The 288,358-nt window shown below is 39.5% G+C and overlaps 3 protein-coding genes and 1 long non-coding RNA gene across 13 annotated transcripts; 1 reads left to right on the top strand and 3 right to left on the bottom strand.

The window, feature by feature from the left end:
- Window positions 1-49,421: 49,421 nt before the first annotated feature.
- Window positions 49,422-73,076, bottom strand: LOC128852715 (uncharacterized). The gene is made up of 9 exons (XR_008450715.1): window positions 72,989-73,076; window positions 63,497-63,732; window positions 62,525-62,602; window positions 61,100-61,260; window positions 57,824-57,990; window positions 56,584-56,815; window positions 54,082-54,164; window positions 51,903-52,043; window positions 49,422-51,254 (listed from the first exon to the last, which is right to left on the bottom strand). It is a non-coding gene; the product is annotated as an uncharacterized LOC128852715 (long non-coding RNA).
- A 24,942-nt stretch (window positions 73,077-98,018) lies between these two features.
- On the bottom strand, window positions 98,019-121,709 carry MKI67 (marker of proliferation Ki-67). 4 transcript variants are annotated; one of them, XM_054072075.1, is made up of 16 exons: window positions 121,590-121,709; window positions 118,987-119,100; window positions 117,410-117,491; window positions 117,214-117,329; window positions 116,642-116,711; window positions 115,664-115,727; window positions 112,591-114,096; window positions 112,016-112,254; window positions 110,858-111,278; window positions 108,723-108,838; window positions 108,340-108,511; window positions 108,123-108,257; window positions 105,923-107,136; window positions 104,716-104,785; window positions 100,915-104,175; window positions 98,019-99,379 (listed from the first exon to the last, which is right to left on the bottom strand). In XM_054072075.1, the coding sequence occupies exons 2-16, from the start codon at window positions 119,076-119,078 to the stop codon at window positions 99,228-99,230; spliced, it is 7,710 nt and encodes a 2,569-aa protein (XP_053928050.1). In that variant the 5' UTR covers window positions 119,079-119,100; window positions 121,590-121,709; the 3' UTR covers window positions 98,019-99,227. The 4 variants fall into 4 exon arrangements, with proteins under 4 accessions (XP_053928050.1, XP_053928048.1, XP_053928051.1 ...); XM_054072073.1 differs by lacking the exon at window positions 121,590-121,709 and adding an exon at window positions 121,412-121,508; XM_054072076.1 differs by lacking the exon at window positions 121,590-121,709 and adding an exon at window positions 121,412-121,508 and having other exon boundaries at window positions 115,664-115,724.
- A 5,029-nt stretch (window positions 121,710-126,738) lies between these two features.
- On the bottom strand, window positions 126,739-239,194 carry PTPRE (protein tyrosine phosphatase receptor type E). 7 transcript variants are annotated; one of them, XM_054071806.1, is made up of 20 exons: window positions 171,217-171,414; window positions 170,501-170,610; window positions 161,693-161,795; window positions 161,356-161,429; window positions 159,518-159,654; window positions 155,107-155,197; window positions 154,500-154,576; window positions 154,358-154,394; window positions 153,464-153,561; window positions 152,279-152,398; window positions 150,457-150,617; window positions 146,869-147,004; window positions 146,301-146,450; window positions 143,869-143,962; window positions 142,960-143,036; window positions 141,860-141,994; window positions 140,000-140,125; window positions 138,193-138,353; window positions 133,453-133,588; window positions 126,739-132,026 (listed from the first exon to the last, which is right to left on the bottom strand). In XM_054071806.1, the coding sequence occupies exons 1-20, from the start codon at window positions 171,309-171,311 to the stop codon at window positions 131,952-131,954; spliced, it is 2,193 nt and encodes a 730-aa protein (XP_053927781.1). In that variant the 5' UTR covers window positions 171,312-171,414; the 3' UTR covers window positions 126,739-131,951. The 7 variants fall into 7 exon arrangements, with proteins under 7 accessions (XP_053927781.1, XP_053927784.1, XP_053927787.1 ...); XM_054071809.1 differs by lacking the exon at window positions 171,217-171,414 and adding an exon at window positions 225,124-225,142 and having other exon boundaries at window positions 126,743-132,026; XM_054071812.1 differs by lacking the exon at window positions 171,217-171,414 and adding an exon at window positions 222,444-222,462 and having other exon boundaries at window positions 126,743-132,026.
- Window positions 239,195-246,892: 7,698 nt separating this feature from the next.
- On the top strand, window positions 246,893-258,558 carry CLRN3 (clarin 3). The gene is made up of 3 exons (XM_009563488.2): window positions 246,893-247,247; window positions 251,461-251,640; window positions 253,942-258,558. The coding sequence occupies exons 1-3, from the start codon at window positions 247,019-247,021 to the stop codon at window positions 254,214-254,216; spliced, it is 684 nt and encodes a 227-aa protein (XP_009561783.1). The 5' UTR covers window positions 246,893-247,018; the 3' UTR covers window positions 254,217-258,558.
- The last annotated feature ends 29,800 nt before the right edge of the window (window positions 258,559-288,358 follow it).

Here is a 288,358-nt window from a genome sequence, read left to right as displayed (position 1 = left end):
CTGTATTTTAGCCTAGACTACAGGCATCAACAAAACAGTTACTCTCTGCCATTCGTTTCTTCCCCTCTCCTTTCCCTGACCACGTCTACCTAACGTTGCATTTCTAATTAAGAATCATAACATCAGTGATCCGGTAAGGGATAGCACAGAGCTGCTCTGAATTAGTCAGGCTTGAATATGCACACGGCCAAAGTGGGCACCGTGGCACAATCAGTGCAAGGAACTCACAGAAACGCCAAGGAGAATGACAAGTTACCGTGCAGAACGCTCTTACACCTGATGGCTGTTTATTACCTGGGGGGGTCATGCTGCCATTTGATGTGAATTTTCTTGATATTTCATTCACTATGTTGCTTGCCACCCCCTTCCGAGATCTGAAAGGGGCAAGATGAGTGACCACCAGACCAGAGAAGGCCACTGGGCTTCAAGGGAAAGTTAACTGGCAGATACGACAGAATGCTTGCAGTAAAACGTTAGTGCAGAAAGGGAGCTACAGGTATTCAAAAAGATAAAAATGAACTGAACAATGCCTTGAGGTATATGGCATGTTGCACATTCTATGCTCTGATAGCAAAATGAGGCTCCAAAATACACCAAGAAGGTCTGTTGAGAACCAAGCAGTGAGATTTCAAATATTTATCACAATAAATACTAATATGTATATATATATATAAAAAAAAGAAACAGAATATTTTACTTAACGTTGTAAACAAGCAAATTAAATATTACCTTAGCTCCATTATGCCATGGTACCCTGTGGTTATGGCAAATTATTTATTAGGTCTTTAAAAATTCTAAGATATGGATTCCTCTTGTTCCTTAGAGACTGATGATGGGTCAGATTATTAAAAAAAATCTGCACAGTTCTAATTTTTTTTCAGTGTTAATATGCAATAAGGCTGAATTTAGTATTCTTTGTTCCAGTCAGGGGTTTCAACCAGAATTTTGCCTGAAAAAGAAAGAAAAAAAGTCAAGATTTGGTTAAAGAGGAAGAATATTTCCTACCACTGTCAGCAAAAAAATAAAGCTTTATACTGCTATGGGATGTTGACAAAAAAATACCTGAAAATAAGTGGAGCAAGCACTAAAGCTGGCATGCACACTCACTGGGATCAATGAGGCTGGAGATGATAAGAAACATTTTCTGCAAAGAAGCAGAGGCTGACACATACGACATTCTCTGCCTGATGGGCTTCAGCTCAGGGGTTTTATGTCTGCTGGCTCCCACCACTGTCCATTAGACAGGCGCCCGCACCAGGGATGCTGCAGCCACAAGTGACACTAATGCTCTCAACTGTTGACACTGGGGAACCCACAGAAAGATCTGTTCATACCCATGGTTGCATGCACGGTTAAAAAGCGAACCAGTCTGGCAAAACAGAACGAGAGAGTTTGCATCCCTGTCTTTATCCTCATGCCTTGTTAATGTTGAAATTTCCTAGCAAAAAATAACCCACTTTCTTTTTTAAAGCACATCTTGAGATGTATTTGTGTATTTTCTGTTGTAGTTTGAATTCATACTTGGTTTAGGCAACACCATGCTGTTTCTTTACAATAAGAACCTAGGAGTATACTATCTGGCAACTTAATGACTTTTATTTTCTACAGATTTGAGTTCATAAGCAGCTTTAGTGGGTTTTCTCTTTTATACAGGTGCTGAGATTTCTTCCAATTGTAAACTCTCTGTACTGGAGACGGCCATGTCCAACGAGCCTGCAGAAATACTGTAATACTAACTGTGAGCCTGTAATACTGACTTAGTGACAAGACCAAGATTGGATTCAGAAGCTTCAGAGAAAAAACAAGATTCCCAGCTCAAGGTGACGCCAAAAGCTAGCTAGATAGCAGGTTTCAAGTGAAGAATCATCCTCTTTAAATGCTTTTTTTATGTCAAGACATGTTTAAGTATGTGGGTTTACCATGCTCATATTTTCAGCCTTAAAAGTCTAGATACCCGTGTAGAACTGGACACGCAGAAACACAAAGAGATGTTCAAATTTGAGAGATGGGACCTTGTTTTCACTATGAACTCTTCTAATACTCTAAATTACTACACTGTTTTTCACTGAATTTTAAGTTTGGACATCTTTCATCTTAAGAAGGTCATAGATAAACTTTCAGTTACCTTCTTTCTTCTGATGACAGAAGTAGTAATCAATTCCTGTCTATACATTATCAAGCTTCATAGTACACAGGTTTTAAAATATATATATTTAAAAAAAAAAAATCTATCCACCTAAGTGAAACATTTTGGCAAAATATTTCTCTGAAGGGATAATGTGAGTAACAGAACAAAAACACTTCTGTGAACTTTTTTTTTTAAGGAGACTACAGTTCTGTAATGCATTATTTCATTTATTTCATAACTTTTGTTCAGCATGCTGTACCTTTGGACAGATGAATGTCTAGGATATGAAATTAGCTTTTATTGCTTTAGCTGAACTTGCAAGTAACAGCCAGGTAAGAAAGAAGGGTTGTTGAATCACTTGGTGTTTCCCTTTCCACAGCTGTATCTCTTTGGTTTGAGGTAAGTACCATGTGTGCATTAGAGAGTTCATCAAAGCCTGCAAAAGAATGAAATGGAAATGTACACCACAGGACTGGCTGAACAGTGGGTCTATATGGGCTTATTTTGGGGCCCTGCTCTATTTACTTGTATCAGGGATGTTAACTCCAAAATCTAATTAGTCCAAAGTGCTCCTTCCAGAGCAAATACAAAAATGTAAACAAGCACAAACTTGAATGTTACTAAAAAGCTAAAACAAATAACTCGGTGATCATAATGACATTTAGATAGCGGGTTTAGGAGTGATTGGTTTACTCAGATCTTTTGCTGTGACAGATGTATAAGGGTAGGATCTTGCTCTGTAATGTCTACAACAAAACTCCCTTGGATTTTAATAATATGGGATTCCAGCTAAGGGACGTATTTTTTTTTTAATAGTTGGTATTGACTAGTCATTTTGAAATGTTTGCTTTGAAAAGGACATGCTATTTATTTTTTCCTTCTATTTAAATATCAAAAATAAAAGATCTTGCGCTACTGCAAAACAATAATCCATATAATGAATAACCACTCAGTGGCATAACAAGTTTCCTCACTCAAATGAAGAAATATTTTCAGCTTCAGAGATTAAGTAGCCACAAAGCCTACCCCTTTGCCCAGCAGTCTCAAAAAATCTTACTAAGTCATCATAACCTAGGCAGTAAATAAAATTTATCTCTTATATTTTCTTCCACGTACATTTCAATGACTTGAAGGAAATGCAGCTATCTCAGGAGTTTATAGGAACTGCACCTTTTTTGCTTTGCACTGGAGGTTTTCACTTTACAATATCCTAGCCTTCACCCTTTTAAACACCACTAAATCCCATAAGTGATCCCAAGATGACGTTGTTTAGCACAGTACTATTATTTGCAATGAAGAAGCAAGCACTGCTGCAGGAGCACTTGAAAATGCATAAGTCTTGCCCAGGTATTGCAAGGAACACAAAACCTGAACCTCATACTTTTCAGAGAAAACAGGAGGAAAAAAATCCCCAAAATAAAAATGATGCTAATTTAAGGGCACTTTAGAAATTAGCCTGTATTATCATAAAAAGCCTGTTTCATACCCACAGATTGTGTAGAAATCCTCTCTTAAGGAAACAACCCCTTTCCTACTTAATTACTGACCTCCTCTCAGATAGCATTTACTCTGCTCTCCACATCCTAACTCCATCATAACACCTAGTGGGGAATCTAACCACAAGTATCCTCCAATACAGTTTGCTTATGGAAACGCATCCATAACCCGTGTGAGCCATGATGGAGTGAGAAAGTTTCCTGGTCCTATTTGTCCTGCTTGGAGCATCCTGGTGATGATCTAAGATAATTGCAGTGAAGTAAACTGTAAACTTCCAATGAAACCGTTCAAACAAAACCCAGCACGATTGGACATAGGTTCTCAGAAAAGTGGTTCTGCCATTTACAGCACATTTTCCCCATCACAAGTCTATCTGTGAGATCTTTTGGTGATAGAAATCTTTGAGCCTTAAAAAATTCTCACAGGCCATTTGAAGCATATTTAATAACAATATTCTTTTCTTGCTATTAGAGTGAAATAGCAAAAAAATGCCAAATTGTCTTAGTGAAATATGACCTAACCAACACTTCCCCCTTCCCGGCCTTATGAGGTTTACAGGACTCTCTCCTCTTTCTTTTTAATTCTGTGCATCTTTCTGTCTCTGCAGTTCAACCACGAGTCAGTACAAAACAAACATTTTCATACTGTGCTATTTTTTCTAAGTACCCAAATATTATGTTTATAGGAATTCAGAAAGATATTTCATGTCTGATTTCCCCTCACTGGCTGAAAGTCTCAGGCTACGTCTAAAACGGGTCTTGACCAGTACAGCTTTGCTGACTTTACAGAGCTTCACTAAATTACTTGAGCCAAATCTAAGGCTTCTTGCTTTAACAAAAGTCCTAGTTTAGTTGAGGACAATATAATCACACAATGGAAAAGATGCATGTGCCTAATTATTCATTTACTGACTTTAACATCAAAATATTAGATGTCACTTTACCTCCAAGACTTCCAGTACTTCAGCCTTCAATGAATTGCATTATGTGACCAGAATTTTTGGTCAGAGGATGATACACTCCTGTTTTCAAGAACTTTTTTCCATTTTGACTTCTCATAGCTGAAATACAAGGTTCGGTGTACCTATTAAAACTTGTTGCAACAAACTCCATTAGCAGATGTGTTAAGTGAATTTACTACCTTTAGCTACCTCCACTAGAAGAAGTCTTGAAGACAGCTTTCTGTCTTCAAGATTTGTTCCTAATTTTTTCCTTTCAAAGTGTTTCTTCTTTGTTGTGGTGGACCACCTCTACAGTGCTTCTGTCTCCATCTGCACCAACTCCATTTCTCCTTTTGTACTCTGTCATCATCTTCTCAGTGAGTAGCCTTCCTGTGACTATTTGATCACTGTCGCTTGGTTTGGCCATTGAGCTACTGAGTTCAACAATCTTTTAATTTATCTTTTTTTCTTGATCTAGAGAAAGGGTAGATTAAAAAATATTTCTTTCAAAAAAACAACTTACAATATTCAAACATGGGTTTGATGCCTTCTCAGAATACCTATCTGGTTCCTCAATACAGAAACGCTGCTATGCCTACAACTGAAGGATGGATGATGGTTTCAGATTTAAAGAATTATCAACAGCAGTGTCACTAATAATGCTTTGACAAAGCAGACAGCAAAACCTAATTTAACATGGAGAAAAGTTTGTTGATTGAAAACAAAGAAATGCATAACTTCATCACCTGACTATATAAAATCATTAGCAGTAAAAGGACAGCAAGGAGAGAAAAATCAAGTGCTGAATCATGAAAAGAGTCAGCAGATCAAGGTCTTTCTTCTAAAAAAATCTTTAGCAGGGAAAAGAAGAAACAGTGGATATTATTTCCAATTATTTCTCAAATTGGAACAGAGAAAGGAAAATAAAAAATACACACACACATACAAAAAAAAATCCCTGACTTGGTGCTACTGGAGTTTGTAGCTGGAAGGAAAGTCCTTGCTTATATTGAAGTAAAGTTCTGAAAATAAGCAAAGAACAGATTTATTGATTTTTGGTGAAGTCTGGGTGTAAAAAAGAGAAAGAATAAAGAAGTGCTCTTTGCCCGCTATGTCCAAATGACATCCCCAGTGGCCTTCTTAATGGTGGGGGAGGGGAGGGGGCAGGTGCCTACCCCGGCACATGGACACAACTGCCCTTAGGCTAGGGCTAATGGTATTGGCTGAGCCTGCTGTAAGCCTCTCTTTTCTAATAGCCAACTTTCTCTGTGCGAGAAGACAGACAGATATTGATTGGTCCAAATGCCCTTGAGTTGACAACATCTGAAATGAAAATCCACAAGGCTAGCACAAACTTTCTGCAAGTTCAATTTCTGGAATCTGATTATGAGGCTGGACTGTGAAACCATTCAGACACGTAAAAGGTCTCCTTTTGTCGCTGGCTTTACATGTGTAATTATCAGGAGGTAAGCGACTTTGTCAGATTTGCTAGACAAATGCAATTCTAAGAGGCAGTTTAAGGGTAATAGCATTTAGATTAAAGGAAGAAAGCCAGCCATCTCCATTGTGAACTTTAACGGCAAAGGATCTATTTCACAAAGACATGGGTTGTATTTCCTAGCTGTAAGCAATAATTAGGTATAAATAAATAAAATATGCATTCTCTTTTCATCTGCTGCTACAAGGGGTGCTTTCCAAAGTTACTTGATGGTGTTAGAGAAAACTACAGGATTTAAAAGCGTTCACCGTTCAGGGGAGTTACTTTGTCCATACAAAGTCTAGGGTTCAAACTTATGTTGACTGGAAGTCTACTTTTATTTTCTAATGACTTTCTTTTCCAGAACTAAAATATTGAAGTCACAGTTTGCAAATGTTAAAGATAGGGAATGGAGAAAGCTGGAAGAGTTTATTTATGCCTTATTAAACATTCTTTTCTTATTCTACAAATTCCTCCTAAATCAATACATTGATTACCATATAAACCTTAAATAAAGCATTATTAAAGTGGAAGCAGTGTTCCTGTCTTAGTAGGTTATTTAGAAACATAAAAGATACACTCTTAAGAACAAGCCTCATGCCAGGTAAAGTACAGATGGAATACACATTAAATTTATTCAGTCATTGATTTGTAATGTTGATCCTCTATGGCTTCATGTTTCTTTTCTCATTAATCTTAGTTAACCCTCTCAAAACAATGCCAACATTGTCGTTTGATGTATTGAAGATCCAACATGCAGAGGATGCTGCTTTCTCAACTGTGATTCCTGCCATAAGTAGGGCTAAAGTCACAGAACCAGAGAATCTTGTTTGCTTATGTTTGTATTAAAGATGAAAAAGAAATATTTCTTTCGAAGGAAGAAACAAGCTAAGAAAGACACGGCAGTCCTAAGACACAGCATCTGAATGATTTGCCTGCAGAGTATTAATAGAGCCGTTGGAGGTGTCCTATGGGGCAAAGTGCAAACTGTTGTGGTGTTTCCACTAATAAAGAAACAGATCCAGGAGAAAGTCACTACAGAGGGAGGCAGAAAGCTGCAAAGAACAATCCTAATTTAGAAATTAATGTTTCTGCCTTTAAAGTGCCATTAACTAAATCATTAGCAGTGAAAGGACAGCTTTACTGTTTGTGGACAGCTTTACTATTTGTGGTTCTTCTTAGTAAAGTATTTCCATCTTCCCCCTGCAGCTCCTTCCTATCCAACTGATATCAGCGTGTCTGTAGAGATGCTGGCTGAAGAGGAAGAGGAGAGGTTATTTTCAAAGGAATCAACAGCATTTATGCACAAGTGTGCAGATACGCAGAAGCCTTGGGCATGTACCACCCTGCACGAGGTGGCATTTGCCATTAAAACCCTGTCCAATCTCACATGGAATGAATTGGGCTTGACTCATCATTCCTGTGGACATGACATTGAGCAAGCAGAATCTGAGCTGCCGTGGTTACTAACCACTTCTAAAAATCTTGCCTAATCTATTTTTGGCAAGTATGAGTAATATATATTTGTCATCATATGCCATGACACGTGACAAATAGCTGTTTAGACTAAATGTCCTGCTTCTAACATATTTATCTCTGAAAAGCCACAGTCTTTCCTGAGGATGCAAGTGTTCTTGCTATGGGTCAGCTCTATGGGCATTGATTTCAGCATTCAACTTTCTTTAAAACCTATCTGTCTTTTAATTGTCACATCCAAACTTCCCCATCTGACTTCATCACGAGCTTTAAGTCTCAACAATATATTATCAATATAGGACAAAAAAGAAAAAACTTCCGAAACTTCCATTTTGCCTGTAACCATTTACAGACTGGAGGGCATCAAGGTACAGATGAAGAATGGACATCCCCTTTTATATCCATACATGTTACATTCAGCATCAAGAGGGAAATATTTTAGCTGAAGATAGAACTTGAAGTAAACATTAGCAACAAACGTGAGTCTTGTTTTCAGTAAATCCGTTTCTTGAAACTGTTTCTTCCTTCAGTACCAAATAGTCTTTCTAATCTTTTGTCTTTTTGAATAGCTGTGATAATATTAAAACCATGGTTCACAGCAAATAGCATTTCTGGGATTTTCCTAAGAGAGGTGGCTTTGGATAAGAAAGTGCAATTGAGTTAAAGCAGTAGGAGAGCCCGGAGTCAGTGGGGTTTGTTGTGATCAGTTGACCACTTCCCAGCAGGCATCTCTGCAGTTGCTGAGAATTGCTAAACACTATTTCAAGGAATATAGGTAATTCAGTCAACCAAAAAACCAAACAAAATAAACCCAGCATAAAATACATCTAGAAAAAAAAAAAAACCTACCAGCAACTGAAAAGTATAAATCTGTTGAGCCTGCTTTGAATCATCCCTGGTGTACTTAGCTGAGTAAAAATTAGACAAACAAAATTTCTGAATGTGCACATGGATTAGTGAATAAATATTTCTGCAACCACTGAAATGTTTTTGAGATAGAGAAATTACAAAGCTGGTTTGTTGTTTTGGGTTTTTTTTCCTGATACTTAGAATGTATCACACCTTTCATGCAGGTATGTCACAGCACATTGGAAAGCAAATAAGAATGTATTATCTGATATGACATTTCAGAGAAGACATTACAACTGAAGAACTTCCTTGCTGTCACATAAAAACGATTCAGGTTTGCCCTGCATCAAACATGGCTCTTTGTGGCCTGGCCATGATTTTTGCTATAGTGCTGAGAAAAAGCCTTGTAATCCCTGCTGTATTTTCTCATAGTTTTTCATGGTGAATTGAAGCTGGCTGATAACAGCCAGGATGAACAACTGCAGAGCATTCAGGTACTGCTCACGCAATCCTCAGGCTGTTGTCTTTTTACTTAGAGTTCCTGATCTATCATCAAAAAATTCCGTAAAAAATTCTCAGCAGAACTTCCGTAGCCACTGTTGACAAGTAAATACACGTATGCATGTCCACACGGATGTCACACACTTTTCTAAACTACCAACCGGTGTGTGCAAAATTGAATGAACAATATCTGTTCGTATTTTATCATTATTGCACTTCTAAGACAATACTCTCGTACCTCTATAAAGAATGATAGGACAGGCAGGCTGGAGTAGCTGCAGGGGATCCTATGCCTGTTGACTGCCAAAGCTGCTTACTACTTAACAACTGATCAACTGGCCCCTAAGGCAACAGCTTAACAAGCCCCAGTAGAAGTGAACTCAAGATTTGTTCCACAGCAAAGAAAATGAAACCATTTACCAGGTATGACTACTTTCTAGAAATCAAGGGTAGCAGCACCAACACCACTTCAGCTTCCCAGCTCTTTAAAAATAGCAAGATATTTTTAGTTTGAATTCCTGAAGTCGAGCATGGCTTACTAATAGTGCAATAAGAGAGGCGAACATGGTCCAGGGTTGCTTTGCAGAGGCAGACCTCGTCTTGCTGCCCCTTGCACGCTTACTGTCTTCAAGATTGTTGGTGGGAGAGGATGCTCATGGGTGCTCCGGGGCGATACTGTGTCATATGTGTGCGTGTGTGAGTGAAAGAGAGCGTGCCTCAATACCAAAATGCTGCAATTCCTCTGGGGTGAGATGTGGCAGCTGTTTACCAGCGCAAAGCAATTCTGTATAGCAGTTTCAGAGAGGAAATGAAGAATACTGTACTCGGCTGAAACTACAGGGGGGATTTTAGGAAAGCAGAATTTAATTACCCAAGCTGGAATTTGGCCAGGACACCAGGGCTCACACCTCTGCTCTTGTGAAAAGTGCCAAGGGGTCTTTAATAGTAACAAACAGTCAAGATTTGGGGTTAGTGTTTCACCTGAACAACAATGCCTCCAATAACATTTTTCTCCTTAACAGCGTGTTAGCAAAACTTTATCCAAAATTGCAGTGGACTTTCCATGAAGAACGTGTTTTTCTTATGAAGTTTCTGTTTATCTCAGGATCATCTAGAAAAAGCCATTTTGTAGCACGTCTTCAGGTCCACTGCAGGAAATTAAAGGAATATTTGCCATTTTCAGGCAGGTCAGACCATAGAGATTGCCACCTAATACATCCAGATTAGCTGAATCAGCCTCAGAACCCACCAATAGCCTGACACATTTCCCAAAGCATCCATACTCTAATTCTTCTATTCTTTGTGTCAGCAATGATCTTCTTAGGAGATTTTGGGGCTTTTAGCAATTTTTCGAAAGGAAACGTGACACTAGAGGGAGGGTTGGCATTTTTCAATTTGTTACTATGACTTCTTTTTTTTCCTAGTTTTAATCCTGCAGGAGAGGTGTGAAGAAAACCTGCAAGGACAAACCTTATTTGAAAATTGGAATGACCTGTTGACAACTCGCCTTCCTGCACACAGACTTTCTAGCAAACATTACTTGGTATATTTAGTGGGGCACATTACTTGCATGACTGAGTATTCTCCACTTCAGATTTCTCCTCCCTTTTCATTTCTGCCATTTCTTCCTTAACCATATTCTCCAAGTTAAATTTACAGCTTTTTTAACCTGGTTTGGTCCATGCCTCCAGCTCTTCATTTCTAGATCATTATTCACCTTCTCCCTTTACAAATATACTAAAGAATTTGACAATGATAAAACTGCAGGTTGCTGAAACTACACTGTATAATGTTAGCTTGCAAATCTCTCATAATTTCTTTGTATTTTCTATATATATAGAAATTTATGCTTAGACTGGAACAAGAACTGTGCTCTGCTCCATGCCTCTGCATTGTCCCTTGTAGTAGGATTCATGAATACTTTTGTAATGATGAAATTACTATTCTTAACAAATAAGATATCAATTCTGGAAGCCTGTTAAATGTCCAGACACACTGCCAATTGCAAAAGCTTCTTGGAAAAAGTCAGAGTTCAAAAAATTGGCTAGCTCTAAAATATTTGTGACAACTTTTAGGAAGGTCAGAACCCTCGAGAAGATAAACCTGTCTAACCTTGAGGTCCTAAGTTTTCAGAAGAGCTATGTCAGACTTTCAGAGGCAGCTTTTGGTTTTGCTAGCAAGCTCCAGTTTTGCTTGGGTATGCTTCAGCATGTACAGTGTAATCAAGTTTGCAAACGCTAATCTATCATACATTACAACACTCTGGATTTAGGGAAAGAAGTAAGAATAGTCTCCAGGACTCGTGTCAATGGGATCCAATAGGTAATAATCAAACATTAGAGCAAGAAACTAGCAAAACCTCTTACCAAAAATCGCATTCAATTGATCAGAAAATGGATGATGTCATGCACACATGACATGATCTCAGTGAAATGACCTCAGTAGAAAAGAAAAGAATAAAACAGTATAGATTTACTCAACAGAAAACATAAACAAAAAATTTAACTTGAAATTCTAGGCATGACTGCTCTAGCAATGCTGCAACAGTATGTGAAATGCGAGCCTCATGTCTGCCAGCACCAAGAGGATTTCAATATCACAAGTCCTAATGATTTCTATTGCCTCGTTGTAGCATCCTTTGAAAGAAAACACAGCACTGGATCAATGTAGTCATTGACTGACTCAGTGCATGGGTAACAGATGCACATTAATACAGTTTACATCCAACTGGAGGGGTCCTCAGAATTACAACTAAAGGTATAACAGTGCAGTCTTCACTTTAACCTGAGCAATAGCTGAATTGACTTTTCCAGCTCTGTTTTCAATTAGACACTGCTAGCTCCATTGCAAGGCAGTCTTGCAAGCCCCCAAGCATCGTCTCCACAAAAAATGGAGTATCGTTAGGTGAATTAACCCATCATAGCACGCATCTGAACCATTTAAAAGTACTTTGCACATCTAAAGCATCTCTGTGGATCTATAGGTGCTTTAGATATACTCTTAAAAATCTCACAGGAAACGGTGAGAGATAAGAATCAATATTGTCATTTTATAGATAAACAACTAGATTAGCAATATACAAAAGGATATACAGATTTTTATACTTGTTCATAAACCAGAATTCTATTCCATTGCTGGGATGCCTATATTAGTTTCTCCTAAGCTATAAAATTCAACTTTCTCTCAACAATAATGAGCTTGCATGTAGAGTACAACTGTTCTGAAACTTTCCATCTTCCTTTTTTCCATCTATTTCTTTGTTGTACTGATCCAGTATCACCCCTGTAACATGCAAACCCTGACAAACTATCAAGTCCTGCTTTCTGACATAAAAGAGCAAAGCAATTAGAGAATAAGTGTTCAGCTTGTAAAATTAGATTACATATACTGTACACGCCATATCCCTTTTTTATGTGATGCAGAAGAGATCTTGTTAGTGCAGTCGAGGTCTGAACTGGGTCCTAAGTGTTACACTGTTTATTTCAACAGAAAAGTGACCAGAAGGACGAAATCCATATAGCCCATAAAATTAACACCGTAGTTCACGGGTATCCAGAGGCTAATGGCAAGCCATAGGTTTTAGATGTTTTGATGGATGAATACCTAGCAACTAATAATTAATCCAGCCAAGATAACTATTCAAACTAAACAAATACAGAATCTCAAATACAATTTTTACAAGTAAAAAAACCCTACTTATCTTTTCCCCGGTTGTTCATCTTAAACTTTGACTAGTTCAGCATTTCATCCATTTTTTCGTTTTGCACAGAAAAACAAGCGAAAAATAATTCAGTTCCCCAGGACTGTTTTTAAAGAGAAATAAGAAGTTTAGAGTTTAACCTTTCAGTATCCAGAATTATAGAAAACAGGATTACATATTGTGCTTCAGTATGATTAAGCTGCACTTTTGGATGTTAGTTTGATACATTTCGACAGAAAAAACTTCCTGTTTAGTGAATTGAGAGAGTAAATTAGCAAGGCAACATGAAACATGATTACCTGTAGTATAACTGCTAAAAAAAATAGTGTGGTAAAGTTTCTTGGTATATATCTTCTATATTGACTGATTACTTATAATTAGCAGATATAGAGTCTCAAAATAGTGTTAACTTTTGAATCTTTGCAAAACACTTTTTGAGTACTTTGAAAAATTTTTTTGATGTTCTTGGTTCTCCTTTATGGAAACTGATAATTTTAATTTCACTATTAGAAAACACATCAATCATGAGAGTAATTTATACCACTTAGTTCATTCAGCATGGACTAGTTCTAAATTTAGACCGAGGGACCATTACTTTTTTGATGCCACACAAAGTCTACCAAGGTTGAGCAAGAATATAAGACATAACTGACTTGTTAGAAATAAAAAGAATATCCTTGTGTTAACTTATTCAACATACGGTCATCATAACGCTTTGAGGAACCATGTTTTCATGTGGTACCATTAGCCAGAGATTTGTCAAGTAACAGTATACACACAGTACAAATTTTAGCTCCATTACACTTTCTAAGGAATACTTAGAAATAATTTATTATGATCTCAGTTATGAAAGCTTTTATTTCTTAAAAAGATCTTCTTACACCCCTTAATTTTCTGCTTGATGTAATTTTGGAAGTTCTCAGAAACTATTTCCCAGTTATTAGCAACTCTCAAATGAGGAAAAAGTGCTGTCACAAAAATATAATTCTGGAATCTACAAGACAAAGATATAGATAAAAATCATCACTTAAAATTCAGTAGCTAACTGTAGATATGCTTGCGTGTTTGCTTCTGTATTTTCATTCACACTTTTAAAAATGTCTGTTGATGACTAGTCTAGACAGCTATTAAGTACGTTGAAAACTTCTTGAAGATTTTAATTCTAGCTATTAAAAAAGTACCTGAATATTTTCACGTCTAGAACTACCAACAATTTTTCTTTTCCAGTGAAACAATTTCGCTTACCATCATGGGTCAATCAAGTGTTTGAGTCTCAGGAGAAAGTGGAAGAAAACACTTGAAAATGGCTGGAAAAAATCTAAGTTCCAGAAGGAGTTTTGAAAAGGTGGACTCAAGGTCAGTAAAGTGCTAAATGCTGTTCCTGACTCTTGCCAATCCCTTGGTGATCCAGTTCATACAACAAGTTGATCAGAACAAGCAGAGCTGACTGCCTTAAAGATGCCTTGTAATTGGCCACAGTGCATCTGTTAGACTTGTAAAAATAAGGTATATTTTATAGAAAGCTGTGGCATACTTGTTTATACACCTTCGAAGAGGAAGAACAGATGCCTAGTTCCTTAAAAGATATAAATACCTATGCCGTGATTTAAGTCATAAAGATGCATAAACACATATTTTTTAAAATCATTCTTAATTTCCCTTCAAGATCTGAAGAGCTGTGTAGCTTTTATGTCTAATCAGAGTAGGTAGCAGCCTTTATATGACAAAACTATTTTTCAGATGAGAATTTAACTGTATGGCAGAAGCATTTCTGAGTTAGATTAGCCCTGTTCTGTTAAGCCTGTGTGCAGAAAGCACAGTGATCAAATTAAGGAATGTCAAAGTGTTTTGGAGGTGACTCTTCTATCTAGAGAACAAATACTTCTATTGACCTGAATCCCAATAAACTGACATTATTATGTGCCAACCACTCATTTTTATATTAAGAATAAGCTAGTACATGTAGAATTGATTTTAAAAGCTAAATGCTCTTGGGATCCCATACACTGAAATTAAGCTCAACAAGCTCCTAGGAAAGCTAAACAAACTGTCCAAGCTTGTGAAGCTTTGTTTAGGCTGGGGATACTGCAAGAAAAGGAAGAGGATTTTAAGATTTTTAAGCAGGTCTTCACTTGTTAAAGCACCCGCTGAGTTCTTTAGCTAGAAAGGGGTTTCTTTTAATTTTTTTTTCTTACCAATATATTTATTAAATTCATATATTCAGAACCAGCTCAGAATATTTTAGACTGCAACAGTTGACCTAGCAATTAGTTGACCACGCTAGGTCTCTGACTATAACACCAACTTATCTTCTTGTTTAACTTCAAGGGCACTGTTTTTTAACATCTGTAGATCATCAAAGATAAAGTCATGTGCATGAAACTTCTAGAACAGAAGAGGTGACATTTGTAAACTATAGCAACATAATGTACAATATAATTATATTCAGGGAAGAATCAGTGCATTCTTTTTATATGCATTCCTAGATAGGCTTTCTAGACAAAATACATATGTAGCTTTCAACAATAATTTTAGAATTTTTGCTTTAAAAAGTTTCAAAATATATTAAGAGAGTCATATACGACAAAATCAACTTTTTACCAAAATTGCACCTATGCAAAGAAATTTATGTTTTAGACAACTGGTGTCACTGAGATTTACCATACAACTGCATTTCATAATTTGAATTTATTTGTAAATCAGTAAAATTATCTACCTGACCTCGTAACACAGGTGTCTGACAAACAACAAATTCAAATCTCTGTTTCAAACCAAAGTGGTTCTTTGATTGATATATAGTAAAAACAGTACTACAGAGCTACCAGGACATTGAGTGAACAAGAAAAAGAGACTGCAAACAGTCTCTTTTTAATAACTAAGTCATTTTAATAACTTAGTCAGAATTGCAAAAAAAACCCTTATTTTGACCCTAACAGGAAAGACATTTTGATGCCCTTCCTTTTAGCATTGTTAAAAATCTCTTCAACTGAACTGCAAAAGTTTGGGAAATAACTCTGTATCAGTTGTACCTGTGCAAACCTTATCTTATGCTCACCTAGAGCTTCTGTATTTATACAGATTCTCTGTGTAAAAGGATTACAAAGGCTACAAATTCACTGTGAGCTTTTCAATTTGTATGGATTTCTTCTAAAAATAGCGGTTGAATGCATGAGTTACTAGGTGGAATTCCATGACGGCGTATGCAGAAGGCCAGACTGGATGGCCATAATAGTCCCTGTTGGTCTTAAAATCTATGAGTCAATTAATATATGAATTTGATATAATTTAGAGGGTTGTTTTCATGGATCCACTTGAGATTGAATATAAATGGCTAAGCTTTAATTATTTTAACATCTGATATTTGTCAAGCAAATTACTTCAAAATCAAACCATGACTTTCCATCCTGGTGAAAACATTTAATTACACTAACTACTAGTAAAATTAGTTCAGTCTGGTCTCAGATGCTTTTGGTTAGTGTTAAACACTGACATGTCTATTTATCATCCCTCTGGGTTCTAACACTCAGTAACATTTCCCAGTTCCATCAAGGAAAATGTTCATGCTCTCACCTGCAACAGAGGCAACCAAAGCAGCTACCTGTGCCTTGTGATCTAGTAACCATTTCCAAAGAGCTGAAGAGTAATAAATACCATTATTATGAATGTAAAAACTTTCCAGAAGAGTTAACAATGAGGATTTCTGTTTAGGCTTAAGAACTTTTTTTTTTTAAATGCCCTCAAAACAATAACTCTAAGTAAATAAAACACATCAGTGACAAGATACCTGCAAAGCCAGCTATTCTGTTCCAGTAAAAGGCAGCAATATTTGACCCTCACAACCAACTGAAGGTATTCTGATTGTTGTTAAATCACCTTTCTGCTGAGGACCTGACAATTTTTTGATATCATGATTCACATGGAGAAGGTGTTGGAACTGAGAGAAATATATTTTCATGCATTCTTCAACCTATTTTGTTTGCTGCATCTGCAAATATCTTCAGAAAGATCCTGTTACATTACAAAGATGCTTTTGGAAGTGGGCTGGCAGCAAGTTAAGCCAAGAAACAGAGGAAATCAACTGTCTGCTTAGAAGTAGAATGTTGTTTAAAAATGAACGCTTAACATAATAGTGATATTTGTAAAGTTTCACTTACGGTTATTAATATGAGCGTGACTACAATCAGCCGAGGTAGCAATATTGTTTTAATTTGCTCATACTGTACATTTTCTTGATGACAGTAAAAGAAGTTCCTCTGGAATCACGCTAGCACTGAAATAGCTGGGAGTAATAAAGTGAAATATGGCAGAAAAAATAACATTCAGCAAAACAACGTGCTACTGAACACTCTGGCAACAACTGGGTTTGGTTTCAACAAGGTCACATCTTTTAAAAAAAAAAAAAATCACACATCCTGAATGCATAACAACTTGTTCTTACGCTCTGACTTTCACTAACATGGGAAGGCGGCCTGCCAAAACGCATTTTAAATGCACAGACAAAAATCAGTGTTGTTGCTTTAACATGGAGGATTCTACAAAGTCAAATCCTGTTCTGAGTCCAACACGACCTGAGTAGCTGACTCAAAGTCTGGGCAAACGTTTGTGTGCTGACGAAGAGTCAACTATAACCTATGCAACAATCTTAGGAGAGAGAGTCACGTTGAGGTGAGTATTTTAATATTGCAGAAAAAAACATTTGCTGTGTTTGTCCAAAACCAGTATGAAACAAATTACTTCGGGTTTTTATGGATATATTAAAATGCATAAGAGTAGAGCTAAAGTTGCATACGTAACCTTACCTTGAGAACTTCTCTCTGCAGAGATTTGAGCAGAAGCTTACTTTTCCCTGTGTTGTTTTTATCTAAGGCAATACACGTACACCGGTGGAAAGGTGTAGTCAAATGCAAAATGCACTTCAGGCTGGTAGTTCTGATCTCCTTTAATCTTCCTCTCTTGATTAACAGTTAGGGCTTCCGTGAAGGACGACCGACGTGGTGCAATAGGTCATTTTCCAGTCTCAACCTTGACAGTGTAATCAGATACACAGCATGCTTAATAGAGGTCAGGTAATGCAAAGATTAAAATTAACTGGAAGTCAATAAGGGGATAATAAAGGAAAATGATCACCCTGTTGCACCTACTTTGTAAGAGTAAACCTTACAGTGCAGGCCAGGAGTAAAAAAAATTAGTCACCAGCGATCCAATAGGCCTTCATAAGCCCTCCAGCAAACAATTTAATGATTTCAGGTACCCTTTAAACTAAGTGGCCAATCACTGTTAAATCCTTTGGTATTCGTTGTAATAACATTGATCATGATGAACCCTTTTGGTATTAATGTGGATGTAATATATACCTTTTTAATTATAGAACAAGAAAATCCAATTACCCCTTTGCCTCATCAAAGTTCTTTGCTAGCTGCGACTATTTAAACATACATTATGAAACATTCAAACTGAAAGAGATTTTTGTGCTAAGCAAGAGGCAAATCCTGTGATACTGACCACTCTTAACTTCCAGGAATTCTGGGGGAAAGACAGTGTGCTGAGCACCTCTGAGGAGATACGTGGCTCTTTGTAGGATCGGGCCTTGATAACAGATGGAAAAGTAGAGAACATAGTGATCAGCTTCAGGCAGATCCTGAAAGGCAGAAAGCATTTGTTTACATAGTGGAGTGGAAGCTCTTATAAAAAGTTAACACGGATAATAGTTGGGACAAAATTTACTCTGTAGAAATGGGAAGAAAAAAAATGATGAGCTGAGCAAACTGATTTGGTGTTATTCCATGTGCTTCCAGCTGAACTCTCCATGTTTTTTGATCTGGCTCCAGGAAACAAGTTGCATTCCAGCTTAAGTCAACTGGAAGCAGCAACTCATGCCCTCTGATGCCAGTAGCCTACTTTGCAGCCAAGCAGCCTAAATGAAGAGACATACCTTGCTGGCCTTTCTTACATGGGCAGAGATGTGCTACTCACTCACTACACTATACGGGCAGGACTATTGACACCAGTGAGACCACCAGGATTTTCCCTTTGGTTAATAACCAGAACGAATTATCTGGAGGAAAAGAAAATACCCTTCCCAAGAGATCAGACCCTGCTTTCTCATTCAGTTCCTACTTTAGGAAAACCCTGAGAAGTTGAATATAGAGTTCAAGATTTAACTATTGTAAGATTAAAAAAAAATAAATTAAAATTGTAGAATTAAGTAGTTGTTTTGCTGATCCTCCGCTGTACATAAAGGCAGCCTCAGAAATATGTAATTACACAGTGCATCAGTTCGGTTCCTACATGCAGTGAGATCAGTCCATGCTAAATGATTACACCTGATTAGTTAATCAAAAATGGGAGGGAGGTTGTTCAAATATATCTATTGTCATCCCTTCCTAGCAACTGGCAAAGAAAATCTCAAATCAGAGGGTTTTTTTTTCCTTTGGCCACCCCATTAGTTCAGTTCTATAAAAGTAATATTTGCCAGAAGAGTTCCAGCAGAACTTCTGGCTTCATAACATCACCAAATACGGCAAATATTGCAGAAATCTGGTATTGCGTTGGAGGGAACCTATTAGGTAGTCTCTCTTATTCCAGTTGAAAACTACCACAAAGTCACACACATAAGAAAATTTTAATGACACCTCCAGTAGTTTAATCTAGGTATAATTATCCCAAATGACAAGCTATAACAGAGGTAGCAAAGCACACTGCTTGTAGGTAGGTACACTGTCTGACTAGGGATCAGGGGAGTTATGTACTACTATGACATATAAATATACTTAAACAATACATGCTTTTACAGCAAAATGGCATTGTAATCATGTCAGACTGTAATTTGTAAGATATCACTGAACATTTACGAGATAATTGCCTGATTTCTATAGCTCCATTGCAACTCGAACCTGTTAATCTCAAAAGTAGCATTCAGAAAGAACAATGCCAAATTTTCACAATGCTTTAATGCTACATGAGGCGGTATAGGATTAATAAAGATATTTCAAATGTATTAAACATTGCTTTTTCTTTAAAAATTACATTATAAAAATCTTTCTTAAACATTATTTGAATAAAGCCTCATTACTCACAGTCCAAAGAAGTTCATTAGGAGAAGATCACTTTGGAAAGCATTCAACTAACTAGCCTTTCTTCTCAGCAGTGAATTACATTAGCTACTTCCTAGTTATTTAAATCTTGAAATAAAAGATGTAAACGCTACAGTGACATCTTAAGATCATTGGTAAGGCAGGTCTTGCATGCACAAAAATGCCCAGCTGGTCTGGAGATAAAACAGATTGATAATTAGTTGCAAAATGTAACATTTCATCAGGAATATTTTGAATAATCCAATTTATCTTTGTCAGATATGTGGCACATATTTTTCTTTGGAGACTCTTTGTTCTTTAACATAATATTATAATTTCAACCTCCTAATTAAAGCGCCAGTCGGTCGGACCTGCCTTGATGTCACGCCGCAGATCGTAGGCTGACTGCACTGCACAGAGATAAGGTGCCTGCCCCAAGCCACATGCCACCACTAACTACCGCGGCGCCTGCTGCCTCCCACCATCCTACTGAGGCTGTAACTGGTTTGATACGGGGGAGATCAAAGCCAGACGGTTTGAAGGGAGGAGGGCCTGACTCCACTGGCTGGTCTGCGCGAGCAGGACTGGTGTACAACAGCTGGGACTGCTATTTCCGTGCACTCTCAAAGCAGAAAAAGTAGCCCGACAGTGTGGGTTCCTACCAGCTCGGCTTTCTAATTAACTGATAAAAATGCTCTGTCCTGCGTCACTGCCCCAGCTGGCTCTGGCAGTGGAGGGCTCCGACAGCCATCCCACAGCCCTGCTTCTTCTACCTGTTTTTCCTCATCCCGGCAATACAATATCGACACTTGAAAGAGTGATCAGGTGGGTGAGGGCTGCCCAGATTTGCCAGAAGGGAAAGGCAAAGCCTCTTTGACAACGAGGCACCAAGAAGGGCAAGAGCGGGCTAAGTGGTGCAGGATGCAAATACATCCAGTAGTGCTGCCTTTGCCATTCCTACTGCTACCTCGGCAGCATGAAATAGTCCCCGTTTCACATGATGGTATCACTTTTCTTGTCGTAACCTCGTGCTTTACCTTGTGGAAAAAGAGGGCCCTGTGTCTGCACAGCTCAGAGGAGCTCCTTAACATTGGTAATGCAAACAGCAATGCTTTACTCAGGAGCATAGCGTCTTCAAAACCGAGCTACAGCTGGACCTACCAGCGGCAATCACCATGGCACAGGGCAGAAAAGAGGTAAAACCAGCCATCCTGGTGCATGCTACTGCTCTTTTCAGTGGTCCTTCTGCCTGAGGGATGGGTGTCGTTATCACCAACACGAAGGTACCGAGGTCATTCTGTCTCCACTGCAGTCACAGTTAAATGCCCACAGTCTTACACAGCTCCAAACTTTAGCCTCAATGCAGCTAAGGGTTTTTCTTAAGTAACGTCGCTTATAAACACACTCAGTGTGGCAGCCAGGTGTACTTCAGTAGTATCAAAGAACCAAAAGACCTGCTCTTGCAGAGCTGTCAAGTGACTTTGGGACAGTTCTCCCCAGCACAGCCTTATTTCCCAGCCTAGATTCCCACATGCTGCCATTTCAGAGAACAGCTACCAAATATGAGGAGTTTCCGGCCAAACTTAGGGAAGATATTTTCTCAAAAGCAATACAATAACCAATTTTTTTCCATGGCAGAGACAATACCTAGAGGTTTTCTAGTAGCTCTTTTAATATAACACTCCTGCTCCTCCTCTAGCTTGCAATTCAAGTACTCATTTACACTCATAAGACATAAGTACAAAGTGCCCCTCCACCAGCAGGGCTGTCTCTTACATTGTTAAGGGATGAACAGGCATTTGGGATCTGCAACAATAACAACTCACACCCACCCCATGCGCTTTAAAACATTGATCACATTGTTGGCCATAAATTGTGCAATTTATGAAGTAAACTCTTCTTCTCATGCAATGCTTTGACTTTTTTTTTTTAATTTCAGCTAATATTTATATTAAAGAAATTAATTTCAGGACCTATATTAAAGTGTTGTGCTAGTTCTTTGCCAAGCCATCTTCAATAAGAGATGGAAGGCATGTAGTCTTATCAGACTGCACCTCTGATATGATAATGATATCTGTACCACCCAGAAAGTAGGTCACAGTAATCCTTCATAGCACTTTTTTGCAACCTACTCAGGGACTACAAGCCCAGCTATTTTAGAGATAATTCTGAATTTCTTTAATAAGATTTTATTGGATTCAGATAATTGATCCGATTATTGAAACCTGGGGAAAGTACTATTGACCTGAATATGTACAGCAGCAGTTCTCTTTTTTGAATGAATTTAGGTCATTACAAAATTATTGTCTCTGCTTAATGTCAGAAAAGGCTCTCACTACACACTTGATAAACAGATGCACGTTCCAAACTTGTGCAGTTCCCATGATCCTGTCCTGTGTTGGTATGTACTTGACAAACAACACGGGCAGCTCGTTCCTGGTCTCATAATGGGCCAGAGGACTTGAAGCCCAAGTTCAGCACATTGGGATTGGTTTCTTATGGCAATGAGAATCGTGTATTTTTCTGTCTTAAAATCTTTTTTCTTTTTTGCGTTTTTTTTTTTCTTGGCAGGCAACACCAGCAGATGCCTAAACCTCTGCAGTTACCTGTCATCTTGCTACTGGTGCTCCCGCTATTTCAGAACACTCAGTGCTAGAGGTCTGCAATTTGGTTGCTGCCTTACTTTTTAATTGCTTTCCATACCTATATCCATAAGTCTTTCTCTATAACCTTTGAAATCTTTGTTTCCACAGAAGTTAGTCCAACTGGCTCACCCACACTTCTCTCAGAGAAGGAGAATCGCAGTTTGGAAGTCGTTGCTAATTACATATCTTCATAGTTCCTCTTTTCCATTACCTGACTTGCTGCCCAGTCTGCTACAGCGTGCGCGAGAGGAGACATCAGTTTCACTGCACAGGTCCTTTCGCAGAGCCGGTAGACTCCCCTGCAAGATGATGTGCCGCGGTTCAAAGTAGATGGTCCATGGCAAACCTTCTCCGCCTGCCTCCTGCCACAGGTGAGTGGAAGGGCTCTGACTGTCCTCCTTTGCCCCACTTGCTCGGTGTTCTTGCAGACTTACACATAAACACAGGTAAAAGCTTTACCTAGGAAGGAAAAAATGACATTTTGCCATGTCTTGCAGTTTATCAAGTCTCAGTTCAGGACAGCCGGGCTGCTCTGATTGTCTGGGTATGCCCCGCTGGCTGGGCTATTGCTCACCCTATTTCCTTGCTTTAATGCAATGCACTTGATTAGATCTCACACATCAGATACAGCAGTGATGGGCATAATAGAAATACTCACAGAGACAGAAATCTGGAGCAGCCTCATTCCCACTGGTCATATATAATGTTACTGAAATTATTTGTACAGCCATGTCATGGACATACCTCTATCATCCCGGATCAGTTCCTGATGACTGACTTTCCACAGAAGCAGTGTCTCGCATTCAGGAGGAGTGAGAAAAAAAAGTCACAATTTATTTTTTTTTTATACTCCTCAGCTGTATATTTCTCAAAACAAAACTTTTCCTTGACTGTAATAAACTACATTAATTTCACTGCGCAGAGACTTTTTACTTGCATTTTGCTTTTTACAAGGGTTTTTCTTTTTTTTTTTTTGTACAAACTCTAAGCCCACCTCTTGTTACTTTAAGCATTTTTTCTTCAGATATTTTCTGTCCTGAAGCAAAAGGCTTTCTCCAAATACTACAGTTCTAGCCTGTTAGCAGCTCAAAGTTTGCGGCAGTATTACCCTTCCTTCTTCAACCAACAACTTCGAATTACATGAAACTCTGAAGCAATGGGAAGGCTTTGTCTACATGGGTATGAACACAAAGATATGAAGTATTCAATAATTAGCAGGTTCAAAATTAAGGCTTATAAAAGCCTTTAAAACCGTCTATTATTGCAAAACATTATGTCACACTCTCTAAAGCATGGCCCTCAGTCATCTCCCAGACTGGTCAGAAGCTTCTCCCTTAGCTTCATGTGGTGATGATGGAAAAATTCTCCACATGGATTTTGGGTACCCAAGCAGGAGACGACAAGTCCCACCATTGCAGGAGACCAGATGGTGACCACCAGCTGCTGAGCCAAAGCCATCCTTAGTTTACAGCCTTGGGGATCCACCAGAACCTTACTCTAGTCCTTGATAGTCAATCTATTTGATGGTACTTTTCTGAGATATTTATTCCTTTGCTTCTGTTTTATATTTTACTTTGTGTTGTTGTAGAATTATATGCTCTAATTACATAAATAAACAGCCAGAAATAAACCTAAACTATTGTCCTGAGGAGTTTCCCTTCCCTGCAAAGACACTGTCCATTTGAGGTTCCAAATATCTTTTCTTTTCTTCTTTTTACCTTCTTGTGCTGCCTAGAGGGGAGAATTTGTCACTAAGTGAGAGCAAATCTCTGAAACTTCTAAGAAAATCATAAACAGGCTGCAGTCCCTTATGAAAGCGAAAAAAACAAATGTGTGAAAGGCAAAATCAACTATCTTTAATTTATGTATCATTGAAAATCTAATTGCATTCCTTAGAAGTAACAGAAATGCCTCAAACTGTTGCAAAACACATGAGAGTTTAGGCCATCCCTTGGGATTATTCCATCCATCTCCTGCTACCCTCCATCTGACGCCGAAGGAGAAGACTCAACCCTACAGGCTTCCTTTCCCCAGAAGCCCTGGCTGGGGTGCAGGTCCCTATCCCTTTAGGTCAGACAGTGGCAGAGGTCATTTTCCTCACTAAGTTCCCATTAATTATAATTTTATTTTCTTTTTCACCCAAGACACTCCTTGGTTAGATGTGAGAAAAGAAAAATCTTTAACATCATGAGGAGTATTGAGATTTTTTCCAAACCCACTGAGGAATTAAATCTGCCCTTTGAGGAGTCCTGTAGCATTCAAGAGGTGCAACTCCTGAAAGTACCTACGTAAAAACAGTGAATTCCTGCAAACGTTCATTAACAGAACTGAACAGAAAAGATAACGTTACATGGGATTTTTACAAAAACCAAATTTCTACAGCAAGATAAAAACCCCCAAATAAATTTTACAGTCTGGTATAAAAACCACTGTAGAAATGTTGTTAATTTCTATTAACAACAATACTTTTATTTAAGGCCCTCAAATGGCTCAGCAGCCTTTTTTCAGGCCTGATTTAAGACGGCCAAAGCTGAGACCAAGCCAGTGAGGTGCATCTTACCAAAAGTCGATTGAAGCATCAGATCGGAAGAAGAGCATTGACATAGCAAGTACAACATTTTTTCCCTTCCCTATTCCAAGAAGCGCAGCATATGGACACATAAAAGCTGAACCTGTTTGTGGCAGTTGCTGAATACGAGAGCATCCAGATTTCAGCACTGGAGGAACTTGGAAAAAATGTAATAAAGCACAGCTAATATCTTCTACAAAGACTGGCATCCAGCTGTGAAGATTTGGGGGATTACTGTAAGCTCACAGAACTTTTATTTTTCTTTGCACAGTTTGGTAGCAAAAAAATGTTAAATATATGCAGTGCTAGAACAATATCTAATAAAGTTAGCACAGGAATTTGATTTTTTTCCTCCTTTATCTATATATTATTTTGCTGTAAACTCATAAGAAAGATATCTATAGATCTTTAAATCTCAAACTCAGGTTTTTACTTTCTTTTTGTTGATCTTTTCTAGTGAAATAATTGCAAGTATAGTTAGTTTGTGTATAATCAATATCCTCCTGCCAACATTAATGGGACATGTGATAACATAAGGCAGTTCCTCTCCAAAACAAATTACTGACACTTCCTATAAATCATTAGTGAATTTTTTTTCCCAAACCAAAAATAAGCAGAAGTATGTACTTTGTGTGCACAGTCATAGAGTCATCATTTGAGAGAGCTATAAATTATCTGTATATAATACAACCCTTCGTTACAGGTTTATGTTAGATGGGCTGCAACATTTTATATAAACTAAATGGTATATAACTCAGCTGCAAGCTGAGATGTGTTGTTGAGTTTGCGGATTAACAAAGTAAATGTATGAATAGAGGAAAATACCCCCTTTTCACCTGACAGAAGCAATCGTCTTTTGATAGACTGAATAAATATGCCCTTTCCGATCTGAAAATCACCATTACAGTAAATTCTGAGAGCACAAATAAGAAGAAGCCACTAAAAAATTATGTTAACATTGGTATGTCTTAGCAATCCTCTTTTAAAAATCCTTCAGTAGTTTCAGCTACTTCAATAAAACCCTATTTCAATTAATCCATTTAAGAAACGGTAAAAAAATATTACTTATGCCAAATGGAGCCGAGATATACATGGCAATACACACTAAACTTGCAATCTTGTATTAATAGTTAAGCAAAAACAAGCTAAATTCAGTGTGAAAGGAAAAAGTAAGAAAGAAAACACCACCTAAATTAAAGAAGTCTTTCTTTCCAGCAGTTTGGTCAGCAGCTCTGACTGTCATCAGGGGATAAATCAATTTGCAGCAGCTATGGACAGCTATTTAAGTGTGAGTCCTGAATAGCTTAATTGGGGAAGCGTCTTAAAAGTTGAAGGCGCAGAGTCATGCTGCGTTCAGGTCATATGTGTGGGCGTGTACGCATGTGTGTGCACACATGCGCTCCTTTGCGGTTCTTAACAAAGTCTCTTGGCCCTGATTCTGGGGCCAAAGCTTGGGGTGAAGCTCCCAAATCTTGCTGTTACCTGATTTGCAGAACTTTCTCAAATAAAAGAGAAAAAATTAGAATGCCGAGGGGGTTACGGGATGGATTTAAAAGGTAAAATTTAACTTTTAAACACAGCTGGGCCTCTATATTATTTTGAGGATGGTGGTGTTGAGAGATGAGAGGACTGGTGGCAGAGGGTACATCCAGCTCCGGCAACAACATCCAAAAGGCTTGGAAAATATTCAAGACACCACAAAGGGAAGATGCAACTCCTGGGAAACACTTTCCTCAGTCCCAGCAGCTAGTAGATAAAGAGATTACATATCCCTTAGCTTTACCTCATCTAGTGAAAATATTGCTGTCCAAATCTCTCATTGCTTGGGTTTTAAACCCGTGGCCCTCCAAACTTCTTTAACTCTTGTTCAAGAGTCCTACAACTCACCTGCAAAATGTCTGTCTTGTCATCAGCCTCGGTTGTGACCCCCACCACGTCCTCCGGCCATTCCTGTATTCTTGCATCAACAGAAAGAGGGAAAAACCAACAATTTCCTGAGTGCTATTCATTACGTGATACCTCTTTACCATTTCCATTCTTGTTAGCCATAAAATTCATCTTCCAATCTTGTCATGTCCTCCTCAAGCACAAATCTAGCCGTCCATCTAATCATCTCCATCAACCATCTGTGAACTTTTTATATTTCAGCTGTACCTTTTTTGAAATGGAAATGAATACAGCATTCGAGGCAAAGACACATCACCCCTTTATGTAATGGTATTCAAATATTTCAGAACTATTTTCTTTGCTGTATTTGCACACATCCTGTGCTGTGATTTGCTTTTTATCACAGAGAAAATGGTTTCAGTGAAGAGAGCACAACGTGACGCCAATAAAGTGGACTTGGTGAGGAGAAGTTGTCTGGTTATCATTGTTGTTGATGCGGGGTGGGTCTTCTATTTTCTCCATACTGCAATTTTGCCCCTAAAGGTGATATGAAGATTAAATCTCCTTAGCAGCATACTCTGGACCCTTCTCATATTGGGCTCTGTAAGATACACTTAGCACACGTCCTCAGGAGAGTACGTTCCTCTATGCAACATCAACACTTACATTGATGTCCTTGAGGAGTCTGACCAGCTACGGATCTCAAGCAAAGACTGTGTTATTTCTCAATTCAAGCACTCAGATCTTCCACTCGTGCGACTCTGCCATCTGAAAGAGCATCCTGTACCGGGAACTGTGAGAAACTGTTTACTCTGCTCTAAGATGTTAACTACGTAGCATAAATACTCCTCTGCTTGTAGAGGGACCATGCTTGCTCTGTCTAAATCCATTTGCTCTCGAATGTTTAATAAAGGCACTTCAAAAGCTGTTTCTTTACTCATGAATGGAAGTGACAAAACGGTATTATTTTTCCAAATATTGGAACCTCAATAATATATCACACTAATCTCCTAGACACAAAGGTATTTTATAACTAAAGCAGGGTGGTTTTTATGGGTCAGATGTTGTTGTCCTACTGCACCACAGCTTGTATCCTCCTGATACCACACATGTTTGTTCTCTACTTAATTTTTAATGTATGAATTTGTTTTTATATTAAAATTCAATAAAATTTTAATTATAAAACATAATATATCACACTGAAGTATATATATCTGCAGAGACACACATCTGTGGTTTTACAACAGATGCGTGTATCCATGCAAATATTTAAGATGCAGATTTTACCACTAAAATGAAAACATATTCAGCTTGATTACAGCTGAAAATTTCAGGTAGGCCCAGGTTGAATGCACCTAAGGAATTCCCTCATCACAGTAGAAGCAGAAAGTTGATAACTAGACACTGAATATCACCAGGGGCGAGGAGGAAAAAACAGAGTTAGAGTCAAAAGAAGGTTAAAAAATTAAGAACCTCTAATACGCTTAACTGGTTTTTCCACAAACATGTTTTTATATATCTGAATGCCTTCTAATTCGTTTGGGTGTTGCTTTTAATCTCTAAGAGCAACTTTCATACTGCTTTTTCTGAGCCATAGACCTACTTAGCGTTCAGTAGCAAAAGTGACGTTTTTCTGTAGGTATCTCATTTAAAATATGCAAAACGTATTTTGTGCAAGTGGCTCTTTGGCAGGACTCTGAATATGTAGAAATCTATTTCCTTTCACCTTGTAAACCAGATGTACGTATCTGCTGTGCCTGTTGTTCTCTACATTTTATTTCCTATAAGTATTTCACAGATGCAAGAGTAGAGTCTGACGTACAATTGATAAGAAAACTGGGATGAGAGGGAGGGGATGAAAATAAAAATGAATTATCAAAATTAAAGTCTAATTTCTGCACTTACTTAAAGTACTCCAAACCTTTTTTTGCAATGGTCATATAGCTATGAAACAAAAGTAGCCTTGGAGAAAAAAATAAATGAGATGGAAGCAGAAGAGGGCCCTATGGAGAGTAGCAATGCAGAATTTTTTGAGAGCAAAACTATACCAAGATGTTTTTTTTCAGCTTAAACACCAGCGTTCCCAGTTTTGCTAGTGCAATTTTGAAATTACTCTTCTGGTGTTGATGGAGCACTCTGGATTTACATCGACATAAGCAGGTGCTAAATTTGGTTCATGACATTGAGGGAGGCAGCCCTGGGATGTAACATGAGCCTACACCATCGCACCAGCCCTCAGAGTGGCTGTGATGAACCTCTTACACAGTCCAAACCACACGGAGATTTGAGGTCAACAAAAAGCCATCATGAATTTGAGGCTTGGCCAGGATGAAGGGGCCGTTGAAAGTTCCTTTCTCAGCTCCTCTATCTCTCTTATCTCACCACTAACTTTCAGTTTCTCAGCTTACACTTTCAAATGAGAACGTGCAACATTTAAATCCTCATCTGAATAATAAATAAAAACAAACCCCCATAAATTATCCAGAGGAGCCTACAACAGCACACTACAACTTGCTCTGCAGTAACTTGTACACATACTAACACTTAAATTGGCATCTCATACTTTTTTAGCACTAAGCATTACCAGCATTTTCTTTAAAGACATTTAAAATTCAGTTCCCGAAACATGGCGCATTTTCCTATTCATTGCCCACATTATAAGATTGACCCACATAATTCTAAGCAAGAAGCTGAAATCTTAACCAAACCCCACAGAGATTACATGAGATATTGTTTTAACTGTTTGCTGAACTCTTTCTACTACTATTTGTCATTAATTTTGGAGAAATAAAGTGAATAAACATTTTTCACCTGGGAGCATGAAATTCTGAAAATGAGGTTTTAGCAATGAAACCATTTTTCAGGAGGGAAAAAGGAGAAATCTGAGTCTGAGAGCGAGGTCTGTAGGTTGTCTACATGTTTAAAATATTAATCAGTTTGCAACCTTTCTCCTCTGGAACAAAAAAAAATGAAAAAGAAGAAGAAAAAAAGACACAGAACATAGAGCCAGTAACACTCACAACTTGACAGACCGTAAGATGATCCTTTCCTCAGAAAAATCTATCACCAATTTAACTCCTAAAACAGAGTTAGTTCTCAGGGCTGCTTTTTTTAAACAAAATGAAATAGCTGCTTGTTTTCTTAAGAGTAAGAAACGGCTGATGCTAAGGATGAGTTTCTGTCATAATTGCAGCAAGCTGTCATCAACAAGAAAACGCAGCTAAAACCATGCGTTGGCAGAACTCCTGGGAAGTATAGGAAAAGAGTAAAATCTTCCACGTCAAACTTCTGCAGATGGTGCAGATTTATACTATCTATTAGACTCCAAAATAATGGGCTGTCTGTCACCCTTTTTTACATTAAAAAAGCCATTCTTAATAATCTCCTTGGCATTTAACACCCTGTGATTTGCTTTTTAAAATGATGACTCCAACTGAAGTTTTTAACAGCATAAACTAACACCTTTGTGTTTCATTAATGTCAGTGCTCCTTGTGAGAAGCTTTGCCTTTCTTCTTGCCTTTTCCTTCTTTCAGAGAAAGCTGGAACGCGCCCTCTTAGACTTTCAAATATGACACACAGATCTATTTTTAAGCATCTATTTTCAGATGCAGAAATAAACTCTTTCCTTATTCGTGTCTTTTTTTTTTAATATTGTGGGAAAAAAAGCCTGATATTAACCTTCCCTTCCTTCTCAGCGGTCCCAGACAGTTTGTTTGGTGCTCATACTGGAGACATTGGGAACTCTGAATGTGCGATGAGAGCATGTCAAGCCCAAAGTTCAGTCTCGCTCTCCCTTTATGGACTAGTGATAACAAATTGGGTTTTGGCACAATACTCAGCCTTTTGAGAATCACTGTGTTATAGGTGCCATTGTTTTGTAAATCATCAATTTTGTATTTCTTTTGCTTATAAGAATGAAAACTGGACCCTAAAAAACCCTTGTAATTCAGTCTAGCAGCAGTGAAAATACAAGTATTTCCATAATCTGAGTATGAATTAAAAGTCAAAATATATTATGGATTTATTTATATTTATACACAAGGGAGTTCATCAAAACAGAACTCAAGAGCTTAAAAAAACATTTTTTTTCCTTAAGCACAGCTTTTCTCTTTCAGTGTTAGCTTAACAGGTTCAACTTTGTGATATTGTAAAGCCAAAAGGGGAAAAGGAACTGTGCTCTGTGAATCTAATGAATTTGCTACTTGTGGTACAAAGCATCAAAACGCCTGTGAAAGAAGCGTGAACATGTTTCCTCACTGTTTTAGTGAAAATGCTCTTCTCAGAGTCACCCAGACAACTGTGTAGTGACATTTGCATGTGGCTGCAGCATACGTCCGGCTCAGTACAAACCAGTGGTGATGCACCTAAAAGAGGTTCGTTCTGATGTGACAGAGCAGTCCAAGTACGTTCCCCCTCTCCGCTGCATACCAACAATATGATTTTAATCGTGGCTTCGCAGGGAGTTTGCTTTTTTTTTTTTTTTGTTAATAGCTTGCCCTACACATTTGGAGGAATCTAGGTTTTTTACTGATTAAAATTTGGGATTCTGCAAAAAAATAGTGACCTTTTGATGCAGTCTACAAAGTACTCCCACTAAACAGGCAATAAGTGAATCTAATAGACACCCCAACCCACGCCAAGTCCCATAAAATCAGGGTGTGAAGCATAAGGGAAAGAGGGATTCATATTAATAATTCATTCCAAGCAACCCCCTGGAGCAGTTTTACTATGATATGCTATGCAGAATGCTTCAACACACTAATTAATATTTTCAAAGTGTTCCACGAGCCCCTTTTAAAAGCACTTTTGCCATTCATTGAGTATTCTGCATTTTATAAGAAAAAGATCAGTTCTGTACCCCAAACCAACTGATGAACTGCTCTCTTCAACTGAGACATTAGAGGAAAGGAAAGCCTTGCAACCACCAATATATGCACCAAATATTTCACTTTCGCCAGATTAACAGCCTGTGCATTTTTGCACCTCAAATCCAAAATTAACTGGAATAAATTACGCTCCCTTTGCAATACATGTAACTGAAAGCACAGGTGACCTCAAGAGATGTCTTGTAATTGCAGTGAAGAGTCCCTGCCGCATTCCCTTTTCTAGCCAACATGGAAAGAAAAGCACTGTAAATAACTTGGTATTGATACAACACTAACTTCTGCTTATGCATGTATTCATTGCTTCTTGCAATAAGTTAAAGTGTATCTACTACATAGTCACAAAACAGTCTGAAATCTTACTCCAATTACCAACAAAGTACAGTAAGGTTGTATTTTTGATGAAAAAGGTGGAGTTTTATGAGTAGTGGACTTTGGCATTTGCACACCAGCAGGAAGTATATTTATAGCAATACATCAGCATTGGTCTCTCCATCATATTTATACTAAATGTATTATAACACTTAAAAGTAAAAAAAGAACCAGAGAAGATGCATGACCTACTCATGCTCTAAAACAATAACAAAAGAATTTCTTTAGTAAAAATGAGGCAGAACAGAACACCAAGTGAGGGAACTTTGCCCAAATGATTGTCTCCCGGTTTGTACAAATAATCTCGTCTAATTAAGCACTAAAGAATTCAATGAGTGAATTATTTTTAACCTCTGGCATGCCAGGGAATGTTTTATAAAGGTTGAGAGTATCTAAAAAAAATTACCCAGGGCTGAGTTTCAGTAAAAATTAACTGGTTTTAGATGGAAAAACAAAGAGCTAAGCTGCCTGTGATACCTAGGAGTGCAGGCCAAACACTCACAAATTTCCCACACCCATCTAAAATACAGATCCTCCTTGCACTTCGAAGATCCAATTTTTGCAGGCTATCTGCTCAGGGCTCACTGTATCTCATTCTGGGGCGCTTATCAGGATTTGATCCAAAAGAGGTGCTGTCAGCCAGCTGCTAATACAGATTGCATGTTAAACTATCTTGACATTTATGAAAAAGCAAAAAAATAAGATCATCCACCATGTAGATGGATTAGCTGCTGCTCAATGGGCTCTGCAGACGTGCAGCAATAAGCAGTGGAGGGACTGTGTTCCTCCACACAAATCTACAGCAGTTCTGCCAATGCAAATATTAATAATCAAGATAATCGTGTTGATTTTGGACACTCCCTTGAGAATGCCCTCTAACCCCAGCTTGGCAATTTTTGAAAGATGTGATCTAGCGCAGTCCTGAAAACTCTTTTCCCAACCAATCTCAAAAGTACCCCTGTGGGTGCTCAGCAACAGTAACAACAGGAACCCCACAACCCACAAACACCCAGAAAGCAGCAGAAAACAGCCAAGAAGAAGTCAAGGGCAGGTAGGGGGTGGAAAGCATTGCTTGCAGCTCCTGCCCTGCCCCAAAACACCTTGCTTCCCATCCCCAGCCTGGCTCCCTGGCTATTCACCAGTGCACCAGACACCCCAACAGCAGCAGAAGAGGTCTTCTGCCTGCTGAGCCCCCAGTCCTGGTACCAGCCCCTCTCCTAATGCTCCGACACCTTTAGGATGCACATTTTGCTGGTACTTTTAGGACGCGTATTACACTGGGACCTTTAGGATACGCTTTACGCTGGCACCTGGGAAGCATCCCCACAAAGGGCTCATTAGGTGTGCAAGGAGTAAGAAATTTATCCTTTCTGCAACATGTGCTGTGATTGCCCTTGATTTTCTGATGCAGTGACCCTTTGCTACTTATTTTTTAATAAGGGGTTGTGTTCAGTTTTGCAAAATTAAATCCAACTCCAGCATTCACAAGGTGGTTGACATGAGGATAGCTGACACGGGGGCTATGCTGAAGACCCTCTGAGTTTCACTCCTAGTTCAGCTGCTGTGCTGCTTGGTGATGATATGACCCCTTTTTTGGGGTGGGGGGAGAAGTCAGTGAAATGGCAGTGTGAAACTCTCTTCCCTTGAAAAATGCTGCCCTAGCAGGAGCAGTGGTATTAAGTGCTGGTGGTCAAGACCTGATGGAGAAGTTTGAAGCCCTGTATCCAATTGGTAGATGATACCTTCAGGTGAAGAACAGAACAAAGCAGCAAGGTCTGCTTTATTCCCTGCCAGGAAAACATATCAGGTCAGTGACCTGCACACAAATCCAGTGCAAACTGCTGCCTGTGCAACCACCACGTACCGTCAGGCTACAGACCCAGAAAATCCTTCCAGACCCCTGACCACAATATCCAAACCCACCTGGCAGGCTGGGAGAAAGGAGCAGAAATTGCTTCCATGGCTGTGCTGGTGTGCAGTGATTTGCTGACTTTTCCGACAGGCACACATATACCTCCCAGACAGGGCAATACAGCCATCAGAATAACTGCACTGAGAGGGACAGGATCTGCCCCCACCACCACCCCACTACCTCCCTCATCTCCCACATATGCTTGAATATGGAGTAAATTTAGCATTCCTAGAAGCTGCCAGATTGATAGTAAAGAATTTTTGTTATTAAAGGACATATAATAGCTCAAACTATTCAAGAAAACAGCCCACAATTCTGACTTTTGTACAGCTTAGGCTGTGCGAAATAAGTTACAAAACAAAAAACATGACCTTTTCCCCCCCATAAATGTCCAAACACAAACTCAGTCTTCAGCTGCAATGTTTGTGGCCTTCATGCTACGCAGAGTGGCTTTTTTTTTTTTAACATGTTTTTTGGTGCATCTGAAATATTTCCAGCTGCTCTCTATTGCCCTTCAGTCGCTGAAGGACCTGAGCGCTCTCTCCTCCTGCAAAATGGGGAGCATGGTGGGCATGTTGCTCCTTGAGGAGTAACCAGCCCATGGTGGCTTTTAGGGTGCAGCCCACGAGGTCACGATGTGGGGTGGGATAGGGACAAGCCAAGACATTTAGACTTCAAGGGGAACTCCAAATCGTATGTCTCTCCCTTTGCCCTTCCCCCCCGCCCAACTCCTTCTCCTTCAAATTTGGAAGGGGAAAATCGGTTTCACATTAAATTTGAGTTAGATTAAATTGTTTGAAAGCTTAAGAGTGCCATCGTGTGGATAAAGGACTCGGTGTCCCCACTCTGTGGGCATGGGGTGGGAGCAGGACAGGGTTGCCCCCAAAGCCCCTTTCCCCAGGGACCAGGACCCAACGACGCGCTGCAATCACCAGCTGGGATTGCCACACGCGCCCGCCGTGGCCAAAAAGCCACAAGGGAGGGATTCAAACTGTTTTCCCCTGAAAACAGTGACCTTCTGCCTTCAAAAAGGACCACTTCTCAGTCTCCTCTCTACACAGAGCATCTCAGGGATGGGGGGATTTGGTAGCGCGCAAAAAATCGGACCAAGGGGTGAACAACAATAGCCAAGAGCATGGGATAACCCCTCTGAAACGCTCAAGTGATTCGTGAGCACAGATCCCAGCAGTCTGCAAGCACAGGAAACACAGAAATAGTTCTGAAACCTCTTCTTCCCCCATCAAACACAGTTATCTTTCCTATTCTAATGAATTTCTTTTAGGATCCCACTGACTCACCTACTCTGTTCTTGCAATACTCTTCACTCTTCTTTTCTTCAATCATTGTACTTTTTTTTTTATCATCATCATACTTCATGAAGTTTAACCTTTCAAGGTTTAACCTTTTGCCTTTTTTATTTATAGAACACACTTTGTCCCGGCACAACTCACATGAAACTAAATAAACCATGTTGTGGGGAAGCAAGGAGAAAATAAATGTTTTCATTCTGAAACCATTTCCTTTGTGCCTTCAGACTCCAGGTTTATTTGCATCTCAGAGTTTAATGTTTTACTTCATTTTAATCACCAAATTAAAAAATAAACTTATAAACTGCTGTTTGTGCCTGTGTTTTCATAATAAGCAAAATATTATATTTCTAGTATTAAGAATTTGTAAGGGTTTAAATTCCATACATCTTTCGGTAAAAAAATAGAAACAACTGGGATTTCCTAAAGTGAGCTATATTTTCACAAAAAAAAGAGTAAGATTTGGATTTTTTCTCTAAGATTTAAATGGTCATGGGCAGGTAAAGATGTTTTAGCTTTATTTAAAGTAACTGATGGCAATTAATGAAATACTGATATTTAAAGATATTTAAAGGCATGAGACTGATCCTTCTCTGAACTCAATGGCATAATTCCTTCTCTGTGCAGGAGGTTTGGGCTAAATATCTGGGAGAGTTTTTAATCCAGGTCAGCTGAAGTCAATGCAATGACTCTCATTGCATCGATGAGGGTGGCATCAAGACGCCAGAGAGTATCTTGTCCTTATATATATCCATTATTAAACAATTCAAGCCACAAATTCGACCTGCCTGCTTTGAAATAGTTATGCTCTGCTGAAGAGTAGCCTCTGGATCCCAAATATTTTCTTCTTTTTTTAAAAGAATTTATGAATTCAAACACTGCAGGGGAGTGGTTGATACTCTTCCCTCCCAAAAAAAAAAAACCCAAAGCTCTGCTCAGAAAAAAAAAAACAAGAATTTTACCCAAAATGCTGGTGGGTGCTTATGCTCCCGAGTGTGAAATAACAGCTTCACGGCTCCCGCTTCCCACCGCTCGGCTTCATAACCAGGGCAGGTTAGACATGTGGACCTGCATATTACAATAACAAGAAGCAAAACAGAAAGCAAGAATATCAGGGTAGAAAATTGCATCTAATTTAATTTTTTTTTTAAATCACAGAAGTCTTAATCTCTTGGGACGTATTTTTACTTTACATATTTGTTAATGCAAAATGTTCTCACCAAATATGCTTAATACGCAAATGGAAAACGATCTTGCTTTCACCTCCTTACTCTTCCTAAAATACAAATGCATCTTCTTTTGCATTACACAGATTTCCCTCATACACCTATTCTTTAAAATAGCAGCTGAGAATGTAAAAGCACAAATGTCACCAGGAGGGTGGGATTTTCCTTTGTTGTTAAAAATGTTGCGTCAGAAAATTCCTGCTTTTTTGAACAGACATTGTTGTGGTTTTGGGAGAAAATAGTACAAAGCTTTTAAGGCAGGGCACATTTATTTTGAGTGTTAAAGCAACTGAAAGTGGCTCTTATAAACTTCATTTTAAAAGCAGACTAGACGCAGGCTATTACAGCCATGAAATTGAATAATTCATATTATTTGCAAACATTTAGGAAAGCTGCTGAATGCAAACGAATAAATATTTTGAAAAGTACTGAAATCTGTCCTTCAACAACAGGGGGAAGGAGAGGTGCCAGCAGTGAGGAAGAAGAGCAACTCTGTGTCGAACAACTGGATTGTGCTACGTGGTGGCAGGAGTAAAAGACTGGTTTAAAGATCACCCAGCTCTGCCAAATAAAAAGTCCAGTCAGAAATCCCTTCCAGATAGTCATAAATGAGTCCCCCTCTGGGTGGGCTCAAATCAAGCAGGCAAAAGCCCAAGCAGGGGAAAAGGCTTCCTCAGGAAAAACAGCAACCTGCTAAAAATGTCCCAGCGACCCTTCCCTCAATAAAGCTTGAGCTACGCAGACCAGTCTAAAGCAGAAGGATATTTAGGGTCTGGAACAAGCCCCCTCTAATAGGCATTACTTCTATTACTGCCTTTGTCATCAGTCATATAATGGTAATAAAATTTGTAACTGTTTCACTTACACTAGTGCTGCGATTTACCTAGTCTAATAGACAATGCAAATGCTAAAAGGCACATATACATCTTCATTATATAAGCTGGTGCCTGAGTCATTTTCCTCCAGAGACAGTTTTATTCATTTTTATACAATTTGCCTACTGTACAGTGCAGATGGTTTCTATTAAGTAAAATATCTGTTTGCTTCCAAATTTTTAGTTTTCATGATTAAATTACTTTAAAGTGATGGTACATTGTATTATCCTCTTTCATGACTTAATTTAGTTGCAATAGCACAAGTATAAACTCTAAAACCCAGTTTCATCCACTCTGAAAATGGATATTTTGACCACATGCTGAGTATTTCTTATGTCTGTTTTATACGCGCTGCAGCATTTTCCCATAAGCCTTGACTAGGAGAATTATTTATTACATATATATCTTAACAAAGGATTTAAAGAAAAGCATTGGAGAATATGAAGGAACAGGAAAAAAAAAAAAAAAAAGTGGAATTATTTTCGGATAGTAGAAAAACCGCTGCTGATTAGCTGGTGAGTGTGCGGTGGGAGGCAAGGCCAAGGCAAACTTAGGGGAGCGCGGTGCGACATCCATAGCTGTGCTGCCATCGGGTGGATGGCTTGGAAAGCTGCACAATCCCACCGAGCTACAAAACCCAGGTTTCAAGGACCACCATCTCACAGCCCAGCCCTGCGACCACTGTTACTATTTCCCTTTGAGCAGGGTCGTCTCCTCCTGCAGCAAGAATCCCCAAGTTATCTACTTGTCCACCCAAATAATCACATCGTGGGGTCGTAACTTGCTGTCAAGGCGTCCACCGGATGAGGTCCTGTGTGAATCTTTACGGAATAGGAAGCAAACCTCCCTCAATGTGCTCCAGCAGACCTCAAACCACGCGTTGTCCTAAAGCCCTCTACTCCCCCAATAACACAAGGTCAGGTTCAGCTGCCTGTACAGCAGGCTGAGGCTTTGCACAGGGACATCCCACACACGCCGGTTTAGCCGGAGATCTTGAACAGTCAAATCCTTCTAGCACGTGCAGAAAGTGAAGCACCGGCTCCCGTCACACCATGTTACATAAAAACCAACTCTGGGATATAAATCCACCATATTTCACTGCTTTTGAACTTCACAAAAGTGGAAAAAGATGTAGGAACCTGACCTTGGGGCTGGGATGAGGGAATGCCGTGCTCCCTTGTGTCCCTGCCTTGGCGAATACCCCTGTGCTGACTCTGGGGGCAGCAGAAAACCTGCTGGCATGAAAGAGTGGCAGAAAGAAATAAATAAAAACAAACTACAGGGTGTCTTCTCAGCCAGCATTTGATGCCAAGCACAAGCTAAAGAGCTGCCAAATCTTTCAGGAGTACATGGAGCTTTACTAAATTCTGGCAAAGCAAACAAAGCCAATTGGTAAAGGAATGAGTGACCCAGTGTCATGATCTGCAATGGTAATAAAAGTTCCCACTCAAGGACTGGAGGAGAGAAGCAAATCCTAAACAAGTGACAAGCTCAAGGAAAGCCGATACAATTCTGGTGGCTCATGCACACAGTAGCATAAACTCTTTCTGTTCTCCACCCAATCCAAAAAGAAAGCTTGTCATGTCTGCCAGAATGTACAAATCTTCTGGAGGAAGATAAGAGAAGAAATCATACATCTGTAACTAGTCTCCACAACATCAAGTAAAAATCTATTATCAGGCCAGATAATCTACTGGCAATGGCAACACATACCCATAAATCAGATAAAGCAAAATATTGCTTTCATATCCACTTGAGATGTTCAGGGAAATAAGGATCTCATCTCCTCAGCTGACACAAAAATTATCTGTTACATCAGAAAAGGCAGATTTTGAATGTCAGCAAAAGCAACAAGAACATCTGTTATGTTCCGTTTGTCAACCGCCTTTGTCCTCGATTGCAGCCAGTGGAGAAAACCTCACAGCAACTAACAGCAGATTCTATTGTACTCAGAGAAGGACATACAACAGATGTCTCACCAGAAAAGTTATCTGAAATCACTACTTATCCCTGAACACCATACCGAAGGAGAAAGGAGCATCCTGACACCGGCAGAAGACCACTGGCTCAAAACATCAATGACTAGAAGTACCGTGTGCCACAAAAGAGCAAAACTGGAAGTCAAACACTTCACTTATGTCTCCAAACTGACAGGAGAAATGATTGATGAAAATGTGCAGATGAGTCTGGGGAATGCAGTCACACATACAGAGGAACAGAAGACAACCGCCAATGAAGATCATTATGCAGGTTGTAATCTTACCACTATGTCAACTCTAAATTTAGAGATCTACTGAAGATAAGAAACAGGACATCAACGTGTACAATATGCAGGGTATCACTGAAAAGTAAGATTCCTGGTTTTCCATCTGCCATCCCTACAACATATGAACAGTCTTCTATTTCACAGTTTTTTAATGGAAAGCAAAAAAAAAAAAAAAACTCTCAAACTTTGAATTTATCAAAACCATCTTGAACAGTATTTCAAAAGCCACTCTTTCTGATAGGTGCACCAGCTGCACCTAATCATGCCCAATAATTCATTCGCAGATATCCAGTGAGCTTCAGGAAGTAACTAGAGCGCCTGCAGTTCAAATCCATAGAACGATTATGTGTGGTTGATAACACAGGGCAATGTGATTTCCAACTGAAACAACACTGGGAACAAATCTCGGATAACCAATTGAAGGAAAACCAACATTTTTTTTCAGAATTAAGTCCCATCATATAATAACCTCAGAATAAAATTGTTTCCCGGCTCCTAGCACACTACCTCGTTCTTCAGCTACACCAGATTTTTACAAGTACAATACTCAAAATATGTAATTGTAAATTTGCTATCAGTAGAAAGATATCACAGCTTCCACCAATGCTCAGTGTGAATCACATCACTAAAGAGGAGTGGATTGTGCTGGGGTAATATGCAGTTAGCAAGAAAAAAATATTGACCTCAAATTCTGAAAACACCATTCCAAGATTTTTATTTTTAAGCTTTTCTGCTCTCGCGATACATCTCCATTAGCAATTTAATGGACTCCCAGGACAAGATAGAATTGAAATGCTTTTGAAGGTCTCTGGTTCCTAGAGTCAGCAGCAGTTTGAATTTTAAGTTCACCAGGAAGTCCTGAATTTACTAAAAAAATGGATCCTATAGAATAAATGGAATATACTGAAGTTTAATGGCAAAAGCACTAACTGCAAATTAAGTGCCGAAGCAGCACTGAAAAGAGTAAACAAAAACCCAAAATCTCAGCGAAACATCCGATGGTTTCTTAGAGCAAGTGAGAGGGGAAGAAAACAACATAGTTGTTTTAAAAAGTACATTGATTTTAAGATAACAAGAAAAATTGTAATGAGCAAAGCAGGACTATAAAAAAAATGCAAAGCATAGAAGATTGTCATCCATGGGGTCTCAGCTCTTCCAGTAGCCCAACATCACTGTAGTCCCTGGGTTGGGAACACCACAGAAACAAGACCAATGAGTACAAACATTGGCAGGCAGTTCAACTAGAAAAGTCTACTCTGGAAATATCTCTTGAATATAAGAGTACAGAATGGAACTTGATGGCAAAAGGGAATAATGCTACGAAACCCTCCAACCATGCGAAAGGCATAACAGAAAACACCCCTGTCATTCCCCTTCCCCACAGAGAGAGGACAGAGTCACTCACAACACGTCAAACCTGGGACGGAAACAAGTGCTTACTGTGAGAGTACAGTGGGCTTTTTCAGAGCTGCGAGTCCAGAAAGTCTCTAAGATGGACAGACAGTATCCAATCAATCCTTAAATGAATCAAAATAAGACCAAAGCAGAAACGTTCTCTCCTGTTCAAAGGGCAGAGAACAAATTAATTGGCTAAGTACTAGTGACATAAACCACAGTCACAACAATAAAAACTCTTACCTACAGAAAGACTTTACACCAAGTTGCTTTCATGGTTGCTGTCATTTCATTTGAAGTGTTTTTAACGCACAATGATTACTTGTACTTCAATGGAACAAAAAAGAGAAGGAGAGCTGGGATTTAATACTATTCATTTTTTATCACGTTGGAGTGAAAGTCCAATTCCTAATAAGGCACGAGCAATTGTTCCAAAAAACATTTCATTGCACAGACTTCTATGGTAGTATATCATAATGAAAATTTGGACTAGTACTGTATATATTGGAATGTAAATGTTATCTTTCAGAGACAGAGGAGAAAAAATGAAGAACAGAGGAAAAATAATGATTCTCTTTGGAGAGAAACTTTCAGAAAAATTTAGTAGAGTACAAATTTTAACACTGAAGGGCAGTAATGTCTAACGACTTGCACTAGTGCAAATGGCAATGCAGTGAATTAATCCTCAATTCAGAAAATTCCTTAAACCATAATCTCGGCAGGGCCATTCATAAGCCTTTGGGATCAAGTTCATGCCTTTGGGATCAAGTTCTTAAAGAGAAATCAGGTTCTTGATCTTAAAATATTGGAGTATGAGTCAAGAAACATATTTTTCAGGTTCTGCTTCAACATGAGTCGCTTATGCAGTCTGTGAATCAATTAAAACCTTATTTAAAAGCACATCATTTCTGTGTTTAAAGACAAAACCTTAGAAGCACTGAGACAGTCAGTAGACTTTTAAGGCATTTGATTTATAGAGACTCAATTTTGATTGAAACTGCAATACAGATAATAGCTGCTCATAGATATTCACAGATTGAGGTCCATCAACCGTTAGACCAGTTCTGCTATCACATCCAGAAAAGTAAATATGCACCTTTTTTCACTGAGATTATTCCAGATTTATTTCTCCTCTAATCAAAACCACTATTTTAACCTCAGCCAGGTGGCCGGCCCAGTCAGCGTGTTTTCTATATCTTGTAGTGTAGTACTCATTGAACTTGATGATGGACTAACAGTTCAAGAGTGAAGAACTTGCTGCAGCAGCTGAATATCTCAGGTTCTAGTAAAACAAATGGATCCATCCTGGCTGCATGCCAGCCAAGGAGTAGAAAGATTTATGAAAACCCTCAAGAAAACACTTCAAAAACCTGTAGAAGAAAGGAAGTCCATGCAACATCTGAATCTCAGAATTATTACCATGCCACTCCATCCAGTATTACCAGAGTCTCTCCAGTAACTATATTATTTAATAGCCCATTTAATAGACTATTACAAATCCAGTTGTCTTCATTACAGCAAACAGGCAAATGCATGGATAATGGAGCTATTTTGTGAGTGAAACCACTGCTTTGAACAAAAGGTGAAACAACACACTGATAAACAGAGAAGTCTCACAACTAGTGGAAGTGAGGATTCATTACACTGGCTGAAAAACAAAAGTTCAGTTACTAAACATCTTCATTCTTTCGCTGTCTTATCAAGAAAAATAAATACGAATGGAAGTGAGGAGGCATGTGGTGATAATTACCTGATATATATCACATTTTAAAGTGCTTGCACAGATGTTGAGCATTTTTAGGATGAGTCAAGACACTGACTGTTTCTTCAGGACAACCCCAACATCTGCAAACAATCAAGATGGAGACAAGGTCCAGCATTTCACATGGTTCTTACAGAACACGATGATTTAATATTTGTAGGGTCATGATTCAATTCCAAAACAGACCAAGTATGGATGAGCCACATGGTGGCTGATCCAAGGAGGTAAAGAACACATGAAAGAGAACAGAGAAAAGCATGTTCAGGAACATGCAGGAGCGCTCAGCACATTACAGCATCAGTTCCTAAATCAGCCCTAACCACGAGCCTGCAGAAGCGTTGCTGGCAGTCCTGGATTCAGTAGCTGGAGATTACCATGGGAACTCATGAGTGCAGGGCTGAACCAAAATGCGACGATAAGGCAGGCAGCCGGGATAGGCTGAAAACTGTCTTCCGTAATGCAAAAACGTCACTATTAAAAAAAAAGATCTTTTCAAATACTAAACTTACAGCAGTTTTGACAGTGATAATTTTAGAGTCGCTACTTGAGAAAATCCATACTAACTACAAATTCAAAGAATAACTTCCTCCTTCACAGTTTCCCACACAGCTTAACTTAAATAATGACCTAGCAAATGACCCCTAGTTAGGAGCAGCTGTCCCAGAGCCAGAGTCTGACAGTGGCAAGACATTCCCTGCCTCCTCATTGGGATAACACAGAGAAGTAGATGTCTCTGGTTTGGGGCAATAGCGCTCTCCTCAGTGACATCTGCCAAGGTTGCAAAGCAGTGTGGAGGACTGCCAGGGATCTTGCAAGAGATCCCAGGATGAAATATCAAGTATAGTTTCTTTCCCCTTTTACTTCCTTGGGGAAACAAGTCAGAGCTATGACAGCCTTTCTTCATGGTCTTCACGATTATGTGGTTGTGCATCCCTTACTCAGAACTTAGATCCTGGGTATCTGCAATGTTACTCTTTGACACAGCTTTTAACTAATCATTAAGAAAACACTACATTAATCTACTGATTTTTTTTCTGGTTTTAGTACTTAATAAAGAAAATGTAAATTTACTTCAGTATTTTCACATTTGAATGGAGCAAAATTCAGGGAATTTACAAAACTAACTTGTTCCTGCAACAAATAATATAACTTCTTTTTCCAGATATTTTTCACATGTTTTAAGTCTTAACTCCCAAGTCTTTCCAAATCTCAGAATGACTGTTAGGTCTAACTAGGATCTCTCCCCTTGGGTTTTTTTATTGAAGTTCATGATGGGTGCGCGTCAGTGCCCTTATGCCACAGAATCACAGAATGAAGGGGGTTGGAAGGAACCTCTGTAGATCTTCTAGTCCAACACCCCTGCTAAAGCAGGGGCACCTAGAGCAGGGTGCGCAGGGACTTGGCAGTTGTTGAATATCGGCATAGGAGGAGAATTCACAGTTCCAGGGGCTGCTGTCAGTGGGGATCCCACAGCTGGAGACAAAACAGGAATCTTTTGTTGGTTGTTTTGGGTTTTTTTTTTTCAAATAACATTTCAAAAGAGGTCCAAACAATTACATATTACTAGAACAAAATTAGCCCCTAAACTTACTTTTCCACTTTCCATAGTGTAAATTAAAGCTGCTCTAAGACTGTTTCCTACAGAAAAAAACTGTTGGCAGTAGTAACAAGCCATTTACAGCCTCAAATCTGAAATAAACAATTGCAACGTTTTGATTCTCCACACACTTCAGCTTGAAAGGAAAGTAAAATAAGCATGTGGACTCACAGCTCTGCCCACGTGCAAACAACTTTAAAGACAATTAACCTTTCAGTTATAAGACTAAAATACAGCACTGTGCTAGAACAATCTCTTGCACTTTGGACATTTCACATCCAGTAGCTCTCACTTATGGAGGTAACTCAGAGAAAAAGCAAGTCCACTTTTCCAGAGCTCCTGTGGTAGCTTGAAATAAACAAGAATCCACTGTTATTCACATTAAATATGCTAATATAATCTGAACAGAGAATTGGATCACTAAGAAAAATACATTCATATATGAAAATTTTACAGAGCCATCATTAACACAGATCAGGATGTCTAATGTAAAGTGTGTGCTCCAGTGGTCTTAAATACAAGAAAAAGTATGTCTTGGTAAATTAGTTCTCTGGAGGCCAAAGTTGAGAATGGAATAAGAGCAAATCTTCATTTTCAGCAAACATCATTCTTTTTCATGGTAATATCATTAAACAAACCTGTCAGTGCAAAATTCCACTGGGATTATTCCAGGACAAAAGTACTTTTTCCTCTGAGATTTTCATCATCCCAAGTAATCAATATTTTAGAAATGTTTTACCCATTTAAGTGTGAGCCTTACCACAAGAGGAAGATGATAATATGTTCATCTGTGGCAGAGTTCAAGGCATTTCCTGGTCGGGTTATGTCACCTGGTGGATCACCACAATTCGGGCAAGGAGTTTAACTTTTATTTTGTCACCAGGAGGTAGCAGAGAGTAGGGTGTGAAAACTGAATATATATATATATATATATATATATACACACACACACACACATATATATATATACACACACACACATATATATATATATAACATGCATAGGGAGTTTTCTCTAGGTTACAGAAATATTCAGTTCCATCAATTTGCTTGAAAGGACTGAGCTTGGTGGTTGGTTCCTGCTGAGGAGTGATGAGTATGGCATGATCACGTCTGCTGGAAAGGTGGGAAACAAGGGCTCACCATCAAACCAAGAAGTTGTGTTCCCAACTGGGTAGTAAATAATGAAACAGATCTCTGTTTTGAATGAAACCAACATCCAAATTTTTTTGCACCAAGCAGATTAACTAAATTTTGCTTTTTCTAATTTCACAGAATATCAAAACGAACAAAAAATGTTCTAAGTCATGAACACGAAATTGTAACCTGCCCTAGAGCTGATGACAAACCCTTACAATTTCCCAGGAAAAAGACATCTTTTATCAAAACTGAAAGCTCAGAAAATGCTAAATTTGTACCAACATTTGTACCGACGTCCCAGGAGCTGAATCTCCCTTGTGGAGAGAGCAATGAGAGGAGAAATGCTGAGAGCAGAAAAGCTGAGAGAAAAAAACCTGAATGTTTCCTTATTTTGTGTCTAGGATTCAACCTTCGCCGGTTGAAATTATTTCATGACTTTTTCAAGAAAAAACAATTTCAAGATACGGGCTTTAAAAAGAAATTAAATTAAAAAGTGTCACCATCTCCACATAACCAAATGAACTTGCTTACCTTGTGGTACCCAATAAACGTTAAAACTTTGGCTTTTATTTTTCCCAGTTGTAATCCACAGGGTGCTACCATGTTTCTTCAACATCTGGGACTCATCTTATCTCTCCTAATGACTCACTGGTCTGCAGAAAAGGCATGCTGAGACACAGATGTGCAGTGTCATGCAGGCTTAATGGCATGCAAAGGGAACAAATAAAAAGGTATGTGTTAACGATTCTGGGGGTAAGCGCAGGCAGTTCAGAAGGTAGATTTACATCGGGAGCATGGAGGCAGCCAGCAAAGAGGTGCAATCAAAAGCAAACAGGCCTGACTTTCTCACTTAGACATGGTTATTAGACTGGGTCTTGCTGCAGGTTAATGGGCTTCATTAGGGAGAGGAGCAGCTCAAGTTCTCAAAGTCTTTTCCCTTCTCCGCACCACCAGACGCACGCTGCCACCGCTCGCTCTGCACATAGAGCAAGGCTGCGGAGATGCATATTTACTAGACACTCATCGTTATGGTGTACAAGGACACATCAGTCAAATCCTCTTTCTGCTTAAAGAAAAGGCAAGGTTTTTCTGAAGCAGTCTGCTAATAGAAATTCAACTTTGCCAAAGACATGCATCTTTAAACCATGCCGCCAGAGAAAAGCTATTTCAACAAGTACATCTTTTATAATAAATACAATGAGATTCGCAACCAGAAAGGAAATTGTATTTAGGAATAAATTTGTGTTAGGATTTTATTACTAATTCATTACATTCTTAATCTGAAAAATCCTGAAGCAGCAAAACTACTTTAGAATTATCATGAATAATTACATTGATACTGAATTCTTTTATGCAAATAGTACAGTAGACTTAGAGATAGGACTCTCTGTAAATCTCCTGAGTGTTTGCAGGAAGTTTAATTCATTTCATATCTCCTTTAGTTTGCAAATGAGGTGTGAAACAATTGTCTGTTTCTAGAAGGTGTCAGCATTCAAATGCCACACATAGTACGTATGCAGCTCTGTTAAGTTAATGGATTGGTGTATACAGTCATCCAATATACCCAATGTCATGCAGTCATAGAGTGAGGTCATTCAGATACTATTAATTATTACTATTTATTGAGTGTTGACAGCATGCTTGGCACTGTATAGATGGTCTGTGTCACTTTGCAGCAAGCTCCAGGTCTGTAATTCCCCTTCAGCTCTGCTGGGAGAGAAGGTGATGTGCAGGATCACCCAGCGGACACCAGGCCAGGCTCCAGCCAAGCAGAACAACACCAGGACCCACCTGATAAACCAGGGAAAAACTCCAGACCATCATTAGGAACTCCTCTGCCTTCCCCAAGGAGGCAAAAGCTCATGAGCACGTGAACATCAGGACGGCTGATTAATGAGATGCTGTAACCTACCACATACTTTTTTTTTTTAAAAAAAAAACGGAAGACATGCTGTTGCCAAATATTTCTGTGAAGGAAACAAAACAATTTTGCTAAAGAGATTTCATTTGAATATGTTGTGTCTCAGCCTCATCCTGGAGTACCTCAGCTTTCGTATCAGTCTCTGCTAATGAGTTTAGCTCCCTGGGTACTATGTGTCTGGTAAATTTTTCAAGAACTGATCATTAGCAATGTTTTGTATATTTTATTTTCTTGTTTTCACTGTATATAGAGTTGTCATTTTTAATTCATTGCCCACTGGAATTTTATGAAGGAAAACTTGCATTCTCTTTAAAATAATATGAGCACGTTGGCACAGATTTTAATAGATGCATGCTATGCTGCAGGTAAAATTTTCCAATTCTAATACAAGTACGTGAGAAACAAGGCAACATGGACCACGCCGAGAAAGCACAACTGTTACAGAGAGAAGAAACTTGCTCTTCAAGTGGCAGGAGGAGTAGCACATTGATAGTTTAGAGAAAAAGTCCCAATTCTTCCATGTAGATAATACGGCGATTGCCGTTTCTGAAGTGCATCGCTACTTCTGGCCCCTGCCATGAGATCAGAGAATTTGAGCTCAGCAAATTGGAGATTTTGTTGGCACAAAAACCTGAACATTCAAGTTGAATCCTGATTTATGGGGATGGGGGTAACATAATCTTCTTACTTTAAAAGTGCATAGTAGAATGAAGTGACTTAGCCTAATGTAGCTGTTTTCCTATTAGATTTCTAAAACAAGATTAAATAAAATAACTGTGTCCATGCACGGAGCTTCTTTTCATTATGGCTTGAGAATTATTCTGCTGAAGAAACTCCCATACTATAATACAGTGTCACAATTTAATACAGTGCCCATTGTTAGCACATTCTTTTTTTTTTTTGTTTACTATGCCACTATGACATCACAACACTGACTTTTTTTTTTTCCCATATTACATCATATAGAAGTTGGTTTGCCCTTTGCAGCTGTGCCTCCCAAGTTGCAGGTGAGTCCCTGAAGTGGACTTACCCTGTAGCGCTAAAGGAGATCAGCCCTTCAGTAGTGCCATGATAAACTTCCCATTCGTTATTCTCTATAAAATCATCTCTGTTTTCTAGCTATTTTTTCCATGTTTAAGGAGGAGGTACTTCTACTGCAAATTTGCCCCTTCAAATCAGGTTTAAAACAAGATACTCACAAGTCTCTGAAGCCTGTTGTAACGCGAAGCTTTCTCCTTTCCTCTGCTTTCTTCACCCACTTGGTCAACAAAGAAATAGAGTTCCATGGAAGCATGAAGCACACCAACCCCAACATCTTTTCACGGCATGCAAGACCAGAGGCAAGGTCTGCTGATGAATCCCATGTCTATAAAGCTCAGAAGCTGGTGGGACTCGATTATATCTTCCTCCTTTTGATCAAAACCTCATAACTATAAATCTCGGTCTTCTCCCAGGGCAAAGAGCTGCTTGTGGAGAGCAAGGATTCCTACCAGTTCTGTAAAAATGAGCTCAGAAGCATACTGACACGAGTAAGTTGATTAGTGGCCACCACTGAATTTGAAAACCAATTTAGAAACCATTTTCTCCTTCTCCACACAGCAAGTGAGAGTGCAGCCTGGCCTGGAGATGTCAGTGCCCAAAGCACTCCCAAAGTGCAACACCAACCTGTTCTTATCATATTCCATCCAAACGTCTTTCCAATATAAAGAATCCAACATTTGCATCTCACAGTGTCACAAAAGAAAAGCGACCACAACTTCACGCGGAGCATTTCGTGACTTTACTTGAAATCACAAGTGTTTTCGCTATGATGCTCATTGATCATGAGACCAAGCACTTAAAGTATTGCAACAAAACATACTGACTGACAGCTCCAGTGCCTCTCAAGAAACATACAGAGCAGAACAATATGGACATTTTGCTGAAAACTGTGCATGTTAAATGACAGCATATTTATCTGCTTTTGTTCACCCTTTGAAAACATGTTTTATTCCGACTAAAGAAGACGGATAGGCAGAATAAGTTATTTGGTAACTAAGCCAGATATCAGAGGACAAGGAAATATTTGACATCTTAGCAGTAATTTTTAATCAGAAAACCTGCACAAAAAAGAAACGAATACATAATAAAATGATTCCACAGGAGAAAAATGTATGACTTCAGCCTTACCCATAACATTACAAATGGATTTTGTCAGCTTGCAGTCTTACAAGGCTCGTTGATAGTAAATTAAATTTGGTCAGTTTATAAAGGTATTGCTTTCATGTTTCTCTCATAAGATCTTACATTCCTCCGAGGTTTGGAATCACCTTGCTTCTCCTAGCTTGTCTTCTGTCTTCTATTCTTCATTACACAACAGATGACCTATCAGATATTCTTCCTCTACTCCAACAGATTTCCCGTTGCCAACCTTCAATGAGAATAAAGCCTGCAGCCCTTTTTATCTTCATTCCACTGCTGTTTCCATCATTTTTTTTTTTTCCTAAAGATCATTTGCCGGCTTTGCTTTCTCAGTTTTACCCAGTGGAACAAGCAGTGTCTTCTGAACTGACAATTCTGACTTTTTGCTGCTTGTGATTTTTCTAAAGCATGACAACTACTTGCATGAAGACATGGTAAACCTTTTCAGATAAGGAACTCAAAAAAAGGACAGCCTTTCAAAGAACAGCAGTAGTTACTGCAGAATGAAACAAGTCTCCTATGTATTAATTTAATTCAGTCGTACCTTTTCCATGGCAAGAACAATTAGAATCATGACATTCTAACACATTATGTTAATTATTTCTTAAAATAAAAAGTATATTATTACATAAAACAAAAAAAAATGCAGCAATATAAAAAAATCTTACCAATCTTCGGTGTATTTTATCCTATTTGGGAAACATAAACAGAAATAAATAGGAAATTAATCACTGCTACTCTGTTGCAAGCAGAGGCACATCTGGGGCAATATTTTTTTTTAAATTTCCACTGATATATCTCATCTTCGACTTTGCAAATTAATTGTTGGTTTATGAGTAGGTATAGGAGGGCATAGTTGGATGCAATGTCTGTTATGGCTGTTGTGTATATTTGATAATCAAGGATAAAAAGGCCGACAAAGTGCCAGCAGCATGTTCAAGCTCCCGGTCAGATACAGGAATGGGTGAAGCTGCAGAAGTGAAATGAATCCACCCCCATACACTGTCTTTTCTCTTGCAGAATACATTTCCTCCTCACTACCCTCAGCTTCCACACAGGCTAAAATGGAGAGGCAACCAATGCTTCTGCACGTAGCATGGAAGAATACACTTGCGTTTGCTATTCTTCTAGCAGAGTTCTGAGATTTTCCCTCTCTTTCTCCTCAATTTTTAAACAGCAGTGAAACTCTCTGAACCAACTCTCTGCCCCATCATGGCTTGGCATTATAGCAGCAGGACATAGTGTCTGTTCTTCAGAAGAACAACCCAAATTAAGAATTAAAAAAATATCACTGCTTTCTGAATAGAAGAGAAAGCTTCTTGAGCACATGCCTCGGAATTGCCGCTTTAAAGATCTTGGTGTGACTAATTTGTGAGTAATGAGGCCAGGAGTGGAGCAGGGACGCGGAGGAAATATGCTCGAGCTGACACCACAGAGTTGCCGAAGCCAACAGCTGAGTGTTCCGGTGAGACAAGAGAGGCTTACAGTAATACATGAAATAAATGAGCAGCCATCAAGTCCACGAGTTAGCCTGGATGCTCAGATCAAGTACCTCCTGCGCAGGCAATGAGCTGTGCTGGAGCTCAGATGTGGGCGACAAAGGCCAATCTAGAGGAAACTCAGGAGATGTTCATGGAGAGAGGAATGCTGCAAGGAGATACTCAAGTTTGCAGTCTGAGGATTGTAAAAGAATGATGAATGGTGACCACAGAGACAGTGTTTGTTTTGCAAAATCCTTAATATAGTTCATAGAAGTTTGAGGGGAAAAGCTGGATTCCTATTTAGAGCAAAAGGCATTATCCGTGCCTTTACCTCTGCTTTTCAGAGGGAGCTTTCATCAATATTCCACCTCAGAGAAATGCTATTAAGACATATAGTAGTGAGGACAGCAACTGCTCTAAATGCAGCTGAGGAGAATAAGTCAATAGATCCTTACATACAGAAACTGAACTATTTTATCCTTCTTCCATAATGGATAGGGAGAGCAGCTATCAGGTTATATTATCTTATTGTAAATGTGAATGAAGGCTAATAGCCTTTTCCAGCACTAAATTAAAAGGAGGATTAAATCAATATATGCTAGAAGATGAATCTAGTGTCCATTTCCTTGAACTGAGAGAAAAAAATTAATGTGATAATGCATGAGAATCCCTACACTAACATTGCTAGCATGTATACAGAGTTTTCACTCAGCACTAGCAAGAGAACGAGGGTCTTCTGACCTGTGAAGTCAGACCTGTGACTGACCTGTAAAGTCAGAAATGAGACTTGACGTAAAATGCATAGTAAAAAGAAATGAGAACTGTGAATTCAGCTACTTACCAATGACTTTTGTTGAGCAGCATCTGTCAACTCATTTGCTTCTAGATTGGAAGCACCACAAAACAGATCCTTTAAAATCATCTATTATCATATCTGCTATTGTTTGTTCATGCTGGCAGCATCTCCATGTAAGTGATGGTCCTGTAACAATTCCAAATTGGCTTTAGCAGTTATTTTGCTAAACTAAAAGGCAGCAATCAGAAATACATCACCTGCTCTCCTCTGAATTTCCTAGGGCCAAGAAAGACAGTTTAGAGGTGAAAGAGCATAAAATATGACTCAATCACACCTCAGCTCCTCATGGAGCATCTTCTTAATGCCGTCAGCACGATTCATCAGTTTTAATATTAGAGAGAAGTAAACCAAAATTGCAAAATGGTGTTATTGCAACTGCTGTTATGTTTTCAGTAGTACTGATTAATTTCACAAGCTTTTTAGCAAAGTAGCAACTTCCTCACTGAGGTAATGTGCAAGGGAAATAGAGGTAAGTGAGATGGTCATTGACGTTATTAATGTATTGATCGGATAAAGAGCCTGGATTCTGTTTCCAGCTCTGTCACAGACTTTGGAAGTGACCTTGAGTTTCTCACTTTCTTCATCCCATTTCCCTGCCTTTACAATTAAGACAATAATAATTCCTTACTCCCCATTTTTGTGCTGTGATGGCCAACACAGATAATCTTTTGATAATATGTAAAGTGCCTTTCTTGAACCCTCTTTGTTACGATATAATACAGATATAACCTTTTCCTGCACTGAAAGATAGTTTTCCTCAAAAAAATAAAAAATAAAAGAGAAAAAAAAAGAAAAACACTGAAAAATCTGTATGGGTAAGGCTCAGAAGTTCCTGAGTATTTCAAGTAGTCTTACCACATAGTTATATTATTGGTATCAGTAAGAGTCAGACAATAACTGAGGAATCTCTGGAGGTGGTCTAATCCACTCAAAGCAATAGATCAAAGCTTTTATTCCCAGATAATAAAACCGCACAATACATTTCCTGGTTAATCTGGGATATAGCCCAGAATGGCTGATGACAGGGCAATCCTGCAGCACACCAATAAGAAGCCTTTTTTCTCAGGGAAATTAAGGCCAGTCATAATTCTGTCAACAATTTTCAGCTTTGTCTCAATCCTGTCTCAGCAACCTCCACTCATCCTTTAACTAAATCCCAGGACTCATGAGACTTTCTAGAAATTTTTGCTTTTCTTCTTCTTCCCCTTCACTCATCACTTTCCTCCTTTGCCCTCTCCATCTTCTTCAGAACATCCTACAATGGACCTCCTACTTCTCCTGATGTTGAGGCTAATGGCTGAACAGCTTGTCTATGTAGACAGTTTAATGTCCATTTTTATACAATTAACTCTCTGATTCACCTCTCTGGTCAAAATTTGTCTCTTTGCATTCAGCCTTGCCTTACACTCTCTCTTTGATGCCTTTTCCTGAATGTCTCCATGTAAATTCAAATTTAAAATGACCAAAAATTGGACTGCTGATCTTTCCTCTAAGACACCCTGTTTCCCAAATCCACTCTTAGTCGTGTCAATACTTTCATATTTTCTGTCATTCAGAATTGTACATGAAGCAAGAGTTCATCGGTGATGGCATCCTACCTTCAACGTTTTAGCCAATTAATCGTGACTAGAATGACAGAAATATGAAGATAACGAGTACCTATGCTAATATGTATCCCATGTTATCTTAATACAGACACATAGCCTTATACTGGATGTGCTAAATCTAAAATATGAAAATAAAATCAAGGAACTGTTAGAAATTCCGTCTAAATTCTCCAGAAAAAAAAAATGCAAGTATTTAAAAGAAAGGTTTAAAAAAGGTCCCTAATTAGAAGATGTTAATAAATATGTTAATAAGATGAAACATAAGAGTTTGTATGTTAGATTTGAACTTACAGAAAGGCAGTGCATTCACAATACCCAGATGTACGTATATAATGCTTTCCCAGCCCCAGTAAGATCTGACAGAGGAAATAATTTCCATGTTATATTATAAGTGAGAGTGAAACTCCTGCAAATTTATACACCTTATAGCAACAGGGACACAATCAGGGTCACATGTACGCTTCCACCACACTAAATTAACACAAATACTGTTAACCAGAACCTGCCTGGTTATACTGGTTTGCAGGGAGCAGTATCAGTACAGCTCGGGTACAGACCTCACCGGACAGCTTAGCGCCGTGTCGATCAACAGAGCATCTGTTCACGCACCACAGGATCTCAGCAGTCAGCATGTTCTTCCCTGATCCATGCCCATGCGGTGTTGTCAGACAGAGAGAGGGGAATGAAAAAACTAATAAATCAGTGAAGTGCAGGAGAGGGAGTATCAGACAAAAGGAGACCAAAATATAGCTATTTCCAAGGGAGGAATTTGGTGGAAGGACTCTCAGGAAAGATTGTAGCCTCTGAAGTCCTACCATAATCCTCCAATATGCAACAACAGAGGTGTTCCAGGTTCCTAGTGCAGGATAAAGAGCAGAAATTCTTGTTAAAACTTTCATTTAAATATATCTTTTCTAAATCCCCAATACTCTAATATCTCCAAGGTTTTATGTTCTCCTTTTGACTTGCTACAACAGTTTTTGAAGCATAATAATTACTGACTTAGACTGCCAGACTCTGTCATGTGGAGAAGCTACAAGCCTCTCCTCCTGCTGCAAGACTGTCATCTTGTTGCACCTCACACATGCCTTCTGGCTGTAGATGCTTTCAAGATCCCCCAAAGGTTTCTCTGCTCTGTCAGAAAATAAGTGAGCATCTTGTTTCTGTGCAAGATGTTGTTTTCTACCTTTTTTTTTTTTTTTTTTAAATTTCAAGTTCTGGAACAAACTACGGTGTTGTCATGAAATGGAAAAAGCATATACTCTGCTGTCTGCCAGGTCTTGCAGCTGTTTGTGGAGCATCAACTCAAGTTGTCCTGGTTGAGTTGCACTTTGGTTCAGAGAAGAGCGTTCAAAGTTCGTGACAAGCATGAAATCACTAACAGCAGCTTTGCAGACATTGTTTCAGTCCTGCATAGCTCAGACAAATTAATGTCTCATACAACCTGGGCTGGCTCATTTAACTCAATGTGAACATATCTTGAAACTCTGGATGATCCTGGATAAAAATAAAATAAACCTTCCTAGTTAATCCAAAAGAAAACTGAGAGTAGAGCTGAACGACCTTTTCCAAAGACTGATTTGTGTTTCCAGCAGTGTGGCCAGTGCAAATAAAAGCAAGGTATGGCGTGTTTTTTACAAAAAGAGATCGTACTCCAGCATTGTCTGTGGCTAAATAATCAAGATGCCCATCGAGGTGAGTCAGTCCCTATGATTTGCTGGGTTCAGATGAAGGTGAAATTTCCTACATCCAACATGAATAATCTGTCCATATCGCTATTTTTGGCCCCTCGTACCCTGAGGACAAATTTCACCCTGAAATTGAGACATTCCTTGACATAGGAGTCTTATCAAAATTAGAAGTTTGAGCTTTTCTTGCAGCTGAGGCTTTACCAGGGCAAAAAGAAAAAAGCAGCAAAACCAATGCAGAAATAAGAAGTCAAGTCACAGCCAGCCCACAGCAGAGGCTGTGCCATGCTCTCAGAGGCAGGAAGGGTTTTGCCTCTTCACAACAGGGTCCGCTGGAGCTGGACTGAAGCAATGACCATTTACCAGGTGCATAATTTGTTATCTTTCCATAAATCAAAAAATATAAGCAGAAAATCTGTGGCATCATTCAAAACTTTTAAAAAGCAATTAGGTAAACACCTTTAGAACCTATAGGAGGTCAATCATCAAAGCAAACCAAATCAAACCAAAACAACAACAACAAAAACCCAATCAAAATCAAAGTAAAGGGACCTCTCAACCCTGAGGCAACATTGCATTGTGTCAGTGAGAGATGTGCCTTGCAGCCTTTTAGCAGCAACTTACTTTACACCTATTTTTGGTGAATTCTGCGTTAAAAGGAATGGCTTCACACCTTGATGAAGCCTTGCCCACAGCAGCCCCAGGTCTTGCCTCATCCCCCTGGCTCTGCAGACAGGCAGCACAAACTTGCCTGGGACAGGTTGATGCCAGCATTGCCTGGAGTGGAGGACAAGTCACCCTCCATCCTCCTCAGCTTCTCCCTGCAGGTTCATCCCCTCCAACCTGTCCTGGCAGAGGAGCGTGGTTGTGGCAGGACTGCATCTTCCAAGGCAGGCGCTTACTTTTGTCTTACTTTGTCAGCATCCTGCAGTGCTATCAGGCTCTTAAGAGCTGAAGCTTAAAATCAAGCACCTCCTCTGTGTGCTGAAGAAACCCTTCTATTTGGTTGCATGAGGGTTGCTGCTCGTGGCAGTATGCCCTGGAGTGGGTACGCTGTTCTACAAGAGCAGCGTATAAATACACGCTTGCAGTTTATTCCATATTGAAGCACTTTGATTTACTTAGGAAATAAAGTGTCTTCTCTTGCTCCATTCAAATGTTATATACAGATTTAATCACAAGCCCCGTGATACTTAGTGTTATTCACAAAGCTGTGCTTTTGTACATCTCGGTTTCCTTTTTTTTGCCTTCTTTAAAAAGCCATAAGGTTAAAAAAAATAGAAGCCAAATACAGGGATGCCAATGACATTTTTCTTTTTACATGCTAATTCTTCAGGCAAATGAGAAAATAACATGATCTGGGGGACTCACCTCAGTTCCTGAATGCTTGGAATTGCTTGTGCATGATGAGACAAGGCTCCATCACTGGTATATAGCACATTATAAAGAACTGGATATCACAAGTGACTGGGCAATTCAGTAACAAAAAGTTACACAGTTTGCTGAGGGATTGGGAACAGGTAAAACAAGCATGAAGGAAACAGAAGCAAGGTCCTGGATCCAATTTAGGTGAAGAAAGGGGTCCTCTGAAAGAAATCATAGCCTAGGAAAAGAAGTAAAGAGAAAAGAGGAGAAAAAAGAGAAGGTTGAAACAAAGCTTTGAAAGGGCCACACATTTATAAAGGGGCCACAAATTTATAAAAGTTATTTGAACCACCAAAGCTTTGTCAAGACTGAACTGTCAAGACTTTTTGAGGTACCAAATCAATTATTCAGCTTCCCTGGACTCCATCACACCCCCATGATCCCTCCATTTCCTCTCCAGCCCTTCCTCACTGATTGCGCCTCAAAACAAATTTATCAGTCCCCAGGTAAGGAAACTGGTTTTCAGCTTCCTCCTTGCTAGCAGGTTTCCATGAGTTAGCACGGAGAGACCTTCGGAGCGGGTCCAAGGTTGGGAAGCAGAGCCGTGCTGGAAGGCAGCACTGAGAGTGAGGAGGCAGCAGAAGGAAAAGCAGGTGCAGCGGCTGAACTAAAATCTGTTCAGCCTTCTCTGCTTTAGCACATGCAATATATTTAACAGAGATTGTACTTACTGCCTCTGTTGTTCCTAGAGCCATACAATTTGTGTGTATATATATACACACACACACATTCTGAAAGCATGTGGGATAATTTATGCAAAAGACAGTATCAGAAAAAGTTCTCACATGCATTGGAGTAGAGATGTTGGCAAAATTCCTCCATCAGTCCCACTTCTGACTGGTACATACCACTTTCTGAGATGAACGTGCTGTTGTTAATTATTCAGCAGATAAAGAGATAAAAGCAATAGCAAGTCTTGGCTGTTCTTTTCAGAAACAACTTTGGGTGTGTTTCTCTTTTCTGGGTGTTGTCTCTAATCATCTGATCAAGCTTACCTGATGGCTTGGGGTCCTTCTTAAGTAATTCAACATCAACACCTTCTAGGTGATTTGAATAAACATCTTCTTCAGTGCTATCAAAAGTTCTTGATGCTTGGAAACTGTACTGACCACATCCTGTCCTAGCCTATCTTCTGACCTCGGATAATTACTAATTTTCTTTATAAATATTGTGATTGAATACTCACTTAAATAGGCTATACCTCTGAGCTCTCATTTTCTGCTGCATTCAGCCACTGGGATTACAGTTTCTGAAAGCGTCCTTGGCCGTTATTTGCACTGAGGTCCCTGAAAACTTCTCCTCCCCTTCTTTTTCACATGTCATTTACATTTTAGGGTTTTTTGGTGCTTCATTCTGCCATGGAAAAAAACTTTCAGAAGCATTTTTTAAGGTTATTGTGTCAGTTTTGCTGCTGTTCTAACAGCCACAGCCACACAGCAAGGCATCCGTGGCTCTCTGCACGTTAGTCAGTGAGCCTTGTTGGAGGGGGAATCCTTTAATTCTATTTTCCAATGAGTTTGCCAGCACCGACTGCATTTCAGACAGCCTAATTGCTATTTGGCAGCCTCTCACATCAGCAAAGAAATGCTTGAGAGCAGAGGCAGGAGCAAGTAGCTCCTCTCTGTGCTCTCTCCTTGACTGCACTGGAGGCTGGTGAGAAGCAGCAAGGTGGACAGCAAGGCAATTCCAACAGCAGGTTACGATAGAGAGGTGAAATAACTGTTACGCAGATCAAGGACTAAAATGCAGGAGTAGCCTTCAAATTTAACTACAAGTAGCATGCAGAAGGTACCTATTATTTTAAGCAGTTTAGTCTTTCTTGAACGTCTTGTGATAGCCAGAATTTGTAGTGAAATTCAGCCCTGCTTTAATTAGCATTTCATTTATCTATATATTTGTTTCTCCATGCTTCATTCTTACTGCCAAATGCCTGTTCCTAGCCCAGTAATAATAACCACAGCAGGAGGGAAAAAAAAAATAGAGATTTATCATATGTACCTTGTGGACACTATTTTTCCCAGTACAGTTTTGTAACCTGACACACACTGCCTTTACACAGCTATGGCAACCATCACTCTCACAATTTCGGGGAAGAGTGCACCTGGATTTCCTAGTTTGCAGGGTTGTGTTTATCAGAGAGAAATGGGTGCTTATATTTCTGTCAAAATCAAACCCAGCATCACGCTGAGAATGGTTGGAGCCAGAGAGAGAAGAACCCATTACCAAAAGGGAGTCTTTGGGAATTACCCCTCTGCTGTCCGAGTTTTGCCAGGTTGAGTTGTTAGTGCCCAGGTGTACATCACCCTCAGCTGTCTTGTGGTGAGCTGTAGCTGAGCTTTGATGCACGAACACAGTCAGTGATAAGTTATTACAGAGCCTCTCAGCAAAAGCATTATAGGAAAAAAATACTGGTTTGTCTGTAAATATGTCAAAGAACCAGAGCAGATACCAGACTTGGGCTGTGATGGTTTATGTCTCTTCTCCGTCGTTCCTGGGACCACGGACAGACCTCATGGCAAAAAAAAAAAACCTGATACAGAACAGAGGGAAAAGGCATAGTGGAAAACATCCACTCTTGCAAAGGTGTCTGCTTTGAACGTGGCCACACAATAGAACCAGGTTCAAGGTATGAAAAAAGGCAAGGCTTTAAAACTTTGCTCATATATATTCTTCAAGTGGTGTTTAATACTGCTTCTTTTGTTTGTTTTGACAATGGATCTTATCTTTTGGTAAGGGCTGTGTTCAGGACTATTATTACCCTCTATAAAAGCCTCACAGTCTTTCTTTCCACTTGTTCAGCACACCAGAGTGGCATAGCAAATTTAATCGAAGAACGCAGCTCCAGGGAGAGCCTTTGGAGACTCTCCCCTTTTTCATAATGCTGTTATCTCCCCTTCCTTGTGTTGGGGATGCATAAAAATCACAAAAAAGTCATTCTGAGTATATTCTTCCTGATAATTATTGTCAGACTCTGAGATAAGTACCCTACGTGATGTAATGTGTGTTAGACCCGGCTCTCTGAATGCAAATCCTGCAACACTTATAGACCCAAACAATGGTCGCCCTAAACACTAGGGCCTGGTATTTTGCCACAGACAAGAGAGAGCTTTGATTTTTTGTGTTTCGATAAGGCACAATCTGGGTGCCTTTATCTCAGCTGTTATATTTAAAGATGACATTCTAGCCTTGCAGCCTTGCCTATTGTTTTGACCCTGATTATCTCCAAATGTTGTTGTTTAGTCAAACTCACTGGTTTAATGAAAGGCCTGCTCCCAATTTAAGGAAAATTATTTAAATGCAGAGTAACCTATACACTGCGGTTTCAAAAAGAACTAGGCGGTTAATCAAAAGTTAATTGTATAATTCTCATGCAGATTAGGGCCTCTTGCAAATGAATCCCAGGTTGTGATTATTAAAAGAAGGGAGAGTGCTGGAGTAATGCACAAGGGTCTCCACTCTGGTAAACAATCAGCTAAGGTTTAATTTGTGGTAAACAAAGTGCTGATACACTAGGGGTCTCCAAAGGAGACAAAAAGGTGAAAATAAATTAAAAAACAACATACAGATATGATCTTTTTGTTTTTAGGCATCTTTCAAAAAACACAAGCTAAATGAATAAAAAGTAATCCATTAGTATTTCCTGGCAGCATCCTGGCAATATGCAAACGATAGCAGTTCTATAATTATTCCCCAGCCCTCGGACAGGCATCCCGATCACGCAATGTCACCACCACCTCCGAGAAATACCTCTGTGGTGCTCCCATGTAAAATAAATGGCTATAATGAACAGTTTGATTAATCACAAACTACTTTTATATATGTGGGCAAACAACCTTGGCAGAAAAGAGCATGATCTGTACACGTAATACCTATCGTTGAATGTATCTGCAGAAGCAAAGGAATAAACTAGTAGTGATTATTAAGTTTAAAAAAAGGGGCATTGTTCAAGCCGATCTTTAAAGCCTTTTATATTGAAGTGGTGAAAGTTACACCGAGTTTTTTTCACTAGTTTATAGCTACTTATGATGAGAAGCAAGAGTGATGCGAATGCAGTTAGAGAAAGGGCATATGTGACCGCTAAGCCCACTGCTGTCACGTGGGATAATAAGAACCAGTAATACTTGTCCGTCAGCTCAGAATTAGTCTATCGGTAGCTTATTTATTTACTAATGACAACATGCTTGGTCCTGTAAAAATCAGACAACAGCAGCATCTCTGGCAAAGACACAACTGCTGTTAAGAACTTCTTCATTGTCTGCAGACCAGCTAACCAGTCACCACCACAAACCACACAGAAACAGGGATGCTTCTGGAATAGTTTGGCATTTTAAAGCAGGCTGTCATTGACAATCACACAGCTAACTCCTAGCTTTTCAAATCACAGCTCACGGACCAGCCCTGCACTGCCCCGCACAGCTGCCCACGGCAGCTCCATCCCAGGATCTGGGTGTTTGGTACTTACCTTCTTGCTTTTCACTTTGTACAGAGAATCTGAGTCAATTTTTCTCTACAGCGAAAAGACTTATTTTTAGCTTTAAATTAAGAATAGGATCCTCACGTAGATATGGGTGATTTAAGCGAAAACTTGATAGCTGGCCACCCTCAGGCAGACTGAGCAGTATCCTAGAAGAAGAAAAGAGGCTTATATATATTTGAAGAATTATATTTATATACACACAGGCAAACAAATATAAATATATATGCATCTATCCATGTGTATGTGTATATATGTACGTATTAAACTATAATAATAATTCAAGGTGTCCTGCACAAAGCCGATTTCCAGGGAGAAACGGCACCGCTGTGACAGAGGTCACTATCAGATCCAAAACAAAGACATGAGCAAAACACACTGAAGTTTTACCAGAATTCAGCTCAGTTTCTGAATTTGGGAAATTAAATATGGAAACAGGGATGTAAACAGGGACTAACTGCAAGAATCTATCATTCTACTTTCAGTAAAAAAATGCTATCATCAACTACAGTTTCAAGAAGAAATGGATACTACACATTTCTACATACTCAGAAATGTAAAAAATCATTATAATCTGTAATGTATCTGTATTTAACAGTAACCATTGCAATATTTTAAAGAGATTACTCATATAATAAATAGCCACCAAGGATAGCAAGCCTACAGTAACTTGTGTTGTAGCCTTCAACTGGAGATGAAGGGAATGCTATTTGATAGTAATTAGTAATTAAAGGCAAACATGTTTATTTGCGACTACATTTAAAAAGATCACATTTGTCTCCAAAGGGAGTTTTATTTCTTTTTTCTTTATTATTGTTTCCTATATTTTATTTCAAACAAGTAGGAGGGAAACCATTGCTTTACAAATAAAAGCCTACGATACCTTAATTGCCCATTACTAAACTTAAAAAAAAAATTTGGTGCCATATATATGTATCATTATAATTATGATAATTTTCCAGGGAGATGAAGTCTGTCTGAAAACATTTCAGAGCTCCACTGAACTATTAGCATGTGTACGTATGGGTACTCTTGCAGTACACGACAATTAAATAACTGCATCAGAAATCTGCTGTGCTGTGTCCTTTTCGTGGAGTTTGTTTTGCAATGACCTCTGCGAACACATCTGCAACTCGCCTGCAACTATCTGCCCTCTTATTGGGGTTTTACTCTCTGTTCATAAGAGCAGAAGCAAACGAGATCCTTTGTAAAACGCCCAGAACCTGGAGCCATGATCCCAGCTCCAGGGGCAGCAGCAGCAGACAGGAGCCCTGGGGCTGTGCCAGGCGGTAGTTTTAAAAGACCAGAGAACATATATATCATTCACAAACTGTGCACTGCTTCCAACATGCAACACTCCCTGCACAGAGTTTGTAATTACAGTTTCTTTTAAGAGGAACAGCAGAGACTGACCTCTGTCTCAAGATGCAGGTAAGGGTAACGTTGGCTTCTCACATACTTCAATCAGGCCATCACAGATATCCAGTAAACCTTACATCAGAGAAAGACATTTGAAATCAAATTGTTCAGTAATATGCATTTTCGATCAAAACACTGGGGAGATTTTAAAAATTTACTGCACATAAATAAAATATTTGATCTTTCTGATTCTTATTTTCCAAACCCTTACAGACACTTCATACTAATATTGACGTTAAACTTCAATATTGATATAGGAGTGATAAAACAGAACTGCGCGCTATAAATATTTTAATAGGATGCAGGGGGATGTATCCACAAAAATAAGAATTTTCCAAGTGGTCCTTAGGATCACTTCCTTGCTAGTGCGATACGCAAGTGCACAGGGGGATGTTCCAAGCCTGAAGTGACTGCAGCACTGCGTAGAGCTGCAGCAGCTCGTACGTGCCTGCAGGCACCTGGGGAACCTGTGGCCATAGCAGGGAGCAGGGCTGCAGAGCAGCAGCCACCTTCATGCAGGAGCACGGCTGCAGGCAGGGGACAGGGCAGCAGCCAAACACTGGATGCGGCTGCAGAGCAAAGAACAGCCAGGTAGAACTAGAGATGAGCCTGAAGCAGCAAAAAGGCCCATCTAGAGGTCAGCATCAGGTTTTGGGGGAACGTTAAAAGAATACCAGAATGGTATGGGTTAGAAGGGACCTCTGGAGATCATCCAGTTCAACCGCCCTGCTAAAGCAGGTTCACCTACAGCAGGTTGCACAGGAATGTCCAGATGGGTTTGGAATATCTCCAGAGAAGGAGACTCCACAACATCTCTGGGCTGCCTGTTCCAGTGCTCCATTATCCTCACCGTAAGGAATATTGAGGTGGAACTTCCTATGTTCTGGTTAGTGTTTGTTGCCCCTTGTCCTCTTGCTGGGCACTATTGAGAAGAGTGTGGTCCCTCCCATCCTCCTGACATCTCACCTTTTAGGTATTCGTAAGCATAGATGAGATCCTCTCTTGGTCTTCTCCAGGCTAAAGAGACAGAGCTCACTCAGCCTCTCCATCGAGAACTGAGATGAGTTTTACTTCGTCCAAAGTATTCATGGTAGTCTTCTGCTGTCTGTCTCCAAGTGAATCTGGAGAGATGCTCCAAGGGGTTCCTGGCTACCACATTTGGTCTGCAGCCTTCTCCTCAATGACAGTACACACAGCAGAGCCTGAGAGCAGTGAAACAAACTGCCCTGTAGACAGATGTCTCTGATGAAGTTAGGTCCCATGCAGCTGAGGCCATGGGGCTGTAATTTGTCAGGTGAGCTAAGAAATCTACAGAAATCTACTGTTCTTACTAAAGCACATTAGATGCCTGTTTAGTTACGCGAGTAAAAACAGTCTCTATGGCATGTCTTACTGTTTCTACAAGAACATTACATACTTTGGTTTTTTTCTCTTCTTTTAAGAATACTCATTTACTCACATTTAGGTCTGTTCTCTTCCACTTATGGAGGAAAACGTAAGTGATCAGAGCCAATATAAAAAAATAGCAAGTAATCTACAGAAAAAAAATATCAAATAATTAGAGCCAGGTTGCACAGGAAATAAAATATCCAGCACCAGTAAAGTATCTACAACGTGCCAGATGGCCACTAGTAAAATAAAGAACATGAGAATTAAAATATTATCTATCGGGGGAAAAAAAAAAAGATTGTGAATTTCATTGGGGGAAGACAAAACTAACCAAAATTAAATTCTTCAGTTTTGTTAGGAGCTTGTTTTACTGATCAATATCTGAGCATAAAGGCCAGGCTGCAGAGAGAGCAGCATGCCCTGGCTGGTGGGCAAATGGGTGGGGAGCTGGCTGGGGCTCTGCACCTCTGGCTGGTGAGAACACACATGCCATGGGATCCTCCTGCCTTCACATGACCAGAAACAGCTCGTTTTGAGCTACCCAGGCAGTGAGCTCAAAGCAAAAATTTCTCAAAATATGTGTTTGAATAGGACATAGCGTAAGAAATAAATAAGAACTGAAGGAAGTAATTGCGGTCTCTGTTTTGATGTATCTCCGAGGCCAGGACCAAGTCACCAGTGTCCCTTTTTTATGTGACACAACTGTACTTCAGAGCTCAGACAGCTGCTTTTCCGCAGCCGGAGCAGAGCCAAGCACACGGCCTCAGTAGCCTGTCCTCCTCATACTATGCGTTTCCAACGTTCAGCGTGAGACTCAGGTCTTCTTTCTTAGAGAATGAAGGCCGGGAGACCTTTGCAAAGGCATGCAGACACTTTTCTGGTTTCCTCACTTGGTCACATCTAAAACATCCACTTTGAGCAATGCCCAGAGTGCAAACTTTTAGATTCAGTCCAGTGACAGAAAACTATGTACAAATAAACACACTTAAAAAAATGAATTCAGGGTCCTATTTGAAACTTAAATTTGTAAAGAACTCTTCAGTCTTATGCAGTTATTTCAAGTGAAACACTAATACTTTGTTCCCCAATTAACCTTAAATAACAAAGTAAATTGAAGAGAATTCTTCTTCCATCCTACTTACAACTTGTTTTTCATAAGATGCTGGTCTGTATCCTACAGCATCTGCCAAAAGAGTTTTCTTGAAGCTCATGATCCTGAAAAAAACTGAGGTTTGCCTTCTTTGCCAGCCTTCCTATTAGTTATGGAAGTGTGTCCACGCAGTCACCGCTTCTATTCTGGAGTCCAATTAAAATGTCCATCAAATAAGTGATTGCACCCACTACCAATTAAAGAGAATGTATCATCATAAATATTTAGAGATATATATCACACTGCTGCTACTATTACATACGTTTTAAAGTGGACCTTTAAAGCATGATAGGAAAGTCAATGAACTTGGTGGTGGTGCATTGGTCATTAGCCGACTTATTCAGAGCACGTGGAAGTAAAAGCATCTTGGCCTGCTGAGGCTTTTCTGTTTGGTTTTGCTTGGCCTGTCTTGAAGTGATTAATATTTGCAGCAGTGCAGGCAAACAAATATTGAGCCAGCACTAAGCGGGACTACATAGGCAGAATTTAATTGCTAATGCCAAAGAGGGAAGCCCCAGATGGAGACAACTGAGCCGACACTTTGAAGGCTGTGGGCAAACCTCCCAAGATCATTGGATCTGCAGAGCAAAGTGGCACAGATAGATGGGGAGTTTGGGGAACCCCTAGCCTGAACTGCAGGTGGGCTCAGACCACCACTTTCAAAGCTTTGTTCCTCCCAGAGCCTCAGTAACTCTGTCCTTGAGTTTAACTGGTGGACTTTCCTTCTGTTTAACCTCAACAGAGGCCCAAGACAAACTATTTTCCTACACGTGGGACTCCTGATTCAACCAAAGTGTCTGATGGATGATGGCTACAGATAGCAAAAAACATTCACTCCAAAATCTTCCGTTTTGATGAGGAACTCCTTACTTGGTGAAAATTTTACCAACCATTTGCTGTAGATGAAAGGGATAACAGCTGAAATAAGGACAAAAACAACAACAACAAAAAATAATCTGGAGCAAATTAGGAGTATTACACTCAAATAATTACGAGGCTTGCTGCCCTGAGTCTAGGACACAGCAGTGAAGTGAGTTTCAGAGCTAGGGTCATGGAAGGTGGCCAAAAGAAAGCTAAGAAGCACATAGTACAACTAAAAATCACAACTTTGCCTTATCAGTTACCATAGGGTCATTTTTAATTCTTTGAAGCTGGTTTGAGAGTTTTGCAGTCTGTGACTTCGCATACAGGGTATCGCATACAAACATATTCAGTTCGGCAAGAAATTTCATTTGGTTTTGTTTGTATCTACATATCACTCTGAGCTGTCTGAACCAGGCAATATTACTTGTATTTCAACTAAGGCATAACTTCATTATGTGGTTAATTAAAGCTGGACAAACGAAGAGATGCTAGGCACACTCCCAATGTGAATTGGGCATATCTATAATGGAGTGAGATCATTTTCATTATTTTATATTTATGTCAGGTTTTAAGGCACTCAGGTCACCTATGCACATTCCCCTACTGTTAGCTTAAGTGCAGAAAATAAGCAGAGGCATTAATTTGGTAATTTATACTCTCCCATGCATCAGTCATAGAAACAGTCGATAGCTGTATTTGTGAACGTCAAGATCACAGAAACGTAGGTTAGACAGCAATATAAGTTAAAATTATAAAGCATGTAATGATAAATATATTGAAGATGATCCTGGTTTGAGAGTACTTTACTTCTCCCATCTATCAGATACGAGATGAGTATTTTTGCTATTGCAACAAAACTCAAAATACTTATAAGCTCACACAAAATGAATTTGACTGTATAGTTTCATGGACACTACACTTTGTGTAACAACCTACAAGGAAGTTGTATTTCATCTTTAATTCATTTAAAATAAAGTGACTGCATGACATCACTCTGACATTTCCTAAGATAGTAACAGCTAGCTGATGTCACGTATATTCTAAGTAAATATGTCAAAGTATATTACCTAATATTTTTATCTGGACAGCTATCAAATTAAGTCAACAGAAAACAAACTAGGTTGAAAGCACATATTTCCATTTTTACAGTCAGTCTCAAAAGGGAAAGAACAAATTATTTATAACACTGCAATTTTTACTTACAGGCAAGACCTTTCACTTTAGACTTTAGGAAGAAGGAAACAAGGAAAGTATTACAAGCAAGATTATTTTCGAGTCTGCACAAATTCCAATTTCATAGGTGTACACGCCAGCATTCCCAGAAGACCGTGATTCATAATTCTGTCTAGAAATTGGCTAAGTCTCACTTGTTTTAAAGTGAACAGTGTGAGATCTTGGGAAAAATACCAGATGACTTTTGGGTTGTTGTTTTCACAGAGACAGGCACTGTTTCTGTCTCTCTCTTCCCAGTCCCATCGTGAATCACACACACAAATACAGGTACCTCTTAAATTTGCATCTCACCCAAACCTAAAAGGCAAATGACAGTTACTTTGCAAGCCTAGAGAGACTCATGCAGAAGAACTTGAAACTTTGTCACTCAGCTTGCTGCAGCTTAAAAAAAAATAAATAATACATTTTCCACACTATTGATGTATTTGTCAAACGAGGCAATGGTGGCAGAGAGCAATGCCCATCCTCTGTCCTCACAAGCCTTGAGGTCCCTATCCCCACCTGTTGCACAGCAGTGAGATTCAAAGCCCAACCTAATGTGGCATGAAAAGCATTTATGGCATTTTTATTTCCATTTTATTGTTGGCTTCATGCCCGGTTTTGTTTCCAAAGAAAAAGCATCCTACAGTCCTTACGCTTTAGCATGAACATCTGATACCGTGCACAGATTGCAGCAACAGCAACAGCATAGGTGCCAGCTCAAGCTGAAATCTAACACTGATTATAACCCTCCTAACTCAGTTGCTCTTAATTTTCTCAAATTCCTGTGGGGATGAAATTTTCCGTGTTCGTTTTCTGCCTAGAGGCAAACAGTTAGCTCCTGAAAGAGTCAACAGAAGTTGTTTTGCTCTCTGCAAATGTTTACAAAAAAAGTTTGCTTTAGTTCTGCAATCCAGATACGTTCACATGCAGTTCAATGATTAGAGCATTTCTGATCATTTCTTAGATATTAATGGCTTCGAGGAGCAAATAAAGTTTGAAAGAATTTATCTTTCCAGGTTTAGAGCTCCAATTCTCACAAATTTTGTCAGAAAGTGCATTTGCAGGATTGGGTTTTCAGCTAGGATTTTGATTTAGGTCACAGCTGTGAGCATTGGTTATTCAGATATTCACTTTTATTGTTGCTTATGCTAAAATAGACAAATATTTAGGCCATTCAGATAGCTGGGAAGGAGGCGTGGGAAATACTACCACATTTACTGCAGTGTTTTGCAGGGTGAGATCAGTCTTCATTTACAACTAGACAGACCAGATTACTCGCAGTGTACTTGGTACCTTTTTCAAACCAAACCTCTTCCTCCTCTCTAGGCATTAAGAAGAGTATGGTACGTTTTGTAGAATGGATTTGTAGAGCCGTCCTTGCATTAAACACCTTTACTGACAGTTTTTGGGCAGCATCCTGCACATCAGTGGACTGTTGCTCTCCATTCCCAGAAATGGTTGTGTTCAAACAGTTTCCTTTGTAATGCGTAAGTAAAGAGGAAACAGAAAGACTGATAAAATGCTAAACTTTGCTAAGATTTTATTCCAGTAAATGCTGATGAAATGGATTTTATACTAAGAGGACATCTCCTACAAAACAGATGAAGCTTAACAGTGAAAGAGAATGGCTGATAGTTAATCAGACCAGCACAACCACAAATTTTACTTAATGGAAATACGTTTTTAACTAATGCCAAGGTGTTCACCAGATATTAAATAAGTAGAAATTGTCCAACTTTTAAATACACATTGCCAAATAAAGATAAAGAGATTTCCTGGGTACTCAAGCAAGGATAGTCACAGGGAACTGAAGTTTCAGCTATATCAAATCAAACAGCTCTAGAACTTTGACTGCTCTAATTTTCAGTTTTCTCTTTAATCACAAACAAAAGCAAAATCCTATGCAAAGCATTTAGCTGTATTTACAGTTTTAAAAAAATAGCTAGCCTGTGATCAGGAACTGCAGAGATGGCTTTTTGCACAGACCAGCATAGCCCCAGGGCGCATATTTTGCCCCATTTGAGAGCTGCACCTTACTCACCCATGATACTGAAGTAATACCACACAAGTGATACTGAGCATGATGTTTGCCTTGGTAGCAGTTCAGTTATCCCTGGTAACTCGCTGTATTTTAACTAAGTGTAAAGAACAGCTGTTGGTGCTCTCCTGATACATAAATGTTCTGACATGCTGCTGTATACTGTATCTTGTCTTATTTACCGGGATAGATCACCAGGATCTCGTTTTATACAAGGGCATGAAGACAGTACCTATGGAAACAACTCTACAGTATAATTTAATGACTGCAGTTGACCAGAGCTCACAGCCACGTGGAGGAACAGTGACAACAGCTTTGCTGTAAACATTTATTATGTTAGAAGCCAGCTACCACTTTCATCCCATGCATTCCTTCAGTGTCCCAAAGCTGCTCTGCTTTTGCTATTTTCTATGCAGTTTTGTCATAGACTGTGTGCCGTACTCTGAGATAGTCAAATTTATCTATAGGTCTTATTCCTGCATTGTCAATCTATGATTGTTTCATGTGGGAGAGTCTGAAACAAGACCTAGCTTTCGTATGCTAAGCTCAGACCAAACCATCAAGCCACTTAGTCACCGGTCCTTGCACAGCTGCCCAGTCTGGGTGCAGCAATGAATTTGATGAAATTTGGTTGTTACCTGGCATAATGGAACAAGTCAACAGTATTTTCCAACTTTACTGGGCACCCCACGTTTGTCCAGAGGTTTATAAATGTCTTTACCTCTATTGATAACCAAGGCTTTATTTAACACAGCAAAGCTCCATAAGTCATACCGGGAACCAAACTGACTTTCTGGAGGAATCTTTGCAAGCAGCCTCACTAACAAATGAAACAAGGTGATTATTTTCATCCAGCAACGGTTTTCCTTCAGTGAAAGTTACAAGATTCACATGTGGCTGACAAACACATTGTGTATAAGTTCAACAAAATGGACATTGTTCCTAATGCAATCAGAATTCAACTCTGAAATGTACACATACAATACACAGGCACACGCACAGAGTTATGAGCTTGACTGAACATAAATGCTTATTTAGAAGGCTGCTAGAAACACTAGTCTATGTTACAGGCTGCCCATGAAACAAATACCCTTATTCAGTCTTTCTGCTGTGGAATGCACTAGGTTTGTAGGTCTGGTACCAAGCCCGCTGGAAGTCAATCCACTGACTTGATATTGCTTTGAGTTAAACTCATATTGACCTAAAGCATTACCTTGTACTGTGGATTGGCCCCTGGAAACACATGTTATTTTATCCACTAACCACAGAGAAATTAATTCCTAGTTATGTATAAAATTCCAGCTCTCTCTTCCAACTTTTCCATTTCCTAGTATATTCCAGCCATTGTATTAGAGATGATGCATGGTACTAAGAGGAAGGGATCTGCTACATTAAGACAGGAACCTCAGCAAAAGCAAAGGGAAGTCCACATCTCATACCGTTTCTTTCTCTGGCTCTAAAAGTTGAGCTTTTGTGAGCAATCTTCTAGCTTCAGGGAATGGTTTTGGGCTGAGGTACGTGGAGGCTTCACTTGAGCTGAGTTGACCATGCCCCAGACTAGCCTTAGAGGATACCTGAACAGCATCACTGTAATGAAGAAACTAGAACAGGGGTTGACGACACTGTCTGTGTATTACAGCAGGAATCTGTATGCATTCCATCAGCTTTAATATAAACCTAGATACTAATTTTCACTCAGTTACTCTGAATATAATCCAGAAGTGTCGCTATCCAGTACTTACAAAACCAAGATCACAAACTATCCTCATGACAGTAAAAGGTTTTCATCAAGATCTGCTCCCATTGTTTAAAGGGATTGCTGAGGATTAATTGAAAATACTTGGTGAAGTTGAACTATGTAGTGTTTTCTTGAAACATCAACAGACTGTGTAACACTCAGGCCGCAAGTTCTAACTGTTAATACATTAAGGTAGTCAAGATGCACAGCATTTCACACACCCAGGTTCAGACCTCATCAGGTATAAATTAACAGAAACCCACCATTTGCAAGTGGAACAATACAGTCACATTGATAAGATGCCAACTTAGTTCTACAACACCATTAAAAACAAGCTTGTGTGGCAGCATTTAGTGCACAACAATATCACACACATTCTTTCGTCTCTGTTCCTTATCAAGATTTATTTCTACCTACTGTAACAGCCCTGCCAAGCATGCCTCATTATTCAAGAGTTCCCATGCACACACATTTGCAGAAAGATTAATTCCATGTAACATGAACTTACTCAATGATAATTATGTCAATATTATATTTGCAGTTCGCGCTATCTAAACTGTTCTTTAAGACATTAGACCAAGATCTTAGCAGCTTGGAGAAATCTGTTTAGACAAATCTGTCTATTTTTCTTCATTTATCTCGTCACACTGTAGAATCTCTTTCCTCCAGACTGTGCTTTACTTTCTGCCATCTCCAGACGCTGGAGTGCCACATAGAAGAGTTTGGAAGGTTAGAGCTTGCTAGGTATAGCACAAAGATTCAAGACTCAAGGAATAAGGAATCACAAAATAAGCACAAAGCATTTAATGGCAATGCCAAAGTGTAGAAGGGCAGGAAGAACAGTGAGCTGACAAAACATAAGGAGGGGAGAAATATTCCAGAGGGGGATGTTTTAATTATGCTGAGGAGAACATAGCTGGTGATAAAGCTGTCCTGTAAATGATCTCAACCTTGATTCAGCTTTTGTCTCCTGTTTCTGGGCAGCACTTTGAGCATCGTTCTCAAAGCTATGTGGTCTCTTAGTTACTTATGAAGAAGTCAACACTACCTAATCTGCATAGATGCAATACACAGGAAGAGAAAAGTCTCCATAATAGTACTTCGTTATAACAGTAAAAACTTTGACTGATCAATCATTTCACATAGCTGCACAGATCTTTAAATTGTCTGGTCTAATTCTCATTTAAGTGAAGGTGAAAATACTGTTGGGTTTTTTTCCTAAAGTGCTTTTCGGAGAATGAAACAGTTAAAACAGATTTTGAAAATCTACATTTTGTACTGACATTCATAAGAATGACAAATGCTCTTGATTTTTTTAAAGGAAGGTAACTTGTGGATAAAACAAAGTAATTGAAAATTAAGTTCTGGCCGCAGAAAGTACCACACTTCATTTTCGCTACTGCTTTTGAACAAGCACCAAAGTGCAGCTCTCTGGAGATGTGTACTCAGTATGTGCTCAGAATCAATTTGTAGTACATTGCAGTGATGGACTGGACTGGAGCAGCTACAGCCTATTGTGTCAATGTGTATTTTGGGCAGGCTTTAATCTGAAGAGCCACTCGAGTGTTGTGTAACTAAGTACATTAAACTCATTACATTTTTGATAAAATATAGTGATTCCCTAGTCACAGCAGCCACTTTTGAAAACTGTGACTTGACTGTTTAATTCCTTTTTAATAGCAAAGGATGCATAGTCTGCCCCACAGACTGGCAATATTCAAGATCATTGTCTAGAAAAAAAGCATTTTAAAGTAGAACCGTCCTCTGGAAAAGACTCTGCAGCCTGAAAATACTGCGTATGTCATCAATACTTCATTTATCCCTTGCATATCTACTTAAAAATAAATACCATAAGGAAAGTGGTATAGTTTTCAGATCTAACTAAACAAATTCATCGCATATTTGTACTTTAAAAGGTCAAATATTTGCTAATATTGACAAACAAGGAGCAATGGAAAGAGAATGATTGACTTGTGCTGAGAGAGAGAGAGAAACAGGAGAACACCAGTCATCTAACCTCATCTTCTCATCGGCTTTCCAAGACAGCAACTGGTGCCTACTTACTCTTTGGCTCCTGAATGTATGACTTCTTTTTCCTGTGATTCCACCGTCTGCACATATCCTCAAAGAAGAGCAATGGAGTTAAGAAATCTCTGCAAGCAAAATGAAGGATGTGGTTATTTTGCCAAGTCTGACAAAAACATTTCTTCCTTCCCACTTCCCCAGAGTCATCATGCTGTTCACAGAATTTACTTTTCTTCTAAGCGATCCTTTGCCCCAGGAACACAAAGAAATCACATTCATCATGAATACCCATACCCACTGTGACTGCAGTTGATAGTCTTCAACCTTTATTGACTGCTAAAAGCAAGGCTAGGGAGGGGCCACTGCAGCTATCATTCAATCCCTTGTTGCTGAAGTAAAATCCTACTAGCATAAATTCCATTTAGCAGGGATAAAAGAGATAGGAGAAACTGTACTAACGACTCCATTCAACGGCAGCTCTGGGTTTTCTCCTTCTCTGAACTCTAACCCAGACTGATCTGTAGACAGGGCATCTGGTACCTCCCCAGAGAAACACAACAAATCTCCCCTGAAAAACTTCCAGTCAGCTTTGACCTGGATGAATCAGACTTGGAACTGTGCTCTGAAGGTGCCTGGTGTCACAATGAAGCTCTCAGGTTTCTCACAAAACTAGTCCTCAACAAAAAACCTGCTAGGAATAGGCAACTTGATTTATTCATCTGAGAAAACTATGCAATCCTTGAGTAAAGCACATACCTGAATATCACCAATAGTACTCAGAAAAGCTAAAGATGCACACAAAAAATAACTTAAGAAAAGCTTTGGTCCATTTGAGTCAAAGGTAGGGAAAGACCATATGTGATCAAAATGTCATAAAGAAAACAAAAATAATCATAAAGGAAGTAATAACAAGGAAATAAGTTGGCCTAGGAGAGAAAAGACAATATTACCAGCTACTAATTTTCTGTTTTCTTTCTTTTGCTGGGCTTCTCAGAGGAAGCAGGGTATAAAGCAGGCACTTTGCAACATATCTCTGTCAAGTATAAAAAGAAGCAAGATGTAAGCACACTTTACGCATACAGTGATGATTACAAAAATTACATAGGAATAATGCTTGCAACATGCAAAAATCTATAGTGTAAATAATGCTTATGTGAGTGTCGAACCTCTGGGTAGCAATGATGATTTACCAATAGACAGAAATGTGTATGATAAATAGAAACGTATATATTATAAAGATATTAGATGCAGCTAGACCGTGCTCAGAAAAAGACTAAATGGTTATAGAGGTTTTAAACAGCTACGTATTACCAGTACCCATTTAGAGAATGGCTAAGTTGAGCCACATGATTAATTTCCACTTAAGTAAAGCTAAGGAAGGGAGACCTACCATATGGACACTCTATGTCTTGGTGGACTCTTCTTTGTCTCTCCTGAACGGTCCCTGGCAAAGATTCAAGCTAAGCGTCTAGAAGTTGGGTTCAGGGTGTAGCAGCTGTCTGTAGTGCTGTCATGGGAGTTTGGAAAAGAATGAAAGGATGATGAGTCGATTGTCCAAGAAATTTGTCACTTTCAGAATGAGTACTCCTTGTCCCAAGCCGAGTTATCAAAATGATGTGGCCTGAGACCTGCATGAGCCTCCCAATGGTCCTGGAGATTATAAGAACTGGAAAGAAGACATAAAACAATGTGAGGGCCTAAGACAGGGTAAAAGCATTTGGCAGCAAGCCTGGACTTGCTTTCTCCCTGGAGAAGACATTTTGGCACTTGTACTTGAAATTGATGAACAAAAGTTTCTGCTTGCGCAGCATTTCCAGGACAGAGGGACTGAGAAACCATTCTACATAAAGGATTTACTATGAGGTGTGTTTGGGAGATCCAGAAACGATGACATTTGAAATATGATGTAAAATTGAATATATGAATCCCACAGAAAAACTGAAAACACCTATGGGCTGTGATCCTAAGGACATACAGGGAGATCGTGTCAGGGGAATTCTTCCGGCCTCTGGGAGTACTTATAGTGAGGTTTTCGTTGTAAGACAACAGTAATTAACGAACTTAAAGTTTCCAACTTCCAATTAAGATATCTGCTATGGCATAGTTTGCAGAAAACATATTATATTATTTCAAGGACATTACATAAAAAAGGGCCGGATCTCTGGTGGAACCCAAGAGATCTATGGGGTCTATGTCTTCCCATAGGTAATTGTACACCTTTCTGCTCCTGATGGAAAATAGAGCTGGGTGGCTCTTGTATGGTGACATTTAGTCCAGAACATCTGCTAATGAGGACACGGTGCTAAGCAACTACCAGTATCCCCTCTTTTGAAGGTACTCATGGTAAGGACTCTCCAACAGTCAAGACTGCACTTTTAGTATTTTAGACTCCTGTCAGTGCTGAGGATGTTTCCTGCAACAGAAATGAAGAAAATGATTAAGCAACAGAAGAATCTTAAAACAAAGGCGGCACAGACAGGAATTTGTGTTGCAGAAATCTAAACTCTTACGCATGCAACATTAAAAAAATAGTAATTTAATAAATCAGGGGAGCACTTGTAGACAAGTATATGAAGAAGAAATAATCAGGCTTAGGCATCTCTGGTTTTTTTTTTTTTTCATTTTCTTTTAAGCAGAGGGAATTCTGATGCAACTCTTCCCATACTACAAGAGGAGAAAAAAAGAAAAACAATCTGCTTGCCAATCCAGCTGCTTTATGCTGGAAAGAATCACTGAAGATAATCCTAAAACAGGATGGCCCTGGAGATGCATGATGTTTCCAGACAGTTGATAGGTGGTCGTGCAACCATCAGAACAGCTCAATGATGAAAGGTATGAATGGAAAGTCTGATACCTGCTCACATGGAAAAGACAAACAAGGGCTGTAAATGTGTCTTAGCTGTTTACTTACTGAGGTACTGATAGCCAGCCCAGCCCAGCCTTGCACTGGAGTGGTAAAAGCCCCGGGGAATAAATGTCCTCTTCAGTAGCTCTGAAATTCCTTCTGGCTCTCAGCTTTCACAGACCCATGAAACAAGATTCCTGGTCTTAACCAAAAGAAAAAAAAAAAGCTCTGTTTTGGGCTCGACTGAGCCTCTGGGGAAGAAAAATGTTAGAGGGTATTAAAAAAAAACAAACCCAAACCCTTGATCCAAACCTGAGAGAATGTGTAAGAAGATCCTATAGGTGATGGTACTATTAAGGAAAAATGGGAAAGGCAACCCTGTATTGAAGGCAAATTGAGAATTTCTGGAGAGAGGAGTCACAAGAAGCCAAACACTCAGGATTTAGAATTGAGCTGTGCTCCTGGCTCACCATTTTGGAACGTTCTAAATGTTCACTTAATTTTCTGAACGATAAAAAGATTCAAATAATAAAGCCTGGGTTTTGATGATGAAGATTATGTCTATCTAGATCTTAATATAATAAAGGAAACTCATTTTGTTTGAGCATTACATGTTCAGCTGTTTATTAATTATATTGCAGACTTGGCTCACTTTTGTTTGACTGATGCTGATGGTGTTACCCAGGTGCGAGCTGGCCCCACTACGCTGTGATGCCTGGTGGATCCCATTGGCCAAATCAGTTTCTTTCCGTTTCCAACAAGGTGAGCAAGAGCTCTTTAAAGCTTGGGGGAGAAAAAAACCCTGCCAAACAGTAAATTTAGCCGTCATTATTGCAGACAATGCTTTTCTTATGAAAAGCAAGATTTATTGTCAGCTAACATGGGTTTCCAAAATTAGGTATACTTCTATTTTGAAATCTGTAAAATACACAGATCTCCTGGTCTTAATTTTGGTTTTACACATAGGTATTTTTTTTTTAGATATGTTCATCACAAAACCTAACTTACATTTTTATCACTTCTACTTCGATCAAAATTCAAGACAATTTACTGCATACAATGAGGCAATTCTGCAACTGAAAAGCTTTACCTAATAGATCTAAAAGGAACTGATAAGGCTTTAAGTATCACTTGGTGTCCAAAGGAAATATTCAACAGAAATATCAGAAATCATATTTCCAGGTAGAGAAACTTCATCAGTGGATTTTTGAAAGTGGGGAACAACATGTTGGTTTTGTTTGTAAAAGGATGATGGGGACCATACAGGGCAAAGTTGCATAAGAGGAAACTACTAGAACTGTGCTGGACCTACTGCACTTGACCAGGGCAGCTGGCAGTCCTAGAAAAGCTGGAATGAGAAAAAAAATATGTCACAAAATGTGAGTTTATCAAAAACAAATGACAGAGCAAGAAAAAATACATATTGTTTACAGGCTGAGCCCAGTGAGACAAGGACTTCAGAAGAACAGAAAGAAGCGATAACAGCTTGACTACCAATACCAAAATAGACTAAGAGCAATGTGAAAATGCCTGCAGCAGCTAAGGGCTTCTGGATCAAAAGAGAAAGGTGAGAGAGTCTAAGAAAAATCATATCCTACAATTTTGGAAGAAGATTAAAAGTATTATAACAAACATCCCGTTCACGTTTAACTTCTTCATCTTTTCTAGAGCTAAATCTGTTGTTAATTCACTTATACTAGAAAAATTGTATCCATGTAGTTCATACCAAATCCTTGAAAAGAATTTGTTCCTCCTATGTCAGTTTATATATCTATATAGATATATATATGGAGGAAAGGGTGTTGGGTAGAAGATATTTTTTTTACCCGACAAGAGTAAACACTACTAGTTGAGGCAGCCATAGGCATAACTAATTGCAGGAGGAAATCTGTTTCACATGCTATCTATATAAATCACAGATTCGAGTACATGTATTTTTAATGTGTACCTTAAAAGCACAGATGAAATAAGATCACCTCAATATTTCAAAAGCAAAGTTTTTAAAGGTTTGATTCTATTTATGCCCAGACCGAGCATCTTCTTCGCTGAGTGATGGGTGTCTCTCGACATTGAATACCTCAGAAGCTAAGGGAAAAATGTCAGGAGAACAGTAATATAATCTAAAGAAACGGTTATAGAGTAATACCTGTGTATGTCTCCTTTTGCAACTCCGTCAACACCTCAGGCAAACCTAAAAGCTTGTTCGAGTATTGTTTTTAATTTTTAAGGCTTTGATTTTAAGGCTTCTCCTCCTTTTTTGTTTTGATTTGTTTTGAACTAGTTGATTTTACTACTAGTTTATAGCAGGACAGTTTTCATGTTAAGTACATTGTATATCCACAAGCAATTAACTGCTAATAGGTATTTACAAAATCATGGGCAGGTGTTACATAACAACTGCTGATGCCAGAAAATAATCTGAAGCAGAAAGATGAGTCCTGGTAAATTAAAGTTAATAAAGATAATTAATCTAAGAGCAGCAGTTCAAGCAATCTAATGATATATATTCTTCTTAAGATTTTCCCCTAGGACAAGAATGAGACTTTTTTTATTTCATGTTTACATTTTCAGCCTTCTACACAAATATTTACTTACCTATTTTAAAGTGATTTCTTCTCATTCTGAAAAGGCATTAATATAAACAATTCAAAGAAAGACAGATGTCTGTATAAAAATAAAACATTTCATTTCTGGGCAACCAGTTAATTACAAACCAACTTTTGAAGTGTTTGCGGCTCAACTCTCATCAACTTCAGTGAGCAATGAAGGTGTTTAGTACCTTAGTTTTTTCAACCAAACCTTCTCTGTGCATTAATGTACATGGCCAGTACTTCCTCCTACGTTAGGGACAAATGAAAACAGAAATGCTGCTTCTGGTAGCGCACGCTCCTGCTTGCTTATCAGCTGTTTTCCACCTCTACGATACAGTAGACCTTTTGGTAAACAACAATGCATTGATATCTAGTCATGAGCAATAATTTAGTTGCCTTGTGTACATTACACACTCAAATACACGTATTTTGAGTAGGCACTAGCAAAAAAACCAGCCTTCTTTTCGCCTCCTTTAGTTTTGCATGTTAATTGCTATGCTGTACAGCTGAGGAATTACATCAGGCCTCGTAGTGCTGGAAAAGCTCTTCCGTGCTGTTTTGCCAGTACACTTCAGTCCTGCCCTTCTGCATCCCTGTTATTCCAGCCTTTGCCCTCTCTTGAGCAGACACTGCTAGTTGTGCTAAATTGGGTAGTGGTTTTGGAAGTGAACAAATTGGGACTAGAAAAAGACCCCAAGCTCATTTTCAATTTTGTTCTGAGCTCCTATTTGAACTCAAGTAGTTAGGAAAGCAATAAATAGGCCAGGGCCATAGGGGAACAGCACTTGATGTACATTTGGGTCAGGGGCTACCACTAGGATTTCTTTAGAAATCCAGATGATATTATATTAAAAAAAAAATCCAATCACAAAAAAAGTTTGGTATGGAACATTTTGGCTAGTCATAGACACAATATTTACCTAGATACTACAATAACAGCACAATCAGCACTCCAAAATAGATAATAATAATATTTAGAACAAAATTTATTTTACCCAAGCATGTACACATTGTAAACTAATCTCTCCAAATGCCTTGGCTTCCATTATAAAATGTATGCTTTACAAATAACTCTGTGAAAAGGCAGTAATTCATGAACCTAAACCTATTTTTAGAGAAATCTGTCGGTTAGTCTGTATTAAGTAAATAATAGCTTGACATCAACGTTCCAGTCCTTATCATTATTATATAGATCCTTAAACTACAGTCAACATTATATTACACAAGTTTATTATAGCTGCATAATTAAGCAAAATAACAAATCTCTCTTTTTTTTTTTGTTCTTCTGCCTTGTCCTTTAGATGAATGACAAGGAATGTGCTGACAGAAATTAGAGTTTCTTTTAAAAAATTAAGACTTTATTAATTGTTTGGAATTTGGTTGGTTATTTATTTCAAGTTTGCTCTATTTTTCTCCCACACAGTCTGTAAAGGATTTATGTTAGAATGGACAAGGCTGCATTAATTATTCTGGTGCTCAGACTGGAAGATGAGTTTTATGTGCAAACATACTCCTGGGCATCAGGGCATGCTGGGAAGCGTTCAGCACAAAGGGTGGCAATTCGATGGATTTGCTCCCACAGAAAAACTTCCTTGCTAAATTTTCATGAAAAATGTTAGGAATATAATTTTAAGATCTTCAGCTGAAATTCCTGAAGCATCAAGAACAAGACTGAAGACTCAATTCTGAACTCTTAAGCAGAATAATAGTGTTACTAGAACAGACATACCTAAGTAATCACAAGGCACAGCAGACTAGATGAACTGGTGTTACACGTTCTAGATGTAGAGTAAGTCAAAGACCGGAATACAAGTTTTCATTGTATCTTTGCCAAGATATTATAACTGCTTTATTTTAGAGGGATTCACTTGTTTCTTTCTTAAAGAACTTTTAATGACAATACTTAATTACCAGCACGCAAAACACCTTTATGTTCATTACTGTTGTGCCTTCTGAAACAACAAAGAGTACACTCTGGTATTCATACAGGTAGATTTGATTAACACACAAAAAAAGGAACTGTTGTTTATCTTGACTCCTTTCATTCCTTCACAGTTGGACACTATTTATTATCGCTCAGTGATAAAATAGTTCTTCTAATAGAATGAATCATTCAACGAAATGGCAGAAGAAAACAAGAAACCAAGAAGCATCTGTCTTTGCTATTATAGAGATGAGGTTCTTCTCCCTTTGCCTTTCGGGAACACCCTGGTGCATTTCATTAATCCTAAATTTACTTCCCGTAAGAAAATAATTCTCATTTGTTTACAAAATTATTAGAGTGGCATAAAACTAACCAGATACACTTATTCTCACCTTCTTTCAGATCCTGCTTGTATCACTTTAGCAGCCTGCTTTCAGCCCTACTGATGATAAAAAATATGTACATTGGATTAGAAAGAAGTTAGAAACATTGAAAACAAGGATAACAAAGTCTAGAGCTACATTTTTAAAGAAGGCCAGAAAGGTTGGTTCCAAAAATGTAATTTTTAACAGTAATATGACACATGACACTAGGTGGATTGCATGATGGGTTGACACCTTGGTTCATAGGAAGAAAATTGCATAAAGATAGTAATAAAGGTATATTAGCAAAATGTTCCATAGCCAGTTCACATCACTAAACTTAAATATCAGAGCGAATTTGTGACCCTTGAAATAAATCTAATAATTAATCTTCCAAGGAAATGACTACGCCTTTCTTCACAAAAGGGGCATAAATTTGGAAGTGCCTATCAGTATCTGCATCAATATTATTTCTTGGCATTCAAAAAGTCAGACAACTCTGAAAAAATGAAGACCTCTTCTCCCTACAGTCCCAACTCCTAAGGAAGACTGACTCTTTGGTTTCAAACCTGCATGCAACTCTTATCTAAACAGAAATAGTTTTCATTACATTAAAATTTAAACACTGGAGGTGTTTAAGGGACGGGTGGATGAGGTGCTGAGGGCCATGGTTTAGGGAGTGTTAGGAATGGTTGGACTCGATGACCCAGTGGGTCCCTTCCAACATGGTGATTCTGTGATTCTATGATTCTATGAAAAGTAGAAAAGCACCAGATTATAAAGTCCTGAATGCCTATTTAACAATAGCTTTCATTCATATTTATTACAGTGAAATAAGACCTTGTAAAGTTATAACCTTTTTTTTTTTTTTTAATAAGAAAAGCATCTAGTGAGAAATATTTGATCAGGTTTATACACATGTTAGAAAACCCTGACTGGCTTTCTCTTAAGTGCCTGCCCTATGGGGAGGCCTCCAATGACTTTGTCAACACAACCAAGAGAATATGAAAAGCTGCTTCTGTGTTTCTACCTTGGAAGCATTACGTAGTCTCCAAGTACGATGTACTTTGAACAGAAAGCTGATGTCACCTTGTCAGACCCCTGTGACCTGTGATCAGAAGTGGCACAAGCTCTGCTTGTGGCATGGTATGTACTGGCGTGCGAGTTTTGGTGTCTCCCAGCTAACAAGGCCTGACAAAAGTCATCTCCTCTCCTTGATAAGTGCTCTGTCTGATAAGGTATACAAACAAGCAAATAAGAAGTAACATCAAACACAGATATTCTGGCATAGACTGACAGCCAGCACGTTACCTGCTGTGTACAATGCAGGGGTAGAAAAGAAACAGCATAAAAACTTACCAAGTTTGATAAGTTCTTCCTAGTGAGGACCAGTGAGTGCCACGGCAGTGGAGAAATGCAAGGAGACCTGCTGCACGCTTCATTCGTAACGAAGGTAATAACAGATCTATAGATAGGCAAAACTAAAATATCATAATCACATGAAATATGATTGCTAAGCAGAAATATCTTGGAAGATCACACCTTTGAACGACTAAGAGTGCACAGGACACAGCGATAAACTCTAAATATTATAAAGTAGGGCTATGCAGTTCCAATAATAACAAGACAACAAAATTGGAAGAGAAAAGGAGAACCAAACACTTTGTCAACTGTTACTACAGTTGTTTTCTGTTTCTCTGCATATAAGCAACACTCTTCACTTTCACTGTCTTGTCTTTCTGTGGTCTAATTCAAGTTTCAGTGTTGTTTCAGTGTTGACCAATTAAGAAAAATTGGATAAACCCCAATAAGTGCTAAGCAATCTGTGTTTTCTGAACCTGGAAATTTATATGTTTGAAACTAATTAACTTGAAATCAGGTTATGCAATGGAAACCACCAAAACTGCATCTGTAGGAGTCCTGTTCTCAGCACATCTGTGTGACCGAGTCTGCATCAGGTTTCAAATGAATGGAATTATTTCAGCTTAACAAATCATTGCACAGAGTACCTACACATAAATACAGCATGGCTGGTTACCCACTGCATCTTTCAGTGACTTGGGCAAAATTTACTCGCACTATTTCTCAAACACAGTGTTTAAAATTATTTCTAATAAGGGCTGATAGGTGGTCCTGAGTGAACATGATGTACAAGTATTTTGCACATTGAAAAAAACTTTTCTGTCTTCATTCCCCAAGGCAAGTGTATTTCCTCTTTCCTTCCTGCTTTTCACAAGGGAACTGGTTTTTCAAAACATTAAATAATAAAAAAAAAAAAAAAAAAGGACCTGGGAAAAGGACATCACTTTCCAAGAGATATTGGAAAGTTCTGAACATTTGTGCTCTAATGACTTTTCTTAATTACTAGATCATCTGTGTCATCTTTTTTGTTCTGTGTCTATGTAAAGGTATGAGAGGATGAAAAAGCTAATAAAAACCAACCAACCTCTATCTTTCTGGTTTGGAATTTAACACAGACTCCAGAACTGGAGGTACAGGAGGGATATATGCTGTGAAGGCACACAAACCAGTCTGAGCCATCTCTTTTTTGCGCAGTAGCAACATTCAACCTGGCGTTTTAAAAGATGATGCTCACAAATACGGTTAAGTCGTGTATTCAATTCTGCTCAACTACTGGTGTGAAATTTTAATCAAAAAACCAGAGAGCTCATTCAAAAAAGAAATTAGTGAAAAAACTTTGGTCGTCTCTCATCAGTGAAAACTGATTTAGTTATGCAAATTACTGCTATGAATATTAAACCACTGATGAAAGGTTTTTAATGAAGGGATCTTTTGTTTTGGAAATGCAAGGGTATATGCTTTAATTTCTTGCTAATTTACTGTTCTTTGATAATGTTCGCATTTTCCCCAAAGTGACTTCACTGATGGGTTTAATACTGTGAATAGAACTACAGGCCAACAATACTGGTTTTGACAAGCCTTCCCCTGTGTAACTATAGATCATGATTTGCAGCCCCTTATGCACAATTCTATTAGGGTGAATTTTGTCTACAGGGCTTTCCATGAAATGAATTCTCATTTTAATGTTAGCCTCCTGCAGTTTTTAATTTTTAATCTGTAATATGAAATTGCAAATTTTACAAACATCATTTGAAAAAGCCACTAGGACAGAACCGAATGCCAAAGTTTACATATTGCCTAATTAGACTGTTATGAGAAGCAGCTTATCAATGTCAAGCCAAAGATCATCAAAAAATCCAATTACTAATTTGAAAAACACATATATTTATAGGTTCATTTTGTTTAATTTGCATCCGATTAGCTTAATAATTGTTTAAAAATTGTATTAAGGTTAATAATTTTGGTTCAGTTACCAACACACCTGGGCTGCCAAAGTGGTTTAGCAAATTAGTCAGCTACCCTACCTAAAATAAAACTCAACTATAATCTTTTCCATCATAAAGCACATAGAACTCATTACTGAAATGACAAGGCAATTTTAAATATGAAAAGCTATTAAATCTGCTTACTAGCTGTCTCTCTTTACAGCTGTATAATGGGTCATATGCTAAGGAGGAAGGATCCCATCCATATGGGCTCTCCTGAACCGTTCTGGAGGAGGCACCTCATCTCACAACGCAGTATGTAAGGAAACGCAGTATGTCGTATCTTGTAAGAGACAGATAGGACCTGCTTTGCTACTCTAACACTTTACAGCAGGATTTGGTCTTTTAAAAGTTGGCATTAGAAGAGGAACAACAAAATAGTGAAACTTTAGAAGCCTACATTTATAAAGAAGGCAACGGATAGGTCTGTGAAATAGGTGCCCCATCCCCATCCAAAGTAACTTAACAACTTTAATTTGGGTGAAATGTTCATCACTCTCCCGTGCTTTCCCGATCCTGCGTTGCTGAGGTCAGTGATATCCTGAGAAAACACAGTAGTTTGCTAAGAGGCAACTGCCAAGTCTATGAACCCAAATGACCCTACGGACCAGCACAGTCAACATACAGACAAAAACAAGGTAGGAGAGGTGGAGTGGAATAGTGACGTCCAGTTTTCATCGGGTCATGTGAACAGGCCTCTTTTCACTGCCGCAAACAAGCAGCCTTTGCCCTGAAATGCAAAAAGTCAAACTCTGTCAGCGACTTCCTTTATTAAAATGGAAGCGTGGTTGAGAAGGGCCATCTTTTGCCTGGGGATGCTAGTCTTTCCCTTTAGTTAATGGAAAGAAGTAGGCTTCTCTAGAGGGTGAATGAGAGCAGAAACCCAAGCTAAAGTGCCCTGGAGGAACTGCTGTGTCTCTACTGAGTACACAGGGATCTTGGGAGGCAAGTCTCCAGATGAACAAATTAGTCTTTGTGCCTGCCTCATTCCCTAATTGGCATTAGGTATACCAACTAATGAACAATGTGTAGCGTAACAAAGAAAGCACACACAGGAAAAGGAGAAAAATTAGCTGGTGCTAATTGGTGGTCTTGACTTTGCTGATTGTAATCATGCACATTTTAAGAGGATGGCTACCAAGTAATGCACACACCTTAAAACACACCACAGAGTACAAACACATATATAATGATTATATGGTTTTATCTGGGTAGATTGGTAGACAAACTTCAACAGATAAAAGCTGATCATTTTTCACCTGGTCCAGCTACCAGATTAGACTGCTGGAAGTCTCAGCTTTAGTTGTAAAGTTTGTTGCAGGCTTCAACTGAAAATGTGCTCTAGGTGGGTTCAATTAAAATTAATTTGGCCCTTAACTCGCCTGATGCATGATTTCTGACAAATTGATCTGGCTGACCCTCCTAGAGGGTTTTATCATTTCCTATTATTTAAAAATAGGTCATTCGGAGCTTCACGAATACATACAAAATATTAATTACAAAGTTCACACCACACAGTTTTGTGTAGCTTGTGCAATATCTTCACTCAAAAAAGAGCAAGGATTTATGGCAGCATGCTTTGCTTCCGAGATTTACAAAATAAATGTACTTTAGGTGGTTAAGAAGAGCCCAGTCTCTAAATAATATTTACAAACTCAGATCCGTTGATTTTCAGAAAAATTTGTTTGACCTTCATAAGAGCAACAAAAGCTGCACCTTTCCTGATCTTCACAGATGCTGCATTTTAAAATACTTCTACTTATCACAAAACTAAGTACATTTGATAAAGGTTCCCTCTGAAACTATCAGAGGAGAAGATCATGAGCTCATTTCTATACCGTACAGTAGCCATTTAGAATTCCTTCTATTCTTTCATATCTCATATCTACATACAGCGGCTTGGAAAAGGCTCTTAATAATTGCAGAACATCCCAATTTCCATTCAACCACGCTAGCACTTTTAAAACTATGTGTTTTTCTAGAAAATATTACCCTCTCACTGAAAGAAATACTACAAAAACGAAGCACAAAACCTAAATATCAAAATGAATTTTTCCATTACAAATAAACTATATTTAGAAATAATTTTCAGATGGTTGCAAATCTGTGAAGTCCTCTTATTTCCTAACATTCATGACAAAAAATGGTACATTTCTGGAACTCACATGCAATTTATTTGTTTAATGAAACACAACTTTATCACACTCTTATTGTTAAGAAATTTCTCTTGTGGTCGAAAAACTTCGGTGTGTATATTAAAATAACAATCCAATTCAAACTTGATTAACCTTTCAAAGTACTGCTGTATTGCCCTTCAGCGAGCCCAGATCTCTCTTAATGCTTGGGCATTTACGTTGAAGGATTTGTATCAGCAGCATATTTTAAATGGCTGTTCTGAAGTCAGAATCGAGGGGGTTATTCCTAAATAAACACTTAATAGTGAGAATTCTCTCACACAGTTTTTTTGTTTATCCATACATCTTAAGGATGTAAAACAAGCCATGAGCTATTTTCTATCAAGATTCTTGTTTTGATTACCTAATAGAAGTATCATACTATAAGCTTTAGAATGTAGTGATGTTATTGATGTAATTCTAATAGCAGCCTTAAAAATAGTGTCAAAAATGCCATTCTGTTGCCAGCATTTCTTCCTTAATACACATAGACACAGGAACATTCGTCTAGATTCCCTCTGGATTTGGCTAAAATATTGCCAAACCATCTAGAGTGAGCTGGACAAGGCTACCCTGGATTATGACACTCAAAATCAAACGTGACCGAATATTGAAGGACTTCCTTCGCTCCTTGTGTCTATTTGGTATGCCTACCCTTAATTCTGACTTTAGGTCTTTGATTTCATAGGACATAAAGCAAGGAATGTAATTTTCAGTTTACTTTCTATATTCTTAAATCATAGAATAGTTCGGGTTGGAAGGGACCTTAAAGATCATGCAGATCCAATCCCCCTGCCGTGGGCAGGGACATCCCACTGGATCAGGCTGCCCAGTTCAAGGCCCATCCAACCTGGTCTTGAATGCCTCCAGGAATGGGGCAGCCACAACCTCCCTGGGTTGCCCTAATCTGTATGCTTTTGCCTGAAAGACATGAGGAACTGTAGTTTATAATAGCTTATGGCTGCATCCACAACAAGTTTTAAATTCTTCCCTCCTTCACATTAGATATTGAAACAGTTTCGTATCCACTTCTTGTAAAAAATGATACTTTACAGTGAAAGGCAGTAGAAAGTTTTACTCATTGCTATTTCTGCCATCTATCCTGTAGGAGCTGTAGTCGCTAAACACTTTTATCGGACTGCAAATGTGTATTTTAGCCACACACTACCCTGCATCCAACTTTAAAAATCCCTTCTTGAAAAAACTTATATTAACATGGAGAACTAGTTTATACTCATTAAAAGAAAAGTCACATTTTTAATACTGAAGATCAGATCAATAATTTTTTTTTTTTCAGTTTTCTAACACACTGTTTTATTTCCAATTTTTGGTGTTAATATCTATTGCTACTTTATCATATATAGAACCTAGCAAGAAAGAGTAATGATGACAGTGGTAGTCACAGATTGACAGGTACTAAAATGCCTGCTAGGAACAGGTACTCGTGTGAGCTATAAAAACATATTAGTATCTACCTTGAATACCATAAAAATCTCACAGATGACCTGGTACACCTGGCAGTTAAAATTCTACTTGCATTTTTGATACCTCTTTCAGAACTATAAAAGTAAAGGTTACTTCATTAGATGTTCCCCGAGTTTATTTCTTCCACAAATTTAAGCCTTTGAAGTGCCTGTACTTCTAGTCGGAAGCCTGAGAATATTCACTAATAATGACTTTTGGAGTTGCACGTAACCTCACATTCAATTTTTAAAAAGGGTGCGACTCCCAGCTGTCTCCATTTTTTTCTACTCCCTCCTCTGAGTACCAGCCATAAATTATATGCTAAAGAAACAGGAAAGGAAGCTGAAGTGGGAATCTATGGAGACAACATCCTCAAAGATCATCAATTACCTGATATCTTTTAATCTTTGAGAATTGCCTCCATCAGATCTCAGCCTTTGGGAAATTATCAAACCTGATAGTGTTTACAACTTGGCATCAAGGTTAACAACCACAATCAGACGGTTCTCTCAAAATAGCATTGCACCTTAGTGTCAAGTCAGGAGAGGAATGCCATGGAAAGACACAAATTAAAAGGTGGAAAATTCAAATGAATACAAGTTTTCTTTCCACACCTCACATAATTAAGCAGCTGATCTTGCTGTCGAGAAAGACTTTCAAGCCAAGAACTTACAGTACTTAGAAAGGATGTTGTATATGAACGAGTATGTTGAGGACAGAACTGTAGCATTGACTACGATGCAGGTTTGAAACTTAAAAGTCCCAATTTGTTCTCAGGAATTTACCATGATGATCAGGTTGCCTTTTCAACCTTATTCATGCAATGGAAGTAGAAAGCCCACAAATTTTTAATAGGTGTGGAGATTTAATTTAGAGTATACACAGAGGTTTCCGTAGTGAACTAACACAAGCCAGTGACAATCAACAGCACAGCAGTGAAAATGCCACCAAAAGGCTGCTCATACTAACTTGCCTAGAAAAATAAGATAACTTGTCCTGTTTAAATATCACCTACAGTGAACTCGCTTTATTGAAAACAAGGTTTAAAGTACCTATTTCTTCTTCGCTGCTGGTTCAAGATCACTTAGCAAATCTGAGTACTGAGTTGATTAAAAGCCCAGCCTTGAAACTTAGTAGTTTTTTGGACCACATTTAATGATGTGTGATCCTGGTTTTAAACACAAAACAAGAAATATAACAAAACAATATTCTGTCTATATAGTCACAAACTTATTATATGCATATAGTGATATGTGACCCTGGTTTTAAACATATAACAAAACAAGAAGTATTCTGTCTGTATAGTCACAATCTTACTATATGCATATAACATTTAATTTAAAAGTAATATAAAATAACAGCCTTTTAAAGGGCATATTTTACACCATTCCTGAACAAATTTGCTGATCTTCTATTAACAATCTTGCTGCTATTTCTAGAATACTATTGTTTCTTTTGGGCAGAATAAATACATTTGGTTTAGCTTTACAGAACATGACATTCAAACATATCAAACTGAACAAAAAATTCTGTACACTACTTGACACCACTTAATTTCTTAGGCTGTTCTTCCTGCTCTTTAGTCTAAAGCAAACATGTTGCTGATGCAAAGGCTCACAGTTACAGTTTCAGGGGGTTTTATGTTATGTGACCATGGATGTTCATCATCCCTTTTCACCACCACTACATACTGTTTATTTGCTACTGGGTTTTTTTTCCATGTATAATCAAATTTTAAATATATATGTATTTTTATATATGTATAAAGAGAAAGATGTAAATACAAATATAGCCATGGATAACTCTAACCACATTTTTATGCATTCCTGACACCCAAAATCATGATAAAAAACATGACAATTAAAGGTAATTGTTTCACCATCATCAAACAAAAGCTTTCTAGGACCAAGGCACTAAAAGCAGCGTGGAATGTATAGAAAATTAATTGCACTTTTTCAAAATTCACAATCAAAACACCCTAGTTAGGTTGATAATCAATGCATCATTTGGGATAAGAGTGCTTTACCGTAGATGGACACATTATGACAACATATGCCCGACACTTTGATTCCTCCCGATCTTAAGAACTGCAAAACCTCTTCCAACACTAGAGGTCAGCTGTTTATTCACCTTTAATTTTCAGATTATGCCCCTTAAAGATACAACTGTCTCTTTAAATGAAAGGCAAATTTTGTTCTTCCAGCAGTACACTAAAAAACTAGTTGCATCTTTGCTGCATTCACTTATAGCTCATACTTAGGATAGAAAATGACACCATAAACTCACATCCCAAAGGTAAATAAATTGAGGTAGGTGATAGAATTACAAATATCCTCACAGGATATTTTACAATTTATATCAAATTTCTTTGAACACTTTTAATATACTTCACTTTTACTATATTTCAATTTTGTGTTCAGAAGTTCTGCTTAAGGACTCTTGATTTCCCCTAGAATAATCAGTTATCGTGAAACTTCAAATAACAGCCCACTTTTTAAAAGACATTTTGGCATAGTAAAACAATTGCAATTTGTATTCTTCAGGGACTTCAACACCTATTTGGGGTTTGTTTTGATTCCCAAGAAGTTCATTAGAAAAGAAAAAGTCACAAGTGCCTAAACAATTTTCTCTGTCTTCCCAGACCATTGATCATCCCAACAAAAGACGAAAAAGAGGCTCTTTCAAAACGAGCTTACCAGAAACACATTTAAGAGACAGTGAAAAGGAAGTATGAAAGTTTGGGATTTGTCAACTGTTTTGCACTTCTACCGGGTTTTTTAAATGGAGCATTCCGGTTTTGAATAGGCAAAAATACATGGCCTTCAGTAGCATTCATAATGTACAGAGGGTATGTATTTTGGAAATAATCAGATTTCCTGGAAGAGACTGAGTATAAGCATAAGTTCAAGAGAAAAGAATGACACATGGCATGGGATGACAACCACACATTCACACATACACTTTTCCCAGTAAAACGTTTGAGGAAAGATTAACTTAATTTGAGATACTTACCTATATCTGAGAACAAATTGCAAGGTAATTTTTGTGTGCTTTCTGTCAGAAAATAACGCTAGATTTCCTGTTTTCTCTTTTTACGAACTGACAGTGAGGCTCACAAGATTCAGGCATCTCTGTCCACCTGAATCGCTAATATTTGTCATTGCAAGATTATTCTCCAAGACCAATATTTTCCATTACCAGCTCCCAAACTGTGCTGTGAAAATAGGTGAAGCAATACCATGTTACCTTTTAGAGTCTTCCAGCATGTACTGGAGTGCTTGCAGCCAGGAGATGGGTAGAGCAGTCTTGGTCCACAATCACCACTCAGTTAGGAATAGAATATTAGTTTTTCTTTATTCATCCTTAACCTCAAACATTAATGGTAAAATTAGTATAAGAGTTCACTGTCACACAGATATTAAATGTATATCAGATATTAATTACACAGTGCGTTTAGAAATAGGTAAACTGAAGTAACAGAAAAAAATAATTACTAATACTAACTCAGCTCTAAAGAGTGTATTTCATTCAGCTGTGATTCATTCAGCTAGAAAACAGTTAAAATATTTAAATAGCTTAGCCTTGGAATCTAATCCGCAGATAAAACCTATCTAAATTTGTATTTAATATTGAGTATTGCTTTCATAGAAGGAGATCTTAACATGGGAATGTAAATGCTTATTTAACTATTTTCTCCCTAAGGTCACATACACATCAACTCAAAGCAATTCTCCGAGGTCTTCTTAAGATTCAACAACTCCACACTTAATCTAGACAGTAGGTTCTAACACTTCTCCCAGAGGTTTGTACAGTGATCTTTTCTGACTCGAGAAATGCCGCTGATTGTTGGACACTTACAGGCAGAATTTGGGCAGAAAGCAACATTTACTCCCTTTGATAAATGGTCTCTTACTACAGGCTAACTGTAAAAGATGTTATAAATAAATAATTAACATACTATGAAGGAAATGCTCTCTCTAAAGCAGCAAGACAGAATATAAACTTTCTAAAGTGAAAAAAAAATTGTATTAAATATATAACTTCAATAATAGTAACTTACATACAAATATAAAGAAGAAAAGGGATTCAAGGCTGACAGGGTGGGAGTGGGGACTGGGATGGATGAATACATTACAATGCACTGATCACACGTTCTTCATGAGAAATGACCGTTCTAATGATCCGTAGCACCAATGAAATGCATAGCATCTAATGATGAAATCAAACATATTTAAATATCGGGCACACTAGAATATCTTACCATTTCCATTAAAAAGAACATGAATAAGATAGATCCTGAGAATGTAGGAAGGTGAAGATGGTTGCTCTGATAATTCAAAATTCTGGTAATGGAAGCTGGAGAATGACAGGTAATTGCTAGCCAAACTCCTTTTTATTCCATCATCCAACTTCAGAAAAACACTTTACTGCAGTAAAGCAGCTTTAACTTACACTGACAGTATCCTTCAGCGATAGAAAGGAAATGCCCAGCAATGGCCAGAAAAGCTACTACCTTTGAGTGCTTCAATAGAAGCATGACAACCTCTGCTTCCTGATTTCTTTTATGTTCCATTCTTTTCTTTATTTCATTACGAGAAAGTAATCTGTCTAGATTAAAAAATCAAAAAGAAAGTGAAGGGCTTAGAGTGGTTAGATTCCTGAAGAATGTATAATGCTGGCCTTTGATGACACAGAAAAGTCAGCAATGAACAATTTCTACTATGTTTCTCTTTTCAAAATTTGTGTTGGCACATGTGGTCAATAGATTTATTGGGCCCTATGAATGGCGAAATAAGCTTGATTTTTGCAAAAGAGAGCAGTTGGCAAAAGAAGCAGCCACCAATGAGAATTACATCTTGTAAAACAGATAAATTGGGTGGTGGCCTCACATTCCTATCAACTAAGTGGCACCTAGAGTGAGTCGAAGGCCTCACAGCTGGGTACTATTTCAGATAAAAAACAAAGACACCCCCAAAAGCACATACTGATCTCCCCAACTTGAAGGCATGAGGAATGGTGGAGTCCCTACCTCTGATGACACAAGCAGCCTTGCCAAGGACCAATCAACACATTGACTCAGCCATGGCTCGCCAAGAGGTGCTGAAAGGTTTTCAAAAGGTATAAAATTAACACTTGAAACCCCTTTTCATGGGGGAAGAAAAAATGACCAACTTACATGATGGATAGGTTGATGGGCCTGGACCTCTCTTTCTCCACCAAGAAGAAACATCTCAGCAAGAATCGCGCCCCTCTGACTCCATCAGATGTTTCCCTGCGAAAATAACTGCTAACTCAAGTCTTTACTGTTACTTGCTTTTTTTCTCTAATTGTTAACTGGTTATAAGAGTTTAAACACTAACACAGCAGTGAATTTATAAAGGTAATTCTGAATATGTTTTTATCTGTCACTCGAATTAAACTACTTACTGCCTCCAGCACTGCGAGATTGTCTCTCTGATGGTCTTTGCTGCAAGCAGCTGCTGGCATCTCATCTGGGGACCACACGCATTAAACTTGTGAATATCAGTCTTGAAGGAGATTCTCAACAGGTAACTGGATTCTGACTTATGGCAAAAACACGTATAAGCACACACACATAATCCTTTAGTCACAAACTCTTGACCAAGTCTGAGATTTTTAATCTTGTGAATTGATGGGAGATCTCCTTGGCTGCCTGTCAGAATCTCACCTGTTTAACGTGACAGCACGCTGCCAACAATGAGAAGTGTCATTATAGAACACAGAGAGATAAGGTAATTTGACAACTTTCTAGAGGAAAGAGAAGACTAGTTTCTGTCACCAATCCTTTAGTTAAAAGCTTTGTCTCAGCTCTTCCCAGGAAATCCATTAACAAAACTCTGGAGGTGCACTTGAAGTAGACTTGCAATTTCAAATTTTTCAAGTGGAAACGTAGTTAATGATACAATACCCCTTTATCGAATTTGAGCCAATATGAATGCAAGTAAAATAGGAGTTCTGCAAAAACACAGAAAGTAAATCTATTTTGGAAATATTCTGAATATACGGCAAAGCACTAGTCTGTATGCAGGAGGTACTTTCACAACTAAAAACATATTTATACAATATGTCAGCCAGTTATCTTATTCTCCAGCTACTTTTTCTGGTTTGTAGAGAATTTTTTTACAACTGATATGACATCACTTGCGAAAAGATTTCTGCAGGCTAACAGTTTTGACAGTAGGATCTTGCCATCCTATCTTGTTCATCTCTTCACGAAACAGATCTGGACTTCCACAGATCTTCATAGGTTACGTGTGTTCCCAGCATTGTAAACATACAATAAGTCAGTCTTACATCAAGGATCTAATTCTAGAGATCTCTCCTCTTTCTAGAGCCTGTTTGGGTACCGTCCTTAAGGAGAGACTCTACAGCCTACCTTAGAGAAGATTGAGACTAATATTCCTTATTAGTTTTTAGACTATATGTGAGTAACTGTGAGGCAATGTGTTAAAGTAGAATCAAGTAGGCAACTCCTGAAACAGTTTTGGCTGGAAAAGTAGAAACATCAGCTGTGGAGGAGGCTCTGCAGTCATTTCAGCTGATCTGTCCCTGTGTTAGATTTCAGACTAGGACCAAATATGAAAAAAGACATATCAGTCACTGGAGGAAAAGCAAAAAGCTCACTAGAATCAGAAAAATATTCTTCAGTGATTACCTGTATTTCTCAACTACACCATATAGTTTGCATATGTGCTTACACAGAGGAGACAGTTTTCATTTCAGGCATTATGATAGGACATTGTTTCCCACACATAGTATCCATGAACTTCCCTCTCTCAGAGGAAAGCAGAGTTAAAAAAACCCACCATCCCCCCATGTTCCACTTCTCATGTAATTTACAACGCTTGAGTAATTATTTTTACCTCTCCCCCTGCATTAAACAGATGTGATTTTCTCTGTTTAGTACTTTTGGAGAAAATAAGTTCAAAAAAATCAGACCCACAAAACACTTCCGTTTATGATCCTCTTTAAAGCCTTTGCTGTGACACATAGAAACACTGGTTCTGTGACATGAGACAAGTACAGGTATTGTCTTAAAGCTGTCCTGAAGAATATATGCCTCAAAAGAGTACATCACTCTTTCTTTTAGTGTCCTTTAGGACTAGGTTGGGTTTTAAAGTAAGAGCAAGGACAAACCCAACTATTATCTTTTGGAGGGGATGTCTTGGACTGCCTAAGCAGGCCATTAGGAACTATTTTATTAAGGGAGACATTGACTTCTCTGGTTTATCAGTAGACGAACACAGCTTTTATTTATGGATTATTTTTTAGATATTACTTATGTATTTAAAGTCCATTTAGTTAGAGTGGCCATTAGCTGCTCAACAGAAAACATACACAGAGCAGTTATTTTCTTGTGGATTGGAGCTCAAACTAATAAAAGTCCAATTAGCTGCATGCAGAGCAAGCTCAGACATCACATCACTCGGCTGCTAAGCACATGCATGGTGACAGCCTGGATTCTAGCACAGTTTGCTAGCTCTAAACTCATCAAGCATACATGTGCTGACAGCAGCTGAGTTGATCAGATATGTATCATCACACCACTTAAAAGCTCTGACTCTAAGTCTGCAGACTGAAGAATGAACACAGAGAGCTGGCTTAGCTCTGAGCACTAAGAGATGCAATCCTCTGAATGGATCTGCAAGAACCAGCTGTGACTGAACAGGCTTCAATGTCCAAACGGCCTCATTTTTATCCAGTACATAAAAAATCCCAGATTTCCACTACCCCAATAACAGGAAGTTGATTACAAGTTCCTCTGAAGGGAAACATCAAATTCAATACTTGTAATTAATCAAAAGCAGTATAGCCATTCTTCATTCACCTCTCTGAAAAGTGAAGTGCCAGTGCAGGGTTAGATGAAAATATGGTTGAGACTGAACAAACTGACATTGCTGTGAACTATCTATTGCATGGGAAAGTTTCTGGTCTTTATCTGCCTGTGCACTGGACACTATCTCCATCTGTAGGTATATATGTCTTTTTTTGCATATCCTACAAGGCCACTCAATGAATACATTGTTCTGCTCACCTTGCTGACAATCTATTCACTAGTCAGTTCTGCACAAAAAGGCCAAAATACCCTTATATCCTATCTGCAGCTGAGTTCAAGAACTGGCATGAAAATTGCAAAGCACTCAAGTACTCTCTGTGCTTTAATCCATCGTAGCAGAGCTGTTCAGGCATCTGTCTCTAATTAATCACAGCTTGCTTTTATGGTGACTGTGCAGGATACCTTGATATCCAGAACTACACACAGCTCATCAGCCCATGTTGCCAACATGCCATGGTTTACAGCTGTGGCAGCAGGGCTGAAGCAAACAAAAACCCAATATGGATGCTTCAGGGCAGTGGTGACTTTCCTAGCAGTCTGCCAGCACACCTCAACATACCTGTTATTAAGGCTTAGTTCTCCTTTGGTACGGGGAATGCTTCACCACTGAATGCTTACTACCTAATTAAAGAAGATGGTGCAACCTTATTGTAATTTTAAGAAACAGATACATATTATGCAATTAAAAATGGAGCATTTGCTCACAGATCAACATCCTTCAGCATGGTTTTCTGTTCTGGAACAACAGTCTTGACCTCTGCCTTAAGACTTGTATATATCATTAAGCTAGAAATCACTGCCTTGGGTAACTACAGAATAATATTGAAGAATGAAAAGAGAGGTACAGCCACTCATAGGTGCTCTATTATCTTGCATAAACATGGTAATAGTGGAGAAAACTTACAGATGTTAGCTCAAAAACCAGCAAGCCACTGGCATTGACCTGGAAGAAGGGTACTTGCATCAAAAGCCTCAAGAATTTAAAACATTACTGTATTTCTCTTTATATCCACACTTAATAGCAAAGACTCCAGAAGCAAAACAAGGAGAGCTTGCTGTATTTATGCTGTCAGGACAAGCAGTAGGAAAAACTCATGGTTCAGGGAAACGTAAATGTGAGACTTGAACAGCAGCTGAGCAGAAACACCAAGTTCTCAGCAGAAACCTTCATCCAGATGGATGAAATAGTGAAAAGGATACCACAAGTGCATAAACGAATCCCAAAGAAAATGAGTACTGCAAATAGAAATATCCTCTGCAACATAAGACATATAGTTTAATACAACAGCATATACGTTATACATAAGCAGAGCCCAGCAGTGGTCTCCAACACCTTTACCTTGATATCGTGCTCAGCATCTGACTTTTTCTGCATGTTGTCATTTATTCCTGTGCATCACTAATTCTTCCCTTTCTTCTCTGCTGAGATCTGGTTATCTGCAAAAAATTCAGCTAGTAGACAACAATGACCCTCTTTTCTGTTAGACGTCAGCTGCCACAAAAAACGGTAACAAATGATACATCAATGCTAACAATAAAATCATCCTGTAGCACAACTTGCAAACAATAGCATAGCTTAGGATTTAAACCTACAGCAGTGTCTGCAACACTTAGGTGTTGTGGTTTTTTTTAACCTCGAAACATGCACCATAGTGGTATCAGGGTTCTCACAAAGTAATCCCCTATATGTTAACTTCACAGGGTGGTAAATGCTAAGTTACTTTGTCCTGCTTTCCTCCTGAGACCCAGTTGATGGCTACAGTCAACAGGCTTCTCCGGAAAAAAACGGGGGATACTTGTAGGAAGCGGCCAGTAGGGACTGATAAAGCACTTAGGTTCATCAAAGTGGAGTCATGGAATCTGCTTTGTGGTTGGGTAGACTTGGAGCCACAAACTAAGCACACAAAGAAAAAGACCTCCAGTTTCATCTCACCCTACAGAAGTGTAAAGTTCCTGAGCCTGCTAAAAATTAACATAAACAAAGATTCAATAACATAGGTACAATTCTCAAAAATTCTTGAAAAACAGTCCAGACCTTTAGTTGTTGCTGTGACAAGACGCATGAAGCTACATGATCTGGAAACAGGAAAGACCACAAATCCTGTGCTATAGACCCAATAAAACATGTCTGGTAAATATGTTCCTCACACTTGCAAGGCTGAAATCAATGTTGGAGTGAAGACTCCTCAAGCCTAAAGCGATAACCATCACCAAGCAATGACTCTGGTCACAAAAATGGCTTGGGGGATGCTACTATTTCAAGAGGAATAGAGCATCCACCATAGGTTTATCAGGGGTAAGCATATAAATACGGTAGAGCGCACACATCCAGAAAGCAATAGAAATAACATTTTACTAGATCTACAGCATCTTTACACTTAAAATCTACACACTAGAATTAAAGTATAGAAAAAAAAAAAGAATTAAAACAAGATAAAATGCCCAAAGCATTTAGAAGCTATGGATATGGACACAACATTCCATATACTAAAAAAGAAACCAACAAACTAAATTTTAACTCCTCATATCATATCATGCCTGGGCTCTGAATGCCCGGACAGCACCCATTGCATTCCTTAATCTGACCATTTTGGATTTTGAAGAGAACAGACTTCACAAACAAGAACTGACCTGAAGTGAGTTCATTATCATTCTCAAAAAGAAGAGCTAACAAGAACATCCAAACATAGTATCCAACATCCTTCCATAGAAATCTCTGTAGCTCCTTCTGGACTCAATAAAAATGTAAACATTCAACTCTGGTCTTAAAACTGCACAATTGATTTTGATGATGAATTTCTCCCTTTCTGTACCAACAGGAAGCCACCAGCTTTGAAGACAAATGCACACTGCCTTGACCCATAATACACTGCAGACACTGATCTCTAAAAGCAGTTTCCAAACCACACCAGCTACTTCACATCAATTGCAGCCCTATGAAAAGGAGCAACATCACAACTTCATGCAGTCGCTACTCTGGTCTCTCCTGTCAGCACTCTCTTACGGCTGAAGTGCTGCAGTGTGGCCGTGTTTACAAAGAGAAGGCTCTGCAGTGCAGGAAATACATGACATACATTCAAAAATGTGCCAAGTAGCTAAAAAGGCCAAATCTTTGAAATACGCTTGTAGGAGGACAAGAGTAATTACACATTCTTAACTGTTTGTAAGAACACAAAGTGCACAGGTTCCAGATTGTTTACAAATTTAATGACTTCAAAATCCGCACTTTCCAGTACAAGGAACTTAAGATTTTTTTTTAAAAAAAAAAAATATCAAAATTTTAGCATAATAGTTCTGCTAATACAGCTATAGTTTTTTTTAAAGAATATTTACAGAACTTTAATTCAAAATAAGACTTAAAACACATGAAAATTTAAACAGAAAATTGCTTACAATTAAACTGGCAGTAAAGTAACATGGCTTCCTGACTGCTTTACCGATCAACAGAAAAAGAGGGATAAACACTGCTACAAAATGTTTCACTTTTATGTTTGCAAGTTTTGCACAAGCACCCCATAGTTTAAAAACCACTACACATAGACAAAGCTATTAAAACAGATATCTACGCTGTATCTGTAAACAGTTAAGAAATATATTTTGATAATACAATTCACTGATTGCTTTACAAAATCTGAGTGCAAATCAAATCACATTGAAAACCTGCAATTTCAATTACTGAATTGATTTTAAAACTGCTTCTGTGACTATTGGGACTAGTTCCTTGTTCTTGCACTTGTTCTTGCGCTTGATCTTGTCTTCATGCCCATCCTTCCAGCAGTCCGAGTAGCTCTTACATTGTCTTCACTAAATTCTTCTTTAGTTTTGTTTCTTCTTTCTTTTGGTAGTGATGTATTTTCATCATTGTCTGTTTGTACACAAAAAAAATTAACTGTAAATTTGTATTACAAATAAAAAATTTTATACAAAACCCAGTCTTCAGTTACATTGTTTTTAAAGGAGATGTCCCTAATGACTACATTCCAAAGATTACATCTATGAATTCAACAAACCAGTTACAAACTCCATACTTCTGTACATTCAATATCCTTTAAGATAGCTCCCTGCGGATTTACAGCTATTTCCAAAAGTAGGTTAACATTAATGAGAGCACCAAAACCAATTAGCTACCATTTTAGCTAAAATTTCTTCTACTGATATGTAAAACTAAAACATATCCAACACTGAAGAAAAATCCTACAAAAAAGAATATATGGTAACTGGTTTATGGTCCAGATAAAGCTGGAAAGTCAGGCTTTTAATCATAAAGAAAAGACTAGACACCTGTGTAAGCATCTAGATAGCACAGAATTTAAGCTGCTCCGAGACACAAGCATCAACCCAAGCACTAGACATTGAAACAGTCACTAAAATTCATGCAGGGAAAGATGTCCTCCCTGGAAAAGAAAACTATCCCATCGGATAGTAAAGCATCACAAGAGATCAATCATTCAGCAAGTAAATACATTAGCATCCAGTAGTGGGAACTAGCGAGCGTGTAAACGGAGACAAAAGAAAACTCAATACACCAAGACAGAAAAATGGCAGGTGATGTACGTGTTACGTGAGGATACGCATGTACAGTAGTAAAAGGAAAAAGCCAAAGAGAAATGAAACAAAGGGCATGGTCAAATTGTGATTAGGTTTTTAGCACAATTTGGAGGAAATTCCTCAACATATAGCTGTATAGATTCATTACTATTTCCATTTCCATACATGGATTTGATAATATTTTCTGCATCACAGTAGTTTTCCAAATTACACCACGTCAAGCTAAAAATTCCAGGGAATATTTTAGATGTCTCCAGCCAAAGTACTACTGGCTTGTGGAAAGAAAAACAATAAAGGAGGAAATGGAAGATACATGGAACCTTTGCTGTCTTTTTAGGCTCAAATACAGCTTCAAGCATCAACTTCAAAAAACAGCTGATGACTTGTAAAGGTCCTCCAAACCCTGGAGATATAAAATGAGGTGCTAAGATGGCATTGTGGAGAAAACATGATGAAAAATGGGTGCTATAAACATGATTAATGTTGTGTCACTACCACTTTCTTCTGCATGTAACTTAGTTGCTGTATTTGCTCTAAACCACAATTTATTGTTATGCTTTGAGAGAGAATGTATTAAGAAGAGCACAAAGACATTTGAGAACCCCAACTGAGGAAGAATACATGTCATATCCCATAAAATCAATCCCTTCTACTTAAGGAAAACATCTTATTTTTATAAGACAACACAGACTCTACTTACATACATCTTCTTGCTATATTGCAGACCTACTCTCCATCTCTATTTAAACAGAGTATGGCATCCCACAGTAATGCCAGAATTTTGTACACATTATTGCTGTATCTATAAGTAACTTAGCTACACTTAAAAATTAGAAAGCAAATCCTTCTCACCTGCTTTTAATTTTTTGGATGCCAAGTCATCTGCTGGCAACGGATTTTTTCTTCTGCAAGAAGTGGAAGTTGCCTGTTTTACAGGGTTAACCTCTTTTCCAGTCTGATTATTTTTTTCAGACCCACTGGATGTCAAACACACATCTTGAGTTTCCAAAGTGTTAATGTTTTCTGGCAAGTCACCATTCTTAAACATAGAAGTAGCTGCCTCTGACGTGAATTGTACTTTTTTCCTTTTATTCCTCAATTGCCTCGTGTTTTCCTGGGATGAATTATTTTCTAGAGATGTATCTTCATATTCTTTCAGAATCCTCTTTTGACCTTTACCTTGGGGCAAGACAGGTTTTGCCCTGAGAGAAGTGGAACTAGTAGTTTCTTCAGATTTGGAAGAAATTGTTTTCTTTCTGCCCACTATTGATGGATTATCTTTTGGAGATGAAGCTGCTCCCAAAAGGATACTCTGCTGTTCTTTAGGAGTTTCATTTTTACCATCTTCCAGCAATTCTCGAAGAGAGGTGGAACTAACAGCCACTGAAGTGATTGTTTGCTTGGAGTTCCCTTCTGAAATATCAGTTTTTTCCTGGGAAATCGAATTTTCCAAACATAGCTTTTTTGCTTTTCCATTATTCTTCCGATCACTTTCTTTTGATAAACCCTCTTTCCCTTGAATAGACCTCGTGGCTTCTAACAAGAGGGCAGTTTCTTTCCTTCTGCCTTTTCCCAGTCGATTTTCTCTTACAGATGAATCACAGGTTTCTAATGGAATATTTTTATCTTTTTCAGGAGCCTCCTCACTACCATGAATTCCTGGCAAAGCACGTTTTCCTCTAAGAGAAATGCAATTAGTTGTGTGTGATGCCAGAGTAGTTTCTTTCCTTCTGCCTCTTCTCAGTTGGTTTTCTTTTACAGATGAATCACAAGTTTCTAATGGAACATTTTGATCTTCTTTCGGAGCTTCTTCACTACCATTATCTGCTGACAAACTACATTTTCCTCTAAGAGAAAGGTCATTAGTTCTGAGTGATACTAGAGCAGTTTCTTTCCGTCTGCCCCTTCCTAATGGCTTCTGTTTTGCACAGGACACTGTTTCCAAAGGCATATTTTGTTCCACATTAGTAGTGTCCTCTTTAACATCAGTTTCAGAGAAGCCACATTTTGTCTGGAGAGAAGATGAACTTTCTGCCTCTGCTGCTAGATCAATTTTTTTCTTTTTGCCTCTTGCTGATGCATTTGCTCTTGCCTGCAAAGTTTTATTTCCCAAAGCTGGATTTTGATCTTCTCTCACAGTCATGTTTTCATCATCACCTTCTAGCAACCCACGCCTCTTTCTGGTAGAAAGAAATCTAGATGTTTGTGATGTTGCACCAACCTCTCGTCTTCTCCCTCGTCTCAGTGGATTGTCTCCTGTTGAAGAGGGAGTAGCTTCCGAAGCTGTATCTTGCTCCATTACAAAAGCTTCATCTTTACCATGATCTGCAATTAGCGTTTGTTTTTCCATAAAGGTAGAACAAGCTACGTGTGGTGTAGAATCAACTTGCTTTCTTCTGCTCCTCCTTACTTGTGAAGCAGGATTTTCCCAAGTCTCATGTTGACCGTCTTTGTGAGTCGTTCCTTCATCAGTCCCAGGTAAACTCCTTTTTCCTCTGGCCGCTTTGGAACTGGCTTCTTCAAGTACAAAATTAACTTTTTTACCTCTACCTCTCCTATGTACCATTACATTTTGTTGTGATTGCTTCTCTTGAAGGATTTCAGTTCCCTGCTCAATTCTTGCCCGTTTTTGACGGCTTTGAACAAGACTGTCACTATTTGCAGTAGGCATTGATGTGCCAGCTGGGTTGTTCTGGTCCTTTGTGACTTTGTATGTATTCTTGACACAAACAGAGCTCAAAGAACCTTTGAGAGAAGATTCATCCATTTCTGTTTCCAACTTCAGTCTGGGAGTAACCAGTTCTACATTGTTTACATCTTCAGCAAATTCATCAGGCTTTTTCTCTAAAGAATCCTTTTTGCCTCTCCTGTTTCTAGTTCTTTTTGTTTCTTGCATTGCACCTCTGTTTGTTTCCAAGTTCAGAGCACTAACTGCTATTTCGTTTGTCATTCCAGGAGACTCTGCTTTTAATCTTTGAGATGCCTCTGTTGTATTTTCCTGAGCATTTTCTGTTTTATCTCCCTGAGATACTTTAATCTGATTTTTGATGTATGATTGCATTTCACTATCAGTTTCAGCTGAAGTTTCCCTGGTATTCTGAATGTTTTCTATATTTTCAAGTGCTGCACGGCAAACATCTGCATTTCCTTCAGCTGCATGCTTTCTAGCACTTCTTAAAGACTTAGCTCTCTTCCCTGTTATCTTTATTTCAAGTTCAGTTCTGTTTTCAGATTCTTCAGCTGTAGCAGTCTCAGTATCTTTGTCAAAAGTCTGTTCACTTCCTAGTGTCATGTTTGCTGATGGGTCTTTGCGAAGCTTCTTTGTCCCATGAAGGTCCTCTGAAGAATCTTGTTTAACTTGACCATTTCTAGCCCTTCTTCCCCTTTTAGGTGGAACCAGTGGTTCTGTGTTTTCTACCTTTTTTATTCTTCTAGACCTCCTCCCAGGTGACTGAAACATTTCTTCACTGTCTTCTACACCACCTTCGTTAGATTTGTTTTCAGCTTTTTCTAAACCTGTCCTCAGTTGAAAATTTTCATTTTGAAAGCTACTAGATACACTTACTGTCTTCATAGTTGGATCATCTTTAGTTTCTAATATGTCACTGATGCCATATTCCTGCAAAGTCTGTTTCATATTTGCAGGGCTTTTTTGTAGCATTGAAGAATCTTTGCCACAAGACTCATGATTCTCACTTGGATGCTTTGACTCCTGCAATTCTTTCCTTTTACCTCTTCTGGGTCTTTGAGTAGCTCCATGTGGTCCCACAAATGAAACAGCTTCAACTTTTTCCTGATCCAGGTGCTTTGAAACAATTTCTTCTTCTACATAACGTCTTGTTCTCCTTCCTCTTCCTTCATTTTTAGTTACTGAAGTTGAAGTACTGATGTCCTCAATCTCCTCTTGGGTGCTCATTTTTTCCAGACCTTGCAATTCTTTTAAATTGAAATTCTTTTCACACAGCTTAGCTGAAACAGGAGGTACTGCTTTTCGTCGTTTGCCCCTGACTGGTCTCTGGTTAGACTGGTCACTAGTTGACTCCTTCTGTTCAGAATCTTCACCTTGTGAAATATTTCCTTTATCTTCTAGCACAGGTTGGTTTTCTTTTACCCCTAAAGTTTTTACATAAAAAAGAGCACAAAAAAAAATTATACATTACTATGCCTGATCAAAGTATCTACTAGTTTTGAGTCTCCTAACAGAGTAATTTTCCCTCAAACAAATCACACAATATTTTTAAATTAAAAATAAATAAATCTATCATTATTTTAACCAACTCCTAGATCAAAGGACAGGCTTCTGATCAAAGATGTTTGGTTTATTCAGTAGGTAGCATTCACAGGTTTAAGCTATGTTCTTGGAAGTGTTTGCAAAGGAAGATAACTTTAAGTGCAGACCTTAACATCAGGTTTTTTACACTGGTATGTTTGGAGATGCCAACATGACCACTCCAAACTACTACACTGTTAATTTTGCTCCAACAGAATCCCAGCATGTGGTGCTCATTAGGGATAACTGCACAAATTCCATGAGCCATACACATTTCACACTGTATTTTTGAAATCTTATAACTTAGGTTAAACTTCATAACAGCATGTATTACCTTGTATATTCATTGTTGCTTTAGTTAAAGCAGAAGCATTTGTACTTACCATATTTATGACTAGTACAAGGAGGTGCGCTATCTTCTTGCTTAGAATCCACAACATTTATTGACCTGACCTAAGGGAATAAATAATCAATATCATAGGACAAAAAATAATGGAGCCAAGCAATACAAAATTAATGTATAGTAATTAAAAAAAAAAGTATAGTAATTAAAAAAAAAGTTGTCAAATACTTTTGTTTAAAAATGAAATCAGCTTAGTTTTGTAGCAGCATCCATATATTTGACATTAGCACACAAATATATAAAATTTAATACTTTTCATCTGAGTTAATGTAGAAGTTTTTAAAGATAACAAACACTGCATAAAGAATTAATTAAATGGGCTGAAAAGTGTCTGAAACAGTGCTCAAAAGGAATTTGGAGTATTGAAGCAGAATCATCTGAGTGTTTGTACTGTTTAATCATAGCTCTACACCGATGAGCACTAAGCCCAGTGACACTCGACAATTTACCTATGGATCTGGGAATGAACATAAAAATCAACACTAATAAGATTCACAAATGAAAAAAGTGACGAAGCTGTGAATTATATAGTCAGAATGGTAACCCAGAGCAACCTCAGTAACTATTTAGACAGGCTCCTTCAAAGAAAACACATATTAACACAGGCAAAAGAACAGTGATCAAGCCATCTCTCTAAAACAGGCAACCAGTCAGGAAGCAATGAATGAAATACTTGGGGGCAGAGAGAGAAATCAGCTGATCACGCTAATATGTTTTGCCAAATGCTCAACACTTGGATGGGCAAAGAAAGAGAGCTTAAAATTTAATCTATGGAGTATGAAGCAGCTGTACAAAACAAAGAAACAAAACCCCAAACCATATGCCTTGCTTATGAAAAGGGAGGCTGAGAAAAAAGTTGATGGTAGCTTGTTAGCAATTTAAGGAGTGCTTTAAAACATAAGGGGAACAAATGACCAGAGAGGAAAAGAGTGCTGCAACTCAGCCTTCTAGTGGGGAGGCATTCACCTGGACAAAGCTATCCAGGAAAAAAAAAAAAAGATTGAAATCTTTATTGTTCTCAAATCAACATGAGGTGCTTTTCTAGAGGGTACCTTTTCCTTCAGAGGTTATAGGGATTGCATATTTGAAGTGCTGTAACGTACAAGATACTAGGAGGCCTAAGAATTCCTTTCAGCTACAGGCTTGAACATCTAAATAAATTCCTTTTTAGAGCTAAAGTATTTTACCTTAATTTCCTCTGGTGTATCAAACATTTCCATAACTCCAACATAGTCCACTTCCAAATTGGAACAATTCTGCCTGGGTTCTGCCATAAGCCTTTGCAGACCCACGAAGTCATCAACTGGTTGATTCTTCTCCCTCGGTGTCTTCATTAGTCTGTTAATACCAAACATCTCTTCTACGGGTTTAACTTTTTCCTTTGGTGTCTTGAAAATACGACTAATCCCAATCATGTCTTCTACTGGTTGATATTTCAGCTTTGGAGTTTTCTTGATTAAATCAACATCTGCCACATCTTTTGCAGCTTCCTCTTTTTGTACCGGAGTCTTCAACAAACTTTCAAAGGCAAGTTCACCTGTAACAGGTTCCAGCTCTTGCTGCGGGGTTCTCATGAGCTGCTTAATGCCTGACAAGACCTCAAGTGGCTCTGGCTTCCGCTGCGGGGTTCTCATAAGCTCCTTGATGCCAGATAGGACCTCAGCTGGCTCTGGCTTCTGCCTTGGGGTTCTCATGAGCCGCTTGATGCCTGACAGGACCTCAGCTGGCTCTGGCTTCTGCCGCGGGGTTCTCATAAGCTGCTTAATGCCCGACAGGACCTCGGCTGGCTCTGGCTTCTGCTTTGGGGTTCTCATGAGCCGCTTGATGCCCGATAGAACCTCAGCTGGCTCTAGCTTCTGCTTTGGGGTTCTCATGAGCCGCTTGATGCCTGACAAGACCTCAGCTGGATCTGGCTTCTGCCGCGGGGTTCTCATGAGCCTCTTGATGCCAGACAGGACCTCAGCTGGCTCTGGCTGCTGCTGTGGGGTTCTCATGAGCTGCTTGATGCCTGACAGGACCTCAGCTGGATCTGGCTTCTGCTGTGGTGTCATCAGAAGATGCTTGATGCCTGACAAGTCCTCTACTGCTTCTGACCTTTGCTTTGGGGTCCTTAAAATCCGCTTGATTCCTGACATGACCTCAAATGGTTCCAACTTCTGCTTTGGAGTCCTCCTTTTACTTACTGATTTCACTAGAGATGCTTGTTTTTCTGGAATTACTAACGAACTATCCATGCTAATATTTTCTTCTAGTGTATCTTCGGGTTTTTGGGGAGTTTTTGTGGATATTGCATCAAACATAGACTTTAGGGACTTGTCTCTCAGAATGTAACAGATGCCTAGAGTATTTTGTTGCCGTTCTGAAGCTTCCGAACCACTTAAGGGTGACACCACCATCTCTCCTGAAATAAGTAGTAGATTTATGAAATTTGGAAAAAGAATTATGCAGGAAATCCAAGCATTCTAATTGCTGTATATCCAAGTAAAATGGATTCAAACAGCCTGAGCCTCGTACAAACCAAAATGTGCTTCAACAACTGATTTGATAATTAGCTTCTACAAGGCACAGCATACATTAAATAAAACTGACTACAAAAAATATATTATTTTTTCTAATTTAATCTGATAAAAGAATTAATGGTTTCTGTTATCCCTAAAATTTCTAGTGGTGCAAGTTTATTATTGCAATTTCCTTTGTATTTTGAAGCAGTACCAGACATAAATCATAAATTTTCACATTAAAGAACAAACATTTGACCTTTCCAATACCAAGCAAGAAAAAAGTGACAAAAGATTTTTGCCTAATTTATTTTATAGAATATCTCAAGTTGTAAGGCACCCATAAAGATTATCAAAGTCCCAACTCCCTGCTCCTCACAGGACTACCTAAAACTAAACCATACAACTAACAGCATTGTCCAAGACAATCCTTGAACTCTGAGAAGCTCGGTGTCATAACCACTTCCCATGGGAGTGTGTTCCAGTGACCAATAAGCCTCTCAGTGAAGAACCTTTTCCTCATGTCTAAACTGAACTTCCCGACACAGCTTCACTCCATTCCCTCACGTCCTATCACTGGTCATCAGAGAGAGATCAGCACCTCATCCTCTGCTGCCTCCCTTGAGGAGGCTGCAATAAGAACACCTCCCAGGCTTCTCTTCTCCAAGCTGAACAAGCTCCAAGTGACCTCATCTTCTTCATGGGTATATATGATAAAATATAAATATATATGATAAAATATAAATATATATCCTTTTCTGGATTGCAGATGCTTCATCTCAACACATTGAGTCTGCCTATGCCAAAACTACTCACTGTGTGAAGTGGCACACACCAATACCCCTAAATATATCTAAACATCGCCTTTCTTTTCAAACAACAAACATACCAGACTCTTCAGGAGTGTGTAATTCAGAAATATCATCTGCAGTACATGTTGGTGTAAAATCAGTCTTCTGAACAGCGGCCAAAGGTAATGTTTTTCCACTCTGGATTTCTGGGGTTTGAAACATTTCGGTCATTCCTATAAATTGTGTTCAGAGAAATGAACATTAACAAAAGAAATAAGCAATTGGCAGACTGAGCAATAGACTTTAAAAGCTTACCTGTGAAGCTTTCATCCATGTTCATGTCCAGCTTCAAGAGAGGATTTTTCACCACTTTAGGGACCTGTCCAGCCGTTCTGACTGTGGTGGCATAAGCTCTACCTACAACTATTGTAGCAGGTGACTCTGCATGACCTGTACTAAAATGACCTTTTATTTTTCTTTCTGGAGTCTGCAGAGGAGAAACAAGAGAGTTGAAAAGAAAGTGTTAGTAAACAGAGATTCCTTTTATATAAAAATCTACATTTCTTATAAGCTGTGACACAGATCTTAACACCCATTTAGCATCATATGCTTCCAGCTTCTGTAGCAAAATACCTACAAGCTGTTCTGTGGTTAGGCAGAAAAAAAAAGTAAACGTGGGGGGGAAAAAAAAAGAATACCTTTGATGACTGCATTATCTTCTTCAGGGACCTTCTTTTTCGGACACTTTTTTTAACAGTCTTGGACTGGGGTCTTGCAACACCTGATTTTACCACTTCTGCCCAAGACTTTGCAACTAGAAAGCAGAAGAGAAATAAGCACTTCAATTCTCAGCTACACAAATAGAAGTTCATCATTATTTCTTTATAATTCCAATGGATTTGCTGCAGCCAATCACAGCAAAGTGGTGGGTTTTTATCACCTGACAATACCTACAGTAACGTGCTCTGTGAAATGCTTTCAGTTGGAGGACCCAATTTCAGCTGAAGTTTAACAACTGTCCAAATACCCAGTATGGCTTTCCACAGCTAAACAAGTTTTAAACAATGTCAAATAAATGTTAGATCCCAGAACTGAATGCTGACCCAATTCTGTCCTTGCTGGTTTTGTAAGGAAATACTTTTTCCCTAGCAGAAATTTGCCATGAGCCTTTCAGTCTTGTTCATTATTATACTTCAATTTTTCCCTGGTGGGACATGAGATATAACATCAGAGAAATGGCTTCTAAGTGAAACATGCCCAGCATTTCTTTCACCATGTTCCTAAGGAATTTCATAGTCAGAAAATTATTTATTTATACTGCTTACAGCATTAAAGTCTACACACACTCGCCATAATTTTTCTAGTATCTCCTTCTCCTTATAACATACTTTGAAAATTCCCAAAGCAAGGTTATCTTTATCACAGCATCATTCTGTACACAGCCAAGGAATCAGTTACAGTTGTGTAATAAAAATGAAGCTGTAAGGTGGTAGGACATCTGCCTAGCTTACTTCAGAAATAGGCTATAAGAAAACAGGAATAAAAAAAAAAAAACAAAACACACTTTTTTTTTTTTTTTAAGTAGAGATAAAAAGGGAATGCTGCTCCTGAAAAAAGCATAATAGTAGTCTATTGCCAGAACTGCTGTGCAAGTTGGGGAAAGTCTGCAAATAACAGCAACTTTGAAAAGTTGTTATTGCTAAGGTGTTCAAAATACATAGAAAAAATGCTAAACATGCAGGAAATTATCTGAAAAGTCACCGGGGAAAGTTTTATTTTGGATATAAAGTAGACCTCTAAACATTTTTTTAAGAACTGTGGCGTTCTTTTCCCATTACAAAAGAAATGGATGTACCGATATTAAAAACCACTCACACATTACAGAGAGGTGGTGAAAAATAATTGTGTCTTTAATATTTGTGAAGTGCTATTATAATGAATGGAGCAACCAAAGGCACTGAAAAAAATCCCCCCTTATTTTACTAAAAAACTAATAGCACTTACACCTGAATTAACCAGGAAGTATTGTGAAGGCCTACGATTTTATCTCATTATGTAGTAATACCGATGAGACCACCATGGGGACACTGTCCACAGTATGTTGTTTAAGATTTTAAATTTTGACTACAAAAACAGAGATTGTAAAGAGTAATAAAAATTCCTGGGTGAATAGTTGGTGGGAAGCTTTGAATTCAGCTTTGAAAGAGTTAAATTGATCTACATTTATGAAAACAGAAGACAAAGACACCTTATCTCTAAGTTTCTTCAAAGAGAAATATTTCATGAACTGATAAGGCTTCCCTGTATCAGTTTCCAGTGCTGCCAAAACTATTTCAAACCAGTATTTAACATTACAATCCAAATATTCAAAATAATCGAATTAACACCCAGTTATCATCCCATTTTTTATATAACCTCTGTTATACACCACTGTCAACAGCTAAGTGCACTCTAAGGTTGTGACAAAAGTTGTCAGCTGTGTATAAAATTCAAAATTGATGCAATCAATAAAATTTAATTTAACTCAGTACCACTTGAAGGATTACTATTGCAACTAACCTTGCAAAGAGAACCTTAACTCTACTATTTTCCTACGTCTGAAGATTAAGATTTGTTTTCTAAATACTGCTTCAGTAATATATATACTTTAGTAATTTGTTTTATGAATACGAGAGAATATGACGCTTCACAAATCCCCATTGTTTCCAACAACTGCAATAGCCATCAGAAGATATGTCAGTCATTTGGTGGCCCCTGCATAATGAAAGGCTTTCTTCAGTCTTGTTCCTGTATTTTACAGCATTAATACTAAAAATTAACTGCTCAAACAAACCTAGTAAATTGGCACTGGAGGCACCACTTCTTCTTTTTGCTTTGAGAACTGCTACAGCCCCACTTCTCCTCTTCGTGGAAGTGACCTTCAAAGCAGGTTGTGCACTTCTTGTTAATTTGTCAGGTGTAGCCTTTACAAAGGTTTTATCATCTTGGTTACTGTGAGAAGACTGAGGTGTTTTCACTGGGGTATCATTTTTCTCCCTTGTGTTCATGTCTTCCGCAACAGCATCCTTCTCTTCTGCAATTGGTAATTGTGTCGTGACGCAAGAAATAGAGAAACGTCCTTTTCTGTAAGGTGCTGGAGAGCCTAAAGCAAACCCAGGCGTTGCCTTCCCAGAGACAGGGGAGGCAGTTGGCGACTTCTGGGTTGGCAGATGTTTTGGTGATACTTTTTCTTTCTGCAAATGTTCAGAAACCTCCTGGTATGAAAAAACAAAAACCACCACAAAGATGTTTCTGCACTTGGCTGAACTACAAATGCTCATCAATATCTTTGAGAAGTAAATACAATAGTATAAAATATCATCAGATCATTTAACAAGCCTTAAGTGTTAGTCTTTGAAAACAAACTTGTAACAAGTTCTAAGTTCAAAATACTCTCAAAAGACAAATGCAAATTCAACTGAATAAATTAACTGAATTTACTATTCCACTTTATTCCAAAGTTTTGTTCATATCAAGTACACTAGACATATTTTAACTGGTTTAAATCAACAGCACATGCTTTCAAACTTCTAGCCAAACCAAGTGGCAGTAGTTTACACAGTCTGCCCACAAACTACTGTTCTGTTTTCTGTCATTTATGGTAAACTGTAGCTTGTAGACACTGCTGCTACGCACAAACACAGAGAAATATACTCCCACATATGCATGAGAATGAGCAATAGCACGCAAGGTGAAGAAAAAAACCAATCCCTGTATAAAACCAGGTAGATATAAATGGTAAGATAAGCCCTTTCCTACAATGGAGAAATTAAAAAAATGCTGATTAAAATTTGCTAATTCCAAATACCATTTTAATTTGCAATTAAAATTTCCACTTCACAACATATATCTAACAAGGTTTACTACTAATCTTTAATTAATTTTTAGAAGTCATTTAATTTATAAATTCTGTTCACATTGTCTTAGCAACTAGATTAATTGTAGTGTTTACCTGGACTGCAAAGGGCTTCAGTCCCTGAGCTTTTTTCAGAACTGCACGAGGAGAGTTTCCAAACGGTAAGCTCAGTCTCGCAGGAATTGCACCTTTTTTAAGGGGTGAGTTGGGAGGCAAACTTTTATCAAAAAGTTCTGGACTTAGATGACCACCAAAAGACACTCTCTTTCTTTTTCCTGAAGGCTGAAGTAACAAGTCACCGCTTTTCCTCTTCTGAGATACCCTTCTTGAGTTGCCTGAGAATAGCAATCGAAAATATTTCTGTATAACTAGAAACCAAGCTAACATTTTAACCAGCATGAACTACACAGATAACTACTATTTTCAAAGTAGGAAACATATCAGAAGGAAATCCTTAAGATTTCTCTTAAGGAGAAATTGACTCAGTTGTGGAGTAAACTTTCATACATATTATTGTATGTTTTTATGGTCAACTGTAACTACACGATAAATATTTTAGAAGTAATACGTCAGAAATGAGGTCTAGATTTTCTGCAAGTGGAAAAATTCTCATAAGAATGCTAAAAGAACTTCTCAATAAAAAATCAAGGCGGGGCATTAAACATATTTACCCGATTCCTCTCCAACCAATAGGCCAGAAATATTAATTTCTGAGACAGCCTCATTATCTTGCAGCACAGTAGCACTTCCAGAAGATCTTCTCTTTGACAATCTACGAGACCTTACAACACCGGTATCTTCTGAATCTAGTTTCTGGTGATCCCCACTTGCAGTCCGCAATTCTTTAGTTCCACTGTCCTTTCTGCCTGTAGTCTTATCATGATGTTCTTGAACAACATTCGAGTCCAATGCTTTTTCAGGTAGCAGCCCAGATGTCCTTGGCCTACCCCTTTTTCTTCCAGACTTAGATATCTGACTATCAGGAGATGCCAGCTCTGATGTTAACTCTTCTGAAATTGGTGTCTCTGAATGGACGCTTGTGTTTGACACTGTTTTACTTCGCCTGCTATTTCTTCGGGGACTGTTGTCCCCAAAGAAAAGAGAGACAGGAGTTTCAGAACGTCCTCCTTTTGTGTTAATAAAGTTTTCCTGATCACAAATTTCTTTGGGCATTTCTTCTTTTACAGGTGTTTCTGGTGTATGTTCTTTACTATTTTGTCTTTGTTTTAAACATTTATTTTCTGTCAAAGGCAGTTGTTTGAGGCCGTCATTTCTGCACACTGAATCTTCCCTTTGAGTTTCTGCCAAAATTTCTGAAAAAGACTTACGTTTCCATGATGCACGTCGTTGAATTATTGGAGTATCAGTGTTTACAAGATTCATTCCACTAGTTTCTTTGGCAGGCGATATGAAAAGAGACCGAGGACTCTTCCTTCTGGGCGTTGGTGTAGACAGAACATTTTTATCTACTTCAGAAACATTCGTGTCAGTTGTTTGCTCCGGTTTATCCAATAATACTGCAGAGCTGTATATTTTCAATCTCTCTGCATAGTCCAAGGATTCTATAGGGCACTGCTTCAGTGAAAACACTGCATTTCCATCATTATTCTTACTGGGTCTGGCTGCAACTTCAGTACTTTTAGATTTGTCTGCTGTACTTAGTTCCATATGATCTTGCAAGCTACTTTTCCCAGTATCTCTTGATACCTCCTTTGAAACACGTGTTCGAGGACTTCTGGTCAAACTCTTCCTGGTAGCACTTCCTACTGAGATATGGTTAAATTCTGAACTGATTACTTCTTGTGTTGTTTTTATTCTACAGTCTTCGATATTTTCACTTCCACACATTTCTCTTTCTTTAGTCAGGCTTCCGAGATCATAAACACAACCTGATGATGAAATCAGAGCGCTTGGTTCTAGCAGAACAGTGTTACCATCCTCTTTTGCAGCTTGTTGTGCTGCATTTCCCTCATGCAGATGTTTTTTCGCTTTAATCTCATGTTTCAGTTTTTCATAGAGTTTACTAAAGGGAGAGATTTCATTCTGCTTTTTAAAAGATTGACGTATTCTGTTTGAAGATTTGGGTGTTTGAGATTTGATGGGTAAAGCTTTGGAAATATTTTCCTCTGTACTTTGTTTATTTTCATCGGCATTTTTTTCTCCACCATCAGCATTATCTACGAAGTAAATAAAACAAAGTAAAAAGTAATAAAAGTGTAGTTACTTAAAAATCGCAAAACTACAAATATGAGTTCCATAAACACAGATAAAAATTTCTGCCTTTCCTCTCCCAAGATGGTAAACCAGGGTCCAGCATACGGTACTGAAAATAAAGCTCTGCTAACAATTCGTCTCATAACAGAAACATTAGTATTGAAATGTTTAACAGAGATTTGAAGTTGTAATCTAGCATTTGTCCTCAGGTAAGGCACTTGGTATTTCACACTTTCGTTTTTCTTCAGAATCTATGGCTCCTATGACTCTTTCATGGCCATCGTAAGACAAATCTACAAGCACAGAATTAAACACCCGTTTACATCACTTTACCACAATTCAAACTGGTTTTTGTTCTGTGTTTACACAGATGCTACATTGCTTAAGCTGTGGCAATGCTTCTTCAGGATAAAGCCAGACAATAAAGCAGAGCTTTCACTCCCCAAATTAGACTGCATGTTTGCTGCCATTCCATTTTGATCTATAAGCTGCATCCTAGGAAGCTTGAGGTAGCATGCTTAACAGCTTTTTCCATGAGCAAAGGGTATATGCAAGCTAACAGAGTTCACCTGATAAGAGGCATCTTTTTAAGCTGCAGGAAACTGATACCTCACATACATCTATACATCTACAAGGTCTGTCTCTCAATGCTACTTAGATCAGCATAAATGCCTGCCAAAACAAATGCTGATACATGTTGATTTAATTGCGATGTAATGATAAAGGTAAAGACAGAAACACAAGGAAAAGCCAATCAGTCACCTTCTGAGAAAGGAGAAAAAAACTTCAGTCTCCCCATGAAAGTAGCATTACTTAAGGATAGGAAGGTGAAGTCCTGCTATTTAGCCAACCCCTGGTCCACAACTACCCAAGACTCAGTAACTATAAGATTTTTACCTGGTCTACATGGAACAGCTATTGTAAATTATTACTTCAATCAGCAAAACTAACCGTGCCTATATGTCTCCATTTCAATTCCTTATTAGCAAAGAATACACAAGATAATGCAATGTTTGCTCAAAAGGGATATAGCAGTATTCTAGGCCAGCAGAGAACTGCAAGCTAAATTTTAATCACAAAGGTCCATTTACCATGTTATACTTATTTGATGCTTCTGAAAAGTAAACTGTAATAGGTAATTGTTTCACATATCTGTTTCAACTGATGTTTACATCACATTTGCAAAACTGGTGTGCTGTATTCCCTTCTTCACACGCTGAATTTTCACAAATGACTTGGAGTAACATATATGGATTTTGCCAGTTCCAGGCTGACTGTTACTGCCCATTTGTCAGGATGTAATTAAGCTGGTTTTTTCTAGCAGGATTTAGCTTTGATAAATCACACCATCCAAGTATGATGAGATAGCACACTGACACAGCCAGGTGTATTGCACTCAAGACTGAAAAGTCCTAAAAAAAGAGTCTCTTGCTCTTTTCAACCTTCTGTTTCCTCTTAGGCTAAGAGGGAAAACTTAAATGCAGTTGAAGGGGAAGAGGAAAATAACCCCCCTGTAAAACAAGTACCAACCTGAAGCACGAAGACTTTTAGATCCTGAAGTTCGTTTCTGCAATAATTCCTCTTCTGCCACCTGCTGAACATGAAGAACGTGGAAATTTGTGCAATATTACAGCTGAGCAACAAGTTTAGCTTTTGACTGCACATTGAAAAATACTAAATTTATAAAAGTATAAACATTGTTTACTAAGCAGGCTTAAAAGTATTCAAATGATATCCTAGAATATTTCAAAATTTAAGACTGTTGACCAATTCACATTTGAGGCCCCGTATAGCCACGGGTTTAAGTCTTGTTTTATCATTGAAATTACTGGCTCTAAAAAGCTGTATCATAAGAATATACACAAGCACATTTGAGTCTCGTCTTCTTACCAGAGATAGTGGAAGTTTTCTTATTTAAATAAGAGAACTATAACACTAAAAAAATAAAGTCTTTCAGTAACCACAGTACTCACAAACTAACACTATCCCTTTAAGGGATAAAACTGTTGAGAACAAAAAAAGGAGCTAAGAGAAAATAAGTTATTAAAAGATAGGTTTAGTTTGATACTTGGAAATTCCAACAATACACTAGCACACTAGCACATAGAACAAAGAACAACGGACCATTTTTGAAAAAAAATAAAAAGAAAGTTAAATCTCTAGGGCAAGCCTTCCTATTACAAAGGCAACCAATGCTCATACTCTGCATTTCTTGGATCCCATCCTCCCTCCCAAAAAAGCTAAGGATTAATGTTTAATAGCTTACCTGTATTAGGTGCATCATAGATTACTAAGTATCTATTAGCAGATACCATCAAGTCTAAAATTAATACATTATTAACTTTAAAAAAGGTATTTATCTGAAAGAGATTATTCATATTTTCAAGCAGAAAGGCAATCTATGGCTGAAAAATTATTTTTAATGAGAAAACAGAACAAGGAAGTGGAATGTGATATCACTACTAATACCAATGCACTTGTAAAAATTAAGCCTATAACAAAAATTACCTGTGGTGCATCTTCTTTTGGAGTTCTAGAACGCCTTTTTCTTGGAGTTGACTGGAGAGGATATTCAAATCTGGAAGAAATATTTAAAAAGTTAGAAAAAAAACTTTTTGTCAAATACCTGATGACTAAAATTCCCATTATTAAGATACATGGCCTAATTGTCCACTCCCAAAAATACATGCACATAATTTTTAAAGGCTTGAACTACATCAAAATACTTCTAATTTTTCCCCTAAAAACGACTATTCTTGAAAAATCGAAGCGATCTCTCTAGACAATTCTATCTTTATTGGCTTAGCTTAACGTAATATAAAAGTGATAAAAAACATCTTTTAGCAATCCTGCCTTCTGAAGAAAGTCTATCTGATATTGTAAAGAAATATGAAATAAACTAGATTAACTTCAGCTTCTGAAGATGGTAAAAGGACATTTTAATTTTTCCCACTTATCTACATCCATTTTCTGTATCTTTCACCAGGAGTAAGAGCCTTCATTCACAAATCTCTCTGCATCATTTACTTGCAGAACACATTTTAGAACTGAGGCATCAACAGTTTGTTACCAGCACTTACCTGAAAGAACGATCAATAATAGTTAACACATCTCCATGCTTCAGAGGTACAGGTTCCTGAAAACAACTACCATTCAGCTGCGTAGGATTTACTGTACTTAAGTTAGTCAATATTGCCTAAAAATAAAACAAACATTTCAGTAGCCTGATGAGATGCAACAATGCAATGCATACATCTCAAAAAATGTATAGCTTACCTCCTTGTTTTCGTTTACTTCAATTTTACAATGTTCTTTCGAGACCTGAGGCAACTGGATGCGAATGTCACATTCTGTTCTCCTGTGGATGAAAATACAATGCAAGTTTCAAAAAAACACCGAAGACATAAAAATCTGACTGCTATAGAATTAGATGATTTCTCAACTTTTCAGCTAATAATTGTACAGCAGGGGAATGCTTTCTTAAATTTGGGAACAGTAAAAATGAACTAAGTCTTTCAACTGTAGCAAAAAAAAACAAAAACAAAAAAACAGGAGCTCACACTTCTACAACATCAGAGAACCCAAATTAGAAAAGATATGCAAAACACGCAGATCCCAAAAAACCCAGATTTCACAACAAGCTGAAAGAGATGTTTCTACAACAGATACCTAGTGGTTTGAGATTAACTTGTTTCCCAACTTGCAAGTTCTCAAAGACTCATGGAATATTTTTAGAAAACCCCAGCACCTGGTGTTAAAGCTTGCTCTTAGGCATTTGTTACTCTGTTTCAGAAAGCGATCCATATTAGGTAGATGGACCTTTGGTCTCACCTGGGTAGCCACTTCTACCTTCTTAAAAGTTGTTAGTAAGTGAAAGCTGTTTTCCCTAAGTGTATACCATTTCTTTATTTCTGTTTTTTGTTAAGCTAATCTGATGGTTTTGACATGCTGTAGATCTTAGGCAGCAAACGTATCACCTGTCATACCAGAGGCACGGCTCATAGAAGTACCTGACACCTCTCACTGACGCAGCTAGCAGAAATTAATGTTTGCAGCGTTAATTACCAACTGTCTGGGCAGCTCTGCTGAAGCCAAAGAACCGTACTGTTGACAGTCAAGTGCTTTCCATACTTTCACTATGGAATTTGGTTCTGAACTGAGTAACTACAGTTATTTAAGATAGCTATCAGTCAGTAAACTGCTGAACAGACCAAGATTAAGAGACATAAAAACATTTTCTTTGAAGCCTATTTACATTAAGATCATCTAGTCGAGTCTTCACACACACCATTCAGGTATATTGATTTTAACTTTTAACTTAAAATAGCTGGCTCAAGCTCAAAACCCACTATAACTCATGTAAGTTACAATGAGTTTCAAGACTGGAGGAGAAGATATAAGTTCTTAGTAATTTTTAATATATTGGTTGATGTATTCCACAACTGAGGTTTTAGAGAATAAAAAAAAGATTGAGAAAAGCACCAATAATGGATGGTTCTACACCAAGCAATGTACCTCGCTTCTCTACACTAGTCAATTATCTGGAAACTGCCTCTGAATAAAAGAACGTTATCACTTGCTTGTCAACTGTGTATTACTTTTTATTACTTTGGCCAGAAACTTAAAAAAAGAAGGGAAAAAGTAGTTCCGGCAAGAAACTGACGAGAAGCACTAACAAAAATTAAGTTCAACTTCTTAGTGTTACAATTTACCTTAGTTCAGTATCACCTCCCTTGAACACCATTTACAAATAAACAAGCATTTATTTTTTCTTAAGTATTAAAAGATACAATCTCCAGGAAAAATATCACTAATACTATTTTGACGTATACAAGTACTCAACTAATTCTCACCTTCCAAACAGACAACAACTTGCAGTGAGTGGAAAAGTAATTCCATCAGTCCCATTCCGTTTAATTACAATAATATTCCCATAGAGCGGCATCTTCAAGTGTAAAGAATCTTACCTATGAAAGAAGATCAAAATAATTCACCCAAATAATGCTTTACATATTTATGAAAGAAAATAAATGTCATTACTTTTTTTATTTCTGTTCAAGAGACCTTTTCCAGTGCACAGCAAAAGATTCTCAGTGATGTTTACACGTGCATGCTAGTGTAGAAAACTGGGAACTATTTACCCCGAGCAGGCACTGCAATCCTACACGGGAACTTGAAGGCAGGAAGTATTTGGAGAAACTGACGCTTATAGGGCAGTCATCACATGTTCATGTAAACTCAGTTGTCCCACTTTTACACATGTAATTGGGATTTGCTTTGGCATCAGAGCTTTGGCAGGGGCAACACATATGGTATTTCTTCCCATAATCAACTTAAGTTTTTTCACCTCAGCAGTCAGTCCTCCTTGCCTAAGTCTAAATATTACACATTCTCTTATCTAAATGGAAAATCTTAGACTTGATTTTAAAGGAAACAGGTATCAATTAACTATAGTTGTATCCACCTGAAAAAGGAGACAACGGTGGCATTGCCGCGAAGGAGCACTCGCAGGAAGACAGCCGAACAGGAGGCTGAAAGTTCAGCGGCTGCTAGGATCTCCTGAGAGGCTGCCGATAAAACTGAGAGGGTGGCAAGTGCGTCTGTGCCTGCACGTACAAGGAAAGCAGAAGGAACGACGCTTAACTTACAAAAAAGCCCCAAACACAGTGTTTGCACAACCAGATACGCTATTCTTTTCACATATAAACATGATTGTGCCACGGAGTACAAGCCTCAAAAAAAGCTATACACAAAATGCACTATCACATATTACAGGCTTGAAATCAGCAAGCTAAATACAAGGGACCCCAGGTAGTTCAGTGACGCTTCTTCACTTTTTTTGCTGAGTTTGATACGATAAAATACTTGTCGAGATAAACAAAACGCACCCTCGGACAAACCTGACAGCAGCCTTATGAAAAGCCTGTACTTTGCACGCTACAGGAAACGGCAGGCTTCAGTTTTCCTAACACGAAGTACCCTGTTTAGGGCTTCCACCAACTCCTACAAGGGAAAACCGCGAGTTTACCCCGCAGTTACGAGCCCGGCAGGCTCCCTCGGGCAGGATACGGGCGGCCGCCGGAAAGCAGACGCCCATCAACGGGTGATAACGCCAAAAGTACCGGCCAATCAACTCTCTACTCGTTTGGGAGTTTTGAAAAGCAAGCATCCTTTACCAGGCCTGGGCAACACGAGGGAGTGCTCTCCACCGATCATGTGCAGCCAGACAAGAGCTGAGGACAGAATATATGCACTTACGTACACGTGTATAAATTTTCCCAGAAATTTTATGCGTATTCTATTGCTTTCCAAGGACTAATCTTAATGTTGTTATAAACTTCCCAACAGTTAAATGACTCGCTAATTTGGAGCTTTGGAGTCAGCTCTGCCTGACCTTGCATTTGAAATGGGGAAACACTGCAAACACAAGTGATCACAGAAGACACAACTGTTCCGCACAGATCAGACGTTATCATCACCAAAGAACGCAGTGTGTGAAAAAGGACTTGTTTGAAAGAAAACATAGAATCATAGAAGTTTGGGTTCGAAAGGACCTTAAAGCCCATCCAGTTCCACCCCTCTGCGATGGGCAGGGACACCTCCCACTAGATCCCACTAGGGGCTGGAGAACAAGCCTTACCAGGAGCGGGTGAGGGAGCTGGGGTTGCTTAGCCTGAGGGGACACCTTATCGCTCTCTACAGCTACCTGTGAGGAGGTTATAGACAGGAGGGAGCTGGGCTCTTCACCCAAGTGATGGGAGATAGGACGAGTGGGAATGGCCTCAAGCTGCACCAAGGGAGGCTCAGATTAGATATCAAGAAAAAAATCTGCACAGAAAGGGTCATGGGGCACTAGCAGAGGCTGCCGAGGGAGGGGGTAGAGTCCCCATCCCTGGAGATATTTAAAAGACGGGTAGACGAGGTACTCAAGGACGTGGTTTAGTGGCAGATAGGAACGGTTGGACTCTATGATCCAAGAGGTCTTTTCCAACCTGTTGATTCTATTCTATTCAGGCTGCCCAAGGCCCCAACCAGCCTCGAACACCTCCAGAGATGGGGCAGACAGACGCTATCAGAGGAATAGCCTAATTTTCAAAAACGCCACAATTGCTGTGGGGTACCTCCACTCTACTTAAGTCGAACCAAAACACTGCGCTCTTGGCAACAGTAACCACTTCTCGTATCAGAGCCGCTCGCCCCCGGCTCCTCCCAGCCGCGTCCCCGGGCCCGGTTCCCCGCTCCCCCCCGAAGCCTCGCCGCCCCCCGGCCGCCTCCTACCTGCAGCGCGGGGCCGGCCCTGCCCCTCCTGTCAGCGCGCGGCGCCGACTGAGCCTTCCTGCGCGCCGCGGGACGCCGCACCCCCCCTCCCGCCGAACGGATCCCTCCGCCGCACCCCAACGGAGCACGGCTGAGGCGCAGGCAGCTCCGGTACTGCCTGCCTCCCCCCCGCCCTCACCTGCTGACAGACACGGTACGTCCGCCCGCCGTCACCTGGTTGACGGGAAGCACCGAGCTCGGGCCATAGGACAGGGGCTTCTCGGCGGTCGAACTCTTTTCGGCTTGACTGATGGCGGGTTGGCGGAAGGAGAAAAAAAAGCCGCGGCGTAAGAAGCACCGCGACAGGTTTTCTTTCGAAAAGGCGCGCGCCGACTCGCGGTTGGTGGAAGGGGCGGTCACGTGGCCTCGCGGCGGAGCCAATAGGGAACACAGGGACCGTTTGATTTGAAACGGGAGCCGTTCGCGCCTCGGGGCGCTCCGCGTGAAAACCCGCCCGGCCCTGCCCTTAACTCTGCCCGCACCCCTTCCGGCGGGCTGGGGCTCGGACCGGGGCTGGGCGGGGAGGCAGGGGGTGCAGGGGCAGAGGGAGGGGGTGGAAAGAGGGAGGGGGTGGAAAGGCAGATCGTCATAGAATCACTCAGTTGGAAAAGACCTCTTGGATCATCGTGTCCAACCGTTCCTATCTGCCACTAAACCACGTCCCTGAGCACCTCGTCTACCCGTCTTTTAAACACCTCCAGGGATGGCGACTCTACCCCCTCCCTGGGCAGCCTCTGACAGGGCCCAATGACCCTTTCTGTGAAACTTTTTTTCTGATATCCAGTCTGACCCTCCCCTGGTGGAGCTTGAGGCCATTCCCCCTTGTCCTGTCCCCTGTCACTTGGGAGAAGAGCCCAGCTCCCTCCTCTCCACAACCTCCTTTCAGGAAGTTGTAGAGAGCAATAACTCCCCTCAGCCTCCTCTTCTCCAGGCTAAACACCCTCAGGTACCTCAGCCGCCCCTCGTCAGACTTGTTCTCCAGCCCCTCACCAGCTTCGTTGCTCTTCTCTGGACACGCTCCAGAGCCTCAACGTCCTTCTTGTGGTGAGGGGCCCAGAACTGAGCACAGGATTCTAGGTGTGGTCTCACCAGTGCCGAGTCCAGGGGCAGAATAACCTGCTACTTGTAGTTGCCAGTATATACAGTAGGAGGATCGATCCCCACATATATCTGGTACCTTATTAAAAAGAATGCCTGCTTCTTAAGACCTCTGCTTCATGTTAAGAAGTTTCTTTCCCTGATTTTGGTGACAGCAAGAATTCATTGCCAAGACTCAAATTTGAGAATGTGTAAGATAATCAGGAATCAAGAGAAATACTATTTGTGCTTCTGTGTATTTGAAGGCAGAAGCAAAAAAAAAAAAAAGGACACAAACCAAACCACAAGGGTACAAAGTCACACAAGGGTACAAAGAGCTATTCCTAGACACATTCAATATTGTTGCCCTCCTCATCCTTGATCAGGCTTATATTTTTCATATTGCTATCATGCTTGTATAAATCTAAAAATTTATCTCATCAATGAGATATCTTTGGGTATTAGAAGTGAGAAGAAGCCATGATTTGAAAATGGCCAAGAAGAGGAAGGTACCTTTGAATACAGAATCATAGAATCATGGAATAGTTTGGGTTGGAAGGGACCTTAATGATCATCTAGTTCCAACCCCCCTGCCATGGGCAGGGACATCCCACTGCGTCAGGCTGTCCAAGGCCCCACCCAAGCTTATATAATCTCAGATCAGGAACGTTTTTCAGATTGGAAAGGCTTTCAACCATACATAACTGTCTCCAGAATACACAAGATATCTTTTTAAAATGCACTTTCCATCACTACATTCAGTGCTTTCTGTAGTTTGAACATTTGTACCAGTGGTCTGAAATTGCAATTTATAGGCCCCAACCACCTCACCTTATTCTCCAGGACCTCCTCTATGTGATGCATAACACTAAGTTTTGGAATGCAAGCTCCCTCTTGGCTCTCTCTCTCTCTTTTCTTTCTTTTTTTTTTTTTTTTTTTTTTTTTGATGTCCTAGGGCGTAATGAAAACTTTGGGACTTCTAGAAAAGAGATAAGAATGTGCTGGTTTCACCTCCATGAAACAGTACTGGAAAGTACTTTAAAAACAAGGAGACAGGAGACAGAGATTTGCCAGACAGCAGATGAAGTTTCAGGTAACAACACTCTTCCCCTCCCTGGCAGGACAGTACTGGAGAGGACAGGGAGCAAGACTGTTCCTCTGGCGTCAGTTAGCTAAGACTGTCTGAAACATTATTTACAGGCTGTAGTTCCAAAAAAATATAAGCCAAATTAACCTGTGTTGCTGGAGAAGTAAGCAGAAATTACTGTAGAAATTCTGAATCATTTGAAAAAAAAAAAAAAGGGGTAGAACAATTTACTCTTATATAGGAGTATATTTAAAATATACCTGGGTAACATACATAATAAGTTTGAGTTTCTTGTATTTTCACCCTCTGTTTTCTAGCCATCAAACATAAACTGGTAAGTAACAGTGAAACTTGGCTGTTATCTTTGGAAATGACCACAGGAAAAACATCCTGATGAAGCACTCTGGGTTCCAATTTGAATGATATTTTTGATACACACCATATTTCAAAGATACACAGAGCTAAGACATTTCAGTCACCAGACTCCTTCAAAAAGCAAACCTTATCTCCACCATAACTATTTACAGCAAAGACGGACTTGCTCAACTCCTTTCTTTATACCCTGACAACACACTTTATGGTCCTCCCTGCCCACTCTGGATGACTAGGGAAAATAGACAGGTTGTTGAGTGATGCCTGGTATGTTTTTATTTTTACAATATATATGCATTATTGAGACATGGAATCTGATGACCTTACTTCCAAGTTAAAGTCCTGCGCATGAGTGGAGGAAAGAGATACAAAGGGAGGAAAGCCTTTTACAAGGTCATCCAGTCTTCTGGGCTTCAGAGGATAAAATTTTACTATTTAGACCTTTCATAAAGCAGAACTCCTTTTGATATTACAACTATTTTATTTAATTATCTAGTTTGCCTCACATACTATTTTACATGGTATGATGACTTTAGATGTGATACAGTTAGATGTAAGCAGCTTTTTAAAAGTTCTTCTTTTCCTTTGAATTAAATTACTCTGAAGTCCATTTTATAAGCTTGGAGGAGGGCTTAATTTAGATCAGCATATTAAGTCATGACCTTCTCACACCTTCTGCTTGTCACGATAGCTTTTTGCTAGTGGACAATCTTATATTTAGATGTAAAACATTCAAACAAAATCAGAATTCTAACACTGGGTATCATTGCCATTAACAGATATTAAGGTCAGATCCTTCCTAGGGGGTCTTTACGTGTATTTACAGCTGAACAATGTATCTAAAACAAACCGTTTATACCAGTAAAACTCTTCAAAAGCTTCGGAATTTTAAATACACATTTAATAAGTACTCTGAAATAATATTTTCTGCTTTCTTTTAAATGGTGAAAGAACACAACAAAACATTACTAAGGGGCAGAAACTGCAAAAGATCAAATTTCCCTATCTGATGTGAAACACTAATATTTTGAAACAAAAACTTTTGTCTTTTACCAAAGCTCATCCTGAAAACAAGCTTTCTAATAGGCTGTTTTCACATACAGCCTTCAAAGCCATGAAAGATGACAGGAAAGCAAACCGCTCAATATCAAGTTAAAATACATAATTTTTAAATGTAAATCAGTGCTTTGTAGTCTGTATCCGGGACTGAGCGTGGGTTGTTTTTTTTTTTTCCTGTGTCTGTATAAGAGTTGTCAGCTACAAAGTTACAGAACTGGTCAAATAATATGTAAGTGTACTGCTCACCCATAAATGTATCTGGAACAGTGAACCCCTCTAATCTGGGTACAAAAACTTGAGGAAGTTGTGCTGTTAACTTCAACAACTCACTTTTAATCCAAAAGGTCACCCTAAGGGTGCGTTGCCCATTCAGTCCTTTTGCAAATCTGTTATTTGTGGTAGTGATTTGCACGCTGGTTGATGATAACTGGGGCAAGATTCCTCTGTACCCAGCAAATTACAGCAACCTCTATTAAGTGTGCAATACTGTAACAAGGGAGGAAAGCCATTCCATATGTGCTTCCTTGGAAACAGCTTGTGCTTGATCCATAGGCTACCACATGGTGACCACAAAAAAACTCAACAAGAAAATACTTGTGTAACATTTTGAAGCAAAATAATAGAAAAGCAGAAGAAAACCTGTTTCCTAGGAAATAAAAGTAGTACTGGTGCCTCCAAGAAGAGAGAAACATAATCTTCTCTTGGAGAGGCCATGAGCAGGATAGAGACAACTCGGGCTGCTCACTCACTGCCCATTGTACTGAAACAGTAAAGATGTGGCCCAGAGCCTGTCCTGCTACACTCTATCTCCTGGTATCAGATCACTGCCACCAGGAGCACAAACTGAGCTTCATCATCTGATACTATTGCAAAAGGGCTAACTAATTCCTTCTTAAGCTCTTCCAGACTGGTATAGTTTTGCTTTCTTTGTATCTACCCAACTGGCATGAAATCGTAACTTCAATCTTTTGTTCTGTTTATTAATAGTTTAAGTGTGACATTCAGGAAAACACTGGAATAATTTCTGATACAATGGAAACGGGTGAAAGGAAAAAAAAAATAATTATTTGTGAAAAGAAGTTTCTTGGCAAAGTCTCGTCTTGATTAATAATTTGGTAATTCTCCTACTCTGTGCAAAGTAGCACATAAAATGTATAAAAGTCATTAGGAGAAAGCTTTTACTAAACTATCTAAATTGCAACATAATCCTTTAATACCTAACATGAAGAACATTCACAGTGAAGTTCAATTGCTTGAAAAATTCTCAGACGCATTGAACAATTTGTATTAAGGAAAGCACAGCTTAGACTTGTCATGTCCTGTACAGAACAAACATATTTTTGATCTTGTTTGGGTTATATTTTTTAAATAACCTATTAAAATAAATATTTTTCATGAACGGTTTATAGTGAAATGTGCTTTTTTTTCCCCTAAAAGTTAAGTTTCTAAACACATAACCATCCTTAGTATCATACAATGTAAAGTACAAAAACTCAATAATGAAACACAAGGTATTTATGGTATTTCTTTCTAATGTTTAGAAGTAGAAATAAAATGGTGTGCACAGTCTCATCAGATGAGCCAAGAAAAAATAATCGCTAGAGAAGTGCACAATGATAAAATTTGATTCTTACATGTAATTAAGTAAAATATGTATATATAAACAAGATTGCAAAAAAAATACAGGTATCATATTCTCTGTATAGTTTTATTGTTTCTATGTTCCAGTGAAGTCTTACGATTTTTCTATTTGTTACAGATTTCCCATTAAAATGGGACATAGTAGAGAGCAGAGAGTATCTATCAGGAGAAAAACACTTCTACTGATTGGGTCTTAATTATACCATCACTTTCTCACTTAAATCTCTTTTTACAGGATGTCAGAAGCAAATATGAAAACTTTATTATCAAAACAGTATCTAAAGAGCCACATTAGCTGCTTTAAGGAGGGAAGCATCAAGTAATCCCAAACTTTCTACAACTTTAGATTTGTTGTTAATAAGAACATTATGGTTGGCAGCATAATAACAAAGATGCAATTTATTGTTGATCTCTGACAGAGAAACAAGACCAACAGAAGTGCACCGGGGTGAACACTGAGGAAAGCCATTCTTTGCCTCGCAGTTTGTAATCGCCATGACTTTGCTTGAATAAACTAAAAATGTTGATTCTACCGTACTGCTACACAGACCCTTTTACACTAAAAATTGTGCAAATCTGTAGTAATCAAGAATATGTGAATTAACCTACGATTCGTTAATAACTGATTAATACTTGAGATGGTTCTGTTTTCTGAAACCATTCAAAGGCATTTGTCTGTTCTCATGCAAAGAGAACTTTCAGTGGGCTCACAAGCTCTACATCTTGGTGTCTGCTAAAAATATACAATACAATCACCCAACATATTTTATCAGCTCACCTGGAATCATTAAAAAAAAATTAATAGCTTTTACATATAATGAAAAAAAATGATCTTAATTTGGTGCTATTTAGTGTCACAGTAAGAAACAGCAATATTTTCCTGAACACTAATTTTCTAAAGGCTGTGTCTTTCCATGTGGTGCATCCCTGTATTTAAAACTCTGCAGGCAAATTCTTGATTAGTAGATCTATCTTTTTGATGAAGCCAAGACATCTCAGGATGTAGAGGCTTGCTGTCTTTAGAAAGAAACCCTGAAGTAAAGTTACTACTGGGAAACATGTTGCTATAATTATTCCTGGATGGCTCAATTTGTGTTGAGAGCAGCCTGATTGCCAAGCGCAAATACTGAAACAACAGTTCATGAGAAGGGCACACAAACTAAAAGTTCTTTCAAACTCATTTGGGAAAAATTGTCAGAAAATACCTGAAAAGGTACTTCCCACATGTTAGGTGTTGACATACCAGATGAAACTGGGCTAAAGAGGTCAAACATAAATATTGCTTCATTAAATCATACTTGATAAAAAAGTTCAGTCTTTTCAAAGCTCATTGATATTAGCTTGGCATTAGGATTGTAATCTTTTAGAGTACTTACTTCCAGTTTATAGAAATTTCCCCCGATGCTTGCTGCAACAGTGGGCCATCTTGATTATTTTTGGCACGAGGTCCAATACAAAGCCTGTTGAAATTAATGAAGAAATTGCTGTTAACTAGAGTGGGCTTTCAATGGGTGACACAGTTGAAAGTTGAACTACTGTTTTTATCTTGGTATGATACCGTAGTGTACCGCAGAGCTATTACAACTCGCATACAAAAGAGAAGAAAGGTTTTTTGTGCTGTCAGTGAGCACTCTCCCATTTCGTGAATCTTCCCACTTTGTGAAATCCCATCTCCCCCAGAGACCAAAACTTACTCCTACATCCCACTGAGTAGCCTGCAAAATGGTACTGGGCTCCCCTCCTCCTCCCTGCGTCCCTCCAGGGGAACATAACCTCTAAGCTTCATGCCGCTTTGCCCCATTCGGATACTTCACTGGAAGGAAGGGCTAGAGGCAGGGCTTGACCGAAGAGCAAAGAACCATTGTGTAGGTGCTGTACAGATACACCGTACCGATATATCTTATTAATACAGTTTGGGAAGACCTGACTATTAAGAGTTTATACGCACTCTATATGCACAATGCTTCAGTTATGGCATGAATAAGGATATTGCTTCCAAATAGCTACAGATAAGTATAATACCGAAATATTATTTATCTAGACAATGGATTTCAACTTCTTTACAATACTTAATTTAAATGAACACACAGTACAGGAATGAAATTAAAAGATTTAAAGAAAGTAATACAGTTTGAGAATAAAAACGACACTTTGTTCTTGCATGAGAATGTATTAGATCTTGCAATTTGCATATACAAATAATTCAGCAACATTCACCGGCATTAAAAACACAGCAAGATCAAATTATAAATGTAATAAAAGAAAATAATAATAGCTGAAACTGTATAATACATACATATATTATAAAGATTTGACAAATTAAATACAATTTGGTTATACAGAAAAGTTTCAGTAACTTTACATTAAAAATGGTACTAGGGAAATGAAAACATTTCAAAATACTGAACACAGGTGGTCAGGCTCATTTTAAAAGTTTAAAAAACTGATACGTAAAAATACCCTAAAAAACACTGGTAATTACAGTATGCATTCTTCATTAAGGCCCAATTCAGCAAAGCACTTAAGGGACTGCTTCAGGAAGAAGAAACCTATGGTACTTAAATGTCTCGTGGAATAGAGATGTTGTAAAGCAAATGCTTAAATGCTTAGGTGAACTGGAACCTATCTTAACACATGAAAACAGACAGCCGAGTCACACAGTGACCAAAATCACATACAGATCAGAATGTACGACTTCTAATCAACTATTTGGCATTTTAAAGTAATTCATGCAACACGGGAAAACTTAAAAGAAAATTCATATATATCTCTATCAAGATACAGCTCCCCACTGGTTAGGCTGCTGTAATGAGCAGTCTACTGACTAAACACAAGAACAGGAAAGCAAGTTGTTCAAATTATAAAAGATGTCATTATGTAGCTATATTTGTGACTTCTGAAATATATTCTAAGTATTTCTGTTTCTTCCTAGGTATCTTAATATAATTAGCAACTGAAATCTGAGTACCCACTTACTATTTGATGCTCCAGCTTAACTCCATCCTGCTGCTTACTGTAACTACCAAGAGCTGCCTGTGCTCGCTCTACAGAACGACTCTTGGTAGTAAGCCCCGCGGGCAGGTGGAGTTCTGCTGCCCTGGGTCACACCACATTGCCACTGATCTGAGGAGGTTTGCTTCACGAGGCAAGTTAAAGCTCAGATTATGAGTTAAGTGACCCAAAAGGCTGTCCAACAGAAAAAATATTTTTCAAATTGAGGCTAAATGTTTGGAAAGCTCCTGATGCTGGGATCTAACGGGACCATGAAATACGCTGCTTCAGAAAATGGTGGAAGTTTCTTTGCATTGTTTTCTATCATCATTTAACCTCTCTGAGTCTCCCTGTGCTACAAATGATCATACTGAAAACCCCAAGGTGTTGATTTCCATACTGAATTTATTTGATGGCTTTTAAGAAGTTGATAAAATTTCAGCATGCAGTGGTAATGTAAACTTACTTAGCAGTCCTTCTCATCACTCAACAGTTTCTGCAGCTTGAGTGTATCTTCTCATAGCAACTCACAACAGAAGTTTAGTCTTTAAACAATCTTTAAGTGCATAATTTACTGTACAAATAAATACAGAAGTGCATCGATGGGAAGACAAGAAGCAGTTAATGGCAGTGTTCAGAACAGTGTGCTTAGAAATTTCTAAACTGCACCTTTTCCATTTAGAATGACATGAAAGGAGAGGTATGAACACCTTCCCATTCCTTTGCATTGTTACAAAGTATAATGTTATTTGTTATTGGAAATGAAAAATGGTCATGGGATAAAATAGTGCAAGAACAACAGCAAAATGATCAGTGTAGGTTGCTTAATTTAAATAAGGCTTTTATGTTTGCATTGAAAAACTCAGCCAACTGGACAAGACAGAACTATTGCATATTTGTTATGTAATTAAAGTACATATTCATATACTTTGTGCTCATTAATTCATATATGCATTTTAAAGAGTGGAAAAGATATACTTTTTAATTATTCAACATTCGGATGCCCTGTGATTGTTGGATTTTCTAACCTCCAAGCATATCCTCTTCAGGGCTATGATAAAGACTTTCAAACTTTATTTCACCAATTATATTATCAGTAGTACTTTCATTAAAAATATATCTATATACATAATCGTATACCCCTTTTAGATAAAGAAATCATTCCCTTTTTGACAACATATATGGGAGGGTAAGAATGCAGAGGAGCTTTTTGCTACTACAGTTAATGTTGCTAGCATTACACTGTTAGTAAAATGTTTTTTTGCCAAAATTTTAGCAAATACTGTTTTATTATTCATTGAGTCACATCAAAGAATAAGAGTTCATAACTTTTGTGTTTTCTCAAAGAAGTGGGAAATTACGCATGTGTGTATATAGAGAAGCTCTAAATCCATTTCTGGCAATGGCTATAAAGCCTCTTCAAGTAGACAAGTTCAGGTGCTGCAAAATATACTCTTCTGATATGCAAAATAGTCTCAAAATAGTGGTAAACTCACACTATTGTCTTTCTAAATTGATTTAAGCTGGTGTATTATTTGGGAAACAACAAAATAAATGGACTTTGAAGGCTATATCAAGTCAAACATTCACATCTATATTTATACTGATTATATCTTATTGACGGCAAGACTCAAAATAGAACTGCCATCAATCTGGAGGTTCTTAAAAACAGATTTTAAAAGCAGTTCTATTTTTTTGGCCGGACTGTACATTATTACACATGAAGGGCCATATTCTGATACCTTTATCACTAATAGCACTTCACTCAAACAGTCTCTTTGCCTTCAACAAGACCATCTCTGAAATAAATTACAAGTAAGCAGCGTTATCAGAACATGTCCCCAAATAAACATGTATTTTCATAGTAAAGAAAGGTTTATGACCAAACCATATTTAGTTTAAACACATGTACCAGAATTCACGTATTTTTTTTGTATGAAATGTAAATCACCTGTGCAAAGGTTCAAGAATTGGGAGATAACATTATTGATAGATATTTATAAGTGGAAAACTTCAAAGACCCTCAAGAATTAGTTTACTATTATTTAGAATAAAAATTTCTATATCATCTTATAGTGATATACTGTATATGAACATTATACTCTGCTTTAGAAGATATTTATCTTTAAGAAATAACTTTATACAGCAAATGCAACTTTTAGAGCAAACACAAGGTCATATTTACAGCCAAGTCAACAACCAAAATGACATGGAATAAATTAACAGAATATACAACTATTTATACAGACAACTTAAAAAATAAGGCAGGATTTTTCATTTGAAATTAGCGTAATCTGAAAAGATGTCGATGAAATCTTGTACCACTCTGTAGCAGAATTCATACTGTTCCTGAAAAAACAATAAGAAGACATCAAAATTTGCTTTGGTTGCATTGTATGATCACACTGAAGAAAATCATACTTCTGTAAATCCTAATGACAAATGTAATACATTCTAACTTGGACCATTACTTGGAACTGAGGACTGGTCTGTTCTGGTTTTTATTTACGTATTTACTTTTTACAATAAAAGCAATGCTACTTCACTCTTTTCAAATACAGGATGATTCTTGCTCGTAGTTAAAATGATTTCTTTAAGCTTTCTAGCCCTCTCATTTCACTTTAGGGGTTCACTGTACCCGGCTGTTACCGGACTCAGCTAAAGCAGGTAACTCCTCCTGTGCATTCCCCAGCCTGGCTCTTTAACTCCGGCTCCACCATCTGAGCTTTACAGTAGAAACTAAGTGACAATGTAACTTCCAACAAGGTAATTTTAAATGCATAGAACATTAAAAAAAACCCTACTTTGATTTTTCTGAAATGGAGATCCCCTTCTAAAGGCTGTCTGTTTAGCTGCTGCCTATGTCAGCCTGCTGGCTAGTCCTCTGCATCCTAAAGATGGGACCCATCCTGACATACTAGGCATGTTGATATGCCTCCAACATGATTTGCTGGATTACAACATCTGTAACAACACTGATAATAAACAGAATTGGCATCTGAATTAACTCATGCTGGAAAGCAGAATTTAGCAGAAGTCTTTCTGCAGGCTCAGCTGGGAATATCTGTGGCAATTACACCCTTAACTAACATTATTAAATCACAGAGCCAGAACCCCAAAAGAAATATTTCATCCCTGTCCCAGCGTGACTGTGGATAATCCAATTCTACTTATTCAACTCCTTATCTGTAGCACAGAGAAGACATCTACCTGGAAAAGGTGCTTTGAGGTAATTTTTTTTTAAAGAAGATTCAAGTTACTGAATGGAAGCTGCTATCAAAATACCAGCATTTTTATATATTTTTCCAAAAAGATGAGTCTCAAAAAGCCTTCATTATGTTTATTGAAAAAGGAAAAGCGTCCAGACTGAATCTCACACATTAACTGTAGATGACTTTAAGCAAGTCAAATACATTTCTCCCTTTCAGAGATCAATTGCAAACCAATTTAAGGTAAGAAAGAACAACTGATACATAGCTTAAAATACATTTACTTCATATATTCTGTCATCCACAACACACAAAAGATTTTGGTTTAACTGTTTCCAGTTCCTAAAACACACAGAATGTTTAGCCAAATTGTATTTTTAGAAATACTATAAGAAAAAAAGAAAAAAAAAATCTGTGAAAATACAGATTCCTGATAATACCTTGTACATATACAGCCATCATACATAATTTATTTTAACCTGAAAAAAAATCCTTTGTTCTCCTCCCACAAGGATATTTACAAACATACATCCCTTGACAAAGATACAGATTGTTAAATATCATACCAGTGTTTGCACCATATGTGGCCTTTGCAGTCTTAAGCTCTTCACAGCTTGAAATACATCTAAGAGCCCTTCAGCCTTCACTCGTTCCAGGATATTGCTGAGTGCTATGAATGTACCTGTTCTTCCAGCGCCAGCACTGCAATGTAAACACATTTGCTTGACATACAGTAATGACAAAAATGTTAAAACAGAAATAACAGTGATATAGAATAGCCAAATACTACCATTAGCCAACCTCTACTCATTTTTTTTTGTGTTTATTTTGTCACTTTAGCTCTGCTACAAGGGAGCCAGAATTAATTGAATTAACTTGAAGCCAGGCTGGAGCCAATAAAGGCTCATTACTGACAGCTTCTGTACAAAGGTGGGAGATCTGAGCTGGCTGCAGCAGCACATGGACACCCTCAGCCAAACAATGAACTGACAAAGCTGCTTACTCAAATCTGCATTCATCTTCAGAAAGACAACTTTTGGGGCTCCCACACTATGCTTTTGGTTTTATTTTTGATGGGTGAGAACACAAACTTCAGACTTTCCCTTGTAAAAGCTGGTTACAATGCAAAGAAGCACTGTGTGATCAAACCCACATTTTTCTATTAGGTTCTGATTTATACTTGCGCATGGTAGACAGATATAAAAGCATTATTTATTATAATTATTATTATTATTCCACAGCAATTTAATGGAAAATGCCCTCTCCAAGTGTAATGATTTAAGTAGCTCTTCGGATCCACGCCATTTATTCTCAGAGGTATTGGTATAAGTACAAACCAAAGCAAGACTACGTATGAGGCTACACTACATATAAGAAACTAAAATTGACTGTTCTGCTTCTATCTTGACTACAATAAGCAACCTAATGTATTCCAAAGTAACTGTAGTTTTTTTTTATTTTTTCAGTATGTTTGACTGAGCTGTATATTTTGTCCTTATATCTGTTTCAGATAATTATCATCTGGTTTATTACACCTAACTCTTGAGGAAAAAAAAAATAAAAAAAGAAAAGATTGCTTTCTCTCTCCTGGTCACACTAGTTATGGGCTATTTGACACCAACGAAACGACGGCTGTGTACTGGAATGCCAATAACTTCGTTAGGGAACAGTTACTAAAGCCAGAATGGGATTGGAAAACTGGTAATCAGTGGTAAAATGTAGTGGAAGGTTCACTGGATTACTGAATAAGCATAAACACAAAATACTTTACTAAATTTAACGTTTTCATGTGTTTTAACCACAAGCAGGTGATCTGTAATCACACGACACTGCTTCTACCTTATTTCTATCAAATACAAAAAAATCTGATAAGCACAAGCCTTATGAAAAGATTAAGTGCAAATGCATGTATCCTCAGCTGAATACCTTAAAAGCCTCATTGGAGGAAAAATGAACAGGTACAACGTGTTAGATGTGTTATTCCCTTCAGACTATTACTTTTATTAGATTAACAGCAATTTGCTGTCAAAAAAGGTTTAGATTTATTTGTAACTGGCTCGTCTCTAGTAGACATCTGTGGTTTCTGGAGTTACTGGTAAGTGACGCATTTTGGAATAGATCTACAACTATCAAAAGATTAGGACACCAAGATATAAAGTCAGCTTGTACACACACAGCATCACACATGTTGCTTATTCATTTGTGTCTAGAAGAGGTAGGTACACATTACTGTGCATTCCATTTTTAATGCTCCTTGTGCTAGGCTCACTCCTGTTTGTTCCAAAAACATGCTTTTAGCAAATTCTTAAAAGCCCATATGAGCTTTTTTTTTTGAACTACTTTAAGAATTTTTAGTATAAATGCATGGGAATCTAAACTTCATTTGAAATGCAAGAGAAAAATATGTATTGTCTCATAGGAACACAGCACTACTCTTTGCATACTCCCTTCTCTCTTTCTGCAATTCCCTTAAAAAATTATAGCTAAGAAAGCTAACTTTTGATTTTGACTGAAAATTTATTTCTTGAGAGAGTTCAAAGGTGAAGGACACGCAAAATGGGCAAAGATTACAAGAGCAAAAGTAAGGGATCTCTAAATAACACAGCAGTCTTGCATAGTTTGAGTGCAGAAAAAAGGAAACAGTAAAGAGAGAAAAAGCATACATAGACGTGAACTAAAGAGAAGGCGGCTGCAGACACACTGGAAGAGAAAGGAGTTATGATTTAGAACAGATTGGCTTTGAATTATGTTGGTAGCTCAGTTAGCAAAACCCTTCTAAACTATTTAGGGTTATCTCTTAATTCTTAAGAGTTACCTTTCTTAGCAGCTCCTTAAACTGTTCATAAATAGTGAAGAAAAATGAACACAAATTTTCACAGGTTCATGGGAACACTGAAAAGTCAGTTGGATTTAAAATGTGTTTTATAAAGTAACATTTGTTTATATCTGAAGACTTAAGTATGATTTCACAGAGAAGTTCAAGCAACTAAAATGCTGTGACGTACAGGCTGTCCAACTAGGGAGAGGAGGGAATTTTCAACATTAAAAATCCCAGAATTCATTGTGTGGTTTGGGTTTTATTTTCTCGTTTACTCAATTTTAAAGTGACTGCAGAAGATTTTTAAAAATCTAGGAAAAATACATGCCAAATTATTAGGCTATGGTTTCAGAGAGGCTGCAGCTCTAAAAGCTTGAAGGAGTCTTAATAGGAGTGATATTTATAGCTTAGATATTTCTTGTCCATCTCATTTGTGCATATCAACGACATTAGTTTTTATCTCTTATTTCACTGGCTAGAACTCCTGGATATTTTACCCACTTTTATTATCATTCAGAATTTTAACTCCTTGGCATTTCAAAAGAAGTGGCTTTTAGAAGTTGTCAAATTGCAGAATCAAAGACAAAATGTCATCATCACCATCGACTGCAGCCACCACGGGGTGGGGGAACCCACAGTCGCTAGGGAAAAGATATGAAAACAGCAAAGAGCAAAACACTTCTGAAGTAAGGAGGAAAACGTTCTACCAACGAATATGCATTAGCACAAGACCATGTCCCAAAACACCAACAAATTCGAGTCCTGGCTCAAGCTCCCAGGATCTCTTTGCTTCAACAGTGCATATAAATCCAGGTGACACTGCAGACAGCCAAACACAAACCAGAGCCTGAGACAGCACCTTTGAAACTCAAATCAGAGTAAAATAGAAGTCTGCATATGCTGCAGAGAACAGCTGTAAATGTGCCCATTCCTATTTCTAACTCTGGTGGCAAGCAGACAAGTTCTTCTACCAAAATACTTCCAAATGGTCAGTGAGTCTACTTCCCTGCAGATCAAACTACGGGAGTGATTTCAATCGATATGGTATTTTTTTTTTTTTCAGAAGAAAAAAAATAATCAGTTATGAATTCAAAATCAGATGGATCTTCCATGAAATTACTGGGGAAAATAAATAAAATTACTGGGGATAATATGCAGCAGCATATTATCTAGCTCACTGACAAAAGATTAGAGGAGCTTATCCACGCAGCAATCAGTCATAAGGGGTCTCTATCATAGTGCAGGTTTCTCAGTTTGGGGATCACAGACAGGTAGAGAAAGTATCACAAGTAATATAACAGATGTTTTTAGATATAAAGATGCCAGGAATTTGACCTCCATGCATTGCTAGATGATGGCAATGGTCCAGGAAAACCAGTTTATCCTGTACAACATGCCTAAGAGGAAAAGATTTAAAAGGCCAATATTTGGAGTGAATTAAATAATCAATTTTCAAGGCAATAAGAGACGAAACAATGATTGTTTTTTATGTCATGGTTAAGCCTACAAGCTCTGATTGGAAAAGAGACTTTACTGTATGAGGTGTCACATGAACACAGTACAGAGGGATGTGGTCACTGAAAACTCTCATGCTGAGTAAGAGCAGCTGGGAGTCAAGACTATGCGTCTCCCAGAATAGGTCCAAGCAGCCCACAGCAGTAAAGAGGTTCATGTCAATGGGTGACCTCTTGAGGTTAATAGCATCTTTTTTTAAATAAAACAAAACAAAATAGGAATTTCTCAGAGCTTTAAAACCCTGACAGTCCTGTCCCTGTGTACTGTGAGCTTGACTTTGTATTAACCAGAAAACACAAAAGGCTTTATTGATTTATTAAAAAAAATATCCAATATAGATAAAAAAAGCCTAATATATAGTTTTTCAAAACCACAAAAAGATGCTGCAATAAAAAGGTATACTTAAAAAAAAAAGTTAAAAACCTAGCATAGGACAAAGATATATTCTAGTTGTCATGTATTGAGTCATACACAAGCTACCTCTTAGCATTAATGTAAACATTGTTTTCTCTGTCCTCCTAGCTCTCAGGTCTCATAGTTCAAGGACAGGGATACATTTTTGCTTCAGCTTAGATTAGGGCTCTGTTTTATTTTCCTGATAGTTCATGGAAATCAATTTGAGCCCTATATTGGTGGGGCATATTGCACATCGCTACAGTAAACATACACCTTTACTATCTTGCAAGACTACAACACCACAAGTTAACACTGTACTCATTTAGTCCCAACCATTAAGGGCACCATAAGGTCTTCACTCTGCTAATTTAACAAAAGACAAGCAAAGAATCCTTCATGCAATACTGGATTATAATTTTTTTTCTACCTTTTTTTTGTGCATTTCTTAATTTTTATTTATCTTTTTAAAGGATGCAGTCTACTCCCTCACAAAAGAAAGCTGCTGTAGCAGCAACCAGACTGTAGAAAAAGCAAGCCAGCTCCTTAGCTGTTGGTGAGAAGTAGAGGCAGCTCTTACCTGCAGTGCACAGTAATTGGATGATTGCCTGTTTGCTGCTGCTGCTTTTGGACAGCTGCAATCAGGTCGATCATCCCTTTTCCTTCTGCAGGAATTCCGATTTCTGGCCACCCATGGAAATGGAACTGCCGAACAAGCCTGCTTTGCTTTTCCTGGTTACCCTGCAGGTAAGAAGACAACAGATTTATCCAGTTGTTACTTCAAAATGGAAACACACTTCTTAACTTAAAGAACTTTAAGAACTTTAACTTAACTTGTAGCATAAATTTTGGACCACTATAGTGGAAGGTGCTATTTGCAACCTAGTCTGTGATACACTGGTCATGCGGACCTGACAGTCCTGTTTCTAAATTCCCCATCCACTACGCTGATAAAAGACTCCTATAATTTTCCTTTTGATTTGCACAGCTGCTTCACCTGGGTAGCACTAAGGATAAACTTAAAGATTATTCATCCTCAGTGCCAAAGGTTGAAAGCTTTCACCATGCGCAGGCCAAATCCGAAGTGCCATTAAAATAATCCAGTTCATGAAATGCACATATCTTTGTACAACAGTACCTGCTACTTTGCAACTTCACAGTTATTTATTTGCCTCGTCTTTATGCTTGTTGATTAAAGGCACACTGAAATTTCACAATAGATATGAATACCATGCTAATGCAGTTAGCTCTAGGTGGGTTTGGATGCACAAATGCTCTTTAATGATGGTGAAATTTTTGCTTGCTGCTTCCCCTGGCTACATTCTAATAGCGTATGGATGCAACATTAATAGTCTGGCAATTTCACTACATAGCATCGAAAACACAAGGTCTCTGCTGATGCTAGATGCTTGCAACATGTTCACCATAAGGGGACTCCTGGTGAATGAGTTTGGTGGGAAGATTCTGAATGCTGTTTTGTATTGGAAGCCTGGAAGATGTCACCATTATGAGGGAAAAAAGCTTGGTCAATCCTCCCTCCCCAGGTCTTCATGCTTCAAATATTATTGTTGTAAGTTAGCTGGACTCGGGCACAAGACAAAAGTCACTCAGGTTTCCTAGATCTACAGCAGCAAACACTTCCTATGATGTAGGATTGTAGTGTGAAAGCATTGCTGTATAGATATTATCTAAAATGCTGTTACTTGAGTTTTAAAGACTTTCCAGTGTGACAGAAGTCAATGCGTTGACAAGGACTCACTGCTTTGTGAGGCACGGTGTGTGTTCCCACCTAACGCACCACACTCCTTCTTAAGAAAATACAGAATTATTTAGATTTAAAGTAATTTTGCTGTGCACGCACCTAAATTATAGGCAATGCAATAAGTAGTTAAATCAACTGCAAGTAGTTTTGTTTTTTTTTTCCCCAAAACAGCAATGCAAATCAGATCCTACATGCCTAAAAGATCAAAAATAGGTTTGAATAATCATGCCTGTAGCAGAGAAACATAAAGGAGGAGCTGGGAGGCAGAGACAAGTACCTCTGGTATAAAATGCTTCTTAGGGTTTAAAAATCCTCAATTGTATTTTCTTTTATAGATAAGGGGGAGATAGTAGAAAACACATTAACTGCCACAACAAAACCAGCATCAACAAAGCATTAAAAAAAATCCCCAACCCAAACCCCACTTTGATCAAGGACATCTTTTACTCTCCAGAGTTTTTAATGGGGGTTTAAGCAAAAATGTTTTCTATAAGTTTCCCCTTGACTAATACAATGTCGGATGATCATTAATCAAATTTATCTTGAGTTAGAAAATCCACTATTTAAGTTGCATTGCCTTCAAATGCAAATAAACCCAAACCCTCATATAATTTAAAAATATTACCTGATTGTATGTAACTATGAAGTCTCTTACACTTATGGCATCTAACAGACTGTCATTCTTGATTTCTACGGTTATCTCTCCGTGAGTTACAGAGCCCTCTGATGGCCAGTACTGGCAGCATTTTTCCTGCAAAATTGAGGAACAGTTGTAAATATCCCTTGAAATTTCTTCCAGTTATTTACGTTATCACGAATCTTTTACAGAGGAGGTCACATACAGCATAATAAATGTTTTCTAAACACTCAGAGATCAGCTGCCATTCCTCACCAAGCCCATTTCCATCGTTTATCAGCAGTCCTGGCTACCAGGGAGGTCCCAGTTGACTGGAAGTTAGCAAACGTAATGCTTGTCTATAAGAAGGGACGGAAGGAGGATCGCGGGGACTACAAGCCTGTCAGTCTGACCTCAGTGCTGGGAAAGGTTATGGAGGAGGTCATCTTGAGTGCCACCATGCAACACGTATGGGACAACCATGCGATCAGGTCCATTCAGCACAGGTTTATGAAAGGCAGGTCCTGCTTAACTAACATGATCTCCTTCTATGACAAGGTGACCTGCTCAGTAGATGAGGGAAAGCCTATGGATGTGGTCTACCTAGACTTTAGTAAAGCCTTCAACACCACTTCCCACAGCATTTTCCTAAAGAAACTGGCTGCTCATGGCTCAGACAGGCGTGCTCTGTGCTGAGTAAAATCTGGCTGGGTGGCTGCACCCAGAGCATTGTGGTGAACAGAGTTACATGTCAGCCAGTCACAAGTGGTGCTCCTTGGGCTCTGTGTCGGGGCCAGTCTTGTTTAATACCTTTATCAATGATCTGGATGAGGGGATCGAGTGCACCTTCAATAAGTTTGCAGATGACATCTCCTCGAGGGAATGAATGCTCTACAGACAGGTCTGGACAGGCTGGATCGATGGCCTGAGGCCAATGGCATGGGGTTCAACAAGGCTCAGGGTTGGGTCTTGCACTTGGGTCACAACAACCCCATGCAATGCTGCAAACTTGGGGAAGAGTGACTGGAAAGCTGCCTGGTGGAAAAGGACCTGGGGGCCTTGGTAGACAGCAGTGTGCCCAGGTGGCCAAGGACGCCAACAGCACCCTAGCTTGCATCATGGTGTGGCCAGCAGGACCAGGTAAGTGATTGTCCATCTGTACTCGGTGCTGCTGAGGCCACACCTCAAATACTGTGTTCAGTTTTGGGTCCTTCACTACAAGAAAGACATTGAGGAGCAGCAGTGGATCCAGAGAAAGGCCACAGAGCTGATGAAGGGTTAAGAGCACAAGCCTTATGAGGAGCGGCTGAGGGAATTAAGGCTGTTCAGTCTGGAGAAGAGGAGGCTGAGGGGAGACCTTATCAACTACCTGAAGGGAGGCTGTAGTAAACTGGGTGTCAGTCTCTTCTCCCAAATAACAAGCAATAGGGAGAATGGAAATGGCCTCATATTGTGTCAGGGAAAGTTTAAATTAGATATTAAGAAAAATTTCCCTAGCAAAAGGGTTGTCAAACATTGGAACCAGCTGCACAGGGAAGCAGTGGAGTCACCGTTCTTGCAGGTATTTAAAAGATGTGTAGATGTGGTGCTTGGGGACATGGTTTAGTGATAAGACTTTGCCTGCTAAGTTAACAGTTGGACTTGATGACTTTAAAGGTCTTTCCCAACCTAAATGATTCTGTGATTCTATAATTCTATGAAAATGTTAATAACCAAGAATATAGTAATAAAATATTTTTATAATATAAATCATTAAGGTGAAAAAGGCTTAGGAGTCATAAATGGTAAATACTGCTTTAAAACAGATAAGAATACAATACATAACTCCTGAAAGCACTGCAATGTTGTTAGAAACTGCAAGATGCATACCTGCTCCCTCTCTTGAACTTCTGTGAGCATAACTATGGTGTGGCACTTCCACTCCCACACCATCCGCCAGAAATCCTCCACTGTGTGCGGAAGTGGTCCCTGGGTGGCAATGAAGTAATCCTTCTGGCGATAGCCCTACAGAGATAGATCAGGATGCACATGACATGCAAGTAAAAGTGAAAAGGAATGGAAGGTGACGTTTGGACAGATCACTACTTCAAATGGTGCTTTGTGAGCTCTGCTGCTTGACAATGTGATGGTTACTGCAGATCAAGTCACACCGAGCACACTCAATTCTTGCTTTTTGCCATAATAACAGGGGAAAAAGATCCCCCAAATTCACAATCCTGACTTGTATTTTATGACTTTTTACAAACATGGCTGAAGGAATTCAATTCCACAGTAACAGGTAACTGAAAGGATTTCACAACGAGATTATCAGTGTTAGCAACTGCAGCTATTAGCTTTACTACAGAATTAACATTTAACTCAATTTTTGAGCTACAGTTCTATTTACATACTGATGTGATCTTCACAGCTGTAGTATCCACAAGCCTCAATAACTAATGGGGTTTTACTGCTTAAAGATAGAATTAATTCTCATATTTAAATAAAAATAAGACACAGTGGAAGGTGTTGTCCAGGTCCAACAGGAAGCCAGGAACAAAGTTAATTCCTAAAGCAGGTCTGTCCGGCTAAACCCTGGCTCCCAAGCACTAAGATAGCCTTTCCTCAAGCTAAATACAGAGTTTTCTTTTTCCTTTCCTCAGAGGAGCATGTATTTACATCCGTTAACTTGAACATAGATAATGGAACTGTTGGATGTTAGTTCTATAGCTCATTTGTTTCACTGCCTGTTTTTTAGAATTCAATAAAAACCTCTAACAACAAGAAGAATGTTTAAATTACACAACCATTTAAACTGAAATTGAAAACACCAGATAAGAAATGTATTTGGAAGCTCTCATAAGCTGAACCTAAACAAAAAAGCTAATGTTCTTCATAAGCCAAGTTGATTGCCTCGCTTTAAAAAGACTTATCAGCAACAGCAAAATATTTGACTTGCAGTTTAAATACATGAAAAGGTTTTTTATACGTACATCTATGAAGGAAGCATTGATGTAGTCTGTATACTCTTGCCCTCTTTTCATTGACAGAATCACTCTATTAAAATCATCTGGGAAAAAAATAAGTCTGGTCTTACTTTTGGTATCTGTAGGTTGAGTACATACAGTAACTTTACATTTACACTATTACATTTGTGAAAGAACAAACCCAACATCTTTTATTTAAGAGCCACAGAGTGTCTCAAGGACCTTCTCAAGGATTTAGTAAGTATGTGGAGGAGGGCACTAATTTTTCTGCTGTTGCTTTTCCACTCACACAGGATATGGCCAGCAAGGTCCAATACTTTAATTTTCAAGTGCGGGCATTACAGTGCTGCTCCAGACTATGCAAGGAATCACTCAGAAAACACATTGGTTTAAAGGATGAAACTGCTGAATTATTTAATTCAGTCCTGAAAAATATCTGATCATAACAGATTTTCATTAAATTGTGTGCAGATAGTTTATAAGGGCATTACACTTTATATAGAGAGGATAGTGTTGTGTATCCTTAGGTTCACTAGAAACTTCAGAGCAGACATGCCTGCAGTGAGGACAACAAAACCAAGTTTAATGGAAACACCCCAAAAGGTGTATTCTAGCTAAAAATGAAGCAAACCCAAGAACAACCACACTGGACAGTACAGGTCTTGAAAGCATTTGAATTTTACAGGCAGAGAAGTTAAAGCTTTTTCGCTTTAAGACATATGCTGTGATTATTTGAAGAGTTCCAGTTCCCAAACCCAGGCAAGACCTCTATTCTCGAGAGTTATCCCAACATGGGTGTATTCTGATATGAGCTGGGTTGTTGTCAATATACAGATATAGCGTGTACTCATGACAGGCTACAATGATAATGTATTTATAGCACTTGTTTCTCTATATAAAAAGCTGATCTCTTACATGGGATGATCTGGATGACTCTAGCTTTCTTCATGTTTGCTGGAAGATTGCCAGTTCTCATGTTTTCTTTCATTATTCGAACATTTGTTAACTTCTGTAATAAAACACACAAATGAGGATGAGAACTCGGACTAGAAACAGTTCTGATCCCTCACCATATCCTGTACTCGGAGGGTTCTTAAGTGTCTTTATTGGATACAAAACAGCAACACAGTCAGAGCAAGACTGACTTTACATAAAAGCCACTTCATTGTCCTGTCTATAACAGTGAATTAAGGAATGTAATATTTTCATACTGTTCAATATTTAAGAACCTGAACATATTCCCAAGGTGTATCAATGAAGATTTAAGGGCTGCACAATGACAGCAGATTTTAACTTTTAGTTTCTGTTTTTATTTTTAGTTTTTTTTCAGGGGGTAACAACAGGGTAGAGGGGGTATTTTGGGGTTTTTTTAAGACTTTTAGATGGTCTGAGCATGGCTTTCAGAAACACAGAGCACCTATTCCTTTTGAACAGGTCTAAGTTTCTTAAATTTGACACTTAGAAATTCGGTTTCATAAAGTTATCCTTTTTTGAAAATTCCCTTTAAAAAGAAGTTCTGCACACCGTTTTATTGAATAAATTTTATTTCTGTCTTTCAATCTTTATGCAAGCAGAGGCAGACTGACCGGTACACTGACCATGGGTTATGTCCAGCAGCAGCAGCCCCTGATCAGGAGCGTTGCCACTCGGGCACTGCAGTAATAGGCTTTTCATTTCCACATTGTTCTCAAGTACTAGAATACTTGTCTTTTATAAAATTTACTTCCTTTATGGTCAAAACGTGAACTGAATTCATATTGCTATTAATTTCTTTCCTATTGCCATTATCACAGTCCTATTCAGAGCATTAAAGCTCTTGTCCTTTAGGTCTGGACTGTCCCTCCCCTGTGACACACCACCTTGTTTCTGGCATAATGAGGTCACACAGGTGTATGGACTGCTGTGCATCAAATCCTGCAACTTGGCTCTATACATTTTCAACCTTTTGCTAGTGAATGGACCAATATCCCTTACTATTTATTCAGTTTGTGCTGACAGCATTCCCAGGACACAGAAGACAAACACTGTTCTTGCCCCAACAAATTTTTTTAATACTATAGATTACACACCCACAAGATCACACAAGAATAGGCTGCTTCTGCTGCAGTAGGACTCAACAGATAACAATCATAGTTACACAGTTGAATTTCAGCAACTATTTAATATAAATTCAATTTAAATTAAAATATTTTTCAAACTGCAAGCAGATTTTCAAGCGTGTGTTTGCCAGGTAGCGAGTTTCAGAAGAATACCCCAATTCTAGTAAAATCTGCAGTACTGGCAATAAACTATTAAAAAGGAACATCTGCCATCCAAGAAATCACTTTCCAGCTGCCCTGAAATACTGTGTTCAATAGACTTCATGTCGAGGGTGCTCATACTGGCTACAACACAGCACTAATCTTTTTCTGGTGTAGATGGGCTCAGTGCTTCTGTGCCATCTACGCACTTATCACAACACACATCAGAACTAAAGGCTGCTCTCTGCACTTTAAGACAGTTTTGCTGGCACAGTAGACAGCAAAACCAAAATTAGGAATCCTGGAAAACGTAGACTACTTGAAGTTTTCACTTGCTTCCTTTCCTCAGACAGATCAATACTTTGAATTTTGAACTTGTTGCTATACCATAAGGCTTAATTTTACATAATTTTCTTTTCCCAGTTCCTAATTTCTGATTAATCATTTAAAGTAAAGAGAGAACTCCAATTAACACCTATATGTCATTTAATGCTTTAGACCTACATATAGAATAAACATTTTAGCATACCAAAAGTCACAGAAAGTTCTAACTCTTTCCTCAGGACAATAAAGTCTGCTTTAACCAATGGTCACAAGCAGCCAGCGTGGTTGCTTTCTCTATTTGGGGTTTCCCAAACAGAAATGGTTTGTTTCTTTTTCATCACTGACAGGTCTTGATATTCAGCACAAGATGTGAAAATTCTCTGCAAGTCTCTCTGCTGTCAGTCATCACTGAGTTAACCTTCCTGCTGAGATGCAAATTAGGTGTACGCAACCCAGCTTCCTCTTCCTGCATTATCTGATCTGGCATCTAGTACCAGACTGAAAGAATGATCCCATTTTTCTTTTATAAACAAACAGAAAGCATATAGGAAACGGTCCGTAAAACGATGAAACTTTGAATGAGTATTTGCAAACAGGATGTTAAGCAAGGCCCCATTCATTGACTCCGTAGGACCCATTCACAGCAAGCACAAAATAAAACAATTTGTTCCGTTTTGATGGACTTTTTCTATTAAGGTTACATTTTTGCTGCTTTTGAAGTATCTATTTGGCTTAATTGTTTCCACACTTAGAAATCCCATGGCAAAGGACTTTCATACTCACTTTAAATTCTTCTTCTAGTCCTATTTTGACAAGGTTTGGTGCCGCGTTGTGTGATGTTTGTAGATGTTTTTCTAAGGATGACACATCCAGCTCCGTGTCACCGTAGAGGTAGTATTCAAGTAAGGCTTGATAAATGAAGGAATATTGCATCTGGAACAAATGAACAGGCAGATAAGCATATTGCAAAGCAAGGAAGTAAAACTATGAATTCTGGCACTTTCACCTACCACATTTGCTTTACAATCTACTAATTATCAAAATATACCTTAAGCTAAACCAGAGTTTTCCTCTTATATCGCTCTCATTCTCTAAAATTCCATTCTCATGTGCGTGGGGAAACCTGGACGTGATACCTAAAGAAAATATGCCTTATGGTGGTCTTCGCAGACACAACACGCCTCTATCTTCCTCCCCAACCCCGTCCTTCTACTGGTCTTTGCTCATTCTCACGTTATCCAATGTGCAACACAACAGGACATATTTGGATGCACACCTGAGTGGAAATACAGAAGCATATTCTTCTTTGACTGTGAAAAGTTGTAATTTCAACTGAATAAAGTCCACTTACGTCAGTCTGAACCATCTGCGGACGCTGATTACGTATTCTTGAAACAAACTCAAAGACATCAACTTTCTGTTCCGAGTGCATCATGTCTATCATGGCATCTATAACAATAAACGTGCCGGTGCGGCCAACGCCAGCACTTGAAAAGGAAACAAAAAACACAAAAAAGCTCAACCGATTTACAGGAATTAATACAGCAATGACACAAGTGGAATTTATGCTGTTTATACTGGACTGAAATAATCACTCTGGAACAGATAATTCCATTTTTTGTTTGAACAATGACAGTAAAAAAAAAAAGTGTGTTTTAAACAAAATATTTCCTTTTAACAGTTCAGAAACAATGTCAACAGAATGGTATTAGAAAAGACTTTTTGGAAAAAAATCTGCTTGACAAACTATAAGTATTACACCTAAGATGAAATTTTAAATATTTTTATTAATTTTTAGCTCTTCTCTGCATGGCTGCTGTCTCATGCTACTTAGATAATAGTTACTTGTTACAAGTTTTACGCTTCCTAATACTGTCATGCCAAAATATATACTTTTTAACATCCTTCAGCAGCCACGAGAGGGAGCACGATCATTACAAATTGCACGACTCTAGTGACTTTCAGCTCTTCCTTCCAGAGGAAAAGGGCATGGCATCCTGTGCTAGGCATTAATAGCTCTCCTTTAACCTTCTGTTAGCTTAATTTGTACAGCAACTGCTGTAGCGTCCACAAACACCTTTGGAAACACAACTAAAAAACCTCACCCCCCATCCCAGCGCGTCCAAAGATACAGATCAATTTTGAACCAGGAAACATTAGGCTTTAAATAACAACAGGAAAAAAAATATTGTATGTGTAAGAGAATTTAGTTCATATGTACACACACATACTTCTAACAGCAAACACCATATGAACCCAAAGCCCCCAAGCCTTCCTATTCCAGAAGTCCAGAGGGGTGACCAAGATGAGCAGACCCATGGAGCACCACAGCCCTCCAATAAAATTTCAGCCAACTCCTTCCCAGTGAACAGGCCAACTAGAACCTTCTGCCTCCAAATCCCTTTGTGTTTAATCATCAGTTTGGCTGCCCCCCCCCTCTGTCCTCACCCAGCCACATCCTGATCTACCAGCTAGTCCCGTTTGGCCCCTCTGTGGCCACTGACCACAGTTTCCACCCCACACTGGCCAAGGCTCCCTGCCTTCTCACTTCCTTTCATTCACGTTTAACCTCTGCCACCGTGGACAAGTGCACCTCAAGTCCTAGTGTCTTGTCTCTCAGTTTAGACAGCTTTTCCCCCTTCCTAATGTGCCCTGGAAATCACCTTTTAGCATGGACTGCTCATCATCGCCAGTTCACACTTGTCCTTCATTGCTCAGTCCTGTGAGCTTTTTTCATCCTGCACTCAGCTTCCTCACTTCTCTTCCCTTTACAGGTACAATCCCTTTTTACACACCTCTGTGCCTCTGCTCCAAGGTTATCTTACTTCAGTTCAGCACTTAATTCAGCCCTCGCATGTTCCTGCTAAATCGGGCAGTTTCACAAATCATAGAATCACCAGGTTGGAAAGGACCCACTGGATGATCAAGTCCAACAGTTCCTATCACTCCCTTAAAACGTCCCTAAGCACTTCATCCACCCGTTCCTTAAACACCTCCAAGGAAGGTGACTCGACCCCCTCCCTGGGCAGCCTCTGCCAGTGCTCAATGACTCTTTCTGTGAAGAATTTTTTTTCCGATATGCAGTCTGACCCTCCCCTGGCACAGCTTGAGGCCATTCCCCCTTGTCCTGTCCTCTGTCACTTGGGAGAAGAGCCCAGCTCCCTCCTCTCCACCACCTCCTTCCAGGCAGCTGTAGAGAGCAATAAGGTCTCCCCTCAGCCTCCTCTTCTCCAGGCTAAACAACCCCAGCTCTCTCAGCCGCTCCTCGTAAGACTTGTATAACTACAACTAAATGTTGACATTTGCCTTGGAAGTTCCCTCATTTTATCCATCCTCAGCCTCCGGCAGGGTATCCCTTATTCAGCTATTTGTCAATGTAGCTCTCTGCTCACTACAAAAAAGTATTTCTGAAAATTTCTGAGGAAAAATATGCCACAAATCTCCCCCTGCTTAATCTGCAATTCTTTTCCAAATGCTAAATTAGCCTTTTATTAACCTCCAAAAGATTCCAACTGAGTAGTTTTTGCTCCGAATGACTGGGTGATTCTTTTATAAAAGCTCACTAAAAAAGGACAGTTACTCACTATCGATGAGTTTCCCTTTCCTTTTTTTTTCAACAATTCAATAGTGTCATATCCTGAGCTGTAACGGAAATTAAGTGTCACCTCTCTCATTCTTCATTTCTAAAGGAGGCTGAAGTGCCCCCAGCACTGACCAAAAAAAGCAGTATTATTGCATTCTGTTGGACCATCATATTTAAATCCATGCAGATTTATATTAAGATATTTTATATTTTCTGTTCATTTTTCTGCCCATTAAAGTAAATAAGAATTTCCTGTGGGTGGAAAATAAAGCTCAAAGCCAATATGAATCTCCACAGAACATCACGGCAAAAGGCTATAGAAATATTGTAGGTTTTTCAAAGGAAAGACTATATGAGACTACTAAAATATTCTTTTTTTCCATTAACCTGGGAGAGAAGACAAACAGTCTAGATAGAAAAGGAGAAACAAAAAGCCTGGCTTGGTTAAGGCAAACACTCTCTTTTTTCAATTGCATACACTTCAAGGACTCTTGGAGAGCATTTCTAGTTGTCAGCCACAAGCAAGAGAAAACAAACAAATACATCAATCTACAACCATTTCCTTAAAAACAAAACTCAGGAAGACAAAGCTGCTATTCTTTTCTTTTTATTCCAACCTCGCTACAATAACTGCTCCTGAAAAAGAGACTTCTTTCTCAGTTCTGAGCTTACAGTTGCTATAGGGATTGCAATTATTCTTTTAAAACTGATTTGGAGTTCATTTGTGGCTTCATTAACGTAAGATTTCAAACAGTTTAGCACAAGACTTTAAAAGCAGGAAGTTCATGTGTATGTGACCGAATGAGTGGGAATATGTTTTGTATTGGTATGTACTGCATTCTTAAAATTGCAGCATTTAAGTCTCTTAAATGCAAGTCTTTATTCAAAACTTCCTAGGCATTTAATAAATCCTTTACATAGCAAACTGCAATTTTGTTGTGGGAGAAGTGGGGGATGAATTCTCAGAGAAGCATTTAGTGGCAAAGGTCATGGATTTGTATTACAAGACTGTTTTTCTGACAAAGAACCTATTTATACCAAACACTGAGTATCACTCATGGATTAAAAAAAAAAAAACAACCAAAACAACTTCTGTTTGAGTATTAAAATGACAGCAAAGACAGTTCTTTTGAAACTTGTTTTTACTCTGGGTTCTCAGAACGCTCAGCACTATTGCCTTTCACATATATAAATACAAGTATGCAAGAAAAAAAAATAAAATTATATATATATACACATACATACACATGCACACAAACTTCGTAGCTTATAAACAGAAGATTACAACTTAGCCTTGATATTCTACACATAACTTCAGGTCAAGCTAAGGGAATGGCTTGAAGAGCACGTACATACCTACAGTGAACCACAATTGGTCCAGCATGGGCAGGATTCAATGTTTTGACTTTTTTCAGGAATTTCAGCATCCCAATAGGTGTGAAAGGCACCCCGAAATCAGGCCAGCTGGTAAAGTGAAGCTGTGTAACGAGCCTCGGAGCTTTACAACCATCGTGAAGCTGCAGAGAACACACAGACTTTGAGTCTGACATTTCATTTTTCATGCAAAGATTTATAACCAAAGTGCTCTGATTATTTATAGCTTTAATTCCTGCAACACTCACAGCCTGACTCAAGGATTAGAAGTTTACAGTGTATGTAAAATACAAACACAGAACAAAATCACCTTATATTATTAAAATGCATCTTTGCAATGAAAACTGGAGTAATCCCAGGATAGGTTTGCAAAAAGTAAGACTCACAATTTACATTAGTAACAGATCAAATCTTAGGTCCTTTCTCAGTTATAAAATCTTCACACTTTTAGCAGCCTCAGATGAAACTCACACAATTCAGCCTGAACACTGAGGATCTGTATCACTATCAGATGCCAAATGCCAGCTTTTGCCACACCACAAGTGAATAATGAAAGAAGGGCTGCACCTCTAACGGCCATCCATCAGCACTTTCATGATCTGATCTACTCTTCAAGAACAAAAGAGAAGATACTACAGAAGCAATGACAGCAGCACTCAGCATCATTTCACGTGCATTCACTAGCCATAACCTATCCTTAGGGTTATTAGAAAGCCTTATCTGCCTCACAAGCTTTCAGTCCGCCAGCCAGCGTCAGGGCTATTTCTGTCAAACTGGTGAACAGCAACTGGTTACCTGGTCCCATCAAAGGATAACCAAATCCCCTTAAGACTTACTCAGCAGTTATCAGCAAGTGAAAGGCAGACGGGTCCATCCAACTTTCCAGCCCTTCAGCTTACCCATAGTACATACACCTCTGTACTGTTTCTTCTTTCCCATGCTGCTTTCTAAGCACAATTTCTCTGAGCATTTTTATTGGTGATGCCTTATCAGCAATGACTTATTTCAAAGTGATCTCCATGCTAAATCAGCAGAGACTGCTTCACAATTCAGAATTTGTAACGCATGCTGAATGAATCCGCCCATAGGCTGAGAGGTTCTGAGCTCTCCATGTAGTTCTACGCAGCTGTAAATGGTTTATCACCTCTCACCAGCCGATACTGCCTTCAGCCTCCAAACTGAATCAGACGGTCACGGCATTACAAACACAGAGGCTCTCCCTTTAAGAGGTGAGCACCTCTAGCAATTTGCTTCTGTACGAGGCTATGTGCCATGAGCTAAAGCAAAGTCATCTTCACCATCTCTCTTCTGATCTAAAGCTTCAGCTTGTGCCCCAAAGCTTTGGCTTGTGCCAGAGACTAAGGCTACAACAGCAATCGAGCTGTAATGCTGGACGACATTGGCCAATTAATATCCACAGACTACGCCAAATACTCAAACACATCCTAATGCCCTCATTTATCTATGTAATTTGTTCCCAAAAAAAAAAAAGAGATCATGACTCGGCTCCTTTGCCCCCTCCTTGGCAGTCAAAAGGAATGACTTTCTGTGGCCCTTGACTGCAGACAAGAAGAAACTGGGGAGAATCTGTTCAATCTGTTCAATCGTCCATTAAACTGCAGCAAATGCTGTGTGCGCCGTCCTGCAGAGCTTGCTCACCTGCCTAGGAGAAGTGTCCCACCTTTCTCAATTTGCAAGTATGTTTAATTCATTTCCTTAGTTTCTTTCAAGCAAATATTTGACATTATAACACTCTGGTTTAAAAATTATATTGAAGCCCACAAAGAGCATCACTGTTACTTACGGACTGGACACAGAACTTGCGGATGGTATAGTCCACCAGAACTATGCAATCTTCCACTGACACACGGATATTTCCGTAAGTCCAGCACCCTTGGTCAGGCCAATACTGATAACATTTTTCCTGTACAAACATACAGTGAGTTTTAGTACAGTGAATCTGCTTTTATTGTTGGTCACTCACAAAACAATGAAGTTAGTTGAAAATAGTCTACATATGCACATAAGTATGCAGAGTTTCTCATCTGACACAATACAGCTTTAACACCTTGCTTGAGCTATTGAGGCTTAAATTTATGCAGAGAAGGTGAGAATAGCTTTGAAGTTGTTTTTTAACCTAGCCAGACCTAAACAGCTTTTGTTGTGGTTTGGGTTTTTTCTGTTGGTGGTGCCTAACTGTGGGGACTGTGATGTCTTGACTCTTTATTTTTAAGCTTTAGGTGTAGTCACCAGGGAAACAAGGTTTATTTCTTGGGCACATGTTTTTGAGGACTTTACATATCTCAAATAAGGATGTAGCATGCTCTGTGGCGAATCGTTCCCCAGGGGAAAAATAAACAATAAAAAAATATATATTTTATGTTTCTGATGAGACATTCCCTCAGTACTTGAACCTAGCTTCTCACGTCTGTGAAGCAGGAATGAAGTTAAATGTTTCGTGCTTCTCCTGTGTGTCTCAGCATTCACACAGTACATGTAGAAAGTCTTGCATGATGGGTGGAGTGAGATGAGTACAAGGAGGAATGGGGGGAAAGCAAGGAATAGCATGGCTCTCACAAGAAGAAAGTGAGGGTTTTTGTTAATTTTTATGTGCACGTGTCAGAAAGAATTTTGAAACCTAACTCTCAGAAAAATGAATAAAATTTTTATCTCCATTTCTAACCACACCCACCCACAAGTGCAGTCTCACACTGGGATGAAAACATAGGCATGAGAATTTCCCTGTGGCTATGGGTTATGGACTGTGCAGGACAAAAGTAGTCATTAGAAGTTTCTCCTTGAGATCTGTGTATATAAGTTTGTATTTTGGAAGTGAAAACTACAAAACTACAGCAGAAACTCCAATGTGCTAACAAGGACTGGAGAAGGAAGTGGTCAGAAATGTGACTGGCCAGATGCTGGGCGGCCACAATTGCTTTTGGAGCACTCTCTCATAGAGACATCCCAAAGCAAACTGAAAGCTCTTTACCTCTTTTCTTTCCTTCAGGTTGGTTAACATGACGATAATGGCTGACTTCTGCTCCCATATCATCCTCCAGAAATCATTAACTGTTTCTTGCTTTGTTCCTGCAGACAGAATACAGCTTTGCTCAAGAGGAGTGATGGAGACCAGCACGAACACCCTCTGCCCCTGTGCACCAGGTACACACCCAGATCTGTGTTTAATACAGACTGCCCGGGTTTTGAATATACCACATATTTCTCAAAAAATCCTCTATATTTTCTTTTACAAAGTCATGTGCACTCAAATCTATATTTCTAGCAGGTACTTCCTCTCTTCAAATCCTACTAACGCTCTTTTAAGTGGGCTATGTCAGGACCACCGTTTAGGATTTCTACTTTGCTGCTCTCCTTCACACTGAGATTCAGCTTTACCTCTGACCATAAGGAGCAAATGGTCTTGAGCGCTGCTCATCGTTCTGTGCAGGACAGGAATATTTTTGAAGGGCAAGGGCAGCTATTGCTTTGTGTCTGGGATTGCAATGACAAAGTTCAGAAAATTTGTGACTAAGCACAGCCTAAGAATTCATGTGAAAAGGCTAATTTCTGTATCAGGATTGCATAGACAGAATGTATTATCAGGAGACTTCATTGTTCAAACCCCCACTAAGCAGATGAAAGATAAGAAGAGAGAAGTAGGGGTTGGAGAGAGGAAGGCAAGTCTCTTTGCTCAGAGCAGCATCTGCAGGTCTAAAGGTAGGGGGTTACCTCAGGCTCACTTTAATTTCTTTTAAATTGCAAGCTCTAAATCCAATCTCATATTTGTCCACAATCTGCAGCTGAAAATGACCTCTAAAACATGTCTAAATTTCAACAGGGTCAGCTGTAAGATGTACAGAATACAGAAATGAAAATAGATTACCTTGTGCTGCTATAAATTTATTCTTTTCTTTATAACCCTATGGAAATAAATATCATAGCAGTTAAAAGATTAAATATCAAAGTATACTATCAGAAAAATATTTCATTTACAGTCAAAGCAGTTTGGACAAATATCAGCTTACATCTATATATGATGCATTAATGTAGTCTGAAGATGGGACTCCATCAATTTGGGTCAAAATTACTCTGGAATGATCATCTGGAAGAAAGCACATTACAAGTACATTTGCATGATAACCAATCGGAAATATGTTACTCCCTTGCAGGTGGGAGGCCAGACCAAGCATACACATCCCAAACCAGCCATCTCCTCTTCTGCTCCTACTTCTTATTAACAAACTTTCTCCGCAAGCATCTTATTTTGCTCCCACACCTGGAGGTCACCAGGACCGTAGCTCTACAATACTGGAAGCCCAAACTCTAACATATTTGATTGCCCAAAACTAACTTGAGACACTAAAACATCCACTTGAAATGGTGTAATTTGGTAGAACCCCATGAAAGCTTAGGCTTTATAACACAGCACCTGATAGCCACTACAAAAACTCCTAAAAGGAGATCAGTACTAAACCCACATCGTGAAACAGGTTTTGCACATACAACATATGACGAACATTTGTGATCAGTGAAATTATATCACTTGAGCATTTTCAGCAAATGAACACTACTACCAGCATGCTCAGTGCTGGAGTTAAATGATCGGATTTTAAAGAAAAGGTTATGTCTTACATGGCAGGATGTTAGGATATCTGTTTTTCTCCCTGTTTTCTTCCTTATTTGCCATTTCAAAGGTTCCCTGCACATATCCAGGTGTTAATGACTAAAAAAAAAAGAAAGACACAAAAGTCCGTGTGTTAGAAAACAGCTGACTCTTCACTGCGCATGGCTCAGGGAAAATCTGTACTTACACATGTTGCCTCACATCCAACAGAATTAAACACCTTTTATTTTTTCCCCACAATAACTTCCATTACTCTAAACCAGGAAACCACGTCCTAGCAGACTTCACTACGAAAACAGAGTTCCGCAGTTTTAGAAAAAATAAGATATTTTTTTCCACCAGAGAAAGCAGTTATTTAGAAAATTGTTAAACTCTGAGCGGCTGCTTTAAGCTGCCATCTGCTGCGGTGATTCACAGCGCCTCGACCCAGTCGCGTGGACGTGCCGCTCCCTCGAGCTCAGCTCTGACAGCTACTTTTAGCAATAACAGTTGGTTCAATAACATAAGTGGAGTTTTATTGTTAATGGCTCACTGCTAAGAACATTAAATATCAAACATCTCGCTGAGACCTGCAGGTGAGGACCCAACCCTGGCAGAAAGGGAGGAAGAAAAAAAGAACCCTAAACCCCAATTATTTTACGCTGAAAGTTGCTGTAGGAGCACGTCAAATTCGGCAAGTAATCAGCAAGATCTAAGACTGCAGATAAATTTAGCCAAGCTTTAGTTTTACAGGGCAATCAAATGAAAGGAAGAAAGGGAGAGGAAGAGGGTGGAGATGAAAACAAGAAAGTGCCCAAGGTGGAGCCCCTCCACTGCCACACTGAAGCTGCTGAGATACCACCACCAGGGCCAAGTGGCAAAGCTCAGGCTGTGGTGGAGGGCCCAGGGCAGGGGGAAAGTTGGAAAAGGCATAGTTCATCAGCAGACACAGCTCAAAAAGTTTTAGCTGCCCTTTTACTGCAAATGGTGTAAACAAGAACTGAGTTTCAATTTTCTTGTACTGAACTCCTAAAAAACAGTGGTAGCGTGTTGGATTCCACTGAGGTAAAGTCCCAGCAGTTTGGGAACACCCCACCACCTTCTCCCATTCTTCTTCTACCTCCCACTGCCCAGTCTGAACCACATAGGGGAAGGGAAATAAAGGACTCTACAGAGTCTGCAGAGAGCAGGCCTTGGAATTTCCCCTTAAAAACAGCAATCTGTGTTGCCACGGTGACATAGGATAGAAGGGGCGGAGGGGCAGGGAGGACTTTTCCACCACCACAGAGGAAACAGCAACCTGCATTTGTGGGTTTGTTTGGTTTTGTTTTTTTGGGTTTTTTTTTTGATATATATCACTTATGACTGTGAATGCAAGTAAAAGAAAAGAGAGAGAAGGTTAAAAGAGGAGTTGAAAAAGAAAGCTGCTTTTAGCAAACTGCTTAATTCCTTATTTGAATGAAGCCCATGGTTCTCCTAATTAAAATACATTTACAATTTAGCAAACAGAAACTAAATGAATGTTTTGCATAAAAAGAAATCATTAGCACCTCAAACATGATGTCTTCAAACTTCAAAAGTCAGGCAACAGATTCCCATTGAACAGTCATACAAGTTCTGCATCTTCATGTTAAAAACACATCAAAAGTAATTATCTCTGGTAAACTAATCTCTCCATTCCCTGCTCCTTATTCCTGCAAGGCCCTAACATCTCCCTAGAACTCTCCTAATGCCACACTGCACTGCTTGAAGCGGGTGTTGAAGCCCGGTGCAAGGACATAGCCTGTTCTGCTGCTTCCACCCATCTTCAGAGGGGAGGATGTGATTCATTGAGGATGCACTTCATCATGTCCACTCCATCACCCCATGAATCACGAGGACCTGATGAGTCTTGGTGGCACTGGGTCATCTGCTGCCTTCAGTCTTATTCCACTTTTCAGTAGTCCTAAATTCTCCCTGAAGCATCCAAGGGGGCTCGTCCTACCCCAGCATCACCATATTTTCTCCTTTATTTTTCATTGAATGAGCCACAGCAACGTCTTCATCAAGTCAAAATTAAAAATTTCAAAAGCACAGGAAGGTTTTCAGACATTAATCTGAAAATCAAGGCAATAAACCGTCAATTATAAACTTCAAACATCCAGCTTATCTTGCGTTATGGATGACAAATGGAGGTACAGGCCCACACAGAAAGGAATATGTTTCTTTAAATCTTTTTTTTTCCTGTGAAGAAAGAACTCACCTTTCCTAGTGTTCTATGTTCACAAAGGAATAAAATAATAAAAAATGAAGCAACTGACAGTAGAAGGAGCCTCTGCTATTTTGGTTAGTGTACAAGTGCAACATACTTCTTAAGAGTAATTTAGGCTTCAAGGATAAAAATCAAAAGTATTGAAGAACACCATTAGGCACAAAAATATGCGAACTGTCCTGAAAAATCCTTTCTATGCACTGCACATCTTTGTCTGTCAGCACTTGCTTTGATTTTCTCTTCACCAGAAAAATCATCTCAGACCAAACTTCTTTGGCTGATGCGTCTGCTTGGCCTCCGCTGGCTCACAGCACTCACCGTTTTCAGGCTAAATCTGTTTCAAATTCACAGGGAAGACTCTGTACCTGTGTTCCCCGAGATGCCTGATCCCTGACACCTTAGACCAGGCTATGTGAGGCAAATACCACAGTTGGCAGAGATCCTCCAGTATCCCCATCAAATGAGCATCCTCAGCCCTAGATTGTAGTCAGAGGGTCCATCACGGCTCAGCAGCTTCCACCCAAGGGCTTGCACAGAGGAGACAGCTTTGGATCCACCCAAAACCTGCAAGATTTGACAGCTACAGCTACGAAGAGCAGTCACCTCAGCTGGTGGGAGGACAGAGCTCAGTTCAGGGCATCTGCGTGCAGGGAAATGCTCTGAAGGAGAGGTTGTTACACAGATGTCTGTTCTGAAGGGTCCTGATTTCTCAACCTATTTCCTTCTAGCACTGTAATAACAGACTTTTCTGTTCATCAGTTTTCCTGGTTTATGCTAACGGTATCAATATCACCCTGATTTTCAGCTGTCTTTCACCCTTTCTTCCCCTTTCAGGCTTGAGCAAACGGCTCATGTATCCACTTCAGCAGCCAAATGGGATACAGTAGGGAAAAAAACAAAACAAAACCCATATAAAGCATCAAGACAACTTTTTGTACCATCACTCTCCGTCCCTGGCTCAGACTGCTCACGCGCAGGGACCGGACCTCAGTTTTCAGACTCGACGCTTGTGTGCGGACAGAAACTCACATACTTGCAGTATGGTGCAGAAAACGATCCAAGCAAAGCAGGTTTTAAAAACAAAAATAGATGGCTTGTTTCCCTCCTAACTGCAGAACGAATTTATCAGGGGAGTCAAAATTCACAAGCGAACATGTTGTCAAATTAGTTTTCACATTCATTTTGTTGACTTTGATAAATATCTCCACAATGCTTCCTCTCGGATAAGGCAAAGAAATTACGTGTTTTAAATATATCATCAAACAAATTGCAGATATAAATATGCTACCAATTAAGAAGGTAACTCAACAGACTGTCTAATCAACACGTGCATTGGCTTTGACAACTCTGTATTTGACATTTAAGCAATTGCTCTGTGCAACTTGCTTCTGCTGTTAAGGGAAGTGAAAAGAAAAGAAGTATGGAAAAGGCCCCCTAACGCACATATGCGAGAGCAGACTCATTGCACAGGGTTTCTCCATAGAAACCAGCTCTGCAGCAGCTCACCACAGACTCCGGTTAAGAGTCATCTACGCAACCACAAGCAACTTAAGCCTGGGTTATAGGCAGAAAATAAAATCTACTTTTTGACCAAGGCAAGACTTTAAAGAAAAGCCCTGTGAAGTTGAGATACTTCATAGAAATTATGCGCTTGGGCACAGGGTACTGCAAATCGGGAAATGATGGGATGATAACAAAGAACAAAAGGTCAAATTACTAAAAAGCCTAAAAAGTCAAGCCTGACTAGGGCAATATCAAAAGCCACATCGTGCCTTCTCCCTCTTTTAAGTACTTCCCACAGAGGTGAAACACTCACTCTTAAAAAAAACCCTCCATCACCACCAAGACAATAAATACTTAAGAGATTCACATCCAATTTTCCTCCCCTCCAGTTTTCAAGCAAACACTAAAGATCTGTAAATGTTAGCAAGTGTCAAATAATTGACATACTACCAATTTGGCATCACTGTATTGTAAAGCAGTTAACATTACAGATTTCATCCAGATAAAGGGTTACCAGGCATGATACAGCACTACAAACAGTATTAGCAAACTCACATGAGTGCTGAGGTTCTGAGACACCAGCATCATGCACCAAATGCTTTTACAGAACTGTCAATATTTGCAGTTGTTTTGATTTGCCCTCACTTTTTGCCATGCAGGCAAGCACTTCACATATAAGAACTTACATTAAACTCCTCCCGGAAGAGCTTCCCTTCATCTGCTGACCGCATCCGTATTTCCTCTTCAAGATTTTCTACAGGAATAGGGAAATACTTCTTCGGGCCTGAGGGAGACCTGCTGAGCAGCATCACCCGTTGCTGTTCTGTCAGTACATGGAAAGTATGTGTTCAAGGCATGACCAGAGCAACAGTTAACAAGCTATTTCCAACTACAAATTAATTTATACGCTGGAAAGACGCCAAAAGATATTTCTCACATGAGACCTCGATGATAAAGCTGCTTTAAATCAAATAAAAAAAAACCCCAAACCACAGGCTAAGTAGGTGCTTTGAGAACATAATACATTCAAGTAGAACCATTGTTGGTAAAATTAATGATTTCCATATTTACATCGGATTAAAATGTGACCAAGTTTTATTTAGAAAAGGAGAAGGTCCTTTCTGCTGATGAAGAGCACACACACAGCTACTCTGCCACGGGGTAAGGACTGTAGGGACAGCTTTTAGCATCTATCACCAAAGAGATGCTGCTAGATTATTTTGTTTGTGAAGGGAAAACAACAAAACGAATATCTTTAACTTGGCAGATAACAGAAACTGCACTAAGATGAGCTGTTGCTCTCGATTGCCCCAGATCACCCCAGCATCAGCCCAGCTCTGGCACGCAATTGCTCGGAGGCAGCACGGTTTGGTACGGGGATTGCTGCAGGCACTTCTTGCCACCTAGACCTCAGCTTGCACAGGGAAATAAAGCCCCAGGACAACCTCACCTGCCGCCTTAACAGCCCTTCGAGAACACAACCGGCCACCTGGAAACTGAAATGAGCATCCCCACAGGCTGCCTGGCAGGACAGCTGGAAGAAGTGGAGGGACTAAGCCCACTGTTGAAGACAAGTTTTATTTGCAACCAAAGGCAAACAGAAAGCCAGACCGCTTCCCTACGTGCTGATAATGACAGGGCAGTTTCCACTTGCAATCTAAAACTCACTGGTGGCTGCACTAACCATTCATGGCCCCAAGACACTACCCAGCACCAGGTCAACACGGGGATCTCCAAACCGTGCTCGCTGGGGTTCCTGTGCACAAGCGCCAACCGAACAGGAAGCTGCTGGGTATATTTAGAGGTTTGACTTTCTCTCTGACTGCCACCGTGTTTGTTAACCCACTCTTCAGTTCATACGTAGTGATGTGGAACAGGCAAAAAGATGCAATTCTTTTTATCATTAAGTTTTTCTCTTTTTTAACGGCTAAAATAATTTATAAGCAAGAAGCACGTGCTAGTTTTGAGCAGAGACCACACAGAGCTCACCCAAAGGGCTCCCCGCTAACAGATATAACCTCAGCACATTGAAAAAGCTAGCGGAAAATATTTTTAAACCGCAGGAGTTGTATTTGAAAGCCGCTGGCTTACAATACTGCACTGTCTCATGCCCTTGCTTGTTACTCTTTACATTCAGGAACCAGCCCATAATTTCACAAAGATTTAAGGAACCTTTTTTTTCCTCCTTTTCAGAAGAAATACTGCAATTCTTTCTCTAAATACAAAGATTATAGTACCAGAAACCTGGCTATCAGCTGGCATCCTAATGAAACATACATAAAGAACACAAGAAGCGTTTAGAAAGATACATTTTCTATATCCCAGATTGAAGTGTGAATCATTTAAAACCAACAAGTGAAAGCTAAAAACGTCTTTTTTTAAAACTATTTTCTTTTTAATAGCAATCCTATAACTTATAAATAAAAAACAATTATAAATGAATAACTGAATTCTTAATTAGTGAATGAGCAGGTGCACACACAAACAAAACTCACATTAAGAAGGAAAGCAAACCTTTCCATACCTTGTTCTTCTAAGATTCCATTTGGCATCTTTTTGTCCCCAGAGTTCACAACAGCTTTTCTATGTCTTCTAAACCTGAAATACACACACCATGTTAATCCAAGGAACTATGTTGAAAGGGAACAAGCATTTTTCCAAGCCAGTCTTTACCAACCACGTAATTCTGGAAAAACTCTTTCTGTTCATCTTCACAGTGAGAGCCACCAGTGCCGCGACACCCTCCTCTATGCTGTGATGGAGGCTCTTGCCTCACCATAAGTACGCACTTCATTTCCTTGTTAGATCATATCGAAACAAGGCTGAGCTAGCCCTGCACGCAAAGCTCCACACAGACCTACCTGAAAAAATAGCCAGCCAACAGAATGAAAATGATGAAGACCAGGAGCAGAATCAGCATCGAGGTCAGTAGGTCTTTGTGTAAATTGTTCTCCTCTGTAGAGTCTGTGGATTGAACACAGACATTATGAAACTTTATAGACACAGATTGCTTCATCTAGTATAGGCAGAAACCTAGTATAGGTGTATCAAAAATCTGCAACGTTCTGCTAAAAGCATCACAAATTATTTAAGATATGCAGAGCTAAAATTCAAAGTCCAGGTTTTCTTCCCCTTCAAAAGCACAAACAAACTACTTGTTGCTAAGAATATGAAGGATATTTTGAGGAATGACTGGTTAAAAAAAAACCAATTTATTTGTGGTCACAGTAAGTTTACTAGATGTAAGGTTTTTATTAAATTTGAAGCCCATTCAAAAGGTTTCCTGCAGAACCCTTATACACACTAGTCGTTTCTCACCTGGAGAGAAATCACCCAAGAATGTCACTCTTCGTATAGATTTGTTGTATCTCCAGAGATACGATGTGCATTTTAGACATGTCCTATTTACCTGTCCAAAACACCACTATTGGCTGTATCGGTCTCTAAAGCACACAGTGACCATGACGGAGGAGGAAGGCAGAAGGAGTTAGTGCAAACTGCACCACCTATGGCTTATATTATGTATTTTACATATATTACAGTATATATAAATAGCTAGGAGTAGAAATTATGAGGATTTTAACAAATATTCAGAAAGGAGATTAAAAAAATTAAAATTTTTTTTACCTAGTATAAATTGCAAATCATCCTTCTGTTAATAGTGTTTTTATGTATGTGATTCTACATCTCATTTTCACTATGATTCTGCAACCTTTTAATTCTACTGAAGTTTCAATACATAACACATTAAGATCATTAGAAATCCAACATGTTTTATTTAAACAAGCAAAACTCTCAGCCTTACCCTTCAGCAAGCAAAATATAACCCTCCCACCCACTCCTCTTCCTGACTAGGTGAATAAATCCAGGTTAGTGTAACAGTAGTGGTAGACAACTCGCTAAGGAGGAAGGATGAGGTCTTCACAACTAGAATTTATCGTCCATGCCACAGGATGCAGACAGAAGCCAATCTTTCCTCAGTTACAGCCCAAGGACCACCCGAGGCAGCAGCCAACGTTTAGGGCATCCACTGGTTTGGTTCCCTGAAGGACCAGACCGTACAGTCTCTTCATCATTACACCAGCCATCCTCAGCCCTCCTTCATTTGCACTTTTTATATATCTTCTTACCGATGTATGCTCTTCCAAAATTAGGGCAGTTTTTGTTGCTGCTGGTGTGGGCTTTTTCTTTTTAAGCTACATTTACACGCTGTAAACGAGTTCTTCACCATTCCTACAGCAGTCTGAGAACTGCAGTAGTACTTCTTCCAAACATCTCTTGCATTCACAACTCCCTAAACTCTTTATTTATGCTTCGTTGCAGTAAAGGCTTTTTGAAAAGACCCTGCCATAATCCCTGACATAAAAGATCATGAAAGCACAAGATTACAGTAACTATATAAAACTACGTAACTCCTGCAATATAGCAGAGAAGAGTTCATACGGATAAATTGACTGTCCAGAATTGATCACTGCAAAACCATTTGAGTGTTGGTTTGTATCTCACAAGCAGCTGGAAGCTCTCTGGATGCTCAAACAAAGTATTAGAGCATGGAAAAAAAAAACATTGTTAGAGGCATAGGTGCACTAGGAGCATACAAAGAAAGTAAGTCTCAAATCAACATAATAGTACAAAGAAAGGAAAGGCAATAAAATGCATGAAATTTGACATTTAAAGTGGTATATAAATGCAAAAGTGACAGGCATGACAAAACTGTAATCAGAAACCATCACTTGATGGGGTTTCAGAAGATCACTATTGGAAGGAGTGTCTGGATGAATATGCATCAGCCAGAAACAGTTTAACAATCTGTGCGGTATTTAGCAATACTGCACTCTGTATAGGAACCAATATATGACAAAGAAACAAAACAAATACATACATACATACATATATATATATATATTTGCCCCTCTTTGGGCAAAGAGGAGCCAATTTAGCCCACAATTAAAGTTTAGAAATTTCAGACCAAGTATCTAAGAATTCTCCAGGATTTAAGGATTTTGTGTTAGTTCTCATCATTGGCTCTGCATCAAGACCCATGACACAAAGGGGGAAAACCAACAAGTTTGAGTCAACAAGGGAATTAAAATTTCCCTCAGTTCATTATATGATACAAAAATCCCCCATCTCTTCCTTTCAGAAGAAATAATAAGCCTCTAACAATGTTTCTGGGGTATCTTTGGAAAACTGATTCCCAGACAACCACAGAAAGCCTCCAATCCAAGCCAAGAAAAGCCCAACCTCCTGCCAGACTACTGTCTGCATTTCTTTAGTTAAGAATCACAGGGTGGTTTGGTTTGGAAGGGACCTTAAAGATCATCTAGTTCCAACCCTCCTGCGTTCCACTAGGTCAGGTTGTTCAAAGCCTCATCCAACATGGTCTTGAACACCTCCACGGATGGGGCATCCAATGCTTTGCTGGGCAACTTGTTCCAGTGCCTCAACACCCTAACAGTAAAAAATTTCTTCCTAGTACCTAATCTAAATCTCCCCTCTTTCAGCTTAAACCATTACCCCTCGTCCTATCACTACACTTCCTGACAAACAGCCTCTCTCTAGCTTTCTTGTAGCCCCCTGGAAGACTGCTGTAGGTTCTCCCCAGAGCCTCCTCTTCTCTAGGCTGAACAACCCCAGTTCTCTCAGCCTGTCCTTGTATGGGAGGCATTCCAGCCCTCTGATCAGATTCGGAGCCCTCCTCTGGACAGATCTATGTCCTTCCTGTGTTGAGGACTTCAGAAATGAATGCAGGGCTCCAGGTGAGGTCTCACGAGAGCAGAGGGGCAGTATCACCTCCCTCACCCTGCTGGTTACACTCCCTCTGATGCAGACCAGGATATGGTTGGCTTCCTGGGCTGCAAGCACACTTTGCTGGCTCATGTTGAGCTTTTTATCCACCAACACATCCAAGTCTTTCTCTTCAGGGCTGCAAGAACAGAGCACCCCTGCAATGACAGATGGCCATTGTGGACTCCACCTAAAACATCATTGGCCAACGCAACTGCCTACATACTAAGTCGGATTTCAAAGGGAAACTGAAAGATAGACCTGAATTATTTTACTTCTTTTTTTTTTTTTTTTCAACCAGTGCTGCTTCAAAAATTTACAACTGAAACACATGACTAAACTCATGCAGAAGAGGGAGATGTCCTCTAAAGCAGATCTCTACTGCAGCCACTGCCAGGGAATATTTTCCACTGCTCCAGCACAATGAGAGCTGTGATCCAAAGCCACAGGGATTTCTGTTCACAACCACATAAAAAAGATCTTCCCAATGGCATTTTACAGAAATACAATGAAACGGTGACTTTCATCTTGTCAACAGAGAGGGATTATTAGCAGGAGAAGGGTGGCAATCCCTTGTGCTTCCCCTGTCACCCACTGAGGCTGACTCAGAGGTTCTTCCCAGCCTCATTCCCTGTGCTGCTGACCCAGCCACATGAATAGCTCTTTCTGGAAACATATCACCATTTCCTTCAGGGTTATGATGTTCCCGCTTTCCATATGTGTCAAAACCAAAACCACCCACAAGAAAAAGGAGAACTAACTGCAGTGTCTGCACATCAGTAACTGCCCTGTGATCCTGCCTCCACACTCTCTCCCAAACTTTGCTTTTCTTCATCCTTGGATTAATTCCTCCACATGTAAGATCTGAATAGTAAAATGGCCCATGAATAAAAGTATGATGAAAGCACTTTTATCTACCTCCACAAAAGCAAGCTAGCAAGGCAAAACACATGCTCTGCCCTAGATTAGTGAGTCAGGTACCTGAAATTATTCCAATGTTTGACAAAGAACAGACATGATATAGTCTATTTGAGCACAGAAGAAATCCCACAACAGACTATTTATTCACAGGTCTGAGTTTCTCTTCAAACAACAGAGAACCTAACACTTCACCTCTCCAAAACTAAAGCTTGACTGCTCTCACCCATTATTTGGGTTAGGTTTCAAGGTTTTTTTTAGGGTGCACCCCTCATCTCTGCTGTCCCTTCAGCAGACACACAGATGTCCTTTAAGTGCTCGTTAAAATCTGACCACAGAGGCTTTTGGGCAGGGCCACGTGCCTCTGTTTTGGGTCAGAACCGTTGTTTCAAACATCCAGTCCTGCAAAGGACCCCAGCCTCCTTCAGCATTCAATTTACATGAAGAGCAGCTATCGCAACATCTTGACACAGACCTTATCCATCACAGTGCACACAGTCTTAAATAGTGCCACATTGTAAAATACATGATTATTTATAGAAATCTGGTTAAATTTTAATAGAGGTGTTTTGTCACCTGCGGGCACAAAGTTTATTGCAATGTTGGTACTTACGCAACTTCTATCAGAGCAACGCATACGCCACATGCATGATACAGGAGCTCTTAGGTAAGTCTCTGCTGAAGAGCTCAGTCCAGCTTTCATCAGCTTCTGCAGGCAACTTGCCTTGTGCCCATGCAAGACCTCACACAGGAACTTAGGGGATACTTCAGAACAGATAACGCATGAGAGTGTTGAATATCTTCCATATTACTCCTTCAATTGTTCTTGTTTCAAAGGGCAATGAAGCATCTTTAATTTTTATTGTAGTCTTTCAATGCTCCCGACGTGCCCCACAGAGCAGGTAACTCTCAAAATTCACCAAGGAACAACTGCAGGGAGCGGCAGAGCTCACCAAAGCACGCACAGACACAGGACACAAACCCTTATACGTCACACCTTGCTGGGGGTACTGGGATGCTACAACAGTGCACACGCACCTGTCCCTCATAGAATCATAGAATCACTAGGTTGGAAAGGACCCACTGGATCATCAAGTCCAACCATTCCTAACAATCCCTAAACCATCCGTCATTTGAACAGATGCAAAGGAGAAGACACATGCAAGTGACATGTCTTGAGTTGTCCTTACTGCTTTTTGTGGACACAGGCATTTTTTAAATATCTGGAATGGGTGAGTAGCAGAGTCTTTAAATTATTTGCTGTTGTTGTAAAAACTTCCATTCACCAAACTTTCTGTTCAGAATTAACAGCAATTGATTTAATATAATGAAGCCTCTTGTACATGACTGCGTGTTTTCTATACACCAAAAACCTACAAATTAACCAATAAAAGGAGAACTGTTCTCCTTTTTTAAGTTTTCATTTAGCCACTATGTCTCTCTTTGAGGTCTGGCTGAACTTGTGCTGCCACAACTGGGTAGGAGATGTCCACCTATGCCGATGGGGATATCACAAAGTCCAGGCTAAGCCTTCTCCTGCCATTTTTGGAAAAGAAAATCCCAGTCCTGCAGAGAACCACTGTGCTTCATTGTGCCTTGACTGCAGCGAGGAAGTGGATGCACAGCTGATAAACAGAAAGTGCATTTGGTACATACGAAAACCAAATCCAAATTAAATAAATAAATAAAAGGAAGGGCAAAGGAAAAACACAGGTAGGAAAGACAAATCAGCATCCAAGCCTGGAGCACGCAAAAAGGCAAACAGCACCAGATGAAAGGATCGTGGCAGCGTTTGCCATCCCAAACCGAATGCTGCACAGCTGGACTGGGCACAGCCCCGCTTGCTACTGCAATCATACCATACTCTGGGTTGGAAGAGACCCTTAAAGGTCAACCAGATCAACCCTCAATCCAAACCCACTGATTTCTGAAGTTCTGCTTTTCAAATTAGTTCCTGAAATCTAGTACCTACCAGGAAAGCATCCCTATGGCTTTTAAATACTAAGTAAAATGAGCCTATCTCCTTTTTCAAAACTCAGTTTTCAGATGATACTTCCACTTTCTACATGAATGAAGCACAATGAGTCTAGAGTGAAAGTCCCCACTTCTGGGCCCTGTTCTTGCTATTGTATAGCAAGACTTCATTCTTTCTACACATCACTTCAGTTATCTTCAAAGACACCCACTAACTTCTTGAAAGTTTAACCCAGCAATAAATAGGGCATCAAAAGTTGCACCATTTGCTGCCTTTTAACCTCCCAACTCATCTCACCAATTCATTAACTCTACATGATAATAAAACAGTAGTGGAAAGAAATCGTAAAGGTGGGCATGAAACCCACGAAATACTCGTAGAGTAAGCACTAAAGAAATTTAGACATTTGGAAAGGACTAAAAAGCTTTACTACTGCAACTCCCAAGCTGCTTTCAAATTTAAACTACATAACAAATAAAAATACAAGAGGAAGGAAAAGGATCCTGTCTATGTTTACTACTGGATAATTATTATTTTAGTAACCAGGAATCGTTTGTATGTTATGGACAGTATCACATATAAATAGTCTGTTACATATTTGATAGCAAAAAAGTTTTATCTATTTGAAATATATATTTATTCATGCAAATAAATAAATACTGGTTTGTATTTATTTAACATAGTTGAATACTCTGAGTAGATGGCAGCTTCTCCAGCTAATTGCAGTGCAATAAAAATCGGAATATACTGTCTATATGAAAGGGAAATTTCATAGTAGCAATTTCATGGTATCCTTGCAGGAAGCAAAACAGCAATAGTGCTAAAAAAATCCCAGAAAAAATACAGACCAACTATCCACATTTAAAATAAGAATAAAACCAATATTTTAATTTAAAAAAAGTTTTAAAAACAAAGTCAGCTAAAATAATGACATGCAGTAATTATAATAAGTCTTTTTAGGATCAAGAGCATCTTATCTTCTTGGATCATTCATCAACTTACCAGGCAAAAGGAAAGCTGGACTTTTTTAGAATAATTCAGGTCATTCTATATTCTTTTAAATGGAGTTTTCTTAACACTTTAATAGAAACAAAAAATCTTTATTTTTATGTTTAAAAAATATTGTATTATGTCAATGGCTATCAAATGCATTAGATAATCCTATTATCTAGGATAATACTAGATAGTATTACACAGCAATATATTTTCAGTGTGCATGTACTTGTCTACCAGTCAAAACTCTTCTTCACTTCTCACTACAAAGTAATAAAGGCTTTGATATTTAGAAAAGAACAGTTTAGTCACACTAATAGTTTCTAACTTGTAGCACTGAAATTAAGATTTAATTAAAACAAGGGTGATAAGATTACTCTTACCTGTGCTGTCACACTTAAATTCAACACAATTTTGAATTAAGCTTTGAAGATGAACAACATCTATGGTGAAACACCCTTTTTATTAATTTTATTAAAGTTCTGGGAAGTGATACAACTAACAAATTACTTTTAATAATAATGCTCATATTCCTACATATTCAGACCAGTATTAGTAACTTGGTGGTTCTGTTGCTCCAGGTGCCAGACAAGAAGCAGGGCACTGACAACTACTTGGCAGCATTGCAGCAGAAACACTTATTAGCAATTTTATACTTAGCTGATTTTATTTTTTAGTTAAATTAGCAATCTATTTATTTGAAAACCCTAAGCAAAACAATGCTAAGATTGTCATTACTAATGGCAGAGCACCTTGCTCCTCTAACCCTCCCCTTCCCCTGCGAGGTCTGACAGTGCCCATGCAGAGCAGTGCTCAGCTGCACCTCCACTCTCCTCCAGCCTCAGATTTTGAAGGAAGCGATAGCCAAACACCTAGATTAATACAATTAAGGACCAAAACAAAGTGGCCAACAGCCATGCTTGGCTTGTAATTCGTGCATAGCTCTCCTTCCATACGTGTGGAAACTTCACATGCGGAATAAAAACAAATTGACCAACCAAATCACTAAAACGCCCTCCTATAAAGACCAGGTGTCAACAACAGTCACTTGAAAACTTATCAAGGTTTCACTACACTGTCTATATGGAACATCATCAGCTTTATTTCCCTTCGACCAAGTCCAGGGAGCAGCTCTCCCTTTGGAAATCCCCTTCTGACATGAGCATGGTGTCAGGCGCTGCCAAACAGCAAACTGCTGCCTGAAAAACACCACCAGTATAGGGATTCTGGAGACAGCACAACAGGCTTACGAAAGATAAGGACAAGGTGCAAGTAAAACATATCGTCCTACCCCAGAACATAATAGTAGAATCGATATCTTAAATCAAAAAAACCAATGAACTTTTATTTGACTTCGATGAGCCCCTCACCAGGACTGTAACGTGTTAGGATGTAGTTGTAGGAAATTCTGAAAACAGAAAAGCGGATGAATAAAAGATGCTGATCATTGGGCAGAAGACTGCTCTCAGGTCTTTGAAAGAGGCTTTTCTATTTTTCACCTGACCTAATCTTATACAGGACACCTGTGCTATTATACATCTCCGAGATTTGCCTTAGACAACTCATATCATTAGAAAACACAGAACCCATATAAAGACCCTGGTTCCTCATTATGTTTAAAAACATGTTCAACCTGTTGTCCAATTGACAATTCCTTAATTTCATATTATCTGTGCCTAGGTCCAATCACATTGGAGAGCCACATTGACAAGTCCTGGGGCGTGGAGATCTTGCAGTCCAGGCAGGAGAAAACATCCTGCACTTCTCCACCTCTCCCAAGTCTATCCTGTGCATTTCCCATAAATGGGAAAGAGAAAGTAACCTGTACAGCACCAGTCATATGGAGCTCAAATACAGAGGTCACTTGCTAAGATTAGAAAGACATTAGTGGGGTCAAAGTCCTGGAAAAATATCCAGGACTATGTCACCGGGAGACCTCACCACAAGTCCCTTTCCACACCCACTTCCATCTCTGCAAATTAAGTGATGTCCTTACTTGTTGTTGCTGTTGGCTTTGGCAACTCAGTTCCATTGGGTGGTAGAGCTTCCACAAACAGAAAACTAACACAGAGCAGTAGGAGCGAGCAGGAATGTTCCATCCTGGACCTAGAATAAAAGGAAAGCAAACAATAAGTTTTCAGTTCAAATTCCTACTATGTTTTTTTCCTCATGTTAGAACAAATCTAAAAATTGATGTTTAATTTAGACGAGGAACGTTTTAAACTTGTTTTATATTCTCCCACTGCCCTGTCACTTAACTTTCAGTTTTGATGCAGAGAGAAAAGGAGAATACAAGTAGCACGCATTAAGAATTCTTTAAGAATGTTTTAAATCCAAGAACAAGAAGATAACACTCAGCCATCATTCAAAGACACCAAGAGAAATCAGACCAGAAAAGCTACTCTACGTAGTAAAACACAGCAGTTGAGGAGACTGAGGCAAGGAGTCTGGAAGTCATTTTGATACATAAGAAGAAAAATCCTAAGCACCAGTAGCTGGAACCTCGAGAATAAATGCAAAACAGAAATTTGCCACTTATTTTTGATAGTTGCTGTCATAACCGCCTACATTATACCTTCTGCAAAGATCACTAGGAGCAGCAGCAGGGCTCCAACTAGTGACCAGATGGGCTCGTACCACAAAGCAGACCAGTAACAAGCACAGAGTTTAAAGTACCTGTAAGAAGCGTCTTTCAGAGTTGCCCTATCCTACCTTGATTTCCTATAGACACTCCTATGGTGCTTCACAGACACGTTCCTTTGGAGAACATGTAAGCCACAGCTGCGTGTCTGCAAGCTAAGAAGCATTTCACCAGAGCCTTGCAAATAGAGAATTTCAGGGTTTGTGAGATCAATAAATAATTTCCAATGTACAGACGGTTATAGAAAAGCCGCAATGAGACTGTGATGCTGCTGCTTTGAAGACTACAGAGAAATTCAGGGAAATAAATAGCTGTAGATAAAGGAGCTAGTCTAGAAATACACTAGACCCTCTAAATTGAGGTTTATGTGGAAAAAAAATAAATGTTGCTATTAATTAGCTGTAAATTTATCCAGTCCCTAGCAAACACATTATTTGTGCAATCTCGTCTGTTAGCTGGTCTTGGATGATTTTAAAATCTTTTCCTTTGCAAAAACATAACACACAATCATTACTTTGTGTATTTCACAAATGGCAGAACACATCCAGATGGTGGCTCTACGTCCATTGCTAAAATTATAACCATAGCAATACTGCACAGAAAAGCTCCCTCGTGTTTCAGTATAATACATCCAATATTACAATTTCCATAGGACATTACATAAAAAAAATAAAATCTAGGAACTTGGCAGCTATTAGGATAACCATTATAAAATCCTTCCTTTCAACTTAAAATGGGATAATCCCCCAGAAAAAAAATATCTCAAATGTGTTAAAAAATATATAAAAAATGAATGTATAAAAATTTCTGTGACAACAACTTTCCCACCACCTTTTTGCCACTTTCACACGTGTAACTTGGAAGTGAATCTTATTCTCAGCCTCTCCGCTATACCTAGGGCCAAATCTAAACCCAAGACACACCTGGTATTCTTTAAAAAAAAGAAACCTATGAGAAACATATTCGCTAAAAATGAATTGTTTTGTGCATTGAAGGGGTGTCAGCAGCAGCAAGGTTCTTGCCAAGCTGGGCACCGCTCAGCAGAGGGCACCAGAAACTGCAGCTGCTGTAAGGAGCACACAGACCCTGAAAGGAAAGGCATCAAGTAATCTCATCTGATATTATAGTTCATTATTTGTGTTCTTTCTCAAGGCTCTATTAGACACAGAGCAGCCCTTTTGCCCAGTGAAAGGGATTAAACCATGCTACGTTTACCAGGTAACCCCTTCCAGAACGGATTGCAGGATCCCTTCTATCCACTGCCTTTCAGATGCTATTTTAAAGTCTTTCAAGTGTTAGGAAAGTACAGGTTTAAGAAAAAAATGAACGTGAAAGTAGAAAGACAAAACATTTTACGAGGAAAAAAAGTGTATAGATCTTTTTTACATGGGAGCACACACTCAATAGCATTTCTTTATTCTTGCTTCCCTTCTTATTTGGAAGGTCAATTGATCTAGCTGATTTTTTTTTTTTATGAGATAATGAGTGAAGAAAGAATAATAAAAAGCATTATTAGCATCAAACTTTATTTTCTTAAATGTCTTTTTTTTTCTTTTCCCCCAATCCAGCTTCCTACTGACAGATTTACTCATTCAATTCCTGCTACTGCTGTTTATAATTTAAGCAGTCTGTGTGTCTTACACTAACAGGTTCAGTCGACAGCCAGGTTAACCCTGAACGAGCCATTCTTAGGATATAGATAACCAAAGATGTACAACAACAGCTTACTGCAAACTTGTATCTACATTGTATTTAGTATTACATGGATAGAACCTCTCAAAATTTACCAATTTAGACTTATAAAGCAATACTATGCCGAGAGCTCAAAACAGGCAGCAGCAGTTTATGTAAACTGAAGGGAAGGGAAAGGAAGGAGAAGGATTTTGAAATCTGGAATAAAGCCAGAATAACTGTAGAATCAATAGGGAAAGGGGCTGATGTTGCCATGAACAAGATGCTGAATGTGGCTCTTCACCAACTGTAATACTTCACACCGTCCGCAAAGGCTGCTTAAATCCACTGGTTGTTCAGGTAATCAGTCCTGGCAGTTACAGCGAGCTGCTTCACTGAACGATTTTACAGAGCAGTGCTGAGTTCACTGGCTCACCATTAAAATACAGCCAGCTCTTTCATCAAAAAGAAAATAAAATAACTGCCATTGCTGGCAGGTTTCCAAGAGACCGGAAAGTGTGAGGAGCATCGATGGTCCTCACATAATTAAAGTTATGAAGGTTTTACAGATACAAAACCCATGCCAGACATCTTCTATCTGCTCTCTTCAAAGTGATAAAGGTATAACTTAAGCGTACGGTTGATGCCCAACAACTGATCAGAAATAAACACATCTACAGGGGGTATGAAAATTTCTGGGATCTCATTTTTGTCCGAAGCACTTTGTATTTCTGCTTGCTAAAGAAAGAAGGATTAAAACTTATAGTAAATAGTAAATCTGCTGCAGCACAGAGGTACCGCATATAACTAAGTAGCCCATACTTCTCTTCAGAATGGGGTCAATGGGGAGGTGAGCAAGCTGTAACAACATAAGAACACTGTAAGCTTTACTGTACATGCATATTTACGTACTTCACATACAGGACCTCAACTATTATTTTTTGAAACAAAAAAACCTACTGCCATAGACGCAGCAGCATTTTCCATCTTCAAGAAGGTACAATATCATGATACGGTCTGCTAAAGGAAAAATAGTAACAGCTCCTCTCCAGAGAGAACAGGCAGGTGGAAAAGCACTGCTGAACAAGAAAGAACAACCACGTACTACAAAAGAAGGTTCTTGTTGATACAATCAGAAAGGAAAAGATCCAGGTAAAAGACATACGCTATCATTATTACATGGCTTTGCTGCAAGGCAACTGCTGTCCTGCCTGGCAGAAGAAATAGGAACAGCTTTCATAACTGCATGGGGATACAATGCGTTTTTATCTACTTATATCCTACTACCTCCAGCCTTTAATTCATGGATGTGCGTGGGTAAATGGCTCAGGCAGTTAAACTTCAACTCCACGGAATAATACTTTTTGTAGTGAAGCATTCTTAGCTATTTCTGATTAGCTGACGCCTTAAAAAGGTGCCAGAGATTCCTGTTGAAACCATAGTTTCAAAGTCTGCATTGTTACAGACAAACGCTTCTGTGTCCAACAGAGAACTTGATACCACGACAAAAAAAAAAAAATAAAAAAAATCACTGTGAAATTGCACAGCTAACTCAAATCCTGCCAAGTAGGCAAAGCACTTGAAATCCAAATGCAATCCAATAAGGATCAGCTCAGAAATCAGGGGGAAGGCATGAAGCCGCTGTTCCGCTCTTCCTCGCATCAGGACTGGTGCCACTGCTTTTTGCACGGCCCTAGGAAACGCTGCCAAAAACATGAGAAAATGGCATTACCTTCAGGGATTACTGGATTAGTACACATGCTTAATTTCTGTTTTCTCTGCAGAACTGAATTCTCATTTGACCTGACAGCTCAAGAACAAAACCTTAGTTTCAAGAAAATATGCTAATAAAACCTTTGTCGTGCTCATGCCATTGCTGTGACTTTTTTTTTCAAGGAGCCCGATGCACAGGCTACTCGTGGGTTAAAGAGATACTCATTCCCTGCATCCTCCTAAAGCAGAAATAAAACAGCAAACCATCCCATCTAATACAGAGGATGGTGGAAAGACTGTTGGGTTTTATTTCCCTCCCCACCCCCCCCCCCCCCCAAGGCTTTGTTACCATGCAGCTCAGGTCATGCCTCAGATTTTTAGTGCTAAAAGGTAATATTCTAAAGGATAAGCATTATCAAGTCAGAAAATACAACTATAAATGAGGACAGGAACGCATTGTCATTGTAGGTTGACAATTGAGTTGGGATGTGGGATGCTGGCCACACCAAGACCAAGCACCTAACCAAAAAAACACTGCTAGTTTAAAAAAAAAGACAAACTCTCAAAAGGGAAGGGGGAAAAGCCACCCTCTCCCCTTTGTCTGCCTTTTCTTCTTTTGCACAAGCTACTTCAGAGTGGGCTAGAGAGATACTGCTTTTCACCCATAAATCCAAAACACAACTGGTTCTGCTGAAGAGCCTTAAGCCCCAGTGTCTGTTTTCTCCAACGGGCTGGGGCTTCCCCTACCTGGGTTAAGCGAGCCAGTGTGGTGGCATCTCCATGGCCTGGATCCCCATGCACTGAGGGCAGCTCTTATGTCTGGTCAGGCTGACCACAGCTACTTTCTCTTTCCTGAAGCTCTGTCATTCCCATTGTGCTTCTGCCGACCCACCTTAACACACCAGGTAGCACCGAGTTACAGTTTAACTGGAATAGCTCTTGCATGACTTCATTTTTGGTTAGGATTTTATTGCACCATTATGTCATAAGGAAGGTAAGAAAGCATTGCTGCAGCATTTCAAAGAAAATCGTTCATTTGAATCATTTTTTTTTTACAAAATAATGAGAAAAAGAAGGGCTACTTTCCATTCCAAAGCGTGAACAGGGGAGAGTTGGAACTTGCATGAAGATGAATTTAAGACACACGGCTTCAAGCTAACTGAAGAGGGTAGCACTGCCAAAGGACCCCCATGACCTAAAGGCCAGGCTCTCCATCGTCATCCCGACCTTGGGGCGCCAGCAAAACCTGCGCAGCAGCAGGACCTCAGGCTCCTGTGCCCAGTTTTCAGGCAAGCGCGTCCCACCTGGTGCTCCACCACTCCATAGGGCATATGCTGGAAGCAGCTTTTCCATATTCCTCATTTGGGGTAACTGTTCAACGATGATTTGTTACTTGGAGTTATACAGTAAGCCCCAGATCAAATTTCCAGAACCATATTTTGACCTGCTTTAAAACTTAGGACTTTTAGAAAAAATTAATATATCACTTATCTTTCTCTTTCCCTTTCTTTTTTTTTTTTTTTTAATTCTCTGTCATTGCCTTAGAGACTTGGAATGTCCTAAAACCCAGAGGAAAACAAAATAGAAGTACTCGAGATATTTGTTGAGATGTTTACACATGTATTCAATTCAGCCCCCAGAAAGCAGCAAGAAACTTGGGCAGGGACCTCTCTGCTTTGGAAATGTTAGAATCATGGAATCACAGAATAGTTTAGGTTGGAAGAGACCGTAAAGCCCATCCAGTTCCAACCTCCTTGCAATGGGCAGGGACACCTCCCACTGGCTCAGGCTGCCCAAGGCCCATCCAACCTGGCCTGGAACACCTTCAGGGATGGGGCAGCCACAGCTTCCCTGGGCAACCTGGGACAGGGCCTCACCACCCTCATGGGGAAGAAATTCCTCCATATGTCCAGTCTAAATCTGTCCCTCCCCAGTTTATACCCATTGCCCCTCGTTCTAGCACTAAAAGCCTTTGTGAACAGTCCCTCCCCAGCTTTCTTGTAGCCCCTTTCAGGTTCCTCGTGCAGTCTGCTGCATGGTCATTCTGTGGAGGCAAGAGTCTAAGATAAATTTTATCATAAAAAAGTATTTTTTGTGGAACAGTTTACAGCATATTTGCTGTTGAGGTTTTTGTACATATAAATACAACCTTTGTTTCTGACTTCTTGAGCAATAGCAAGAGAATTTAAAATATAAATAAATATCTAGTAAATATTAGATAAATATCTAATTTTAAAGTCATGTATAATTTAATATAACCACTCACAAAATTATATCTGACAATAACAACTCCCCATGTATTCTATAAGAATACCCGCAATAAAGATCTTTTAACAGAGGTGGAAATAATTAGATTAAAAAAATACAAATTAGAATAATCACTTACACATAAGAGACTGAGTGAGGCAAAGTACCAATTAACTGAATAAAATGAATTTCCATTTAGAATAATCAAGCTTGATAGACTGTCTTACTTGCTTAGTCACTTTGTCTCTAATTCAGGTAGACAAATTATTACATTTGCTTTCATCTTCATGTAAGAGGAGGTCAGCATATGGAGCACAGAGTATGTGTGTGACAAAAATTTACAGCACAGCCCAGAAATGATGATTTCTGATATGCCAGAGGCGAGTTTCTCAGGTAAGCACACTAGCAATTTGCAAGGCACAGGCGTTTATGGACTATATACAGCTTAACAGGGATTTATAGAGAAATTAAATTAAATTAAAAAAATAAAATTAAATTTAAAAAAATTAAAAATTATAGAGAAATTAAATTAAAAAAAATATGTTTAAAGATACATACCTGAATACAGACTAAAATTACCACTCTAGTAATACTAATATTTAAATTCTACTGACTCGATATAGCTGGTCCTATCTGTCTTTCTCAGTATCACGAGCAAGTGTCAAAACCCAGTCTACCATGGATAACACTAGTTCAAATCCATTTCAATTAGCAATGCTGGGATCTCCAGTGAATATAAATCACTGGTTGTCACCAGCAGATTAAGCACTGCATTAGCAGGTCTGCTCTGAACAGGATTAAATGACAGTGTTGACAGTGGGGCTGACATGCCACCATTACAAAGTGACATTCGCCACATTAAAAATGGCGAGGAATTTTTCAATCAATTGGATTACACAAATGCACCCAGGATCAGGAGGCAGCAGCGTTGAGCATGACAGTGATCTGTTTTCTTTTATTGGCTTAGGTTTTTGGTACTATTGCCCACCAGAAATAGATTCAAAACAGTTACGAAGATATACTATATGATAAATAGTACAAAAAAAAAAGATTGGTTTAGACATGGTCAAACCCAGGAACATAGTGGACTTTGACTGCAGCCTTAATTTTGGAAAACTTGCATATCTTGCTCACGTACTACCTATCTGGCTTACCTGCAGCCCATAGTTTTGGAAATGAAGGGAAAAAACAGAGATTTCTTTCCCATGCTCTGCTGAGTGGCTTTCAGTGAAGCAATACAAACACTCTGAAAACTTTGGTACATAGTATCTAACAGGGCTCAGACTTGGAACAGTCATTTTGTGTGTCACAGAAATCCAAAATTAGGAGAAGAGTACACAAGATAAAAGAGAAAGCACTACAGCTTTAGAGAGAGAGTTGAAAATTATTTTCAAATTCATAACCGTATTTCTATTCTGCAATAAAAAGTGTTAAGATGATTAATACATTCTCTCTCACAGATGCAAACCCTTTTTAAAGAACTCTTTTGACAGTTTTTGCAGTTGTCCGACCAGCTTTTGCAGGAAAAAACAGCTTCAGCAGGTGCCTTTCTGAAGTAGTCACAATCCATCTCCACTGGCCAGCACCGAGACCAATCCCGATTTAAACTGAGCCAGGGCAAGCCAGTCCACACCAACCAGAATAAAGGAAATACAATCAAGCTGAAGCCAGAAAGCAAATTACAATTTACAAAATACTCCCCCTCATCCCCACCCCACCCTCCCCGATGATGCAATGAGTAATGCTATTTGTAGAGGCAGCACTATTTTCAGATGCAATGAGTACCATTATGGATGTCTGCCTGTCAAGCTGAGACTGCTATAAACCAGGAGCTGCAGTTCCAAAGTCAATGCACCAAGGACATTATTTCACAACTTTCTTACCCCATGTACAGAAGAGTGTTTTAATATTCCTGAAAATTTAAACAAAATTCCTGTAGTTCCTTCCATTCTTAAAAAGAACCCAAACACAAATACCTTACCTATGTTAACTAAAGAAAGCCACATTTTTTAAAGATTCATACCTGTTATGTCACGAACTGAGGCTCTGATCATTGAGGAAGTTAAAATAACTCCTATCTAAAGGTAAGTGTAAAGTCCCATGATTTCAGTGTGATAATTAAATGAGTCATGTTTTTTTAGGTGTTTACACAACTGCAAGAGGATTAATTCTAAATGCAACCGATGTAGCTCTAAAGTGCTCAATAATACAGCAGAGTAAAAAGGGTCTTCCTTGCAAAAGGTCTTTGACAAGTCATTGAGGCCATTCCCTTGCCATATCCTGGCCTGACTATACCGACCCTGTCCTTGGCACGTCAGTTTGAAGCACGCATTCAAATATCTAGTTCTTCGGCAGCTCTCAAGCTCTACATTCCAGTCTCTCACATTTTATCTTTTGTTTTAATTTATTTTCCCCATCTAGAGTCAGCCCACTGCTCCTTCTCCCCAACTCAGATAGCCGGATTACAAATTATTCCAATTTAAGCTTCCTGCGCTTGAAGACAGGCATCTTCCTTTAATTATCTCTTCTGTAAACTCATTAACAGCAGCAATTCTTTCAGCCTCTCCAAACAGATCATTTCTAAACCCCAGTAATTCTAACTACTCTCTACTGGACTCTCTCTGCCCAAGATCCTTCAAAAAGTCCTGATGCTCTGGGTAAGGCCCCAGCCCACAATGCAGTGGTATGGTCAGTTCCCTATTTCCTAACAATCTATTTTACACATCATGACAGGAAAAGGATCACATGGATCCTTTCCAAGTTCCTCCTGTGGAGGCAAACTCCTTCAGCAACTCACACGGTGCAGCTGATGACTCCTGCTTCATACTTTAGCATCTGCTCTGCATCTGCACGCCGTCCTCTTAACAATGTTTCCCTAATTACTCACGATTTCTTTGAATGCCACTAATATCATACAACGCTTCCCATGCAAGCCAAGTCATTAATAGACACAATACATAACGACATCCAGGCTCCTGTGAAGGCCACACACCTGCACTCTTCTGCATAGAGTTTTTCCAATTAACAGCTACTCTGAAAGCATCAGTTTCACCACATCCATCTTTTCCTAACATGCTTCTACGTCGCTCCCTACACATCTTTCCAACAGTTTCCAGGGGGTTACTGTTATTTAATTGCTTCACTATTTTTCCTGGAAATGGAGTAAGCTGACCAGCCTGTGAAGACTCCAGGTCCTCTTTGTCTCCTTCCCAAAGTGGCCTCATGCAACGCTCTCTGCTTGTTCACACATCCTCTGGCTCTTGTGAACTCCCAAATACAAACCCAGACATTACTCCAGCCTGTTCCCAGATGAGAATTTCACACAGGCCACGCAGTTTGAAAACACCTAACTTCATCTAAATGCAAGTGGGTCCTTCCCTTGTTGAAGCCCCAGTTCTCATCCCTATGCTCCTGTAACCAGACGGCGCTGGTGCCTGGTGGGTTTGGGTACCTGTCCCCCCATTCATCTCCAGGCAGGGCTGGAGCCCGACATTCTAAGCATCCTCTGCTGGAGAGAAGAGCTAAGCCTCCACTCTTCCATAGGTTCTTCGTTTAGCACTTGCCTCTGCAGCCTCTCAAGGACTTGTTCAATCAGTGACACTTAATCCACTCAGTCATCTCACGAAGGTACAGCTGTAAAAGACCAGAATGACATCAACTTTGCAAAAACAGAAGTCCTTTCGGAAACCAGAAAATTCATGAGAAGTTGATTCTTCTCTTTTTGGTCCCAGGGAGGCATGCTCTCCCTTGCTTCTTAACTGTGTGGTCCTGCCCCTAAAGAGCAGACTATAGCTCTGGGGCAAGAGCTCCTCACTGCAGTAACAACTTTGCCCTGAAAAGCCATGTCTGACCCCAAATGCCACTGCACAAAAGCTTCAGCCAGAGTGGAAGAGGCAGAAACTGGAAACCAGAACAGCAAATACTGGAGCTCAACACCACCGTCGCTCCACCTGTGTGCTTCCTGGTGCTACCACCCCGATAATCTCATTTTACATGCTCAGTGTCTCACACCAGCCACCAGCAGGTGACTCCATATGCAAGCGTGATTCTTGCCCAACTGCTTCCTTGCAAAGCCCAAAAGCTGCTGTAAAAGTATTTCTTGAGGTAAAGGATATTTCTTCAGCTAAAGAAAAGTGAATTAGTTGTCTGCAGCATTTAAATACCAATGTTCTACAGTCTTATCAAACAATTCTTTAACGTGAATCTCCACTGCATGACTTTTACAGCAAGAATTCACTATTTTTAGTTTATTGCCATTTTCTCACTCCTACCATGCAGCAGGGCTTGGACTTATTCCCTTTTTTTACGACCACTTTCACCATTTCCTTTTTGCTAACACACCCAGTTGCAACAGCGGTTTCTGCAACGCCAGGCTGCATGCATGAAAACTAAGACTACACCTTACTTTCAGTCATTATCAAAATGAGTTAAGGAAAGCAAACAGTATATGCTTTAACTATTGCTGATCCCAGATTTTATGAAATAGTTAATAGACTATTTCATATTGTATTAGAGGAACCACGAGCCAGTCACGCAATTTTATATAGAGAAAAGGTTATTATCACTGAGAAGCCTGCCCTGGCCTGGCCCCCACCCCCCGGCACAGGATAATATATCAGCAAATTGATAAACATTTGAATAACCTCAGCTTTTGGAGTGTACAAAGAGGACCCAGTCTACGCAAAGACACTGTGGGAGAGAAGGTCTCATCTTAGTTTTGGCATGGGAGGTTTATAAATTGCCTGGGCTCTAACTGCTAACCTCACCTTGCCCCATCAATCCTTTTCCTAGCCCGAATCACTAGAAATTCTTTAATAAATCAGAGGCTAAATCCTAAAAGACGTTTTAAAGACAGATTCTCAGCACAGAAGAAATTACATCCAGATAACGAGTTACAACTTTAAAGCAAAAAAAGCCCTGGGCAAATCTTTTGCAAGAATGAGCTGCAAGGAGAGTCAAGGAGACGGGCAGTGGTGGCACAGAGAGCGCAGGCAGGATGCCGATGCTGAGTCGGCACAAAGTCCATGCTCCAGCCACCGCCACCGTCCCCACGGCATGGTGACCTGGAGCAGTACATGGAAACGAAGTAGCTGTGACTCCTGGCTTGGTGGTTGCCCCCTTCACAGGGCAGCTGACCACTGATACCCACTGCCACAACCACACACTCGTGCCACAGCCCCTCCCACTGCGACCACAATCCCCAGGAGGATGCTTGCACCAGACACAGCTTTAAGAGTTGCCCAACACCCAACTGGAGGACTGAGCCATAAAAGACTGCCTTGAGATTAAAGCATAGAAAAATATTACAATGAACATGGAAGAAAAAAACATTGCATTATTTCAAACATACATGTCTACCGTCAGGTCTCTGACAGCCATTTTACGCTCCTATTTCATATCCAAAATTGTCCCTCATTGCATAAATATTCATTGTCTGTCCTTCTTGGTCTCATTTCAGATAAATAAAGATCTCTGCAGCAAAGCCCTGTTTTGAATTATTTACTATTTTACCTGCATGCTCACCAAAGGAATGAGTTCATTAACACAAAAACATAGAGAAGAAAAAGAGAATTACTAGACTAGTATTTTCAGGGCACTAATCAAACAATGCAACACCGGCCAACAAAAAAAAGTTCCAGGAGTTACTTATAAAATCTTAGAGGAACAAACATTGCAGGAAAAACACCGTGGCTGATTTTAACATCTTCTAACGAATTGCTGCCCATACCCCAAATTAATTATGTTTTAATGAATGCATTTGGAGAACATTTCCAGCAAACATAAAAATTTCTATTTACATTTTTGCAAGTTGCCAGCACTCCCCTCTCCCAACAGGCCTGGGCATGAAACTAAAGTCACAAATTAGGGTCACCTTTCCTTGTGTATTGTCAGCAAATCAATTTGTGACGTGTTTCAACCAGGACTCATACATAAATTAGGCAGTCTGCAATTGATTCACGGGAGAAACCCTCGAGCAGTGGAGCGGAACACCAATAAAATCTTACAATTAACTTGAGAATTGCCTTTTGTTCTGTCCCAGTGGTCCTTTTATTCTTCAGTCGCAGAAAACATATCATCATACAGATGCTGCCTTGTAATAGATCTATATGAATATTTAAAATTGCTTCTTGAAAACGAAAGCTAATTACATATGATGGAAAATACATACAGAAGAATTATATGCTGCATAATGGCCAGATTAAATGCTTGTGTTTCAGTAGCTAAGTATTTCATTTTGAAGGAGAGGATTGGAAAAACAAAAGCACAAGTGTGTGCTCTGTCTACATATTCAGAGAAAGCAGAAAAGGAGAACATGACATCTGAATGTTTGAGTATTCGTTCACAACACATCAAGGTGTAGTTCTGAAAGGAAGGTAGCGGTGTTACAGCTTAAAGCTGTTCAGCCCAGCAGGGCTCAGAGCCCTTACGGGTATATTCAAAGCCTAGCATGGCTTTGCACTGCAGAAATTCCAACCCAAACAATGTTCCTGCAGCTAAAGCATCACTCAAGTTAAAAGCTGTATTCCACAGCGTGTGCAGACACGGGGAACTCGGACGCTGCTTTCAGTGCTGTCACTAGTCTTGGCCCTAACGTACAGCCAGTGGCCTAGTTGCTCCTGCTCCCCTAACTCTGTTACCCGAGCTCCCTCCACACCAGGTGCTTGGAGCTCAATGGCCAAGAGCCCCACATCCCACCGAGAACCCCACAGCACCTCCGGGCAGAAGGTAGCACAAGAGACAGTCTTCAGAGCTGATAAGGCAAACCAGCTGTTATCTGTAAAGAAAACATAAGCAGCCAAGCCTTGGACATCTTATTCAGGGTCAATTCCATTGCTTAGCAAAATTTAAACATAGTAGTATTTTGTCAAAGATGAACACTGAAATGGATGCTATCAACATTAAAGTTAATAGTAAAGGTTCTCGTTGGCTGCTGTGGGAATTCAGCTTGCTGGTGAGACGGGTGAGGAGCTAAAGCCCCACCACAAAGCTGACATGGAGAGCAAGTTAAGAACTGCTTCTTCCCCTGATTTACTGCTGGAGATAGCTCCAGAGCTTCTCAGACCAGCTGCTTCAGGTAACATCCTTATCCTCCTCTCCCCCTTCCTGCTCAGCATCCTTCCTGGCATTCCCCAGTTAACACGTCTGATATGTACTCTGAGTAGGGGTTCTGGGTTTTAAGCCTTCAGCGGCTTCCCGTGTACAGCAACATAAATTTTTAGCCACTGTATAACTGGAGAAATAGCAATGGTGCCGATGTGTTTCAAGGCTTGCGATTACTCTTATCTGGTCTGCACATGGCTGACATCCCGTGCCGGCAGGCTCACCGGCGCTGGGAGCTGCCAAGACTGAAAGATGAAATTGTTTCCAATGACAGTGGTGAAACACTGGCTCAGGTTGTGCAGAAAGGTGATAGATGTCCCATCCATGGAAACTTCAGTGTCAAGTTGGAAAGGGACCCGAGAAACCTGATCCAGTGGAAGATGTCCCTGTCTATGGCAGAGGGACTGGACTAGATGAGCTTTAAAGGTCTCTTCCTACTCAAACTATTCTATGAGACTATGATGCTATGAAACTTCCTCCTCCCAGCACACACAGGCACAGCTCGGAGGCAGTGCCAGAGGGACTGTCTAAAATACAGCGACTGCTGTTCAAAAATACAAAGGGTTTGATAGCACAAGACTTTACATGTTCTTACACCTTTTGTCTTCCTACCGCCCCACTTGTTCCTACTTACGCCAACACAACCATACATTGTACTGCCAACTGATCAGGTTAAAATGAAGGGAAGAGGGAAAAAGTTGGGTTTTTTCCTTAAATCTGAACCAGTTTAATGATGAAACTCACAAGCATAGCCCTAACAGTGGCTGAGCCAGTGCAACTGAGGTGCCCATATACTGCAAACCAGGCACAGGCAAAGAACTGCAGAGCAGCAGCAGTGAATACAGCTCAGGACATGTCACACTGTGGATGGTATCTGACCCAGCCTGGTCAGGAGTAGCTTGCAATGCCTGCAGATGACATACTCACTGCAAGTGGGTTTCCACATCTCTCTATGCTTACAGGGACTCTCTTTACAGCCTCCCTGGCAGAGCTTGTGCAGCTCTGGACCTTCTTGATGTCCTACAGAGATAAACAGGTACATGCTCTTCAAGATGAAATAATGCCTAAAATGGCATCATTCCCCAAGGTTCCCACCACACTCTCTTCTTTCTGTTTTATATAACCATGCTTAACCCTCTTCTCAACTCTTGTTATGACCTATGTCCACACCTCTGATCTGGCCAACGTGGATCCTCATCTCAACAGCAAGGATGTACCATACACACCCCCTCTGCCAACCACCCAGCAGTGACCACTGCCAAGCTGCTGGCAACAGCAACAACGTTCCCCAACACCAGGAACCCAAACAGCCCTGGGAAAACACTCCCCTATCACCTAATGGGCTGTATACATCACTTCATGCTGAGCCAGCTGTATCCAAACACTGTCAAGAGCAGGAATTGGAATCTTTCAAAATACAAGAAAGCAACACAACAAATGTCACTTTGGGGATTCTTTTTAAAGCTAAAGCAACGGGAATTCTTACTGTTCAAACTGAGCCACTCATCACACAAGGCGAGCAGAGGACCACGCTCACTTTGTACATCCCAGGGGCTCAAAGAGATCATCAGCTTCAAAACAGCATACACTGCAGTTTACAACAGGCAAAAATCCATACTCTTTGTAGTTTTTTTCCCTCTGCAGCTTCCACTTCGGAAATGAGTCTCTCTCACACTCTCTCTCTCTAATTTTTGGAAAGAAGCACTAAAACTTTAATTGCTAAAAGTTACCCCATAATATTATTTATCATACAATCTAATGTTTTCCTGGGACTGTCAGCAACACAGCGATACAGCTAGCAAATCAAAAGGTTCACTAAATAAATGGCCATGTGCTCCTTGTGAGAACCTGCAGCTTCCAACCAAAAGCACTTCCCAATGACCAGCCAGGCTACCCAGCAAATTAAATGCGTAAGAAACAATTACAAAACTAATGAAGCAAGCTATGCCAGATGTTGAACTTACGCCCCAGGTAATTTCACGTAACACCTGCTTTGTGACTGATGTCGTATCTTAATAACACAGTACGGAAACATGCACAGAGATTCAAAAGTAACATCTGTTTTTATATTTAGCCGCTTGCTGAGCATTCATCACAAGCCTGATACTCCAATTATTTATTTGAAAGACATTGTTGTCTTGGGGACAGATGGCAGCTCTCTGCTCTTCCAGCTCCCCTGCACTAACAACTAAAGCAATAGCTGGCCCCGCATTACAGATCTATCGTAGCATTTGTCACCAGTGTTGGGTATTTCTCCTTTCCTGTGACATCCACCAAGTTAGCAGATATATTTACTTTATATAACTAAATATATAGGAGCAACAGCAGCAGCTTTAATTTGAAATAAGGCTTTGGGACATGAAACACATCTGATTTTCTCATCCATTATTAACTTCTAGCCCTGCTAATAAGCCATTTATGTCAAACAAAGATTGTTACCAATGCAAATTTCTCGGGATAGCAAAGTTCTTTACAGCCTAGGGTCTCAACAAATAAACTGCGTTTGCTATTAAAATTATACTAGCAAGTCTCCTATTTATTAGAAATGTAAAATCCAAGCCTGCAGTGTGGTTTGTGCAGGCAGCTCTCGGAGACCGCACTGAGTCCCAGGGATGCAGGCACTCAAGCCTGTCCACAGAAACAGCATCCCTGGTGGGTCAAATGTCTGCACCCCCAGGACTCCTTCCCACACCCCAGTGAGTCGCTGCGGGAGGGCAGATCGCCACCCCAGGCACAGATTTGGCATCACCACAAACAGTGCTGTAAGCATTAAAACATGCCATTCTTCTGCATTTAGAAAATAAAATCCCTCCTGAATAAGCTATCGGCAACTTTTCACAGCATAAGAGAGGATCAGGGTTTCTTGGCAGGAGGAAGAAGATTTATCTTTGTTCCAGTCTGAAACAGAAGAATTGGTATCATAAAAGAGGAACAACAACTGAAAAAAAAAAGCCAACCCCAAGAGGAAAATGCTGATGCAGGCTAGAAAAGCCACCAGATAGAAAAATTACGTTAGTAACAAGCCCTGTAACACCCTGGGCTCTGCAGCAGTCAGAGTAGGTTAAATGCAGCAAGAACTCCTACCTCCTCCTCCCGCTAATATTGTCTCTGACAGCAAAACACTGACACTAGATCATGAAGGCAATTCACCACTAAAACCATCTCTGCAGTGAATTTTCCATCACTTTGGCTCAGCTCAGCATTGGACTAGTAAAATACAAGAAAATCCAATAAAATAGTATTGGGCTGAACAAAGTCCTTGGAGCATCCTTCAGAGTCTGAAGCCTGCTTGATCATTAAGCTTGTCCTGGATATGGAGAAATGGAAATTTACTGGAAGATACGAAACAGAAAAAAAAACAAATTACTTTCATCTCTCTGGAAAGATGTCCTCCATAAGACACATATGATGCTAGGAGTCTGGGCAGGCACTCCCCTCCAGCACTCTGCCAAAATTTAACCATTTTCACAGAACGAGAAAAATGAGGGAGGGAAAAGGACAGGAAGACTCAATTAAAATGTTTAAAGTGTTTAAATTTTCATTTAAAACCCCTGCATAGCATTCACAATTATTAATGATGGACACATCCTCTTAAAAAAATCAGTAAGTGGAAGCTCAGAGAATATTTTCCAAGTTCAGATCATTGGACACAAACAGACAATTCTGTTTTATAAAGAAAGAAAAAATAAAACCCATAAAGACTAAAAAAAAGAAAACAGAGTCTGATAAAAAAAAAAAAAGTGTTTCAAGATCTCTGAAGGGGAGCACATAACCTGCAGCTGCTTACATTAACATGAACCATTTCTAGGAGTCAAGACTCAAAATTCTGCTTCTTAATGAGGTATTACACCTTTAAAAATCTATCAATCACTTCAAAGAACAAAACAATCAGCAAAAAAAACCCAAACCAAAAGACGATCTCTGTCCAGGCAACAAAACATATATAGTTCAAGAGCTGCACAATGGCAGCAAATTTACTAAAAAGAGACTTGAAAAAAATTTTACAAGCTTTTATTTTCTACAATTAACATAAGAAAAAGGAATGAGAGCCTGGACATGTGTTGTAGTGTAGTAGAGAGAGACTCAATGTTTTATCACTAGGGAAAGACGTGCTTCTTTTTCTCTAGCTGACCCAGGATTATAGCTTGACTTTCACTACATATATAAACGTCACTAGGAAAGAAAAACCAGCCCCCCCAAGTATTAATGTACAGAGTTTGTTGTGAAGCTTCGCCCAGGGAGTAAGCAAACAGCACTCACTTTTGCAGCTCTTGGGCTCTCAAAGCTTCCTCCACGTCACAACTCTGCTCTCCTTGTACAGAGGTGTTTCACTCAAAATACACTTGCCCCACCCCTGTTTTCCTTCTCCCCGGCTGTCATATAACTATATAACTTGCTCTACCTTTGAAGAGAAGTCTTCACTCAGCAGAACATCTCATTTTGTACGAGTTGGATTTACAAGCCCAACTTAGCAACCGGCCAGCCTAGGCTGTATTCAAACAAATGGTTTAAATCACTCACCTTTTTTCTGCAGATTACAATAAATCCCTGGCGCACTGGAATTAAACACGTCAAATGTTTTGCTTTGTTATCTAATTTGCTTTAAAATACTCTTGAATTAATGATCAGGCACCCTATTAGCAAAGTCTCCTTGCAATGGGACCAAGAAATAAGCAGGTGGGAAGATGTGAGGCACTGATAAGAAAATAACAGCTGAGATTTTGGGTCTAGAAACATGCTGCACTGTTTTATCTTGTTTTCCCTCCACTTAGTGATTATTAAAGCACGCAGACACTCTTTAGTTTAAACTGCATGATATAGACAGTAAACTTTAAAAAAAATCTTCACATTAAGCATAGAAAAAAGTATAAAGCTTTGCACAAGTTTTTTCTTAGCATCACTACTTGCATAGTTAAGCTTAAAAATTGAGCTGTAAATTTGTATACACTAAAACATGATGCGAGGTATCACCTTCGACTTACATGACAGCTGAAGACAATTTCAGACAAACGATTGTGAAATCATAGATACAGAGAGCTGGAGTAAAATCTACCAAAGATGATCATGATCTCTGACAGCTGCACTGATAACAGACATTGCTGCCTGAACTATCAACAGTTACACTGCTGGAGATGTCCTTTCCATGGGCCTAACTCACCTCCCATTCATCATCATCATCTCACTTTTACAGCCCTGCAAATTTATGGATTTACGTTAGTTCCTCAAGGCTATGACATCCATAGTGCACAGCCTGACTCTTGATGAGCTATAAAGATGATCTGTCACCCCTTTATATTAGAGCTGACACTGGCGACTCTTCTCCACAATTCCTGCAGCCAACTTGGGTCTCTCTGGGATAGATGCAAAAGTATAAGCATCCCTCATGCAAGGCCACTCGGCTCACTTTCTTAGTTAGTGTGCTCTTCCCATGAGAAACTGGACTGAGCCTCAGCCTGAAGATGCTCTGATCAAAAGGTCAAGAGTTCACGTGGGGGCAAAAACAAACCAAAGTTTAAAAAACCACTATAACACTTCCCTGCCCCGATAAGCCAGTTAAACATCTCCCTTGTTCTTGGTGTTTGGGCTCTGACTTGAGATCTGCGTACAAACCTTATCTACATAGAAATGCAATAAATAAGAATGGTAAAATATCCGATATACAGAGTGAAACTGTTTGAGAAACAGGTTAAAAGAACTTAAAAAGGAGACTTAAAATAAAAAGTCCACCTGAAAAAAAAACCTGCTGCTTGTGTTGCCTACTGCCCCACTGAGTGACTCGTACTCATTTCTGGACTCCTCTCTGCTCTCAGTCTTGAGCTTTCCTCTCCTGAAGCATGTCCTGGAAACCACTGGTCCTGCTGCTGATCCACCTACCCAGCCACTCTCCAACTGTGCTCTCAAAACCTCCAGCCTGGTGAAACAACAGTTCTCAGAAACAATGCTTCCAATTTCATGCAGTTTTGTTGTTCTAACAGAGGAAATAGCTCAAAACAAAACCAAAGGTTTCCAATTTCTTTTTTGTTTGATTCAACACCAAGCACACCACTGCTTTGGCTGAGTAATAGTTGTCATAATGTTGGTCAGAACCTGCTAAAACACTGTAAGACTGTCTTTTTTTCCCATTAGAAAACCACTACATTTTTGTACTTATATTTGATAGAGAGACAATCCAGACTTTTTATTAATCCAATAGTTAGTGAAGCAGTAGCTTGTTGAGATATCCAACATTGGTGCACTGAAAAAAATCCTTTAACTTCCATGTTGACTACCTTGCTGAAGAAGATGGTGTTGCACATCTGCTTTTGGCAGAGGTAAAGCAATCCTGTTCAAAGACTAGGTTGGGGAAAAACTCAATTTATCTTCAGGATAAATACTGTGACGATATTTCCATTATTCTGCTAGTTGTCAGTAAAAGCAGGATCACGAAAGCAATGACACCCATCCAAAACCACCCTTTTACACCGAGGCCCTAAGCACGTTCGAGCTGCTGGGAAAGTAACAAATACTAACCCAAACCTATTTTCCTAGTGATTCAGGGAGGCTGTACAGACAAACGCTTCCGTGACGCTACTCACAAGGGAGGTACGCAAGACCTAACTGCCCAATAAATATCAACTTACAGCATTATAACTATCTTCTAAAAATGTATTTTTTAGGGAGAAATAAACACCAAAATACTCTGTGTTTCTGTTCTGTGAGGAAATAGATAGGATGAATCATAAGCAAGGAATTCTTACAAAGAAAGCCATTACTGAGCCCCATTTCAGTGCCTACATGCCATGCTCATCCAGAGCACCTTGTTCCACCTGCAGGGGCACAAAGCCCCTAAGGAGCAGCACCAAAGCACCCATCCCCCTTTTTTTTCTGTAAACACAGTACCCTTTCCTAACACCCCTAGTGCAAGAATTCTAACCAGAAGACTATTCGTATGCAAAAAGGAGAATAATTTTCTCTACTTCCATTTCAGATCCACAGGTCTCCTACTTCAACTAACTTATTTAGCAGTAATTTAAATGCAGAAAAGATAACAGAGCCTGCCAACAATTCTTCCACCACAGCGACTGCTCTGTAGGGTGGGCTGAGGAATCCCTGCCCTGCGTTTGTTCTCTCCTCAGCAGCGTAGAGTGGCACCAGCACTGTCAGTGCTTCTCCAGCAGCTGCAGATGCAGAAAGGCAATATGTAATAATGCCTCTGCCCATCAGGAGCACCAAGACATCAAGTATCTTAAGTGAAGACTAGAAACCTTAAACTCTGTTAATTAGGAAACTTATTTACATCCTTAACTTTAATTCAAAATATACTGACAAATTCAGAGCAGCCCATTTGCCTTCTGTAATTAATCTGCCCCAAAGCTGTGCGCTTCAGGCAGGAAATCTAAGGATGAAGCCTTTATGCGTCAAGAAGCACACAGCTATTTCTCCATCCATAACTTCTTTGGTTTAACATTGCATGGCGTCTAATTTTTTCCTCTGAATGAAAACACAAATCTCATTACTGCAACATTATTAAACTTCTCTTTCTTCCTAGCTGAAAAAACAGATTGTCCGAGCATCTCAGCTGTCAATGACAACAGTTAGTGGCTCCGATCTGCAAGAACTTAGTAATTAACAAGAAACAAAGCTGAGCAGTAAAACACAAGCTACACAGTGTGCTATAGTTGTTGCATTTGCGAAAATGAGGATTGTGACTCCAGGTGCCTGTGAGCAGCTCTTGGTGTCTGCACTACAGAGCACAGATTTCTTATGCAAGTCAAGAGAAAGCTTCCCTTAAATAAGGGCTGATGGCTGCATTGTTTTTCCTTTTTTTCCTTGAAGTGACATGACAAAACTTCTGTCCTCAAACATACACCTCTTCTCCATACATCTGCAGGATGACAGGATGCCTTCTGACAGCCAAAGTTTCTGCCTTCCTCGGTTCTCTGCTCCTTTCCACTCAGTTCACTCTTAAAGGAAAAATAAGTTATTCTGCCTCCGAGGTATCTCTCTTTGTCCTTGATATCAGAAAAATTCTTTACAGGCAGCACAATTTGCTGAAATTATTATTTAATTTGATATTCATCTTCACAAATATTTTATTAACAGCATCCTACAACCGTGCCCTGTTACAACTAATGGTTCTTCACGCTCAGGGAAGGAGCAGGCAATGACAATACATAACAGTATTTGAACTCTTCTCTTCCTTAAAATTAAAGTACAAGGCAGTTCTTACCAGAACCGTATTTTGACTCTGAACCCTTAATCTGAGGGAAAAGCATAGAAAGAACTCCCTCTGAAATTAAAAGGGGAAAACACCCTTACATAGTAATTACAGCATCATTGATAAGAAACATGTTAACAATGAACATATGTAAACACATAACAATGTAAAATAAGCCTTTCCTGTATTAAGTCCCAAATAAATTCACTTTAAACACAAATCCACAAGATTCCCAGCATTATGCCAAATATTTTTTGTACTGTAATTTTGCAGAAGAAACAAGGCCTTTTCAAATGCACCCATCGCTGTCTGCCCTCTTCTTTCCAGCCTCCTCTACCTCCCCAATCACCACTACTTTCCCAAACCGTGGGGCCCTCCAGGGAAAGGCAGATTACAGAGGGGAGCTCATACCGAAGACAGCAGCTGGCTGGCAGCAGCTAGTTCAAGAGGAAGAAAAATAAAATATACACCAAAGGGTACATTTCCAACCTCTTTAGTGCATTAGAGATGTCACTTAGAAATGTGAGAACATCAGGAAAAGATCATATAATGTATAAACGTTATTGACAGCATCTCACAAGCAAAGAAAGTTATTTCTCTACTTTGTGCTTCTGATCCTTAAAGAAATTTGAGCTGTTAAAGCCAGAAAATCACCTCCTCTGAAATATCATTAAAAAAATTAACAAAAATTAGGCATAATATTCAGTATAACATAGAGCATGTTGAATTTGTTCTGTATGTTCAGTCTCCATTTACATTACTAATACATGAACATCCAAAACAATGAGAAATTCCGAGATTATTAAAAACAACTCTGTAATAAACACAAAGTAACACAAGAAAAGTCCATGCAAATTTACTGAGCCCTGTAGCCTTAAAAATCTCCAAACCTCTACTTATTTTGAGAGCTAAGATTAAAATAACTTTTATTTAAAAACCTCCCTGTAATGAAATAGTTCTCAGATAAACATGTATTTAGGTCAGTGGCTTCCCCACCGTCTCCGAAAAACTGTGCTACTTACCTAAAATACAGGAATGTCTGCAGTGGAGCTGCTGCATCTTTTGAGAAAATGTATCATTAGATCAAGCAACCAAGGTCATATTATTCGTTTTGTTCTGATGGCTTCACTAAATAATTACATCAGGATTTTCCCCTCTTCAGTGCCACCTAAATATAAATAGCAACCTTCAATACAGAAATGGGTTTTCTGGTCAACTGTGGTATTTATTGTGAACTAATAATACTGCAGCTTCTGTAGCAAAGTTCTTCATGAAAACCTTAAGGAAAATAATCCATGTTACTCACTGCTGCTTAAAACAACATATTTATGCCACCAATTTTGTGTTTGTGAGATCTTGGATGCCAGAGACCTCAGAGCTATAGAAGCGCCACTGTACACTGCTTTAGCGAGAGTAGGCTATCTTCTCATAAATATGCAAGATGACTGCACAGCCTTCACAAGTTTCCTGAATATTCAGAAAAGAGCATACTTCACCTATTTTAGACCTGCTGCTACAATGTTATCTCTTACTTTTGACTATTAAATGTTTCAGCCTACCACGTTACGCATCCATAAAGGACAAAATTGTGCCAAAGGGTGCAAACTGTCTGAAATGTATGAATCTATTAACAAGGAAGATGGGAAGAACGACCTTAAGCATTGACAGCATAGCCAACCTAGAGCACTTACAGACATTTCAACATTCACATTCATCTTTGCTCAACTGCCATCCTACAACACTGCCTGACCATTCAGGTCAAGAGATGTCTAGAAAACAAAAGGAGTTGGCTGGGGGACATAGAAGGCTTCCTCTGGACAACAGCAGACCTTGCAGTTTTTGCACTAACCTTCCCCCAGGTTTAACCTCCAACTCGTACACAGAAGCAGCGTAACGGCATGCGTGTTCTGCTCACAGGTTTTAAATATCTCTGAAAATCACAATCTGATTTATTAAAAATGATAGAAGTCATTAAGCCACAATGACTATCTGCCAAACTTTAAATGTCAACTCTTTTTGCAAGATCCCCTGTTCAAAAAAATAGGTTTAAAATGCTAATGCAGAGCACAGGGCTAAAGCCGAGTATGCATAATGTTAGTCAACCAAAGGGCACCTTACAAAAGCTACATTCTAAAGCAGATTTAAATATGCAGTGGCATCCCTCCAGCTGCCTTCCTGCCAGCAGGATTCCTCCCCAGGAGCAGAATTTGGCATGCCTCTGTTGAGCTTCACAAGGTTCCTGCAGGTCCTTCCCTCCAGAAGGTCTAAGTCCCTCTGGACGACAGCAGAGCCATCAAGTTCTACCAGTCACCCTTACAGTGGAGTACTGTTTGCAAACTGGGCACAGATGTGCCCTGCTCCATTGACCAGCCTCAGCATTTTAGCAGGGTAGCACAAGAGTATATAAAATTTATGTAAAGCCTCCACATCTACAAATTACTTCCACTGCTGCCCATACACTCCGTAGTGATATTTACCAACTCAGAAATGAGAGCAGGAGAGTAAGCCTTTCTTGCTCCAAAAAAAAGAGAAGGGAATTATAAATTAAATATCATCTCTATATTTAGAAAAAAAGATTTTGCCACTGCAGTTATAATTATGCGAGTGTCATAACTTTTTGAGCTTCCTTGGGTAAATAAGTGTTATCTGCAGGAAAAAAAAAAACATATGAAACATGGCACATTCTCATTTACGTTAACAGCTGTATTGAAGAGGTATAGCTCAAGAAAACCTTCCCAGGAAAATCCAGCATAAAGATTCAGAGTCACTCACTGCTGTCGCCCTTGGGCTGCACCACCTCTGCATCCACAACAGTCCTCAATCCACCCATTTCCTAACTCCCACCGTTTACTATTCCTAGCCCCAGTGAATTTGGAGACTTTTTTTGGTTGGTTTGTTTGCATTATTTAAAGTAATATAGTTTTCTCATCAGAGCCTCACAGAATTAAAGTTAGAAGATGCTGCATGGCCTCCTTAGACATGAGAGGTTTACACTTGACCTTCTATTTTCCATCCTGGATATTTATATCCAATTTGGCCCAGAAAACTGAACAACAGTATGATACACATAATGACCTGCTAAGGTGATGCTTAAATCCTTCCCCTAAAAGTGTACCTAATGTTTTTTCTTCAACCATAACTACATTGATAAATGATAAATCTTCAGTTTAGCTCCCTTGGCATCTGAACGAGCTAAACCGATGATTCCAAGAAAAAATATATTACTTCAATAATTCTAAGATATTGTCTCAAAAAGCAAAGATTAGTATTTCAAACACACTAACAAAATTAATCACACAGAAATTGGGACAGGAGTTGGACTCAATGATCCTTGTGGGTCCCTTCCAACTGAGGACATCCTATGATTCTCTGAAATTACAGAGCCTGAGTGGTAACAGCTGCAAAACCTAGTGCACCAGTGTTTTGAACAGCAGCGGGCTTGAGTCAACTTTGCTGTGACCCCTGGAAAAGGAGAATGTCCACATGTAATTTCTAAAATGCATATATGGATCAGCTACTTGAAAAACACTGCGTAGTTCTATATAAATAACTGCCAAAGAATACTTTCATGATACATGAACACTCATTTCTAAGACATATTCAGGATTTTTGTTTGTCTTTATACATCTACAATCTTTAATTCCTTTTAATCAACATGAAATATAGCTTATCTGACAGTAAGACAGTTTTTATTCAGTAATAAGGCAGCATCATACATAGGAGAAAAGCAAGACACCAAATGAAGCTGGGGAAAAGGTAAAAGATTACTTTTTAAGTGAGGAAAAAAACTTTGATACAGGCAATCTGTTGCTTTCCAAGGAAGGTGAACATATGCAGCTATCTGCAGCTCGTTCGAACAGGAAACACTTGAATAATCATTTGCATAGTAGAACAGATCTACAGCCCACACTGAAGTCAGACTGGAGAGTAAAGACACCATACTCGAATGATCTTCATTGTGGCCACATTCGAGTTACTTGGTTATGTTATTTAATTGTGAATAACTTCAGAAAAAAATGGCTTTGAATCCATCTGCTGGAATCCACTTAGATATAGCCCAAAATAGGGGTTCCTTAATTGCAATATGTACATCAACTTATAGGAAAGACTGTATCATACCATGGAAGGCAGCCTAATACACACACGCTCCTGATAATGGAAGTCGTAAGCCTATAATACTTTTCTATTCCATTCTTGTTAACCAAAGGATTATGATCCATTCCCATCACTGTGTTTTTCTAACCACTTAAGCTAATACAGCCAATGCGTATTTATTGAAATCCTTCACGCAAACGCAGCAAAGCCCTTGAAATTTAAGCCAAAAGTATTAAAGTTATCTTTAAGTCTTCTTTGGCGCTGTTTTCGATGTGTATTTTACATAGTCTCATCAGTAATGTAATAATCTAGAATAATCCTGAGGACTAAACTGCAAACTCACAGAGCATTCTCAATAAACGTTCAAGATTATCTGAAAATGCTGTGGTTTCATGTTTACGAGGGAACAGTTCTTTTAATAAGTGTAACTTCAAACATTTGTGCAAAGTCTAATATTAATACACTTGTAAACTGTCCTGGGAAATTTGCTAGTTAAAATGGAGTACAATCTAAGATCACACTAATCATTAAATAACTTTCTTTATGAAGTGTGGCTAGAGATTCTTCTCCATCTCTTAATGACAGGAAACTATACTGGACCCAAAATGGGAATGTTGGACAGGGTTCAACTATATTGACTTTTGAATAAAAAAGGAAAAGGTTTTATTTACATAGGTATTATCTGTCCAAGTAGTATCTAAGGCTGAATCTCTTCAGTCAAGCACGAGATCCACAAATTATGTATAATTCAGTCAAACCAGTGTTTTATCAAACCTGAGAACTTCCAAGTCTGTATTTTTAAATATTCTTTAATTGTCAATATTTGTTCTAAATGACTGTTTACTTGACAATGAAGGCAATTTAATACTTGGGTTTAATACCACAGAGAAAATAATAATTTTTAAAATAATGAGCCTGAATGATAAAAATTATGTATATTCAATACCTGTCCTATCTACACATTTTGAAAAAAAATAAAATAGCCACTTTCTCAAAAGCAAATGGCATATGGAGCCAATTGATCCCCCTGTCTACATTTTACCATGTATAAACAAACAGAGGAAAACCATCACATGCTTCAAGTGTTAATAATGAGAGGAAAGGGGTAGAGGTCATGTCTCTTTATTGCCAAATCCAAGTTCTCCATTCTAGGAAAGGCAGATTTGATGTACTGAAATATATTTCTTGAAAATAACCTTACGCTAAGTTATACTAACGAAAAAAAAATTAGTATGTTTTTTCTGAGTAATGCTCACTTGTTATCTCCTTGAATTCACAACAAATCTTGGAAATTCTTTTTATTTGCTACAGGGCAAGCAGTACTTCCCAAATTATGTAGAGGGCTAAAAATATTTCACCTCAAACCTAAGTTCCCTCAAAGTCTAATATTCTAACTCCAGCCATCCAGACCGACAAGGTACTGGTGTTGGGAGACTCATGTGTTTCCACACGCCAATGTGACAAATTAGAATTAAATGAATTTTTATCTGTTAAAACATCTAAGCCTTCATTTATAATATACATACAGAAATCCAAACACGGTAGTGTCTTTAACTATCACTCCAGACTCCTATTCCTTCTCCATTTGCTGGTTGCAGGCTCTTGTCTACTCTCCATCTTTCCATCTCCATCCTCTCTCTCGTCAACACAGATCAATAATTAAAATGCAAGAGCCAGAAATAAGCTGAAAACATCTCCAATCTCCACCCAAACCCATGTTTAAGAAGGCCCTGTCACTAACAGGAGGAAAAGGAGGAAGGAGGTCACCCCAGCAAAGCCCCAGTGCTTGTGGGCACAGGCGAGTGCCCCAGTTCAGGAAGAGCTGATGAACAAATAATCACAGTGATGGGGTAGTAGTACATCCATGGCGCAGGACTCACCCCTCTGCTCAAAGAAAAATTAAAATAAAATGTAAGAGAAAAAAGAAAAGAGAGAAAAGAGAGAAAAGAGAGAAAAGAGAGAAAAGAGAGAAAAGAGAGAAAAGAGAGAAAAGAGAGAAAAGAGAGAAAAGAGAGAAAAGAGAGAAAAGAGAGAAAAGAGAGAAAAGAGAGAAAAGAGAGAAAAGAGAGAAAAGAGAGAAAAGAGAGAAAAGAGAGAAAAGAGAGAAAAGAGAGAAAAGAGAGAAAAGAGAGAAAAGAGAGAAAAGAGATAAAAGAGAGAAAAGAGAGAAAAGAGAGAAAAGAGAGAAAAGAGAGAAAAGAGAGAAAAGAGAGAAAAGAGAGAAAAGAGAGAAAAGAGAGAAAAGAGAGAAAAGATATAAAAGAGAGAAAAGAGAGAAAAGAGAGAAAAGAGAGAAAAGAGAAAAGAAGAGAAAAGAAGAGAAAAGAGAAAAGAAGAGAAAAGAGGAGAAAAGAGAAAAGAGGAGAAAAGAGAAAAAAGAGAAAAGAGAAAAAAGAGAAAAGAGAAAAAAGAGAAAAGAGAAAAAAGAGAAAAGAGAAAAAAGAGAAAAGAGAAAAAAGAGAAAAGAGAAAAAAGAGAAAAGAGAAAAAAGAGAAAAGATAAAAAATAGAAAAGATAAAAAAGAGAAAAGAGAAAAAAGAGAAAAGAGAAAAAAGATAAAAGAGAAAAAAGAGAAAAGAGAAAAGAGAAAAAAGAGAAAAGAGAAAAGAAAAAAAAAGAAAAAAGAAAAAAGAAAAAAGAAAAAAAGAAAAAAAAGAAAAAAAAAAGAAGCATGGTATAGTTTGCCAAGGGAACCTGACTTTCCAGTAGAAACAGTAAGAAGTCTTTGAAATTTTACATTTCACATTTATCAGTTAGGCTAAGCAGAAGCTGTGTAAAATAGGTGTTACTAAAATGCCATATGTAACATCGTATGGTATTTTCCTACATAGTTGAGTTTCTTAGCTAAAGAGGACATGGAATGGTAATTCTATGCAAAATAAGCTCTGACTCAACAGCACACTGCTTTTGTAATTAACAAATTCCCCATTTTTATTTATATGTTTGTGAGTTCTGTTAAATAGCTTTAATTCTTAATAACGTGCTGATTAAAAAATAGTAGGTTCACAGTTCTGTGTATAAAGAATTCAAAGTTCACCAAAGCCCTGAGAACTGGCAAAGGAGCCCAATGTGAAAAACAGGCTTTTCACTTGAAAAAAAAGACTGGATATATGGCTACTTCCCTCCAATGTCTTAAAATAAACCCCAGAAAACTAGACCTTAACCTTCATTTACACAATCAAGGTGTTGTAATTTATACACAGCCTTTTACACATGCTTCATTGGGGCTACACGCAGCATTGCGGACTGTAGAAAGCAAGTGGGTTTTTTTAGTTTTTAATCTTTCACATAGTAGCTTTATGAATGTAATTAATGCTGTACTGCTTCCCTATTTTTTTTTTTGCTTAATCCCATTTATTTCTCTTGAACCAACTGTACAGGCTTACAAGTAGCTGGGCATTAGAGAAATAGCCATTGCTATTTGGTTTTATGGATCAGAAATTTAGAAACAAGGATGCGCTAGCACTGCAATCACACACTAATAATAATTCTTGGCTGCAATGAAATTTGAAATCTCGTTTTCCCAGAAGAGGCCCTTATATTTTCACTAGTTGCTATGGTGATGTTGCAGTATAGCTGCTATGAATTTCTGTATTTTCCCACCTGGTCATAGTATAAACTGGGGAGAGGTCGGCGAGGTACAGGTTCCTCACCGAGTCCTGTCTACTCATGATATAAAAGCAAGCTGGTGGCTTCTGCCAGGGCATCAGGGCAGGACCACGGAGCTACAACCAGCTGATGTTACCCACGCTACCAGGAGCCAACGCATGAAATGGCAAGGGAAATGCTACCAAGCAGAAACCTCTGCCCTTGCAGCAGGGGTACACCAGCAAAGATTTCTCTCCAGCTGCTTCATGTAGGCTCCAACTCGGAACACTTTCCTAAACCTCTAAAGAGATGAAACTAACTCCTCCATACACTTCTTACTCTCTGTAGTTTCTCACTGACAAGACAAGATCTGCATCACTGCTGTTGTTCTGCACAACTTGGACATAATAAAATATTTATTTGAGAATATCCTCCATTTATTCCAGCAAAGTTAGTGCTGAATCGAAGAAGCAACACACTTATTCACATTATTCACATTACACTAACTTCAGGCTTCCTTTTGGCATATCCTAAGCAAGCACTTTCTCCTTTCAGAAAAGGTAAGATTTTGGATCACACTATGACTAAGAGTTCTTCTGTATGACAACAGGTTTCAACTCATAAATTCAGACAGACAAAGGTACAAAGTCCCATCACCCGCAGCACTTTACTTGGGAAAATAGAGCCTCATATAAGCTAGCTACTAGCTTTATCTTCCCTTCTGGAAGAGCAGCATGGGGATTGGTCTTCTCAAAATATGCTTTATCCCCCATGGAAGAAAAACAACCAGATCACAGTCTGATTTACTGACAGGTTTCTCTGCTCTTAAATGGCAATATTTGGCAAGAGCAGCTAACTGCAGGTTATGAGTCACAGCCAGGGCAAACCTCTGCAGCATCCCAACAGCAGCTCGTTCTGCAGAGGAGCAGGCTGCATCCCTTCTGCAAGACCCACAGCCTCCAAACACAAATTCTCTTGTTTAGTGAAGCAACTCTTCCAATGGAGATGATGCAGCTCCAGGGGATGACAGATAATGATGCTGCAATGGCACTCTCATCCTGAAAGCACAATTGCATTGAGATCTGTGGCCATATAAACAGACACAAATAATTGGCCACCCACTATTGAAAAATTAGAATCATAGACTAGTTAAGTTTGGAAGGGACCTTAAAGATCATCCAGTTCCAACCCCCCTGCCATGGGCAGGGACACCTCCCACTGGATCAGGCTGCCCAAGGCCCATCCAACCTGGCCTGGAACACCTCCAGAGATGGGGCAGCCACAGCTCCCCTGGGCAACCTGGGCCAGGGCCTCACCACTCTCATGGGGAAGAAACTCCTCCTTACGTCTAATCTAAATCTGCCCCTCTCCAGTTCATACCCATTGCCCCTCATCCTACCACTACAAATTATTTGGCTTTCAGATTACAAAGTTCAACATGAAAATACAACTCACACTATATCCTAGGGTTGTGCTTTGTCAATAGAAAATATTTTATTAAATTAAGAGAAGTCAGAGTTAGTGTTAACTTCTCCACGAATTCCTGATGACAAACTTAAAATAATTGTGTGCCAAGATACACTTAAGAATTTAGAAGTCAAAAAAAAAAAAAACCCAAAAAACACCACAAAGAAAAAGCCCCCAACAAGCTCTGTATTTCATTTTTGTTCTCTTCCTTTCATAGTACTGAGAAGTCATCTGAAACCAGTGGAGTCATTGGGAGAATAGCTAATGATTTTAAACCTTTTTATATATTCTTAATGAGCTGGTTTGCATGTGCAGTTCCTTGCAGCAACGTGTCGCTTGTACCAAGCTGCCGTAATGCCCTTTGAATACAAATGGGGGCGGGGGTTAGAAGACATTGAAAATAAAAATCAATGAAGAAAGATGCTTCCTTCCCTTTTTCTATTCACATCTAAAATAAAAAAATAGGTCAAATTAAGTCAATTGAAATTGGCTGAAACTGCGTATTTAGGTTATCCTGCACATCCAGCACTGTCAGCACGATGCGCAGATGCCCGACTGGGCTTCAGCAGAGAAGCCCCTCCTTGTCTTGCTGAGCAAAGTGACTTCTGCGCCTTCGCACGATGACTAAAGCAGCATGCTTAGCAAGCTCAGTAACAGAGAAGTAATACAAATAATAATATATAAATGTAGTATACTGGAAATCACATAGTATAATAAATGCTATTGAGAAAATACTAAAAAACCTAAAGGAAAAGGAGTCCCTAGCACTGAAACAAGAATGCCACTGCTGAATCCAACCACAGACAAGGCTGTCGGGGCTACTACATCTCCCCTTAACATACAGAGCCCACAGGAATCTGTTTGTTTGAAACATTAAGGTTTTCCCCTGCAAGCCAAGCTGACAGCAAACGTATGTTCAAACACTGCCAATTCAGGCAGTGAAGCCCAAACAGATACGTTGTAATAACTCTAATATTTTCTATTTTGTATTTCACTTGTGCACAGACGGAGCTATAGGAGTTGTCCACATCAATTAGCATCACATGGACATCACAGCTGCTTTTGTGAAGGAGACAAACACTGTACAAGGTTATAATTGTCAATAACCACCTGAAAGGCACATTTTCCCTAATTTACAATACCAAGATCTTTTCTGACCCTGTAGGCTAAGAGCAAATGAAAATGAAAGGTTCTTCATCCTCCGGATCTGGTTCATACCATTTCAACACACCTGGTACATTATTCTGCGCATGCCATTCCCCTTTTCATCCCAGTTTTGACTGCCAGCTGTAAAGCTAGCTTTAGATCTTGGACCACAGTTGACTATATTCAGTTATTGCTGCAACTTGACATGGGAAACAGTGCGTTTCTGTTTCTGCCATTTTCTCACTCCATTCCAGTGCAGGTTTAGCTGTGACTGATGTTTCCTCCCATTCATTCCTGATTATAGTCAGGATGGCTTTATTAATTGGTACAGCAACCTCAAACCATTTTGAAAAATTTTACACGGAGAAAACCAGCAAAGTTTTTAAACAATTATAGAGGTTTTTGCACTGTGGATGAGCCACAGTACAATTTAGGTCTTCAGCCAGGGAGAGATTCAGCCCTGATACCCGGACCCCACCAGAATCAAAGCTCCTGTAACATACTGAGTTTCCTCTTTATCACCTTAGTGTTGACCTGTAGATCTAAGGAGCTGCAAAAAGCTGTGGCATACAACTGCTCTTTGAATCAAATTGTCCTGATGGGTAGAGTTCACTCAGACCACTACTGCCATGGCCTTTACTGCCACTAACATGATAGTTGAATATAGTCTAAGCCAACAACAGAAGGAACAGGAAAAAGGTCAATACAACTTTCCTTCATGTCTGCAGATGCTCCCAGCAACCTCTTCCTTCCTCTAGATAATTCCCTCTACACTCACATCAACACCACAATTTCCAGGAAAGCACCATATTCCTGCCTCCAGTTGACAAGACTCCTTCAGAATTATCAGAATGTCCTTCAAGAACGACTGAAGCTAAGGAGTTCTAAAACTTTCATATATATTTTCACTATATGCTTCTTCCCCATAATCTAATTGCTTCATTTAATGCATTTATGACAAAAAGGCAGAACCACAGAGATCCACAAACCAGGCAGTCCTTGCATGTAACACTCAGCCTCATTAAGCCAAGTTTTTAAAGTAATTTTAAAGCAATTCCATCGTTCGCTGGAAACTGCCACAAATCATTTAGTTCACTTAGACCTCTAATAGCAACCCAATTCCATACAGAACCCTGCAGATTCCTAGAAGATGGAAGTACATCTCAGGTGTGCTACTTCATGTTTTGCCTAGTGTTGCAGTTCAGACAGAAGAGAAGTCCGAGACAGCTGCTTCCTGTAAGCAATGGTTTGTTATTTCAACTCAGACTCAAATCTGTTTAACACTTACCCATTAATCCTCAAAAAGCTACTTCGAGAAAGAAATTTTACAGTTTTGTGGTGGAAATAAGTATTCAGCAGCATAACTGTAAGAGCTCAAACCCCTGCATTCTCCCTTTATGCAACAAAGAAGTCAAAGAAATCATACATCCTCAGAACAGTGTAATCCTTCTAGAGAAAAGAGCTGCTGTATTTTCCCACCGGTGCCTGGAACAGACAGAAGTGGAAGCTGGTGACTAAAGGAACAACTAAAAATATCTGAAGGAGTCGGAATCTAGAGAGTTCCTTGCCCTGACTGCAATTACTAAATCGCATATTCAGTTTCACTGATGCTCATGCATCCAATGTAAGTTCATTTATACCTCAAATAACTTCAAAAAGTGCTTGTTTGCCACAAATAATGAAAGTTCTTCCTTCCTATTGCTATCATCCCTTTTTTTTTTTGTCTGGCCCTTAGTGCAGTAAAACTCTGCCTCACTTGTTTCAAATCTGTTTAAAGGAAGCAGGTGAAAGAAAAATGTATTTCTAACATATGTGAACAAGAGTAAGAGAAGGAAAAACTTGCACTGGACAGGAGCAGATGGACGCCAGTTGGTTTCTGAGATACAGTTGTAATTGCATATATTTAAGCAAAATGGAAAAACGTACCAAAGAAAAAGTTCAGCACAGAAAACAGGGCAACTCTAGCACGACCAGGAAGGGTAGTGGCTCCTCTAGAACCGTCACAGGTATGAACACCTTGTTGCATCAGAGTTTTAATGTCCATTTTCAGCTTCAGCTGAGAAAGAAATTACAACCTGTACAAGGCTGCAATTCGCCATTACTTATTCATTAATAAAGTCCTTCTCAACTCGGGCATGGGTTTTTTTCCTTTGTTTTTGGAAGGGGACAAGGAAGATGTTCATAAGGGCTGGACTTCAATCAAAAAATGGCAACATAGCCTTTAATCAGCAGAAAAATTCAAGCAAAAAAATAAGGTTGACAGCATCACTTGAAAGAACAGGAACTGGCTACTGGTACGGTAGCTTGGAAAATATGATGATAAATAAATGAAGAGATGAGGAGACTTCTTGCCCAAATAAGCGAAGATGACAGTGAGGAACGCACACCCTTCTGGATATCCATGGCTGTAGAGTACGAAAAGCTGATGCTCTACAAATCAGCCTTAAGCCACCCTCACTCTTATATTTACCATTTGTTCTACCCACTATTAATAAACGGGTGCCTTTTCTTTTGCTTAGACAATATTAACTAAGAGATAAGTCCACAAATACATGCTAATTTGAAGCAGTTCCATTCAGGAGTAGCAGTTTGGCAAGAGGCAGTGCCTGATGGAAAATCCAGCTATTGATTTTCCTATCGGTTGCTGTCATCACTTCCGCTGCCTACAAATAAATGACCTAAAGAAAATTTGCTTTCCAATGAAAACTGGTGTCAACAACAGCATACACTTACTGTCTTACTTTCTGCAGAATAAAATGATATTTTATTATGTGTTGTAAAATCATCACTGGAATTCCTGATAGCATTACTATTGATAAAATGTACAGGTAACTTAAATCCCTGGCAAAACACCGAGCATCCAATGCCAGTTAGAATTCAAATTTGTATAAATTCTTTTTAAAACATGCTATTTAAAAGAATTGCTACCCTTGAATGCATTTCCTAAGGAACAGAAGAAAAACTGTATGTGATTAATAGTACAATAATAATAGCAATAATATAGAAGCATACTCTTGAGAAATATTTAGCACAAGCAAGTTTTGAGTGCTATTCGGAGTATTTGCAGCAGATTTTGTTATAGTTGACAGAAACATAATTTTGTCAAGGATTTATAAGAACATTTGCTTCTCTTCCTTACACTTTAAGTTGGATTTTTGCATTAAGGAATGTTTTTCTTTGAGGACATCGCTAAAGAAAAGGGAGCCTGTTCTCCTAGCAACCCTTGACAGCTTTCTCTAGGTGACCATGGGTATAAAACACAGAAGAGGGTCCCACTCTGGAACTTACTTCCTTCTGGAACGTGAAACATGTAATGAAACCATATAATTGCCCATCATATTTAGGGATCTTGGGTTATTTAATCCAAAATAATTATTTGCTGGAAAATACACCTTGGTCAAATGTGGGCTGTGACCACGGGAATAGCTTTTTGGACTGAGACTGCATCCTGGACCTAAGATGAAAGAGAATTACATTTCTATTTTGGAAGAAGTATGTTAACTTAAAAACAAATAATATTTGTATTGGGCACTCAGTTCAAAATCTGCAAGCTTTATTTTCATGAATTGAACAGCAGACAACAGCAAAGGCAGAGCCTACAACCTGGTACTGCCCGACAGGCACCTGGCTTGCCCATGCTTCCCTTCAGTGCCAGGTACCAGCACCACTCGCCAAAATAACAGGGTAGGAAACCCTTTCCAGTGGTAAAACCAGTTGTTCTGTGAAAGGGCAGATTTTTTTTTTTTTTTTTTTTAAATAAAACCTGACATTTTTTTCTGCCCCAGTGTTTATTATGGCAGCCTCTGAAAAAAAGGAAGCTGGCAAGAGCTCTGCGTCTGCCTTAGCCATCTGTTTCTGCTTACTGGAAACCTGCTGGTAGCCCAGACTCACGTGAAGGATGCACAAACACCCCCTCCTCTGCGCTTCAGACAGGCTCCGTGTCCCATTATTCAGTTAGGTGACATCTAGGGCACTTATTTCACATTACACATTGAGGATAAGATATAAGCAGGATTGTGTTTGGGCAGAGATTGTAAGGACGGGTGAAAAGCATCTTTTACACCACAGAAGAAGCATAAACCAAGGCTCCCAGGAAAGGCTCTGTCCCTCTTCAAGGAATTATGGGAACACCAAGGGGTCCCAATGTCTCAGACACAGCATACGTACATGCTGGGGTTGCTAATCCAATCTCGACGCTTGCATGCTGCATGGCAGCTCTAAGGCTTTTACCAAGGAATATAACAGAAAGTACTTGTTATTCCAAAGTACAACCCCCTCCTAGTTCCATTTATCCATAGAACAACTAAGCACCTGCATATGGATACTGTAAACCTCAAGGCTCATTTCAGAAGACAAATTTTCTTTTCACATGGAAAAGAATTTGAAGTTTTCACTACAAGTGCAATTTTATAAGTATTGAGCCATATTTTTATGCATCATAATATATTCCCATTACTACTTCTGTAAAAATACACTCTATGATACAGCTAATTAAACAGCAACATTTTAATAAGAGAATTATAAACCTTTCAGATGAGCTCAGATTCCCTTAGGCTACAGAAACATAAACACTTAATTTTAGTTTCTATCAGACATAGAAAGATCCTAAAATTACTTAAATGACACTTTCAGCTTCAGAGGATATGAAACTAAACCAGTCAACCTTACTTCCTTCTAATAACCCTTTCTGATGAAACAGGTTTAAAATAGCATCAGCAAAATCTCCTGTAGGAAAGCAGTATAATTGAATGCACAGGTACTAATTGTTTTACTACTTTTGTTTGTTTTGCATTGCCATCTTTTGAGTCATCTGTTGCCACATGTAACAAAGGAATTTCTCTAAAACAAGGTATCTTTCAAAGCAGCGAATATTTAGGAACACCTTCCTAGTTCTCAACATTTCCTAGTCCAGGGCATATTATCTCAATTTCTCCCCCCAAAAAAACATTCTGGACCACAATTGCTTGAAGTACAAATACACACCTTGTACTTTGAAGCCCAAGTCATAGTACCAGCTTCATAAGAAGAGTCACCTACATGTACATTTTAGTGTGAAAAAACATAGGCCCAAGAGATTAAGGGAGGAGATCCTCAAAATTATATTTCCAACTCTTTTCAGCCAAGTAGTTCATACTTTGCTGTTCCGTATTCCTCCCACTCACTTCTAGTGTTTTTCTAATATTCCTAGAGAGATTATTTCAGGTCGATCAATAGACAGCCTGCTAGAAGTAATTTGATTCATTTTCAGTCTTCCAATCTAAACACCCTACTTAAGTTATATTTCAGCAAGACCTTTATATTTGAGATGATTCTTCCACTGTCCCAGTCATCCTCCTGTCCCTGCCAGTCCCTTGCTGCCACCCCCAGCCTTGCCCTCATCTTCCAGCAGCACTGGGGCAGATTTACCCCTGCAAGGCAAGAAAGGGAGACACAACATCTCCTCCGTTTTCCCTTGTTGCTCTCAAAGACAGCATAGATATAGAAATACAGGCACACTTCATTAAAGTGTAATACACACGCTGATGATTTTTATTTTCCTTTATTTACCTGCTTTCCAGCTGATGCAGAGCCCAAGAACAAACGCCACTGCCCCACGAGATCCATTTTTTTTTCAGACCAGCTGAACAGTGCTCTCTGTCAAACGCGTCTTTCAGAATATATCAATCAAAAAAGGATGAGCTTTTTTATAGGATAATTCAGTGTGCTGGCACAGTCCCACTCTGCTGATGGAAACTCTGTTGAATATTTTGCTTGCGGCTTTAGCACGTGGTAACTGTTCATCGCACAGATTCAATAGAATAACTTGAGAGGCTCTGGCTATGTTATAACATTAAATTTTTCCTCCTGTGACTGGAAAAGGAAACATTCCGGCTGATCAATGACTATTTGAAGCCATGACAAAGTAAAGTGCCCTCTTCACTGCAACAGAGCAGCTACTGAGAACATTATGTATTTATATCCCAGGAAGAAGATCTACTTGTGGTACAGGTAAACAAAATATTCAATACGCAGTACTCAGCCTCATCACTCCCTATTTACAAATACTGGGGGAGGAGGGAAGGGGAAATTACAGGATTTTTTTTTCTGCAATTTTCCCTTTTGCCTACAAGTGCTCTGTCAGCATACTCCCACGCCTCCCCCCGGCCATGGGAAAACCCGGCTTGAGAAACTGGGGCTCAACTTCTTTAAACCTAATTAACAGCTGGTGTTAATGACTGCTCACACTGCTTGGGTGCCTCAGCTCCCTGCCCCCCAAAGTGGGTTCCTGCACTGTATTTGCATGGGATTAAATTCAAAATCCTGTCTCCACCTACATTATTTTTTCATACGTGCAGGTAAACATCCCATGAGAGGAATAAAAGAGAAATCTCTTGTTTGAAAAAAATGCACAAGCCCGAGACAGCATATGCCTTTGGAAAAAAAATGAAACAGGTTTTTATCTCCAAGTCAGGATAAGTTTAAACATATCCTAAAATGCAGAGTCCAGCAGGCTCATGAGGATACTCGGTGAGATGGTAAAGTTAATTTGAAGCCCACAAGATGTACAAAAGCAAGGAAATCACTTTCTGGGATGCCATACAAACACGCTCACTTTGAGGAGGTTGGTGAGAAGAGGTAAGAGTTCACCCATCTGTTTGTGGGACTGTGCGTTTCACCTAACAGCAAGAACAGGCCTTTTTCTTTAGGCATGACTAGCAATTGCTAATTGTGGAAAATTGAGGAATGTAGCAGATAAATAAACTTGCATTAATGAAGTCTCAAAATCCCGAAGAACTTGAGGCTTCATTAGATGAAAGATCCAAACTGATTTCCTGGCAAGAAATCTTTCTGGCAGCAGAAAAACTGACAACGGGTAACTCTGATTTTGCCAGATACAAGTCAAACTCTTTCCATCAAAAGAAGAAAAGGAGGGTAATTTGCTCACGTAGCTCCAAGTGCAGCATGCCTGGCAGAACTGCATGCGCCTGCAACGGTGGGTTTTACCCCAGGGACATCAACTACAGGAGGCACTGCAAGGGTGCCAAGGGCTTCTATCCATCTCACATACTTATCAATAGCAAAAAAAAAAAAAAATATTTTTAAAAATTATATAAATATAATTAGTATATATACACTCTATACAGAGGAAATGGAGCCAGGCTGCATTCACAAGCAGCTCTGCAATCTGTGCCTGAAACATATCCCTTCCTTTTCCATCACATCACAAAACCCTACCCTGTGGCACACATATTTTCTTTTTATAATCTGCTTTTCCATCTGAAGTCATTAATGTACAATTTAGTGCAAGTTAGCTGTCTCATAAAACTTATCTCAGTCGTATCAGAAGTAGCACCGGAGCAATTCTCAAAAGAAATCATATCCTCATTCTTCTCCCTTCATACTCAAGTGCACCACATACCTTTTCTGAAAGGCTACCAAAGAACCATAGCTGTGTTGCTGATAAATAAGTAAGACAAAAGAATGGGATTGTAATTTATTTCCAAGCTCCAACTGATCTGGCATCTATTCCACTGGTTTAGGTTTTTGGCCATAGCACAGAACTAAGATACATAAAGTTACTAGGGGGGAAAAAAACCAACCAAACAGAAAAAGGACTGCTGGAGAGGAGAGAGCCAAGTCTAATTATCAACAATGCTGACGGTAACTCAACTTAAGTCACTACTAAGTTAATGCTACTCTGCAAAAATAAAAAAATATGCAATTGAAAATAATAACTAAACCCAACAACATACAAAAACTTGCTTCCAAGAGACCTTCTGTCCACAGGTCGAGTAGATTGAAAGGAAGGTATATTTGTGAGACAGGAGCAAAGTAAGCCATAAACATCCTATGAAACAAACCCACCCATATCTGAAGAGAAGCTTCCTGGCCGTTACCAAAACGGTGAAGAAAGCTTTAAAGCTTCACGGAAGAAGCCAAACTCTTTGCCTTTTGGCAACGCCTAGCTGCTCAGTCAGCATCTCCTCTGCCCAGGTCAATGAAAGAAAACAGAGACATACACAGACTGATGAAGATGTTTTGCTGCTAAGAACAAGTTCAAAAGAAAAGTGTGTTCAGTCACTGGTGAGCAACTGCTAGGAAAACAGCATGGGTGAAGCAAAGAGAAAAATCTTTTGATGAAGCTACGTAAAATCCTAAGATATACTTCAATATTTCTTTTATGGAAAAAATCTTTAGTGTTTTCATTCATGAACTTTCTAGACACTTTGTCTTCCCTCTCACACATGTACAAACAGAGGAACAGAGCAATGCTTTAAGGCAACAAACTACAGGCATTAACTAAAACTAAAGGGAAAAGAGACAAATCAGATTAAGTTGATTCCTTAAAGAAAAAAAACTTATTGCACAACATGTTAATTAATAGAAAAGAACCAATATTTTGATATCATGATTAAGAACAGTTCATTTTCAGCATTTTTCTCAACAGCAGATCAATTTAAGATGCAATTACTACCAATGCAATTATCTGGCAATTTGCTCACTGAATGATTTCCCAAGATGTGTTACAGAGACAAGGCCTTCTTTAAAAACCCTTTGAGGTAGTGAAAACTGAACCAGCAGGGAGTATTTTCTAAACAACACACATCTCCATTCTTCGATAATAAAGCAAAACTTTCGCTTCACAAGTAACGACAGAAAATGCAAAGTTAAGCGAAGAGCACGATGCTGGGCTTGTTTCTCCTTATTTCACAAACAGTAACTACTAAGAAAAACGTAGTGATGGAGGATACACCCAAAAGATCATTTTTTGAAAATATAAAACTGAAGTTCTTGTCATCATTGTATTTTAACCACAGGATAGAGGTGACGACCTGCTAGCAGGTTAATAATTTTTTCCGCCCTTCACTCTTTCTGCTTTAACTACTTGCTGGTTTTCACAACAGTGTTTCACAAGCAGCTGTGCTGGTGCCTGGACAACATAAATAAAGAAATGCCATTCTTCAAGGATCTGGAAAACTATAAATGGGAAGGTGACAAAATCTGCAGGTTTGCAGTTATTCAGTTTGGTAAAAGTTAACAACTCTCAATAAGATTTCGGGGAAAGATATCACACCACTCAATCATAACCAAGGCAAACAGGTAAAACAGGGCAAAACGCTGACGAAAGCCGTAACTGGTTGTCTCTAAACTCAGCACATATAAAATTTTGAGAAGATCTTGCTGGCTCTGAACGGCCCCTGGATTTCTACCCATCCCCAACGACCAACCCATTGCACCCAGGGGCCCCAGTGGCTGACAGTGCTGCCGAAACTCAAACAATCTGCAAAACAACCTGTGGAAGCAGCAGTGAAAACAAGGAGATCCTCAGGTGGGGCTGTTGCCGTGTGCTATCTAAACCAGAGAGTGATTTCCGAGAACAATGCAGAGGTTTTGGTGTTCATTTAAACCATGTACTGTACCCATGGCCACTTGCAATGGCCAAGAACCAAGGCTGTAGCTCACTCTGTCCCTCCACCTCCCAGCACTGATAAGGAAGTATTTTTCTAAATATTGCCCAAAAGAGTTCCACAGGTGCTCTTCTAGCAACTTATGCATCATCAGCCTTTCAAAACCAACACCATTCTCCTAGCAGAATATGATCCAAAACTTCACTGCATATCTTTCTGTGCAGTTTCCCAACCTTTTACTTTCACGAATATCTAAATCTAAATGCATTTTCTCTTGATACTTGATGTCTGCAGAGGTTCCTTCTGTTCTGTGGAGGGGATCCCTTCCCTGCTTCAGCAGAAAGATCTGAAGAAAATCATTAAAGACCCACAACTTTTACCACTTTGACTTTTAATTAGTGTTTGCTCATCCATATAAGCAAAATGCATCACTAAAAATTACAAAAGTAGATTTATAGTAATACACAACTGTACCAACTCGACTAAAACTTATTTTAACACTGAAAATTCATAACAGAGTAAAATTGATGCACATTGGTATATACTAGCACGTGTGTATTAGAGCTACCACATAAAGCTGTATAGATATGCAGCTTATTACCTTTACAAACTGTTCCTGGTGTTACACGATCTGATTTAATAGACTAAGAACTACAATATTTTTGATATAAACCCTACCACGAAAGGATGGCTCAAGAAGATAAGCCCTTTCCACAGGAAGAAAGGTGGTGAATGACAGTATTCAAACACATTATCGCATCACTGAAATATGGATTCATTTCTTAGTTTCTTTAAGACCATAAACTGTGGGCTGCAACGATGTTTTTACCAGCAAGAATTTTAGTTCACTAAGTCAAGTATGCTGATCAGATTTATATCACAAAACAATCCTCTCCAGATGTAAGCACAGCTCTCTCTTTGTCTTATAGTTATTAGTATTGATATTTTAAGTATTACGTAAACGTAGAATTTTATTTTCTTCCCAATAAACAGAACTGCATTTGATTTCCCCTATTACATCAGCTATCAGCATGGCTAAAATCAGAAGCCTAACAGTACACCTACTTCATGAAAATTAATTTAAAATATAACTCACTGAATGGCTGTAACCAGAGGATATTTTAAAGCACTGCAGCCCCACAGGACAACAAACACCTGCTGTGATAAGCCACGCTATTCTATCAATACATACTGAACAGAAATGTTAAATATTTTCTTAGACTAATCATAATTACTAATAATAACGAAGAAATTAAGCAGACTGATAATAAAAAAAAAAGTGTCAGGATCTCTGGTGTTTTGGAATAACGCCGTATACACCAGAGTGCAGCTGGAATTGCAAATAGATGTGAACTCCCTTTCATTATTCATTCAGGGGATTAATTTTTTGCATTTTTTCCATAATTCACAATAACAAGTCACAGCTTCCTGGCCAGGATTTTAGTTAGGCAGCAATGTTGAATGAGACAGAGTAACTAAGGCTGAGAAGGACCTTTAGGATCACTCTTTCTGTCCTCCTGCTGAGAGGAGAGCTGAGCTCTGGGCTGCTGGGCCATGTGCTCGTGCTGGTGGAGCTCTGAGGAGGAGATGCTGCAACTGCCCCAGGCTCCTCTACCAGTCCTATACACCACACTTGTGGGGCATTTTCTTCCACCTATATAACCAGTCTCTTGTCCTTCCACCGTGTACTTCAGGGTAGAGCTTGGATTGGTCTTATTACCTTCCTCCAGGTAGACGAAAGCTGCGTTTCAGTCGCCACCCTGCAAGTCCTCTCCTCTGGGCTCATACTTCACTTCCTTACGCCCTTGCATTTGGCTTTCGCCAATGCCAGGAGTCTCCTTGTGCCTCATTCCTCCAGTTTTCTGATGTTCCTCTGTATCTCTGCCCTCCAGCACAGCAACCGCTCCTCCCAAACTGGAGCCATCTGCCAACCTGCTGAGTGTGCACTTCATCGCATCATCCAGGTCACTGACAGACACGTTACATATCAATACAAGGCTGAATAGTACCCAGTGGAAAAAATACGTATAAACGACCTTCGCTCAGATCAAATGAGGAACAGTTGCTGAGCAAATCTGACTTCAGAGCTCACTCCCTGCTAGAGTGCAGTAGCAATCATTTCATTTCATTCCCACGTGTCTCCAATGATAAGATGATATCACACAGAAGTCCTGAATGATCTCCTGGAAGGTCAAGAACGTGCCAAGTTTCACTGTGCCGCTTACACAAGCCTCCACAGATGTGAATGTATTTGGTAGTCGTCTTCATGACAAAATAAATAATTTTTTTTACGGGTCTTGGCCAAAGTAAACAGGAAAAAGACACTGTGTTCAGAGGTCAGGCATTGCGTGCCTTCTTTGCTTTTGATGTACAAAGGATGTTTGTTAGGATGTTTTAGATTTATGCAGAATACAAAATCAGGACGATATTAACTAACATCCAACTGTCATACAGCATCTTAAAACCAATAAAAATTGTGTCTCAATGAATATAAAATGTTTTAGGATCTGCAGTTATTTCAGCAGACTGTGATGGCTAATCTTTTCACCATTTCCCACAAGCACTCAAGAGAGAAGAACTTGGCAAATGCCACTACACCTCAATGCAGCAGAAATACAAACAGCTCAACTCAGATGCTCACCAAACAACTGCACTTATTTCTAATATGCTGGCTACTCCCCCTGCATTAATGCACGTGCAAAAAGGGTCCGTACTTCTCCTCTCAAAAATAAAAAACCCAATAACTATTTGAAACCAGTTTACATCTGTCCCCTAAAGGCTTCTTTTAAGCAGCTTTTCCACCTGAAATTAATTAATTGCATCTACTGAAAAGGCTGCAAGTCCTGAAATAATCATGCCAAGTAGTTTTAAAATTGATCATCAGAAAGCAGAGGTTGGCAAGGAGTTCTAGAGACCACATGGTCCAATCTCCTCTGGAAAGCTGGGTCTTCGATTAGGTTTTCAAAGGACCGTCAAGCTAAGTCATGAGTATTTCCTAAATTTATTTTAGAGCAGTAATTATGAAAATGACTTCTACCCTGTGTTCATTAAGGAACTTCCTTCCGTGCATAAACAAGATGACATCAACTTTGAGGCATTCGCTGCATAGCTTTAGATAAACTCAGAGATGAACTCCTGATCATAGCAGAGAGGGTGAAGTTGCACCAGAACAGACCTGGCCAAAATCTTCAACAGTAACATAGGTTATGTCAGGAATCTCCCTTCTGCACATCTTCCCCTCATCTTCAAAATACAATGGCACTGCTGTATGGGAAGCGTGTAAGGCTGTTTATTAAGTCTATAAAATTTGCAGGCATTTCTCTACCCCCTTTCGTCCTGAAGCAGCACATCAGGATAGCAGGATACGTCTCTCAACTGGATTTCAAACATGATGGTACTTTGATGCCGAGGTCCTCCCACAGGCAATGACACACAGTGTAAATGCCATCTTCCCAGGGATCATAATTCACGCCGATGCCACATGGTGGTAGCACTACTAAAGGCACGGAGAGCAGTCAGTTCTCACAAAGCCTTTAGGGTCACACTCAGCTGCAAATTATGGCATTTGATGTTTCACTATGAAGCCCTTTTCATCTAACCTCCCCAGAGCCACAACAAGACACCATTCTCATTTCAAAGAAAATAACAATTCACTCTAGATTTTTACATTATTCCATTAAATCATTTTTCTAGCATCTGTGCTTAAATGAAACAATGAAGCATGGTAGATGCAATGCAGATGGCTTGCAAAGTCGCTGAAAATACACAACTGCTATGGCTTTCACACAAATGCAAAAAGTCGCCTTTAACAAAACTGCATGTGGACGGCTGCTGTGAAGTCCATTGTCTTATCAGCCTACAATTTCACAAGAAACCACCCTGCAGCACATTTCTTGGTCTCAGATGAACACAGTCCTAAACCAGTCATTTATCACAATCCATTTACAGAGCAACAGAAAGCAGTAGTTCCATAAGGAGGTTATAAGGCAAGTCAAGAGTCAACAGAAAACAAGAAGAAACAGAAATGAAAGGTCTCTGCAGCTTTACTTTGCAACTGTCATTGTACTTTCAAAATACATCTTTTCTGTTGCCTAACATGCGTTTCCAGAAAACAGAAATCTGTGGATCTTCAAGCCCAAGTTTACAGGTGACTCCTCATTGGAAACAAGACCATCCAGATCTAAAGAAAGACTCAATCAATAGAAATCTGCTGCTGCCATAAAGCACAGAGTACAGAAGAGGACAGTGGGAGAAGGAGTCATACCTGCTCTTCAGAGGTATTTGAACTGCTTTGCCTTACAGTGTTCTTCAACAGTGCTTGGCCAAACACCAGCCTTACCATGTTTGTTCATATTTATTGACTATGCCATAAAGTTATATGGTTATATGGTAAAGCAAGAGATGGGGAACACATTTGGAAAATAATGGTGGAAGAAAAAAAAATAAAACAAACCCACAAAAAAATCCCATAAACCACCAACGGAATCATTCAAGTGTTAAGGAGGGAAATCCTGCAAATTGAAATTGTTTACCAGGATCACTCAGTTCTTGCCACTCAACCACACCCAGCATCACCTTCTCCCTACCTGGACAGCCTGAGCAGGCGCCTGCCAAGAAGTTGCAAAATTGCAGCTGCTGTAGACAATTATATCAGCTTCTTTAAATTGTACATTAGGTATCCACACGGATTCTAACCTTTCAGAAGTTAAATCCCAAAAATCCCGTCCTCAGTCAAACTTCTGAGCCCATCCATCTACCCTCCTCCCAGACTCAGAGAAAGTTCCGTGAACTCTTCATGAATAACTCCTCCATACGAATGAACACTGCTGTATTCATTTAGAAAACAAGAACAGTATTATGAGAAAATATGCCGCTCACAATTCTGGTGTAATATCCTCAAACAACAGTGTAATGTCAAAAATGGCATTTTGCTTACCCTAACTTGAATAGTGAAATTTCTGGCTCGCTATAAACAAGCAAAAGTTTCAGGTTTTCTTCTTCAACAGCAGAAGAGTCATTTTTTTTTCAAGATACAGTATTACTATGAAATAAATTCGCATACAGCAGACTGCGAGTCATTATGAAATGCCCCAATATTAATTCAGAGCTGCCTAAACTCATGAACGTGAAAAAAACCCAAAAAACCTTACCATCTCTACCATTACAGTTTAAGCTTCTACCAAAACCAAAATGAACCAACATAAAAGCAATTTTTCCAGTCTCTGGAAAAATTTAGCTTTTGTTCATCCTTGTTCCTGCCAGTTTCCCCCCTCTGCTGCTTCACTCTCCCAGATCTCTGCTGGATCCTTCACTGTCACCTTAACTGAGGCATCAAATTCATTCCCGAGACTGCATTATCCATACTACTCCTTGGATTTCTTCAGGCTACTGTGCTGATCATCAGATTTAATTCTACAGCAAATAACCAAAAAGAAAGAAAGCACCACAAAAGTAATATAAAATGTGGGTATTTCCCAGCCCATGACCCTATTTCTTCTATTCTTTATTGTGGCGTTCACAAGTAAAATACAGTGTGATACATCTTTAGGAAAGGTTTTTCTTAGTTTCTGATTATTTACATTGCCTTAAAATCAGCTATTTAAAAAAAAATGGGCATAACCTAACTATACCTATAAGATATACAACAGTTTCCATTTTAATGTATAATTTTCACAGCATTTTGTTTTGGAATTTTCTGCAATAGGTGCATTTACTTATTTTTTTTTTTTTAAAAAAGGTATTCACATGATTTTTTTTCCCCCTCCAACTTACTGAGGTTGTAAAAATAAAGCCTTGGCTATTTAAACGTATTATTCAGATAAAGTATTTATGGAAGGTCAATGTTTACACTTAGAACTGAAATGTCACTGAGATCAAACATGTACGTAGTGCTTTAAAAGTTGCACTGTAAGGAGGAATTGAGATTCTAAAAATACTAAGAGAAAACAGGAGGGTGTAACTCTTTCATCCTTAACTTCAACGTGTAATCTCGGCATTGCATGAATATGGATTTTGCATTTTATATATATAATCACAAGTTTGTGCAGTGCCTTGGGACCTTTAAAGAAGGCACAGAATAAATGAAAATAATTTTAATTAAAAGCAAATTAAAGAGCTTCCTAATCCAAGCTGCAGTAGCAAATCCATGGAGACTTTTTAGAACACGGATCCTTGAAATTGCATTGCTTATAACTCTCCCTAATTCCAGCTTCTTTCCCTCACTTGCTCCCCAAAGGAGGTTCTGAATCTGCACAAGATCAGGTTTATTATGAAAATTCTGCTCCAGTTACTAAAAAAAGATTTTGCTCTAGTTTCTGCGTGGCCAGAAGCACTAGCATCCACATGGAGCAAATAAAAACAAAGAAATGAGAAAGGGAATTATTTTTCTCACTGCAGCGAAAAAAGATAAAATTCTGGTCTATGTTTTTATGAAGTCATTTCAACAGCGATTAAGAAAGTTGGGAGTTCTCCTCCTTGACAGGAGGCTTTTGAAATACACCTCAAAAAAACATAAAGCACTAAAATGTTATCATGGAAAGGGCTTCACATTAGAAAACTCAAAAAGTGGAAGAAAGCATATAAGTAAAATAGGCATAACTAATTTTTTCATTACTGTTCTCACAGCAGGAGGATATGATTGGTGAAGTCTCAGGTCTTCCACCGGCTGTCCCTAGTTCATCACTGCCTATACAAATAAATAAAAGAATGAATTTACAAATACTACTAAGAATAACCTGGAATCTACAACTAGTAATATTATGTTCATTTCTGTCTAAAAGGCATTTTTACATGTATTTATCTCATTAAGCAATAAATTCCTCCTTTAAGAGGAAAAAAATAATCCCAACCTTGAGGGGAAAATATCCAAACAACTGAACAAGAGGAACAAAAAAAGAAAATGGGCAAAACGCCTGAAGAAACACTGCTTTGATTTTGACACATGGGAATAAATGGAAAAAATATTCAGCTAACCCTTTTTTTAATCAAAACATCTTCCATCTCGTGTGCAAATTTCAGCAGCTGAGAAAGCATCCTACTCAATCTCCCCAAAGTGGTGTCAGCATGTTTTATGTCAATACTAGTTAACTAGAGATGTGTGTTTGCAGCAAACATTTTAAGGTTCTGGTTTAGAATCTCTGGATTTACCCTCTGTGTTGGAGGAGAAATTGTAATTATGAAGAAGATAAGAGATATACTCAGAGGACACAGGAGATTGTTTTTCTTCTTTAAATAGCCAAGATGTATTTGTTACTGAAGAATTTTAAGTAGTTAGTTAAATTAAGACAATAAAAACGTAATGACTGAATTTTGCATCAATATGTCGCAATATGTGTCTTGAAAACAACTTCATTTTGCAACATCCGGAAATAACGTTAGGGCTTGATAACATGCTCATTATGTAAGGATTACTGAGACCAAGGTAATTTCCTCCGGGGACAATCAGAGAAGCGTCACATGAAGTGCAAATGTTGTAAGCTAAATGGCACCAGAACATGCTCTCAAACAGCGATATCCAGCAGAAGTCATAATTCAGGTTGCTGAGCAATGCCGATTCCCTTTACCCTAGCGGCAGTACTGGTGACGGCACCTACTGCTGCCGCCCAAGGAAAGGACACGTCCTTCAAAGCTGTCCATGGTTTTACAGACACACAGTTCTCCTTATTGAGTTTCATAGTGATTTAGTAATAATCAGTTTATTATTCTTCCTGCTCAATGTTTTTACTCTTGCCTTTACGGGATATCTCTAAGACACAACCAACAGTTGTGATGTAGCCATCTAAAACACCATATAGCCACATTCCGCTGAAAAGAAGCATCCCTCACAGCATCAGGAAAACAAGAATGTGGCATAAGCATGAATACTAGCAGTGATAAAAACGTCCAAGATGAAAGGATCCTTTCCCTCTCCGCCTTCATCTCTTCACCCCTCCCTCCACGGCTGAGGAGCACCTCAGCCGCTCTGCACCACAGCACCAGTGCTGGCATAAACGTTTGCTGTAAGCCAGCCCCAGAAACTATCTAGGTTAAAATAAACAAACAAATTTAAAAAATATGAAAGCAAGAGCCCTCCAGAAGGAAACATTTCCCTGATCTGATTTACAGCCCTCAAATAACAACATTATACATCTTCAGGAGTGGCAGCCCAGAGGCGTGAATAAGTAACTGAGGACAGGCAGAAACCTATTAACAAATTTTTACTGGAAGACAACATTCATATAACCACAAGAGCCTTCATTCAAATCGGCAAAACAAGAGCACTGTTAGCTCATTTATTTCAGCCTTTGTGTGATTTCTCTGTTTAGTTTGTAACTTTTTCTGTCAAAAAGTCTCCTTCGCATAATGGCTCCCTGTGGGCAAAAAGGAAGATAAACAGACCAGAAAGACTGACTGCGATGAGCAAAGCAGCTCTTCCACAGAGCCAAGGAAATGCAGGCTGTGCTTGCAGGTCCTGCAGTCATCTCCGCCTAGTCCTCCAGTAAATTGTGAACCATTTGCACAGATTTCAAAATACTTTTTTCCAGTGTAATGCAAACAGAAGCATTAAACCTTTTCCCATCCTGGAGACCAGCCCGCTGCAGGTCAGGTCTGATGCAGTGGATGCTCATCTGCAGCCTACGCACTGAATTCAAAACAGTCAGATCACTGATCAGAGTTAAGAAGTTATTTCCTTCAATTCCCTCTTCCACAGCTCATATAATGCAGGTCTACTTCACAAACATGACAGATTGCATTAAATACTATTTTTCCGTCAACCAGAGTGCCTAAAAAACCTGTTCCAAATGAGATGACAAGTCAGTGGATGGGAATTTCACAGTCTTGCATTTCTGAGGCATTAAGTTTTATCACAAGAGGATTCTCACTATCACGTACCTCAACAGCAGGAAACATCTAAGTATCACCTTCATCTTTCTTCTAGCACAGCCTTACTTTAGCTCTAACCATTCCACAATCAATCAATAAGATTCAAGTAACTATTTTGTGATCTAAGAGTACCGGAGACATGACTTTCCTCCCCCTTATGATTGCCAGTTTTCATTATAAATGTGCTTTGATGCCAAGTTAACCTATAGCCTTCTCTTCCTTTCTGTTTAAGAACAAATGCGATCTGCATAAACTTTTTGCTTGGATGCTGTTATCCTAAGACCTTCCTGTATAGACTCAGAACCACTATTGGCCTAATGTGGGAGATGAAAACTTAAATTTGTATCAGTTTTTGCTTATCTCAGCTATTCTTCCATACAATTATCCAAAGAGAAATAGTGACCTTCATTCTTCCTTAGTCACTATTACTACTGGCTCCAGAAACATATCAGATGTTCATGTCTGAAGACTGGATAAACAACCAGAAATCCAGATGCAAAACAAAAAAAAAATACTGGTGGGAGCGTGAAATGAAAACAGATAAATCTCCTTTCAAGAATACGAGATTTCATATGGTGTCTCACAAAAAACATGATAAGGAAGCAGTTCTACCGCTCCAAGCTGAAACCCACGATAAATACCAATATATTTTCCACGATCTCCAGGAGTTGCTCATCGTTGAGGATGATCACCAGTTTTGTGACCCCCCACTACCTCCAGAGTCCCACACCTTCCAATGCATATATTACATATGGGGGGTTTTTTCACAGGGAAGCCCATAAATTACAGGGTTTTAAAGTCGAAATATAGACCTGACTCTCCAGAAGTCCTGCCTCAGTCTCTTCCACTCCTTAAACAGTGGAGAGTTATGCCCAGCTGTTGGCACAGACTATTTTTCCATGAAGGAAACACCTTCTGTGCCTTGTTTGCCTTCAAATGGGTCAAATAACAGAGTCTGTCTGTCAGATGAACCTTTCACTCCATAACTAGTGGCAACACAGGCCTACAAAGATGAATCCATCTATAAACACCACTGACTTAGAAATCAGTAAACCTTTTCTGCTCTTCTCTCCCAGTTGCTCCAAGGTTGAAGCTACAGGAGGGACAGAGATGGTGATGGGAAAGAGCAGACAGGTCCAGAAACCAGCAACACTGAGGTAAATTACTCAACAGACTGATGGGCCACACTGAGAATGACTGCCCGTGCTCCAGGGATGTGGCAGAAAACCCAACATGCGGTCTCTTGTGCTACGCATACTCCTCCGTTACATCTCCCTGTGGGGCATAAAGGGCCCCTACTGCAACCACAGCTCCCAGAGAGATCTGTCTTAGAGGGATGGAAACCGAAAGGGTCAAGTTATAAATATCTCCGACTGCCTCATCCTTCAACCTAAAATTCAGGGCCTTCAAGAAGCCAAGACCTCAGAGCTATGACCAGTTCAGCAGCTTCTCACTAGCTAAACCACAGCTCAGGGAGGTAACCATAGAGAAGGAACACACCCCAACCCAAAGCCCTCAGAGACTAAATAATAGCACAAATACTAGAAGATTGCTATCACCAAGTCATTAAAAACTCCTCTAAACATTAAAAGAAATTTTAATCCTTTTGAGACAATCTGCAGTGTCACTTTTACTACAGCAAATACATCTGCGCATTTAAGGGAGGATGTCTTTCTCTTCATTTTTCCTGCGCTAACTCTAAGGAGCAGCACCTTTCTGTAGCTCCTTTTCTCCAAAACCTACATTTGCAAATGAGATTTCTTCAGACACATGAAAAATTCTGTACATGATCATGAAAAAGAATTTTGACAGCAGCTCTTACCTCTTCTTTTAATGGTCATTTCCTCTCTGACAACTCCCCTTGTCTCTCTAACAGACACAAATGACAGAAATATCTTTTTGTCACCAGGGATGATCATTTCATCCCTCAGTCAAAAATTTAAGAAATCTCTTGCACAAACCATCCCCACCACCCATCAGAGGCACTCTCAAACTTGCATAGCCTAAGCCTCAAAAGGAAACAGCACAGGATGCAACAGCATTAGCCCAGATATCTATCCCTGCTAGTGTCTTAATACCATGCAGTAATATACTGAGCGTGTTCACAATCCCATGCATTATTTCACAATACCAGCAAACCTCTTATTTCAAGGGTAGCGGAAGTATTGCTGAAATAAGAGTCTGCACAGAATAAGTTGGTTTCTGGCTGGCCTCATGGACTACCAGTAACTGAGGTTAACTGAAGCGAGAATATGCAATAAATTTGTTCCATTTGTTATGTGGAAACGTTGTAAAAGGAAAATGAAAACCAGTTTTTTTTTTTTAAAATGCTAACAGTAAAGATGTTATTGAAGACATAATGGGAGAGAAGGTATCCCCCAAGAGATGGACTGAAATGAAGTGTAACATCGCCCAGACACAGCCCACCCACATGCAATAACAACTGCTCAGCGTTCCCAGCAAGAAGGTTGTTACTTCTCCTGTAAAAATAACCCCAGAAAATGCCCCAAATCTGTTAAATTAAACTCAGACAGCGAACTGGACCGTGATGTTGAACTGCCATTCAAGTGCTTTCCTTCAGGCTGGAGCGAGGGATCCCTGCCCACCACAGGGCATTCAGTTAACGTGAAACAACGTTTAAAAATAAAGCTTGAAGATATCTACAGAGTAACGCCTTCTCATACTATTCAAAGGTGGAATGAGAAATAGTTCAGATTTGGATCTCTGGAGCACAAAGCCATGAGATAATTTTAGTCCCCTCTAAGATCCAATACTATAAAGATTCCTCATTCATTCAGATGCAAGTGGAAGATCTACAACATTTTTTTTTTTTAGACTTGATGCTGCTAGGCAGAAACCTCACCGATGGACACTCAAGACCACCTCAACAACATCCATCAGCTAACCGTTTAGTCAATGCTCCCTCTTGCGATGCTATTTATTTGCATAATTAATTTTCCTTTTTACTTTCTGCTTTACTTTCTGGCAGGACACTGACACTATAGTAGTTGTTTTGATTTGTGTTGAGAATTGATTTTTGCTGAACTTTTCAGATAGAGATACAGAACAGTATATAAGCTGTTATGTCATAAAGAAAATCACCTGGATCTCAGGCTTAAAGAAATAAGAAAAATGGGGGGGGAAGCAGAGACATTTCCACAATAAAGCAAGCTAGCTGTCCACTATGAATTATCTTCTATTGCTCAGGATATAAGAAATATTAAACACTACGTTAACATAAAAAGCAGTGCTAGAGCCCCAGAGGCTCAATAACAATATCCTTTTCCCACTGTCCCAACATTGTTTGCTTGGAAACAAAGCACATAAATTAGTCTAAAATTTAAGAAACTTTATAAAGAGGCAATGCCTCATTTACCCATTCTTTCTATAGAAAGAGATGACAGTATAGATGTATTCAATACCACTTGCAAGCTTTGGGTGGAAAACAAATTAAAATAAACAGCTGCCAGATAAAACCAGAAGTAGCATAGGCTACAGGGATTCAAGAAAGAAAAATCTCCTATTTTGGGGCCCAGCAACACACAGGAATTGCTGCCAGAAACTACCATCCTTGCTCAATTATTTAACTTTAGTCATTATTAAAATAGACCAAAAAAAAAAAAAAAAGAAAGAAAAAACCCAAACCAAAGAAACACAATAACATTGCTGTCCCAACAATCCCCAAACTAATTTTACTACAACAATTACCATTTACTATCCTGGTACGCCTTGATTTTGATCATGTTATTTACCCCGACCTAAGTATGAAGCTATTTTAAGGATTCATTATTTCATGAATTCCTATTACCAAACAGCATGTGTTGCAATTAAACAAGAGTTTCAGTATTTAAAGACTCTGATCAAAGAGCAGGCATGTGATGCAATTGTTTATGTTTCCAGGGAGGCTTACAAAGCTACAAAACAATAAAGACCTGAAAAGCTAGAAAACACCTGTTGGTTTTAAGAGGTTCCCATGGGAGTTCTTAAACATAGTTAGAAATGACACAAAATGCCTCTGCGGTTTCTAAGTTCTGTTTCCTTTTGGCCCTGAAAATTAACAGAATCTGCTTAATGCTTTTAAAAATTCATTAGCTACTGCTTAACTGCTGTAAATCCCTAAGCAGCAAATTCTGACATGCCACCAATTCCCAGCAAATGCAGTACTACTTCTGATGTTTACACACGGTATCATTTCTATCTATTGATTTTATATGCTGAAACTACCCCAAAATGTTCCCCTTTCCACCTGCCTGAGATCACAACAATATTTTGAAGCTGCATTTACGTTCTATACATACAAACCATGAGTACATAAACAATTAATACAGTATTAAAAAGCAAGCAGAGTTTTAGAAGACCAATACTACAAGGAATCTTTAAGGAAAGTATCATGCCCCTCTGACCCAACAAGACTAAAAAAAATATAAAAATTTCATCTGTAAGAAAGATAAACATGTATAAAACACAGCCATAAGCACCAGACACTAAAGAGTTGATACCACCTGGCTTTGGCACAGGGAAGAGGGGACTTCCCTACACTCCTGTCTTGCCGTTGACAGGATGAAACAAATCGGTGCTCTATACGGTCATTTTCCCCCCTCGAGCTTTGTTGCTTCTTGTCCCCGAGGAAAATTCTAGTTTTTATGCAGGAATAAAGATTGCTGTCAGCCCCTTGAATCAGATGCCATGAATAGCTTCAGTGTTAGGCGCTGTATGAAGAGCGAGCTCCAGAGCCAGTCATGTTGCCCAACACAATGGTTATTTGTGGTTCTACAAGTCAGGGTTGAGCAGCAGCCTACTAGACATCAACTTATGAACTTGTATCACCTCTGGTAAAAATACTCAAAACAATATATTCTAGGAAATTTCAGATTTTTCATTTCATTCTTACATTTTGAAGCAACTTTCAATAGCTAACATCAAAGTCACAGAGTGCCTTGAAATGAAAGGCAAACAGGAAATGTGCTTACCTAAGTGAATGCTACTGCACAGCCAGGTCAATTCGTAAAAAAAATGAGGGCAGATTTCACTATAAAAATCATTTTTATCACAAAGTCTTTAAGGCACATAAGGACACATTTGCAAGGTGTTCTTCGGGCTCCAGTTCTTCTCACGCAAAGCAGAAACAGGAAAGCTCATCACCCTTACAAGCTGCAGCTTCTGCCACACACCTGATTATACTGAGGAGGCAATGACTAGCAGAGCTGGGAAATCACAAGCCCAATCCCACCTTTCAAACCATGCCCACTCTGTAGGTTTTTCATAATCTCGCCTAGCTGCCACTCGGCCCAGACACCACCACAGCCTTCTCTTGAATTCACACTACCTGTTGTCTTCATCTTGCCTTTCTCCAAACACCTGTTTCTTGACACAAGCCACCTTGACTCCAGAAACTAAACAACTACAAGCTAAAGTTGCACTTCAGATTTTAACTTCACACCTTGTTTTATTCCCATTCAAACTGCCTATGTACTTTGTCTACCAATATTTTATCAGGTAACCATTGTTATTTGTATACTAGAGAAAACCCATTAAAATATTTTTTGTCTATTTTACCTTGTTCTGTTGGCTTTGATAAGTTTCTTTTAGTGGCAAGAATCAATCTTCATATATGTATAGACATGAATAGATATATGAAATGTCCATTACCCAACACTGGAACTTGACCATTTTCTCTCCTCATGCTCCCTTCCCTCATCAGAGATAGGGATGAGGTAAGACAAGCATCTCGAGACAAGAAGTGCCCTCAGTTCTGGGCAGAAGCCCACAGGTTGTCCGAAATACCTCAGCAAAAGATTCTCTATAGTGACTAAAGACAGAGTTTAAGCAAACCAGCCTGCTCGTTTAGGGGTACAGTGCTGGGGAGCACAGATACCAGTGTTTGTAAACTGGGAAATGCAAGTTCTCACATTTCCAGTAATATTAATTATGTGATATTCACAAATAATTTGCCTTGGAAAACACATTAATGAATTCACCTTGGAAAAAACAAAGTATTCAACAGGACATATGAGGTTGGTAGATCTATTAACAGTAGCACACCTCACATACACATAACAACAGTTTGAACAATTACCCAACCATCAAGCATCCACTGCAATCACAGTAAAAACAGTAGTGTTAAAATACAACCAGTGTGAATACACATTTCTTCTACAGAGAAATCCAGCATTCTGTGTGTTAACACCAAAAGGCCATTAAGAGGCAGTCCAAGGGCCAGAGCCTGCTCTGCCAGGAGACAGGGGCACAGCCTCCTTCCACCCCAGCAGCTGCTGGACCAGGTCCCAAACACAGACAAATAATACAAGTTCCCACCCGCACCCTGTGTAAGAGGACTATCTCTGAGGGGCTGCAGAGCATATTTCATTCTCCTTGTTAAAAAAATAATCCAGCTAACTGTGAGGGAGACAGAATTTCCCACCTCCAGTTTTAACTCTGATGCTCCATGCGTGAGGAACTGCAATACAGCATCTCTTCTCCACTGAACTTCCATTTGTCCATCTACTTAATAAGAGAACATGCAAACATTGAGGGCATTCTCTGCAGTGGCTTGGGGTTTTTAAAAATAGTTTTGAAGTAAAATACAATACAAAAATTTTCCATAAATGTACTTTTATGAAAGAAACGGCTTCAAAGTGATCCTACCACAAATTTTACTAACAGGTATCTATTAACACGTCCCTCTGGTTTGCTGTCCCATTGACCTTGAATCATCAGCCTCTATTTTGTGGCCAGAAGGAAACATGCCTACAAAAAGCAGTAAATGAGGATATGCTCTTTTCTGTAATACAGCCCAAATATCTGAAAACTATTTGAACCACATCAGGCCCTTACTTTGTGTTTGCTACAGAGATGATGTTTCCATTATCAGTCATGTGACGGTTATTACAGGGTCTAGCATTAAGGATGAAAGCCCAGGGATGAGAACAAGAATGCAGCTATTTACTTCCATGCAGAGCACAAGTATTTGGGGAAGTAACTGTCACGCATCTAAGTCACTGACAGCTTCAAAAAGCCTATTTTGCAAGAAGCTTAATCAAATCAAGCCAAATAGATCCAATCACTGATGTGGATATTAATTGCTCGGATGCAACAAGGGTTGAGAGCAGCAGGATGGAGCACCAGTAGAGTTCCTGCAGAAGAACCTCCCACCGACACCGTGAAAAACACTACTGAACATTGAGCAATACATTAAATGAATAAGCAGAAATTCACCAAACTTTCAACATTTCTTTGCACAGTAACATAAGCATTTAAGATGTTAAAAGCCGCCCAAAGCACTCTTGGATAGATATGAGGCTGTATAACAGCACAGGACAACAGCATGGTTTATGCTCAGCTGTAGCAGAACAGGAGAACCTGGAGGTTTTTAAGGAGAGTACGTTTAGTATAACTCATTAAATTTAAGAGTTTGAAATATATATAAATTCAGATATGAAAGGGTGGGGAAGCATATAATACACCTCTGAAAACTGGTACACAGCTGTGAATGCATTTCTAGCTGAAAAATTGCCGAAACACTGCTTTCCCCCAGCCCAGCCCCTTGACAGCTGGGCATATTTCTGCAAACCGCCGGCCGGCAGGATAGTTCCTTCCTTTCCCACGCTCCAGAGCTGGTTCCGATTACAGCTCCCAGCAATGGCAGTGTCCCGCAGGGCAGGCAGCCACAGCCCAGCTTTCGGAACAAGATGCCCGAGGGACGAAAGCTCAGGGATGGTCTGTCCCCAAATCACACTCTATCATTTTTAAGGGGCTGAACAGTTTCTCTCTGGAACAGATCTCAGCAGTCCAGAGCCAGGCCAGACAGGAACGGTGGGTTCTTATTTGCCCATCCTCCTAGATGTCCATCATGAGCTTTGTCTCTGAAAATACAGTCGCTTGAGGGTCCTACCTTGCCACGAGGGCTAAGATAAATAAATGCATGGCCTCCAAAATCAAACCATTTTTCTATTGCTAATCTATTGCTGGAAAAGCAAGCACTACATGCCTTTCATCTCATTTTGCAAGCAGGATAATTTCTCTTTTAAACACTATAAGAGTCACAGCCCTCTCCCAGGGGGAATTTTCCAACATAACTTTTTTTTTCTTCTTTCAGCGTTTCATAACGAGCCATCTTTAAGTCTAATTTCAATGAAAGTACACAGAGCAAAACTGTTCTTAAGGAACATTTTCAGCACCAAAGCATCCTGCATAGTATTAGTTACTTAAAACATGAGCAGTGTACAGATCACAGGGCCAGTCCAGAAAGAAACCAGCAGCAACTCCCAGGCTCTGTGCTCTCTTCTTTCTGTCTTTCAGTTCTCTTTTATACAATCCTCAAAGAGGAACAGAAGGTACCCCCATTTCCCACAGAGGAGGACAGCTATGAAAATATCAGTTGCAGTCAAGCATCAGTTAAAAAGCTCAAAGTCCCAAAGAAGTCGGTATATTATCAGGAACAGTGTGGTGCAGGTCATTTCCAACTTTGCCACCAGTATTTCATTCCACTTCTGTCTCCTTCTGAGATACAGAAGCCACAAATGCCCTGTTTTTTTTAAGCAAAACATCAGGAATATAGACATTACAGCTGCTAAAGCTGATGTGAAAGAGCCTGGCAGGTGAAGAAGGAAGAACTGAGTACCAAAAACCAAAAATCCTAAAATATATTGTGAACAGTTACCCTGCTAAAACTTCTTCTATTTAAATACAATATTACCAGAAGAAAAAGCATTATGCGGACCTGCTGGTGGGGCAGCAGCACACAGGCAGAACTGAGCCTGAAGATGTCAACTACATACAGAGCTACACTAGACAAAATCTGTAATCTCTTTCGGAAGGCATTAAATTCTCATTTCAAAGAATAAACTACTAATCAAAGGCCTTTAGAAAAGTAAAGCCCTATGTACAGAGAAGTTTTTGATGGTTCAGTAATATTTCACGGAAATTATTAATTTTAATTTCTCTTGGTAAAGGAGACCAAATTTCAAGGGCAAATATCTTGATGTAATACAGCAATTCTCAAGCTTTTTTGGTATAAATTACTCAATAACATCACATTTACTCAATTTCTGAAAACTTCTTCAGTTTGCTAGTCAAAGACATCAAAAAAGAAAAAGTGAAGAACCTGACTGCCAAGAGCCCACCTGCACATCATTGTGCATCCCAGGTCAAGACAGATTGTGCGCAGGTGAAACAGAGAGGAAATAACAGCGGAACAGGAGCAACTCTCCTTTAAAAAAGTCACACATTATGACAGTACTAATTACGCCACCAACACATCTTCCTAAGTTGGTATCTGATAGTTTATACTAAGTAATGAAAATAGGTCATTATTTAAATATTGTTCCCTGTTTCCACGTTTTCCCTTCCTCCTGCCTTCCCAGAAATACTTAAGTCACTAAAACTTCCTCTACCCTCAGTCCTTCCAGGAACCGGAGGTGCTGGAGGTGGGAGGTTAGCCTGTGAAAAACAGATTAGAATTAAGTGTTCTACTTGTGGGCTTGAAATGTGCCCTCAGCTGAGGTTTTAATTTAGCTTTTCAAGCCTGATCAGCACATGTTTAATTTAAAAGCAATTTGAAGCAGCAAGCTAGGTAGTTTGACTTAATATTAATGAGCTTTTGACAATAGCAAACAAAATAATAATTTAAAACTCAGCCTTATATTTAAAAGGAAAAGCATGTATCACTTTAACGTGGTTACACAAAGGGTTTTCCTCTGGAATAGGAAACCTATTTTACCTACATCTTGCTCTTCGCAGCAATTTGCAAACTTTGCCAACTGTACAACATCAGTGGAAAGACAGGGAGCAGATAAATTAATAATATGGAGTAATTAAAGATTTTAAGTGTCATTGTGTAGTATTATTAAACACATTCACGGAACCCAAATCCAAATTAAAAAAAACTCAGAAAGCACCCAAAACATCCAAACCCCACAGAACACAGGCTACAAACATTATTCATTGCTTGCTTAAATCAATATTCTGCTATGCATGAAAAAGCACCACCCTGTAGCTCAAGCAATATAAACATTCTACAGCAGAAACTAAGGCTAGGAATACGAAGAAAAATAATGATCAAAAGATGAACAGCAGAGACAACAAGATTAAAGGGCAAAAGACAATAAAAGCTGCATTTTCTAAAAGAAACAGTAAGCAAGGTGAAGGATTAACAGATGTAGGTGTATTAGATGAAGACTGGTTTAGTTTGCTTATTTGTTCTTTAATTTGCACAGTTTGGAATTCATTTGCATACAGGTAAAGAAATCAGCACGTTCAACAATAAAATCTGTTAAGAAAATAAATGATTGTAAGTACACTTTGAAAGGTTCGCATTCTTACAGCACCAGCAATCTAGAAATTGCAGCTGAAGCACACTGGGAGCAACAGCAGCACCAGTTAGGCAAGTGAGATAAGTATCTTAATAAGTTATGGTAAATTCTCAGCAGAGTTTACACATAGATATGCTTACAAATTGCCACATTATACCAAAAATAAATTAAAAGACAGAAAGGTTGGTTGGTAAGTGAATTGCCCTTATAAGAAACAAATTAAAATGCAACCCATGGAGTAGCAGAAACTGCTCTGAAGAATTGCAGCTCTTGGTAAGGAAATGTTCACAGAGCCTTTATCAAATATATTGAGACCACAATTTCTCGTCATTAGCTTCAAGTTGTGATTACATGGGCTTTCTCTCCTTGTCAAAGAGTTATCCTTCACTGCTGTTAAAATTAAGAACTAAGACAGGTAACAAAATATGTAAACAAATGCCAAGATAATAATAGACATAGCATGGACGTTATGGAGTGCAGTCTCACCCTTGGGAATACATAGATAGGACACCAGTAGACCATGGGGCACCATGACCCTTAGATTGCAAGACTACAGACCAGGGAAGTACGAGCCCTATACAAACAACCCAACTATTCTGCCCTCACATTATAATTCACATTAAAAAAATCACTTTCCTGTGGACACAGAGTAAAAGCATTGTGCTCCCATATTTCATCTCAGTCTGGTTATGCTGGCAGATAACCAAAATTACTCTGCTACTCTTCAATCAGTCCCTTGCAATGCACACCATCATGAACTACAGCAGCGCTCCATTTTAGCTTTCTTTAAGAGTTATTTCAGATGAAAGAGATATTGATTTTACTGAAGAGGAGGAATACTCAAGAACCACACCAATTAAAGAAAAACACAGCCACTGGGAAACCTGAAACCCAATGGTCTCAAGACATTAAGATCTTGTCACGAACGTGTGGCTGCATATTTCATTCTGAATTACCTTATGATGCCTCCAGAGCAACAAAACCCAGAAGAAGGAGGAGACTCCTTAGTTCATCTAACTCCCTTGCTGTGGCAGAGAAGTTTATCCTCCAGCTTATCTAATGATTTTGAGGTTTGTATTTATCTTGATCTTTTTCAAGTGACAAGTAACACACTTTTCACTTGCTTCCCTTGTAAATTTTCTGCTATTTGCTTATTTGTTTTTTTCTTAAAACTTCATAGTACTGTTGACCCAAAGCCTTTTGTAAACTGCATTCTTCCTGATGAATCTTGATGTTGCTGCATTCTTGTTTGTGTGTGCTACCTTCAGAGAACAGCAGTGTAAATGGTACAGCATCCTCCCTCTCCTGCATGAAATAGCCACCTCTTCCTAACAGCAATAATCCAAAAACTGTCACAAACACCACTTATACTTTATTTTTTTTTAGTTTGTATCTCATCTCAACTCTATATGATTTACAGAACTGTAGGGTTTTTTTGTTCTACCTGCTCATATCTGTCATTCTTACCAATAATTATTACTTTACATTAAAAAAAGAATATGATAATCTAAAGTTTTCAAGACTAAGCACTTTTTCCTTTTCACAACGAGGATAAAAACGATTGAAAAACCCATAACCGAGTTGTGCTGCATTTTCCACTGACAATAAGCTGTCACTGCAAGCAACCAACTACACCAACAAAATTCTTCTCAGTTTTATTTCTTCTCTGAGCCAGGAAACACCTTTGAACGTAGATCCATCACTTCTGTGTGGACAAGCACTAGGTCTCTGCGAGCAGCTTTTTACTTTGCCATTTCAACTGTGAGTCACTAGCCAGGAGTCAAAGGGAAAAGGGCATTTTTAGGGCATTGTTTGCCCTCAGGAGACATATGCGGTGAGCAGCAGACAGGGCTGTGCAGTGGCAGCTCCCTCCTGCCCCACAGCCACGGCACAAAGCAGGGCAAGGGCACCCATCCGTGTGCTGCAGGTGCCAAGACAGAGTGTCAGTGAAGCCACTTGTCCCCTAACTCACTGGCAGGACCAGAAGGATGGAAAAAAAAAAAGCAGCCTTTAATGCTACACTTGTTCAGGGAGTTGTTTCACTGGAGATGATTGGTTTGCTAGCTTACTTAGGATGAAAAATCTGAGCACACTGCAATCAAAATACAGTCCAACAGCATCACCCTCTCCTATCAGCAAGAAAATCTCCCATCGATTCTTCCATCTCCCAAAGGCATCCTCTGCAGACGACACAGAGGATTTTGGCAAGCAAAAGGATATCACTGACAGAATTATTACACCTGCAGTAAGTCGACTGAATTAAAAAGCACAACACTACGTACATGCCTTAAAAATATGTTCCATGTTGCGAATAATTCAAAAATAAATCCTGTACAAATACATTAATAAATTGCTGCTGCTGACTTTTTCCTTATCTCCATCTTATCAATATCTCATTTCAGCTGGAGCTTACACAAGTTTTCTGGTCTGTTGTACATACATATTTAAAAGATATCTTCATTTCAGCAAGAGAGTTTGGAATAAAGGCAGCCACTTTTTTTTTTTTAATATTAACCCCTATAGCATTTGGGATTATACAATACATATTGTTATCAGAAAAGACAAAGACTACACTGGGATGAAACCTCATGCAGAAAGCCACAGGCCATGACTAAAAAAATAAGATTACAGTTTAAAAGGATGCAGGAAGCCTGCACAGAGCAGCCTGGTGGCTACAGCCACTTTTCATTCAGCTTGAATTCTGCTGCATCACATCGCAAATCAGTTAAAGCGATATCTGAATCGCTTTCTAAGACATTTCTCAACCCATAAAATGAGCATCACATGCAGAGTACCCATAAACAATGCTCCACAAAGAATATGTAATTCAAAACTCTTTAATAATGCATCAATTCAATTTACAATACTTTCGATTACAGGGCACCAATTTATATTTTGAGTTACAAAGGGATTCTGCTTTCATTAATGTTGTATCAAGAAATCAATGATGAAATGCCTATCAAGAAACAAAGCCCTGCTCACCGCAGGCATTACAATGGCAGTCCCCAGGTTTGGCTGCTCCACTGCTGCTTCCTGGGCTGCGAGGACACAGCACTGGAAAGCTGCAGCATCCCAGCGTGCGCTGGAAGTGGAACAGTATCCAAGTTTAAGTTTGCATGCATGATTCACTGGGAACACTGAGTAGCACTGTTCTGACTGCACCATTTATAAATGAGTTTAAAAAATCTCCAAGTATTTCTGTGAAAAGCAGCATACACCTCATATATATATATATATATATATATATATATATGTAAACTGTGTGATTATCTCTAAACTCAAACTTGAAGATTAGAGTAACATGCCTTCCCTTTCAAACAAGGAGCAATTTCTTATGCATCTTTCCATCTACTTGGAATGCACCAATTTGCTAATGCTGACAAAACTCCGAAGAGACCTTTACACCTTTCAATAAACTCAAATATATAACCGTATACACAGTAATCTCTTCAACTTGTCCCCTATTGCTACATTTTATATAAAAATTAAAATGCCAGAATCATCCTCCCTAAACAAGAGGTCTGACTGCGGGTTGCTCAGCTCACGGGTTTGCCTCGTGGCGTGCAGGTTGCTGCTCCTTGCCCTGTTCTCCGGGCAGGAATGAGACCCCAGCTTCCCTTACCTCTGGCTCCACACACTGCTCAGCTGCTCACTGATGGAACAGCACCTTCTAGCAAAACCACCCATTTTCTTGCCAACTTCTATTCCTGAGAAATTTCTAGGGTACTTCCAGATATAAAGTCATTCGCCTTAATGTTTCTATATAAAGGCAAGCTTTTTCCACTAAGGCATCTCTATTCATTGCTGATGGCCTTCAAGTGCTTGGATACAACCTTCAGACACAGGATCTCCAGCCGGTGTTAAGCCCTGCCATAAATTGATGCTGAAGAGTATTTTGGAAACAGACATTGAAATATAATACCACATTTACAAAATGACAGTATCATTCACAGGAGGTACAAACATAATCCTTGGGTTTTCTATGTAATTGAACAATTTATCTTGCAGAACCTCCCACTCCTTCACTAAACAGGGTGGAATCCACTAACATCAGTAAGGCAAACATTCAGTATTCCTTTGTATCTTCCTGGTTTTCATCCTATACAGCACTCAACACTTGCCTTGGCTATTTTTTGCTCTTTGCTACAGTACAACAGACCAGCTTGAAAATCTTAGTGAACACATTTGCAGGACAGCATCAAACATGAAGTAGTATATAAGCATTTTACTGATAATGTTTAAAGCTGACTTGTTGGAAGACACAAAGGATAGCTGTGAGAAGGCAGCACTGCATCGCAGACTTCCTACAACTCTTTTTCACTTTGCAGTTTGTCAACCTGTGTTCACCCATTTTTCTTCGTGTAACCTCTTATATGAAAAAGGTCACCATGCACACTGGTCCACGTACTCTTGTAACATGCTCTAGAAACTAGCTCAGTCAATAACACCAGTCTGCAGCTTTGTTCTGTAAACCAGCAGCTCACAAAAAAACCCAAACAACTTACAGCACAAATTGTTTTTCAGAAGAATAAAAAAGCACATGATGGGCTCACTGCCAGGCAGGTGTCTTGCAATCAATGAACATATTTAATGAGAGCAGGGTTTGCTATAACGAAGCAATCAAGAAAACACAAACTTAAATATCCCCATAACCCACCTCTGTCACTGTCTAGTCGGGAATGTGCAAGAACCCACTTAACCTGTGCAACTTAAGGGCCACAGCTCTTCCTATTCTCTTCTCCAGCTTTTCCTGCCTGGAAAAGGAAGGTCTTACACAGATCTCAAACCTGCAGAGGCCCTGCACCATCGCCTTCCAGCTTCCAATAAATTCACCCCACATTGTGCATTTCTGACATTGCTGAGGCTGTATAATCGGGGAGCTGGGAAAGCAAGGGGGGGCAGGGGAAGACAAGTAAGAGAAATTAAAAATGGGATTCAAGACAGCTGTACTGGTAGAGATCAGCCATTAACTCACAGAGATAAAAAAAAAATGAATGAGCTAGATAACAAATAGATAAACAGAGTAGAAAAGGGGAAAGAAAGCAAGATACAAAAGCAAACTAGGACCTACATGTGAAAAAAAAACACTAGCTTTGCCCCTCCACTTCACAGGCTTGGGATAAATCACTGTAGTCCAAATAGAAGCATCACACTGATTTGAGGTATATAAAGATGTCTGCTTTTATTAAAGGTGTCAGAAGCATAGAATGTTTTTAAACAAGGAATCCGTTTTAACCTTTCACTTGGAAGAATGTATTAAATATATTTCAGGAATACCGAGTAGGTTAGTCAAAGCACAGCAAGCAAGGATGCCTGGTGTAACACAGTACCTATGTGATTCCTTTATTTGTCAGCAGACAGAGGAAATTACAGGAATCAAACACTACACCCACACCACTTTGTTTCTCACATTATTTTCTTTCCCTTCTTCTCCCACATTTCTAAAACACCCAGTTTTGTCACTTGAGAAAACAAGTGGTTTTAGCTTAAACACCCCACCCCTCACCCCCCGCCACCAATGCAGAGCCCCAGTACACGATGTTTGCATCCAAACCAGCATGTTCCTGCTCGTCTTGGGAGACCTAAACCCCAGCTTGTCCCACTGGGACATTCTTACCCCCTTTCTCCCTCAGGGCAAAAAATACCACCACCGCCACAGCACAAACCAGAGGCAAGCTGCTCTGCAAGCCCCAAGCATCATTGGCAGCAATAAGAGACCATTACCCCTTTAGGGACTCCTCAAGGCCCAACTTTCACCTCCAACAAGAATGAGATGGTGTCTATTCAACCCAGACCATCTGAATCTTCCCACATCAAAGGTTACATGGTTTCATTTGTTACCCATCAAAGCAAACCAGGAACTTAAACTGCCGCCTGGATGAAGGTAGCATATCATATCCACATTAAAAAAAAAAAAAACCAAAACTCTTTATAATGAGTTTCCAGCTGGATGTCATTAATTTTCATCAAAAGTTAATTTTTTACAAGCCCCAAAGTGCAATGTGCCCAGAAGCTAATATTGCCATGTGCATTATAAATATTTTTCAATTCTCAGTCTCTTTATTTCTACTCTCCAAGTTTTCCCAGAGAGCTTATAACATCTTATGAAAAAAAAAAAAAGCTCAATAAGTGATGGCATTTCTTTTAACTCAGCAGTCACTGCCCCAATACAAATCAGACGCAGGTGGTGGTTCACAAGCTACGCAGCCGAACGCACAGCAAATCACCTCACTCTATGGAAATAATCCACCGGGAGAACAACCTCACAGAAAAATTAAGACACCCTATCCTAAATAAAAAACACTGCTCAGTGGCACAGCAGATAGCCATTAACCACAATTAAAATGCAAAAGAAATTCCAGTAATGGGAGATAGTTAAAAGTTGTCTTTACATTATCTTTGTGATGTTTGTCATTATTTTTACCAGTATTTTAAAGAAAACCCTAAGCGGTGGGTGGGAAGGGACTACTTTTGTTTTGGGAAGTCATAAATTCGATTTTTTGAATGAAATTCTCATTTGATTTCTCCCTCACAGCCTGGATAAAGACCATACAAAGTTTTTCACCAGATGCAGGATTTACACCTGCCTGCAAACAACCAGGTGTTTCCTTGTCAGCAGAGCTGGGGAGCCCACAGCCTTGCCACACCCGACGACTCTGCCCAAGGGAAGGGACCACCAGAGAGCATAAAGGGAGTATGGGGAGCAGCAATGACACTGAGTCAGTGTCAGAGGCCAAATCCAAGCATTTGCGAGGGGGTTGCATTCTTGGCAGCGTGAACCAGCTGGCCAACATAAAAGCAAGCCAATACACAGAAGCATGGAATCACCAGGTTGGAAAAGACCTCTTGGATCATCGAGTCCAACCATTCCTATCCAGCACTAAACCATGTCCCTGAGCACCTCGCCTACCCAGCTTTTAAACACTTCCAGGGATGGCGACTCCACCCCCTCCCTGGGCAGCCTCTGACAGGGCCCCATGACCCTTTCTGTGAAAAAGTTTTTCCTGATGTCCAGCCTGAACCTCCACTGGCGGAGCTTGAGGCCGTTCCCCCTTGTCCTGTCCCCTGTCCCTTGGGAGAAGAGCCCAGCTCCCTCCTCTCTGCAACCTCCTTTCAGGTAGTTGTAGAGGGCAATAAGGTCTCCCCTCAGCCTCCTCTTCTCCAGGCTAAACACCCTCAAGTCCCTCAGCCGCTCCTCGTCAGACTTGTTCTCCAGCCCCCTCACCAGCTTTGTTGCTCTTCTCTGGACACACTCCAGAGCCTCAACATCCTTCTTGCAGTGAGGGGCCAGAACTGAGCACAGGATTCGAGGTGCGGCCTCACCAGTGCCGAGTCCAGGGGCAGAATCCCCTCCCTGGACCTGCTGGTCACGAATAGAACCGTACAGTCTTTCAACAACGCTCATCTCGTCCGAGAGAGAGTGGAAGTTCGCAGACAGCCGTACGGCCCCTCAGCTGCCGGTCCTGTACACCCAAAGGCTGCGCAGCCCCAGCTCCGCTGCCCTGGCCAACAGCTGGGGGAGACAGCGCGGATGCTCTGACAGGAGCCAAAAGGCATTTTTAGAGCTGAAGTTCCCACACCAGAGCCCCATCCTCGGAGTCGTGGAAAAGCCTGAAAGCCGGGACACCGCGATTCCCGGCGGATGGCGCGGAGGCGAGTTAACAGGAGAGGGCACACGCAATGCCGGGCCGTTCCCTCGGCTCCGATAGCATCAGCCCCAGCCCGGCTGATCCGCCCCGCCGGCCGCCCATCCCTCTCCAGCAGGCAGGGCGTTAATTCCCGAGGATGTACACTCTACGGGGAGAGGGACGCGCGTGGGGAGGGCCGGCTCCGAGAGCCTTGCGGGAAAGGAAGAGCAGGCAAACACCGGCCGCTCCCGGAGGCGCACCCGCTCCGCGCCCGGCGGCGGAGGGACGGGGCTTTGACTGCACCTGCGAGCAGCCTCCCCGTCCCCCGACGACGGCAGCGCATCCCCACATCCCCCCTCCGCAGCGTCCCGGTACCCCCCTCCGCAGCATCCCTGTATCCCCCCTCCGCAGCATCCCGGTACCCCGCGCCGCAGCATCCCTGTATCCCGCGCCTCCCGCCCGCGGGTCCCTCCCTCTTCCCCTCCTTCCATCCCTCCCTCCGCCGGTCTCCGCTCACCTCGCCGGCTCCGTCGAAGGCTCCGCGCCCCCCGCCTTCCCCGGCGCCCCCGGCCGCGGGACGCCCAGGCGGTGTCCGGGCAGGGGCGGCGACAGCCAGGCAGGAAATTTCCCTTCCCCGCCGCCTCCTCCTCCTCCTGCCCTCGGCGCCGCCTGGCGGACACCGCCCGCATTAGCGGCGGAGGGGACCAATGCGCTCACCCCGAGCTCCATCCCCTCCTGCTGCGGGATTCGGGATGCAGGTGGCGAATTACCCATTGATAACAACCAAGTCGACAAAGAAGATGAAATGGGAAGGTGTTCCTGCCCGTGGCAGGGGATTTGGAAGTTGATCGTCTTTTAAAGTCCCACCTGACCTAAAGCACTCTATCCTTCTAAGTTTCAAACTTAGTCTCCAATTTGTAAGTTTCAAACTGAGCTTCAACTCCAGTCGGGCACGGTCACAACTGCTACACCAGTCAAAATTTCAGAACTCAGACCCACGCGTGATGAAAGCATCTCATTTCTCCTTGTCTCCAACCCTGAGGATGAGCAGGAACACGAGGGCCAGGTGTTTGATGTTGAGTTCCCATTAGGCATCCTCCTTTCCCAACATCACCTGTGTAACACAAATTGGAGGGATCTGGGACTCATCTATAAGGACCAGACACCCTCCTGGGAGCTTTCCCTTTCCTACTCCCCTAGATCATTACCATGCTGTTGTGCTGCTGGAGGTGGAACAAGTTTGAAGCCTTTTGCACCCACCTCCCCCTCTAAGAAACCTCTGCAGCAGCTTGGGCTGCACGGGGCCGATGTATCAAGACGGTGAAACCCAAAATAGAAACGTCAGGCTGAAAAGTAGGGCAGGGAGGAGGGGATTAGTGAAGGAAAGGCGAGAAACGGGGACTCTGAAGGCACATCTTGCTTTCTTTTATCTCCAGTCCTAGGATACCACCTCTCCCAAAACAAGGAAGGCTCCCTGCAGAAGAAATCTCTCCTCCAGGAGGGCCCCCTGTATATTTTACTTTCAAAACCTGTATCCGTGCACACCATATTCATTTTAAATGTACCAAAGGATGTCAGACAATTAGGGATTGTAAGAAAAGACTATCAAAACAAAATATTAGAACATCTGTGAATATTTGCATCTTCTGCGGAAAACTTAATCATAGCCTAATTATGTCCCTTTGGCATCGTGTTGACTAGGAAACAGCAATTTAGTAGAACGTTGAGATTTTTCAGCAGACATAGCAGTGCAAATGGGCACAGTACCAGGAAGGCGTTTGATTTTAATGAACATGTTTGTAGATCAAATAACTGCAGTCAGCAATTTTCTCACTAGTAACCATTTGCAAGAAATCATATATTAATTTAAATGACTGCTTATATCCAAGCAATAAAATAAATGGAATTATTATACATGTTGGATAAAATTACCATATTTTCTATTAGTACAGAAATTAAAAGTACTATTATACAGTAGTTACAAAATAATTAGTCATGAGAAAGAAATGTGAAGCTAAAGTTGTACAATAAAGAACCAATGACAAAGCACATTATACTTATTAATACATTATTTAGGGGAAAGAGGTTTTCTGTAGATAAAGGAATATCTAAAAAAACAGAAACAGAGTTATATGAGAAACTTAGAGTTTTTCTTGCTCCAGCACCTTGTACTCAAGTCCTAGGTTTAACTATTGGTACAACATGACAGAAATCTAGCCTTGCTAATCCACATCAGCGTTCCTTCCTAGCTCCAGTTGCTTGCAGTTGCATCCAGGATACTCTGTGCCTGGGTTTATGACACTGATGTCTCTCAGGATACACTAATAAAGCGGAGCCAACAGGATCGAGTAAGTCTGAGTCTGGTTTTGTCTTCAGTTTCTGGCTAGACAAAAACAACATCGTATGATGTTGTCTGGTATAGTGCTTTATCCAGAAAACCAGGTTGTGCTCCACAGAGCCTTGAAGCTGTGGATCTGAAGAATAAAGCATCTTTAAACCCATTTTCATTGCTCTCCAGAGAAGGTCTGAAGAGAATTTATGCTGGTAAGAAGGTGAACAGGATGAAAAATGAAGCTGCTATGGGATTTGAAGCAATTTAGCTACGTTGGCAGAGCTTACTTGCTTCATCAGAAAATAAACTGAAGAAATTGAAAGACTGAAAGACTATAGCAAAAGCAAGATAGTAATGGGTAGATGTCTCTGTGTTTAGCCTAACAGAGCTCCAACAGTGGCTTTTCTTTACCCATCTCACAGCCCACTGAACATCTGTCTTTTTCTCTCTTTCCATCACAAATCAAATGTATCCTCAGAAATGTCAGCTCTTTTTGACAGCCATTTCACCCTTGCTTCCAATTTGCTGGAGGAGCCACAGGACCTCCAACAGCTTCTGGCAGGACCTACCACCTGCATCCCTTGTTTCGTGCTGCGGAACTAACATTATTCTAGTAGAAGTGGTAGGAACTTTCCCGTAAGCAATTATAGATACTTTGCTGCTCTGTGTTACAAGAAGTATCTTCTCTGCTTGAAGCTTAAATATGTATGATAGGAAATAGGCAATATTTGAGCACCAAAAATTGATTTCAGGTATTCCAGCATGACAGTGAACCTGATATCACCGAGTGAGATAAAATTATGTGTCCTGCTTTCTGTACAATGCCTGTGAACCCAAAAGACAACATGCGGTCACATAGGAGGAGCATCTATAGTCTTGTTAAAGCATGGGATACCAAGTAGAATCCTACCACTACCCTTCACTTAGACAAAAGCTCTATAAATATTTACAAGGCTTCTGTATTTACTGAGGAATGACTACTGGATCTTTGGTAGCAGCACAATAGATCTGTCTCTTTACTGACAAACTGGAATACACATTGTAAACATACTGAAGAAGTCAGAAAATCAGAAGCAGCACAGCAAATAGCAGATACAGACACGTGACTGTAACTGCAAATATATCTCAGCCTCCAAATACAGGAAAATATCTAATGTACGGATAATTGGGCAAAAGCGTGAAAATATGTAGCATCCCAGTGGCAGCTAATTTAGTGACTTCAAAGAGGTGTTTGTCTAAGATTTTTATGTTTGGAATCTGAAATTATGAGTATCTAGGAATATATTTAAGTATTCAAGCCTACATATCTTTGTAATTGTTATAGAAATTGCAATAAATTTAAGCCAGCTCTTCACTCCATTTCCACCTCCAGGGTTTGTTCTAAACTTTACAAACCTTGACACAGCTTCAAAGCCACAATTTATTAAATTGAAATTGTTGCAAAGGCCATATTTTCTTTCTAACAAGGCCAGAGGCTTTTCTCCCCTGCTCTTCAATAGACTATACTCGACCGCTCAACTTGCACTACTCGGTCATGAACAACAGCAGCTTTTTAACGGCTAAACACATTATTTTAAAGTTTTGCAAGTCATGTTTTGGGGCACGGAAGAAAGATACCTTCCGACATTCTAGAGGTGTTAATGGACCTCAGCTGTTTTGGTAAATGCAGTCACTGACCTGCAGTGTTAAATTAAAATGGAAAATGTCTGTATGCTTTCAACATTTTATTTTAAAACTTATTATTTTACTAGAATGACCTATGCCATTCTGTTCAACCCGTCTTCCCCCAAGCGTTTTACAACTTGGAAATGGAGAGAAAGGGCATGAATGAGAGGTCAGATGTTCAGTGAGATGCTGCTGAGGTATGGGTCTGTTTCACCTGCTCTGGCACGTGTTGTGTGAGAAGCTTTAGAAGATAAACTTTCCAATGGAAGAATTAATTTCTTATCAAAACTTAATTCTGTTTAATTTCTTAATCTCAAAATCTTTAATAAAGGCAATTTCAAAGGCTGCCCTTGCAGTTGTCACATAAAGCAAGTGACGTTCCTGTTTGGGCAAGGAGATGCTCATGGCAAGTGGAGGAGATGCAGAGCATGGCTTTTCCTTCTTTCCCAAGACCACGCATATTTGGCCATCACCTCTTCAGGTGTCTGAGTATTTTAATGAGGTGTCTGTCTATTTTAATGTAGGATTTTGCTCAAGGCACTTGCATAGATACCAGTGCAGTGGCTTTGGGATCTCCTGCCTTTTTTTCTTTAAAGATGGAACCCACAAGTCATTATTTTGCTGACTGAAAGGGTGCTGCTCCAGAGGGAGCACGATATTCCAGCTGCCACTTCAATACCTACCAATACATTCTAGCGTCCGAGCTCAGAAATCAATAACTGTCTAGCAATGGAGTTCTCAGCTGAGAAGATTTAGTCATTTTCTGGGAAGAGCTCCAAACAACATTTAAAACGTGTTTGGGGTAGTTTTTTTTCAATAGTGCTGTAAAAAAAAGGTCAGAGCAAGAGAATAATGAAATCAGAAGGTAGACTAGTACAAATCCACTGCATAAGGTGTGGATACACAAAATTTTTTGTGATCACATCCCACTAAGTTCCCCAAACAGTTGTTGCAATAATTTTGCAGTTCAGTTGAGCTTCAAATTTTTCATCTCCAGCTACAATAAAATTTGTGATGTCTTATCCAATTTCTCTCGTTCAGTCCAAAAGGGATAAACAAACCCTGATTTCGGTCACCACTCAGAATTCTGTCTGCAAAGCAACCAGAGAAAAATCAATCTGGTTTTAAGTATTCTATCATTCTTTTATAGTAATTTGTTTCAACTACAATTTATCTATCTTAGAAGAGGTAGAGGCAACACTGGTACTGCATGGCTTGATCCTGTAATGCTGCACATACATCTGCCTTGTGTGGGGCTTTATTGACTCCTATTGGGGCCAAATGCAGCTGAAGGATCTTGGCATCTCGGATGCTGGGGTCCTCTGCAATTAGACATGAAAAATAGAAGAAAAAAGGATGTGAAAGCTTTGTCTGCTATACAAGGGTGTACCATAAGGGTAGTGGTCCAAGAATACTCACAAATATCAATGCAACTGCTCAACAACTGCTCTGCTAAATCAGCCTGCCACATGTCAATTGTTTTTCAAATAAAAGATTTCAACTAAATATGGAGTTTTGGAAACTGACAGTAACTATCACTAAACATTGCGATTGCAGCAGAAAAGAAAATAATTGGCAGTGGCTCCGGCTCGAATTTTCCTGGCTGCTGTCGAGTGCAGCTGAGCACCCTTACCTGTGAGCAAGTTGAGAGCAAGCCCTCGGACCTTGCCTGCCACAGCCAGGAGACAGAATCCCTTGGGAGATGATGGCATCCGTCTGGAGCTGTTAGCGAAGCAACAAACCACTCTGTGATTTATTTTTTTTTTTCCATACATGAAAAAGTGTTTGCAGTGTAGAAAAATAAGTATATGTGAAATTTTTACAAATAAAAGCTTTCGTTTTGTACGTTTACCTATCCGGTTACTTAAAGCAAGCTAACATGTACATAAACAGAAGAGAAATACTCAGGGACTCTGCCTTTGAAATGAATTACTGTGATTTTTCTGTTTGACTGTTTGTGCAGGGCTGAGATTGTATTAGTGGGGGCAGAGTCAGTAGGGTGCTGATAGGGAAACATTTTCTCTGAGTCAGAGGAAACCAATTTCTTCTCTTCCCTGTCACGTGGTGAGCTGTGTCATGTCAAACTACAATTTTCATTACAGGTTATATGATGCATTTTAGGTCGTTGTGAAAAAAAAAGACACAAGGAATTGTACTATCAGCAGGGAATAGATTAACTTCAAGGTGACAGGGAAGAAAAAGGCAAATTACGGTCTTATTTACAGAGCAATTTCCCTGGCCTCAGGAGAGTTTCAATTATTTGAGCCACAAAAATTTGAGCCGAGTCATGGAAAACTAAATATAATTCAATAAGATTGGTTAGAAAGGAACTGCAGAATATCTACTACAGCTCTTAGTCTCTGTTATTTAGCATTTTTAAAGGCATGGATGCTCCGTTCATTTGAATTTGGTTCTCTCAAGTCTGCCAAAGGAGGACCATTGAGCAGCAGCTGAAAATCTATTCCCTCAAAGTTAGTACCAAGATGAATATCAATTCTTAAACATATATTTTTTAAAACATGTTTCATAGGGGCCAACTGGCACAGCTGATGGCACAGGGCTGATGGCCGCCTGTCAGATTCTTACCTCAATTCATTAAGAAATATCTTTGGACTATAAATCCTTGGACTGTGCACTTTGTGTGTGACTACACTGTGAACAGAACTGTTGGATTAATTACCCTATGGTGGTGGATTAGTCAAATAAAGTTTACTCATACTGCTATGGTTAAAATGTAACTGAAGTACTGGATGGCAAGTGAGAGGCAGGTCTCACATTTCTCTTGTTTCTTATGTCTCAGAAAGGGCTGGAAAGCTTCCCTTTGGGCTTCAGTGCTTAAATCATATATTGACTAACTTCTGCCATATACATATGTTAACTGCATATATGAAGTATACGAATTATTTATTATTAAACATATAAATTCTTATAGAGCAATGACACCAAAAGTATTAAAAAATCATATATAATCTGAAAAAAAATACACAAGACTGCATTATATAGACCAGTTGTACATCACAGAAATAAGATACACTGATTTCAAATGTGATTACCGCTTTAAGTTTTGAATCAAGAAATCGGCACTAGAGTAATTACAGTATAATATCACTGTGTTACAAACAAGGTATTTTTTCCCCTCAAGAAACTAAAATTACTTGCTCTTCCAAATTCATAAATCTTTAATCTTTCTGTAAAAAAAAAACCAGTCAAGCTTCAGGAAGGTTTTACAGTAAAACCAGTCAAGCTTCAGGAAGACAGCTCAACAGGTTTATTTAGCAGCACTTTTAAAACAGAGTGCTTTCCAAAGATTAAAAACGCTGGACGATGCAGAAGCTTGACTTGAATATAATATGGAATAATAACATTATAACAAATATTTTAAATAGATAAATAAGAATAGAAATAAAAGCTAATGAAATCTCTTTTCCTTTATTCCAACCATAGATTATTAATTCAGGTTTCAGATTTTACCCAAACAAAATGGGGACCTTGGTGCCTGGTTTATCTCAAATTGTAGAAATTTGGTTTCAGTCTTAAAATTAAGCAATTCATGCTCTGTTTGAGATCACATTGGTACTGTCTTTAGGTTCTGTTTAGGTTAATTTGAGTAGAAGGAAAGAATACATTCTCTTGCTTCATAGTCCAGAACAGATTTTCTTTAATATTGTTCCTTTTACATATCCACTACTTGACTGAAATTAATCCCTATTCAAGGTATTTGTTTCCTCCCTGACAAAAAAAAAGGGGGGGGGAGGGGAGAGTTATTCTATGAAAACATATGAAACTTATTAGAGAATTATAGCTCTTCCTTAGAAAATTATCTATTGACTGTAGGTAGAATCTCCTTACCCTCAAAAGCCAAGATCAATCCAGTGGTTTCACAAAAGGCATAAAGAATTTAAAGAGGTCTCTAATGAGATAGTTGAGTAGCTGTTAAGAAAGCTCGGAATTTTAACAGAGAAGGAGCATTTTATTATTCTTTACTATAACACATTAGATACAGATTTAGTGAAAATTCTTTCCACTCTGGTTATCAGCCTTTCAAAAGACAAAGAAAGAACAGGCCAGAAAATTCTGTCAGGGAGTAAAATATCTCCCAGACAGCAGTAAGGGGAGCCCGGAACCGTGGCCCTGCCGGCGTCAGGCTCTAGAAGACGTCTCCAGAGCCATGATCTGACAAGCTATGGGTCAGCAAGGCAATAGTAAACCACCCGCCAACGATTCCTCCTGCCCTTTGCCAGGTTGGTTTTGTTGTAACTATGGCAACACCTTTTGTCCAGATCAAAGTTCAATTATTTTACATTTTTATTACCACTGCTGTTTGCTTAAAGTTTACCAAGGTAGCTTTCTGCTAGCACAGAGAGCAGATCCCAGCTAGGGAGAAGGAGGAAACAACCTCATGCTGAGCCGAACTAAAGAGAAGAAAATTCCCTGAACTCGTGGAAAATCTCCATCTGACGAAATGCCATCCAGAAAAAAAACCACCACGTTTGCATCTGCTTTTTTTACCTGTGTTTGCTCTTTTGTGATGATTTGTGTTGTTCTGGCGACACAGCACTGGATAAGTAGTGAGGTTGGCTTTTCTCAAACAAACTCCAGTGTTACCGTCAGCCTCACCTACGGACTTTTTAGCGGTACCTGCGAACAGTTTGTGGATGCGGGACTTCATGTTTCAGAAAAGACTTTCCAAGGTGAGTGATGTTACACCTGGAGATGGATGGTGCCTTCTCGCTAAGGCAGGTGCTGATGCTCATTCTTTTGTTCATCAGTGACTGTAACACCTCAGGTGAGAATGAGAAGAGCTGTAGACCAGTCTGAGGATTTAAGTGGTGTAAAATGAGATCCCCATAAAGCACAGAAATGCTACAGCATTCTTGCCAACAGCAGCTTCTTCTAATTACCTGTGATCTTGGCCTATGCCCTGGAACAAGGAAATAAGTCAAAATAGGAACTTAATGTAAAAATAATGTTAATTTTCAGAAGCTTTCGGTGAGGAACAGAACAGCAGCATTCAATTACCATTTTATTAAAGGATTACAAGCCTAATTCAATTTCCAGGATTTTTTTTTCTCAAATCTCGTTATGTTAAATTGTTTGAGTTAAAACATTTTGCCACCTACTATCAAATTAGCATCATTTTTATAGAAAATTTTGTGGGGCTGCTGGAGGGAAAAGAACAAAACACATAAAACAATAATTAAGGTAGATATGGTGTTTATACATGTGTTGGACCTACACATTGATGAGAGCATTCCTTTTATTTCTTCCTTTAAAAGCACACGATTCCATTTCTAAGTGCTATTCTTAAACTTAACAATTTGGTTAGTATTTTCAAACCTTATCACTGCTTCTGCATTTTTTTTTTTATTTTTATGCTAGACTGTGAAGTATGGATTGCAACATAGCTTATCATCTTTTATAAGGCCCTTCTTCCCCCACTCAATCCACAATTTTTAGGTGACTCCTTGTAATTTAAGAAAAAATCTCCGAAATAAGTTTTGGAAACAAGGTTTTTAGAACAACATTTCAGCAAACATCCAGTAGATTCGAATTAAACTGTATCTTATATTGATATGAAACAACTTACATTTTGTGCACCTGCAGTTCTTGGTATTTACCCTCAACAGGAGAATTATTACAGAAGAAAAAAATAATAAAAAATGGTTAAATAATTAAGAACACAGAATAACTGAGAGAAATGAAGTGCTGTGCTTCCTCCACTCTAACATTTCAGATAACAGTAAGAAGATCTGTAAGCATCGTTTTAATTCACAGCTCAGCAAGCAGGGGCTGACTGGGGTCTCTGCTGCGCACCCAGAGTGTGTTTCTGAAATGGCCTTTTCATACTTGGATGTGAGAAAAGAACGGATATCACAAAGATGATAGCTTGGGGGTACAGAGTTCTTGGCACCAGGAGTCCAGGTTGGCTTTTATTAATGGCTATTCAGCAGCATTTACAAAGATAATTTTTTATTTTGGAAACCACGACATTAAAAGAAATTTCCAAGCATAAAGATGAAAGACAGACAAAGGAACATGGTTTCTTCAAGTGCACAGTGCATGAACTGCCTGGTCTGTGTAGCTGCTTTAACAGACTGCCACGGAAGACCTTAATAAAGAAATAAATCAATACAGCTACTTGGGAGGCTCTGGGGATGAGCAGAACGATTTGGTAGAATTTACAAGTTGTTTAATAACTTAAGTCCTTAAAGTCTTCATTAGCTGTTTTAATGATTTGTCTTAGAAGAGAACTATCTATCTGTAATAGTCTGTAAAAGACCTTGTTTACAGCTTTGTTTGTTTCTGAGTCAAACACGTAAAAATTGTGAGCAAGGTGCAGGAAGAGGCATGACCAAAGGGTCCTGTAAAATGAAGATTTATCAACTACAGGCAACCAGCAAGGCCAACAGCACACAAGGAAGTCTTTGAAATTTGTTGTAGCAGAGAGGAATCAATTCACTTTCTAACTTTTAAAATATGTGACAAATGCTTAAAAATTGATGGAGCTTCATTAACATTATCATCAATTTCCAGATGTGCTGCGGGATCTCCTCAAAAGTAGAAAACTAGGTTGAACTCTTTGTTTGTTTTGTTGGTGGTTGTTTATTTTTTTTCCTAAATGAACAATTCATTATATATCATAAGCAACTGTAGACCTCGTAAGAGCTTCCACATAAGCAGTGCTTAGAAAAGACCTCCAAGCTGTCAGCTAGACATCATTCACACTCAGTTCAGTAAAAGTTGAGGAAATTCTACCCAACCATAAAAAAGTTAAAGATAGGAGGACAAAAGGAGATACTGAAAAATGAAGGAGAGACCTGGCAAAGGCAAAAATCTCTGCTTTCATTTTGGAATTAAGTTATTTTGCACTGATGCAGAGGTTATCTCGCTGTGAGTTGCTGTCGATCCCATTCAAGTAGCTCAGCTACTGTAGATTCAGTTTGCACAAACTGCTTTATTTAGAAAAAAAAAATCCGCTGCCATGAGAATAGCATTTTGTTTAAAATCTTTAATCTTGCATCGTTGCAGGCATGCTTAGAATAGGTGCAGCCTGAGGAAATTACATCCCATGAGCTGTGGACCACTGTCAGAGATAAAGAAGATCAGTTAGGGAGTGCAATGGATGTAGCCAGTCAATACTGGAGATATTCTGACTGGTAAAATTAAGTGAGGCTGCCAGGGGGAAATACACAAACCTGTCTGATTTGGCTCCAGATTTATTTCTCAACCTAGACAACACCCCAGCAGTAAGGCTGCTTCAGCAGGAGTACATGGTACAACTGGCTGGATCCTCACTTCCATTTAATTGAGTGATGCCTCCTGAATGCCTGTCTTTTCTATTCTTCTAGGAGAATTGCTTAAATTTGCATCTGATTTCCATAACACTGCCTTACCTGCCATTTGCTCAAACAGAAATTAACTTCTAGCAGAAATAATATATTAAAATGAGAGAGAACTCTCCTTTTCGTTTATATCCAATAGCATTTTTTTCTTTGTTATGAGTGTTTATTTTCTTTTTATGGGGTTTTTACAGTTTTTTGTTGATATCTATACTGCTATGGTTTCTCCAATTCATACACTACCTGAATAGTCTACCGTAATGGCTTTGTATTAAAAAAAGCATAGCAAGGAAGTTTTCTTGCAAGTGGCTGTCTACCAAAACACTCATTTGAATACATCTTGAAAACATTGTTGTTGTGTTTGCTATAGGGTAAGGCAACCACAGGCATATCATAGTTGCCTTTTCAATCTCTAAATTGAAAGGAGGAAAATAATATATTTAATGCATCTATGCTGCAATTACACTTCAAGTATATTGCATTCAAATTTCTGTCTCATTATCAGCAAGATGTCAAATAACTAGGACCATTTAGGCAAAACCAACAAAACTGATCACAATCCTGGAGGGGCTGACTGTATGTGCCAAGTATATATATATGGGTGGCCGTGTATATATTTATGGACCTATCTATACCAGGCAACAATCTATGTGTATAATTTATTGTAAGCTGGAGGAAAAAGGAGAGATACCAGGATCCTCAATGTTAAGATGTGACTTCTTGACACATCCTCAGAAGTGGAGACCTTAAGCACAGGAGACAACAGGAAGGGCTGAGCTGGCAGCTTGGAGCCCACATTCCCGCTTGGCAAGCATAGGACCACCCCTGAGCATGAAGCACAGACCCTTGGGAGCCACAACCTAATCTTCACAGAAAAATTTAAAAAAAGCAGGAATTGCTTCTTTCTTTGAAAAGAAGGGAGCAAGTAATCTCCATCATTTTATTTTCTGCAAGAAAAAAATGGTAAGAGACAGATCTAGTTCGGAGTACAAATATCAGCTCAACTGTCCATGAAAGAGCATGCTCAGTTGCATTTGTTCTACAAATGGACCTGACCCTTCCAGGCTAACAGCTTTTACTGGACTTTTAGAAGCCGTTTCTCTTGTCAGATTTATTCCATATGAGGATATGCCACTATATTAAAAGGAATCAAACAGCAATTGGAGTCAAGTTTTAAATTGGGCATCTGCAGATGTTGCCAGACATCTCAAGAATGATGGGCAGAGGAACATCTAGTTTTCTGAACTGTTTTGAGCATAAAATTTCTGTCTGGCCTTGTCAAGAGGAAATATTTATGAAAGTACTCAGAAAGAAGTTTACTACCCAGCCTGACGCTCAGGAAGTTTGTGTGCCTGAAAGATCAGCAGCCATGCACTTAGATGTGTCCCAAGTATCTTCACCCTATCTTGGATTTAGGTTTGTGTGCTGTGTCCAAACCTACTGAGCCTGCTACAGACAGATTTCTACCTATCAGCCAAATCGTTGGTTACTATCTTTTAATTACAACAATGTCAGTAAGCGATATGGTCATCTGAACTAGGAATACTGAGCTTCTCTATTTCAGTTGCAGATAACCTGAGTAACACCAAGGCAAAAAGTGTCATCACCGCAATTATTGTCATTCTGGTTCTTGGTTTGCTGAGTTCCCTTCTGAGTTCTGGATTTACCTGCACTAATGCTGTCAGTAATCCCTACCAGACATTTTTGGGACCAATTGGAGTCTATACCTGGAACTCCTTATGCGGTAAGTAATAAGTCCTGTGCTGACCACTTTCAGCCTATAGTACAGATAAATACTGCATTAGCATCAAGTCAAAGATTAAGAAATATATATCTATAAAAGGGAATATTTGGAAAAGTATTCTGTTCAGTTGGTTTTGGGTTTTAACTGTGTCTGCTGGGATACCTGCAAACTATCATTTAAGTACCAGTAAAATAGTATTAATGTACTTGAAGGGGCACCGTTGATCAGGAGGAGTTGTCTAGATTCATTGGCAGCAAAAGTGGTAGTGAAAATCCTAAATAGGAGTAGCATCATTTCATGCACGATGGGCATGGAAAAACAGTGAGCTGACAACTACAGAATGAAACCATAACAGAAAAGCATGCACTGGATGTGACTACAGTGCAATTTGCAACCTCTTTAAAACCTTATGTCACTATTTTAGGGTATATATAGTGTATTTGTTGTTGGGTTACCTACATACCAAACCTACAGGACGGATTCCAGTTTAATTTCCGAAAAGTTTGTTGAATTGAATACATCCACAACAGCATTAAAATGGGGAGGGCAGCTGCTAGGAGGGCTGAGTCATGGCAAAATTTATATCCTTCTCCAATGAACAATTTCATGGATCAGAGTAAGTTTTAACATTCCCTAAGCAGAAAAAAATGGTAGAGACACTGAATCGTTAGAGATGTGAACTCTATCAGACAGCTCCCTGGAGGTATAACCTCTCATTCACCCGGCTGGCTAAAGCAGGGCTGCTCCCAACGCACCTTCCCATCCTCTTCATGTTGCTATGCTAATGACTCCAGCTCTCACACTCAATTTGTCTCAAGAGGATTATGTGTTCCTCTAGTGCTAGGTTTGTGGTTGGAAAAATTTCTTTAAAGACATCTGATTATAGAATGCTTCCGCATGGGCATTTTGTCCTTCAAAAGCTTTTCAGGTCCAAAGCTGTTCCGTTGGTGGAGCCAGAGTTTGCTCTCCCTTGAGCCACGTACCCCCACAGCCAATGTCCTGTCCTGGAGCCACACTCTGCAAGCAGCCTTTCCCTAAATAAGACCTTAGTGGAAAGGTCTTATTTATATATATTTATATATATATATAAAGTTCTTATTTATATTATTTATGTCTAGAAATGTAGTCTTCATTACAGGGAATATATAGAGGAGTATAGTCCTTTTTTTCCAGCTGTGGCTAGCACAGTGTACAAAGATAAATGCTGCAACAGCTGTGGATGCCTTGAAACACGATAAGAAAAGTGAGCAAAAGCCTTGGTTAGAGAATTATTCAGCTTTTGAGACAACCGTTGTCTCATCAGATGAGAATGCTGTTTGTTTCCTGAGCACAGCACCCGTTATGCAGTGTGAATCTGCAAGATTTGACCTGAAATGAAAGGACCATGGGCTTCCAAAAAAAATATTAGTGAGAGGGTAAACTTCCATATCGACTAAGGATTACGGTTACTTTTTAGAGCCCTTTAAGTGCTATGACCTGGAAAGCTATTTTGCCGTGGGCATATTTGTATGAAAAATCATGCATCATTTGATGTGCGAGTGTATCTTGAAGGTTCCCAATTCTCCTACTAGATCCCCCGAAAGTCCAGTGTCCTGCAAAAACCTGAACCTGTGTCTGAGGGACCATCTGTAGTACAGTGTACCCAGAGGGAAGGAAGAGAAATCTTCAGAGGTTATAACTCTGTTAGCACTATAAAGCCGAGATGTAAACGTATTTAGCTAAATGTCAAAGTAACTGAACTGCACTTATATTCAGAAAGCTATAGGAAATAGATACAAATCTAATGAGACATCTCATTTTAGCTTATCACAGAACTGTTGAATAATTCATGTTGGAAAGAACATGAAGTTTCTAGGTCTAAGCTTTTGAGCAAAGTATAAATGTAGACCAGGTTGCTCAAGGTTTTATCTGATATAGATATCTATCTGTGATACTGCACACCCCGTGAATTCGGGCTCATACCAAATAGGCATTCTGCAAATCACCCAAAGGTGAATTTATTATATTCATCAGCACTAAATTCAATAAAAAATAATTACATTAGAAGGCCTTATCTAAGAATAGTTAGTAAGAATCCATTAATTTTAGCAGAAGATATAGTTACCCATGTCAAAACACCTGTCAGATACCATTAGGTGGGACAAAAATTCTTTAAATACCCTCATATTTTACTAATGGAAAAACGTTAGATTGATTTCTGTCGTAGTCTAGGTATTTTAACCAATTTTAGTGGACTATTTACAAGTAGCTACAAAATAATACTACAATTCCACCCCTAATATTTGTATTTGTATCTTCTAGGGATCTTTGTACTTATAAGCATGATACTTTTTCCTGTGAACATCGAAGGGAATGGTCTGTCTATAGAACTGGCCCATGGATGTTTTTCTTTACTGCAGACACATATAAAATCTGCACACACTTACGGATATTCATATTGGATCATGCTGCTCATCATTTTACTGAACATTGCTTCTATCATCATCATATATTTCTATGACCATGCAAGATATTCTAAGAAGAAAGAACAGGAAAGACCCATTGAAAATGCACCAAAAGACGTCATTCTGTTTTAAGGATGCCTACTGAAGAGGAAACCAACTATTTAATGTGGACAATTGCAGCTAATCTTTTCCATTAAAATCGAACTTCTATTTATAGATCAATTAACAAAATAGCCTAGTAGGTCTTCAAAGCATTTTGATTTTATCTTTATATTAGGTATTTGTGTATTACTTTATAAGCATGATGCCAGCACTGTCCTGTAGGAATAGATCTCATGCAATTTACCTCATGCTCTTCCCCAGAGACATCACTGTGAAAGTAGACTCCTAGAAGAGGTTCCTCCCCTCCATACAACTACCATCACCTTTAAAAGCAGGCTGCCACCCTCTTACCTATGCAGTACAGAGGGTCTGGTCCCCACCTTCTGCTTTCTGGACTTCTCTGGACCACAGGACAGTCTTGCAGCGGCTGCCCCAGTTTTGCACAGGGTTGTACCAACATCGGCATCTATGAATGTATTTTTGCTTCCCCTTTTGGGTCCAAATGGGAAGATCAGAGACATTGTTTTGTTTGCATATCTAAGCTGCGTATCTCAAGGAGCAGAAACAGTGCAAATACTAGGAACTCTGGAGATGATGAAAAATGGTCACCGAGCTATTGGTGCTTCATTTTGTTCTGAAATTGCTACCGCTGTCCTTTCCCTGCTTAGGGTTCATTTCCCGCAAGTCCCTATGCCTTGATGCCCACGCCCACCCGCAGGCTCGTGTTCATGAACAGGAGTGTGAGCACTCGGACAAAGTTGCTTGCAGTCAGTTGCCTTCACATCAAAACACCTAACAGCAACAGCAGGGATCCCATCTGTACTTCCTTTGCTCAGTGCTTTTGTCCATGGCTGTGGTGGCACACAGGGCAGCAGGAGCAAGAGGATGGGTCATGGACTACAGAAGACGGTATAGGAGCCCAGTATCTGCAAGTTATTCATTAGTATAAACATTAGCAAGATCCTGGTTTAGGCTATTTTTAGACCTTGATTACTGTCCACAGTAAATGGCAAAGCTGCACCCTGAGCAGGTGTGGCCGCTGCTTTCCCACCGCCTACACCAGCCTGTCATCTTGTCAACACAAATGCCGAATAGTGGGCTTTATTAGTGAGGGTTTATAGACATTCTATCCCTGTGCTCGGTTTAATTAGTGTTTAATATGCACACAGAGACACACAACTGTAGAAATACACAGAAATGGGGAGCTCCCTTCTTGCCCTCCTAAGGGAATGTGAGCAGACAAATGTCACCTTGGGACAGATGCCATCGCGCGAAATCATGCTTCAAGAGAAGTGCACCATGCAAAATGGTGATCAGCACCTTCTGCTCCTTTGCTCCCTGCCTCTGCAGCTGGCAGAACAATTTTTTTATTGCATATTTTTCCTTTACACTGCAATTTCCCGGTGATGCTTGACAGCTGTTCTAGAATGCAAGAGATTCTTATGGAGAAAGAAAAAGCATTTCTGAAGAGAAGACGAGAGGATACAGGAGGTGACTTTTCCCTATTTATGTAAAAAAGTAAAGTTCCATGATTAAAGTGCCCAATCCTTTTTGCAGCTGTGCTCTTTCAAGAGAATCAGAGGAGAGGGCTTTTCCATACTGCTTAAGCATTTAACAGAAAATATGACGAAGGCAGAGCGGGGAAAAAAATAAGAGGGTTTTCTAATACTTGAGGGGCATTATGGGTCAACAAAATAAGAGATGTTATCTGCTCTCTACTGCTGACAAGAACCATGCCTAGAACTGCTTTTCAGTGCTGTAAACATTGCAGTTAAACCGTCAGATACTGTGCACCCGCAAGCTAAGCTGGCGGAAAGCCAAACATTTGCCAGTTTTGCTTTGGCTGCAAAAATTTTCACACAGTTTCAGCATGCATCTGTCACTGTTGTACTCAGCCAGCATCCATCATGCAATACAATTACGCTTATATCGGGCTCTTGCTCACAAAGAAATAAAGTCATCATAATAGGATAATATTGGAGGAGCAGGGGTTCCTGCTTTGAAAAGCAGTGGCTTGCTGTTGCTTGAGCATTTCTACTGCACTGAAATACTAGCTCCCACAGAAACGCCAGAGAAAAAGCCCAACCCCACACATTCCCACCTTCGTGTGCCTGTTTGAACCACCTAGATCTGTTAAAAAAAATCAGTCTGGAAGTCTCAAGGGACCTTATGCTTTCCTGCTGACAGATACAGCTGCGAAGCATAGGAGACACATGTTGCAAGAAAGTCACTGGGTAGTAAGAGATCATCTGCTTTGGTGCGAGCTATAGATCAAAATCATTACAACACTTAAAAAAAATAAATTTTACATAGTAGTTAAAGTTGTATATAACTAACAAGGCTACCTTGATAATCTGAATGTTTTATTTCAAATTAAAGGCAAGACTTTCTTTCTCAAGCTCAAAATTATCCTCTCTGCCCTATGCTATGTACTTTCTGCTTCATGCAACGGTGTCGTGCTTGGCAGATGTCGCTGATGGAGGTTTAACAAGCTGAAGAAGGCAGCAGCTTCCCATAGTACCAAGTCTGGGTGCCTTGAGAAGTGGCTGCTCACTTCCTTGGCACGGATGAACTCACCCAACCATGGCTGGGCTGCAGTGGGAAACACCGGGAGAGCAAGTGCAAGAGGCAAGTGGGACAACGCAAGGAGGAGAGAACGCAAACAAAAGTTCTAAACTTTTCTCCCTGTGTTTTCTCCACAATGCTGAAACAGCCCTGGTAGCAAAGCGCTCTGTGCCATGGGCATGTCTATAGTAGTTGTGATTTAGCCCCAGCCAGCAACAAAACACCATGTGGCTGCTCTCTTTATCCCCCTCCTCTAGTGGGATGAATGGGGAGGAGAATCAAAAAGAAAGGGTAAATCTCACAGTTCGGGATAAAGACAGTTTAGCAGAACAGCAAAAGGAAGAGAAAAATAACAACAGTAAAACCAGAAGAATATATGAAGTGAATGATACACAGCACAACTGCTTATTACCCAGAAAACCACCACCCACCTCACTCTGAGCAGCAATTCCGCCCCTGGTCAGCTCCCCCAGTTAAATACTGGGCATGATGTCATGTGGTGTCGAATACCCCTTCGACCAGTTTGGGCCATAGGTCCCAGCTGTGTCCCCTCAGCTTCTTGTGCATTTCCTGCCTTACTAGGAAAAAAAGTAACTGTCCCAGCTGAAACCAGCGCAGTATTTTGTAATGAGGCCACAAAAAGATCAGTTATCAGGAAAATGCCTGGATTTGGAAGTACCTGCTGCAAGTTAAATTACAAAATATGACAGCTCTGGAATTAGCCATCTCCTGAGAAGAAAGCAGACTACCCAAGAGTGATCCAGGACAGGGCTGGCCCTGGCAGGTAAATAATTGGGATGAACAAACAGCAAGTCAAACCATCCAGGTATCCGTTTGCTCATTCAAAAGTTCACTGAGAAGTGATTGTGCATTTGGGTTACAGACACTTCTATGAGAGGAAACAAAAAAGAAGAAAAAAAAAGAAAGGATGCAACATAATCCAACCTTGCATTTAAGCTTTAGGATATCAAAAAAGAATTGGTCTGGCTTTTGCCTACCAGACAGCCTTTTAAATGAATGGAACTGTGTTCAGTACACTTAATGAGGACAAATTCTGGCAGTTTACCCTTAGGTAAAAAAAGGGGAAAAAAGCTTGCACTGTCAGCTTGATGCACTCTTGAAAGAAAAATCAAGCTCCCATCTTATCTAAACCCAGGGTAATTTTACACATTCATCACTTGACAGTAGTTGAAGCTCATTGCTTTTCACCGGGAGCTGTGTCTGATCCGGTCAAGGGGAGAATCAGGCTGAAAGCAGCTGAAAGATGAATCTTCCCTCTAGCAGCCAAGGTCCCAGTTCCAAGCTCACCGGGGCCAGGGCAGGATGCTTGCAATGTGCTCCCTTGCCTTGCACCCCAGGACTGAAAGTGGCTAGGAAACAGAAAACTGAGCTGGTGACCTACACCAGCATGTCACTTTGGGCAGCAGCACCCACCACGCACACCTCTGTTGAGAGCTGAGCCCTCTGGCCAGGCGTTTCCAGCACCCTCGGCACTGTGTGGCCAGAGCTGAGCAGGATGAATTCTGTGTGCTCCACGCTGTTTGTAACACACTTGAGAACCCGTGACTCACTGCAGCTACTGCAAAGCCCTGCCAGGAGTTTGGCAGCTGGAGAGAAACAAGAGAAGGATTACCCAGTAAGGCAGCCAGCTCTGCCCCTCTGCTTCTCCTTCCAACAGGCGTAAAATGGCTATTTTCCTCCTTCTTGCCCTAAAGGAGAAATCCAGGGCAGCGCAAAGCTCCTAATCCGTACTGACCTATCCCTAACAGTTGTTCTGGCTAAATAAGTCACTTGGATGCTTCTACTAAAGTGATCCTGTATATACCATTATTTGATAATACGTTCCCACCGCAGAAGCTCTGGTTCCAATTTATGCAAGAATCTGTTTTAGCTTTATGGTTCAGTTGAAAAGTTTCATGCTGGATGAAAGTTACACCAAATTCAACAACTGTAGAAATGCTGAATAAAGGCAGCTTTTTCTTTGAAAACACAGACAATCCTCAATGCCTGGTAAATTATCAGTTACCTTAATGTTTAGCAGCAGCTGAAAATATTTAAGAAGACACATCACAAACCTCACAGTAGGCAAATGCAATAATTTTTGATGTAGGAATATCTACTTGACAGCACATCAGGAGCTAGTTAAGTTCACAATTATAGAAAAAAAGAGCCGGTGCAGCTTTGCTGCTACCCACAGGCAAAGAGGCTCAGTCAATAAAACCAATCCCTGTCCCCCAGGAGCTATTCTGCTAAAGAGTCATCCGGCTCCTGCTATTTAAAAATCTCTGCTGGTAGGAGAGCTGCCAGAATTAACAATCGATGTTCTAAATCACATGCAGTATCGCCAACACACTAATGATTTTTATTATAGGAATACTGGAGAATTAAAAATAAATATTACTCTTACAGCCCCGTGGCAGGTTTGAACAGTAGAGAAGAGAGCCTGAAGCCAGAATCATCATGGGACAGCGCAGCAGTGCCCCCCAACCCCATGTCATCAGCATTTGTCACATTGACTGGGTGCAAAATGCAGGACAGTAGCTTTTCCTCTAAGTGTCTTTTCTTTATGTGGGACAGCTACTCAAGCATAAGGCAGCTGAAGGAATTATGGCATCAAAACGTACAGAAGAGCTTTAGAGTGGCACGTGGGGGTTTCATTCTCATAATACAAACCACTGTTGTACCAGGTTTCCACTAGTCAACAACTTAGAAGCTGTACTTTTTACTGCTCGAGTAGCCTTAGCCCACCTAACACTCCTGCCTGCAATAAAGCTACATTGCATAAAATGGTATTAACCATTTAATCATACACCCAGAAAAATGCAGAGGTATTGTGCAAATTGGGAAAACATGTGTCCTGCCAGTGCTTTTGAAATGTGCCAATCAACAGCTCCTCCCTTCCTTTTCACCTCTCACCTGTTAAAATCTTTGCATTAAAACTGTGGCTTAGCTCTCGAAAGAAGGTGCGCTGGAAACGCTAATACTGGGAGAGCACCAGAGCAGAGGAGGCTCTGCGGCTGCCACATGGCATGCCCATCACAGCGTGAAAGCTGCAGCTCTGCCCTACCTCATGGTGGCTGTGTTCCTGCCAAGGCATTTGATAACCTGAGCTAAAACTTGAGCTTCTTAAGTAAAGAATTTCAACAATTTTAGCATTGCTGCTGAAACACGCGTTCATGCTGCTCCAGTAGTAGCAACAGAGACCCCAACAGTCAAATCTCAGATGAGTTGCCACCTCCTTAGACAGAGGGAAGTCCCACACGGAGCACAAGTCAACCCCATGCTTAAGAGGCTCTAATATATGCTCCCAACACTGTCCCAAGCAATTTGTGAGGCTTTACCAACAGACATGTCTTATCCCACACTGGGTTCATCAGGATGTTTTGCTGACAGCATTTCCACCAGATAAATATTTCCTACAGGCCCCTTGGAAGAGCACAGAGGACACGGCACAGCGTGGGGTGTGTGCTGGGCTTCTTGTGAAAGAACCTTCACACCTCAAGGGGTGTGAGGTTAGTCTAGAAGGAATCACAGGTGCAGAAACATCCCAGAGAAATTTCTGCTTGGAAAAATTTATTGCAAGGACCGAAACAAATCTTTGATCCTAAATCTCCCCTTTCTTGATAATTTTGTTTGTTGTCTCTGCTTTGAGATGAACTTCTTGTTCGTTTTTCTAAGGACTGGTCACGAGCTAGTAGTCACATTTCAGGGATCATCTCATCGCTCTCCTGTCTACTTATTTATCTTTCAAAAGCAATCTAGATCAGAATTGCAATAGCATTCAATGAGGATCTCCTTAAAGACAGCTTTTGGACAGGATATTGTGGTACCTCCTCATCCAGTCACTGCAGAGCAGGACTCTGCAGGGGCGGCTTCCCAGGAGAAAGCCAAAAGCAAGGATCTGGCATGTGCATGTTGTCTTAGCTGGGTAATAAGGATGGAAGCCTTTTAAAAATGAGATGAGATCAGAGTCAAAACTTAGTTCAAAGGAAAAAAGTTTGCTTATAAAACAGACTCCAAGTGGGCAGGGAGACAGAGACCTTCCTACTCTCTGCAGTGCTCCTCTCGAGGGAAACAGCTCCAAGCTGAGCCCACTGAGCTGTGCACGGTGATAAAAAACACCTACCGCTCTTCTTCCTGCACATTTTGCTAAGGCTAAAACTCTACCCCTTCTTACCAAAGGGCAAAGGAGGGGAACTGCCCATATGGACAGAGCAGCAGGCACTTCGACACTGCTCTTTCATATATCCCAGCGTGATCTTCCTTTCTTTTTTCTTTTCCTTAGTAAAACAGCTGCAAATCCTTAAACATTTAGAGATGACTTGAAACCTCATCTTCCTAAGTGATGGGATATAGGTAGTGGTGACAAATACTTCTATATTAAATCCTCACGCACTCAGTTACCTCAGGGCAATGAACTCCAGGCATTAACGGGCTTCTGCTGCTGGAGGAGCAGTTACCTGCAGTGGCCAAACCACATCAAAATTACAAGAAAACAAATTGAAAAATAAGGGAATCAAATCCCACAAAACAGCATCCTCTGCAGCAAATGGGGGCATTCAGATTTATCCTTTCCTGCTCAGCCTGTTCAGTCAAACAGTTGGGTTCTACACCTGTGCCTTGCAAGAGACATGCTAGAAACTGAAGAGGATCCACCCTCTCAGCTGCTCAACCACTTTCCTTCTGGCTGTTCGCCTCGGGCACCATCAGAGGGCAGCAGCCTCCTTCCTAGGCTACACTACCTGCTTTGCCTTTTCTTTCCTGTTCTGTTTTACCTGAATTGCACATTAATTTTAGGGGCTGTAATTGACACCCCAACTCTGTGACCGTAATGAAAATGAGCACAAGGGGTGCAGCCCAGATTGGTGGTTGCTTATACATGACCACTGGAAAAGGTTTCTTGGCTTCTTCCCCCATACGGGAAGAGGTAATTTACCAAAAAAAAAGTCCAAAAAAACCAAAGGGACAGGCGAATGTAGATGGCGTTCAAGAAGAGCTACTGGTGCAAACAGTGCAGAGCTATTCAAACTGTTGATTAATAATGGATAGAAATAAGACTCAAAGAGAAATGGGATTTTACACAGTCCTACTATTCAGAGTAATAGTAGAACATATAATTTATTTGACAAAATTTTTCAGGACTAACTTGTTGTATTTGAAGAAGGTGGTTTAAGCTCTCTTAAGTTAAAATTTTTCCTATTTAGATAAGATTCTTGTATATATTTATATGTGTGTGTATATATATATATATATAAATTTCCTGGGAAGGCTGCTCTCCCCTAGGTACTTTCTGAGGATGAGAGTGGTCTCTGCAGACCATTGCTCCTTCAGCCAAGTGTCTTGTGTTGCGACAGCTTCTCCTGAGGGACTGTTCACTGTGTTGGAGATCCTGAAGTTGTGACACAATTAATTCTGGGTTATTTAGACTGTTTGTTTTCACGTATGTTTTTACATGTTAAGGATCAGATTAATCCCCCGTTGCTGCCATCTGCCAAAGGGGACTATTTGAGGAGAAAAGTGTCACTCAGTGTAGAGAAATTGAAACGATGGGGAATGCTCATAGACTTTTGCCGAATAGGGCAATACATCATTGCACTGGTGCTTAGCCTGTCTACAGCCCCAAGGAAGCTGTCAATGCTAATAAAGCCACTGAAAGATGGATGATATCCTAATTATAGGAACTTCAAAGAAAATCGCTAATTATAATAAAACTACAGCTTAATTTCCTAAGGACTTTGGGTGCAGCATTAACATTGTCTTCATCTGCCAATCTTTAAGTATATGCACAGTGTTTCTGGCTTCCTTACTGAAACTGAGGATTTCATATGAGATGTCATGGCAAGTAGAGGGGGAAAAAAAGCATTTCGCGTCAAGTGCCAAGAAATCATGGGTTCATATTCAGTCATCCAAAACAAATTTAGCAAATCTAGTGAATTCTTTCATTGCACCATTGCCAAATGCTTCAAGAGAAACTGTTTTAACAGTGGCTTTTAGCACTAATTTTCCATCTCGAATAGACTATAGCTGGGAAAACAGTCAAACTTCAAAGAGAAGAGTCAACAGTAGTGTCACATGACAAGAGCGGAATTACATGATTTACGCCACAAAAAGTGTTTCCTAAAATGGCACCTAACTATATGAGTTTACATTTAGACACTGTGGGCAGAGCGAGGACTCCTGTTATCCGTACTTTTCCTTGCACTTCACCACAAACCGTGCTGCAATATGAAACAAAACAGTGTCACAGGATCAGTCCTGGAGCTTAGGAGAAGTCTTGAGCAGTTATGTTAGGTGACCCATGAAACGTGTTTGACTGAACACTCAGTTTCTGTGAACATACACACCCAACTCACAACATCGGCGGCACAGCCCAGTACACTGTACGCCTCATTCTACCTGTGTCCACACTAACTGAGATCAGGTTGTCCAGATTTGTAGTCTTCTTGGGTTTCCAAGAAGATTTTCACAAAGTTCACCAATTAAGGCATTTAAGGAAGCCACATCGCTGTGGCATAAGCGAGGTTCTGGCATTGATAACATACGTAAGGCAGGAACTTATGGTAGTAGCTAATGATTTGATCTTGCAAAAGTCAAATCACTGTTCCATGGGAGCGTGTACTGTTCAGAACAGTAACATACTGAAATGAGAAATGATGCATACTATAAAAATAATCTCTTTCTTGTTTGAGATTACGTAAAATTAGTTGAATCAGACAGACTTCAGGGTTTTCATCTCAGTGCTCAATAGCTGTCAGAAAAGCTAATGAACTATTTGGCAAAATAAAAAGAATAATAAAGGAAAAGAATAGAGCTGACAATATAATCCAATGACATATAAATCCAATGACATAAATCCATGACTCGCCTATACACATTAGATGTGCTCCATCTCAAAAAAACCAAAATGGATGTAGTGCCAGAAAAATTCAGTGAAAGGCAACAAGGATGAATAGAAGTAGGAAAGGGCTCCTGCATGAAAATTAAGGCAGCAGGCAGGCAATTAGGCTGGCTGGGCCTCCAGTCCAATGCAACATGGCTTTTACCAGTTGCAAGTGAAGAAGCTGAAAGCTGGGACTGGAAGCAGCAATCAATGTCCAGTCTTAGACAGACCCCACTTGCATAAACACTTCGCACACGGGCGAAGGTGATGCAAAGTACAGGGCCAAATATCTGGAACCGGCAAACAATCCGTGACCAAAGCGTTCAGGAGGTGTGATGAAGACAGCCAATGGATTGCACTGGGAAGGTTGTTGGGCCAAACATAGCAGGAGGTTGAAGAAACGCACATTAGGAACTAATAAGTTATCAACAAAGAGTCAATGTCTTTCAGGACTAAACACACTACACTAAAGACTAATATTCCATCACATACATAACTTTAATTAGCCAACATTAGTGTCTACAGTTTATTCTTGGTTTTATACACATAAATAATAAATCTTATTCAAAATAAATGCAAATGGGTAAACTCTACTGCTCTCTGCTCACCGTTGTTCTGTAGAAGAAAAACTTCAACAACCTGTGCTGGAATAAGTCAAGAACAAAATTTTTTCTTGCTGTCAACACAAATTAAATGTGATAAAAGACAACTTAAAATTTGCTATCAAGGCAAAAGATGAACTTTTCAAAGATTCCATAGTCCCACCCCTCAAAAAAAATTGTCTGACAACTGAAGAAACAGATGATCTAGCACAGCACATGGATGACTCAGGGGATGCACACGCAGTAGGTGCGCACCTCTAGGGGTGTCTTGTCTGGATGGGAATCTTGTGTCACCATCTTTAACTTTGCATTAACTCAGTTAAACACTTGCCAGTGTTTTAAACTGCCTTTTCAAGCAGACATAAACATATTACAGCATAAATGACTGAAAACCTCCCTCCCTGGTAGGTGAGCCCCTGTATCTTTCTGTGCTGGGAAAAACAGTTCTTCTGGTTTTATCTGAAGTAACTGAAAATAGGAAAGAATAGAAACTTTCATTGACTTGAGTAGGCTTTGGATCAAGTTGTGAACAAATTAACATGACAATCATGGGGATCTCTTAATGTTTATCCTGTAGGGGGAAACTGATGAGGATCAAAATACCCTCACTAATCTCAACTTCCGTTCCCCACCTCCACTTAAAAAAGAAGATAACTTGGATTAGAGAGCACCAAGAGCAATTTCTGCTTCAAGCATCAAGTTCTCCAGACACTTTTGCATCTTTTAGGGGAAGCACACAAAATCAAAACAAATCAAGGATACCTACATTAAAGTAATCTAATAATACTGGGAATGAGGCACCTTTGCATATATATCTCGAGTTGTTACTGCAGTACTGATATGCTACCAAATAAAAAGTATGAGTGCTTAAGGACAGCAATTAAGCCACTTACAGTACTGCCTTCCTTGGAAAACTTGTAAGCAAAGTTATCAACATGGCAAATTAACTATGGTCAAGATCTTCACTAAGATTTATATACTATTGACTATTATCAGAGCTAGATTGCCATTGCATTATAAATATATTTGGACTACCCAAAAGGTTCTTTTTATTTAGAAGATAATAACATGCCCATACTCAACAGAAATTACATGCATGAAGATCGGACGTGCTCATAAGGGTCCTGTAGTAAATCCTGTCTGTATCACAGCTCAGGAATATCTGGACAGAAGAGATTTGCAGACGCTATTATTGGGCAAACTTTCCTATCCATTTCCCTCTGCTCAGAAAAAACAGTAACAACAAATGCCCTCCACACAAATACCCTCTGCTCAGTTGACAGACCACGGTTTCTTTGGAGAACTGGAAGAGTTCGAGTTCTATAAGTAGGTGCAATATCTTCCACAGACTTTGTGGAAAGCAGCAGGTCCTGTTGTCACGCATCCCCTCCTCACACTGGACCCAGGTATCTGCCAGTATATACCAGACAATGCTTTAGAGTTTGCAATGTGAAATAAGAAGATTTGGTATTTCTGTCGCTCGAACGCTGTTCCTCCCACCTCCTGTGCCGGCAGGCAGGACCAGAGGCGTGCAAGGGACACAGCACTTTCTCCGGCTAGCTGGGCTGCAGCCTTTGCACCACTATTTTATACGAGTGTTTTACCAGCAAGTGGAGAGTAAGCAACAAGCTTTTAGCAAACCCATGTCTTTATGAGATTTAACAGTCTGTCTAGGCGGAAGAAAGAGCAGCCTAAGTGACTAAATGAAGAGGGTCATGCAATATACTGCAGGCTGAGTGTTAGCTTTGATGCCACTATCAAATCCCACCACCCCCACTCCCCACAGCAAAAGGAAAACAAAACGGAAACCACAAAATTACCCACAAAACCAAGCCTGCTGCTGTCTGTGGATGTCTGTGAAGTTAAACCAGCTCGATAAAAAACACCTCTCAAGTAGCAGTTTCTAATTTATAAAGAAGGTTTCTTAAATGGCTCTTTTCCAGGCAGGGCACGTTACCTGCAGTGTAGCTGTAGAGGCAGACGAGAAGAAAACTGACAACCCATATTCATCGATCTTCATTTGTCTTTCATGAATATAAGAAGATAAGTAGGGCTTCCATTTTTGCAGCACTGGCCTTTGCCTACTGATACCATCTTGATAGTTATTTATCACTGTCTCTCCGCTTACTCTGCTTCCCTCCATCCTGGCCCTATAAGTTGAGACATGCTCAAGTGCCCACAAGCCCTGGATTTCTGAAATAAGGTTGGTTTATTTTCCCAGCAGTTTGCTGGACATTGAACTTTGGGCGGAAAAGAAATAAAAACAACAGAAAGGGATATCGCTAAAAACAATATCTAAAGCTTAAATACAATACCTAAAGTTTATAATCAATAAAGTTTAAATTCTATTTGCAGTCTCTTCTATTACGAATATCATAGTGCTCCCTGCAGATCTAAATAGTATGCTGGATTTTAATAGCACCTCTAGGTTTAATATGAGATAAAGAATGAAATATGCCCACAGATGCCAAAGTATCCTGCAAGGAACTGTGCACTCAAATTATTTTACAGCAGCCAGAGGGCGACTATTTCTAATCTGAAAATAATTTCCATTATTGAAACCAAACAAAAAGGTTACTGAAAAGTATCTGTAGCTTCTGTTTAATTCTGGGGTGACTATTCAGACATTTTTTTTAAGAAACCCAGATTGGAAACACTTTTCGGCAGTTTACTGCTAAACAACACAGTTAACATAGGTAAGGTTAACAGGAAACTAGAAGGCATTGAAGAGTAATCGAAGTCCTTAATCAAAGAGGAGTGCAGCAGGTAGATAAACTCAGATATAAGATAGAGCTGGACAGGGTAGCATCTTCTGTCTTTTCCTCAAAATGTTTTTTTTAAAGCAGTTATGGAACAGGGACCTTTTCTATAGATAATACAATTTATCTCTCTTTAGAGAAAAGAGATTGTCATCATTCCAAGAAATATTCCCTGGCACTGACTTGCAAAAATAAACCCCAGAGTTTTATTTCCTCATTTAGACTAATTTATTACATGTATCTAAAATAATTTAAACATTTTTTTTCTCTAGGAAGCTAGCAACTGCCAACAAGGCACTTACAAGAATGCAGAAATCCTCTGCTTTCACATATACACTATTTTATGGTAATTCTGAAAAGCAAAGCCATCTTCTGTATAGACAAAAATACTTCGCATATGTGGACGGTTGTCCAAGACGAATTTCAAGACTATGTACTTTCACCTGAAAGTCATAAAGCACCTTGAAGAAGGATTCAGTCTACAAGATTTTTCTCTCTTGTAGAACTTAAGCAGCTGTAGCTACTTGTTAGCATTCATTAAGTCTAAGAGCACTCTCCCTCTCATCTGTAGAAGCTTGAAGCCCAAGGATGGTTTTATTTCCCCATGTTGAAAGAAAAGATCCCTCTGATCTGATAGTGTAGTGGAACAGATTTTTATTATGGCTGAAAAAAACCCATATTTTCAAAATATATGAGTTAGTTTTCACAGCATGCCAGACTAAGACATGCATAAATAAATGTGGAATGTATCCATTAATGTACCTAAATGCGCTCAGATGGCACAGTAAGGGGTGCTTTTGTCCAAGGGCAGCCTGCCAGGGTCTTCTCCTCCCCCAGTGGCAGGTGCGTTGCTGATCAGTGATGGGGAATTTGCCTGCAGGGGTGCTGCTTCCTCCAAATCCTTTTTAGAGGAAGATATTGAAGCCAGTACATTCCTTCATCGAAACGGCAGGCAAGTCTTATGTTCAAAGTCTCACAAATAAAAGGACTCAATTTGTCAGTGTCAGGATGGGGCAGTGATCTCTTTTTACTTCAAGCAGTAAAAACCTCCCAGCACCTAATGGTGCCTGACGCTGAGATGTGATCAGATGGAAAGAGTCTCTCAAACCATTAAACCAAGATCCACTTTAGGCTAAGATATGGTAAGTATGTGATGAAGAGTATATGAATAGGTAGTATTAAGAAATGTTACCAACAGGCTTGTGAACTAAGAAATGGTGTACAACTTCAACAAAAAGTTTCATTTTAATTCTGTTTTTCCTACAATTCCTAGCCCAAGGTTTGTAAGCCATACAATATATTTACTCTGCCTTACACAATATGCTTTCTGTTTAATTTCCCATATATTTAGCTCCTCTGCAAATCTAACACCTTCACTCCCATCCTGAAACTCTTTATTCTGGCACGGTTCTTAAAAAAAAAAAAAAAAAAAATGGTGGAGGGCATTAACCGCACCAAATTAAGGGGATATTCCAGATATACTGGGGGAAAAAGGCTATGGGCACCCAGTTCAGAAGTGGTGCTTCTGATAAGTACTGCCTAGGTATAACTGAGGGACCAGTGTTCATCCATCTTTGGTTTTGAAGATCCCCAGAAACCTAAGGTTGTGTCTTCATGAGATCCAGACCTGTCCTACTTCATCTGAAGGTGTTCCAGTTTAATGTCCCTCCCCTCTTGCAGGTTCATGATCTGCTTTCCTCTAAGGAAGTCTAGCGTACTCTGAAGTAGTAGTAATAGAGATTTTCTCATTCAGAAAGGGAGATGAGACCAGCAGTCTCCTTTGCCAGATGCTGCTCACCTCCATAGCAGTGGCGGTGTACACCTGACACTGGGACTACAAAGCTGCTTACCATTGCTTGCTTCTCACAGGTGAGAAGAGAGACTTTGAATTCCTTCAGTGAGCGATCAAACCTCATACAGCTCTGCCACTTCGTAGCAAAAAGGTTGACTTCTTACCTCCTGAAAGAATGAACTGATTCCTGTTGGTTTGGCCTCATTTCCAGCAGAGCGTGGAAGTGTTTCTCCTCCAACTGTGAATTCAGTGTGCCTGCAGGCACCATCCATAGTTCTCGACTAATACTCATGCCTGTCCTCGGGGCTTCACTGCAGGTTTCACTGTAATGTGTGTATCAAAGCTCCCCCGTGAAACCCAGCACACTCAGGGTGAAGTTCAGTGTTTGACAAGGGTTTCTGTACTCCGCTGGAAGTGCCTGTGCCTGGAGGTTGGGCAGTGTTTGATCAGATCCACAAGCTAGGTCTTCATTACCCGACTTTTGTTTTACATTCCAGCGAACTGAAGAGCATTCAGGTTTCTCGTGCAAATCATAGAAACTGAACAGTTGGTTTTTACAAGCCTGTTGTTGCATTTTATACCACTTTTATGGTTCCTCTGTACAGGCATGGAGAAAGAAGGAGAACTCCAGCTGATTTTCCCATTCTGAATGTCTTGTTAAGAGATATCAAGTCTACTTGAGCTTTATCATAAAACTGACTCAATAGTTTTTCTTGAGCGTATGAATAAATGTTACAAACAAAAACCACGCACAATTTATCAGCTAAGCTATCAGGTGAAACTAGAATAAAAATCCAAATGATTCATATGAAACAACAGCATATAAAAGGCACTTAGGAAGACACTGGTACCTCACTAAATGTCTAAGACACCTTGACTGTAACACCCAGAGGAACTGAATGCCTCTCAAAGTCATTCATGTACTTTTAAAGGGATAAATGGGCTCTTTCATTGACCTCAAGAGCCACAGTCTACTTCAGAGCAGCTCTTCAGAAAGCAGACTGATTTCAGGGCAGTCCGATGAGGCAGTACCACCTGGGTAAATGCCCTTCTATGTTGAAGACTTCAGAACAGCTGTGACCAAGTTTTACAAAGACAGTCTGCATTGTGTTTAAAAATATCCAATCAAGAAATTACCAATAGGCATGTGATTCAGGTAAATGCTAAAGAACTCTGAAACAAGAGGATTTAAAGCACTGTTCTTCTCTAGTGCCTACGGGAAACTCCAATGTATGCAAGTGTGAAAAGAAGAATAAAGAACTAGCAAAGGTCACTGAGGTCTAGGGAAGGGGTGAAAGAGCACAGGAAATTATGAAAGGGAGTAGAAGCATGGAGGAATGCCATAAGGTCAAGACTTAAAGATCGCTGCAACAAGTACTGCCCAGCAGAGCACTGCTTGCAAATGGTGGATTAAGTATTTTAACTATGCACTGCCAGAGGCTGTCACAAGAATTTGAAGTTTCATTAACCCACAGGCTGTATTTTTCTTTACAAGTCTTTCTTGCTACGCTACCCAAAACCCTCCAGTCAGTCTTAAGTTAAAACAAAGAAGCCTACAATGAAATTGCAAAGATGCTTCGTAAATAATGCAAAGCTGAATTTTGTGCAGCCCTATTTTTGCCTTGGTTTACGTGAGTTTACATACTGCATACACGTCTGCAGTCCACCCAGGGAAGATGGCTCCCATGAATAAGAAAGTACACCCAACATTTGCAGTTAGTGGTTGCTAGCCACAAAGGCCACCACAGCACTTAAGTAGAAAAAGACCTTGCTTTTTCCTCTAGCCCAGGATACAGTCTTTCTTTTCACAGTGCTCCATCATGCCTCAGGTTGCTTTACAACAGACTGAGAAAAAAACCCATAAAATTATGAAATAAATCAAATAACATTATTGAAAACTCAGTCTCTCTCTAGAACTTTCCATTCAAGGGACTCACTAATTCTTTGCTTTCAGAGAGTGCTGCCGGCTTGCAAAGATGTATTCTTTGATTAGCAGTTCTCCAGCTAACTACATTATTCGACTTCTTTCCAGAAGTATTCAGGCTTCTCAGTTTTGAGTTTGGCTGTGGCCTTTAATTTCTCCACTGTAAATAAATTAAAATGCACACTGTTTCCGTGCTCTACCCCAGGCTTTTGAATTGTCACTACTAGAAACAGACAAACCAAACTTCAATCCCTAAACTAGAACCATGTTTGAAAAATCAACCCCAAATCCCAAGCTGCAGAGCTCAGATCTGCTAATGGATTCTTTTTAGAGTCCAAAAAACCTCTCAAACCACAAATGAGTAGAAATACCATGACTTGGACAGGCACATGTATAAGTACGTAGTTTGTTTCAATTATTATCTATTATTCAGCCTTGTGGGTAGCCCTTTGTTTTATTTTTACAGCTAACACACTGATTGGATTTCCTGTACTTAACACCTTTCCTTGGAGTTGGACACAAATCTCCACAAATAAACTTCATTAATGAAAGTAGCTTGAAAAACTTATGTACTGCTAAAGACATCTGCTTAGTCCGCTAGCACTGTCCCCAACAAGCCGATTCAAATGACTTAATCCGGGTACACAAATGGTGCATTTCAAATCCAGGAGGATTTACACTGTGTAAACCACGCAAGGTACATACAGTCTGCAAATAAAACTTGATACAAGAATTTTATGTCCTTGTTTTTGCTGTTTTCTCCAGGAAGTAGAAGAACTTGAGTCAACACTTTTACTTTTTGTTAGTCTTAAGGACTGGTCTGCATATTGATGCATTTAATTCCTACAAAAAAAGTGCGGTTAGGACATACAGGACCGTAGCAGCATCACTGGCAGCTCTCTACCAATTTCATTCCCTATGTCAGGCAAGGATTTTGCTCTGCAGGCAGAGCAGAAAGCCACACATACACTGTCATGCACTTGTAGTGTGGGGTAGCATCCATAGGCTGTGTCTGCACAAAAATATTACTGGGAAAAAAGATCACGCTTTACATTCATCTGTCTTCATTAGGGCACATGCCGTATGGCCTCTATACGTGCTTTTGTCTTGACTATAGGTATCCAGCATTGGTGATTAAAATTTGCCGTTAGTTCAATTAAAAAAAAATATGAATGGAAGGCTTCCAAAAGCTGTTACTGAACTTCAAGCATTTGAAGATCAACTTCAGAGTCATTGTGTAACTGGGATGCTTTTGCAGGGTTTGTTTTCTTCATAGAGAAAATTATCCCACTGCAAACCCTTTAGAAAGAAAGCAAACCATAGTGCTGGATCTTAAGCCTCTCCACCCGCACTGGTTTAATGCACAGCTACAAACACTTGTTAGCAAGCAGGAACAGTAACATAAATGTATATTATATACAAACCAGGGGCAGTGGGCCTGCTTTATGGATGCTGGGTCTTTTTGACCAAACCATTTCTGAGATTGCCCCAAAGTATTTATTTCAAGGAATCAGATATGCAGCACCGGCTGTATGAAGTTGTTATAGCAAAAACCTTTGAGATTATGCAGAAGTGATTATGAGTGAAGAACAACCTGGTGCACATCACTCCAGCACTGGGAATCACAAGCCAAGCGAAAGGCAGCACAGGTTTGTGCCACTCAGAGACTGATGAACATCTTATTTCTCTGTAAAAATGCGACATACAACAAACAGGATTTTCTGGGGTTCAGTTAATAGTGTCTTAATGAAAAGAGAGACTGAGCACATTAGGAGAGAGTGAGTGTCATTTATGATAAATTTAATAAGACTGAACTAAAAAGTCAACTATTGAAGGGGAAATTAATGCTTTCCATTCTATTATTCCACCATTGCTACTAATTTTAGAAAATGGGAGCAAGTGAAAAATAATCATGAAAAAGCAAGAGATGGAGAGCATACAAGCCCACCTGTGTAAAGGAATAGTGTTAAACCCAGTAGATTTCTAAACAGATAATGTTGTTCTTCTGACTTCTAGTGACCCCAGCAAGGCACTAATTACTGGGCTGCTAATACCCTTAAACCAAGAAGTGACAATTGAGCCTGGCAAAGGATTACAGAGTCAGGAAAAGGACTGGGGGGGGAAATACGCCACTACTCTTCTGTTTGCAATATTGATGCATTTGCAAACCAACTTGTATAACAGTGAGTTATAAAGCTAGGTGTCAAGCAGCTTTCCTTTGTACGAATCCTATCTTAGACAACCCAGAACTAAACCACCCTGACTACTGAGTTACTGCGCAGGGAGCAAATGGGACCATAAAGCCTATTGGATCCTAAGTTCTAATGTGAAGCTTCCTATCGTACCGTACACAGTCCTAGATAAGGATTTCTGAGTACAACCGCAGGCCAAAACAAATCTCTTTTTTGTCAGATACAAGACAGAAAGTTGAGACATTTCTACCACAAAACTGAAAAGGTCATAGAAGACTATATAACAATACAGTATGTACCTTCTCTTCTGCATGTGCTGGTAGGTCGGAAAGGGTCAAGTCTTAGACATTTGTGCTGTTCACACCACTATTTTCTCTGCTAGTAATGTTATTAACTGAAACACTTTACAAGAGAAGGATAGATCTGCCCAAAAAAAAAAAAAAATATGAAAGATTCAATCATTTAGGCAACTATGAAGAAAAAGTCGGCTTTTATTTTTACATCCAGCATGGAGGAATTTGCTAGCACGAGACTGGAGATAGATGGTTCTTGGTCAAGGTTTGGCTGGGCTGGTCATGGCCAGGAGAAGCAAAGCCCAACAGAGTCAAGCTGAGATCCCCCTACTGGCCCTCGAAAGGCACAGTTATTGCCACGGTGAGGGGAGGCAGCAGTCTTTGATTTTACCATGCGACTGCAGCCTGCAAACAGGGAAGAAAGAGCTGGAGAAGGGGTGATGAGGTTCCAGTGTGGCCAACACAGACAAGCATGCCATCAACTAAGCCAGGCAATTCCAATTGACAGTTTGATGGCCTGTTTGCACCCAGAGAGACAAGAACACACCAAAGTGTGATGCTTCAAGAACCTGGGAATAGTTGTCTTTGGAATTTTGAGTGAAGGTGTTCGCTTTGGGTGGGAAAATTGAGTTCTTTTTCTGTGATGCAGGAAAAAGGTCAAACTTACAATGAAAACGTTCAAGCGAAAGGCTACCACAACTCAGTGTCAGTGATTATCAGGCAAAGATAGTTTTCTGGGCATTACTCCACCAATGCAACCTCCAGATGTTGACTGCAAGAAAAGGAAGGATTTCAGTTCCACAGGGCAAAGGAGAAGCGTAGGTACACTTTGCTTAGGGATAAAATGATTTATCCATAGCACCTTCTTAGAGTTATTATCTTTGGCTCTGTGGATGGGTGTAGTTGTGCCTTTCCTTGGATGATCTCCAAATGACAATTTTAAAATTCTAAGAATGTTAAAGAGTTTCATTGTAGTAGCAATTTGACTGATAACATCTCCTCTGTTTTTCTGAGATTGGCATGCCTGTTTTGATGGTTACTGTAGTGACAAAGAAATAACACTGCAAGCTGAACTAGATATAATGGCACTTCAAGAAAGCCAAGAGGAAAACAAGTAAGTAAAGATTCTTAAAACAGTGCTCACTGGACCATAAAGTCACAAGTCTTTCTGAGCTAAAACAAAGATTTATAGAGTCCCTCACTCCAAGGTTAGCTTCCCTCACTGCCCATTTCTGAAATGCGTTTTACCCTCTGGTGCCAGGTATGAAATTATACTGTCTGTAGAGAAACGAGTATTTCAGCCCACGTGGGAAACATTTGGACAAGTGTACTTTCTGAAAGCAAAGAAAACATTTTAAGACCCACAAGTATTTTGCCTCAGGAAATTTCCTCTTAATCTTTGCACTGACACCTCTCCCAGACACTTCTCAGCACTTTAAACCATAGAGGAGGCCAACAGCAACTATTCCCAAGGTATTTAGTTTCTCCTCGTAGATTTTTGCCATGATTATGTGACTTCAGATCTGAAAGGCTGCTCTTCTCCTTAAATGACAGGTAATTGAACGGGTGCACAGTAAGGGACTGAATGAAGATATTTCCTCCAGTCCAGCTCCTTTTCCTCCCCCTCAAAGACAGCAACAAAAAATGTTTGTACCTGAGAAAGGGGTACAATTCTCAGCTAACATTCTCTTAAAATAATATATTTCGTAACAAAGTATAATTGCAGATTTGGATTAGACTTAATTAAGAAATATAGCAAAGGTCATTTGAGGTATCTCATGACAAAGTATGTTAACAAAGCCGAGCAGCACAGACAAATAGTGGCTTTTGGGCAAAACTCCAGCTGCAGCCTATGGCTTGAGGCTATACCCAGATGCAAGGGGGTATCTTTGTGGGAATATTAAGGTGTAATTTCTGCAGGAATATGGTCTGTTGTTGCTGTTCAGTCTATTCTGCCAGATAAATCCTTTCAGGTATTGGGAACGTGCAGATGCAGCGTTTGCAAGACAGAAACTCAATTCTCTTCATACTGTCATCTAAAAGAAATGTCTCCTTATGCAGATAGAAGAAAGTCAAGTGCCTAAAAATCTGATAGCTACATGTAAATTAAAGTCCCCAAGCTTTTTCACCAAAACATGGTATTTGCACTGCAGCGAACAAGGAGCTGGGCAGTGGGAATTACTGCAGCGTCTTTGTCCTTCATTTCCAGCTGGCCTCCGGTTAGAGCCTTGCCCTGTCTCCTGCACTCAGTCACTGCAGCCAATTCCAGAAGTTGTGCCCTACATGGGGAGGCAGCTTGGGGCATTGGTGATAACTTCAGCATTGTTACAATAATCGGATAGCAGTACGCAGCTGTAAAGCTGTGCCACCAGCACAGCACATGTATTGCTCCAACAACGTCTTGGCCACCTTCTCCAAGCAGGGCTCACACACCAGCTACACGCTACTGGCCTGGAAATGCTGGGGAGCGAGGCAGTAATGCCACTTAGAGTACGAAACGAAAGCTTGCATTGGCCCTGATCCTTATTTTAGCTGTAGTTTAAGTGTGCAAAGTTTGTATTTTCTCATACATCCCTCTCTGTGATGAGGATTTGAGTCTTGGAGAAGGAAGGTGTGTTTTGGCATCCCAAGGCTGTGAAATCCCTACCAGGCTGCCTGCTGTCTGCAGGGGTTTCTGGATGGGCAGTGAAGAGAGCTGGGAGCGCCAGCCCAGAACCATACCCAGTTAGCACTGGGCTTTTTATGAAGAGCATTATTATAGTTGATAGCACAAGATAAATTACAGCACTTCTGAGAAATTAGCATGTAAAGTTAGTGCACTTTATATAAGGTGGCAGATCTTTTATAACAGAATATATTGTGAATTTCAATTAATGCGTTTGAAACTGAGCCATTTAAACACTTTTCAAATTCTCATTCACTCTGGCTTTAACTAATTCTACTGTGCAGCATTTTACGTCAAGATTAGCTACTTTCACTGTTTTCTCAGGTGACACAAAGGAAGGACACTACTGTGACAGTCCACAGACGTGTGCAGACTGCTACTTGCTCTCAGCATTCCACCTACAAAAAAACCCACATTCCAGAGACACGAGAAATCTGAATTCAGTAAGGAGCAGAAGCTTTATAGAACCAACAACAGAAATATTTCCAAAATGGAAATACTAAAAAAAAGAAATCTCATTTATTTATAAGATGGAACTGTTTTAAACATGAGTTTCCAGCCCTCTAAAACAGATTTCCTTTTTTTTAACTAAGTAGAAATTATCTTCACCTATTCTGCAACTCACTTTAGCAGCTGAATTAAAAGATCAAACACGTAATTTTAGAGCATTGTAATATTTTTGATAGAACGAAGCAAGGTCCTGAACATATAAGAGGAAGACAATCAGAGAAATACTGTATTTGTTTTTTTCTAATCAGCAGCACAATTCCCAAGTCTCTTAGTTTCTAAGGAAACTGGAAAACCAAAAAGTAGAAGTCATCTCTGGGTAGAGATAAATTAAATAACTCTTTTATCACAGTCATCTATTGCCAATTTCCAGATTTTTCACCTTGGCTTTACCCATGTTCTCAATAGTTTTATGCATCAAGTGACTTTTGTCTCAGACAGAAAAGAAATAAGGCAAGGAAATGCAATCAGTGATCGTACATGAGTGCACGTGTGGGAGCAGAAAAAGGACAAAGGCAGCTGCCCGTTGGCCAGCATGGGCTGAGCTCAATACCTGTGTGTCAGGATCAGTACCCATGTCCTTGGGGCTAAGTGTCGCTGCCGTACAGCCAGTCTGGCCTCTGAACACAGCAGGATGTGAACCCAGGCATGGGAGAACACCACACTCAAAATACCTAATATTGAAAAAATGATGTAGTGTGGAGATTGGGCAGCAAGCAGGCATGAACTGATGCACACAGTAGACTTGCTTTGGAGTAGCCAGATCTCCAGTTTTCAAGATCTTCTCTCATTTTCCATTTTCTCTGCATTATTAAAGGTGTTTCAGAGGCTTTTCTGATCATTTTACTTTTCCATCCCATAACAGCAGCTAGAGTCCAAAGCAGTGAAGGGCAAGAGATCAACCTCTATCCAAGAAGACAACGGACAGTTGTGTTGAAGTGTTCCAGGAACTACTCAAGGATTTCAAACAACTGCTTCTATTTCCATGTCCTCCAGCTTACAAGCTATAGAGTGGTTATGTTTTGCTTGAAAACAGAAGGCTTTCTGTTGCCCTAGGGATGGGTGAGACAATTCAGAGAAGGATTTGGGGAAGGTTTTTCTCCATCTCATCATAAGCACCATGCCCAACTGCACAGGAAGGCCTCCAGAGCCGTCAGTACCCAAGACCTCTTTATTCCCACTCCTTTCCCCCCAGAGCAGCACCCTGTGGGCACACTGCTCCCTTCTACTTACAAATGACCCCATGGCAGGCAAGAACTGCCTGAGAAATTGGGACAGAGCAGGAATCCCCACCATCATCTCATATCTCCCTCAGGATCTGAACCATTCTACCCCTGTTTGTGGTTACTAACTCTTCATTAATGAACACTGTAGCCTCTCCCACACAAGCTACCTGGCGACTTCAATAGTCACAGACCTAATCTAGCAAATTCTTTGCAAGATTTTTTGTCTTGTCAGCAATCACAGCAATTCATGTCACATCAGATAGGCTGAAGAGACTCAGCAACTTCAAATCCAAATCAATGCTCAGCACTGTTAAAAGTCATTGTTACCCGTTTAAGCTTCATTAAGGTCAGTCCTGTTGGGCAATCATAGCTGTCTGATTCCTATCTGGCTTACCCTGGCTATCAGGCATCCACACAGGGATAGTAGATGTGATGTAGAATGTAAAGAAAACCCACAGGTTTGGTACGCGCTGGAGGCCAACAGAATGAAATGCCACTGAGCATCTGTGCTCAGCCAAGTGAGCTGAACCCTGGGAGCCCACACGCAGATTTACAATACACCTGGGCTAAGGTAAAGCAAAGCAAAACAAATTTTGCCTCTCAAGTGCTTACCCTCAGCCTGTCATCCATTTTCCATTGGAAATCAAGACCTCAGAAGCAGAAAAAGAGAAGTAACATCTTAGGGGAGGGCACAGCACCGAACTTCTTTAGAACTTCTAATGTTTCAGTATTTTGATGCGTGGGCCAGAGGTGAAAAGGCAGCACAACATTATTACTTTGGATTATATTGACAGTAAACAGATTGAAGCTGTTTCAGCTGTTAGATAGGGAGGGAAGACAGATGTCTTGATGGCTTTTACAACTTTGAGAAAAGCCCAAACAAGAATTTTATGTCAAAATGTTTACACCAAGTGATACCTTCAGAGCACTTGCAGTGGTAAAATGGATGTTTGTTTGAGGATGGCAGGAGCACAACACAGACAGCAGTTATAGTTTCTTCCACCAGCTTTCTGCTATAACCAGCCAGTTGCAATAGATGGTATAGGACAAAATTCGTCCAAAACAGCAAAACATCTCCTCTAGAATAGGCAAGAGAAAAGTGATAAAGTCTGTGAGTTACACTGGACAGGATTGGTTCAAGTTCTAAGAACTGTATTAAAAGAGTAGAGAGGAACAAATCCCCCTTCTACTCCCCAGAGAACATGACTGCTTGCTGCAATGCTGTGAAAAAAGCCGAGTTTAAATAGGTCTGTTCTACCCTCCTCCTCCTCCTCAGTACCTGAGGCAGGATGATGCCCGGCTGTCATCTTCCAGCATCTCTCCAGAAAGGCACCACAAAGTTAATCAAGCTTAGAATTGATTTACAGAGCCCACAAGTTAAAGGACAAGAGATATAAATCAATATAAGCAGTTCTGACATGAGAGGGAAAGCACGAGCCAATACCAAAGACACACCGTGCCATTTGGCTAAAGACATGCTGCATGGACATTGCAAGCTCTGGTTGGATCCTTGCAGGGTGAAACAAAAATAACGATGCTAAAATAGCATCTCCCATGCCAAAATTGCCCTTCAAGGGTCTTTCAGAAAGGATACGGACTGCCAGAAGTACACTTTATTAGCCTTTTCTTGTTTAAGTTCTAAGGAATAAGAGTCCGTATTTTGTTACGTTGACACAAGTAAATTTAACTATGGCTTTTTATTTTGACAAGAGGGAAAAACAAAGAACTGTTTACACTGCACTATCAATAACAATCATAAAATAGTGCTGTAGGACATTTTAAATCAAATACCAGTATACATCAGGCAAGACAGATTTCAAACTATATAGCATTCTGGAGAACAATGTGGTTAAGAAAAGCTGTCATGATTTTGCCTGAAATTTTCCAGCTAGATGTTGTTTTTGAGGGAACCTGGACCTGCTAGGGGCTCTGCAATGGATGGCACGCTGTCTTAATAAGGCTTTCTTTTATTCTGCACAGTTTGTGATAAAGTACACCTTGACATATTGCTTTCATGGTGACAGTAAGTTGGCATTCATTCAGTGCTCAGCTTAAATGACTGAGGCATAGACGCAGTGTAAGATGACTCACAAATATAGTCTTTTAAAATCTGAATTATGAGATGCTATCAACTGTCTCACTGAACAGTTTTTTAAAACTTTGTTCAAGTTTGAAGAGAAATCAAAACAATAACTGGGAAAATGGAGTTAGTTTTGTACCTACCCAGCTCTGTACAAACAACCGGAGCACTACCACTAGGAGTAAAGGCAAACATTCAAAGTTGGAGCTTTCTGTAGTGCAACCAAAGGAGCATACCTGGTAAGGAGCAGCAACATCTTGAAAAGCCCTCCTGAAAAGGTTCCTCTACCCAATGAAAGCACAGAAGGAATGTCATTCAGTGGTTTTGTCTGGGTGAAAAGTAGTATTGGCCAATCGTGACTGACCAATGGAAAGAAGTTACATGGAAACCACATACAGATCTTGAATTAGAAATTTTTCAACTCCCTTGCGACATCAGCTTTTAGCACTGCCTTTCAAAATGGATCTTTTCACATCATTTCACCCCCACAAGCTGTCAAATGGTAGATTGCCTTCCCTTGTAGGTGGTGGAAATCAAAGCAGTGCAATGTTTTGTATCCAGTCTCCAATAGCCCAATGGGTGCTATAGTATCTTTTGACTATTCCATACACACGCTACTCAGATCCTTCCTCCCAGAAACACTTTTAGAGAGAAAGACCACAATTCTGATTTACTCCTAGGGCACTGAAAAAACATCCAACAGAATTACTCGTGGGTAAGCTGCAGTATTATTACAATTCATTACAAGCCCAGTGAACAAATTAAGCTGTTTCTGTATACGGTGGAGCAAAATCAGAGCCTGAAATCAAGTTACATGCTAACAGGCTGTGTGCATTACTGGGGGAAGTGCAGGCAGCTTCCTAGAGACAGATATAGGAGGTCTGGAAAAGGGTTTTAGGATAATAAATAAAACAGACTAAATTAATTTTTTTACAGCTCTGAGCTACCACAGTATTCTAGGCATTTCATCAGCAACATTAGAACGATAAAAGACAACAAAATCACAGAGAACCAGGGGAACATTAAACATTTAACATCTTATCACTGTGTCTTGCCAAAAATCTGTTCAAGTCTTACAAAGATGTCTTTGTATTTATCTTCAGGCATGTTATTATCTTGCAAGAGAAGGCCAGGTATGCACGGTGGAGAAGCGGTACCACATGTGTACCTGGTTTTTCTTCAGACAAAACCTACTCAGCCATTTTGTCATCTCACAGAGAATGAGGATCCTCAGGAGGACAGCGGGATGAAGGCATAACCTTTTGTAAGCTTTAGGTCTTATATACAACAATTATATATGTAGAGAGTTATTCAGTTCCTCTTCAGCTACCCATGAGAAATAAGGTTTCTGGAGTGACATGCAAAACCCAATTTTGGCACTAAAGCTGTGGGCTTTTTGTCACAGCTAACATGTATCATTAAATAACAGGCTGTGTGGCAGAAGCTCAGAAAAGGCAGAGGCCACCATGCCCTGGTGACATGGACAGTGGGGAACACGGTGGAGTCCCTGTGCTGGTGACTATGAAAAAACCCATGACCCCCACATCCTTCCCTTGCCCATGGCAAACTACACAGGGTGGCAAAGAAATCAAAGATCTTCACACGTTAGCACAGCCCAGGTTTAGATGAAGACTGCATGTCTTAAAGCCTTTTGTGAAGCTGAATCCAGGTTCAAAACTCAGTTCTCCATAACATCCCTTACAGCAAAGGCTATAGAAACACAGACCTATTTCTCCACATAAAACTCCAACAACGCACATTATGTTGTTTCATTCATATTTTCAGAAAGTTCAAGCAATGCATAAGAACACATTTTCTTGATGATCTTTCAAGTTGATAATATTTCCTGCTCCTGCTTTCAAATTTTTTAAGAGATAAAAGTGCAAATTTCTACAACTGCTGTTAAAAAACATCATATTTTAAAGTCTTTTGAAATCTTTGTCAAAAGTGAAATATTATACCACAAAGAATAATATAAATTAAACCTCCATAAGGAGGACTGGGCACTGAAGAAGTCAAGCTTCATCAGTGGCTTTTCAACTGAGGAATAGAGATCAAGATAACGCGAGACAAAAAAACAAAGAGAGAACTGGGAGTCGGAGTAATAGATTTCCAAACCAGCCTTTAAAGGGTTTCCAATTCCAAAGGCTTCATAAATTACAAATTTAAATTATAGACAGTAGGTTTTAATAAGAAGTTCATAGGATTTTTTTCTTATTTCTCAGAGCAGCTTTTGTTGATAATCCTAATATTTCTGCAATACAAAAATGAGGTGAAGAGAAACTTGTGCAATCACACAATTCCCAAAGTCAAGGTTTGAGGAATAAGTAGTTCACAATCAAACCGTACACTAGCACATCTACCTCTGACAACACCAAGTATTGTAGATTCTTGGTGCTGATTGGAAGATTGAAATAAGCACATATAATCTTGCTTATTCTGTGTTAAGAATTATACGTTGAACATTCAGAAGAGTGCACTGATTCACTTGGCTATTGTTTTGCTCATCACTCCCTCATAAATTTTTTTTCAAAGTGGGAAAGAAGGACAATAAAAATACAAGAAATTTATACTTATCTTTCCTTTGCCAAAGACTTGCAGTTCTGTCTCCTGCAGTGGTGTCCTCCAGCTGCTTTCATTACAAAAATGCTTCATAGGGACCTCAGGAACTGAAACCCAAACAATTGCCATTACCAACACTGCTCTGAGTGAAGAGATCAGGGATAAGCAAGAAGCACAAACTGACTGTTTATAACCTCTTATTGCTTGTTTGACAAACTCACATCTTGGGAAAAGAGGTCATTAGAGCTGTTCTTCTAACAGGTGATAACAGGTTCATATAATTTTTGGTTAGATGAGTGCAGGTTACTAACAAGACCAAATCAGAATGAATCATTATCAGCTGTATGGTTAGGGCCAACCTTTATACATACTTAGGTGAATCTGGTGGGCTCTGCTGGCTAATTCAAATACATTCAAAGCCAATCCACTGCTGAGATTTCTAAACACAGAAACACGAACCACAAACTTTGTGCGTAGTTACCAGTGTACGGATGGATTCACTGCTAGCAGACTTTAGAGAGGATTTTCTTAGCTGAGGCTTGACTTCAAAGACACTCTTTTTAGGACTTTTGGGTTTTGAACATTTACTCTAGAATTCCACTACTGCTGGAAACCTAAAAAATAAAAGAAATATTTCAGAAAAAAAAAAAAAGTGAGATGTACTAGGCCAGATCTGAGGAGATTTTAATATACATCTACAATAGAACTAGTAGTGATCTGGCAGATCCTCTATATGTTTCTGGTATGTTGTGTGTATTCAAAAAAAGCTGTGGATGTAGTTTAAACATATGCAGCTCTGGAGTTCCGTGTCTTTAAGGATAGATTTTTTCCTGGGTGGACATTGCATAACAATTTGTGCAGGTCCCTGCTCTAAAAGGATTAAGAATGGCTTTTGTTTCTATAAATACTTTGTACCACTCAGCTTTAATTTGCTCAGAATTTGGCTTATTGCTTATGCCTGCCAATTTCCACTCACTTTTTAACTTCCTTGCTTTTTTTCTTTATAACCAATTGCTCTTATTACCTTCTGGTTATACAGGTTTGGAAGCAACTTTGTGAAAGAGGTTGTCTTTACTGTATGTAGCAAAGCATTTATTTATATCTTCCAGCTGCCATGAAGGCAAAGCTGAGAATAACTGTCTGCTGTCTGAGTCACTGCTCACAGGTGCTGCTGGAGAGGAAGGAAATGGTGCTACAATGAAGGACAGCTGGAGCACAATGACACAGGGTCTTGTCTTATTGCTTGGAAGTTTACAGTCTCAAGGTCTAGGGCCAAGATTTTGTTAAGAGCATGAAGTTATTTTTTTAAAACATTATTTACTACATAAGTGCTTTAGATTGTTTAAGGCTAGAGGGCAAGGCATTTATGGAGCAAAGAAGTAATGAAGTGTGATGTATGATATTTGTAGTAGGAAATTTTACTTCAAGGTACAGATTTTTGACTTGTGATCTATGGGGTTAGATTCCTCCTATTTTATTCTATTTATTTATTTAAAGTTCATTGCAAGCACAGCTTTTTTATCTCACTGCTTATTTGCAGGGAAATGGACACAACTTTATCTTTTGGCAGTGCCTTGGCATTTTTTACCCAAGGGGTGACAGGCGCTTCTTCCCTGCTGTCCTCCGTCTGAATCCCTCTTCATGCTCTATTGGTGAGTTGATCTCTGAAGGAAAGAGGTGGGGCTCAGGCAGTGCTCTGGATGCACAAGATGCTCAGGCTGCCTGCACAGGGCTCACTCCTCCTTCCTCTGCGTTGTAGTGTGCCAGGTGCAACTCTAAATTGTCAAAATTGTCCTTGAAATGAGCTCCCGTCATGAAGCCTAAATAAAGGCAAATGGACTGGACTATTGGGGTGTGAGACCAGTGAGACATCTTCAAGAGTGTAAACTTGCACAGGCAGCTATGTGTGCTGAGACTGGACAAACAAATAAATTCTGGTGTTCTCTGTGAGAAACAGTGAATTTGCGTAGGTAATGCCTCTTTTCCAGTACACAGACAGTGAGCAGTATTGAGCTTTAATTTCCTTAATATTTCAGTGTTTATTTAAGATATGTGCAACTTAGCATCTCCCCTAGAACAAGTAGATGCAAACCAGACTGTATTGCTGTACCCAGTGTATCAAAACTGAACCTGAGCAGACAGCCAATAATTTATCCTTTGTCAACAGCTTAGGCAATTAAGGAAAGTAGCATATGTGGAAGGGTGGTGTTGAGCTTAATTAATGATGCAAACGCAGGGAACTAATTTTACTCAAAGTATGGTCATTAGAAGTCTTTGATGTATGAAATTTACCCACAGCAGTTGCTGACGTGCTTATGGAGAGAATTCAATGAAGCATCATTTTATCAGTGGCAATGGGATGCTTTCAAGGACAATATTTATTTTAAAATGAGAAGCTGCCACCTTGACAGAAAATAATGATTCTGAAAAGCAACAGCCAGTAAGCAATCTCCAAAATTAAGGTGAAAGCAAGATCGTCCTCTGGAAGGCCACATGAAGTTATTCTTTGGCAGTCTGTCATCCTCAGCAAGGTACCAGAAAAGTCTGAGATTTCAGTCCTTCTGACACTGCCCATCATGAAGACATATTGAACTGCAGGAATAAGACATTTGGAGGGCAAAGATAATCCCAAGCATCTTGTCTCAGCCTCAACAGCAAGCGCAATTCAGCTGTTGGGATCCAAATCATGGTCCCCAATAGGAGTGTTTCCTAAAAGTTACGTCAAATACCTAATTTTTTTGTGGCATACTTAAAAAAAAAAAAAAAAAAACCAAACAATTTCCAACAGAAAAAGATATGTGAACTGTGAATCCCAGTAACCACAAGGACTCAGCCTTGAGCGCTCATCTCACAAAGTCTTATTCCCAAAAGTTTGTCCAACAAACAAGCATTTAGCACCTGTTAAAATAAAACCCATAAATTATTACAGCTGAGGAACAGAAGAAGTTAACACTAAGAGGATTCTAAGTCTTTTGTGTTACTAGAGTCCTGTTTGAATCACTGCAGAACAGCACACGCTCCTTTAGGGGACATTTCCCACCCCTGCATCTGTACCACGCACAGCACGATGGCATTGCGCTACTGGGACACACAGCGTAATGATGAGGCATTTTCTGAATAATCCTTTACTCCACATCAAAACATTCTAAAGGTGCAGTATTTCTTTCCAGAGTATTGCAAGGCATGCAGTTAAAAAACACACGTAAAGCTCATTTCTTTGTTTCTGTTCGCATAAATTCTCTAACAACCTACTCGTGCTTGCATTGTTGAAGACAATTCGTGGGTCTCTTTCTCACCTCAGCACTCCCACTTGTGGAATTTTAACTCAGGAATGAGAATTAAACCAAATTTTCTATTCAGGCAGGCCTAAAAACGACTGGACTACGATCTTCTGGGGAAACTGAAAGTTAATTAACAGTGTCATTATCTTGAGAGTGTCTTTCTGAAGCCCTAGAGGTGCCAACCAAAGCATTACTGCCTCATTTAAACTGACAGCCCACTCTGCTGTCACCTCCCTTCATTTTCAGGGCAGGAGGAGTCGGCCTCTCATTACCTGTTTGTATTTCTTCAGAGTTTTTTTCTCTGCTGTTTTCCAAGCTCTTTCATTAAGAGGACTTAATGAAGTACTTATTCCATTAAGAATTCCATCCTTGCTGCTTGATAATTTTTCTTCCACAAAAATATATTAAGATGAAAACAATGTTGCATCCCTAATGGGATCACCCTGGTACCACCACAACTAATCAGCCTTTGGCTGACTTCATTTTTTTTCACAGCCAGATGCTCCAGGGGTAGGGTTTTTTTTTTTTTCATTGTCTTGTCTCTACTCCCAGTGCTCTATTTTTTTTTCATTTATTCTGGTTTTTCTTTTTCAGTTTCAGGTCACCCGTTTTACTCCTTGCTTCTGGATTCTTGATTTTTGGTTTCACTGATACCCACCAGAAATTTCTTCAGGGCAAGACATAGTCATTCACATCTCTCAAAAGAACTGCTTTGCCCTTAAAAGATGTGACACGAGCTAAATCTCAATAGTAGTGGCTTGGCACTGCCGTGGGCGTAGCAGCAAAGGAAATTCACTTAATAACTTTAGTCATGTCAGTAAAATATAAATACTGCGAAATGTACCTTGGATTTCAAGTCATTCCAGTCTCCGGCATCACATCACCTTACCAAGAAGAAGGCAGGAGGAGTGAATATAATTTCTACCTCTACTTCTTTATCAGATAAATTAATGAGTTTCTGCTGTCATTTGAAATGAGAAATATGGAGACTGCGTATTATTTTCAGGATCTCAAGAGCATGAGAAAAATTCAGAAGCATGAAATATCTCACCCCTTTAGCAAACCCTTTTGTTCGGTTATTTTATAGCCAGCAGGAGAAAACTGTTGGAACTTAGTCTGAAAATTGATGACTACTGGTAAAAGATATCATCATGATTTGGGTCACTTTGAATTATAAATGTCATCATTGTACTCTTGGCTATTAACTGTTTCCAGAATACAGCATTATAAGTGTCAAACCTGAATGATGTGTGGTGCATTTAGCTAACCTCTGACTTAAAAAGTATCTGTCTGTAAGGTTATACCCCAGTGATGAGAAGTGCAGATTCCCGGTGGGGTTTCCTGGGCAGACACAGCACTGGAGAGGAGAGCAGCGTGGCACTCCCGGTGCCCACTGAATAGCGACGAGGGTAAAGCTCTGCAGTCTTCCCACACATTTCAGAGACCATAAAATCACTAACTTTTACAACATTATATATACAGGAAACTTCGGAAAAACAAATTCTTTTTCATGTGCTTGGAAAAAAAGAAAATTGCAAATTACAGAATCTGTGGCAAGCTCCAATATTGAGGGAAAAATCTCATAGTCGTGCAAAACTCTTCATCTGCGTAAAGGAGACCTCCAGCTTCATGAGCTGCACCACTTCAGGGCTTCTAGAGGACAAGGTACTGCTGAGCCTGTTACTGTCCTTACGCCATTGATAGATTCCCAGCACGAAAATAATCATTCCAGTCTGGGCAGACTTGAAATGCCTGCTGTCCAGGGTCTTAAAACAGCTTTGTCCCATCTCAGATGGACAACCACAAAACCCTCAAGACGTCTTTAGTTCATGCTGTATTTCAAGTGCCAGGCCATGATTAGAATCTGCACTTCCTCAATCATGATGTCGCTACTGAGCCCTTAACACTATCCTACTCCCAACTCTGTTCTTCTGGAGTTACACGTACTTCTGCTCCACTGTTAATCCAAAATACAAAGACTTCTGAAATGACAGCTTTGTTCAGACATCATTGACAATGAGTGGGGTCCACAACCACAACACCTATCCATCCTTCTCTGCTCACGCAGGAGTCAGAAAAAGTCCACCCTGCTTGGCATGGAAATCTGGGTCAGTGCAGAGCATCCCAGATCTCAGGTTCTCCTTCTTGTTGAGGTGATGTTTTAGTGATGAAGACAATACTGCTTTTAATCTAAATTCCGGTGGGTACAGTTTGCTCTTTCCAAAAGATTGAGAAATGCTGCCATCTCTAAATAAGCAACTAGTCTGAAATGGAGCAGTGATATGATCTATGACTTCCACGCTTATACAACTTGGTTTACTGCTGTTTCTGGCGTTCAGGCTACGATGATCACTTTCATCATGAAGCCCACATGGTTTGTTGTCTATAAAATAAAAGGCAGATAAGCCATAGGTGGCTGTGTCTGCACACAGTCACAGTATTATCCTGCCAACTGGAATGACTTGATGCAACAGGTCAAAGGTGTGCCAAGGACTGCCCTACCAATGCACCAGTACAGACCAGTGTAGTTGCTGCATCAGGCTATACTTTGGCACTATTTAATTTTATAGACATAGTCGATATAACCCACGTGTCTTGCCTTCTTAATTTCCTAAATTTTCTGGATAGTACAAGCATTATTTTAAAGGCAAAAGAGTTGTTACATGTTAGAGTTACATGAAAGGTGGTAAGTTGGAAGGTCAATGAGGATGGGAATGTAACCATTCCCCAGTAAAGATGTGAGTGGAAAATGGGATATAATATCAGACTAATTTATCTTTCTTTCTTTCATAGCTGATTTCCTTCAAGAAAAATGTGATTAATCTATCTAAGCTTCATCAAAGA

Source organism: Cuculus canorus, chromosome 7 (assembly GCF_017976375.1).
Source record: "Cuculus canorus isolate bCucCan1 chromosome 7, bCucCan1.pri, whole genome shotgun sequence".
Classification (NCBI taxonomy): domain Eukaryota; kingdom Metazoa; phylum Chordata; class Aves; order Cuculiformes; family Cuculidae; genus Cuculus; species Cuculus canorus.
This window is presented reverse-complemented; position numbering and strand designations above follow the sequence as displayed.

Excerpts from the sequence above, each read along its gene's own strand:
- CLRN3 (XM_009563488.2), top strand. The coding sequence starts at position 247,019 with ATGCCATCCAGAAAAAAAACCACCACGTTTGCATCTGCTTTTTTTACC. Across the intron at positions 247,248-251,460 it reads TTCAGAAAAGACTTTCCAAG|TTGCAGATAACCTGAGTAAC; the intron begins GTGAGTGATGTT and ends TCTCTATTTCAG. Across the intron at positions 251,641-253,941 it reads TACCTGGAACTCCTTATGCG|GGATCTTTGTACTTATAAGC; the intron begins GTAAGTAATAAG and ends TGTATCTTCTAG.
- PTPRE (XM_054071806.1), bottom strand. The coding sequence starts at position 171,311 with ATGCTTCTTAGCTTGCAGACACGCAGCTGTGGCTTACATGTTCTCCAA. Across the intron at positions 143,037-143,868 it reads AGTCATCCAGATCATCCCAT|ATGATTTTAATAGAGTGATT; the intron begins GTAAGAGATCAG and ends TTTTTTTCCCAG. Across the intron at positions 138,354-139,999 it reads TCATAGTTACATACAATCAG|GGTAACCAGGAAAAGCAAAG; the intron begins GTAATATTTTTA and ends TCTTACCTGCAG.
- MKI67 (XM_054072075.1), bottom strand. The coding sequence starts at position 119,078 with ATGCCGCTCTATGGGAATATTATTGTAATTAAACGGAATGGGACTGAT. Across the intron at positions 108,512-108,722 it reads AGATAATGCAGTCATCAAAG|ACTCCAGAAAGAAAAATAAA; the intron begins GTATTCTTTTTT and ends TCTCCTCTGCAG. Across the intron at positions 104,176-104,715 it reads TTGTACTAGTCATAAATATG|GGGTAAAAGAAAACCAACCT; the intron begins GTAAGTACAAAT and ends TAAAAACTTTAG.